Source organism: Cinclus cinclus, chromosome 22, assembly GCF_963662255.1.
Source record: "Cinclus cinclus chromosome 22, bCinCin1.1, whole genome shotgun sequence".
In the NCBI taxonomy this organism is placed as follows: Eukaryota; Metazoa; Chordata; class Aves; order Passeriformes; family Cinclidae; genus Cinclus; species Cinclus cinclus.
In genome coordinates, this window is record NC_085067.1 from 10,466,848 (window position 1) to 10,748,236 (window position 281,389).

At 49.0% G+C, this 281,389-nt stretch overlaps 8 protein-coding genes, 1 long non-coding RNA gene and 1 pseudogene across 13 annotated transcripts; 8 read left to right on the top strand and 2 right to left on the bottom strand.

Moving 5' to 3' along the window:
* The first annotated feature begins 13,460 nt into the window (after nt 1-13,460).
* Nucleotides 13,461-41,361, top strand: MTMR4 (myotubularin related protein 4). The gene is made up of 18 exons (XM_062506826.1): nt 13,461-13,520; nt 15,835-15,924; nt 18,526-18,642; nt 19,278-19,360; nt 19,551-19,717; nt 21,468-21,564; nt 26,986-27,099; nt 32,316-32,512; nt 32,737-32,865; nt 33,934-34,045; nt 34,472-34,667; nt 35,111-35,296; nt 36,085-36,255; nt 36,365-36,519; nt 36,872-38,078; nt 38,400-38,510; nt 38,758-38,846; nt 39,228-41,361. Exons 1-18 carry the CDS (start codon nt 13,470-13,472, stop codon nt 39,403-39,405), a joined length of 3,450 nt encoding a protein of 1,149 aa, XP_062362810.1. The 5' UTR covers nt 13,461-13,469; the 3' UTR covers nt 39,406-41,361.
* A 20,417-nt stretch (nt 41,362-61,778) lies between these two features.
* RNF43 (ring finger protein 43) lies at nt 61,779-117,222 on the top strand. The gene is made up of 9 exons (XM_062507219.1): nt 61,779-62,015; nt 101,095-101,217; nt 105,546-105,620; nt 106,974-107,105; nt 107,621-107,722; nt 108,411-108,566; nt 109,032-109,134; nt 109,561-111,087; nt 117,179-117,222. Exons 1-9 carry the CDS (start codon nt 61,779-61,781, stop codon nt 117,220-117,222), a joined length of 2,499 nt encoding a protein of 832 aa, XP_062363203.1.
* Nucleotides 117,223-120,601: 3,379 nt separating this feature from the next.
* On the top strand, nt 120,602-123,006 carry SUPT4H1 (SPT4 homolog, DSIF elongation factor subunit). Its single transcript, XM_062506904.1, has 5 exons — nt 120,602-120,739; nt 121,108-121,214; nt 121,324-121,379; nt 121,553-121,606; nt 122,624-123,006. Exons 1-5 carry the CDS (start codon nt 120,662-120,664, stop codon nt 122,689-122,691), a joined length of 363 nt encoding a protein of 120 aa, XP_062362888.1. The 5' UTR covers nt 120,602-120,661; the 3' UTR covers nt 122,692-123,006.
* Nucleotides 123,007-130,757: 7,751 nt separating this feature from the next.
* On the top strand, nt 130,758-134,897 carry LOC134052658 (uncharacterized). The gene is made up of 2 exons (XR_009933875.1): nt 130,758-131,841; nt 133,071-134,897. It is a non-coding gene; the product is annotated as an uncharacterized LOC134052658 (long non-coding RNA).
* Nucleotides 134,898-159,880: 24,983 nt separating this feature from the next.
* TSPOAP1 (TSPO associated protein 1) lies at nt 159,881-206,718 on the top strand. Of its 5 annotated transcripts, XM_062507242.1 has the most exons (26): nt 159,881-159,930; nt 162,989-163,096; nt 163,903-163,986; nt 164,659-164,748; nt 165,445-165,567; nt 165,955-166,059; nt 166,773-166,823; nt 173,075-173,258; nt 173,544-173,764; nt 176,423-176,532; nt 178,317-178,426; nt 179,825-180,640; nt 181,136-181,287; nt 182,754-183,320; nt 185,446-185,745; nt 186,023-186,202; nt 189,260-190,381; nt 190,992-191,118; nt 191,251-191,402; nt 191,824-191,986; nt 194,191-194,262; nt 194,623-194,655; nt 195,561-195,664; nt 197,406-197,477; nt 198,999-199,127; nt 205,419-206,718. In XM_062507242.1, exons 6-26 carry the CDS (start codon nt 165,958-165,960, stop codon nt 205,632-205,634), a joined length of 4,983 nt encoding a protein of 1,660 aa, XP_062363226.1. In that variant the 5' UTR covers nt 159,881-159,930; nt 162,989-163,096; nt 163,903-163,986; nt 164,659-164,748; nt 165,445-165,567; nt 165,955-165,957; the 3' UTR covers nt 205,635-206,718. The 5 variants fall into 5 exon arrangements, with proteins under 5 accessions (XP_062363226.1, XP_062363228.1, XP_062363224.1 ...); XM_062507244.1 differs by lacking the exons at nt 159,881-159,930; nt 162,989-163,096; nt 163,903-163,986; nt 164,659-164,748 and adding an exon at nt 202,141-202,196 and having other exon boundaries at nt 165,448-165,567; nt 205,419-205,556; XM_062507240.1 differs by lacking the exons at nt 159,881-159,930; nt 162,989-163,096; nt 163,903-163,986; nt 164,659-164,748; nt 194,191-194,262 and having other exon boundaries at nt 165,448-165,567.
* A 5,337-nt stretch (nt 206,719-212,055) lies between these two features.
* LOC134052521 (eosinophil peroxidase-like) lies at nt 212,056-230,514 on the top strand. Its single transcript, XM_062507009.1, has 13 exons — nt 212,056-212,128; nt 213,338-213,431; nt 214,562-214,737; nt 216,640-216,760; nt 218,320-218,449; nt 219,478-219,684; nt 220,937-221,252; nt 223,582-223,742; nt 225,101-225,347; nt 225,765-225,935; nt 227,958-228,195; nt 229,153-229,367; nt 230,486-230,514. Exons 1-13 carry the CDS (start codon nt 212,056-212,058, stop codon nt 230,512-230,514), a joined length of 2,178 nt encoding a protein of 725 aa, XP_062362993.1.
* Nucleotides 230,515-236,190: 5,676 nt separating this feature from the next.
* LOC134052623 (1-acyl-sn-glycerol-3-phosphate acyltransferase alpha-like) lies at nt 236,191-241,836 on the top strand (annotated as a pseudogene).
* A 2,393-nt stretch (nt 241,837-244,229) lies between these two features.
* Nucleotides 244,230-256,478, bottom strand: LOC134052454 (myeloperoxidase-like). Its single transcript, XM_062506907.1, has 10 exons — nt 256,327-256,478; nt 254,181-254,310; nt 253,102-253,302; nt 252,692-253,007; nt 251,150-251,310; nt 250,486-250,738; nt 249,060-249,230; nt 248,020-248,257; nt 247,334-247,551; nt 244,230-244,270 (listed from the first exon to the last, which is right to left on the bottom strand). The coding sequence occupies exons 1-10, from the start codon at nt 256,476-256,478 to the stop codon at nt 244,230-244,232; spliced, it is 1,881 nt and encodes a 626-aa protein (XP_062362891.1).
* Nucleotides 256,479-270,532: 14,054 nt separating this feature from the next.
* Nucleotides 270,533-272,195, top strand: LOC134052607 (C-C motif chemokine 5-like). Its single transcript, XM_062507147.1, is given in 3 exon segments — nt 270,533-271,052; nt 271,495-271,630; nt 272,108-272,195. Coding segments are annotated over 3 exon segments (291 nt in total). The 5' UTR covers nt 270,533-270,985.
* Nucleotides 272,196-275,627: 3,432 nt separating this feature from the next.
* Nucleotides 275,628-276,757, bottom strand: LOC134052726 (C-C motif chemokine 4 homolog). Its single transcript, XM_062507356.1, has 3 exons — nt 276,685-276,757; nt 276,072-276,183; nt 275,628-275,715 (listed from the first exon to the last, which is right to left on the bottom strand). Exons 1-3 carry the CDS (start codon nt 276,755-276,757, stop codon nt 275,628-275,630), a joined length of 273 nt encoding a protein of 90 aa, XP_062363340.1.
* Between the last annotated feature and the right edge of the window lie 4,632 nt (nt 276,758-281,389).

Consider the following 281,389-nt stretch of genomic DNA (forward strand, 5'->3'; position numbering starts at 1 on the left):
AGTTGTAGCCATGGTGCCAGCAGTGCCACCCATCTGTCCCCTCTGCCGTCACTGCTATTATGTATTTTTGCAGTAGAATTTCTTCCAGTCCCTGTTGAGCAGCTTATGTAGGGGTGCCTGTGAGATCCTCTAAGCTGTACTTCCAGCAGCCCTTCATCCATGGGTAATTCTGTATCTTGGAATTCAGCCCTTCCCCCTGGTTAGACCATAAATTATGATCCCTTCATGCTGCAGAGCAATCTGAATACTTTGCCAACTTGTCACCCTCATCTGGTATTGCTGTGACATTCCTGGGCTCTGGTAGCCTGATCTTCTCATTTTAATAGTAATTCAGCAGTAAAAGAGTTTTGTTGTTGAAGAGCAGCTGGTCATGGCCTTCATTAGAAACAACCCTCTGAGCTGTAATTTTGTTTAAAATAAGAAAGACTGGCCCATACAATTTGCTTTGCATGTTACTGTGGGGTCTGACAATTACATTTTTAGCCTCTAATTAGTCGGGAGGCTTGAGATGGCTGTTTCTGTTTCATTTGGGATCACAATAAGGTTAATAGGTTTCCTGTTTTTTTTTATCCTTCTAACATCTTCTGTTTATAATACTGGATTTGTTCTTCCTCTTTAAGTGCACCAGGACCAACTCCACAATTTTAGCCGAAATTAAAGCAAAAATCTCTGCCTGGGGCACATGCTGAGTGCAGAGAGCTTTGCTCCAACTGCAAACAATGGCTGGGGTTTTATGAGCAATTAAAATCGAGCCTCCTAACAGGGAGTGAGGAGCTGCCAGAGGCCACCCACCTCGCCTGGGGCATCCACGACACCCCTGCAGCCAGGAGGCCTTAGCCAGCTCTTGCTCTCTTTCCCAGCTTTCCAAAGCTCCATGTGTGCGTGCCTCGATGGGGCACCCTTCTCCCCACAGGATCCCTGCTCTGTGCTGTGATGGCAGAGAGCAGGTGCTGTTCCTCGTTATTTCATGTTCTGTATGCCCAGCTCACTATTGTTAATTCCACTGTGCTGGAGGCAGGACTTTCAGCTTTTTTCAGAGGTTTCTGTAAATTCACAGCACTGTGCTTTCTGTGAGACCTGGGGAGACAGAGGGAGGAGAAGAGATTTTCCTGGGCTTTGACAGCCCAGTTGTTTGTAGGGATTGCTGCAATTCCCAGTTCCTGTTGCATTCTGGCTTGGATTGCAGCTGAGAGGGGTCCTAGGTGTTGCAGTCAAGAGCTGCAGTTTGGAAAAGGAGCAGTCCTTTACTCGTGCATGTGACAGTCTGGCCAGGGCTGAGGCTGAGTATCCTGGAGGATGCAGGCAGAGCTTGGTCCTGGCCAGGTTCTTCCAGCAGCCTCTTCCACCATCTGCAGGGAATGGGGACAGAGGTTTCTAGACACTGCTCCGGTCCCTGCCCCTCTATTTCTTACCAGGAGGGGCAAAGATCGCTGGAGGCAGCTGTGTGGTTGCATAAGGAAGTGTGGTGTGAGTCAGGTGAGTAGGAGGCTACAGGAGAGCAAATGAAGAGTTTTATGAGTGTTCTCAACTCTGACATGACTGTGTTATCTGAGGGTTTGTCTCCCAGACAGAGAGTTCCAGAGGAGGTTACAAGCTATCAAAATGTTCAAGAGAAGTGAGTTATTTTCTCTACTTCCCCCAGCCTAGATGTGAAGTGGATCACCTCACCAGTCCCACCAGCAGCTTCAGTACTGTCCTGTGCCTCCTTCCACTGAGCAGTGGGGAGGGCAGGCAGCTGCTGGCCCCACACTCTGCCTGTGACTGCACAGCAGCAGAACAGCCTGAGGCTCTGGGCTTTGGGGTGACTTGGAGGTGAAAAAGCTCAGCACAAGCTATCAGTGTGCACTGGCACCCAGAAACCAGTGACAGGACACGGAGGAATGGGTTCAAACAGAGAGAGGAAATTTAGGTTAGATATATTGGGAAGGAATTCTCTGTGAGGGTGGGGAGGCCCTGGCACAGGCTGCCCAGAGTAGTTGTGGCTGCCCCTGGTTCCCTGGCATTGTTCAAGGACCAAGGCTTGGAGCAACCTGGTCTTGCCCATGGCAGGGGCTGGAACAAGATGAGCTTTAAGGTCGCTTCCGACCCAAAGCATTTTGTGATTCAGTGATTCCATGTGTGTGTGAAAGGCCATTGTTCTCTTTTATCTTCTTTCTATCCTTTTTGTCTTGGCTTTCTCTGTCCCTGGTTCCCCTCTTCATTTAATTCTGTAGCATCAGTCTCCACCTTGGCATAGCAGGTGGCCAACCCCTACCCATCCCCTGAGCCCAAGATTTTAAGGGGTGCTTCTGACCTGGATTTTGGGGTAATCCCGCCTCTTGCATAAGAAGCAGCTCCTTGAGCAGGTGCCGAGCTGATTTCCACAGGAGAAGTGGGTGGATCCAGCCTAGAGAGGTGCTGGACAGCATTTCTGGGAGCAGTAGACAGCTACCACCTCTTTCCTAAGGGCTGGAGACCCTGGTCTGGAAGCCACATGGGCAGAGCCAGCAGCCAGTGGGAAACAGCAGCCTTTGAAAGGAGGAGGGCCATGGCCAGCCCTGAAACAGGGAGATGCATTTGAGATGCCAGCACAGGAGCATGTGGAACTGCACGAGTGCTTGAGTGAGACTGCCTGGTGGCCTGGGCTGAGTGTCATTTGGGTAAAGCTGCAGGTCCCCAGAGGTGCAACCAGCACTTGGGTTTTTGTGGTATCTCCTGGCTTTTTTCTCACCCCATAAATTCTCAGGAGCAATCCTCAGGATCCTCAGCTTTACCCCTGCTCCCACAGGAGGAGGAAGGCCCTGGGGACGCAGGAGCAGCAGCATTCCAGCAGGCTGAGGTTCTGGGACCAGGAGTCCTGCTGCCAAGGATTGCCTTCCTCTTGGGAAACTGGCTATCCGGGGAGCTGGGGGATGGGAGCAGGGAGGAACCTCCTGGCTCATGATGAAGCCACAGAGTTTCAGTTTCTGGTCATTACTGACTTGTACAAGGAAGGAACTGAGAAACTGCACTGGCCATTAGCAGTGATTGGATACATTGGTACAAAACACACTGCAGGAGCAATACTCCTGCTGTCCAATGTTGTCAATAATTCAAATATCTTCAGATTTAGTGAAAAAAAAACATATTTAACATTTTTCTTCCCTTTCTTACCCACAAATTAATGTGCTTCTCACATCACTTGTAAGTCACAGGTTGGCAGTGATTCTCCTGGTGGCTCCTGCTGGAGGCTCTTTCCTCTGTGAAGTCTGATATGTCAGATCATTTGCTAAATAGTGGGGATCATTTGCTAAGTAGTGGGGAAAAGGCTTTTATTGTTCAAAAGAGCCAGACTGATCTGGGTTTGAAGGGCAATAGTGCAGTATTTGGCTTTTTCTGTTTTCATAGGAAATTTGATTCCCTGTGTGGGTTTTTTTTCAGTGTTTCCTGGAACTTGGTGATTTGCTTTTAAATGTAAGGTAATATGACAGAATGGTTTGGGTTGGAAGTGACCTTACAGATCATCTCCTTCTACCCCCTCCCATGTGCAGGGACACCTTCCACTGTCCCAGGTTGCTCCCAGCCCCAATGTCCAACCTGGCCTTGGAAACTGCCAGGGATCCAGGGGCAGCCACAGCTGCTCTGGGCACCCTGTGCCAGGGCCTGCCCACCCTCATAGACAAGAGTTTCTTCCCAATCTCCTATCTATCCCTACCCTCTGGCAGTGGGAAGCCATTCCTCTTTGTCCTTTCCCTCCATCCAAAGTCTTTTTCCAGCTCTCCTGGAGCCCCCTCAGGCATTGGAAGGGGCTCTGAGCTCTCCCTGGAGCCTTCTCCAGGTGAACATCCCCAGCTCTCCCAGCCTGGCTCCAGCACAGAGGGATTCCAGCCCTCAGAGCCCTCATGGCTCCATAAAGATGAGAATTAAATATAGAAATATATTGCACAACTCTGAAGTCCTTTCTGACCTCCCATTCCTTCCTTCTGTCCTTTCCTGTCAAGTACATGGTGGGATGTGAGAGATGACCTGAAAGCCCAAGGGCAACAATTCCAACTTGGACATAGCAGGAGCAGGGTGGGAGCAGCTGCCTCACTGTGGGAATCACTTCTCAGCAATGACTCCTCGGTGCTGGCATTCAGCTTGGCCTTCTGACGTGTGGGTGTCAAACCTGACTTAATTCTGGGCTGGGAAGGAAATCCCTGAGCAAAGGAAAGCCTTGGACAGGTATTCAAAGCTCTTCTGTAGCAAACACAATTCCTGAGTGGCGGAAGAAGGGGGATTCCCAGCTGTGGTGTGTTGTGTGAGATGTTTAGATAATCTCCAGTTGCACATTTGTTGGTATTTATATTTCACTTGAGGATGAGAAAGGTTAGAATTAATGGTGGCAAAATTTACAGAAGACCTTGAGCATTTCCAGAGTTCTGACGTGCTGGAGACTGGCAGAAATCAGGTTTGGTTGGCGAGATCTGAGCCATCCTCAAGCTGCACTGAAATACTGAAGATCCCTGTTTAAAATAAAATTTTATTTAAAAAACATTGGGATACACACATGCAGGTTTCTGTGCTGCTTCACAGAATCCCAGAATGGTTTGGGTGGGAAGGAACCTTAAAGCCCATCCCATCCCCTGCCATGGGCAGGGACACCTTCCACTATCCCAGGCTGCTCCACACCTTGTCCAGCCTGGCCTTGGGCACTGCCAGGGATGGGGCAGTGGGAGGCTGCTCAGGCTGGTGAGTGGTACCAGGGGCAGGAGTGCCTAGTGCTCAGCCCATCCCTGGTCCTAGTATTTAACTGTGGATAATTCCATCCCCTCTGTGTGGCTGGAAGAGCAAAGCAGAGGCAAAATGTGGGCAGATGAGAGAGATGTTGGTGATCAACTGATCTTGTATTGGAGACACCTGAAAACTTTGAGGAAGGGTCTCTTGCTCCATGGAGCTCCCAGGATCACCTGTGGGAGCACCTGGTCCTGTTGGAAATTATCTTCTTGGAGAAGGACCTTGTTTAAGTCTTGCTGCCTTGCTTTTCCTTTCCTATAGATGCCTCCCATGACCTCCCTCAAGCAGGGCAAAGCTGGCAGAAGGAACTGCTGGTTTTTCCTGGTACTTAGAGTGTTTGCATCCTGCCCCACCTCCTAAGCACGACCAGATTGGATTTAGCAGTCTTTTCCTCCCAGGACCACAGTGAAATTCTCCAAACACTCAAGTTCCCCATGAAAGATCTTCCCCAGGTCCTTGAACCACAATGCCCAAGTCTGCCTTCCTTCAGCTCCCTCCTGTGTTCCCCTGAAGAGTGGGTTTTGTACCTGTGGGGCACAGGCTGCTGTGTGCTTATGTGACAAGTCCTGGGTGCTGTGTTAGTGAGTGACCAAAATGATTTGGTGTCTCCCCCTGGTACTAAATCTGGTTTCCAGCAGCTCCTAGAAAGGGCACAAAACAGATTGGCAGGGATAGGTACACACTGGGCACTGGTCTCAGGGGTCTTGATTTTTTTTTTACTTCTATGTTTAGTATGGAGTACCATTCCTGTAAATTAAACTTCTTAACTAAATTTGTATAAGCTAAACTTCTGCTTTACATTGTCTCCTCTTTGGTGCAGGTGAGACTTGAGGAACAAGAAGAGACTGAGCTGTGACTGAACCAGGAGGGTTTGGACAGTGTCTGAGGATGGTGAGTCCATGTCTTATTTCCTCTCTACAGGATGGATGTTGAAGGGCTGGAGCATGTCCAGGGCAGCTGGGAAGGGGCTGGAGCCCCAGGAGCAGCTGAGGGAGCTGGGGAAGGGGCTCAGTCTGGAGAAAAGGAGGCTCAGGGGGGACCTTGTGGCTCTGCACAACTCCCTGACAGGAGGGGACAGCCAGGGGGGTCGGGCTCTGCTCCAGGGGACAGGAGGAGAGGGAACGGCCTCAGGCTGGGCCAGGGGAGGCTCAGGGTGGATAATGGGGAAATTTCTCACTGAAAGATTGCCCAGCCCTGGCACAGCTGCCCGGGGCAGTGTTAGTGTCCCTGTGCCTGGAGGGATTTAACAGCCCTGCAGATGTGGGACTTGGTGTAGTGGTGGCCTTGGCAGTGCTTTGGGGATGGTTGGACTCTATGATCTTAGAGAGCTTTTCCAATCCTAATGATTCCATGATTCTGGTCTGCCTCTATCCTCTGTGGGTGATCTTGTTCTTTTTGTGTCCAAATCTTTTACTGCTGCTAAATGTAGGAGAAGAAATACAAGAATGACCAGAAGAGTGAACAGTATTGTGTATTATATGTAATAATATAATAGAGAGGATTTTTCACTGTCATCAATATGCTATTAGTAGGATACATTTACCCCTAAACCTCTTATTGGGGAAAAAAGTAAATAAGACTGGAACCCCCTTCTGTTTCCCTGGGCTACTGACATAATCATCCAGTTTCTGTGGCTTACTGATTTATTTTTTCTTTAAAACTTACTGCTGGGGTTTCTCATTGTGTTCCTGTGTCACCTCTCAGTGAAGGATTTCACACCATGTTAATAACAGCTCTGGTCCCACCAAAGGAGCAGAAATTTTGCAAGAACTAGTCACAGAAAAATGTGGTAGCAAAGAATCTGAACCACAGCCAAAGCAGCCAGATTGCTGATAAATTCAGATAAAGGGCCTCTAATGCCTCCAGCAAGAAATAACCCAAAATACAAGGGATCTGCTGGGAGGAAAAAAAGATGGAGACTGGGAATGTTGAAAGATATGCTGAGAGTGTCCTGAGGGGGTAGTTTGAAGAGGGGTGATCTGCATGTGGGCTGTGGGTGGGCAGAGCCTGAATTGCTGCAGTGACATGGATCAGCACCAGCTTCATGTTGTTGTGGGGGAAGGGGTGCTGAGGAGAGCTACAGAGACAGACAAAGGGCTGGAAATTCAGATTAAGGACGTGAAAATTTAGGTTAAACATGTTAGAAAAAATAAAAGCCAAAAATCTGGGAGAGTGCTCGAGGAAATGGTGACGTCTCCTAAGGGATTGTCCCTGATGTGTTTTTTTAACAACTGGAACAGAAAAGGAAACACGCTCTCTGCATTAGTTGACCTCTCAGCTTGAGTAGTTACACACACAGCATTTTTGCTGCAGCCCGTCCTCATGTTCCTGGTGCTGCCTCAAGATCTCCTGCTGGAAGAGCTGATCCCTGTGCTGCAGGGTCAGGAACTTGGTCTGGGGTGGGGCGGTCAAAGTCCTCACGTGTGAAAACCTGATAAAGGACCTCACACTTCAGCTTGGAGCTGCCCTGGTGTCACATTGGAGGTGTAAAACCCAACAGCTTCTCTGAGGTGAGAGGGTTGCAGATGTATCCAGTTATGAATGAAAGAAAAAGGGAATAAACACATGGAAAATGCATCAGAAATCCCCCCACGAAACATGGAGAAGGCCAACACAGGAGGGGCCCCTGAGGGCAAGGCTGGTCAGATGGCCCAGTGAATGCTGCGTGACTCAGGTGTGTCCTCACCTGGCAGGACCTGCAGCTCAGGGACTTGGTAATCCAGAAACAATTTATTGATGTTTTATGAGCCCTTGGTAGGTTTTCCTTCCATGAATTCATCAGGTTTTTAAAAACCAGGTGAAGATTTGCAGTTGTGTCAGGGCTTTGCTGCTGAGCACCTCTTGCTTTGTTTTGGAAGCAGCTCCGTGTTGTTTGGGCTGGTTCTTGTATTGGGAATAACAATAAAGCATGGTGCTGCCTGTGAGCATCTCCTGCCCTTCAGGATTTTGTAGATCTCCACACATTTCCCTTAGACATGTGAAGAGCTCTAGTCTACTAAATTCTCTGTAGCAAACCCACCTTTAGTTCAACCCTCCCTGGACCTGTTCTGTTTTTTGTTTTTGTTTGTTTGTTTGTTTTTTGAATGGAGAGACTGGAATTTTTGATTTACTAAAACATGGAAGCTTTTCTTTCCCCAGAATTCTTTTCCTGTGTCTGGATAGACCTTACCCTGACCTGGTTCTGCCCACCCTTAGATGTAATCATTGTTTCATTTCTTCTACAGGAGGAGTTTCCTGCTCCTTATCAGTACCCAAAGATACCTTTACTGTTTAAAAAAAAAACTTCTGGAAAGGTTTTTTTTTTTTAATATATATATTTCTTTAAAATGCTCCTGATTTTTTTTAACTATTTTTTTTCATTTTGGAAGAAATAAACCAACCACCAAAAGCCCCTCCCATTTCACCCACTGTTTTGGGAAGAGACTACAGGCTTTTTGTCTCCTGTGGCGAGGAAGAGAAAGCAACTTATAACTGCAAGCTGTAGAAATAAGTGCTTACCTCCACCCTCTTACCTGAGCTCCTGTCAGCAGTTGAAGGCAGAGAGCTGATGCAAACTCCTGGCAGCCTCCTTGGAGTCCTTCTGTGACCCCTGTGGAGGGCCGTGGCTCCTGAGGTAAACACAGGGAGGGCTGGAGGTGGGCTGTGGGTTAAGGGGTGCCTTGGGGCTGGCTGGATCCCAGTTCCCTGTGGCTGAGGCCACAGCACCAGTGCCCTGTGGTTAGCAAGCTTTGCCTTTACTCAGCAGCACCCCAGATGTGCCGCACCAGATGCTCTCCCCTTTCTGCTGCTCTGGATTTGTGGTCTAGTGTTAACAGCTTGGATTGCAGACTCTTCCCCAAAACTAGCTGCTGATAGGAATGACCTTGAAGACAACACTAGTGCTGGTTTAATCCTTAACTCTGGCTAATGGAGCCCTAACGGGCACTTGGTACCTTAATACGTGACTTAAAACTAATCTGGCAGGTGGGTTGGTGCAGGTGCTGTGCTGGCAGCTCAGTGCTCAGCCCCCACAGCAGCATTCCCTCTCCAGACTGCTGGGATACTGGTACTGTAGGCATCTGGTTCTTACCCTGTGGAGGGGCCCATGACTTATCTGAGGTAGGCATTTGCAGCTACCCTTCATTGCCTCATGCTGGTCCATGGAGTTGACTTGTGCCCTTTCATCCCTCTCCTCAAAGGTTTATTGCTGCATATTCAGTTTCATGCTCAACTCTGGGCACCTTTCTGAACAAATACCAAATGCACTATTACAGACCTATAAGCTCTTCTATCATCCTGTCCAGATTAAAAGATGACACCGACCATCCCAGCCCTGATTTATGGGGTATAAAACAGTAGCTTCTCTTTGCATAGGTCTAAGGGTTTATTTCTACCTCAGGCTCAGCAGCTTTTCAGTTCAGCCACAAACCTCCCTAGGCTCTGAGGAAATGAACTATTTATGTAGGGGGACCTGAAACAAAGATGCCCTTTGTGCAAAAGAAGTAGGGGCGGCAGAACAAGAAGTGCCTTTGGCCACAGCTCATCAGTCTCAGCATCAGCTTATGGAGAGAGAGAGAGAAGTACATGTCTGAGTGCAGCTCATCTTACCCAATGTAGGCATCTGCTAGGCAGAAAGAGAATAAATTTTAACTTTTGGAATGAGATAAATTATGCAAGTCTCTCCCTTTCCAATTTCACCTGGAAAAAAAAAAAGATAACCAGTACCTAGCTTGATCTTCACTGAAAATAAATCTCAGACCTGGAAGGATCTATACAGGGTATCCTGATGGCCCCACTGCTGCTGGAGCCCCTGGCTGACAGAGCTTCCCTGGCTTCTGCTGACTTCTCATGTCCTGGAATTCCCTTCTCAGGGCAGTCACCTCCTCCTGCCAATTTTTCTTTCGGTTTTCTCCAGCTGGAGGCAGATCAGGGCAGTCTGTGCAATGGATGTGCTACCAGGGATAAGGCTGCGCATGCAGATTTCTGCCAGCCCTTGCCTTCCCTCCCCTTCATCTGGGGGGTGATGTCCCGTGCTGGGGTGAGGAAAAGGCCACCTTTAATCTATCGAAAGGATGGGTGTGGTGCCTTCTGCATAGGAGTGATTTTATTTGTGGTTCCAAAACGAAATAGAGGATAAAGCTATGCCAGAGTTGGGAAGGGTATACAAGGGTATACAGCTGTTGAAGGCTGAGTCAGGTGTGCTGGCAACTCCCTGCAGTAAATGGGACTGGTTTTTCTCTTAGAAGCATGGAATGGTTTGGATTAGAAGGGACCTGACCAGGTGGGAATTAGCTGCTCCCTGGCCCACACTGTCCCAAACTTGCAGAAAGCTGGATCAGCCACTAGCAAAATGATTCATTTCAGGATGCTGACTGGCTCCAGACCATGAGAGAGATTTCAGCATCCTGATGCCTGTCCCGTGCTCCCAATGAAGACTCCTTGGGCAAGTGGGACCAGATGTTCTCTGTGAACCCTTTGCTGCAGGCTGGGCTCCTGGTGCATGCAGGCATGTCTCCATAGGGAATATCATCTTTGGAGGCTGCAGGATGGCCCCTTGAGTGCCAGTCCTATTTTTGCCAAGCACTGTGTCATCTCCTAGCCTTCAAATCCCTTTTGGGACCGTCAGGAGAAGGCTGCAAGCTGTTTACCTGGAGTGTGGATCCAGGGATGTCTGAAGGGGTGGGAGGAGCAACACAGGAGCTGTGGGCAGTGCTAGTGGGAGGGAAAGGGGGCGAATCACTGCCAGCTGCCCTTAAGAACATGCTGCTCACGATATGTTCAGCTCCTCTTCTTCATAACTGAGAAACACTTGGAATGGTGGTTGGGAGATGATGAGGGAGATTTCTCACTCTTCCTACATGAACACACACACACACTGAGAACACTCAGAGGAACCCAGTTCTGTGAAATAGCTTTCTCTTCTTCCTTGCTGGTTTGTGATTATGGAGCAGAGCCCAACTGGGGAGGCATCCGAGGTGGTATTTAGGAAACCCCTGTGGCTAAGCCAGCTAAGGAGTCTGGAGCACTCTGCAGTCCTGTGCTGGGCTGCCCAGCACACTCCTGCCTTTGCCTGGGTCACTGGAGGGAAAGGAGGGCAGGTATTTTGGGAACTCTTGAAGGAAGTGAAAGCAGAGTCTGAATCAAGTTCTTCTTGAAAGTCTGTGAAGCCACGGAACTTCAGAGCAAGGTTTCTGCTTTGCACCAGGCTCAGCGCTTGGGCAGAGGTTTCTAAGTCATGTATGTGTCCTTTTCTGATACTAAAAGTGCAAAAATATTTCCGTGAAAGCAGAAGTTCTATTTGTGGATGTTCAGGTCAGCTTAGGTTGGAAATGCAGAGTACTGACTGGATGAGCAGCCCTTTAACTCTGCACAGCTGCAGCTTAGGGGGCTTACAAAGGTCCTACTGCAAACAATCCCTGTGCCAGGCCCTGAACTGAGCCTTGGCCCTAAAAATCTCGCTGTGGATTGTAGCAGACCTCTTACCTACCTTGTCTGTAGTTTTGTGTGTTGTAAACTCTGGTCTTGTGCTATGTGCACTTAACAGCAATGTGTGCTTACACTCTGCCCAAGAGACTCCCAGACTTCCCCAGATGTGCTGTATTGCTTTTCCCCGATACATGTCAGAAAAATAATAAATATTGGCTTTACAGTGTTTATGCCACATTTTCCAGTATAAAAGGTTCCTTCAGCTTTAGCTGCTCTGGTTTCTCAGCATTCCCTCCAGTGACCTAAGCAAAGGTCACCTGCAGGGAGCAGGGTACTTCTCTTGCCACTCACTTTTGGCCAAGACAAATCCGTAACCTTATGCATAACCCTCTGTCTTTATGTGTAACCCTCTGTTTGTGTCCATAACCCTCTGTTCTTGTGTTTTGGTTTGTGGGTACCAGCTGATTCAGGTGCCCCAAGGATGAGCAATGCCTGACATCCACTCACTGTGCTATATGTAAATGGTGGAGTGGGGCAGAGCAGGGGTGAAATGGGATTTCATGGCTTATCTCCAGATGTGGCTATGTGTCCTTTTAAGTATTTTATCCTAAGTAGTGAAGCTGGTGTAGCCGTGTGAGTCCATGGTATTGTTTTGTCAGCAAGGGAGCTCATGGAAATGAATTTTGCCCTGCAAATGACAGTGGGCAGCAGGTCTAGGTGTCACAAAGCTGTCCCTTCAGCTGAGGCAGCTCTGAATAATCTAACCCTGAACAATTTTGCAGAGAAACGCTGAAGTCTTTTATCTGACTCAAGAAAAACCCTTTGAGATCCCATTGGTATTGCTGGGGAGAGCTGTCTGTGGTGTCTTTGGGGCAAACAGATCTAAGAGGAGCTCAATGGCTACAGGCTATGCTGTGTTTAGATTTGTGTTTTGGGAGCAAAAAGCTGGTGTGATTTGAGCCAAATAGTGGGGCCTTTGAGGACTGATGAGGGGTCAGGTTTTAATTTTGCATTTTAACAAAGAGATTCTCCCTCTGGCTCAGTAGTGGAGCCGAGTGGCAGCTGGTGGTAGAAATGGAGATGGGTTTGCCCAGGAAGCTGCTCCTGTGGTTCCTGGGATAGGCTGTGACCTGGGAGCAGTTTGCAACTGGGCTTGATGAACAGCAGGTAGTAAAGGTGAGCTTGTAGAAGGCTGGGGTGTGGAGATGGGTGCTCAACCAAGCATTTCCTGCACCCATGGCCTTACCCTGTGTCTGTGAGCATTACCAGTGGGAGCTGGGGAAACTTCACATAGCAGCTAAGTGTCCAAGCAGTCAGTGAGAGGAGCCTTGTCCACTCCAGGGCCCAGACTCCACCACCCAGGTACCGGTGGGAGCCAGGGACATCCAACTATTCGCTGTGCACTTGAAGCTCCTGGAAAGGAGGACCTAAAGTCTTGGAAGTGTTCAGTGGTGAGATGCAGCAGGGCATCCCCTTTATCCTCATCTCCCTGTCGAGGCACAGAGGGCTGTGGGGGGCTAGCGGGCTCAGGGGTGCAGTGGCAGGTCCTGGCTGAGCTTCTGGGAGGAGGGTCTGGGCTGGGGGCTCGGTACTAGGGCAGAGGGTTCGGTGTTGGAGTGGAGGGCTGGGGACAGAGGGATCAGTGCTGCTGCAGAAGCCTCGGGGCAAAGGGCATGATGCTGGGGTGGAGGGGTCGGCACACGGTTGAAGTGCTCGGGGCAGAAGACTCGACGCCAGGGTGGAGGGCTCGGAGCAGAGGGCATGGAGCTGCGACGGAGGTCTTGGAGCAGAGGACTCAGTGCTGGTGTGGAGGCGTTGGTGTGGGGTCAATAGGCTCGTGGCAGAAGGCTCCGTGCGGGTGCGGAGAGATATTGGTGAAGGGCTCGGGGCAGAGGGCGCGGTGCCGGGGGAGGGAGCCGCCTTCCCGTTATTGTTCCCGGCGCCCCACCACCACCATCAGCTTGGTACAAGGCAGGTACACGGCGGAGCAGCGCCGTGGCCCGGGAATGCCGCTCCCGGTCGGGGAACGGGCTGTGCCCGCGGTCCCGCGATCCCGCCGCCCGCTCCATTTTCTGTCTTGCCCGTCACGGAGACGCTCAGATGGCAGAGCCGCGCTTGGCGGCCCTGGGAGAGAGGTGGAGTCTGCCCGTCTTCCGCCCGCCCTCCCTCTATTGTCAGCGGCAGCGGCACCTGCTCGGGCCGCCGGCGGCCGGGATGCTCCTGCCCTTCCCGGCGGAGCGGGGACGCTGCCGCAGTGCCGGGGCCGCAGTTCGCAGCCGGAGGGAGGAGATGCTGCTTGTGTCTGCCCAGCCCTGCTGCCGCCTCGGGAAATGAACATGAGTCTGCCAGGCCGCGTCTCCTGCTCCATGCTCAACTGCTTTGTAAGTGCTGCTTTTTATTCCCCTTCTCTCCTCCATGGAAACGGGGCCGTAAACCAGCTGCGCTCTCCAGCTCACATGCCGGTGCAGGCATCCTCCGGATTTGCCCGGGGAAAAGGAGGATCCCCCTCTCCTCGCTCCCACATGCCGCCAGAGGACACCGTGCTTGTCCCTGCTGGCCTGGCCGGACCCAAGGGCGCAGCAGTGCCCGGCGCCGCGGGCTGAGCCCCGCAGGCCCTGGTCACTGTGCTGGGCTCCGCACGCTCTGTGCCCTGCCTGGAGCTGGGGAATTACCTTGCGAGAGCAGGCGACCGCCGGGGAGCCCCGCACCCCCTCCCTGGCTGCGGCTGTGCAGGACCCCTCCTGTGCTGTGCTGTGCTGTGTTGTGCTCAGCTCAGAGGGGCTCCTGTGCTCGGCGCCATTTACACCTTCAGCGAGAGGGGGTTTCCTGCTCTGACCCTTCCTGCAGACCCACCCTCAACCCCCCCAGGGCACTCTTGGCCAGATGGGCTCCAAGGGCTTCAGGAGGCTTGTGGAGAGAGCAAGGTGCTGACCCCCGCCCTGCCGCTAACCAGGATGGGGCTGTGGCAGGAAAGGATGCTCAGCCTCTGCCTGCCGTGTGCTGCAGGTGAGGAGGAACTCAAGGACACCCAGGCAGATGAAGAGCTTCACACTGCCCTGTTCCAGTTCTTGCTGCTCTCTGGGATTTCTCTGTGAACTGCAAAGTGATGATGGGAGAGGATCTCTTCTTCCTGGCTGCCACACTGGCACATGAATACACACCTTCTCTTTGTGCTCTCCTGGGCTGGTGCTTCAGCCTTGGAGTGAGCCACTGGCAGGAGGGGTCCTGAGCCTCCTGTGGTCTCCAGTGAGCATCGACTGCTGCTGGAGCTGGTGTGGTGCCCTGTGACCCTCACAGCATGGTGATAGGGGCAGTGCCTTTGCCTCCAGCTGGGGCTGATGCTGAGTTTTATGAAGGCTCTAACAGCATGTTACATGCGTGCAGGTTCCTTGGATGTGGGGTGTGAGAGGTCTGGCTGCCCTTGTCTGAGGTCCAGGGAACACCTCAGGCCAGGCTGCTCCTGTAGATGCTGAGGCTTCAGCCCCTGTCAGCAGCACAAGAGGATTTAGCATATTTTTAAATATTCATGAGCCAGAAGGATTGGGATCTCCTTTCTTCAGGTTGAAATTGGAATTCTGGCTTGGGTGACATATCCAGAAAGATATGTCATTTAAAAATATTACTCAATGCTTACAGAACACAGTGTTTCCTGGTAAATGCTAGAGCCTAGAGCTAGAGTTAGAGAGCAAGCATTCTTCTGAAGAAAACACTGCCACACCAAATACTTGTGGAATTGCCACCATCCTGGACTCCAGTGAGTCCCAGTGCTCCCAGAGCAGTGAGCATCTGCAACTGAATGTCCAGGTGCCACTCCTTTGGGCAGCAATTCAGTGATGTGACAGGGCCTAGGTGAGGGCTGGTGAAAATTGGCAGCAAGAGTTCATGCCAGAGCTCAAGGAGCATTGGGACGATGCTCTGAGACACATGGTAGGATTTGGGGTGTCCTGTGCAGGGCCAGGAGTGGGACTTGATGATCCTTATCCATTTCAGCTCAGGATACTATGATTGTATGAGTGAATGGAGATTCTCATGTTCCAAACTGAGACATACACTCCACTTGTGAAGGATGGCATGTGAAGGTTCTCTGTGACCTCTCAGAGCATCCTGAGGCCTCTGTGGGTTTTCTGGGGTGTCCATCTGAGCAGGCTGAACATGCCCAGCTGTCCTGGGCTCGGCGCTGGCACCAGTGAGTAGTGTCTCTTGTGAATTATGTGCACTGGGGTACAGTTGTATCTTCTCCTCCAGAAGATTCAGGCTCTTCCCAGATTTCTTTGGTGTGAGAGTGAAAACAACAAAGCAGTCCTTAAGAGGAGGAAGAGTAGGCTGACACTAGACTGTAGATGGAAACCCTCTGTGTCATGGTATGTCTGCTCTGGTGCCATGGAGCAGGTAATGGGTACAGCTGACATAACAAGTTACTGTCACATCTGTCCCCCGTGGCCAAGGTGTGTCTGCTTGGCTTTCCAAACACCATTCAGCTGGAAGAGGCGGGACTTGGAGGCTTCAGCGTTTTGCTGTACTGTGGGCACTCTGCAACAGCCAGAGGCACTGCTGGGGTCTGGAGGCAGAACAGGCATTTCCATGCACAGGCCCCAAGCTCCTGGAGTGTCAAGAATATCCAGCAGCTTCAAGTTTTGGCTTTCACCGTGCGTGCTGGCCGAGGCTGTCTGACTGTGTGCTCTGTTTGCAATGCAGGGTGAGGAAGGCCCTCCCAGTTTGGAGTACATCCAGGCCAAGGACTTGTTCCCCCCGAAGGAGCTCATAAAGGAGGAGGAGTCACTGCAGGTAAGGAAGTGAAAACACCCGAACAGCAGTGGAATGTGGCAGGCTGGGCTCTGCAGAGCAGCTCTCTAGCCCAGTACATCCTGGAGGCCATGGACAGGCCGGTGCCGGGGGCACATTTGGAGCAGCAGGTCCCTGTTCATGGGGGCCAGGCTGCCTATTCCCAGGGCCCTGTCCCTGCCTGCCCAGTCCTGGCAGGATGTGTCCAGCATCACCAGCCGCTGGGAGTGTGGCTGGAGATGCTGCAGTGCACAGCCAGCCTGGGCGTTCCCTGTGGGAATGTGCTGCTGCCTGCCCAGTCCTGCAGTCTGCATCCAGGGAGATTCCTGGGACAGGAGCAACATGGGGGCCATGCTCTGTGCAGCCACAGCATGCAGCTGTACTGCCTGCTCTCCCCTCAAGCACCTTGCTCCTGGTGTTTTCCTGATGCATGCTGGCTGGAAGAAGGAACCTCCATATGGTGCGAGCCTCTTGCTGCAAAAAGCCCTGGGAAGAGCCCCAGGTGCTGTTGCTGATGTGCAGCAAGGGCAGTATTCCCTCCTGGGAATTGGTTTCCTTTAACATCATCCAGTGCTCATCATCCTTCTTCTGGGGCTGTCGCCAAACTCACCTTTTTCTTGCTGCTGCAGTGTTTGAGTCTGTTCTGAGACTGTCACTGCCTTGGTAAACAGTGCTGGGAAAAGCAAGGACTGAAGGCTATTGGCTTGAAGGAACAGCCACGGGCTGGGGAGTTGTGCAGGATCAGGGCTGCAGAGCTGTGGCTCTGGGGGGTGAAGCTGCTGAAGACTCTGAGCTGAGACTTCTGGAGCAAACTCTAGCAACCTTAGTTTGCTGTGTGGAGAAGTAAAGTTCAACCCTTCCAAGGGTAATTTGCCTTCAGTAAATTGTTAATTTATTGTGAAGTGGAATGTTCAAGGACAGCTTGGATGGGGCTTGGAACCTGGCCTTGTGGAAGGTGTCTCTGCCCATGGCAGGGCGTGGAACTGGATGAGCTTGGGTTGGGATGTCACTCCCATCCCAAACCATTCCAGGATCCTGTGACTCTAGAAGGATGCCATCAGTTGATAACAAGCTGTATTGGGGCACCTGCTGGTTTTATTGCAGGATTTCCCTCCACTGGTTCTTGCAGCCTTACTAGGTCCTTTCTGTTCTGTCTCCTTTCTGTTGCTGTGTGAAAGAGTCGTGTAAGCAGGAGAGACACATGCCAGATAAAAACAGCTCTGTCAAGTGTGCAGAAAGCAACTGCAGAAATAAAGAGATGGTATTCTCTTCGGCAAATTATTAGTATTTTTCAAGAGCATTTGGACAGATGCCAGGCTAAGGTGGTTATTTTTGTACAAAGAAAGGAGAAGTTGCTAGTACAGTTGTCACTTGAAGTCTGAAATCCAGGAAATTCAGGTTTTTTCAAAGTTGTTTCTATGGCTTGGGTATAATAAAGAAAAGGTAGTCTGACTTCTACTATTTCAGTGTTATAAATTGTGTCATTGGCTGCCCTCTCTGTCAGGCTTCAGGTCTGGCCAAGATGATAAATAGTCCTGACATTTTTTGCATAATTGGTTACTGACATCACCTGGTGTATGTGGCATTCAGGTAACAGGAGGAGCCTGATTAGCTAAGGACAAAGGGGCCTGCTGAATTTTAGGCTGTTCTGTCTTCTTTTTTTTAAATCTAAGAAAAGTCAAACTTGACTGTCTGCCAGGATCCCGTGTTTTAAAAATAACTATGGCAGTTATTTCCCCAGACTGATGGGGAAAAACAGACACTTGATTGTGGAGATGTTTTAAAAAATGGAATACAGGTAATTTTAATGAAGCCTTCCTGCAGTTTAATCAGGACAAGCTTCCTCAGTCATATAAATAACTATATACAGAGAATCCCTGAGAGCCTTGTTAGCAGAAACTGGGTACAACTTCAGTTCGTTTGCTCACCTGGATGGTGCTGCTGAGGGCCTCCCATGTTTAAATGGCACAGCAGGATCACATAGGTAACACTGCCCTGGGACAGAGGCTTCTGATCAGTCACAGAATCCCAGAATCACTGAGGTTGGAAAAGATCCCCAAGACCATCAAGTACAACCTGTGGCTGATCCCCACGTTGTCGCCCAGCCCAGAGCACTGAGTTCCACATCCAGTTGTTCCTTGGACCTCTCCAGGGATGGTGACATCACCACCTCCCTGGGCAGCCACTTCCAGTGCTTCCACGTGGTGCTGGGCTCTTTCAGGAGCTATGTAGAACACTCCCCTCATCTCTCTGAGCTGTCCTGCAGTCGTGTCCCTTTCCATGCCTCTTGTGCCAGGGCTGGTTTCCACTCTCCGAATAGCAGAGCCTCTCAGTCCCTCTGTCCCCAGACCACCCCTGACTCTGGCACACAAGTGATCCTTCAGGAGGTGCTCACAAGCTCCAGAGGTGTCTTTGGGGGGAGCTCCATGTGCAGGGCTGGGCAGTGGTGCCAGTGCTGTCCATGCTGCTGTCAGGGCATGGGGAGCCCCTTGCTAGGAATGGCTCCTTGGGAGATGCACTGCGGAGGCAAAGGGAAGAGTGGCTCTGGGAATTCCAGTGCACACAGTACCTGTGTGACCTGACCTTGTGCTGTCTCCCTTCCAGGTGCCATTCACTGTGTTGCAGGGTGAGGGGGTGGAGTACCTGGGACATGCCAATGACGCTGTGATCGCCATCTCCAACTACCGCCTGCATATCAAATTCAAGGACTCTGTGATCAATGTGAGTCTGGCTCTGCCTGCACCATCACCTCTCCCAGGGTTTCAGAGCAGGGAGGGGTGGGAATTCCCCATTCCTGGGTGCTGTGGCACCCGAAGATGCCTTTTGAAGGATGCCAGGCCTAGGCATGCAGTTGCTGTTTTGCTGCTGTATTTAAGTGTGAGGATGGGGCTTTCCTTTGGATAGTAATTAGGTCTTTCCTTTGCAGTTTTCTTTAAATTCAAGCAATAACTTTGGTTGTTTTAAGGCTGTTGGGGTCTCTTGCAGGCCAGTTTTAATTAGACTTCTCACCAACACAGAGTCAGGCAGTGGGCTTTCTCTCACTGCCTTGACCTGCTGTCTCTTACTGCAGCTGTTTGGCTCAATTACCTGTGCTTGACTGGATGTGACTGAGTCAGGAACTGGCCCCAGGTGGGAGATTACCAAGGGAGAGAACAGAAATCAGAATAATAATCATGTAAGAGCTCTATGCTGACTCATGGAGCTCCATAACTTTGGGAGTGGGACTGTAGTTCACAGAAGCAACTTGAGAGTGGTGGAGCTGTGCTGGAGCATGAGGAGCCTGCGGGCACAGCTGCTGGGGCTGCTCTGGCCTGTGGTGTGACTTGTCATGCCCTACATTTGTCCGTCCCTCGCAGGTGCCTTTGAGGATGATGGAAAGCGTGGAGTGTCGGGATATGTTCCAGCTTCACATCATCTGCAAGGACTCCAAAGTGATCAGGTATCTGGTTTATTGCTGTGTTGCAGCTGCTGCAGGCTGGGACCAGCTCTGGTGGCTCCCTCTGTGCTGCGGTTGGAATTGCTGTCCATGGTCAGGATTCTAAGGCTTAGGGCTGTGTTCTTTTCCTGGCTCAGTCCTGGCTGGGTGAATATCCCCGCTGAGGGTGATTCATTTGCCTTTGGGTTTGTAGGTGCCATTTCTCCACCTTCAAGCAGTGCCAGGAGTGGCTGAAGAGACTGACTCGAGCCATCGCCCGCCCTGCCAAACCTGAGGACCTCTTTGCGTTCGCTTACCACGCCTGGTGCTTGGGGGTGTGTGTAGATGAGGAGGATCAACACGCACATCTCTGTCGTCCAGGTGAGCTCCTGGCCAGGCCATTCCTGCTGCTCTGGCCAGCAGCACTGCACTGCAATTGAGGTCTTGTTCATAAACCCTGTCTGCTTTCAAATTCGCCTTGCTGGGTCATCCTGTGCCTGGTGTAGAGATCCAGCTGATGGTCAAATGCTGCTGGATAAGAAGCACAGTGAAAGGAATTAGTTACAAACAACAAAAAACCCAGCAACACAGAAGCAGCTTTTCCCTTTCTCCTTGTGAGAAAACATCCCATACTTAAGTTCTCTCATCACAGTGATAGACACCTCAGGCAGTCCTGTTCTGGAGAGGCAAACAGGATCAGTTTTGAGGCAGCCTAATTAATTTGAGCCCATCTGCGTCTCCTCTCCAACACCCAAAAATGCTGTGACATTGCCAGGATGAGGCCTGTGGAGAGCTCTGGCTCATCCTCATGAAAGCAGAAATCAAGTCTTTGAGTCCATGAAGAGAAAACCAGAGTTGTGCTGGTGCCCTCGTGTGGACTGGGAGTTTCCCTTCCCTGGGAACACAAAGTTGCTTGCAGTTGCTTTGTCTTTTCAATGATGAAGCTATTTAAAAACTGAATTAAAATGAGTGAGAAACCTAGCTTTAGACTGAAAAATAAGCTGATCCTAGAGAAGAGCAGCAGTAGCCTGAATGGAATGTCCAAAGACAGGCTAGATGGAGGGGTGGGGTTCTAAATAGTACAGCAATTCCAAGAGAAGCTGATAGGGGAAAGGTAAGCTCTGTGTCCTTACCATGCCCCAAACCCCAGCAATCAGAGATATTTGCTGTGTTTCCTTTAGAGAAAGTGTTTAGTATAAATAAACTCACCTGTGCAAGTTGATGCTGCAGGATATGGCTGAGGCAAAGAGCTTTGCAGTTTAACACTGGAGCGACAAAGGCATCCAGAATTTGTGAGGCAAGGCTAAAACATGAAAGAGGAAACCCTGAGTCAGCGTCTGAGAGCAGTCTGGAGGAAGGAACTGCCTGGGGTAGGTGCTCAGTGCTCCTTGCCATACAGTTCCTGACATCCACTTTGGAAGCTGTCTCTGCCAGATGGGCAGAAGTGGATTAAATTAACCCCCCCACACCTCCTTGATATGGAGAGGCTATTTCTGTGCCCAGAGATGAGATCTCACTTGACAAAACAAGCAGGGGAACCCCTGTGAGGGACAAGTCTTTCTGGCTTCTGAAGCACAATCCCTGCTGCCATCCAATTGCCCTGGAGTTTCTCCTTGCCAAAAAGAGGCTCCCAGGGCTGGAGCCACTCTGCTCTAGAGCCAGGCTGAGAGAGCTTGGGGTGTTCCCCTGGAGAAGGGAAGGCTCCAGGGAGACTTCAGAGCCCCTTCCAGGGCCTAAAGGAGCTTATAAAAAAGAGGGAGAGACTTTCTATACAGGTGGATAGTGACAGGACATGGGGGAACAGTGCTAAAGTGACAGAGCACAGGGTTAGATGGGATGTTAAGATGAATTCTTTAATCAGGGGATGGAGAAGCCCTGGAAAAGGATGCCCAGCGATGTTGTGAGTGCCCCTGGATCCCTGGAAGTGCCCAAGGCCAGGCTGGACGGGGCTCGGAGCACCCTGGGATAGTGGAAGGGGCATGGAGTGGAATGGGATGAGCTTCAGATCCCTTCTGACCCAAAGCTTTCAGTGGTTTTGTGACTCTCTCCAGCCTGTGGCAGTTGTGGAGTTCCATGGATACATTTGGATTCCATCAATGCTGTCAGTAACTGCCTGCGCTCTGTTCTTCAGGGGATCACGTGAGGTTCCGGTTCGAGATGGAGCTGGTGAGGATGGGCTTTGACCTGCAGAACGCCTGGCGCGTCTCTGACATCAACAACTACTACAAGTGAGTGTTTCATCACCAGGCTCTCTCCACTCTCCTCTTGCCTTACTTTTCCCTTGGTAATCCCCATGCAGAGCAGTGGGTGAGTCAGACTTCAGCTAATCCTCCTTCCTGGCCTTGACAGCCCCCAGGCAGATCAGAGTATGAGCCAGGTCCCTTTTCTTTCTGCCTTTCACATCATGGAATTGGAGACGGAAAACAGCCCAAACATCAGAGCTAGCAGGAACTGTAAATGTTGACTCGGGTAGTTTATAATGTGGTGGCTCTAATTCCTCATGGAGGACATCTGGGAGTCTGAAGGCCCATCCATTGTGGGTTTGTCTTTCTGGTCAGTCCTTCTCTCTGGAATGCTCAGTTTGACATAACAGCCATAGCTTTCATACTCAGGCAGCTGTTCAGCTCCGCGAGGAGCTAGGGTGAGCCAGTGGAGAGCTGTTGGGAGGCTCAGGAGACTGGCAAAGAGCGAAGCTCATTCAGTCTAAGTAGGAGAAGCTGAAGGGTGATCTGCCTCCAGCTGCTGGCAGGGCATTCACAAAGGGCGTGGAGTAGAACTCCTGGCAGTGGCACATGGCACAGGAGGTGGTGGCCCCAAAGTGCAGCTTGGGAGGTTCACAGTGTGGAAGGGCAAAGAGCATTCCCTAGGAACGTGGTGGTGTGCTGGGCACGTCCCCAGCAGGGGGGTTCTCCATCACTGTGGTGTCACATTTCAGGAGAGCCGGTGTTGGAGGTGGTCCCTGTGGGCATTGGGGTGGACCTCTCTACAAGGTTGTCCCACTCTCACAGTGGAAGAGGCCTTTTGTCACCAGTCAGTGCTTCCAGCCTTCTATTCCTGCAGGAGCACAGGACTCTTGGAGAAGAGCAGCTGCAGTGTTTGCAGCAGGTGGCATTAAGCCAATGGGATTTCAGACTTTGATGGATGTACTCATTTGTGCATTCCCTATAATTCTGTTCTTGAAACGACTTGTATCTCTCAGCTTTTCCTCTCTGCCCCAGCCAGTCCAGGCATCCTATGGATTGGACAGTTCCGGGTTACTGGTTTCCTGTGGAGACTATGAGAAGACTCAGACACACTGGACTGGGGAAATCCCAGTTTTGGAGCTTGCTGCCTGTTCTCTTTTCCTGAAGAATCCAGGCCACAGGCACTAAATTTGTAGGGTGATTTCCATTTTACCTCTGCCCTACTGACTACATCATTGCTTTGGGACTGTTCACATGACTTTGCTGGCATTTACACAGTTTCTCCAAGGGTGCCAAATAAAAGTTGTCCTCAACTGCTCAGTTTTGGAGTGCACAGTGTGTGGGTTCCTGCCTTAGGTAGAGTCTCTGTGTGTCAGGCCTTCTTCCCTGCTGGATCTTGAAAGGTGTGCTTCTCTCTATTTCGGGAAGTTCAACTTCCATTGACCATCTGTGCTTTGTTTCCTGGGCAGTAATCCACAGCCATTAGCCACTTTCTCTGAAGACAGGTGTTTGATTTCCAACCAAACCAGGGAAGAAAGGACTTAAAACAAACCTCAGCAAGCTGGGCGTGGGCCTGGCTTTGCTTCCCTCCACCTGCTGAGTTTCTCCCTGGGGATCCTCACAAGTCCCAGCTTCCTGCAGACATCCTGGGATCTCAGGGGTGGTGTAATTGCCTTGTGCAACTCCAACCAGTTCTCTCTTGCTGCTGGGGGAGTGTGGCTTTAAATGCTGCCTTGGCTTTTGATCATAACCACCTGCCTCTATTCACAGGGATCAGGTTACTTTTTAACTGTTTATAGTCCTTCTATCTTTTATTTCCCTGCATTGGCAAAACAGTGCTGTTAAAGACAGGATACTCTAAGGTAATGTCTTTGTTCCTTGTCTTTCAAGTCTGTTCTGAGATGTCCTTATCTGGGAATTATTATCTCCTTCCTGGCGACAGCCATCGTAAAATGAGAGAAATACAAGCTTATAATAACCACTCCTTCAGTCTTGATAAAAGTATACAGTGATAATAAAATTATTACACGGTCTCTCCCTGGCTCTCACTTCTTCAGGGATCTTATACCCAGGGAAATGGGATCACTCCAGTATTGCCCATTTGGTCCACACAGACTCTCTGGGGTAGTTGTTTCATATCAGCCTTAGTACTGGTGTGTTTGGTACATGTGTAGTTCCTTCAAAAAAAGGAAGAAGAAAACCCCAACTTTTCCTCCAATGTTGATGCTCGTTTTCAGGTTTTATTGCTGATTTAGCCAGATGGTGTTTCTTGCTGGTTTCTGAGACTGCTATTAATTAAAATTTTGTCGTTTTTACACTTCTCTAAAAATTTTAGTACTGTCTATACCGTTGGAAAGTGATAATTACTGTCCCTGCTTGGATTTGCCACTGGAACATGTGGACAGTAAGTCTATGAGGACTGTTAGTGGTACACGTGTTTGCCTTCTGTGAAGCAAGAGCTTGGACAAGGCTCTTAGGGATGGGGTGGGATGGGATTGTTGGGGTGTCCTGTGCAGGGCCAGGAGCTGGACTTGATCCTCGTGTATCCCTTCCAAATGAGGGTGTTCATAATTCTTCTCCCTCATTGTTACCTCTGTGGTAAGAAGGTTCTCCATCGATCCTTGTTCACAGGTGCTTATTCCTGTGTCTGTGTTGTTCCAGCCACCCTCTCCTGCCAGCAAACCTCATGATTCAAGGCTGTTTCACTTGGTGGTCTGGCTCAGCTTGGCCCCAAGGGCTTTCCAGGCCACCCCACTGCAGGTGGTTTCCTTCAGGACTCCTCTTGTGGTGAAAAATGATCGTTGAGGTACTGAACTATTTCTTATCTTCTCAAGAGCAGCTGTTTCCTAAGAGGAGCATCCTTCAGCACTATGGGGACACACCTGTTAAAAAGCACAGGCACACAAAAAAAATCTCAAAAAAAACCCTTCTGAAGATCAAAATCTGCCCTATTTGCTCATTCATTGATATTTCAGGTAGCTCTCACGCAAGGGCTGACTTCCCTCCCAACAGCCATGTTTACTCAAAACCCAAGGGCACTGAACTTGCCTTTTGTGTTGTTGTTATTGCTGTTGTGGAAGCCTTATGCCCTCAACATTATTGAATCTACTGAGTGATGAATGCTGTAACAAAGGGATTTTTCAGCTATTCTACTTTGGAGCAGCTTAGGTCCAAAGGAAGGGTCAGAAACTTCTGTATAATTTTGCTGGCAGCACCAAGAAACACCTGGGTATGTCTGAAAATGTCACTTTTGGTTCAGACACTTGTGTGTTCTATGTGGAAGCAACAGAAGTCTCCCATGGGAATTTCTGCTCTCAAAGCCTTTCTGCTTCTCTTCCAGCCTCTGTGGATGTCATTCCTGTCACTCCAGGGGCTGGTAGTGTTGCTTCAGTGCTGTCCCGTTTCTCTTTAGGCTTTGGATTTGATCCATGGACATTCTGGTAGATGCTGGTCACTCTGAGCATCACACTTTTATCCTGCCCACACTTTGTTCACAAGCTCAGCCTATTTTGGCCTTCCTACAAAGCTTGTACTCTGAAATTCAGGGTGCCACAGATATTCTTCCTTGTATCAGTTTATAAGATACTATTAAGCCTACAGAGTTACTTAACCTGGTTTTTCACTTCCTCTGGGGTTTTATTCTGGAATTCTAGCCTAGAAAGACATGTTTCTTTGTCTTGACCTTAGTGCCTGTTTCTATGCACCCTGCTTGAGTTTGGCTTCACTTCTTAAAGATGTGCTGTTTGCTACCTGAAAATTACTGATTTCTATCTTACTGTTTTCTTAAGGCTGCAGTTTTAGTGATTTAACTCTCAGAAGATAAATTCCTGAGCCTCTCTTGGACTGCCTCTCCCCAGTCTGTACTTTTAAGACATCACTCATGTTTCATCTGAGGTGCCAGGGAACTGTTTGCACTTCAGTGAAGCCTGTTCATGTATAGACTCAGCTATTCCAGAAGTTCCTCCAGACCTGAACAAGTGCTAACCCTCTCCCACATTCCTGGTCCTCAGTCACGCTTCACTGCTTCTCTAATTTCCTGACCACCTTTACTTATGGAATCTGAGGCATTTCAGAGATGTCCAAGCCCAGACATCCTGCCACAGCCAACCTGGTCTTCACCTTCTTAACTGACAGCTTTAATTTTGCTTCCTGAATTCCTCATCCTCACCCAGTTGTTTTTATCCCTTAGCCACCCTTGCTTTCTGCCTGGGGCTCTCGGAGGAGCTGTCTAGACACTGCAGTGCCATTTTCCAATGTGGCAGGCAGTTCTTAACTAGCACCATGAACTAATACTGAATTGTGCCTGTTGCCATGAGTTGGAATAGCCTGGGCTCAGGAACACCCTTTGGAGCTTACTGGCTGGATCCTTTCACACCCCTCACTTTGCTCCCCATCTGCCCTGAAACATTCCTTCTAAATGATGTGGGGTAGCTTTGAGCCAGAGCTGCTCTTTGATGTTCTCTGCCATATACCCACCTGTGCCTGCCTGGACTGCAGGGGCTCAGCTGGTCCAGCTCCCAGGCACTGCTGTGTCTGAGCCTGCCCTCAGCCTGTGCTGGGAGCAGCAGGAGCGGGGGAGGAGCTGGAGGAGCCAGAAAGCCCCCCCTGCACTCCTGGAATTTTGTGTGTGCTACAATCCCCAAGTGGTTTGGGCTGGAAGGGACCTTAAAGCCCATCCCATTCCACCCCCTCCATGTGCAGGGACACCTTCCACTATCCCAGGCTTCCCCCAGCTCCATCCAGCCTGGCCTTGGGCACTGTCAGGGATCCAGGGGCAGCCACAGGCTTCTCTGGGCACCCTATGCCAGGGCCTCCCTACCCTCCTAGGGAACAGTTTTTTCCCAATATCCCATCCATCCCTACCCTCTGGCAGTGCTCTGTTTTCTCAGAGTTCTCCTCTCACTGCTGGTGCCTGTTCAGATATCCATAAGAATTTGATTTCTGGCAACCCACCAAACAAGATATGCTTTAGATCCCACTCCTGTCACTTTATTTGCATACCCCCAGTCCCCACTGCTAAATTTCTGGGCAGATTTGTGTCTTCTTCACTGAACAATGTGTCAAGCAGTGGTATCTTGTTCTGCTGGGCAAAACGTGGTAGGCCGTTCTTTACCAGAAGCTCTGTGTACCTGCTACAAGAAAACAAAAACTCTATGTAAATTATTGACCATTTCCCTAAACCCTCCTGAATTCTTAAATCCAGTGGTTGTTCCAAAGGCATCCTGGAAAGTACTAGGATACCTAGTATGAACCCAGAGGTGAGGCCTGAGGGGGAAAGGAGGTTGTCTTCTCTCAGTTCATTCCTGATAGCACATTTTCGCTCACTTTTTGAGACTGCTCTGAGACAGATATGAGGAGAAAGAGCCAACGTCCTGCATGTTGAGTCTGGGGAAATGTGAGCTGCTCTGGTGCAGATTTTTGATTGCTAAGTCTTTCATCTTGCCTTTCATGCTGTCTCTTTTCCAGGCTTTGTTCCAGTTATCCCCAGAAGCTGCTGGTCCCTGTCTGGATCACTGACAAGGAGTTGGAGAATGTGGCTTCCTTCAGGTCATGGAAGAGGATCCCTGTGGTGGTGTACAGGTAACTGTAAACTCAAATTCCTTGCCCCAAACCCACAACAGTCCTTGTAGTCCTGCAGGAACTTTGGGACAGGGATGCAGGAGAGTTGTCTGTCCTTTTGCCTCCCACCTGCAAATGTGGTGCTCCCAGGGCTCCTTCTCCCAGCACTGTCTGCAGCAGAGTGTTTTCTAGAAGAGAGAAGCAGTGTTCTAGAACTGTCCTTTGCTGCTTTCGGTTAGATTTTAAAGGTGTGGGTGACTTTCCTCCTACGGGAGATGTTGCAAGATGAGGTCAAATTGAAGTTCTCTCAAAGTTTCAAAATCTTTCCACACATTGGTTCTTGGCTGGCTGCTACTTTGAAAAGAAATGTGAGCCAAAAGGAGCCTGCTGGGTGCCCTGTGCTCAGCCGGGTGCTCAGGCCTGGACAGACCTGGAAATGCCCAAATCTGCAGCTCCTCATGAGGGGCAACTCTGGTCTCTGCTCTTTGATGACTAGGGGAGGGACCCAAGGGAATGGCTGGAGCTGTGTCAGGGAGGTTTAGGTTGGATTTTAGGGAAAGGTTCTTCCCCCAGAGGGTGCTGGGCACTGCCCAGGCTCCCCAGGGAATGGACACGGCCCCGAGGCTGCCAGAGTTCCAGGATCGTTTGGATACCACTCCCAGGGATGCTCAGGGTGGGATTGCTGGAGCATCTGTGCAGGGCCAGGAGTTGGACTGGATGATCCTTCAGGGTCCCTTCAAGTTTAGGATAGTCTATAATTCTGTGAAATATTCCCTGACCAGCCTTCCAGGAATAATCTAGATGTGGATGCAGGAGGCCAGGCAGCCAATGGGGCTCTGCAGGGTAGGGCTGGTTTCTCATTAAATTGTCTCCCAGGAGACTGATGTATTTGAAACCAACAGGAGGCTGATGGAAAGGGGCACAACTGCACCCAGGCAGTTGTGCTGTTGCAAAATGTACATTATGGTTTGTAGCTTTAGACTCTGTGTTAGCAGTTACCAAATCCAGATATAAAAAAAACCTTAAAATCAGAGTTGTATTGGAAAATAGAAAAGTCAGGAAGCAAAGCCAGTGAATTCACAGGTACCTTAACTCTGCATCTTCACACTTCATGACTTGCTGTTGGATGTGGCAAAACACTGTGTGTTCCTTCTAGAACTCAATTCTGCAGCAGAGTGGGAATGAGCACAGCTTATCAGATGGAGCCTTTCCCTCCTTGTAGCCACCTCAACTAAGAAGTTAATTGTATTTGTGATTCCTTTTGCTAAAAATGGCCTAGTGCTGGAGCCTGTCCCACTGTGCCTCCCCACCCGAGGGCAAAGCTATGTCTTTTTTCTGCTCCACCAATTATTTTGTTCCTTGCTTTATATCTCTGTAATGGTACCCAGTAATTTACGAGCTGAGTGCAGCCCTTTGCAGCCTGGGATCAGATTAGAAGACGCTGACAAGTGATGTTACAAGATGGGGCAAGTGCTTGCCCATGTGTCTCTGATTTTCATGCACTTTTTTTAGTCTTTGCCTTCAAGATTGAAGTCTTTGGAGCAGGAGGGTCCTTGAGGGTCCTGGCTGCTTCTGCAGTGCCTTGTGCTGTGTGGAAATGAAAAGCCTGACACTCAGCTCCTCCTCCTCCTCACCCAGAGTTCAGGAGAGAATGGATGGTTGCCTGCATCCCAAGAGACTCTGATAGACTTCAGAGCTTTTGGATAAGGCTGATCTCACTGGGTCACAGTCAGAGTTGTAAAGTGTGGCACCAAAGGTACCCTATTATCAGATTTCTTTAAAAAAGTTTAATTTAGCTATTAAGCAAAGCAGAAATTCAGGTCTCCATCTCAGTCCTCCACAGAGATGCACAGGAGAGATGCCGGAGCCTCTAGGCGCAATCCACTTCTAAAACAAGGCAAAGGTTGCAATCAATTATTTAGCTGAGTAGTGAGGCAGACGGGCATGGCGTGGCAGTTCTGTCTCTGTCTGCTCAGCCACCTTGAGGAGACCTTGAGCCTGTGGCAGCAGGAATGCTCCTTGCAACGCTTGGCATCCCCTGCCAGGGGACAGCAGGTACTGCTGCAGCCCACAGCTGAGCCTCGTTCTCAGGCTCTCACATCCTGCCACAGTGAGACGGGAGTTTATCCCAACGATCTGAGGAATGGAAGCACTTACACACACACATATCTCAGCTCAGTAAACCCTCTTCAAGCTCTTTCTTGTGCTTTAAGCCAAGCTCCTTTATTTGTCCAGGAAGTAACAGAGATTTGGGACATCACAGAATCATGGAATGGTTTGGGTTGGAAGGGACCTTGAGAATAGTCTACTTCTAACCCCACTGCTACCTTCCACTAAACCAGGTGTTAATCAGGTCTAGATTGTTGTGGGTTAAATAGCATGTGCTGACAGTATCAGATGTGCTCTAGCCTTGTGCTCAGAATAAATCTCTGAGGAAAAACTCAACTGATTAACTACAGAGGCACTTCATATTGCAGTTTTAGATAATGAAAGGGTCTTGAGTCATTAAAAATAAACTGAGGATCCCTCAAGGATAATTTGTTCCATGTAAGTTAAAACACTCTGGCACTTTATGCCATTCCAGTTTCAAGAAAGGAACTTTATCCTTTGGGGAAAACCTCCCCAAAACTCCCAAGTAAGAAAAGGCCCTAAATGGTTCCTGTGTTCATGCTGGGGAGATGTGCAGGGAAGACAGAGCAGGCTCTGGTGCTCCCCTGCCCTGTGAAGCTTCTTGCAAGCTCAGCTGTGGTTTTGGTTCCTCTGCTGGCACCTGTTGTACTTTCTGCTTGCTGGTGGCTTCACGCTGGCTGGTGCTGCCACATTTCCTCGTTTACTGGCAGGTCACCATGTCCCTTGAATGTCCCCAGCTGTTGTTCAGTGCTCAGGGGTTTGTGTTACCAAGAGTTTTGTGAGTTCAACACGACCCTGGCAACATCCTCAGCTTTGCCCAGAGCAGCTGCAGTGCCTTGCACCCTGTCCTGCCCCCCAAGCTGCCTTCTGGGAGCAGTCCCTGGCACAGCACCTGCCTTTCCCAAAAACATGCTCAGGTGCTGTCTGGGAAAGTGCTGCTTGGCACAGGCCAGGAGCTGTGGGTGGCTCACAAGCAGGCTTGGATGATCACAGGCTGGTGCTTAAGTCCACACCTTGGCTCTGTTTCGTCTACTACTATAAACAAAGTCTTTGCTGCTCTCTGTTATGCATCCTTGAATGATCCTGAAGGCAGGAATAGATCTCCTTGGAGTGACTGCTCTGCAAGTCACCTTGCAAAACAGAGCAGCACTTAAAGTAAAGGGTCCCCACGGTGTTTTGACTTGGCCAAACATGAACATTACTTCTTTGGACGTCTACAGTTTAAAGTCTTCGTTGTTATTATCTGTGAGATGTCATTAAGGAAGCTGTGAAAACTGACAGAGGGCAGGGTTACGTGGGATATTTGGAAAAAATTGTTCCCTGTGAGGGTGGGCAGGCCCTGGCAAAGGGTTCCCAGAGAAGCTGTGGCTGCCCCTGGATCCCTGGAAGTGTCCAGAGTCAGTTTGGACACTGGGGCTTGGAGCATCCTAGGACAGTGGAAGGTGTCCCTGCCCATGGAGGGGGTGGAATGGGATGGGCTTTAAAAAACCATCACAAACCATTCTGTGATTCTTTGGTTTCCAGATAAATGCTGCAGGAGGGGTGGTGGGATGGTTGAGCATGGTTGGTGTGTGGATCTGGTTTAGGGCTGTTCAGTTCATTTTCCCATTTGCAAGAAGGACCTGGCAGCAGGAGCAGCACCTCAGAGAAACATAACAAACAGGAGAGGGATGAAGGTGCTCTTTCCTAGTGCATCTTTGGAGCATCTGATATCTTTGATTTCCTACACCCATTTTGGAGAGCGAGTGACTGCCTCGTGGTCACTTGGTGAACCTGCCACCAGGTGTTGGAACCAGTTAGTCCCACATTGCACTGTGACTGTGAGTCCACTCTTGGTTTTGTTTGTTGTCCAAGAGATATTAGTGTTTCTGAAACATGGCATGACCATTCCAGTGCTTGCTTGTGTCTGTGCCATCCATCTCTGGAGCTGGGTTTGATCATGGCAACATCAACTTTTTTGAACTTTTGTGTCATTTTAGGATGGTTAAGGTGTGAAGCCATAATATTTTATCTTACTCCTTTCCCAATAACTGTTAGCACATCCTGAACCTTTGTGCTTCTCTTGAGCACTGAGCTGAGGCTTTTGAGAGCTCCCCAGTGACTTCAAAGTGTTTGGGATTTCGCTTCTGATCTGCACCAAACTGCTCTGTGTCACAGCTGGGGTTATGCTTTCATCATCTGTAAATACTTTTCACTTATTAATGCTAAATTTCACACTCTCTGCATCATTCTCTGTCACCAGCAGCTTTGTCACTTCCCAGTCCCTTCCCTTTCTAGACCAATTGGGAATGATTTGATCAGTGTGTTCATGTGAGAAATGCACTGATTCCTACTTCAGGCTTCCTGCCAGGTGTCAGTAAGCCCAGCCAGGGTAGGGTTCACATTTAGGGATTGTTGATAAACACCAGCTCGGGCCTCCACCCAGAAACTCCCTGGTCTGATGCCAAGTGAGCTCATCTTCCCAACTTACAGGTGATAAGTGAAATGGCTTAAGAATGGGTCTGTAATTCAAGGGAGGGAAAAAAAGAAAGAGAAGAGAGAACAGAACAGCTTTAAAAACAAGTGGAAGGTGTCCCTGACCATGGCAGGGGAGTCGAACAAGATGGTCTTCAACATCCCTTCCAATCCAAACCTTTCCATGACTCTGTGAAATAACTATTACTTTCCCAAAATGCGACCATAATGATTTAAAGTTCTTTTCTCTGGTTTAATATATAAATACTGTCCTACCTATATATAGTAATGTCTGTTTTAAATATTATATATTTATAGGTTACAGGATATGTTAATGCATCTAAATAGAAGTCAGAGATTGGACTTGGGGCTTTGGAAGGTCTTTTCCAACCTAAATTACTCTATTTTATTGTAAATAAAATATGAGGCTGGTTTAGCCTCTCTGTCAGTGCTGCAGTGATGAAAAATGGTTATTTGAGATTCCCTGCCCTCTTTCAGTGCTTGATGAGAGAGTCAGTGCTGTAGATAGAGCAGTTGCTGCAGCAGACAGAGCAGCTGCAGCCAGGAGTAGCTCAGGTGTGGCTGTGCATATGGAATGTGTCCTGGGCCAGCCGCATGCTCCGGGGGCTCAGCGAGGCTCTGTGTCCCTGCAGACACGTGCGCAACGGGGCGGTGATCTCACGCTGCAGCCAGCCCGAGATCAGCTGGTGGGGCTGGCGGAACGCCGACGACGAATACCTGGTGACATCCATTGCCAAAGCCTGTGCCTTGAACCCCGGAGCGAGGGCGTCGGGCGCCGCGCCACACGCTGGGAGCAGCGACAGCAGCGAGCCCTGCGACGCCGACTTCGGTGAGATGGCTCCCAGCAGCCCTTCTGGACGGGGGACGCCACAGAGGGGCTCCAGGGCTGTCCCAGGGCAGGGCTTTGCCCCGCTGTCCAGGGGCAGAACCCGGGCCCCCTTGTGCCGTGACTGCGGCGTGTGGGTGGCTCTCTGGGCTCGCTCACGGTGGCACTGGGGTGGAGGGAGACAGGGAGGGAGGTGCCAGGAGCTGAGTCCCTGTGTGTCCCTGCAGACTCGTCCTTGACAGCGTGTTCAGGCGTGGAGAATGTGGGAACCCCCCAGAAGCTGCTGATCCTCGATGCCAGGTCCTACACAGCAGCTGTGGCCAACAGGGCCAAGGGAGGCGGCTGTGAATGCGAAGGTACCGAGGGCCAAGAACATCCGAGAGCGTCTTCCTCTTGGGCCTGGCAGTGGCTCCTAGGGCACAGTTGGGCATCAGGGCAGCATTTTGGTGCTTGGTCTTTGGGAGCATGTTCCCACTCAAAGATCTGGATGGGCTGGATCAACAGGCCAAGGCCAATTGGATGAGGTTCAATAAGGCCTAGTGCTGAGTCCTGCATTTGGACCCAGCATTTGTTGCATCTTGCAACAGCCCCACTAGAACACTTCAGGCTGGGCAGAGTGGCTGGAAAGCTGCCCAGTGGAAAAGGACCTGGGGGTGCTGATTGGCAGCAGCTGAACATGGGCTTAGGTGTGCCCAGGTGAGCAACAGGTCAATGACACCTGAGCTGTGCCAACAATAGTGTTGTCACAGGGCAGTGACCGTCCTCCTTATCTGGCCACTGCTGAGGCACCTCCAGTCCTGGGGACAGTTTTGTGCCCATTACAACAAGCAAGACCATGAGGAGGGAATGGAACTAAGGAACGGTCTGGAGAATCAGCAGTGGCTGGGGGAGATAGGGGAGCTCAGCCTGAAGAAAAGGAGGCTCAGGGGGGACGCTGTGGCTCTGCACAGCTCCCTGACAGGAGGGGACAGCTGGGTGATGGTCAGGCTCTGTTCGGAGGGAACAGGGCACAGGATGAGGTGGAAATGGCCTCAAGCTGTGCCAGGGGAGGTTTAGGTTGGGTATGGGGGAAAATTTCTTCATGAAAGGGTTGTCAGGCCCTGGTACAGCTGCCCGGGGCAGTGGTGGAGTCCCCCATCTCTGGAGGGGTTTTATAGCGCTGTAGATGTGGCACTTGGGGACATGGGTCAGTGGTGGCCTTGGCAGTGCTGGGAACTGGTTGGACTTGGTGAGCTTGGAGGTTTTTCCCAACCTTGGTGACACCATGAACACCAGGAGTGGTGTGTGAGGGGCAGCTGCACTGGAGCGTGGAGCCAGTTGCTGCAGTAGGAGCACAATTGGATTCGATGACCCTTGTGGGTCCCTCACAGCTCAGAATGTTCTGTAGCTGCTGTAGCTCTCTCTGTCCCTGTCTCTTGTATCAGAGTATTACCCTAACTGTGAAGTCGTGTTCATGGGCATGGCCAACATCCACTCCATCCGGAACAGCTTCCAGTATCTGCGTGCTGTCTGCAGTCAAGTGCCAGACCCCAGCAAGTGAGTGACTCTTCTCTAGCTGAATTTGATGCCATATCTGTCAGTGACCTGGGAGGGTTTCACTCCTTTTTCCTCTTTTTATGCCAGGTTTCTACCTGAGAAAATGGAGGGAGAGTAAAATGCTCGCTGTGCTTAAATGCTGCTAATTTTGATCCATTAATCCAGGAGGGACTGTGGCACTGTCTCAGTGTCACTTGGTTGTGTGTGTCCTCTGGCGGTTTCTAAAATGCGGCTGTATTTGAGAAAAATTAAAGTTTGGGTTGGATTCTTTGCCCTTCTTTCCAGGCTGCCTGGCTCCTCTGGGACATGTTTTAGAAAAGACTAATTTTCACTGAGGACTCCAAGAAAACTGATGTTAAAATGTATTTTTATTTTCTTTGGTGGAGAGCTAAGCAACTATTTTCTTGCCTTTTTTCCCCTTTGCAGCTGGCTTTCAGCCCTGGAGAGCACCAAGTGGCTGCAGCACCTGTCTGTCATGCTAAAGGCAGCAGTGCTGGTCTCCAGTGCTGTGGACAGAGAGGGGCGTCCGGTGCTGGTTCACTGCTCTGATGGCTGGGATAGGACTCCACAGATTGTGGCGCTGGCAAAAATTCTGCTGGACCCTTACTACAGGACCATGGAGGTAGGATTGTGCTCTGCTGCAGTTCATGCCTGTTCAAAGGCAGCTTTTGTCTTGGAATCCTGTGGAAAGGAGCAGGATTGCATTTGGGAATAAGCTTAGTGGTGTTTCTGAGCTGCTATGGTGGGTGTTGAGTTTTCCCTGTTCTCTTCCTGTCTTGGGTGAACTGTTCCTCACTTCTTTGCCCAGCCTGGGGAGTTGCTGTGGGAAATACCATCTTGTGTTCAAAGTTCAGCTGCTTCCTACTCTGAATTCTCTGAGCTGATTACAGCATAGACATACCAACTGTTAGTGTGTTGCGGGAGCCTCCAACCCTGGTGAGCTTTGCTCCAAAATCAGGCACTGCAGCAGCCTCCTTCTCAGCTTTTCCTGGTGGATGGGGCTTGCTTTGTCCTGCCACGTATCCTCAGCAAAGTCTCTGCAGTTGTTTTTTCTTTTACTCACAGGGCTTCCAGGTGCTCGTTGAATCAGACTGGCTGGATTTTGGTCACAAGTTTGGGGATCGCTGTGGACACCAGGAAAAGGTGGAAGATCAGAACGAGCAGTGCCCAGTTTTTCTCCAGTGGCTGGATGCTGTTCATCAGCTTCTGAAGCAATTTCCCTGCCTCTTCGAATTTAATGAAGCTTTTCTGGTAAGGAATACATATGCAGACATGTGAGCAGAGATAGAGGAAAGGCCATGATGTTTTACAGTACTGGAGTTGAAAGAAAAGAGGTTTGCACAACCTGGGAGATTGTGATGTGATCACAGAATCCCAGAATGGTTTGGGTTGCAAGGGAACTTAAAGCCCATCCTGTTCCATCCATCCCCTGCCATTGGCAGGGACACATTCCACTACCCCAGATTGCTCTGTCCAGCCTGGCCTTGGACATGTTCAGGGATGGGACAGCCACAGCTTCTCTGGGCAGCCTGGTCCTGGGCCTCACCACACTCACAGGGAACAATTTCCAACAGCTCATCTAAATTTGTTTTCTTTTAGTCTAAAGCTGTTCTCTCATGAAGGGGTGGTAGAGAGTTTATGTTCTCTGGGTTTGCATGAATCCCTTCTCCAGTCCCTTTCCAGCCCAGGGAATTCAGATGTCAGCAGCAGCACTGGTTTAATTTGAATATCTCAGAGCTATATGGGTCTGAAATATTTGGTAAAAAATAAAATAGGGTAAAAAAATTCATCTCTGTCTTACCAAAAAATGCTGGAGAGGGTTCTAGAGAGTCATTTGGTTCTAGAGAGATGGGTTTGGTATCGGTTGAGTGTTGCTTTCCCTTCTATTTAAGTGATCCCTGACCTGACTAGTGTGGAAGCAATGACAGCTTGGGTAGGCAGTGCATGAGTCCTCCCTGAGGAGGGGAAGACGTGTCCCCTCTAGGCAGGAGCTCCCTTTTCCCCATGGCTCTGAGCAAGGCTCTGCCTCCGTGCCACAGGTGAAGCTGGTGCAGCACACATATTCCTGCCTCTATGGGACCTTCCTGGGCAACAGCCCCTGCGAGCGCGAGATGCACAACATCTACAAGCGCACATGCTCCGTGTGGTCCCTGCTGCGGGCTGGCAACAAGAACTTCCACAACCTGCTCTATATGCCCGGATCTGAGCAGGTCAGTGGAGCTCCTGGTCCAGCTTTCCAGGCTTTTCCCCTGGTGGACAGCGGGGAGGGACTGGAGGGATTTCTGTGGCAGCTGGGCTCTGACGCGGGTGGTGTCGCAGGTGCTGCATCCCGTGTGCCACGTGCGCGCCCTGCACCTCTGGACAGCCATGTACCTCCCGGCCTCCTCGCCACATCCTCTGGGACAGGAGGACATGGACATCTACATGCCCCCTGGATCTCAGAGTCAGGACTTCAGTGGCAGGTGCTTGGACAGGTAAGAGCTTAGAGCTTCAGGCTCAGGGTGTTGCATACCCACAGGTCTTTCTGCCCTTTTTGTAGCTTCTTGTAGTTTCCCTGTTGTTGTTCTCAAGTTCCTTGTGGGAGCAAGAGCTCTGTTAGCAGTGCCCCAGCCGCTCAGAGGAGTTGAGGTCCCGGCCGCACTTCAAAGGCAGGAGGCCACAGCTGTGGTGTTGCGCATTTCAGCTCCTGCAGCTGCGCTGCCCCTCTCCACCCACCCCTGGAGCTGTAATGGGGAATATATTTCCCTGCCCTCATCTCAATTTTGACTGAAAACAGGGAAGTTTTGGGGGGTTTATTGTGAGATTTGCTTTGCTTTGTTATTCTAGATTACCAAAGACAAGATCTGTGGATGACCTGCTCTCAGCCTGTGACTCCAGTAGCCCTCTGACCCGCACATCCAGTGACCCCAACCTGAACAACCACTGTCAGGAGGTGCGAGTGGGCTTGGAAGCCCGGCATGCCAGCACTGAGGGGGCTGAAAGTGCTGCAGTGGCCACAGGAGAGGCACGGCCCAGGGAGGAGAAGGAGGAGAACCCTACCCTGCAAGGCAGCAGCTGTGCTGAGCACAAAGGGTTGAGCAGGCAGCTGGACAGCCAGGCTGCTGTGCCAGCCAGCAGTGTCCCTGTGGAGGTGGAAAAAGGAAGTGGAACACTCATGGAGGAACTGGATGGCATAGGTCCAGATTCAAATCCTTCCAGACAGGAAGACGGTGACAAGGTTTCCACCAGTTCTGGAAAGCATTTGGAAACCTGTCCCCAGGAACCTTTGAAGGCTGCTGGCATGGTGTCCAACAGAGGAGGCTGTCTCAAAAGAATCACCACCCACCAAGACATTCCTAGCCAGGAGTCCCTCGCACCAGGCACCCCTTCTCAGGACATCCCATGCCCTGCCCTGGGTATCCCATCCCCAGATGCAGACAAGGGCAGAGGTGATGCTGGCCAGAGCATGCCCTTCGAGGATCCTGGCCGGCCAGGGAAGCTCCTGCTGGAGCAATGGCGCAAGCCCATTTCCCAGAGCCAAAGCAGTGAGTTCTCCTTTCTGGGGTCCAACTGGGACAGTTTTCAAGGCATGGTGACATCACTCCCCAATGGGGAGCCCACACCCAAACACCTCCTGTCCTATGCCTGCTGCAGCAAAAGGCTGAGCAGCAAACCCCTGCGGGCCTCAGGCCTGTGCCTCAGTGGCCCATGGTCTGGCAGGGAAGGTGGGAAGCCCTCAGCTTGCACTGGCCATGTGAGCACACATTTTGGAAAGCCCAGCCGTTTGTGGCTGCCCTGCCACCTGAAACAAGCCTCTGGTCCCAAGCACCTGCTGCCAAAATGTCCTTCTCCTGTGCCTCCTCTCCACCTGGATGATGACGGGCTGCCCTTCCCCACGGACGTGATCCAGCACCGGCTGCGGCAGATCGAGGCCAGCTACAAGCAGGAGGTGGAGCAGCTGCGCCGGCAGGTGCGGGAGCTGCAGCTGCGCCTGGACATCCGCCACTTCTGCGCCCCTCCAGCCGAGCCCCCCATGGACTACGAGGATGACTTTGTGAGTACAGGCTGCTCACACCCCACACTTAAGTCCCTGTGCCCCTGCACACCTCCCTCTCCAACCCACTCCGTTCCTTTGGGAGGGAATGGGAAAGATTTTTCCTCTGTCAGTTGTGTCCCTGTCCTGGCCATGTCCTCATCCACCCAGAGGTATCTCTGCTGCTTTAAGGGCCAAACTCCTACACGCTCTTGGATGCTTTGCCCTGTGTCTGGGGACTTGGGAGCCAGCTGGGTGCCCCTCCCCAGCACAGAGTAAGGACGTGCCCTGGAGTGTGCGGCCCGCAGCAGAGGGGATTGGTGACCTGGTCTCGTTTTGCAGACGTGTCTGAAGGAATCAGATGGCAGTGACACGGAGGATTTCTGTTCTGACCACAGTGAAGACTGTTTGTCAGAAGCAAGCTGGGAACCTGTGGATAAGAAGGAGACAGAGGTGTGTGCCCCTTCATGGAGCTGTGATGTAGTAGGAGGGAATGTTTTTTGCAGCTGACCTGGGTGGGCACAGCAGCAGAGAGTGGTCTGGTAGTGAGGCAGTGAGCAGCCTCCCATGTCCTTGACATGTCCTCTGCTGCTGGCTCAGGTGGGGTTGGCTCACTATGAGGTGTGGCCCAAAGACCCTCAGCCTGCCCAGAGCTGTCACTGGGGGATTACAGATGGGAGCTGACTGGTGTCTGCCCTAGGTCACACGGTGGGTCCCAGACCACATGGCCTCACACTGCTTCAACTGCGACTGTGAGTTCTGGCTGGCCAAACGGAGGCACCACTGCAGGTAAAAACGTCAGCACTCTGGGTCCTTCCTTTCCTCAGTCTGGTGTCACAAAATGCCCCTTTGACAGGTCTGCTCCCTCCAGCTCTGGGAGAAGGTTTTCGGTCTTTCCAGTACATGCCAGGCCTCATAAGTTCCCTGCAGAGTTCCATTCTACATTGTTCTTGTTTTTATTTTTCCAAGGCCTTTGATCCCTCTCTGGGACAGCAATGAGTCCCTTTCAGCACTAGCAGTTTGCTTGCACGGCTGACCATAGTATAAGAAACACATTTACAGTTCTCAGTCAGGCTGGTGCTTTGCCCTGACCTGGACCCTTTGTGCTTGCTAAAGTTCTGCTGTGGTAGTCCCAGCTCTCTTCTCACTGGTTTTCTTGTTCCTTGACAGGAACTGTGGGAATGTGTTCTGTGCTACCTGCTGCCATCAGAAGCTGCCCATCCCTGATCAGCAGTTGTACGACCCTGTCCTTGTTTGTAACTCCTGTTATGACCATATCCAAGTGTCTCGTGCCAGGGAGATCATGAGTCAACATATGAAGAAACCCATTGCCACAGCTTCCAGCTGAATGCCAGACAAGGGACCTGTCTAAGCCCAGCCTTTTCTCTCGTGGGTTTGAAGGGTGACTGCCTCCAGGGTAACTGTGAAGGTCTTTGGTGCAACACTTGAACACCAAGCTGCACTGTCTGCAGCAGCCTCGCTGCCGGCCTGGAGCAGAGGAGCTCAGATCAGAGAGTTCGCTGTGTCCCCACCCTGGAGCCGGTGGGCCCGTGTGTTGTAGCCCTGATGGCCTAGGGCTGAGAGAGGATCACAACCTCTTCCTTTTGTGGGCTGGAAAGCAACGTTTTCACAGCTCTTGCCTGTGCAAAGTCCCCCCAGAGCAATAGAAAGGCATGTTTAGAACCACCTCCCCCTCTAATGGCAAGCTGCTGTGTGAGAAGGAAGAGGACAAACTCCCAGTGATCCTGCAGGTGGTGGAAAGGCCTCAGCCTGGAGCAGATCTGTAGGTTCTCTTTCCATGAGTGTGATTTGCGATCAGCTTGGTGAACAAGACTCATTAGCCATCAGTAATTGATTTTCTCTCGGGCTCCGAAGAGAAACTCATTCCAGCTGAAAAGGGCCAAGCAGATCATGCCCATTTTCAGGCTCTGCCAGGATCAGTGTCACACTGGACTTTGTCTCTGCCCCCAGCACCATGGGGAGATGGGAGATTGGCTTTTCACTTTTGCTCTGCCCATCTGCTTTGTCTGTGGTCGTGTCACAGCCTGGTGCTAACACAGGAATGGCACCTTGATCCTCTCCTGGCATGGAAACAGAACTCATGTTCCTGTGTTGCTCCTCCTCCCCTTTTCTGCCCTCAGCTCTCCACTTCCTACTGCTCTTTATCCTGAAAACTTGATACCTTGAGGGTATAGGCCATAATGTGTTGTTTTACCTCCTGGAATGTGCTGTCTGGTGTATGTGAGGGTTTCAGTCCAAATGCTGCTATATATTTCTGTGCACTTAATGTAACCCGAAGAAGGGAGAATGAAGCATTAATACCAAAACGGGGATGGGGAAGGACACTGGCTGACATAGACACTACGGTCTGTGCTTTTCACTTTAGGATGTATAGCCAAGCTTCAGTGATAACCATGACATGTGCCATCTGTTCAGCGGTGGAAACAATCTCTCTGACTTGCCCCAGTGCTACCTGAAATGCCTCTTGAATTTGACTTCTTTTTTGGTCTCCTGTACAGTAGTCAAAGTTCGGAGTTGCCAACTTGTAATAGCCTCTCTTCTCCTTTACACTAGAGAACAGGAATCCCAGCTTATCTTAAGGACAAGGAACTGGGTTTAGAAAGGAAGAAAGGCTTATAAAGTGGGCTTGTAATCTGTAGATCCCTCAGAGAGTATCCATCCTGCCTCCTCTGTAAGGCATCTGTGGATACTAGTCAGGAAGAAGAGTTTGAAAGTGGGGCATTTCTTTCCAGAAATGTAGGTTTTCTTTCCAAATATATTCTGCACTTCAGGAGCTGGGACTTGGTATGTAGCAGGGAGGATCTGTGATGATACTGGTTTGCTAAAAAGGCAAAGGACTTGACACTGTTGTGATCTCCTAGATATTTCGGTAATGGTTTGTTATCTCCATTGGAAGGGATGAAATAAGGACCCTTTCCTGCACTTTGACTTGTCATCCTCTGGTTTTGTAAAGTGAAGCTTTTTTGAGTGAAGCTCATCCCCTGAAGACCCTGTACTTAGACTCTGTTTCTTTTCCAAACTGGGAACAACCAACATGGCTCTGGGAAGAGAAGGCACCTTGCTTCAGATTCTCCCCTACCTTGTACCTTGCAGTCATTGCCAGACATGGAAGTGTGACCGTTGGCCTGGCAGAAGAAACTGGATTTGCTCCTGTTGTGCAAGTGTTGGAATGACTGCAAGTGATGAGGAAGCCAGAAACCAGGTACTGCTGGCCCTCCTGTTGAGGCCATTAGTCCAAACCGCTTTTAGCTCTTGTGAGTTTCAGTGTCACAATGTGCTGGCCAAAAACTCTCCAATCAGTTTGATGACATTGTGACAAACAAAATGTGCTGTACAATTCAATACAGTCAAAATAAAATCTCTATATTAGTGCTGCTGTGTTTGGCCCCTTCTTTCCTCTGTGGGGAGTTCTGCTTGCCCAGGGGGTTTCAGGGTGCTGTTACTCATCACCTTTTCCCTTGATTAAGGTGTGTAAGGGATTTAATATCTCTTCTCACAATCAGAATCACGGGGCACAGAACACCTCTGCCCTCTTCCAAACAAACCTACAGCATGTCCTTCTGCAGTTAACCAGGGCCTCCCAGTCTCTCCTGTAAGGACTCAAGAAGTTTTCTTTCTAAGGAAGCATTGTTAGGCAGGATTCCCTGCTATGAGGAAAGGCTGAGAGCTGGAATTGTTCAGCTGGAGAAGAAAAGACTCCAGGGAGATTTTAGAGCCCCTCCCAGTGTCTAAAGGAGCTGCAGGAGAGCTGGAGAGGGACTTTGGACAAGGGATGGAGGGACAGGACACAGGGAATGGCTTCCTACTGTCACAGGGTAGGGCTGGATGGGATATTGGGAAGGAATTGTTCCCTGGGAGGGTGGGCAGGCCCTGGCACAGGGTGCCCAGAGCAGCTGTGGCTGCCCCTGGATCCCTTCGCAGTTTCCAAGGCCAGGTTGGATGGGGCTTGAGGCACCCTGGGATAGTGGAAGGTATCCCTGCCCATGGCAGGGGGTGGCACTGGATGGGCTTTAAGGTCCTTCCAACCAAACCATTCTTTGATTCTATGATCCCCTCACTCCTCACTGACATTTTCCTATCACCTGTTCCAGGTAGGTGTGTGGGTGGTTCCTCTGTGCAGGATAGTGGATGGGAGAGTTGTGTTTTGTCAGCTGGATGGTGCTGCAGGTCAGTCTTAGTTTGTGATGGAGCCAGAGAGAATCTCCTGGAAAGTCTGTCCTCAATTCGAATATTCAGGGATATTTGAATTCAGCAGATCCCTGGTAAACTACTCCCTCAGTTCAGCTCAGGTGTTCCTGTCAGGTGATACTTAAAGGCCTCGTATCAGAAATGTGGGGAACAGGACCGTTTGTCACATTGAAACGTAAACCATTGTTCCTCACAGTCACGAGGTCAGCTCAGGAGGCTGCTTTTGCTGGAGATTGTAAAACTCCAGAACAACAACAACAAAAAAAAGCATTTAAATGAGATTCTTTCTAGAAACCAGATAAATCAGTGAAATTACAGCTCTGCCAACACTTGAATACAGATTAGCCATGTGAAATGGAATTGGTACTACCCAACTGACATGAGAATTATGAAGAATTTAGAAGGGTAGCCTCTCTATGGAATGTGCAGTCACTGCCCCAGTGAGGCGAGGGCTCAGCTTTGAGGAATTCCCTCAGGCAGCTGCTGACCCTCAGAGAGAATCCCTGACTGCTGACCCAAGGATGAGATTCCACTGACCCTCAGCAGGGCTCCAGCCCACTCCAATCTGATCTGTGACCAAATGGTCACATAAACTGGCTGGATGGGGGTCTGACCTGACACCACAGCCACCACAGGCATGACAGGTTGGTCACACAGGGACTGCCTGTGGCAGGACACTAGCTGGAGGGGCTGGTCCCAGCTGTGGTGGGTGCTCTGCCACAGCAACACTGTTCAATATTAGTCATGACCAGCACTTTTACAAGAAAAGACCATTTATAATTAACTTTCATCTTTAGTAGTTCCAATGCCATCTGGAGAGGCAGAGGAAGGCTGACTAGTGGGATGTGGGTGTGGCCTGTTGGCTTCTTATCCCCAGCAAGGAAAATACCACAGCAGAATTTCCCCATGCACAGTTAAGAGATAAATCATTTTTTTATAAATAATATTAAGTAACAAGCTGCTGGGACACCTGTGGCTAGTGTCAGGTCAGCCTGGCCACCCCAGTGAGGGGCAATGAACTCTCCTGGTTATTAGGCATGGAGGGAACTGTTATCACTACAGGAACATAAAGCCCTCGTTGCCAACACATTCAACCTGAGGTAATCGATACCTACCGAAATGGGTCTGAACCCAGCACAAACAGGGACATCAAAGCCTTCCCCATCCACGCACCAACTGCCAGGAATCCTTGGTGAATTAACAACCAGGGCCGTGTGTGATGTGCCATGCTATTTCAGCAGACACTGAACAAAACAAACACATTTCGGTGTAGTGAGAAGCCAGGTTAGGCTGGCGAGGGCTGGGGTTACTCAGGTGTGTTAATGGATAACGCTGAAACGGCCAGGGATGTGGAAGAAGAAGAGGAAGAAGAAGGTGACATGTGGCCTTGTGAATCCTTTGAGCAGGAGACAGTTCAACAGAAGAGACACAGGCAGGAAGGATTTCCGAGCTTTCTGAGGTGTGTGAATGTTTGTCTGGTCCATTTTCAGTGATAGTTCACATATTTCACTTCAAAATCTTGGGCTTCTGTGAAAGTGAATTTTTGATGCTTCCATTTGTTTTTGGGACCTTGGGTATCTCTGTGTGTCCTTAAATAAAACTGTAGATGAAAGATGCCACACGCAGGCATTATCATAATTTGAAAAAAATTATCATAAAAATAATCATTATCAAAAATTATCATAATTTGAAACAAAAAAAAAAGTTGCCCAAAGCAGTGCACAGCTTCAGTCTCACCAAGCTTAGGCTGCTCCTGCAGATTTAGAATCACAGAATAATTAAGGTTGGAAAAACCCTCTGAGATCACAGAGTCCATTCTCCAGCACTGCCAAGGACATCACTAACCCATGTCCCCAAGTGCCACATCCACAGAGCTGCTAAACCCCTCCAGGGATGGGGACTTCACCCCTGCCCTGGGTAGCTGTGCCAGGGCTGGACACTTTTAGTGAAGCAATTCCTCCTGGTGTCCACCCTGAGCTCCCCCTGGCCCAGCCTGAGGCCGTTCCCTCTCCTCCTGTCCCTGTTCCTGGAGCAGATCCCAAATCCCCCCCAGCTGTCCCCTCCTGTCAGGGAGTTGTGCAGAGCCACAGGGTCCCCCCTGAGCCTCCTTTTCTCCAGGCTGAGCCCCTTCCCCAGCTCCCTCAGCCGCTCCTCTTCGGAGCTCCCATTTCCCGCCTTTTTACCTCAGCCCCTCACTGAGGGCGCCCCCGCGGGCCGGCCGGACACGTCCCACAGGAGCGCTGTGAGGGGGATGCCGGGGCTGTGAGGGCTGGGGGAGCTGAGGGAGGGGGGGACCTGCCCTGGTCACCCGGGGTTGTTGTTGTTGTGAATGGGCTGTTCTCCGCGAAGGTGGATATGTTGGTTCCCGGGTCAGTCTGTCCGTACAGCTCCTTGGGCTGCTCTGACACGCCCTGCGTCCTGCAAGCACCATCCAGGTTTAGGACAGGTCGGGTATTCCAATCCTTATTTTTGGTTACTGTTTAAAAGCAGGAATTGCTATGTGATTCCTGAGGTCTTTTCTGTGGTATATATGGGACTTCACCTATAATGCCAAGAAAAAAAACCTAAGCATTTGAAAAGCCAGAAAATCTCACCTCAACACCAAGTTAGGAAGAATTGATGATTTAATATTAACATTGTTAAGATGAAGATGAGTCATTAGAGACTTCTTCAGTGCAGCCTGCTCTGACTGATGCACTGCAGGGCAGTGGTAGAACAAACATGGCCTTTTGATTTTTTTGGCCTTTTTCTATGGGATGCAGTTTTAGGGAGCTTTGGTTCTTGGAGTCTCAGGCTCTAGAAAGACAGAACAAGGCTAACATCAAGTTTCATGCGCAGCTGAGTTCTGGCAGTTCTCTTTCCTGATGATTTAGGCATGGGTTTGCTGTAAATGTGAGGTAATTTGAGAGATAAAAGATATTTTTGTTTGCAAAACGTCAGTGTGTTCCAAATGTCTTGCAACATGGAACTCTCTGGTAAACATCCAGGAACAACTCCTGTCAAGCAACTGTGCTTCCTAGCTTGGTGTCCTTTGGTGTCTTGTTGATATATTAAGACTAGACAACCATAATTTCTCTATCCAAAGGTAAAATATAAACAAGGGAATTCTGAGATGTCTGGTCATTCTCTGTTAATATATGGTAAAAATACTGCTTGAAATAAAAATACTTACTTTCTGCTCTTTCTGAGCAGGAAATCTGATCAGTCCTAAATGTTAATTCTTAATAGATTTTCAGGGCCAAGTTGTATTTATTTAGTGATTTTTAATGATTTAATGTGAACTTGCAGAATGATGACTGCAAGTTGTCCATCTTGAATTAGTTCAAATCATAGAATCATGGAGTGGTTTGGCATGGAAGGAACTTTAAAGCCCATCCAATTCTACCCTCTGCCATGGGCAGGGACACCTTCTACTAGACCAGGTTGCTCCAAGCCCTGTCCAACCTGGCCTGTAAGAGGACGGAAAGAGGTAAATGTGAGACTCTTTTTAAAAATTCCTTTAGAGTGAGAATTGGAAACTCCACAGTGAGAAAGCCTGGCTGCTGGACGAACCATTTTGGTGTAAACTATCCTGAAATTTGTACTTGTCATGGGATATCTCTGCAGAAAAGGCACAAATGATAGTGTGTTTGTAGGAATTCAGTGAGCACAGGAATCCTGGCTGTTGCTGTTGATGCCTGAACAAATTCATTACAGCCTCTAATAGCTGTAAACAAACTGTCACAGCTTATGAGCTAATTTAATGAAATAATCATCAAGAAAAGAAGCTAAGAGAAAAAGAGAATATCTAAAAAATTACAAAATGGCAAACTTTGGGATATTTTTGTCTAAACCGAACTAGTTGAGTTGACTGTGAAAAAAGAAGTTGACTTTGAATTTTTATTCTTGACAAAATGCATTGTCATAAAGTGCTTTCAGGGTCACCTGGAGGATTTGGACATTGCTCTTCCCCAAGTTGTTCAGGAGCTGTTCAGGAGCACTGGAGTTCTGGTGAAGTCTTGGCTTTGTGATTTCCATGGGTTTTTACCATATTGTCAGGTTTAACACACAGCATTTTCTGAATGACTGCTTTGGTTTAGTGGCTCCTGCACACTGGATTTCCAGTGCATTTCTGAGCACTGGTGTTTTGTTACTGAATTTGGAGGAGACTGAGCGCTGGACAGAGGTGTGCTGACACTGCTCTCCTGCCACTGTAGCAGCACCATGTGCTCAGGGTGGGGACACAGCCTGGTTCTGGGCCAGCTGTGCTGCAACAAAGGTGTTCCTGTTCCCCCAAAATTTTGTGGTGCCTCAGCTCCTCGTGCTGCCTTTCACTGCCTGGGAAAAATCCTCTCCCCAACATTTGTTTCATTTTCTTGTGTACCCCCTGCAGCACTGCAGACACAGCGCACTTTTATCACCAAGGCACTTTATTTCCATGCTTTTACATAACAACCTCATCCCAGAGGCAGGAAGACTGCCAAACTTTTCCAGATAAAGGAGTTTCCACCCTGGCTGCTTCAGCAATGGGCTCAGCCCACTGCCAATTCTGTTCTCCAGCCCTGCACATCCTCATTGCAGGACTCAGGTCCATCAGATATGAAAAGAATTTCTGCACTTGCTTGTCAAAAGAGAGTGAAAAGTGATACTTTTGCATATATTTCTGCAATGCTCTGCCATGTGTACATCTCAGTGAGAATTGGATAGAAACTGGAAAGTCTAAATGGAAGAGAAACCTTTAAAGACAAAAGATTCTCTGTTGGGTTGATTTTGTTTGATTCTCTGTTCTTCCTTCAGATTTTGAGCATTCTCTGATGATTTCCAGACCCTCCTTGCAAAGGTTAAAGGATGAAGAGAAAAAGGTTTGTCCACAACTAGTCACTGTTGGGCTAACTTTTTTTTTTTTTTCAGTTAAGCAAAATTAGGACAATAAAGGACTGATGATGTTGAAAAGTTCTTGGTCTCATGTTTTCCCAGATTATATTTTTAAAAGCAAAGATTAGTCAAAAATATTGTGTAGAATAGTTCGTTCTGTTCAGTTTTTTTCTTGCCTAACTTCTTTATGTTGTATTTTTTTTGCACTAAAGAGCAGAAAGCACAAAAGTCTTGACTATTTCCTTTCATCCAAAGTGGTTCTGCTGAGTTTTTCAGTCTCATTGAAATATTTTTATTCTTCAGAAGAGAAGCTGAAGCAAGTTATTAGAAAAAGAATTCTTCCCTGTGCGGGTGGGCAGGCCCTGGCACAGGGTGCCCAGAGCAGCTGTGGCTGCCCCTGGATCCCTGGCAGTGTTCAAGGCCAGGTTGGACATTGGGGCTCGGAGCAGCCTGGGACAGTGGAAGGTGTCCCTGCCCATGGCAGAGGGGCACTGGATGGGCTTCAAGGTCCCTTCCAACCCAAACCATTCTTTGCTTCTCTGATTTCGTGTATCTGTTAATCTATCTGCTCTCCTTCCTTGTCTACACTGTAATATACAAAATGCTGAAAGCGTGTTTCTTCCCTTCATTTTAAGGGCACAGCACCAAGATTAGATTATTTGCAAAGTGATACTTCAAATATGTATTTCCTAAGTAAGGGGACTAAAGAATATATTTTCAACCTTATTCTTGTCTCCTTTCTTGTCACTGTTGAAGTCCCAGTAAATTAATTCAAAGTAGATCTTTGTCAAAAGACTTCTTTTAATGTGTGTTCAAACTTCTTTTTTGACTTCAGAAACAAGATTTCTCTGCGTTTTTCACTGTGAGAGCAGTAAAAAAAAAAGCCCATCTGGGTATTTTAGACCATAAATACTTGAAGGATTTAGTTCTGTTTGCCTTCTACTATTGGCAAAACCTTTGCTAGAGGTAGGGCTGCATCAGAGAAATGCAGTGAAGCTTTATTAATCAGAGAATAATGAAAAATCAGTCGAGAAGGCTGTGTGAGAAATGGGTGTTATTGGTGCCACCTGATCTTGCAAGTCCAGTCATGCCTTCAAATGCATCCGTGGCCAAGAGTTCTTTTGCCTATGATCACCTTTATGGTGAGTGGTAACCTCAGAGCAGTCATGGTGCTCTGAGTCATACACCCCCGTTAAGATAAATAATTGTCTTTGCATGCAGGGCTTAAAATTCACATGGCCAAAAGGGGATTCTTAAAATAAAAAGCAGCTGAAAACATCTGTTTTAACACAGCGTGAAGAGCACCACATTTTCCCTTGAGAAAAGCAGAGTAGCTGCATTAGTAATGCACTTGCAAAACCCGTTGTAGGATTTATCTTGCCTAAGATTCATCTGAATGTGTAATAGTCAGTTGGATGTGCCTGGGCTCGCACAGAGATTTCACAGAGAGTCAGTGGAGAGAAACAGGCACCTCCCAGAGCTTGAGTCACTCCAACTTTCTTAGACGGATGCCTTCAGAAGACAATTAATTTCTTTCTGATGAGCGTATTAGTTCATCAAGCGTGCAGAGAGTTGACAGCTGCCAGACCTCTGGGGCTGTGGCAGGAAGGCATTAATCCCACCTGGCTGCTGAAGTGCAGACAATACTCGCTCCCATTTTCCCTTCTTGAAGAAACTTTCTTATTTCAGTGAAGAGATCATTTTCATTTTCATCAGTCCTTTAGTTGGTACAGGACCAGAGCTTGCAGATTTTGTATCCAGACCCATTCCAAGTGTTCACTGATTAGCCAGGAACACGCACAGCTGCATTCCCTAATTTCCTGCATAATTTTGAGTTCTGTTGACCCTAGATTAATAACTACCTCCCCTTAAGCATAACTTTTGGGCCTGACTTTATAATTTCCCAGTGAAAGGATGGTCTTAAGTTGTTTCCTGGGTATTCCCTGTGTAGCGCATGTTCCAGTGGGGTGGGAGATGCTGGAGAGTGTCAGTCTCTTTGGCCCAGCTGAGCTGGTGATAACCCCTTTTGATGCCTGTTCCTACCCAAATGTCTGGAAATGATCTGGGCATTCCATCAATTTCCAACAGATTTTGGGAGAAATTATGTAGCACATGTTCCTTGGAGCTTGAAACACATCTGATGCTGGTCATGTTGGATTTGTATTTATTTTATAGAACCATAAAAACGTGGAATGGGTTGATTTGGAAGGGACCTTAAAGCTCATCCCATTCTATCCCTTCCATGGGCAGCAACACCTTCCACTACCCCAGGGTGCTACCTGGTCTTGGACACCAACTCCACGGATAGGGCAGCCACAGCTTCTCTGGGCATCCTGTGCCATGGCCTCCTCACCCTCAGAGCCAAGAACTTCTTCCCAAAATGACATCTATCCCTGCTTGTGGCAGTGGGAAGCCATTACCCCCCCACCCCCCCTTCTGTGACTCCAGGCTCTTATAAATAGTCTCTCTCCATCTTTCTTGTTGGCTCCTTCAGACACTGGAAGGTCACGCTGAGGTTACCCCAAAGCCTTCTCTTCTCCAGCTGAATAATCCCAGCTCTCCCAGCCTTTCCTCCCAGCAGAGCTGCTCCATTCCCCTGATCATCCTGGTGCCTCCTCTAGACTTGCTTGCACAGGTTCATATCCTTGCTGTGCTGGGACCCCAGGGCTGGATTTCTGGTCTTTCCAATTTCCTGAGCTTGCAGGTAGCCCTGGGACCTGTAAGAAGCCCTCAGTACCAATGTGAGCCCCTCCTGAGTGCAGACCCCACCCCAGGAAAAGTGCCTGGGGGACTTGCTCAGCCCCATCACTAGACCATTGGACTGGTGAGAGCTCTCCCCAGAAGTGCTGAGCTTAGTTCAGTGCTTGGCAAGGGGCCGTTCCCACCATGTTTGGATGTAGTAGTCCTGAAATGGAAGAGTAAGAGATTTTCCCAGTATTTACAGCCTTTGTGCCAGAGAGTGGAACTGGATGCAGTCTCTGGTAAAGCTGCAGCCTTTGTGCCTTCAGCTAAAGTGATGATTGATTTGTTTTTTACTGCAACACTGAGAGCCATAAAATAACATTGTCTCAAGAGGAAGGTATCTGTAAGAATGTGGTCTTCATGTTATCACCCCCCAGCTAGATTTCACATGCTTATTGCTATCCAATTAATCCAATCTTTTCCAGTTTAGAGAAAGCAGGATTTAGTGAATGTCTGAATAATTCTCTAATGAACAGATCTCTGCTTTGAAGATAAGAACACTGGCCTTGGTCAGACCAAACTCTCATCCCAAAACTCACTGTCTCTTCTGACAGCAATGCCCAAAGAGCTGGAAGGAGCATAGCAAGCAGGGACTGATGCATTCCCAAAATACTTCCAACGGAGCAAATTTCCTCACTGATAGGGTGGTCAGACACTGGAAGGGGCTGCCCAGTGAGGTTTGGAGTCCCCATCCCTGGAGGTGCCCAAGGAAAGCCTGGACGTGTCACTCAGTGCTGTGGGCTGGGGATAGGGTGGGAATTGGGCACAGCTTGGACTCCATGGTCTGGGAGGGCTTTCCCACTACAAATGATTCTGTGATTCTGTGTGGGCTGAGGGAATGAATAAACCATAAGTTGTATTTAATAGCCCTTGGTGGATTTAATTTCCATGAATTTGTTTGTCCCATCTGATGTAGAGAGTGGCACATGCATGGCTGTGCCAAGGACTTCACCATGGGGCTCTTGTGCCCAGAGCCACCTTCCCCACCTTCCCCCATCTCTTTTGAGCCTCCTGCATTCAACCTCCATTTGGTTTTGATGCGATTGGGTCTCCATCCAAGTCCCTCACACTGCCCATAATTTTAAGCACTTCTGTCTTGGTTCCTTCAGTTGCATTTTCTCTGGAATGGAGAGCCCTGCCTCACTTTGCTGTTCTTCAGGACAGTGTTCTGTCCACCATCCATGTGCCTTCCCTGCTGCGTTCCTGCTGAGATGCAGAGTCCATCCAGAGCTTCCATGGGCCCAAATACATCTCCTTTCTGACTGAAACCAAACTTATTTTAAGGCTGATCTGTCTTGTTTGGAAGAAGGAAGGGGCCGTGTTTCTTTTGTAATTTATCAGTAAATATTATTTATTCCATAAAATGCCATTAATCCCTGTTTCCATAGTACTCAAAGGAGAACACTGTTCCCTGTCAGCTATTTCACAACAGCTGGTGAGAGAATGGGCTGTAACTGGTAATTTCTCCTGGGTATGACTGGATCAACCATATCTTAGACAAAAGAGCTTAGAAACTTCTCTCCAATTAATAGGGCAGGATGAGAGCATGTGAGTGAAGTCTCCTGGGTCTGTTTGTTGACTCTTGATTCCATCTTGAAGTCTTAGAGATGAATTGCCATCTTCCCCTTTAAAATCTCTGCCATCAGCAAACATTTCCTTCAGTGGTTTTGACTTTTTACTTGAAGCTTTTAATAGCATATGATCTGAATTTGATGTCTTACACTTATCTCCCACTCCACAAGCACTTTTCCCCTTCAGGTCTTTCAGTTTCTTTTCTTAGAAGATTGGGTTTTTCTATAGTATCTGTTTGTTTTCCCTTGGAATCATTCCAACAAGCTACATTAAATTTCTCCTTTGCAATTGCTCACTCACTTTGTCTTCACTGGAGCCCTTCAAAGGTTTCTTTTGTTGGTTTCTCAGGTTTGCAAATACACTTTGGAGTTTTCAGTGAGAGATTCACAGGTATAATATATAATATTAATATTTAGAGTTTATATAATATTAATATTTAGAATTTTATTTTCATATATAATATATATATTTAGGGCGGCTGGCCATATCCAGAATTGTGTTCTGTTCACAGGTCACAGAATATTCTCAAAGATGCCCAGATTTCATCATAAAGCTGCTCAGAATTAGCTTTTGGTTAATGTGAGTCGTTCCCACATCTGCTGCTTTGGAATGATGGCTACCAGCTCTTTCTGTGTTGTTCAGCTCCCAAATTTGTTGCTCCAAACAGCACAAAAATACAGCAACATCCTATTAAAAAGGGCAATAGGCAGAGATATTAAAAACCTTCTTGTTTTTTTTTCATAGCAATGATCTTGTGAAAAATCCCATGTAAGTTCCAGTCATTGCAAGTTAATTATCTGAGCTGTTTGCCATCTCAAGTTATACTTGTTGCATTTACTGATTATCAACATTGGACTAAATCTGATTTCATCAAAGATTTCTCTCTTGCTCAGAACAATTGCAGATTATAAAGACTGTCTGTCCTGCAAATAATGCCTTTGCTCTCTGCATCACCAAGTAATACCCGCAGAAAACTGCCTCATCTACAAAGTTGATTTTTATAATAAAATCAGTGTTCAATTTCACAGTGAAATTCACATTCCTATCTGAATCCACTTTCTGTGGCTTGCTGTGATGATAAAGTCAAACAGCCAAATCAAAAGGCTGATAGTAAAACACTAAAGACCATGTTTATGGAGTTTCTACATGGGTGTAGATCAATTTTCCAATATATACTTTTCATATTTATTAGAATATATATAAAATAAATACTATATATATACAATAAAGAGAATATGTAACATATAATAAATGTTTTTGTAGACAAATTGGTCTTCAAATCACTTGGGGAAGAATATATTTCTGGAATTTATTTTACTTTGTGATTCTTGAAATGTTTAATCAAAATAAGCACAAAGTGAGCACAAATTCTGGCAGTCTGGTGGCTGTGTTTGGATCCTCAAGCTCCACCATGGGGTTGTTCAGCCCCCAGCCCTTTCAGTGGCTGTGCTAGTTCTGCAGCTCCCCTGTCATGGCAGCCACTTCCAGGGGAGCCCAGGAAGCAGGGGAGAGCAGGGGAGACTGTAGGAGAGAATTGCAGGCTTCTGGACTTCTGGAATGAAGGCTATAAATTTGAAAATGGATCTGCTTGAGAAAGGGGAAGCATTGTGGGTTACAAATATCTATTTCAAAGAAGAACTGAACATGAAACGAGCAGTTCTGTAATTCAAGTGAGGTTCCAGGGCATCAGCATAGTGGGTGTCCTCATCAGCGCAGTGGTTTGTTCTTCAAAAGTTTTTTGCTTGACTTCACCAGAATTTATCTTAGTTAACGAGTCTATGTTTATCTTTGAAGAATGTCCTTACCTGGACAAAAAGAGATTCTTTATTATTATGAAAAGACTGGCTCCACGTTTTTTTCCAGACAGCTTTTTGCAGCCCTGAGTTTCACTTGATGAATGAGAAAAACTACAGTGACTTTTGGAATCGGCCCCACCTCCAAGGTGCCTTATTAAAGAGAACTACAGGGCCTACTCTAAATGTTTTATATCATTCCAGTGAAAAGTTCTCCTTACTTGGAGGGCCTGGCTTATCAGATATCAAAAGATCTGAAGTAAAAATGCAAGGGCTTCCTTTTCTACTACAGCATAATTCTTATCCTCTTTTTTTCCCTCTCACATAAGACAAGCAAAGCAAGTTATGCTTATGTGTGTTGAAAAAGGCTTGACCTACCCAAGCTTGATCATCCAGTTTCCTGCATTGCAAATATCAGCCTTTGTCTTTTATTCATGTTTTGTTGTTTTTAGTTTTTTTTTAATATAAGCTTATCCAAGTTTATCCAACCATATCCAACTTGGCCAGTCTATGGCTAGGATAACGTGTTGGTGTAAGGATGGGAATAGCCAGCAGCCAGTCAGGCCACTGATATTCCAATAGTTATTTTTCACCCAGTCCACTTTTGTCCTCTCACTTTCATCATGAGCTTCTTTTTCATCCAGGACTTAAGGATCAGAGTAATGGGAGTCACAATCATAAAACTTGTCTCTGAATATGTTTGGGATGTTTGGGATAGACAATGATTCTGAACCTTTTGGTTTAGTCATGGCAGTCCCTGAAAAGGGCTGGTTGTCAATGAAATTCCCATCTTCCCTTTCACCACTTTGGCTAAATTTGACCATTTTTCCTCTTGAGCTCAAGTGACCAGCAAACCATCAGTCTTTTGAGTCCTGACTTCTCCATCTTTTGTCCTTTTTCATTGTTTCACTGCTGCCCTTGTCGCATTCTTGTCTGTCCTAGCTAGTGAAACTGAAATTTTGAAACTGATTTTAATTGCAGTTTGGGCACTTTTTCCAGTTTGAAATGCATGTGAGTTCCTGCATTGCATCCCAGAAAATGACCTGTGTTACAGCAGGTACAAGCTAAGGTCTCTGAGAAGAGGCAGAAGAAGTTGCAGTTTGAATGGGTTTGGCTTTGGCAGGATGAACTTATCCATCCCTGGACAGTTGAATTGGGATCTTACCTAAAATCCTGGCTGCTTCAGACAATAATCAACCAATGGAGCAAAAGTGAAATGCCTTGTTCATGGTTTTAAAAATACAGCTGAAAAAAAAATAAATAAAGGAACTACGTTTAAATGCAGATCACAAAAATATAAAGGTGGCTTGCCTTATGGAAAGGCTTTGCTTAACGTCACCCCTAAACTTCTCCAATTACAGCTTTTCTCTTCCTCTCCCTTCCTTTCCCTTCCCTTTCAACCACAGGTGATGACTGTCTGCAGGCTGGTATATCTGTATGGGTCACAGCAGGACTTGACTCCTCTAATAGGTGATCCTGTGGCTTCCTGTTGTCATTAATTCATCTATGGAATTAGTTTTTTATTAACCATTACCTCTCCATGGGATTAGCTTTTTGTTAACCATCACCTCAGACAGAAAGTCTGAGGATAATCAGGCACTAAGGACTAATCCTTCATACCTACATCTCTTCCAAAATAAACCTGTATTTTAAGTATACCTGAGTTTCTCTTCATCATATTTATATGACTTGTCTTAACAAAAGAAACTTCATTTCCAGTGTTCTTTAACTCTGATTTATCTCCAGAAGAAGGACAGACTCTGATTGTTAAAATGGGATTCCTGGTTTCCCTTGGGCAGGACTTGATGGTTTTGAAACTTTTCCTTGTCTTCTTTCTGCTTTGAATGTTGTTTGATCTATATGAATTCTACTAAAGAAAAGGGCCATTGGAGGTGACTGTGCCCTGTCAACTTGTGATCACAGGAGAACAATTCAGCAGCATTCTGACCTACTCTGTAATGGCAAAGGCATCCTTGGGAGTCATTCCCCTGTAGATGTGGACAAACCCTTGAAGAGGAAGAAAATGTTATTGGCAAGTAACTGAGCACAGGTGAATTCATGGTGATAATGTGGAAGCTTTTACAAGTTTTATTCATCTTATATAGAAGAGTATTTTGAGATTTGCCACTGAATACAAAGATTTTAATTGAAAATTTAGATAAATGGTCAGATTGTTTCTGATAAACAGATACTAAGTTTCTGTTTTCTGTGGAAAATATAATTTAACAACATTTGATCGCTATAAAGCATCCTCACTGGTTTATATTTGGTGGTGCTTGACAAGTTGCAATTGCACTTTGTGTACCTGTGCCTGCTGTTCCTGTACACAAGGTTTGGAGAGCCCTGTGCAGTGGGGCAGTGCTGGGTATCCCTGACACGACACCAAACACAGGCTCCAAGAGAGGACTTGTTCCTGTGCTGGTGCTGGTGCTGGAGCTGGAGCTGGAGCTGGAGGGATCTCCCTCAGCCCCCCTACTCTGTGTGCAGTGCTGGCCAGCCGCAAACACTGCCAGCTCCTGAGCTGCAGCTCCAGAACTACATCACAGAATCATGGAAAAGTTTGGGCTGTAAGGGGCCCTAAAGCTTATCTCATCTCACCCCTGCCATGGGCAGGGACAATTTTCACTATCCCAGGCTGCTCCAAGCCCTGTCCAACCTGGCCTTGGACACTGCCAGGGATCCAGGGGGAGTCACAGCTTCTCTGGGCACCTGGTGCCAGGGCCTCCCCACCCTCACAGCCAAGGATTTGTTCCTAATATCCAATCCAACCCTGCCCTCTGGCAGTGGGAAGCCATTCCTCTTCATCTCTCCATCCCTTGGAGTATTCTCTCTCCATCTTTCCTGTGGGCTCCTTCAGATACCAAATCCTTCATGCCCAAATGGGTATTTTCTCTGTTGCTGAAGGTGTTTGGAGTTTGGGGCCCAAATTTCCTTGCTGGGAACTGAAGGATCAAGTGTGTGAGCCCCCTGTTTTGTGGGCAGATGGTTTGCTTTTGAGGCCCTGTGTCTTGGGTAACTGGTGAGAAGACTGATGGTGGTCCTGAACATGAGCAGGCTCAATGACAGGAGTTTATTTTGTGTTGAAGAGCAATTCAGGGACTATTAGCCCTTTTGTTTGACAGATTCTCTCTTTTTTTTCAGAAATAACCTTTTTCTAACTTTTCTCCTCTTCCCAAACTACCCTGGAGTATTCAGTTACTACATTTGCACAGGTCTTTAGGAATATTGTTATATAACACTGTCAAATGCATATATAATTCTATTCATATGATACACACACACACCTATATATATATAATTAACACTGAACAGACTCATAGAATTAGTAAGGTTGGGAGGAACTACGCTGGTTTCATCTGGTGGGACTTCTGAGTGGGACACATCCAGTGTCACCTCCCTGCTCAGGCAGGGCCATCCCAGAGCACAGGGCACAGGGTTGTGCCCATGTGGCTCTGGAATATCCCCGCTGAGGGACACTCCAGCCCCTCCCTGGGCAGCCTGTTCAGGGCTGGGCACTGCCCAGGGCAGAATTTGTGCCTCCTGTGCAGGGGCAGTTGCTGGGCTCAGTCCCTGCCCGTTCCTCTGGTGTCACTGCTGGGCCCTGGAGCAGAGCCTGGGCCCTGCTCTGACCCTCCCTGCACACAGGGGCAGGGGATATTCCAGAGCCACATGGACATAATTCTGTGCCCTGTGCTCTGGGATGGCCCTGCCTGAGCAGGGAAGTGGCAGCAATGACTGTCTATGGTCCCTTTCAGCCTGACCCATTCTGGTATTCTGGCTTATTTCTTCTGGCCAGTTTGATGGCTGAAGGCAAAGTTCAGACTGTGAGGACATGTACTCTAACTTTGTGTATTCTACTTTTCTGACTTTGTGTTTAGCTTAACTTTGTAAGAGCTTGAGTTTCAATCTGGTACCCTCAATGGATCCTGAGTTACAAATGTATTGTGTAACCCATCCAGGCAGGGTTCACCTCAGTTTAGATGCCCTTTTAGGGTAGAGAAAAACAGTTATTATTTTATACTGAAGTGATTACAGGGAAATATTGAGTGATCTTTGTCCTTCCTTCCTTCCTTCCTTCCTTCCTTCCTTCCTTCCTTCCTTCCTTCCTTCCTTCCTTCCTTCCTTCCTTCCTTCCTTCCTTCCTTCCTTCCTTCCTTCCTTCCTTCCTTCCTTCCTTCCTTCCTTCCTTCCTTCCTTCCTTCCTTCCTTCCTTCCTTCCTTCCTTCTTTCCCTTCCTTCCCTTCCTTCCCTTCCTTCCATTTTCTTTTTAAGGAGAACATTAGCGTGATCTGGGAATATTCAGGAACTCAGCATCTGAATCTCTAGAAGGGATAGATTCAGATGGTAAACCTAGTGGGAAGAATTTCCTCTCCCTTGCTAAAAAAAAAAAAAAGAGATGTTACTTTTTTTTTGGACATTGCCAAGAAAACTACTTTGAGATTATTAAAGAAAGGAGATATAAGAATAGTTTAGTTATTGGTGGCACTGTGAATCCTCAAATATTACAGTTAAAATAATACACTTGTACAGCCTCTCAGTGTTCTTATCAACACACTTCCGCAGAGATGCTTACACTAATTCCTCCTCTATGGAGAAGGTATTGATTAAATTAGTAATTTAAACCTGAAGTTCTGGGAGTTGTCAGAAACATGGATGTCACAATTTGGAGCTGTATTTGCTGAGGGTGACTGTGCTCTAAAAGAAATGCTGAGTAATGAGGTGTTATGGAAGTAACTGGGAAAAACCCCACCAAACTGATGAAGTTGATGTAGAAGACCAAATATTTCATCTTAGATCACAAAATAAATGTTGTACCAGCCTGCTGATATCTATGCTGGAGCATATGAGAAAAACCAGCAGCAGAACATCTGAGGCCAAACAATCCTCCAACCTAGTAATGAAAAGAGAAACCTTAATACCCACAGCTTAGTGAGACACAAGAGGACACCAAGAGTCCTCTGGATACATTTTAGAGCCAAAGTTGGTGCCTCCTTCAGCCTTGTAGGAAGCTCTTTGCCTCTCAGCTGTGCATCCAGGAGCTGGTGGTGGAGTTGGGAGAGCTGTAGCTAACTTCAAAGGGGAGTGTGTAGATTCCAGATAATGGTGGTAGTTAATAATTCAGCTCATACCGCCCATCAGTTTGAAGCATTTAAGGAAGGAGTGAAGTGTCTTTGTCAGTACAGAGAAAGAACAAGGGCTGCAGTTCTTTGCCTCAGATGTGAATGACTCTGTTGAGAGATTAAAGCTCTCCTGAGTGCCATTCCCAGGTTTGCTGTGGGGACTTAAAGGGTGTGTGTTCACTTTCTTGACCAGACATTGGAAACATCCCCACATTGATTTGAATAGGGTAATTTACAAAAAAAAAAAAAAAAAAAACGAAAAAAACCACAAAAAACCTTATTGTTTGTGCTCTCTGTCACACCTTGAGTTTTCTGTAGGATTTTGGCACCAGCTTTGGCAACACTGAGGCAGTCGAGCCCTTCATGGACTGGATAAGATGTGTGTGTCACAAGTGGGACATTCCTGCAGGTCCTGGCTGGCTTTAATTAATGGTGGGCAGCTGGTATCCATGGAAAGGAAGGCAAAGATCTTGGAGCATGGGAGCATTTTGCTGATAATTTGTTTTGTTGTTGCTTTATATTTAAAGTTTGAAGAACTGGAAGGATTCCTGTTCTTTCAACTGCAGGCCTCAAATTCCCAAGCTGGAGCTATATTTTTCAGTCCCCGATAGGAGCACACCCGCCTGCTAGGTTTAGGCCCCAGATTTACTCAGCATTCCCGCTTCTTCCTAGATCTCCATCTGCTGGCAGATGTGTCTTTCAAGTGAGGTGCTTTGGAAAGGAAGGAACAAGAGAGAGCATGTGAAAATATGCAGCAGCTGCCAGCTGCGCTCCCTATGTATATAGTCATATTTATATGTGTGCACAGCTATATTTATATATGTGTATATAGCTATAGTCACATATGTCCATAGTTATGGGATAGTTATATTTTTATATATAGTTATGTGTATAGTTATGTATAGTTATATGTGTAATAGTTAGATTTACATATATAGCTGTATGTATATAGTTGTAGGTACATTGCTTTTTCATAGGTGTATTGACATTAGATAAGTATATGGATATTTAAATAGAAAACTTGGTATTTTATACTGAATCTGCAATAAGTTTTTAACAGAAATGGGTGCTGGTTTGCATTTTCTGTTTTAAATTGCAGACGATCGAGTGTTGTAGTTGAAAACATGCTTCGTGTTTCAGTAGCTGTGGCTGTTATGACAACTCTCAGCACAGCGACAAGTTTACAAAAGAGAGGACGGACTCCCCGTTTGCATCATTTTTTTAATTTCCGTGAGTGACTCCAGGGGTGTCACAACGCCGCTCGGAGACCAGTTTCGCTTTCCTGGGGCCCCTCTTCCAGGAGCAGCGAGCGCGATCCCCGGCCCGCGGTGGGTCCCGGCCCGCAGTGCTCCCGGTGGGTTCCCCACGCCTCCCGCATCCCCGCTCCGGCCCGAGCCCGCGGCTCCGGCCCGCAGTAACCTCCACCTCCCCGCGGAGCCCGAGCGGCGGAATTCCACACCTCTGACATCAGCCCGACCTGGAACCTCCCCGAGCCCGAGCCGGAGCGCGGGGGCAATGGGCAGCGCCCCGCCGGGCAGCGCAGCCGGCCCGGAGCCGCGGCGGGCCGGGCCCGGGCGGGTATCCCCCGCCCCCGCGGGCCCGGGAGCTGCAGGAGGGCGGAGGGGCGGGAGGGGGAGCCCGCGGCCCGGCCGGGGGCGGTGGCTCGGCTGCTCCACCCGCCCGTGTCCGCAGGTACGAGCGCCCGGCCGGCCCGGGGCTCGGCCGACAGCCCGCCCGCCAGGACGTTCCGCCGCTGCCGCCACCGGAGCCACGCTCCGGCCCCCGCACCCCCGGCAGCGGCTCCGCCGCCGGGTCGCTGCCCATGTCCCAGCTCTGCTCGCCGATCGCGCTCGCTGCCGGCACGACCGGTGCCCGGCTCCGCTGCGGGGACGCCGCGCTTTGGAAGCCTTCCCGGAGCGCGCGGGTGTGCTGGCGCAGGTCGGGCGATTACATGCGGACACTTCACTTTCAGCCATGCCTGCCCCGGGAGCTCTCTGTCTGCTGTAATTTTCTGCCTTTGATCTCCCCGGATCCTCTTTCGTGCTGTGGAGCTCCGCTTGCACCTACCTGCCTGCTGCGTGTTGTGCGAGAGTTTTCCTCTTTTTTTTAATACCTTTTTTTTGTTGTTGTTATAAATTCCGATTTTTTTTTTTTAAGACCGAACCCAAACATCATCAGAGCCACATGGTTTTGTTAAGCTACTGGAAATAACTTTTGCCTGGGATTTACTGCAGCATTCCCTCCCGGCCTGGCCCCTGAGGACTCCAGCAGGCTCACTGCCTAACAGGTTTGCAAAGCTTTTTTTTCTTGTAAATCCCTTTTTCTCCAGAGCCGTGCGATCACTGTAGCTTCAGTTTAATCGAAAACACTTTCTGTCTTTAATTCTCCCAGTTATGAAGACTCTTCGATGAATTTCATGTGACCTTTGGGCAGACCGTGGAGCTTTCTGTTTTATTTTGTGGGGCCTTGAGTCGGGATCTTCTTAACGTGTGCTTGGAAGTGGTCATACCGGAACTCGGGCACGCACAGAAATAGTGTGAGAGAAACCAGATACGCCGTAACTTTCTGCCTGATACCTGTTGGGCTTCGTGTCTAAACTTTGGTGGTGTTTGGGAGGCCTTTTTTATTTTCTGGGAACTTCCAACCATGAAGAGGAGCTCCGTGTTTTATTAATTATCTTTTAGAACTCTACCCAGAGTCAGATTGTGAGCATGGATTTCTAAGGGAAAAGTGAAGCTGATCTCCAAACTTGAATGAAGCACTTCTGCATGAGGAAGATGGAAGGGATCAACTCCATTTGGAAGGGAATGGTACCAGAGCAAGCCTTATCACCATAAATTCAAGGAATACCACCTGCCTGATTTCTGGGAAGGATACCAATCGGTGCAGATAACATTAAGGTTGTGCTTATGCTGTGGGAAATGCTAGCAAGAAGGTGAGGTGTTTCTCCAGGGTATTTGGGATGGATGTTTTGAACCTCTGGATCTACCTAACTCTTGGCCAGGAGACAGGAGGCCTCCACATCCGCGGGGAGAGCTCCCCGTGCCTCATCTCCGTGGGACCGAGGAGCTCCTAATGCTCCCTGTGCACCCAAACTGACTTCTTGCTTGCAACCTATTTTGCTGATACTTCTGGATTTATCTGCCGGAGGAGAGACTCAAAACTTAGGATTTTTTTATTTTTAGTTTGTTTAAAATATGCCTCTGAGCTCCCGGCGGCCTCTGAGCACGTGGCACGGGGCGAGAGGAGCGGCGGTGGCGAGAGCCGGCGTCGCCGGCGAGCCGCGCTGGCGGTGACCGAGCCCCGCTCTGCGGCCCCTGGGTCTGTCCGGAGCCGGCTCGGAGCCCCGGGAGCGGTGCCGCCGGCCGGGCCCGCCGCGGTGAGGACGCGTTCCCGAGCGGTATGAGCGGCCGGAGCCCGCTGCTGGTAGCATGAGTGCTGGCCCCCAGGTGCAGCTGGCTGTCCTCTGGCCTTGGCTGCTCATGGCGACCCTGCAGGCAGGACTGGGCCACACTGGGCTAGCGCTGGCGGCGGCCGTGGAATCGGAGCGGGCGGCGGCGCAGAAAGCCATCATCAGGGTCATCCCGCTCAAGGTGGAGCCCATCATCCTGGAAGGGGAGTTCGCCAATGTCGCCGAGGTGACTCCGGCCGAAGGGAAACTGCTCCAGGTAAGAGCAGCGGTGCCTGGTCCCGCTCCGGCGGCCTTGCCACCCGCCCCAGCCTGTCCCCTTTCCCTCCTGGCTGCGTCGGCTCCCCGAGCGGTGCATTGGGTTCCGTGTCCTGGCATGGGTTTGTGGTTTTGTGCCGTGCCGTGCTCGGTGCGTTGTCCCGGCGGCTTTGATCACAGGGGCCGAGGGGACGGTATCGTGCAAAGGGCTGAGCTTTCCTTCGAGGCCGAGCTGTTGGCTGCGCTTTATTACTGCTGAATTGTGGATGTGGTCGGCTGATTCCATGGAGATTATTTCGTATCTTAATTGATGTTATAAAGCTGAGTGTGTCAAGTCACATGTTGGGATGTGAAACATCTGACAGAAAACAGGATTAGTTTTTTTTCTCTGAAATTCATGAGGCTTTCCACACCCAATGCCGAGGCTCTGTTTTAGCTCCAAAACCTATCCTGGCTGTGCCCACCAGAATCCTGGGCCTGCTTGTTGTTGCCTGTACCTGAAGGGTGAATGTTACCTACACAGGAATTCCAGTGGTGTCACCACCAGGTTATTTTTATAGATGAATTAATGCTGTTCTCTGACCTTTATTAAGGGGAGAGTATCTCCACACCTGGGCAGGTGCTGCACAGCCAGAGCTGAGCCATTCACTGAACAGACCCATCTCCTGCACACACTGACTTTGGACCTCAGTTTCCTGAGACCTGGTGTGCATTCTTTCCATTCTATGGCTCATTTGCCTAGAAATTGTGTGCTTTATTCCTAAGAACAATAAAAAAAGGACAAAATAGCCTACACTGATATTAAGTCTTAATTTTCTCTTGGATTTTTCCAGGACTTTCCAAATGGGCTATGTTGCAATCTTAATTAAATTTGTAGTCTGGAAATTTAAATGAAAGTAATAAATCTTGTGTAGTTTTTTGAGAAGAGAGGGACAGTTGAGCCAGCTTTAGAACATGGTTACTGGTCTGAAAGTGAACGTGGACAATCTGTGACATGAATAAAGCCTGCTTTTCCATGCCTTTTGAACTCCTCAGAATGAAATCTTTGCTATAAAAATATATTACCAGGCTAAAAACAATATCTGAGACTAATGCAATCAAGGTCCTCTTCTGTTGTGAGGCAATGTCCAGGAAAGTCAATATTTATTCCTTACAAAGGCTACATTGGTGTTGCAACCGAGCACAAAGTATAGGGTAGGACCTTTTAGAAATGGGAGGATGATAACCTCTCCTGAGGGATGTGTGGAGGTTTCTAACCAAATGCAGCGATACCAATTGGGAATTTTGTGCTATCACAGCAGCACCAGGTGTTTGGAATAAAAAGCTGTGAATAGTGTCCAATTTCATCCTCTAAAAGTCATCCTCCAAATAGAGAGGGCTGGGGAAACTAATCCAGCCTGTTAAGTTTGGGCACACAGACACTGACCTGCCCTGGGTGTGTTTCCAGGCCTTGACTCTGCTACTCTGTGTACTCAGGTGAGCTCCTGCTCTACATCCCACTGGATCCAGCGTGAGAAGTCCTGTTTTCAGCTGGCAGCGCTGGGACAGGGGGTCAGGCTGTGCCTTCTGCAGCAGGATGTTTGCCCAGTGCCAGGCACAGTGCTCTGGGAGGGCTTAGCCAAGTGTACCTGTGACCTCTCCTGCCAATCTCATGCTGTGGTTTCTAATTTTGCTGCTGAATATTGAAACCTGGCCTATAAAATGGCATTTAGAATTGTTTGGGTTCTGATCCTGCACTGGGTTCTTACCTCTGGAAAGCGAAAATGGGAAATGGGGATGCAACTCTTCAGGTACATAATAAGTAAGAAATTATAGAAAATAATACTTTTGGTTTTTTATAAGAAGATAAGAAGTTTGGTTTTAGATAGTGGGATATTAAACACACCAGAATCAGGCTTTATTGGGACATCTACTTTTGCACTTGGTTGTCAGCATCCCAGTCATGCAAAAACTTTAGGTCACATGCTTTGATGTCAATGGAACTCCTGCTTAATAAATAAACTTACAGATGTGCATGCATACTTGCACAACTGCTTCTTCAAATGTAGTTTAGGGACATAATGTGGTACATTTACAGAAATGGGGCTTTTACAGCATTTTTGCATAGGTCTTGGTTATGTCAGACCCTGTAGGGTGCAGTCAGCCTGTCCAGGAGAACACAAACTGTAGAACTTAGCTTGGAAGTGAGGCATGAATGATCCAGTCTTGTTTTGAAAGCAGTGCTCTCTTCCTTCAGAAGTAGAATAGGATTGCCCAAGAACCAGAGTAGGCCCTGTAGTCAAGTCAGGTTCTCTTTTTTGTGACTTCTAAATTATCTTCATAGTGCTCTGGTCAGTATATTTTTAGAAATGCATTCTTAATTTAATACAGAAAATCTTGCATGTAAGTGATAGAGCCTCACCAAAGGTACTTCTACATGAATGTTTTCCTGGTTTCGTTTCTCCTTGCCCTATTTTCCAGGATCATCTGCAGAAATGGACTTTGATTGTGGTGTGTTACATCTTAGACGCCAACTTTAGCACAATATCCTCTTTACTTACAATAAAAGAGCCCCAGCGTTGAATTCCCCTCACAGCCTTTGCCCCTGTGGGTGGTTTTGTGGGAAATCTATTTCCGTTGTTGCCCAGGGGGTGAGCAGGAAGATGCCAGGGAGCCGCCACCCCTGCCATTGTAACTCCAACAGTGTTCCTCTGGCACTCCAACGCTGCTGCTGCAGTGTGATGCAAAGGGAGAGGAATTTCTCAAGCAGGCAGAGCCACTTAAGCCTTTATAGGTCAAAAAACCAACACCTCAGATTTCTTGCAGAAATCATCTCCAGGCTTGTGCAGTGCTTCAGCTTGTTCAGGGAGCACCTGCTCTGAGCATTAACTCTTGCTGGATGCAGGAAGTACCTGGGGAACTCACTGGCAGTTTCCAAACTGGAAATTTAGGTTTGAAAGTTTAAATTGGCTAGGAATCCTTCCCTGTGAGAGTGGGGAGGCCCTGGCATAGGATGCCCAGAGAAGCTGTGGCTGCCCCTGGATCCCTGGAGCCAGGTTGGACACTGAGGCTTGGAGCGGCCTGGGATGATGGAAGGTGTCCCTGCCCATGGCAAGGGGTGAACTGGATGAGTTTTAAGATCCCTTCCAACCCAAACCTGTCTGGGATTTTGTGATATCTGTTGGGCGACTGCAGGAATCTGAACTGCCATTAAAAGTCCCTTGGGAGTCAAAAACTGGCCCTTTATTACAGATGTAGGAACCAAAGCTTTTAGACAAGTAGGTTGGAAGGACAATGGACAATCCACGAGCAGCTCAGGATTCAACATGGCCTCGGAATTGCAGTTCCTGTGGCTGTTTACAGATTAACTCCCTTTCACAGGATTACCGTAGAGATTTTTCAGCTTCTTTTTTTGATACATCTGCTACTCTGTTGGCTGACTTCTGAGGAATAAGTCTTGGTTTCCTTCTTACCCTTGACTCAGTCTCCACTTTGTACTGGAGAGAGGTGATTTTGGTTTGAAGGTACATAGGAAAATGAAGAATGTCTTGGAAAGGAAAGGAGAGAGTAACCAGAGTGAGTTGAAAGAAGATTTTTCTAATTTGAATTACAACATGTGAAAATGTAATTGTGTAAGAAAAGCTTTTTATTAGGAAAAAGTTTATTTTTATTTATTTTATGGAAGAAACCTTTTTATTTGAGATATAGTTCATCACTTACAGTCTTGTTTAGGACAGTTTAAAGATGATCAAGTCTCGATCAAAAGGATGCATTATTAAAACTGAGCATTAATATCTCTGTATTTAAGTACGTATAACCCCCATCTTCTACACGGGGAAAAGGATGATTTCTTTGGTCTGTGCAGACCGGCAGGGGTTGGTACCGTCTCTAGTTCTGGGCATTTGAGAATAAGTGTTAAAAGTTTGAGAAGAGTTGCTATTAATGGTATTTAAAAAGAGATGGATAACCTCACGTTACTACAGGGCAAAGTGATCAGCAGTCCAAATCCCTTCACGTGCTGGCACATAGAAAATTCCAGTGCATGTGTGGGACAATGGCACAGTCTCACTGAGCAGGCAGTGTGTAGAACTAGTTTTCCCAACATCCATTATTTCATTGCAAGTCTCACAATACTTTATTCCACTTCTATATACAAACTCAGCAGTTTCATAATGAGGGGATTGTAGGAGAAAGTCAACTTTTCACTTATCCACGGAGTGCATCGTTTTAACTTATCACTGCAGGAAAACACCTTGAAGAAAAAAAAAACAAACTTAAAAAACCCACAGAAAAAACTCCCTAAAGGCTCTAAACCCCCAAACCAAGGATTATCCTCCTTACTCCTCTCCCCCTCAAAGAATAAATTATGTTAAAAACATTCAAAATTATATATTTAAGATGTATTGAGTGCTAATTAGAGGAGGAGCCTGAATGACTTTTTTTTTTGGTGGCATGTACCATTCAGAAGGAGAAAATCGGTCACAGATCCAGTTAGAGGAGGAGCATGGTATTCAGAACAGCAGAGATAATTATCCCTTGGAATTGCTGCAGTGATGACCCTGGACAATGGAGTGTGTTACCAGTGTTGCAAAGCACATGCAGTTGGAATTGGAATCACCTCCTTAAGTGGTCCAAGAGGTTTACACTCCCAACCCATACCAAAGTAAATATCTTAGCAGTCTTCTATCCTCCCAGCTCCTGCATCAACAAAAGGATGTTGAGTGCATAATGTTGACAGAGATCAAAGAAGTGAGAAAGTCGAACCAGGTGATAATGGGGACTTAAATTATGTGTGAATGAACTGTTCCGATAGCACAATACAGGGACAGTTCAAAGGAGCAGTTTCTATCTCTTGGAACAGTTCATACTGAAGTACACAGACTTGGTTTAAGTAATATGCAAGAACTGCCTCAGAAGCAGCAATAATGGAGCCACTTGGCCTGACTGCAGCACATAAAAATGGGTGCTTAACTACCAAAAAGTGTAACTCGGACAGAAACCATTAAAGGGAAATTACACTGAAACACTGAGACAATGGCACATACAGAGGAAAAAAACACATGTTTTTACATGGTTCATAGATACTGCTCAGGCAAGGCTGAGACATTTGGAATTATTTAACCTGGAAAAAGGAAGTTCCAGGGTTACCTGATCATGGCCTTCTGTGAGGTAGCAGACAAGTAAGATGGAGAGAGACTATTTACCAGGGCCTAGAGTGACAGGACAAGGGGGAATGGATTCAATCCAAAAGACAGTAGGTTTAAATTATGTATTAGGAGAAAGTTCTTCCCTGTGAGGGTGCTGAGGCCCCAGCACAGGCTGTCCAGAGGCTGCCCCTGGATCCCTGGAAGTGTCCAAGGCTGTGTTGGACATGGCTTGGAGCAGCCTGGGATAATGGAAGGTGTCCCTGCCATGGCAGGTGGTGGAATGGGCTGAATGTCAAGGTCACTCCCAACCTAAACCATCCTGTGATTCTGTGATTCTGTGATTCTGTGAAAGTAGAAGCTGTCTTGGGGAACACACGAAGCAATGATTCAAAAAGGCTGTAGTCACCCAGCACAGGGGCATTGGTAGTGTTGAAGAAGCCCAAACAGATTTTTTAGAAATTAGACATAGAGTATGACTACAGTGTTGGCAGTGTCCAGTGCAACCCACGGTGTGGATTAGTTCAGTATTGGTGAGGATTTAAGCGCAGCTGGAAGGTGACCCATTAAAATCCAGATGCAGAGTAGGAACCTCCATTAGAGTTGGCTGCTAGAAAAGGTTAATCTCAGAGGCTGTTTCTGAACTCCCACCCCTCTCTTGAGCATATACAGAGGCTGAGCTGGAGCTTTCCATGGTGTGTCTTCGCCTTTCCTTACCCAGAAAACATGACTGGAAACTGTTCCCTGTTTAAGGAGTTTAAAGGACTTTAAACCTAAATGTCCCAGCTTCCCAGTGCACCATCTGGTGCTGCTTGTAGTTGGAGTTGAATTATTTATCACAGGGGACACAGATCTATCTTAAAGTGATGATTTTCAGTAGTAAAAAGGTGACAGATCTGGAGGCTCCCAACTGGAGCAGAGCAGAGGTCTATGGTCAGATGACTGAACCCACAGGGATGGAGTGAGTGATAGTCAATAGAGGATGTCTGGCCATGCACAGACCCTGGAATACATCCAGGGAACAAGTGGACATTTCCCAAAGATAAGCTGATAAAGGAGTGAGATTGCAGGAGGAGGGAAACAGGCCCCTGTGGTGCATGCAGGCTGCAGCCAGGCTGAATTTGTTGTAGAATAATTCTGAACCATTAGAGAATTGGGTTTTTTTTCTGTGCCTCCGTCAAGTGAAAGCTTTGGTGGGCATTTCCTATGGATTGAGGAAGGCTGTTTTGAACTGCATGTGAATTCATTATTTTTAAATGAAAACTTTCAGAATTGTCAAAGTAATGCAAACGACACCAACTCAGTATGATCAGAGAGGGCTCTGTTTTATCAGGCTGGATTTTGAACAAAAATTGACATGCATTTTTATTTAATATATCTCAGTGGTTTTCCATGCAGTGAAACATGCCAAAAAACATATCTAAAAGCCTATAATGTTCACAACCTTGCCTGAAAACTTTCTGTGGACTTTGCCCAAGAGTCATAGTATGAAAAAAACAAGTTTTATCCTAAACTGAGAAAAGTAACAACTAAGTACAATGGGAAACATGCAGTGTAGTTGATTTCAGGTCTTATCATTGTCAGTATTATGACAGTCTGTGTTGCAGGGACTGTCGAGGGTCAAATAAGTGAAATTTTGGGTTATGAACAAAGCAGAAATATAAAATTAATCACGCTACAAGGGAATATATCACACTTGAGTAATGCACATTCATATTTTATTACCCTTTTGGTCTTCCCTCCATTCAAGGTCTTCAGCTTGGCTGCAGCAGTACAGGTGCAAAGTAGACAGAAGTGGTGTGGATGGTCATGGTGGTCTCTTCTACCTTTGAGTTCTGTGATTTTTTAATTAGTTTTAACACCTATTTATTTTCCCCCTTATTTCGCTGGCTGCAAAGAACAGGAAGCTCTGCATAGCCTTTCATTTGCCCGCAACACTTTCAGGCTGCGTTAAGGAATTGTAATCACATCTCATGCTTTGGAGCTTTGGGCGTGCTTCCAACATGGCTCAGGCGGGAGTTGGCCAAGAGTTGTCTTGGGACCTTTACATCTTGATTTTAGGAACATCAAGGATTGGCCTTAGCTCACAACAAGGCACTCAAACATGTAGGTCAGCGTTCAAAGGTAGTAGAGAGAAGACTGTTTTGGATGTGCTTAGGTTGTATGGGTTTCTCCTGTGCTGCCGGATTTCTGTGGAAGACTCTCTCCCCCTGCAGCCACCCTGTTCAAATCATCTGAAATTTTGGGGGTGTGTCCTCTTCCTGTGCATGTTGAGATCTGAATCATGCGCTTAAATCAATGGATGTATTCTCACTTCCCTGAAGGGGCAGGTTAAGGGCATTAGTGGCCCTTTGATCTCTCTTTTGTTCTCCATCTCAGTAATTTGGTCTCCAGTGATCAAATGGGTTAATCTAATGCCTGTTACTGTGCTCAGCATCAGGGTAGTGGCAGATATGTGCTGAATTATCAAACACAACAGTTCTGACTGGGGAGTTGAATAAATTCCTCTGGCCATAAACACTGTGAAACAAATTAAAAGCTTTTGACTGAGCTTGGTTATGACATGTCACTTCTGAATGTAAGTAAAGCAGTTTGGGGATTAAATTTGCTTTGTTTTGGTAAAAGGTATGTGAATTCTAGTTCAAAATTACATGAAAGGATAGATTTCGGCTTCTACTTCCAAAGCTCCTCAGCAGCTGTGTTTCCATGGTATGTGTGTTGGGCAGCACTGTTGATATAGAACTGTAGGAGGGCTACGTCCATTGCAGAAGCCTGGGGAGAATGACCCTGGGATTGAGTTGATCCAGATGTGAAAAATGAGCAGCACTCCAGTTCTGTTAGAGATGCAAAACAGTTCTTATATAGGCCACCAAGCCGAAAAACAGCAGGGCAGGTACAGTGAAGACACTGTCTACAATGGGTAAGGGGTGATGACCCTGTGGCAGAGCAGAAGAGGCAAGTTCTAGGGAATGGGTGGAGAACACTGGTTCTTTCATTAGTTGAGTTTTGTACAAGATCCTGCATCAAAATGTTGCTTTCAGATTGTTTAAATATAGGGAATGTCTCTAAGGCTGTGAAAGTCAACTAAGAGAGTGAATAGTGATAATTGCTGAAGCTTCCTGTGTGTCAGTTTGAATCAGAAGTTAAATCTTGACTGGTTGGTCTCTTTACATGACCATCCACTGTAGAGAGGAAGCTCCAGTAACCCATCCCTGACTACTTTTTAGAGTAGTAAGAGAGACAGTGTTTGTGTTGCTGCTCCAGTCCTGAGTCCCATTCCTTGCAAAATGATCTGAATAACTTCTTACTAAGACAGTTCTATGCCAAAATAAGTGGAACCTCCCCAAGATCCTGAAGAGATAAGAGTTCCTTTCTGCTTGTGATGCTGTACTGCCCCTGTTCTTTGTTACCTAAGTGTCCTGTTGGATGGTGCTCCTGCAGCCATGCTGTGGGTGCACACTCTCCCTGAGTGCTGAAGGCTTCTCTCCAAACGTTTCCCTGGGGCCACCAAAATGCTAGTGTTCTTCCCATTACCCTGTTTCACCTGGTCTCATTCACATAACATGCCTCAGGCTATATAGTCCCACTCAGCTACTTTTTTCCCCTCATCTGCTCTCCCAAATATCTTTTTAAAATTCTGTATAATTTTCATCTTGCTTAGAGTAATGGTTACTCTTGTTGCTTTTCTATATGTTTTGTTCTTGTTCAGTAGCAGTTCACAGAAGGGTTTAGGCTGTTGCCTGTCAGCATTTGCTTCCAACACTTTGCTCTCATCAGGAAGATAATCTGGTCTTTCCATTACCTCCTTCAGAGGACCTCTGATCTCTCTTTTGTCACTCCAGGGGACCAAAAGCTGCTGTTGGTAAACTTGGCACAATTTCTCCATGAGAGAAGCACGTCAGATTTGAGTGATGGACGAACCCCACATGCCTGTACAACACACAGCCCTTATGTTAAAAAAGATAATCAAACAACTTGTGTTGGTTTTTGGTTGAGAAACCACCATTTCATAATTTCTGGTGGTTACTTCTGGTTGTGGCCAGAGTTGGTGGCAGCTCTTTTCTTCATGCTCCTTCTCTGGCTGCCTCTTTTGTGGTTGCTTTCTCCACAGAATAAACTGGGAAATGCCATGCTGGCCTTGGCCTTTTCCATTCCCTCATTCAAAATCCTGCTTCTGAAAAGTCACTCTGGACAGTGACAGTCATGTACTTTATTCCTGCTGAGATGTTAAGAGGCCAAAAATCATCTGCAGTTGTGTTTTAATTTAGAAAAGGGTGACATGAAATCAAATAAGGTCATTAAAAAAAATCTGAGAGGGCAACCAAGAGTTACGTCCTTTGCATCAAAGTGTTTGAGGATGCTACAGTAGGAATTAAGATATTATGTACTTCTCAAGAAATACTTGAAAATTAAAAAAGCATGTCAAGATACCTAAACATAAGAATAAGAAAGTATACAAAAGCATCCTGGAAATGCAAGAAATTTGGTAAAATTAGAAAAAAAAGAAACAGCCTAAAAATATATGAAGACAGTGAAAAGAGAAGAGAAAACTTGGATGTGGTAATGCTGTAGTCTCTTCAGTCACAAGCAGAAAGCTCACCTGACAATTGCTAGGATCTATAAAACAATTAAAGTCTAAAAGTTGTGCTCAGTGCAGTGAAACTCCCATCACAAAAATTAATGCAATTCTCCTTGTGCTTTCACCTGTCTCAGGCTGAAATGTAGGGAGACGAGATGGTGATGGAGATAGACACAATTACCGCTATCAGTTGCTGGGATCAGGTGGTATTCACCCAAGGACTGGGGAGGATGAAATAATTGAACTACTAATTTGTCTGTGAACTCTTGTTTAAAATCCCTGGAAGGTGGCTGGTGGGATTCCAGTTTTTCTCTAAGCTCCAATTCATCCACAAAAGCCCAGAGCACTGTGTTGTAAAATGGTAAGTTCATAGAAGTTATAACACAGAGTGTTATGAGTGGGTGTGAAGGACTCAACTGCAGCATCAGTTGTGCAGGTCTGGCTGAATATCCCAAATGCAAAGACTTCCTGGGAAACTTAAGACATGGATTAAGAAGGAGGCTCCTGGACAAATAATTACTGGAAGGTAAAGAAGCAGGTGGAAGGAGTGACTGTCGGACTTTGCCTTTGGAAGGAGCCCATGGCTACAGCTGTGTGTGCTGTAGCTGTGCTCTCCCAGGTGTTGGTTGATAAGCACACGGGAATGGGAATGATTGCTAATGTTCTATAGCTTTCCAATACACTATCTAATTAGAAATAATGAAGACAAGGCTCATATGTGAATCATTGCATGACCTTATGAGACCAAATAATTCAGGAGAACATGGAGAATCAGTGATTTCTTCACCTTCAAGTGATGGGCTCTGATTTACACATTGCCTCAACTGTGTCTTGTGATTTTAACAAACTGGTCCATGCAAGTATCAGCCTGATATGTGGTGGTTGTCATGAAGACAAAGGGATCATTAGCAATGAAAGTGAGAGAATAAACCAGAGAATCTCTCTGATCTCCTGTGAAAATCCCTTGTACATCCAGATGTTGAATCCTGTGTGAAGTTCTGTTCCCCACAGCTCTGAAAAAGCAGTAGCTGTATTGGAAGATGTTTGGAGAAAAACACAAGGATAAAAGGAAGCATAAAATGTGTTTTATCCAAAGAACAACAAAGTGGACTAACTCTCTTCTGGCTGGGAAAGAGGCATCCGAAGGGTGATACAGAGAAGATCCACGTCATGAATAATGAGTCTATATAATAGTCTATAATAGAGTCATGAATAGGGATTGACTGTCACTTTCTCTCCATGTGAAAATAATGGGGCATTGCATGAGGCTACAAAGAATCAGGTTCAAAGGGAAGTGCTGTTTACTAACTGTACAATTAACATGTCCAGTCCCTTGCTGCAGGAACTGTTGTGGATGCTGAAAGTTTACAGAGGTTCAAAATGGAACCTCTGGAAATAATGAATGGGAGAAGGCTCCATCAATGGCTATGAAATAACCAGTCCCAGCTCTGCCTCGGGGAGTCTATAAAATGTTGGAGGCTTGGAGAGTGCCTGGGGCAGAAACCCTACAAGCTTGTCTTGTTCTTGCTGCTCCTTCAGAAATCCACTGCTGGCAACTGTCAAGGCAAAGATGCTGGGCTAGATGGACCTTTCGTCCAAATCAACCCTTGCATTCTTCCCTCTTGGGGAAACCTTCCAGCCCAAGCCCTACCCCGCTCAGGACCAGCCCTTCCAGCCCCCTTCTGCTCTGTTTGGGCAAGTCTGGGTGGAAAAACTGCATAAGTACCTCCTTCACTCTCCATCACTGACATGGAGCTCTGCTCTTCGTTCACAAAGAAAGCACTGCAAGGTTCCTTAGGTTCAAATATTGAAAATCTCACAGCATGTCTTTCAGCTGGTGCTGTTAATCAGCATTTGAAGCCCTTGGCACTTTGGCCTTCATATAATGGAATCTTGGAATGGCCTGGGTCAGAAGGAACCTTAATCATCTTGTTCCAACCCCCTGCTATGGACAGAGACAGCTTCCACTAGACCAGGTTGCTCCAAGTCCTGTCCAGCTTTACTGAGCGTACCATTTCTATTCTTTGTCACCCTCATAATTCATTATTCCCTCAACTATGTTCAACTGATGGGATAGTAACTCTGTGTGTATATCTCAAGCAGCAGAACCTGGATCTTTGGTATGTTCCAGAGAGTTTGGGTACAGCACATGCTCTCAGCAGTTATCTTCTCTTTATAAGAGCTGTATCTCAATAACAGGCAGATGTTCCTGCATTTGAAATAAGAGTTTTTCTACTTATCACGGAATATGTATTTTTGAAGGTCTGTTGGCATATTCCCCTTTCCTTGTCTAGGGAATGAATCAATGTAACCTGCAAACATCAGCTATTTCATTGCCAAGAAAACCAGTTGATGTCAAATCATAGAATCATTTAAGTAGGAAAAGATCTTTAAAATCCTTGATTGCAACCATAAACATTTATCTTGAAACAAATGGGACTGAGACATCACACTACTGGGAAAAAAACCCCAGCCGTAATCCTATGGCTATCAGCTGAATTACCCTACACTGCTAATTTAATGAAGCCCCTAAACGTGCCATGAATGGCCATAACTACTTTGTGTTAGAAAAATATGTTTTATTTAGATATATCAGGTAAGTAAATCAGATAACTACTTCTGGGACATAAATTCTTACCCCAAGTGGGAGGTGTTAAGTCGAAAATAGCTTCAAACCCTCGCCAACCATACCGTTTTAGATTGGATTTTGGGTTTCTTCATTGAAACATTGGTCACTGGCGCAGCTGTTCAGAGCAGTGGTGGAGTCCCCATCTCTGGAGGGGTTTTACAGCACTGTAGATGTGGCACTTGGGGACATGGGGCAGTGGTGGCCTTGGCAGTGCTGGGGGAATGGTTCGCCTTGATGATCCCAGAGGGCTTTCCTAACCTAAACACTTCTATGTTTCTATGATTCACATTTTTATGTCTTCTTCAGCTAATGTCAAAGAAGGAATTTTGAGGTCCTGTAGTTTCTGTGTCAAGCAGTGGAGCCAGGGAATGCAGCGTGTCTGATGGAGTCCAGCACTGGGAATTCAAGCTGTTCCAGGGGCAGAAAGATGGTTTAGCTGACAGGCCACAAGTGGGAAATGTGGGATAACGTCCCAAAGGGCAGCTTGCAGAAACAAGGGGCTTTGCAAAATCCACTTCTTCAGGTGCCAACAAGTCCTGGCACCATTGCCTACAGGCCAGCCTGTTCCTTGGAATCCTGGTATCACATTCTTGATTTTGCAGCCTGAAGAAGGATTAATTGACATCTGTCTAATCCTTCTTCCCCAAAAGATGAGTGCAAGATAAGGAAAGATGGTGATTCTACAAGTTTCAGTCTGAGGCTGAGCCTGAGGGACAGGATAAGGGAAAGTTAAAGCCAGAGGGACTGGAGCATCTTGCCTATTCTCCCAGCCTGACTTGAACAGAAGACAAGACATTTGCTCCAGTCCCTCCTCTGAGCTCTCCCCTCCAGATTTTAGTGGTTGTTACTAGAAACAGCTTCTGTTCTCTTGACCTCTCATCCTTACTGTGTTTCAGTGGTCCTGGCTAGTTCACTGGGCTTGGTGAACTGTGATGTACAGACCACTCCAATGCAGACACCTGAGGGATTTTTGATTTTAACTCTGTGGTCCTAAAATTCTGTAGGAAGCTTTGATAAAAGAGTATTGACTTCTACCCCAGCATGAGATCTTAAACAGAATCTCACCATCCAGTCACCACAGGCCTATGTCAGCTTGTTTGTTATTCTAACCATGTTCCTAAATGTGACTTCCCTGGCAGCACAGAGTTCTGCAAGAGGGTGAGAAGGACCTACTGCTAAATTTTTGACATCCAGCATCTTTACTTCTCCTTCCTAGATAAGGTTTCCTACATGTTTTCCTGAGGTCATACCTACATTTTGCTGGAGCCAGAAAATAGTCCTTCTTTTCCCCCCAGTGACCCCCAGACCTTCAGGGACAGAGAGCTTTGTTTCCTCAGACACTGATGTCAAATAGAACATCTCCTTCTGTCTGCCCAGGACCAAACCCTGCAGGAGGCCTCAGTCCATTTATATCATGAGGTGGGAGATAAAGAGCTGCAGTGATACTGATAATTGCATAACATACTGTATCAGGAGATGTTGTGATACTGCCCAAGTGTTGTGCCTCCAGCCATCAGTAAATTCCATCAAAGGTCAAAGTTGTTCAATGGCCTCTCCATTGAGCAGAAGATGGCTCCATTTCTGATGTCTGCATTGCTGTGGAGTTCCATGAAACTCTGTACCATTGCTGATGCTTTCAGGAATGCTACTAAATTAGGCAGACTGTGGGTTACACACTACTCTGAAGTGCTTGTGATGCCCCATGCACTTATTATGGAGAAGCAATTACTGCATGGAGTTGTCTCCTGAATGTGTATGTGGATTGTCATTTAGAGGAGAAAAGGAGATAAAGAGATAAAGGGATAGTAACTGGGCTGTTTGAGGAGGTAGAAATCCACATGAACTACTCTCCCTGCTTCCACTGGAGTATTGTTCTTGGGGTGAATTGTCAGCCTGCAATGGGGAGTCTGTCCCTGCTTCCTGTTCTGAACACTTATACATGGAAATGTGCATCCCAAAGAGCACTGCTTAATACTGGGAACATTTTCCTTCTTCCACAGCAGGACTGGGACCCTTGTGCCATGACTTCTGAAGTGAGGGGGAAAATGATGGAATGAAACTGGTGTTATTTTTGGGTGGTCATAGTGCTTTAAGCAAATAAGATGAATGCAGGGATGAGGCTGATGTTTTTCCATGAAGACAAACTTCCTTGTGTTTGTTTAATTCTGTTGACCATGTTGAGAACTTTGAGAGATTTTTAATACTTTCTAAACTCCAGCTAAGCATCTGTGTGAACATGGGTTTAAGGAGGTAGGCTGGAGAACTGTGGGTGTTCTGGGAGTATTCCTTTGCTTCCCTGAAAAATCCTGTGAGACCCAGGTGAAAACTTCTGAATCTTTAGACCTTTGAGGATTTTATTTTTTGGATGTGTGCATGTTAGCACAGATTGGAAGGACAATTTTGTATTGAATTGTAGTTTGTCTGTGTCCTGGTGAAGGAGTTACATTGCCTGGAGAGGTCAATGATGATGTTTTGGGTGCCTCATGGCCATGCAAACCAGTCCATAGTTTGGGTGTTTGTTACGGATTTCCTTTAATCCAGTCTGGCAGTTCCTGTGATCTTTGATCTCCTCCATCTGAATTGTACCCAGAGGTTCACATCTGACCTTTTGACCATGATATCAGTCTGGCAGCCTATGTTAATTTGTTATTTCATCATGATATTGTCCTTTCATTGACCTTTGGTTGTTTTCAGAGTCAGTGCTTTCACAAGTACAAGTCCCTCATCCTCTGTATTTTGTGAACTCTTTGTTCCTGGATTATATTGGTGTCTGAGGCTGTGCCTGGTCATACTAAAATTCTCATTTTAGTTCATTTCTCATGTGGAAGAGACATCAGAGCTGGTGGCAAGCCTTGTTTTTGACATTGTTTATGATGGTGCAGGACTTGGTGTTTGCTATCTGCAGTGAGATTGCCGCAAAGAATTAATATAAATTCCTCCATTTGATTGACTTTTCCAGTTAAATAGATAGTTATTAAATAGCTAATATCAATTGATTAGTGTAGGGTGAAGAGAAAAGAACAATGTATGAGCATCTCAAGTGCATTTCTGGTTTATTCTTTGCCTGTGGAAACTACAGTGTGTACAGTCTTGCCCACAGAAATGTTTGAAGCCTGACTGTCACATGTAGCTGAATTATTCATTAAGCAAATCATTACCAAACTCCCTTTTCTCTCTCCAGTTGAGAAATGAATCATCTTTGGGTAAAAAATGAACTGAAACATCCTGCTTATCAAATGTTTGTGTAGAACTTTTTCTCTTACGCAAAGCCCAGTTCAGTGATCATCCAGTGAGTGCTGGTGGAGGGGGAGAACTCTGAGTTTCAAAGTAATTTCTTTTATATTTTTTAAGTTTGGATATTCAGTTGTGTTTTGCCAGAGTTCGAAGTAACTTCAGGAATTGAACTGTCTTTCAGATATATTTACAGGGAAAAATCTATCTGCCATTTCCACTCAGACTGCACCTGTAAGCTGATATATTCGGGTTTTCTTGGAGCTTCACTGATTTGTTTTGCTTTCTTTCCAGCCATGTTTTAACAAGATAAGCATCTCTCCATATTTTCCCTTCATTTCAGTAATTGCCTTCTCTGGTGACCCATTTCCTGTGCTCTTCTGTTCCGTTATCAAGACCTCTGTGCACAGCCCACAGTGCACAGAGCCCTCACTTAATCATATTATCATCTCAGGTAATTCATTAAAAGCTCCTCAGAGCAGCAAATGGAACTAAAAAAAGCACTTCTCTCAACTCCCTCGCCAAAGACACAGCCCTTGTAAACAGAGCTGCTGACCAGATGCCTGGAAATTTGACATCATCAGCCACTGAGGTGGAAATTAAGCTTCCTTCAGGTTTTCAAAGTTCTTTCACTGAAATAATTTAGCCCCCCTGAAAATTCAATCCACTTGTTATCAACTCAATATTTAGCACTGTTTGGATGTGTTGCAGAGCAATAAAGAAAAATACATGGGTTTGAGTATATGTAAGATTCAAACCATAAAGCAGTTTTTAACAAAAATACAAAAATTGAGGTTCTATATCAAAGAAATAAGGAAACAACTCCATCTCTGAAGCCAGATGTGGTGTGTTCTCTTAAAAGCTGCTGTACAAGTGTTCAGGTCTATTCTACATCCTGAGAGCTCACGTTCATGGTCTTGCTGGATAAAAATCTTGGATAACTGTGATGCAATCTCCTCAAGAAACAGGGGGATGGCTGCCTTGCAGGAACATGGGAATGCAATGTACTTTTACCTGTGGTTGACTGGAAGTTCAGGCTTAAATGAGAAATCAAGGTTGTAAATTCAGATAATGGAACAAAAGTCAAGTTGATAATGCTTTTTCTCCTTCTTATTGCCTGGCAATATTGTTTTGGTCTTATTGGGACAGTGTTGGGTCAGTGTTTATATCAGTGTGATCCTGCCTGGAGCCAAGCAGACACAGATTGTTGTGTTCATGCTCCCGAGGTGTCCAGGAGGCCTCCCAGGTATGCTGCAGAGGAAGGTGAGAGAGGCTGAGCAGAGCCAGTTCAAGGGTAGCAGGAGAGTGACTGTGCTGTCTCTCTCAGGTAGCCTTCCTCAGAGATACCATGATAAACCCAGCCTTGCTAAACTGCCTGATTGGTTTAGTTACTTGACATCAAAGCCTGGAGCCAGGTTTAAAGGAGTTGTGAAAGCCCAAGCCAAGAGTTTAATTCTGTATCAGCTCTGCTGCCTTTATTTTTCGGCAGAAATAAACCAACAGTAATCAACTGGGATATTTCAGCCAAGAGAAGGCTCTAGTGGGACCTATTTGTGGCCTTCCACCACGTGCAGGGAGCTGACAAGGAGTCTGTCCCTGGAAGTGTCCAAGGCCAGGCTGGACAGTGGGGCTTGGAGCAACGTGGGATTGTGGAAGGGAAAAGCCCCCCATGGCAGGGGGTTGGAACTGGATGATCTTTAATGTCCCTACAACCCAAACCATTCTGGGATTCTGGGGTTCCACAATATTAGGTAGTGTTGAACCTCTCCCAGCAGTGCTCTGCGGTCCCTGCTTCCATAAGTTGTTCTGTCGTCATCTCCTTAGGTCAGGATTTTTGTACAGACAAGAGACTTGCTTTGCTGGTTTTCATATAACAGTTTACTTACTTTTATTGGAGAACATGAAGCCAAAGGTGCCTTTACTTAGGAGTAAGGAAAATATTTACCCAGAAGTGAGTAATAAGATCTGAGATGGTGCTTCTTTCTTCAGGAAATCCAATGGCTGCTGTTAGGCTTGACATCTCCAAAAAGTTGTTTTCTGTGCAGAGGAGTTTTGCGTCTTTGCTGGTAAGTCACTGGATAGGACTGGGACTTCTTGGGTCAACTGCTTGAACACAGTGTGGGTGTCTGTCACAGCGCAGATGAACCATGCAAAGGCCTAGGGGTTCTCTGGTTGTCTCTAAAGGGAGATGGGGCAAAGCAGCTCAGCAGGTGTGGGCTGTGCATGGACACAGTGAACACACAGGTGTTTGGAGTCAGGAGAGAAAGGAAGTGGTTTAAGGTGACCCCTTCCTCTTTGCATTATGAAGAATAGTGAATAATTAATCTGTCTTTACATCATTTCCAATGTTCATAACTTTACAAGGCGCCATCCTCTTCTGGGTGGAGCATCCTGGGTTCCTCTTACCCACAGATTTCCCACCTTGTTGCCATCTGTCTGTTTTTGCTACCTGTGCCCTTTTTCACATTTTCCCATGTTGAGATAGAGTCCCTATTACCAAAAGGCGTGTTGGATTGTAGGTGTGCCATGGACAGCATTTCCCAGTCTTCTTTCCCATAAATTTCTAAATTCATCTGCTTTATTGGGTAGGGCAGGAATATAGACATATATATATATATATATGATAGGTACACTGCCCACCAACAGTATGATGCTTTCAGAAAGTGTTCCAGAATAATAGATTTATTCCAGTATCTCCCCTGAGTTTAATGAGCTGTATTAAAGTCTATATCCTTTAAAGCTCAAATGATTGTTCCCAGGCACATCCCTTTGTCCTCACTGATACTGAATTTCCCCTCTCCCAGCACAGAGCCGTTTCAGCAGCAGTTACACACAGGGCTGATCCCGACTCCTTGCTGAAGAGGACTTGCTCTTCTTTTTTGCTAATTACTGCTTTCCCTTCTCCTACTTTCTGTGCCATAACTCATCCTTCACTTGCTGTGACCCCAGGCCTTGTGAGACCCTTTTCCAAACTTGTCCAACTCATTTCAACTGCAGCAAATGCTCAATTTTCCTTGCTGGGTTCACTTTCTGATGTTTTCGTGAGCTGAATAAGCTCATGGAGGAGTCAAGGACAGGGTGAGCAGTGGGGAATGTGTGGCCAGGAGCATGGGAGGAGGTGGGAGCTGTTGGCATCATCTTGCTCAATAAACCATCTACTGAATAGCCTGAGATCCTTCATGCAAGTCTTCCCAATCAGTCTGAGATTGGATAATTTGGATTTCAAGATATGGATAGCTCCAAAAAATAGTGTTTCATCTGCAGATTTTGTCACCTCATTAATTCGTGTTTTCCCAAGTAATTTATGACCACGTTGAAATGCTCTGCATGGGAACTTCCTGACTTCCTTTGTGGTGCCCCATGATGCAAACAATTCATGTAGCTTTTTTTGCAAATATTTTTTGAGTGCGTCTTTCATTCCCTGAGTTATTTGTTGGCCACAGAGACTCACTAATAGACATCCTGCTTCTAATGTGTTGAAAAAGTCTTTATTGTTTGTATGGGAGCCCCTGGCATGTTTTTCTCTTTTGACCAGTCTCCTTAACTTGCCAGAATTACAGTCTTTGCTGTTCTCATCCTTTGGATTCAAGTTCCACTTTTAAAATGTTTCCTTTTCTTTCTGGTCCTCTCCTTCCTTTATTATACAGTCTTGGGTTTTGGGCTCAATGGTGTAAATTTACTCCAAGCCTTCAGCAGGAAATCTCTCAATATTTTCTGTATAACCCAAAACATTTTACCTTTTCATTTGGTTTCTAAAATGTTTTTCAAACTACTTTTCTTACTCTTAGACTTTTAATGGTTTCAGAATGTTGTACTTATTTCTACTTATTTATTTTTCTTTCCTACAAATAGGGGAATTTGAATATACAGTGGGCACTATTAGAGAAATAATCTGTCTTCAACCAACCCTCCTGCGCACTATCCAGGACTGCACCTACTTTGGAGGTTGCTCCAAACTTTTTCATGAAGAAGTTGATAAAGATACCAAAATCTGTCTTTTGATTGGACTTCAGTACAACATTTGCCTTCTCAGTATGGCCATGTTTGAAGTCAGCCATTAATTATGGCTGCCCAGGAAGGTTTGGAGTCCCCATCCCTGGAGGTGCCCAAGGAAGGCCTGGTCATAGCACTCAGTGCTCTGAGCTGGGGGCAAGGTGGGGACTGGGCACAGCTGTGACTCCATGGTCTTGAAGATCATTTCCAACTGCAGTGATTCTGGGGTGCTGTGGTTAATACTGTGCTTTTCTCTCACATGCCTTTCCTGGTCTCTGGCATCACCACAGAGAGATCATCAGTTGGTAGCTTTGGTATATTTTTTCCACACTGGTGTGGAATTTCATCCTATAGATCTTTGAAACTGTTTCATGCAGTTAAATATATTTCAGTGCAGCCCACTGTATTATTCCTGTATCTCTGTTACCACAACAACATCTGAATTAACTTCTTTACTTTGAATTTACCAGGTGCTTATGAAATTAATTTTGTAATTTGAAATTAGGCAATTTGGTTTACCCATCTTAACTTCAAGGTTGGGTTTTGTGTTTGCAGTACAGGTAAATATTTATATATATTTATACTTACAGATGTATATCTGTATATATGTACACATATAGATATATATACACACATAGGTACATATCTGTTTACACATATGTGATATACATTTATTCATCAAACCAGAAAGGTTTAGTTTGAGAGGGATCTTAAAGGTCACCCAGTTCCAACTTCTGCCACAGGCAGGGATCTCTTCCACTACCCAGGTTGCTCCAAGCCCCAATGTCCAACCTGGCCTGGAACACTTGCAGAGGGATTATTGATACCCAGAGCATTCTTGCATGTGGTATCAGTGCAATACTCAGTATTTTAGGTGCAGGAATTAAGAGACAAATTTTATCCCCAGATACCAGCTACAAATACATAAAACCTGACTTGCAAAATTGCTTTAGAGACCTGAGGGATCAGCAAGTTGTGAGGGTGCTGCTGGAGGGGGGCACTCCATGAGCCCCAGTGCTTTGGGAAGTGCAGTGGGTTGGGAAAGGCTCCCTGGTGTGCCTGGCCCAGAGCTGGAGTCAGGCACAGACTGAGGCAGCTATGGAACATTTGCAGTGCTTGATCTCTGCAAATGTTCATCAAAGTCTGAGCAGGCAACAAGTTTCCTCTTGTTGTGTCCTGGTTGGATCTCGCTCGCAGACCACGATCCTCATCTTCCCTCACCATCCTTCACTCCAGCAGCAGCTTTCCTGAGCCTCAGGCACCACAAGCTCTGACTCATTTACTTAATATTCCTCTAATGAAACTGCCCAGAGCTCTGGACCTGTTCTCCTCCAAAACAATCCTTCTCCTCCCTATTTTTCCACACCCTTCACTTTCTTCTCAGCTCCTGCCACAGACCTCATCAGACTTGAGCTGAGCTCCCCTGAGCAGACATGCCTTTCCATTCCCTGCCAGACCCCTCATGTCCTGCCAGCCCAGGGAGGGTGTGAGTGACAGTGGAGGGGCCAGGTGACTTTCGGAGCGAAGCCAGGAGGGCAAGAATCAGGCAGGAGTTTCTTCAGCTGTGGTGCAATGGGGAGAGAGGGATGGACATCCTGGTATCCTCTCTGCCCTGGGTTTGGAGCAGGACTCAGGGTAGCTGGAAGCTGCACTGATTCCAGGGCATCCTTCGCTGTGGCAGGAGAGCTGGGACAAGCACAGACGCTTCTTCCAGAAAGGATGGGAATGGCAGAAAAGGCTGAGAATGAGAAATCTGCCCCAGAGCTGTCTGTACTGGTTGGGTGGGCTGAAGGGCCCTGAGATGAGCAGAGCCCCAAGCCAGGGGGCCTGGGGCTGCCACCAGAATCAGACAGACAGCAGCTGTGGAAATTCTTGCCCAGCCTTGTTGAGGACCATGTTACCACCATAATTCAAACATGACAAGGTGGTAGCATTCCTGGAGTCCTGATCTCTTGATTTCAGGACCTGAAATCCCAGATAGCAGCTCCAGACTGATCAAGGGAAGCTGGCTGAGATGATTTTTCTCTTTTTGTAGAATCTGCATCTTACAGGATCTACCTGAGACAATTCCCAGGTATCTTCTGAAGTCTTTTCATATCTCCTCCATGCAGCTGATAGCCGAGGTACTATCTCCCAGAATCTTTTCATCTCTGATTTAGGCACTGGATATGGTGCATAGCAGTCCCAGACTCCTCCAAGGAAGTAATCTGAAATTATTTTTCTGCTTTCATGGAAACCTCATCTTCCAGGATGCACCAGGCATTGCCAGGAGTCTTTTCACATCTCCTCTTGCAAGCTGAGATCTCAGGTAGCAGCACCATAGTCCTCTAAGGGGCCAAGGGGTTCTTCCTCTTCTGAAGGAAAGTGTGTGTTCTGGAATCCACCTGAGCTGAGCCCCTTCTCAAGCATTTCCTGAAGTCTTGATCTCTGATTTCAGGGACTGAGATCCCAGGATGGCTTAGGATGGTACAGCTGAGTCCAGAGATGCTGGTGGGCCTGTGGTGTTACCTACACTAGGATAGAGAGACTGTAAGGAAGATTACAAATCGTTCAGTTTTGTTGGTGGTTTAGGGTTTTTTTGTTTTGGTTTGGGTTTTTTTTTTGTTTTTGTTTGTTTGTTTGTTTTGTTTTGTTTGCTTTGGTTTTTTATTTTTTATTTTACTGAGTCTAAAAGACTTTGCAGGACTTTGGTCCTCTTGGGAAGCAGATGGGTCTGATCCAGAGCACAATTGGCTGCCCAAGGAGTGACGTTTCTTCCTAGGGCTAGAAAACATGAAACCTGTGGACATGGCTTCTCTAGCTCAGTGTTGATAAGCAGATTGCTTGCTCCTAAGGAACATGTCCTGTCCGTACTCAGGATGTCTTTTAAAAAGTGTTGCTATGGCATCTGCAGAACGGCTGCATCCAGGGCAGAGGTATTGGTAAACAGTAAGTAATAGGTGGATGCATGTTCCTGCCCAGATCTGGGGTGATTGTGTGGAGGATTTCTTCCTCCTAAGCAGCTCTGAAGGATGCACAGGGTGGTTCTGAGCAGCGGGAGAGAAGGATTTGGGTTTGGGTGGATGATGGGGTTGCTGAAGGGCGTGTGGGGCAGGTGGGTAGGGAGAAGATGGGGAAAAGGTTTGGCTCTGGAGGAGGGGATTAGTGGGGTGAGGGACAAGTCTGTCCGGGGGTGCTAATGGGAGGAGCAGAGCCATTTCTGCGCATGAGCTGGAGCTGGTCCTGAGCAAGGCAAGGCAGGGTCTGTTGAGTACTGTTGGAGCTGCATGCACAGAACTCTCCTGGTCCCTCAGCCTGTACAGACAGGCCCGTGCTCCTCAAAGGAGGGATCGGATTCTTGCCCTCTGGGGGTTTCCAGCCAGCTCAAAGTTCAGAGGAGTCCTTTCTTTCTCCTGCTGTTCATGCCCTGCAAAGAATTTTCTATCAGCAAAATAAATTGATTTATAATCAACTTGATGTTCATCCCCAGTTCTGGGCTATGAAAGGAGTTTTGAAGGACCAGGGAAATAGAGCCTGGAGGTTGTGGAAGCAGAGGAGTGCAGACAGTGGCACAGCCCAGGTGGGACAGGGTGGAAGAATCTTGGGGACACTACAGAGCCAGTGAAACTCTTGGGTGCATCTCTGGGAGTGGGAACAGTTGGACAAAATGCAAAATAAAGGAATAATCCCTGGAAAGAAAGCATTGAGGGGTCCTCTGTGCATGCCATGGTAGGCTGAGAAAATTCTACTCCTGCAAGTTTCCTGGCTGGATTTAAATTCTGTTGGGTGCTCCATGGCACGAAGGTCCTTGAAATGTTGGTTGTAGCTCAGGCTGTACTTCAGCCAATATGAACCATGTCAAACTCAGAAAGATTTTCTTTGAACACTGTTATCATTCCAGGGAAAACCCAGTCCTGTCAAACCCTACTTGATGGCAGCTCTGTCATGAACCTTCTTTGGTCAGGCTGGGCAGAAGAACTGTTTTGAATTATCACCATGCCTCAGGCTTTTGGAAAGCAGCTGTTGTGTCCCTGCCTGGGTCTGCAATTGTGGAGTCAATATTTTTAGAGAAAGATGGAAACATGGGCTGCCTCAGGAGCTGGACTTGGTTACCTGACTGGTTTTCTTGGCTTCCGTGAATGTGTCCAGAAAACAGTGAGTTTGGAAAGAAATTTTTTTGTGCTTACGGAAGGCAATTTTTAAATGTCAAAGTTGAAAGTACTTTTTCTTAGTAAAAAAAAAAAAAAAATCACCACCAAACCATTGCAAGCTGGTTGGGCATGAAACTGCCTGAGCAGCTGAGCTGAATCCATGGCATCTTCTGGAAGACTTATTAAGGCTTTAAAAGGAGCCCCATGTTAGTGCTGTATCTCCCAAGCAGGAGCTCACATTGACCAGCACACCACAGCCTTTAAGCTGTTTGTGTCCAAATTGTTTGGTTACTCAATTCTAAACTGACCACATCCCCATATTCGGAGGAATTGCCACATCATAGTGCTCTGGAAGTGTCCTGTGGCACTTGATTTACAGCAACTAAATAGTAGTGGGGTCAGTGGCCAGCTGGCCACTGAGCAGGAAACTGGATGACAAGAAGAATTAATAATACTCCATGGAAGCTGGAGTGTCTGATGGCACTGGAAGCTGTGAGGATGGATCAACCTCCAGGATATTAACCATGGAGATGGCTCTCAGCATTTGCTGCCAGTGCTGATGGCCCCGGGGAGCAGATGGCACATGGATTCATCTGCCCCATTGACCACTGAGCCAATGAGTTTGGCTGAGGATGGGGGAATTGACACAGTTGTACAGAAGCAGCATCTCTGCAGGTTTCCAAAGCATGAGAAACAGCCATCCCTGAACAGAGCTCTGAGAGAAGCAGCAGTTTGGGAATTCTCCAGCTCCCAGTAGCAGAGGTGATTGGTGGGAGCTGGGAGATCCTTGGGTTGGTACGCGAGGAGTGGTGGTTGGGCTGTCAGGCTGCCCGTGCTGCCAGGGGAGCTGTGATGAGCAGCGTTGTCAGAGAGCGGACGTGAGGGATTGATCATGGAGCTGGGAGACAGCTCGGGCCAAGAAGAGCAGGAAGTAGGGGCTGTGCTACTCTCCATCTTGATTAGATTCAGCAAGGAAGGTCACGTCCAGCCCATTTCTTGGTATTAGAGGAGGATTTGAATGCTCCTGCAGGAAAAGTGCCACCCCCACTACCCCACAGCAGTTTGTTCAAGTTGACCTCAGTGGTTTCCTGCCAAAAATACCTGTGAACAATAATGACTTGTTAATGATTTATCCCTGTGTTCTCAAGTGCTGCACTGATTCTGAATACCACAGAAACCATTGGGGCAGGCTCTTGAGGTTTTGGCTACAATGGCTTTTTGTCCTTCCCCCTGACAGGGATGCCAGTTGCATGAGGGAACCAAGAGCTCAGTGTACTGGGCAGTGTAAATGCACATTGTTCAGTGTGACTTCAGGGAATATTGGTGGGAAAAGCAACTGCGTTGGATCAGGGGAGAAATCAACTAAGCTGTAATGAAGAATTGTCCCTTGCAGAGTTTGCAGAGCCCTGAGCAGACAGCAGCAGATTCCCTGTGATGCCAGCAAGGTACAGTTGTACAGAGAGTGTGCTCTCTGCAAAGAGCTGCAAATCCACATTACATGGACCTGGCGTGGCTCTGGATATGGGATCCAGCACAACAAGCTCTCTCCTTCCCTGGGAGATGGGCACCTGCCATTTTCCCAGGCCATCAAGGCAAGAGTATGGAGGTTTTGTGGCATAGAGGGGTGAGGTACCACACCAAAAAAGTCTTCCATGTGTTTCCAGCATGGCTGTGCAGTAAACCCACCTCAGACATCCTGTTTTGGGAGTGGGAGCACTACAAGATGAAAAGTAGCAGATAAAGAGGGAGAATCTGTGATTGCAGCAACCACCTCCACCCTGCAGAACCAGGAGAAAAGGCAGTGGACCCCAGGAACCAGCGTCTGCATGATTGAACCAAGGTGTTCATGGCTCATTTTACACAACAGTTTCAGTGCTGGATAGCCAAAGCTTCACCCAGTGCTTGACTCTCCCAGTGGTCTTTTTCTGGCTGGGGCCAGTATCATGTTAAGAAAAAAGCAGAAAAATGCATAATTGGCAGGTGCCAATGGACACTCCGTCTTTTGTGTCTCTTCCTCTGCAGGAACCAGGGATGAGAGCAGGAGACCTCCCTCCAGTAACCAGGAGGCCTTTCTCCTTTCTGAACTTCTTTTAGTTTCAACTACTGTGGCTCCAGATGTTCTCATTATCCCAGCATTGATCCTCCTCTGACGTCTCTTGCAGAGATCCAGGATGGTAAGGGCTGGATGCTCCAGTGGAGGCGATGTCACAACTCAACCTCCTTTCGCTGCCCCAAACAAATGGGCTGTGAGTGGCTCCCTTCCCATTCCTTGGAATAAAACAGCTGGTAGAGCTCAGTCATTTAAAAGGAATCTTTGATCAAATTATTGGGGCCCTTAAGTGAAGACAGTGGGTAGAGCATCCACTGGACCTCACTCTGTTGAGCAGGAAAGTTATTTCACTTCCTGCCCTGTTTGTCCTTCATCCTGCATGTTCACTGCTCTGTGCTGCTCTGGACACGGCAGCAGAGGTGCCTGAAAATGGAAATTTCTCTACATTTTTGCCCTCTTGAGTCCTGAGGCAAGACCTCTGTCATCCCTGTCCCTAAGAACCTCCACATGGAGACTTGCCCTTTGGTGATGAATGCTGGAGACTCTGGAGTCTCCCAGCGGGCTGTTACTAAGAGAAGAGTTTCATGCTTACCTGCTTCAAGGTCCTTCCAGTGTGCCAGCTCAGCTCTTTGAACGTCTCTTACACTGTGGAGCCACCTGGTCTACTGGAAGGTGTCCCTGCCCATGGCAAGGTGTGGAATGAGATGGTCTCCAAGGTCCCCTCCAATCCAAACCATTCTGGGATTCTGTGATCTTCAGTGCCTAGAATCTCCCAGGATGCAGCAAGGGTGGTAACAGAGCTCACTCTTGGAAGTCTCCTGTGAAATTATCTCCAGTCCAAGAAGGAGTATTTTATTGGCTTCTCTGAAATCCTTTGTTGAGATCAATTGCAGGGAATGTTGTAGAACAAGTATAAATGGGCTAAAAGGAAATAAGGTGTGTATGTGAAATCCTTCAGACTGTTCATCAGTTGGCTCTGGGTACAACTCCCAGATCAGTAACTCAAGTAATGCTGGGAAGGTAATCCCAAGTGGAACACCAAGTAGAAAACCACTCTTTGAGTGGTCTCTGCTGGCTTGTGATAGTTGGGTCACAGATTCCCAGAATCCCAGAATGGTCAGACTGGAAGGGGCTACCATGGGTCACCTGGTCCCATCTCCCTACTCAGCTGGGTCATCCCAGACCACAGGGCACAGGATTGTGTCCAGATGGCTCTGGAATATCTCCACCCCTTCCCTGGGCAACCTGTTCAGGGCTCAGGCACTGCTCAGGGAAGAAGTTCTGCCTCATATTCAGATGGCCTGGGCATCAGTTCCTGCCCAGATCACAGGGTTACATTAATTTGGGCCTATGCTGAAATTCTTGTTTCTGCTCAGCATCTGAAGACGTCAGTGAAATAAATTTTGAAGCAATTTCAGTTCTGATGCAGTTCTGATGCCGCCCAGGTGTTGTGTGACCTCAAGAAGAGCAGTGAGTGCAGGTTGGAAATGAGGCAGGAGTGCCACCCAGACACCCCATCTTTGGTGCCTCCTGCAGCAGCAGATGAGCTCAGCATCCGCAGGAGCTTGCAGCTGCATTCTCGGCATTCCTGCAGCTCCTTAGATGTCAGTGATGTCATCTATAGCAGCCAGGGAATTGCAGATCCCAGAGGGCTTGAACTCATGTCTTAGCAAGTAAGCGTAGGAGGAACCAATTTCTGTCGTGGACTGCACTGTACCAGCAAGTTTCATTGAATCAAATCACAGCAAATGTATTTGCATCTACATTTCTGTCTTCTGGGAATACAGCAATGTCCAACAAGAGAGACTTGTGTCCTCCACCAGCCACTTGCTCATCCGTACTACAGAAAACTACATCTGAGCAATAAAACAGTGGGAAGCCAGCACAGAGATTGAAAAGCCAATAATTTATTCTTTTAGCTGTTCAATCTTTTCCTTGTGCCCAGGACCTGCTGACATGAAACATATTTCAAGACAGAACTGGCAAGGAGTGGAGGCATCAGCCCTTCTGTGGAAATCATCCCTTGGAAACTCCATCTCTTGTCAGCCTGTGAAAGAGATGAGTTTGCATTTTTTTTGTGCTGGACAAAATAACTTGTTTTAGGAACAAAATTTTAATTAAAGTTTCACATTTTTATTACCTGTCATTTTGTACCAAGAGCTTTGGGGTGATGGCAGACCAGTACTGTGCAGGCTCTTGGTAGGCATGGGATGCATCAGTTCCTGCTGCTGGTGTGCCTGGGAGTTTGGAATTCTGGGATGAACTGAAGCAGCACCTTTTTAACAATGGTTTGGTGGTACCTTGAAGATGATGGCATGGTCTGCATATGAATGGCATTAAATAGCATTTCACAGTCTTAAGTTTGGTGGTGAGGGAGACTGATGGACCATAAGATGAGTTTCTGTTTGAAATTGAAGTATTTTTTTGTTTCTAGTTGTATTTAGGAAGTTGCCTCTGACAGGACCTTCCAGGGAAGAGCATGGTGAAGAGACGAACTTCTGCTCTTGCTGAGCCTTCCCAGGTAGCTGTGGGTGAAGGACCGTGGGTAGAACGGACCCTTCTCTGCAGCTGCAGAAATTCCTCCTTGGAAGCAGAATTTGCTCTGCAGCCTCAGTGCTGCTTGAATGTGGCTCTGTGTTACTCAGCTGTAATTAGAGCAGCTGGCCAGTTCTTTATTTCATTCCTTCATTTCAATGGGATTTCCAGACGTGGTGCAATTTGCCCCAGAGAGCTGGGGTTTATTTTCAAGCCCAACACTAGCCAGACCTTATAACTACACCTGCATTTCTCCATCTACAAATAATAATGGAAGTGATTTTATCTAATCTCTCACCACCTGGTTTGTTCTTGTCCTCACTCTTAGGTATGAGGGTATTGAAGATGCTTTTGGCAGGAGGAGCTTTAAGCTGTGTAACCACCATCATTAACATAACCACCCAGGCTGTGTGTAAAGAACCAGGTATGATGGGCAGTGACCTCACGCAGGGAGGGAAACCTGGACAGCCGGAGCTCGTGGGCTGTGTGGTGTCCTCTGCGAAGGCTGGGAAGGCAACACGGCAAAGCCCAAAGCCGTGACTGATGTCCTACAGGCAAGGGCCCACCCACGTGCAGCCCTGGGCACGGGGAGCTTCAGGGACCCCTTGGGCCTTCCTGTGTCTTACGTGACTTGGCACCTGGATCCCAGGACACCTCTCCAGAGTAGATCTGTGACTTTCTAGTTTAGGTTTCACAAGGGAGCGCACAAGGCCCCTCCTCTACGCCAGCATTTCAGTGCTCTGCTTTGGAAGGACTCCAGGCCAGCAGTGAAGGGCTCTTTGATAGTATCTGACGGGTGGGTAAGAATTTTGGGCAGCAGCCAAGGTACACATTGCCTGTAATCGTTAACTCGGTCTGTAAACAGTTCAAACAGCACTGAAGAGGCCGTCAGTTATTACATTAGAGAGAAGCCTTTCATGTGCCCGCGCAGGAGCTGGAGCAGCACAGCGCCAGCCCCTGCGGAGCAGCTCTGGCTGCAGGGCTGCAGCAGGCCTGGCTCTACAGCGGCTGCTTTGCTGAGTGCCTGACCTTCAAACCCTCTGCGCTGCAGCAATAACTAAATCATTACTTTCCTTTTGTTCTGCACCTGGCTCGCTGGTGGAGCCCAGCAAGATAGAGGGGGAAGGGATCAGGCAACGCTCCCCCTGGCGCCAGCCAGAAAGGTTCAGCAGGGCTGGCTCCTCCACCCCAAACCGATCTCCTGCCGGCAGCTTTTCCTTGGTGAGAACAGCTCCATGTGCAATCCTAACAAACGTTTCATTCGTGAACAAGTAAAGCTTCCCTGGACCGTTCCAGAAATGGCCGCAGCCCTGGTTCAGGGCCATGTCAGGGTCCTGACACTTGCAGGTAACAATGCTGCTGAGCTTCATCTTCAGAAGAGTTTTAGAGAATTTCCCAGTCTGCATCAACCTCTGGAGAGCCCTCTGGTCTCTTTCCAGAAGCAGTTCAGCCTTCCTGGAGATGTGTGATGCTTCAGAAGAAGTTGCTGCTTAATTTGCCCCAAAAGGAATTTTCGTGTCAGTCTTAATTCTTCTAGATTTGATTTCTCCTTTCTAGAAGATCAAGGATGCTCCTTCTGGCATCAGTTGTTAAGGTTTTAACTTTGAAATCCATTGTAAAAAGCTGGTGGTTGAGGAAAAGTACCCAGTGGCTGCAGGGAAGCTATCAGAGCTCAGGTGAGCCTCTGTATTCGGCCCATCACTGCAGAGCTGCTTTCCGAGTTAGAGCTTTCTCAAGTGTTACATGGAACAGTTGTGGGAGTCCTCATGTGTTTGTGCCACCCCTGAGCTGGTCCCAAGGGACCTCTGTGCTTGGAGAGGTGAGAGAGCTGCCAGCGCAGCTTGGGCTTTGCCAGTGTTTCAAGGGCTTCAGAGGGACAAGACTTGTGTGAGTTCTGTGGGACAGCTGTAACCTCCCAGCCACTGCCAGCACAGTACAGAGGGTTGTGTCAAAGAGGGTCTTCAAGGATGGAGATGGCTCCAGAGTGGGGACAGGCTGGGCCCTCCAAGATGTGTGAGGTGAGCAGGTCAGCATGGGTTGGATGCTCTCCTTGGGATTTGGGATCCAGACTGCCTGCAGAGTGCTTGAGGCAGAGGAGCATGAGCTGTTCTCCCGTGACTTTAGCCAGCTTGCCTTTACTTCATTTATTGCTGTGGGTCAGGGCTGACCAGACTCCCTTTGCATTTGATATTCCAACAATGGTGTGTGGAGCAGACAGAGACAGTTTAACCAGACATTGTTATGGAACTTTTCCAGAGGTTTCCTTGCCAGTCCATACAATCCTTACATGGTGGCTGGGCCAACAGAAGTGATATTTGCTTCCCTCATGTGGGACTTCTCTGTCTGCAGGAGAGCAAACTTCAGAAGAGCTGTCAGTGAAAGGTGTTTGAGAGTTTCTTCCAGCCCCATGGGAATCATTCAGGTTGGAAAAGCCCTCCAGGACCATCAAGTCCAGCCTGTGCCAAATCCCCACCTTGTCACCAGCCCAGGGAACTGAGTGCCTCATCCAGATCTTCCTTGGGTACCTCCAGGGATGGGGACTCCACCATCTCCCTGAGCAGCCTTTTCCAAGGACTGACCACCTTTTTCCATGAAGAAATTCCTCCTGATGTCCAGCCTGACCTTACCCTGGCACAATTTGAGACCATTTCCTCTTGTCCTGTCCCTTGTTCCCTGGGAGTAGAGCCTGACCCCCACATGGCCCTTCAGGGCCAAGTGCCAGGTCCTTTCAGGGAGTTGCAGAGAGCAACAGAAAAGACTCAGACTTCACCTAAACCATCTAATCTTGCACATGTGATAATCAAAGAAACATCCCTCTTGGGTTCAGCACTACTCTTTGTTGTTTACCAGCTTGGTAATGAAAAGGAGAGGGAAAGAGTCACTTCTTGATTAGGGACTGATTTGTTGTATCAAACCTTCAGGCCTGCTGACCCTTGACTCTGGCCAAAGGTAGTGAAACTCACGAGCATGAGTAAAGGGACAAGCACCGGGAGTATTGCACTGGCACCTTGTAGATCCTTTGTCTCCTCTCCCGCCTCTGGCCATTCCTTCAGGGGACTCGGATGGTTGTCTGAACTGTTCACACGTTGGGGCAGGACCTGAGTCTCTAAGAATAATGCATCTGTTATCAGTGAATGTGTTTGTCTGTGACTCACATGTGGGTAAGGTGTGTTTGCTGTTATAACAGCTCTTGAAACTTTATGCAGATAAATTTAAAAAGTTCCATATCCTGATGGCTGAGCTTCATGCCCAGTAGTCATGGAAGTGGCAATTTTTCCTTGGGCCTCTTGGAACACTCTGCTGTTCTTTTCCTTTTCCAACCAGCCATTTCCATCTTCTTCCTGGCTAAAATTCATTTCATTTCCCTGCCCTGTCCCTCCTCATCTTCCCATGTCCTAGCAGTGTACCACAGCACTTCCCAGCTCCGCTGTCACTGTGTTTCAGCCTCCTGGCAGCATCTCCTGTGCCTGTGGTGGTGTCCTGTCATTCCTGCTGCTGTCTCTGTGAGTAGAGTGGAATGGTCTTGGGGTAAGAGTGGCTTTTGCTAAGCTGGTGAAGTGGAGAGTTCAGGTAAACTGGGAAGAGCCTTTCTAACAGCAGTGAAGACATTCACGAAGTCACAGATGCACTGAGGTTGGAAAATAACCTCCAAGAGCATCAGATCCAACCTGTGACCAATTCCCACCTTGTCACCCAGCCCAGAGCACTGAGTGCCATTGCTTGGACACCTCCAGGGATGGGAACTCCACCGCTTCCCTGGGCAGCCCCTTCCAATACCTGACATGAAGAAGTTCTTACTGATGTCCAACCTGACCCTCCCTGAGCACAACCTGTAGCTGTTTCCTCTTGTCCTGTCACTTGTCTGGGAGAAGAGTCTGATCCCCCCCTGGCTCCAACCCCTTATCAGGTTGAGCTTTGGGGCAGGCTGCAGCCTTTGGGGCAGGAGGATCTGGTGGCTGGGTTGTCCCAGCAGGGCAGTGTTGTTGTAAGGAGCATTCTGCAGTGACTAAGAAATGTACATGTCCTGTTCCATCCCAGCTCTACATGGTCTCTGGAGGTGTCCCTGGTTCCAGCAGTTTGGACAGTGCCCATGCTCTGACACCTCTGGGAGATGCACTGTGCAGGTGCACATCCGCCTTTTAGAGCTGAGACATCTGCCCTGCTCCTTCCCACAGGAATCCTTTCTCAGGTGCCCCATTTCCATTTCGTCATAGACCCAGCAGAGGATCTTGCCCAGTAATTCTTACAGCCATGCTAGTGTTGGCCGCAAAGATTGAGAGTGTAGTAAGAGACCACTTCCACTTGTCTTTTGAAGCCTGCAAAGGAATATAAACCTTACTTAACTCAGAGGCTCACTGACAGAATTCCAGCAGGGAAGAGGTGTCTTGAGCCAGACATATCCACAAATCCAGGAATATCCATATCCTGCCTCAGGAGCTCATGGTGGGTAACAGTGACATGACACAGCTGGGTGAAGCCAGCAGGGCAGTAGGCAGTAGGTATGTCCCATGGATGCATGGATGTGGCATGACCGTGTCCAAGATGCTCCATGTCACCAAAGGCGCCACTGTGATGCTGTAGGCCCCTGGCTCATCTGCTCACTGCTGCTGTGGCTGTAATTCCTCTGTGAAAGAGCCTTTCCACAAGGCATTTCATCCACTCAAAGCTGTGGCACCAGTGGCATGTGGAGAATGGTCCTGGCATGAGCTGTGGCAGGGGAGGCCTTGCTGTCCTGGACAAAATCCTTGCACCCGTCTCCTGGCCTTGCATGCATGAGCATTCCCTCAAGGTCTTTTGTGGGATCCCACCTGCTGGAATACTGGTGCAAGGAGGGGAAGGAGAAGTGCTGCTAGGACACAGCTGGAAGACACAGTACTGTCCCACAGGTAAGGCATCAGCTGGCTCTGATGGTGTTCTGGGAGCAGATGTTTTCTTGGCTCTCTGGCACCACTGACCAAGAGTCCCAGCTGTATTCTGGAGTTTGGTTTCTAGATAAAATATTCATGGCAAAAGTCTTCCAGTGGGGAGGTGAGTGTGAAGCTGCCTGGTGAGTGCAGAACCCCATGTGTGCAGTTCTCATGCAGCCCCAAAATGTGCAGAGCACAGGCAAATCCCAATGGATGCTCCTCTGCAAACCTCTGACTGCAGCAGGCTGTGCCCACAGCCAGGCTGGCCCCACCTTTGCATTTAACAGCTCTTCCTGGTGTTTTGACCCATGAATTCTTCATATTTTTAAAGAGTTTTTGTAGCTTTAACATATCCCAGTTGTATTAAGCTGAAGTATTCTTGTTGACTTAATCACTTGTACAGAAATCTCTGTTTCAGATGGAATGAGAAGGACTTTGTAATAGTCAAAATGTTGACACACTGCAGCTTTATATAGTGGATTTTTCATTTTTCATTTGTTTTTTACAGTAATGTCTGTTTGCTTTTTGACTGCTTTGGGTGATTCAACAACAGTTTCCATAAAACTCCCTGTAGAGACTCCAAGCTCTCTCCTGTTCATTAATGGCTCTCCTGGAATTCATCCCTGTGTAAAATACCTGGGTATATTTTTTCATATTTGCATTTTTTAATATTTTGTATCACTCCATCATTCAGTATCATGGTATCCTTCTAGGCAGTTTTAATATTTACCAACTTGGATTTTTATGTGTTACTGAAGAACTCGGTCGATTCACCATCCCTCTCATTTTCCATGTGGTTTGTGAATATTTGGACAAGCAGTTTGCCTTGGGACTGTCCTGGTGAGATCATTGTAATGGCTGTCCTGCTTTCTTCTCGTTTTGGTTCTGAAGATCATAGATTCAAAGAACAGTTTGGATTGGAAAGGACCTTAAAGCCCATCTCATCCCACCCCCTGCCATGGGCAGGGACATCTCAGGCTGCTCCAAGCCCTGTCCAACCTGGCCTTGGACACTGCCAGGGATCCAGGGGCAGCCACAGCTGCTCTGGGCACCCTGTGCCAGGACTTCCCCACCCTCACAGGGAACATTTCCTTCACAGTATCCCATCTAACTGTCCTAGTTTGAAAGACAGGTGTTTGCTAAGAAAGGCAGAAGCCTCCCTTTGAACTGAAAAATGTGATCCTTCCTTCCTACAGATTATTATGATTTTTAAATTAAGGGAGCTCTCAGGCAAAGATACGGGGATAGGAATAACAGTTCTTTACTAGTATATCTAACAAGACAAACAAGAACAACAACAGCTATGAAATTACCCACAAACAGAACAGTAACTCAGTCCCAGTGTTTTTTGGCTGCAGGCACCTTTTCCCTGAGCTGCAGTTCCCGGTGCTGGGGGCGGGCGGGTCCCGCAGAGCCGCAGGAGGGCTGGGGGTGATGGCAGCGCTGTCCCAGGGGGAGAGAGAGATGGAGAGAGAGCTCTCCGCTCACGGTGTGGGTCCTGGTGCTCAGCAGAGTGCTGGATGGTGGCAGGTTACAGTGAGAAGGCAGCAGGGCAGGGTCTGACAGCAGTGAGGTGGCTCCCGGCGCTGGGATGGCAGGGATGGGACAGAGGCAGGGATCGTCCTTCTCGTCTGAACTCAGGGGGAAAATGGGCCGAGCCAGAGCCTTCCGTTTCCTCTTCTGGCAGTTTGAATCTCGTGGGGTTGCCCTCTTCCCTCCCCCTTGTCACCAGGGCCCAGTCAACAGGTACCTTAGCAAGACAATGAGGAAAATTCCACAGAGGGAAAAGAGAAAGAACCAACCCCCAACACTAGCCCTGCCCTCTGGCAGTGGGAAGCCATTCCCCCTTGTTCTGTTGTTCCAGGCCATTCTCCCTGGGCAGTACTGCACAATATTCCATTGTCTTCCATAATCTTGACCTTCCAGAGGAACAGAAGAAGAGACACCAGAGTCTAGCATTCATGGAACTGCCTTTAGTCCTACACTCACTGACTGCTTTTGAGGAGCCCTGTGGCTCTGTGAACCATCCCTTTCCTTTTCCAAAGCTCTGTTAGTTCCTCCCTTTTCTTCATTAGCCTGTTGTTTTTTTTTTTTAACCTGGCTTTTCTTTTGGCAGGGAAGTCAGGATTAACAGTCTGCCATTCCCGGCATTGCTCTCGACATCTTCAAGTGCATTTTGGTATTTGCTGCCTGCAGTTTTTCTGGGATTGTGGTCAATGTAGTGAAGAGTTCAGACTGGGATTTTTCTCAAGCCCTTTAGTGAACACTCTCCTGTCCTGTTCCCTTCCTGTCTTTTCTATGCCAATCCTATGGGTTGGTGATAACATTTTTCCTGCCACTTCAGATCAGATCAAATTTTGATTGCTCCCCCACGAAGAAAGCATGGGAAATGCTCTGAGTTCCCTTACAGAGAAAACTGAGGAATTTCTCTGAGTCCCTTTTCAGCCCTTGTCCCTCAGGACTCTGTGGTGAACAGAAAGGAGAACAGAAATGTTTACAGGCTCCTTGGGGAGAAAGGAAAAAGAAGTACAAATACTCTCTTTTCCATGGGCATGGTTGATTCAGTGAGAATTAATAGGCTCACGCTGGAGCAAAACCTACTCCAGTGAGGCACTGGAATACACTTTCTGGTGTGGAGGAGAAGGGCGTCCTGGAGTGGGTGAGGAGTTCCCCTTTTTGGAGGTCTTGAAAACAGGTTGAGCAAGTGTCTCTGAGGAATGTTTTAGGTCTGTCTGAGCCTGCCTCCAGGCAGCAAAGTGGGCTAGATGACCTCGCAGGGTCACCTTTTTTTTCCTCCGGTTTTCTACTTGAAGCTCCCAATTGGGAATTGGGCACCTCTCCATGCCTGATAGCCCAGGACCTTTCCCCATGTTTCTGCTGCTCAGTGCAACCTGTGAGTGATGCTGGGAGGGGCAGACTGATGTGAAAGTGGTGGGACTGGTGAGAATAAAGAGGGAAAGATGGCAAGGAGGAGTTAAAAAAGTGAAATTCAGTATTTTAGGAGTGGCACTGTCGACAGAAAAGGTAGAAAATAAAGACAAGCCATAAGGTAAGGAAACAAGAAACAAAAAGGTGATAGCAAGAAGACAGGGATGAGGAGGAGCTCTGTGTCTTCTCTGAAGGTGTGACAGGAGGGATGTGGTGACAGAGACAGATGGAATGACAAAGCCAGGAGTTGTACGCTGACAGTGACTTACCCAGGGCCAGGGTGTGGACAGAGCTGCAGGGCTGAATCACCCAAGAGTGGGTCCAAACCCTGCCAGCTGATCCCAGCTCATCCTGGGAGCACAGAGCCAGGCAGGGATTGTCCTGGGAGAAGGATCTGTCAGAGCAGCAATGTGACTTCCACCAGGGAATCCCAGCTGAAACAGCATGTGGGGTCCAGCATAATAACCTCTGAGGTCCCTGTGCTGACTGGGAGTCCCTGGGAGCAAGGAGTGTTGGAGCAGGAGTGTCATGGGATTTAGGCAGCATGTATGAAACCTCTCTGATTCTGGGTATGAACATACCCCCCTCTCTCCAGCAATGAGATTTTGTTGTCTCCTAGATCAGATGAGCAGCCGTGGCCCATAGCTGTGGCAGTCAGTGCTGCAGTGGTGCCCAGCCCAGGAGAGAGAGGGATGCCCTGCCTGGGAGCTCATCTGCAGCCACAGACCCATGAGGGAGCAAGGGATCCTGACTCTGCAGCCACGCATGGGGCACAAATCCTCTGCATTGGCAAGTCTTATAATATTTGTTTTTCCACATCATCCTTGGATTATTTTTCGGGTCTGCTCTTGTCCTGTGAGCACAATGTGCAGCCAAGATCCCTCACTCATAATGCCAGGAACAGGGCAGTGGAATGCCAAGAAATTATATGGAAGGATGTAGAAAATAAGAGTCACATCTTGCTGCTGTGCTGCTGCTGGAGTAGTTGTCTGTACAGCAACAAACAGTAGAAGAAACTGAGGGGAGGAGAGGGAAGAGGTCTCTGGAGCAGAGAGTGTGTGGCTGTGGTGAATGGTGCCTGTGTCCCTGCCCCAGGAATGCCCCTGTGATGCCCCTGGGCATTGCAGGGTGCTGAGAAGGCTTCCCGTGTCTGTGAGGGACTCAGCACAGAATAACGAGGGGCCACTACTCTTCCTCAGCTCCATGGACAGCTGCCCACGTGGGAAGGGTCTCAGGTGCAGGGACCAGCATTCCTCAGCAGGTCTTCTCCAGATTTATCATCTGGGTCTTGCTCCAGAGCAGCTGCCAGCATTTTCCATATGCTCCACATGCACATTTGGAGGTGCAGCAGCTTGGCCCATTGCTCATATTCCTGGTGTTCATCATTAATCATGGAATCGTGGAATGACTTGGGTTGGAATGGATCTTAAAGCTTAAAGTTCCTTAAGTTCCTTAAGTTCCTTAAATCTTAAAGTTCCACACCCTGCCATGGGCAGGAACACCTTCCATTAGCCCAGATTGCTCCAAGCCTGGTCCAGCCTCACCTTGGACACTTCCTGGGATCCAGGGGCAGCCACAGCTTCTCTGGGCACCCTTTGCCAGGCCCCGTCACCCTAATGCTGGGATCAGGCCCAGCAGTCCTGGTCACAGAGAGGCTGCTCCGAGCTCAGCACACGGGACTGCCCCATGGGCATCACAGCCGGGATGTGACATAGCTCCAAGGCCCTTCCCTGTTCCCCCAGGCTCCAGGAGCAGCCCAGAGAAGGCTCGAGTGGGGTCCCTCTGAGCTGTTGGAGCTGTGTGAGACACACACTGCATTTCCTTATGGTGTTTTTCTGTGGCTGTGACAAGCACATATTAACCCAAAGCCATGATCACATATTAACCTAAGTTCCCAGGCAGGCAAGCGGAGCATGAAGCAATGGCATTCTGGATGAATCCAGCGGGGTCATGGGCACTTAGATGCCATGTTGGTGTTGGTCAAGGCAGCGCCTGTCAGTGCTCCAAGGGAGCTTCCCTGACTGCTCCAAGCCATAACAGATCCAATTGCTTCCCTGAAAATCTGGATTTCTAGAGTTTGTGGTGCTTAGCTTGGTACAATTGCACTCTGTCTGATGTCCTGAAGTCTGGTGTCTAAATTGTAGCATCCCAGAATGGTTTGGGTTGGAAGGGGCCTAAAAATCATCCTGTTGTCCCCACTGCTATGGGCAGGGACACCTTCCAGTAGACCACTGTTTTGACAAAAGGATACGAATTTTATTTTAAAATATTTCAAATTTCACTGAAATCCTTTGCTTTTACTTTGGTTTTAAGCAGCTCCAGATGTGATTAGGAGTTGGATACAAACTCATAGCCACAGACATATACACTAGAGATTAGAGCTAGTTGGTCTCCATGCTGTCATCATAGGATTTGATGATTTTAACTTACTTCTGTGGTTTTATTAGACCTGTTCTTCTTTTGGTGCCCAAGACTTGGTGCTACCAAAAGCAGCTCTGTGGCTTTGTGGTGCCTCCCACCTCTGCAGTGCTGGGTTGTATCACTGCACAGGCAGCAAAAAGCCCCCCTGTCACTGCCTGCAGCATTCCTGGCACTTTTCTAATGGGTGTAACCCTGGGATTGAGGGGAATGTCTGCCAGCCCCCTTCCTGGGAAGTCCAGTGCCAGGGCCATCAGTGGGGCACAGCTGGAAGCCGTAGAACTGTGTATCTCCACAGAGTCCAGCCAGGCTTTTGGGGGACTGTGGTGCTTGAAGTGGCTGGGGTGACACCCAGCTGGGGCAGTGACTGTTCTTTTGTGTTATTCAAAGCCTCACTGGCTCGGGCAGGGCCATGGGGTGTAGCAGTGTTATGGTGACACCCAGCAACAGGGGATCGTACACTCTGGCAGGTCTGGAGGGGTATGCAGGGTGGGCTTGAGCCCCCTTTGCAGTGCTGAGTCCCAGGATCTGAATTTCCCCTTGCTTTTGTCCCACAGTCCCACCCACTATCCCTGTGCAACACCAGTGAGGATGAACACACAGAATCGGGATTCATCACCATTGTCAAGCTGGAACAACCGGATAGGGATCCCAACCCCTGCCTGTCCCTGGCCAACAAGGTAAGTGCAAAAATGCTTGAAATAGCATCAGTCTGGGAAGTGAAACCTGTGGTGCAGCAAAGGAAAGGGGAGGAGGAGGCAGCAAGGTAGGAAAGAGCTGTTGGGAAGTGGAAAAAAGGATGAGGACAGATCAGGGTCCTTGGCAGAAGGACCCTTTGGCAGAAGGGGTCCTTTGGGAGAGATGCTGTGTGAGCCATGCCTAACACCCATCCCTTGATCTTTTGGACTGTCTGACTTCCTAAAAGGTGTGGAGTTCCCCATAGCCTGGCAGCTCTGGGATGCTCAGACCTTACCTAACATCCCACACTCTTGGTTGCCTCCTGTTTTACAGCCTCATGTTACTCCCTGGTCTGTGAGGAGGTTTGTGTTTCTCTGTGTTCTCTGGCCTGTGGGAAAACATGGACACAGAAAATATCTTCTGTGGCTCTGTTTCCAAAAATAGTGCTGTAATACTTCACTGGATGAGGCATGAGAAGAGTCAGTGCTAAGCAGTGAGATGAATGAAGACCAGCTGTACCAGTGGTGGATCATGACTTGTTAACAGTTCAGGCCCTGGGAGATCTCAGAGGTCTTTGGATCAGGCACCTCAATGAAACAGAAGTTCCTGTGCCAAAAGCACGGGTCACCGGTCCAATTCTCTGGTAATAAGGAAGTCATGTAGGAACAAGGGTCATTTTAAGCCTTAAAATCTTTGTGACTCTGATTTAAGTTGAATGGAAAAGAATGACAATGGCTTTTTCTTTTGATTGTCTCTCCACCAAATGTTGGGCTATTTTCGTGCTTGTACAAGTGTTGTACAAGCATGAAAACCCCCTTGTTCAGCTCTTCTTGGCTTTACCTGGATTGCCTTCAGGTGATTCCACCCTGTTGCTTTCTTCCTGCTGGTGGTAACGTGGAAAACAGCAGGGTCCTTTTCCATGTTCCCTGCAGCTCAGCTGAAGAAGGCAGGCAAAACCTGGACCCAGTTTTTGGTCCCACACAGCAGTGTTTTTTCATGGAGGCTGTGGCATCAAAAGCAAGGAAAGGGATGTGATGCCATGGTGGATATGCCATCCCACGGCTGGTTCCTCCTCTCTGCATGGGCAGCCAGGCAGCAGTACCTATCCCTTCCTGGATTGCCTAGCCCAAGTTTGGGATGCTGCTGCTCTGGAGCTGGTTCCAGCTGTTGGCATCAAGCCAGCATGATGGAATTGTCAACCTGCTGTCAGTTCCTTCACACCTGGAAAATGGCCTGGGCCCACCTGGACAGCTTGTGACAGACACAAGGAAAAGGGCTGGGTAGGTGCCTCCAGCTCTCCCATGTCCATCCAGACATGGCCATCACATGACAGTGATGCCAGGATGCCCCAGGATGTTTGGTCAGTGCAGCTGCTGTGGAGGATCATGAACAGGAGGACAAAGCAGCTTCAAAGGTCCATCTTCTGTTTCAGAACCTTAAAAGGTTTCAAAACTTGGGCCATATTGGATGGGACTTAGAGCAATCTGGTCTAGTGGAAGGTGTCCCTGACCATAACAGGGGGTGGAATGAGATGAACTTCAAGGTCCCTTCCAGCCCAAACCATTCTGGGATTCTGGGAGTCTTAACTGTTTCGCTGGTTTTGTCCTTCATCTTTGAGACTCTGATCACAGCACTGGAAGTACCAGTGTGTTACCAAGTCCAAGGATCAGCTGAGGAAGGTTGGCACGGTGGGGACAAGACATGGTGCATTGCTGCACTCTGTCTTGATCCCTCCTCCAGACCCCTAAACACCCCAAAGCAAACAATCCCTCAGTTCACCTGGTAGACCATCATTCATCACTATTCTATTACCAGAGCCAGGACCAACACTGGATTTTGACATCCAGCTGTACATGACAGCAGTTGCCATCCTGCAGGTGTTCTTGCTCTAAAATCTCACCAAGGGAGGCTCATAGTTCTTCTCTCACAAACAGGAGTAGTTTAGCCATGAAATCGAGCAGATGCTCCTTAAGCTGGCCACATCCCTGGGCCATCTTTATATACAGATCCTCCACCCCCTGCAATTCCTGCCTGTCTGCTTCTCCATCCTCCTGAAACCTCTGCCAAGCTCCCTCCCTCTAACATCGTACAGATCAGAGAATCACAAAACGGTTGGGACTGGAAGGGACCTTAAAAAATCATCTCATTCTAAGCAGCTGCCATGGGCAGTTTAGAAGTCTCTTCCTCAAAATCCCAGGACCACACTCCTCCTTTGGAGCAGGGCTGTAGCTGTGAGATGTGGCTGGTGCTGGCTGGAGTAGGAACCTGGTTTTCCTGGCAAGTGTGTCTTGGGGCAGAGCTTTGCATGTGGAATTGCAGGGCTGTATCAATAATGATAAAAATAGCCATGTGCAGAGTGTTATCACAACCTCTGCTTCAGCTGTAACCCAGCCAAGCCCTGCACACAGGTGGCCCTGGCCAGCTCAGCATGAGAACTCCACCAGCCACCTGAGGCACTTCCCTGCTTCCTAAATTCTACCACTGCTTCAGCATCCAAAGCTAAAACCAGCAGAGAAAGCATTAGAGGAGAGGAAGGCATGGGAAGGACCTCTGGAGTAAATTCAAGGTGATTTATTTTTCTTTCTGATCATAATTTGTAAATTTTTCGGGGGGTGCTTTTTTATTTCTGGTTGAACCAGTGATTGCAGGTCTGGTTGACAGACTGCTGAGATCTCAAAAATCATCCTGTATATACCTATTTGCACCAGAAGTGTTTCAGTCCTCAAAAAGGGATTTTGGCTGTGCCATGTGGCTGAAGAGATACAGCACAAAGAAGGCAAACACTGAGAAAATTATTGTATCAAGCAGGTAGTGAAAGGCTTGAACAGAATTACAGAATATCTTGAGTTGGAAGGGAACCCCAAGGATCATAAATCCAGCCCCTGGCCCTGCAGACTCCCCAGCAGTCCCACCCTGGGCATCCCTGGCAGTGCTGTCCAAACACTCCTGGAGCTCTGGCAGCCTCCGCGCCATGCCCATTCCCTGGGGAGCCTGGGCAGTGCCCAGCACCCTCTGGAGGAAGAATCTTTCCTTGATCTCCAGCCTGACCCTCCCTGGCACAGCTCCAGCCTTTCCCTGGGCCCTGTCCCTCATCACCAGAAGTTGTGTCCTTTGCAACCGGAATTAGAAGGCCGTTGGGAAGAGTAATTTGTCCAGTCTCAGTTGTTCATTGTCCCATAGTCAGTGTCTTTAGCAGGATAAAATCTTTGTAGAGCCATTTGTTGTTCATCAAAACCTGACTATCAGGTGGAATTCACTCCCTGAAAAGTCCTCTTCCCCTGAAAGTGCTGGCAAAGACTGAGGTTCCTTTGATCCCAGGCAGGACCCCAGTCTCTAATCCCTGTCCTGGGCCTTGATCCCGCTTTTTCAGTTTCCCTACGAGTGTCAAATCCCATCAGCAGCTCAGAGCCTCCATCTCTGCCTGTTCCTGACCATCTGCAGCTCCACTCCTATCGCTGTACCCAGACCAGGCCCCCACCCCTCCTCACCGAGGTGACCCAGGAGCAGGGCTGGAACGAATGCCGCTGAGCCGTGCCAGGAATGCTGCATCCCTTGGCCCGGGCTTTGGCAGTGCTGCTCCTGTTTGCTTGGGTGCCTGGGACACGCGGATCAAAGGGCTCCGCCTGAACAACCACAGCCCAGCCCAGCCTTCTGCTCATGTTCCATCTCCCCGGGCTGCTTCTGCCTGCCTGGAGGGCTCTAGGGGCTGCCTGAGAGGAGGTGGGTGACCCATGAGGTCCTGGCTGGTTACCTCACCAGGGTGACATGTGTGCTTAGCTAGATGGGTCTCTGAGCTGTCTCTCCATGCTGGCAAAGCCATCGAGCTGCTAATCCTAGGGCAGACCTGCAGCCCTGGCTCCTCCTGAGCTTCTCCCGGATGAGCAAGGGGGAACCAGGAAGAGTAGCGTGAGTGGGAGTCAGTCCCCCTGACAGCCCTGGTGCTGCCAGGTGACAGGGGACCTGTGGGAGTTTCTGCTCTTGGTGGAGGTCAGCAGGGCTAACAGAGATACACGTCCCTCCCCAGCAAATCCAGCTCTGAAACAAAGGAGCACCTGGGGAATGGTTAGGTTTGTGTGTTGCTGTGACTGCAATGCCATCAATTCGTTCACCTCCACAACTTCGGGAGGAAACCACCCGTGAGCCCACAGGGCTCTTGGCAAGCGCAGGCACTGCAGCCAAACATAAGCTCAGGAACCAAGGTGGGAATGGTTTCCTCAGTCCAAGCAGGTGCTTCTTTCTCCTGGCAAGAGCCCAGGAGGCAGAAACAGATCCAATGGCAGGTGTGGTTACGATACAAAATGTCCACTGAAGCTTCTGTTGTTTTGGACAGGCAAAGCTGGCAGGGGAGCGTGGAGCTCGTGCGATCCTCTTCGACATCACCGATGATGAAAGTGCTGCTGATCAGGTACAGACCCCAGTGGTACCCTCAGCTAAAACAGAGTGTTCCTGTCCCATCCCAAACTGTGCTCAGGGCAGGATCCCTCAGCCACCAGTGGGAGGTCCCAGGATAATGCTGGTAATGTTGGGTGTTGGCTCTTACCCCACACAGACACTCTGCATGGCATATCCATGCTCTTAAAAGACATTGTCTGGTCAATCAAACTTTTTTGCAAGGAGCTGTATGCTTCCTCTTGGAAAGTCATAAATTTCTCCATCCCATCTAGTCCAGACAGCCCAGTGTACCTCAGGAAGGGTGGTTTCTCAAGTTTTCAAGCCAAAGTCACAGCCCCCTGCTTTTCTGTTGGTGCAGGTTTAACCTTGGTTTAGACACCTCCAAAGGTCCCTTTCCCCAGCACTGTTGTCATCTCTGGAAGGGAATCAATTCCCCATCCAGATAATCCAGGGATATGAAAAACATCCAGCTGTAGGTATGGAACAGACAGGAGAGCTGGTGCCTCCAAACTCTGGGCTGACTCTTTATTGGATCCATCCCTCATGGCTCTTTCATGCACTTAAAACTCAATTTCTGGTGCCAGAGAAACACAGCAGCAAATGCAGGTCCATGATACTGAGGTTGCTCAGATCCCAGTCTCTGACCCCTACCCTGAGCCTTGGCTCCCACTTCCACAGCTTTCCCATTTGGTACACCAAAGCCAAGAGTATCAAATCCTATCAACAACTCAGAGCCTTCAGCCTTGCCTCCATGGTCTTCCTGACCATCTGCACCTCCATTCACATCTCAATCCCTGTCTACTGACCTTTGGATTCCTCCAGGGTATGGGAAGGGGTTACTGAATCTGGTGGCCACCCTGATCCAGGTCAGTCTGGAGGAGAGCAGGCTCAGACACTTGCTGAGCCAGCCTGTGCCAGCCTGCCTGGACCACAGTGGAAACCTGCAGGTGTCACCAGGAGCAGCAGAATGTCCTTAGGGAAGAGGGGAACTGAATGGGTCCAGTGCAGAGGAAGCATTTCTGTAGTGATGGCAGCACTAGGCAGTGCTGTTGGCACTTCCACAGGGAAGAAGAGAGACCAAGAGCTTTTGCACAGGGGCTTGAAAGCAGCTCAAGAGACACCAAGCAATGACTGGTTGTGCATGAGGAGTCACCAGCAGGGAAAATAAAGAAGTCCATGTTAGAAAATTGATAAAATAGAAGCTTCCATCTGATTCATCATAGAGGGATAGTGTAAATCTGGGAGAGAAGTCAGTCTCTGAAGTGTTGCAAGAAGTGCCATGAGGAACAGACGTGCCTGGGGGGCCAGGATTGTCCTTGTTTCAGGCTGTTCTGGATCAGCCTTCACTGTGTTTGTTTCTTTGCAGCTGAGGAAGCCCAGAGGCCTGAGCCAGCCCGTAGTCCTGATCAGGGGCCATGACGCTGAGCTCCTCATGGGTGTTGTGAACAAGAACAGAGAGGCCCATGTGAAAATAGAGGTCAAGGAGCCACCAGCTTGGGTAAGAGACCCATGATTCCCAGTGCCTCCTCTATCCTCCCTTCCAGCCTGCTGGGCTTTCCCAGGGATGCTGAGCTTTCCTGCTCAGGGATGGAGATCGCCATTGCAGGAGTTACAGGAATTGTCTGTAGCATTCAGACCTGCTGCAAGTAAAGGCTCAAAAGCACTTTCAGGTTACTTAGTTTCTTTTGGTTTAACATCATGAGTGAGGCAAGGGGATTCTCAGTCTCTTCAAGTAAGACCAAGCCTTGATTATCTTATCTTCTACTGCCTTAGACCAAGGTCTCAAGGGAGCTGAGATGCTGCAAGACAGAGATATTCCATTCTAGTATGGATGTGCAGAAAAGACTGAACTGTTTTTTCTTTTACCTGTAAAGAGCAAAGAGGAAGAGCTTGGCCAAGGATGATATTTCGCAAGGCTGATGGTCCAGAAGAGATGGAGATTCCCCTGGCCTCTAACTCCTACCAAGAGTAATTTCCACACAAGAGTAATTTCTGTCCTGTTTTATCCAACAGCCAGACTACGACGTGTGGATTCTTCTCACAGTGGTCAGCACTGTGGTCGTCATCATTTTAATTTTTGTTGTCCGCACAAAGTGCCAGCTGAACAGGACTCAGGTAGGGATCTCATGGAGTAGACATGTCTGAGCAAACAGGAATACAGGAGAAGCAGGAACAGCCACCTTTTGGGAGGGGAAGTGGGCAGATAGCAACAGAACAGTGAGAACAGTTTTAAACTAAGAAGAGAGACTCAGATTAGATGTGGGAAAAAATTCTTCCCTGTGAGGATGTTGAGGCCCTTGCACAGGTTGCCTAGAGAAGCTTTGGTTGCCCCTGGATCCCTGGAAGTGGCCAAGGCCAGGTTGGACAGGGCTTGGAGCAACCTGGGGTAGTGGAAGATGTCCTTGCCCATGGCAGGGGAGTGGAATAAGATGAGCTTTAAGGCCCCTTCTAATCCAAACCATTCCAAGATTCTATGATTGTATGATTTAGTATTCTTAACAGAAATTAACAAATGAAATAATCATCTTCCCAGAGTCAGATGTATTTCCATATTTGACACTATCCCATTTGTCCCATAGAGAGACAGTCCTTTGGGGATCAAAAATTCAGCACTGCTGAGTGATTTGAATGTCTAGGGCCAGATGTCTCCTGCTGGTGACAAAGCCTACTCTGGCTGAGTCAGCTTAGACAGAAAGTCATCTCCGCAGATGAGTATCGTCCCCAAATTTCTGATAATCCCATTCTGAATATGGGAGAGCAGAGTATGGCTGAACCTCTCCTCAAGCCCCATCTGTCTCCACAGGACTCGGTGCAGCAGCAGACCCTGCAGGCCATCGGGCAATTGGCCACGCGCCGCTACCAGCCCCGGGCACGGCCAGCCCCACGCTGGGACTCTGCCAGCAGCTGCAGCTCCACCCCGGTCTGTGCCATCTGCCTCGAGGAGTTCAGCGAGGGGCAGGTAGGGTTTGGGCAGGGCTGCGGCACTCGTGGCTCTGGCTTCTCAGGTGGAGGGGTCAGCAGTGGGAGCTGGAGGCCTGTGAGATGCTTCCTTCTGAACTCCTGAGTGCTGGAAAGGGACTGCATCCATGGAGGTGTGCCTGCCCCTGGGTCATAAAGCCTCTGCTGAAGTCATGTCTCCAAACAGGTCTCCAGCTGTGGCTGTGGGGTAAAATGCCCATGTTGAAATAGGGTAAAATTTGGTTTGCTGCTCCAGAGCAGCCAGCCTGAAATCTCCCTATTCCCAAGGGCTTGCACCTCTCTGGATGTTCACAGAGCAGAACCGGAGGTGCTCCACAGCCTCCTCCTTGCACAGCTGGGCTGCAGATCCCTCACTGTTAAACATCTGTCCTTCAAGTTTCACTTCCATCATCTAGGTCTTGGAACATGGTTCTCGCTCATCCTCCTCCTCTCCACTTCTTTCTAGGAACTGCGGATCATCTCGTGCTCCCACGAGTTCCATCGGGAGTGTGTTGACCCTTGGCTGCAGCAACACCACACGTGTCCACTTTGCATGTTCAATATTCTTGGTAGGGCTCAGACACAGCATGGGGACAGGGTTGGGTGCAGGATTGTGCCCAGGAGCTCCAGTTACTCTTGGGAGATGGATCAGCAGGTCCTTGTGTCTCTGTGCACAGGGGACTGTATGCATGGAGAGGAGTCCCTTGATTGTGAGCCCACCAGGGTACAGCAAGGTGCTGGGCTTGGGCTGGGACCTGCCCCAAGAGGAGGGATTCCAGTCCTGGGACCTGTGGAGAAGGGAAGGTGGGATCTGGGCAACAGCAGGGAGAGTGCTGAGAGTGCAGAACCACCAGGGTGGTTTGGTGGCGGCAGTGAGGAGTTGCAGAGTACAGGTGGGATGTGGGGCCATAGTGGGAGGGGAGCAGAGCATCACTGCCAGAGTTTGCTGCAGCTGGGCTGGGAGCTGTGCTGAATACTCCCTTCTTTCTCCACAGCCAGAGACTCGGGGGACCAGGCCATGGCTGCCAGCTCCAGGCTGGTCCCTCAGGACATGGAGCCTGGGCGACGACTCCACCTTTTCCGCCAGCATCCAGGACATGCCCTTTACCACCTCCCACATGCATATCCTCAGAGGAACCTCAGGAGCTTTGCCCCAGGGCCAGCCCACGGCAACCCCTTCTTCCACTCTCCAGAGCTCTCCCAGCTGGATTTTGGCACCATCCACTACATGCCCTACAGACCAGCCACCTCCCTGCTGGCCTGTGGCCACATGGCCCCGCTGGCCCCGGGCTTGCTGGAGGAGCAGCACCCCAACCCCTCTGCATGTGGACAGGTGCTGGCACCCCACAGGACGTGTCCCCTTCAGCCTCAACCCCCCTGTCTGGCGCCCAAGGCAGCCTTGGCACAGAAGCAGCATCGTGTGCCCGCCCTGCGCCGGGGGCTTGGCCACGGGCACCAGCACAACAGCAGTGGCTCTGGGGAGAGCTATCTCACAGAGCACAGCGGGTACCTGGCTGATGGGCCAGGCAGCGACTCCAGCTCGGGGCCCTGCAACGGCTCCTCCAGTGACTCCATGTTGAACTGCACGGACATCAGCCTGCAGGGCATCCACGGCAGCTGCTCCACCTTCCGCAGCTCCCTCAGCAGCGACTATGATCCCTTCGTGTACTGCAGTTCTGAGGGCCCCACTGCAGACCGTGGCCAGGAGCAGCTGCAGCTGCCCAGGGAGAGGCGGCCCCAGTCCTTGGACTTGATGGTGCCAGGGGGGGCTGCTCTGGCCAAGCCCCACGTGCTCAGCCACGTCCACTACCACCACCACCAGCACCACCACTACAGGCGGGATGCAGAGTGTCCCCCGGGGCGGGCCAGCCAGGGGCTGGGGCCACGCAAATCCCGGTACTCCGGGGCCAAGGTTGCCTTCCACAGTGCTCGGACACAAAAGAGGACTGAGAAAAGCCATCACTCTCAGCAGCCTCTGGAAAGCAGTGGAGTGCTGCAGGAGGCAGCTCCAGCAGGACAGCCAGCCTGTCCCCAGGAAGGCTGGGAGCTCCCTCACTCCCCTTCCACTTCTCCAGACATGTTGGACTTCAGTGTTGATGCCAACAGACTATTGGGAGCAGCTGGCACACACTCTGTCCCACTGCCCCCCAGACATAGCTCACAGAGCAGGCATCACCGAAGGAAAAGGAAGTGTGCCCTGGAGCCTGACCCTGCTCTCCTGGCCAAGGACTCAGCCAAGGCCGGAGCCTGCGACACTCACCTTCCTCCTGGCCATCCTGCTGGCTACCACTGCTCTCCTGAAGCCCAGCCACTGATCCCAAGCGCTCCCCTGCCCAGCGGCTCCCAGCTGCTCTGGAAGTGTTTAGTGTCACAGTCCAGCTCCGAGCTGAGGAAGCAGGAGGAGGGCTTGTCAGGACGGGAGAGAAACGGCTCAGTTCCTGCAGATTTCTCAGGGACGGGCGCCCCCAGAAACAGTCTGAGTGTCCTCCACCTTCACTGCCCATCTCAGCAGGGTGGTCAGGGTAAGTCTGGCCTTCACCTCTCCTGGAAGTGAGCAGGTGAATTTGGCTGAGGGGGGGGGGAGGGCTGGGGGTTGTTTGCAGAAGGAACACCAGCTGCCAGGACACCTGGTACCTTCCTGATAGGTTTTCCTACTGGAGCACTGACTGCAGGAGCATTCCGGAGCTCACCTGTGAGGGTGATGGCCTGAATGATGAGCAAGTGTGTTAAAGAGTGCATCAAACCCTGAAATACTGCAGCTGAGAAATAAGGTGGCTAATTTTAATTGAATATCTCTAGCAGCTGGAATATCTCCCAAAGGAAGGGGTGGGAGCATGTTTTTCAGTGTGCTTGCCCCACTCTGGGTATCTTACTGGCAGAGTCGTCATCATTAAAGCTTTTTGGCCCACAGTTGTTTTAGCCAAACCCAGCTAACTGGAATCAGTGAGAAAGGAAGTGTGTGTGGCCCGGGGTAGCAGAACAGACTAATTGAGTTTCTGGATTTGCACATCCCTCATTTCTCACCTGCCTCTGTTGTGTGGGAGTTGCTTTTTAGTGTCTTTTGGAAATCAGAGGTAATTAAAGTTTGGCCCTTTGCCTAACTGCTGCACATCTCTCACAAAGAGCGGGAGAACGCCTCTGAGATGAGTGTCTTTGAAAGAATCTGAGTTTAGCTCCCAGGTCTTGGTCTCTCAGGTCCTCTGAAGGCAGCAACCTGCAGGTCAACAGGGGCAGGTGCTGACTGGGAGCAGAGCTGGCTCCCTTCCTCGCCTTGACACTGACTCATTGCAGGTCCTCAGGCAAATCCTTTTGATTTAGGTACCAAACACAGATCTGGCTGTCTTAATTTGTGTTAAAACACTGGCCTTAAACTCGTGAGTCACTGTGCCCATTGTGCCGCAGAGATAATAACTTCCTCCCAGTGCTTGTCTATCCAGCCCAACCCCACACCCGGTGCCACGGAGGCAGTGGGGCCGGGGAGGCTGGATGGGCATGGTCCTGGCTCCCTGCAGCCTTCTGGTCTTCCAGATTCACAGGAACAGATACTTTTCCCAGGTGCAGAAGTGCCTGACACTGCAGATAGGTGATAGGGAGGTTCTTCAAGGCCTGGAGGGATGCTGGTGTTAGGAGAGATAAGGAGGCATCAGGGTAGAGATGTCTCTGGTTACAGGGAACTCTGAGTGCCAATGTCCTCCCAGGGTACCCCACATGTAAAGAGCCCTCCTGGCTCAGGGCAGGCTGCTCAGGGCTTGCTTTGAGCTCCCAAATGAACCTGGGAGGGCTCCAAGAGCAGGAGTCTGTGCATCTAACACAGGGTGCTAGGTATCGCAAGGTCTGTGCTGGGATGCTTCTGTCTCTTTGGAAATGGTCCCAGTGGCCCCAGTCTGTGCCCACCTCCTGATGACCCTCTGACCCCCACCCAGAGCCAATGTCAGCTGCTTTGCCAAGCACACCAAGCCTTCATTCCCTGTTCCCTCGCCATTCCAGCAAGTAGAAGGACCAGTGTATCTGAAGGTGCTGTGAATCTGTTTACTGCAATAGCTTCTGTAGATGCTTTCAGGGCCAGCCAGAGTCAGAATTCCCTTGCAAGATTGAGAAACTATATAGATTCAGGATTTAACTTTATTAAGAGCAGATGACAGAGCACAGAGCTTGTGCAGGGCTTATGCAGAAAAGCCACCAAGCTGAAAATATTGGTTGATGTAACACAAGCTCTGAGTTATAATCACATTGGTTCTTTATCTTGTGAAAGGTATAAATCAATAGAGATTGAGCAAAGAAAAAGAGCAAAGAACAATCTCAACAGACAGTCCCATGCAAATAGGGCACAAAACACAGACAAGGAGACTAAGGAAAAATTCATTTGTGCCTCCAGATAAATGACATAAGGCTAAAAATACAAGTGGATGAATCAGAAAGCCCAGCTTTAAATTAAAGTTTTGGCATAAACTTTTCAGAAATCTAGTTAAGCAAACGGTGGGACCCTGTAATTCATAGGTGAAATTACAGAGAGGAGAAGCATGTGCCTCTTCTGGTGGCATGGGGAGAGACACCGCACTAAGGAGAGTGTGAAGTCCAGTGACGAGTGACACAAAGATCCCCAATTGCCCCCAAGTAGATGGAGGATGGCAATACAGCTATAACACTGCATCAGCACAGGCTGCAAAGAGGAGCCTACGTAGACAGGAGAATCTTACGAGAATACTGCTAAAATAAGCAGTTAAAAGATGCTTTTGGGTACAGGGATCATTTACAGTCCTAGAAAAGGGCTGGTCAAGCAGCAAGGCAGGGAGGATACTCGGAAACTGGTCTTCCAAAGCCAAGGTGTGGCTGGAGAAGGAAATCAGAACAGAGCTGGATGCCAAGTGAAGTGCAGAGCCATGGAGAGACAGGCTAGGGAATATTTCTGTGAACAGCTTGGGTAAAACAGACTTTTAATGCAAACATTTTCAGCTCCATCAGAAGGAAGAAAACTGCCTGGGGTTGTTCAGATCTAGGGAGTAACAGGGGTCTGAGGGATGTTCAGGGACTGCAAGTGCAGAGCAGAAAGGGCATACTGCCTTTATTGCATTAGTGATCACCAGGGGAGTTCTTGGGGAGGTTCTCACCTGGCACAGCTCCATTCAGGGCAGGGGGGCAGGGTCCCTCAAGAACCAAATCACCAGTTTGAGCACTTCTGAAATACAGTGGAGAGTAACAAATTGCCAGGGGTACAGATTACCCACTGGGCATCCTGCAGGGCTCAAGCACACGGCTGATAAATCCTGAATATGGACTGTAATCTCTTACCCATGCCCAGAGCCAGGAGGAAGAGCTGAGGGCAATACCAGCTGGAAATAGCTGAAGCCACAGAACAATGAGCCTGAATTTCCAGCCAAGCAAATTGCTAAAAATTCAAATACAGGGTCTGACTTGCAGGCACATGGCTGAATGTGAAAACCAGGGGAGGAGGCAACCCAGTTTTTGTAGGGAGAGATAACACCTGGCAGATCTTTTAGGGGAAGGAAGCTCTGAAAGGATAAAAGGGAAGGTGCTCCCACAGATAAATAACTCACTGAAAAAGGAGACAAGAGTGCAGATCAGACTTAATGTAGAGGAATTACTTAGAGAAGGAGAAAAGTGGAGTTCTCCAACTTCCAGCAAGTTCATAAATATCCTAGACAAGGAGAGGAGGTAGCAAAGTGTGTAACATATAAAATCCATCCGGATGTTAGCATTAAAACTGGATACAGTGTTACAGGAGGATCTCTTGCTGCTGAGCTGTGGAGTGAGAGTGGTGGATGAAATCCCCTGTACCTGGCACAAAATGCCACACTCAAGCAGAGCCACTTTTCAGTAAAAATCACAACATTATTGTTACCATTATTATTGTTATTATTATAATCATCATTTATCATTAGCTGGCTGGGAACTATGTGGGACAAGCAGAAAGTGCCTTTATGCAGCTGTGTAAGCATGTGGTGATCTCACAGCTCCTGATCACCAAAAAGGGTGGAAAAATAAAGGGAAATCAGGCTTGGAAGAAGGGCAGAAAGGTATCTGGTACAATCCCAGTGATTGGTTTTTCTGAGAAAATAGAAAGAATAGTGAGACTTTCATGTGGGGAAAGAAAATGATTAGCAGAGGATATGAAAGAGAGGATATGAAATTAGGGAAGCAGAAGAGAAGGCAGATAAGAGAGTACTTAGAGCAAAGTAATTGATGGCATCAAACGGGAACCAGAAGCTTTAAAACACCCAAAAGGCAACACATGGTGTGTAGTGAAACTGGTGCTGGTTGCCCAGGGGATGTAGATGCCAGAAGTAAAATGGTTTTGAGAGCCCAGATCAAGAGGCAGCAAATGTAGAGATGCATATCCACCCTCTGGCTCAGGAAGTTCCTAAACCAGGGCTTCCAGAAGCTGCTGGTGCTCCTGTGGGATGCAGCACCTCCAGGTGTGTGCTTACCTCGCCCAGTTGCCAGATGAGGCTGAATCTTGGTTCACAGCCCTTGGAGAAATTCCACTTGTGCAGGCAGTGCCATGCACTGGCATTGCAGGGAATAACGCTGTGGATGATCCCAAAGAGCCTTGCACAGTTATGGAGTTTATGCCTCTTTCTTGAGCATCTCCACGAGCCATTCTTGGCAGACTTTGCATAAAGGTGCATCCCTGACTCTTCTGTTGCCTGGGAGAGACCACACCTGGGAATTGTGTCCCTGGAGAATCAGTCCTGGAGCAATGCTGATGGATCCTTTTAAGGGAACACAGACAACTGACAGTGAATTCCAGCTGGAGGGCTTCCTGAGCCACCCTGGCGCACCCAGAAAGCATCTCAGAACAGCCACATTACTCCAGCACAGGCTGATGAAATCTCTTGATTTCTCTCCCTGGGAAATCTCATCTCCTGCAGTGTTCTCAACATCCTCCCCCTCTCGTCCCTCCTGCTCATCCTGAGTCCCTTTCATGTTACATCTTTGATCTTTACTAGGGAGGGGGAAAGGGATTAGAGGGCAGGAAAAGACCACTCTTAAAACCTAATACCCAAAGACCAAGAGTTCTGTGGTGTCATCAAGGCGTGCTCCAGGTCATTGCCCTGCCATGGCCAGTCCAGCAGCCGAGGTTATCCCACCTCTCCCAGTTCATGATCTTTTCTTAGCACAAGCAGGGGACACTTATGCAGGCACAGCTTTCAGAAAATATTCTAATAATGCTATTTGAGACTGAAGGCATGTGAACACAGAGGCCTTGAAGCTGGACAGTCTCTTCTTGGGTTGCACATAAACTGGTGACAAGGGAAGCAGTTAGAAATGGCTTATTCCACATACTTGTGACTCAAGTCACAGATGCAAGATATGCTTAAACTCCATCTTCAGATACTATGGCCGTGCTTGCACACATGTACATGTATAACACCACGTGCATTAATTTTCCCACATCGATTAGCTATGCTTTTCCACGCAGAATCTCACTTGTTTGTTTTCTTCCCACATATTTCATTTTCAAGACTCTGCTCCTACAGCTGGTGATATATAACCAACAAGAATTTGTTGTGACTATTCTGAAAAGTTGTTTTAAATTGCCCTTGATGAATCTCTAAGGTGGCATTTCTTCTCTCTGATTTTAGAAACATTCAGAAAAAGGGAAATAGGAAAAATAATGCCTGTATGCCTTTGCTAGGCTATGCTGACCTTGTGTAAAAGTTCTGAACAAGCATGAGAGACTTCTGGGCAGGCACCATGGTGTGTGTGACAGCAGGCAGTGACTTACAGAGAAAGGGGCTGTCTGGAGCAGTGACTCGGGTGCACCTTTTTAGGCAGCCATTTTGTTGGATGGTTCCAAGTAAACTGCTCAGCACCTGCCTGTCAATAATTCTCCTGGCAAAAGGGGCTGGGGAAGAGCCTGGGCCTGAGCTGGGCTCAGAAGCAATTTGTGCAGCCTCTTGAACACTGTGGAACATGTGTCGTTCCTGTCTCGCGTCACTCTTGCATCACTCAACTCAAACTCCAGACTCTTATTGCCTGGAGTTTCTGTTGCCCCCTGGCTCTGTGAGATATGAATTGGTATTATTTTCTGTTCCTAATAAGTTTTGAATTGGCTGCACAGATTTTCACAAAGAGCAAACATCTAAAAGCCTCAAAAGCCAACACCTAGTAGTGATGTGAATCCTGGGGTGCCCTTAGCCTGCCTCTTCTGAAATATATAAAGAGTAGCTTGATGTCTTATCTTAAGATTTTATTCACCTTAGAGGAATAAACTGGCTGGGAGGTGGCCAGAAAATTCCCTCTCAAAAACTGGGAGAAACTTCCTAGAATCATGGAATGTCCTGAATTGGAAGGGACCCACAGGGTTCATCCAATCCAGTCCCTGGCCCTGCCCAGGACACCCCAACAATCCCACCCTGTGCCTGTGAGTGTTGTCCAAATGCTTCTGGAGCTCTGGCAGCCTCAGGGCTGGGACCATTCCTTGGGGAGCCTGTTTCAGTGGCTTAGTGGCTTTTTCCACTTTCACTTAGTGGTTTGTCCTGTAGCATCTGTTCTCTGGATTGCATGGTCAAGACCCCAGCCTCTGCAAAGCCTGGGAATGCTCAGCCAGGTGTAGCTGACACTTTTATTTCTCCTTTTCTTTGAATGCAGGATCTGAAGAGGAGGTCCAGGATGTTCATGAACACTCAGTTTAATAAAACACTAGCCTGTTTGCTCACTGGAAGCTGGAATGGACACAGATGTTGATGGAGCTGCTCACATCTGGCTCTGCCCAGCCCTGCCCTTCTGAGACACAGACTGCCAAGAGCAGCGGGCCACTTGTGGTCTCCTGACACGACCCCATGCCCTGATGGTCACACCAGCAGAGCCCTGCTCCTCTGAAGGCACAGGCAGCCCCTCGTCGTGCCGTGGCATCGCTCCGAGCCGGGCAGGGTTCCCAGGGAGAGCTCACCGAGTGAGTGCAAGCTGCTATTTTGGCATGTTCATGCCACAGAAGGTTTTGCTAAACACTGCAAAAATAAACAAGCCTTCCAGACCAAAAGCTGCAGAAATTACTTTCTGTAGCCTGGTAGCTCCTGACTTCATTTCCTCATTTAGGTCAAAAGCCAGATTTCTTCAATTAACTTTTCCATGCTTATTTCAGACACAGGACCAAGCTATTCTCCATCTCACCGCTCACAGGGCTGCCCTGCAAGGTGCTGCTTCTGACTTCAGTGGAAACCAAGAGCTCTCACCACTTTTGATCCACCTCAGTGTCCTTCAGCTGACGCCATCTCTGCCACTGGCTATGTTTGCTAGCAGCAGGAGAGGGGAACACACAGGGACATCAGCATTTCTGGGAAGGAACTGGGTCAGACTCTTTCCATTGCAAAGAATCCACCTTCTCATCTGGCAGCGTGAACAAGTCTCTCACTCACCCTCTAACTTCACTTACCCTCAAACAGCTGTCATGGCCAGCCCTGTTAAGACCATATTTCAAACATATCCCAGATGTCTCCATCACAGGAGTCAAGGAAAATCCTGGAGTTCACATGGCTCCTGCTTCTCTCCTTCCTGTCATTGCCCCAAGATACAACAAGAATTCCCAGCAAAAACCTCCTTAATAAATGCAGAGCAGAGCCCTATCCATTACCCAGTCTTAACTTCATATTCTGAGACCCCTGAAATCCTTCAAAAGGATTTTTCTGTCTTTTCCAACATTTTGATGGTTCAGGGAGAAAACTTGAGAGATCATCAGGCTCTGGTTTATTACGTTCCCCTTTCCCCCCATTTATGAATATTTTGAGTTTTTCTGAATGTCGCTAGTTCTTACTTCCTACCTCTCATAATTTTCAGACATTCAAGCAAAATACAACCTGCCAAATTCAGAACATAGAGAACCCATGCAGCTTTCAAACAGCAGAGAATTCCTGTCAAGTTCATTGCCCTAAATGATCGGTCAGGCCAAAGAATCAGCCAGATTCCCATGTGAAGTGAACATTTCTATGGCACCAAGTGCTTCCAAGCACAAGGAAGATTGGTGAAGATACAACATCAGAGCTGAAGATAACTGCTGACAATTTTAAATTTGATGTAGGGACAGACTTTCCCATCTCTTCAGTAAGGCTTCCTGGATCTTCTTTGAAGCAGCTTGAGAGTGCTCTGGTGATGCAGTCCCAGTTCAGGATAGTCCTCTGCCTTCTTTTGCTGGTGGGAAAGCTTTTTACGGGGTTTGTTGCCCTTAATCCTTGAAAAAGGCATCTTTGTCACAGTGGCTAATCAGTCCCTGACAGTCAAGTGACCAACCAATAGCACTGTTCTAAACCCAAGATTATTCCCTTGTAGTGCTCGTTCCTTGTCTCCTGTGACCAGGCTCCTGTGGGACCTTTCAGTCTAGGGAAGAGCTGAGTTTCTTTTATCAAAGGACCCAGCAGAATTACATTTAGACCTTTCCAGGCTCTTGCTTGTAAGAAGACACAAGCTCAGAGGTTTTCTCCCGTGCAGGGAAGTCAGTCTTAAACTAGAGGAAAAATCCAGGAGCGGATCTGAATTCACCCCATTTGGCTTCTTGTGCTCCTAGTCTGTGGCTTGTCTGAACCAGCTCCCTGTTTCCTTTACCATTCTGGAGGGCTCAGAGACTTAACAGAGGTGAGGGTCATGAAGTCAGGGTGCTCCCACTGCTTTTTTTTTAGGAGTCAGGAAGGCAGAGAGCCTCCACAGATGCATTTCAGTGCTCAAATGAACAAGTGCAGCTCTAAAGTCCTCTCTTTCCCTCCTTATCCCTAACAAAAGAGGAGATTCCTGAATGTGTGAGTGCTATAAGCTTCTTTGGGAAAGTGGTCAGCACTTGTGCACCGTCTCCACTCCCCACTGCAGTATTACCAGGCTGCCAGGGCAGCGCCTGCTTCCAAGTGTCTCCTTCTCCTGACCTTACCCTGCTGCTGCTCCTGTTCACATAGAAAATGCTGGAGTGCAGATCTGTCCCGGTGGGGGCTCAGGGGAAGGAGAGGAAGGAACTCTCTGGGAACTTGGGTTTGAAAGATTCCTATAGTAGATGGATGACTATCCTTGGCTGCTTGGAAGGGAATAAGCAGTATCTGAGGAAATAGGGAATGGTTCCTCACAGTTCTTTACCTCTGGCTTCTGAGTGATGCTTTTGAGTGCTCAGTGCCTGTGGGCTCTACCATGGAGTTTCTCCAGCATCCCTGTAGTGACACAGAGCTCATTTTCCTTCTTTGCAGCCAAAATCACAGTTCAAAACTGAAGGAAGCCAGAGCATCCCAAGCTCCCTCTATCCAAACTGAAGACCCACCCCTTTCCCAGGAGCTCTCACCTCCTGAACTGGGCATATGGTCGGGCTGGCTGGATATCTCCCCTCCTGCACAAAACCTTCAGATCCTTTAGAAATGTGAATGTCAGTTCATTTTGTTGTTGCTTTTTTGTGTCGTTTGTTTGTTTTGTTTTGTTTTTTGTTTTGTTTTGCTGAGTCTGTCCTGGCTCTTGGGGCTTGGGAATAAATTATGAACCAGGATAAAAAGAAGAAAAAAAGACCACACACAGAAAAAAAATAATACGTTTTATATATATGCAAAATTGTGTATTTATGTCCGATAAACACAAAGATGTGTGAATATGCTGATGTGCTCAGAAATATATTTATTTACTAATATATTTATCCACGTATCCGTCTGCTGCCCGCGTTTGTTCTTTGTGCGTGGGGCTGTGCTGGCGGAGGAGCCCGCGGGGAGGAGCACCCGGCCTGGCCCAGCCGTGCCAGAGCTCGAGGCCAGCACAGGCCCATTCCTGTCCCCCGTTCTCCTCCCCATTCCCTGCTTCCACTCCTGTTCCTCGTTCCTGCTCCCGTCCCCATTCCCGGTCCCGTTCCTCATTCCCGTTCCCCGTTTCCGCTCCCGTTCCCTGTTCCCACTCCCGATTCCCCATTCCCGTTCCTGTTCCTGCTCCCGTCCCCATTCCCATTCCCTGTTCCCACTCCCGTTCCACGTTCTCGTTCCCCATTTCCTGTTTCTCCTCCGTTCCCACTCCCATTTCCCGTTTCCGTTCCCGTTTCCCTCCTGCTCCCCGTTCCCGTTCCTGTTCCCGGGGCGGGGCGGGGCCGGGGCTGCGGCGCAGCCGCAGAATGGGGCCGGAGCAGCGATGGCCGCGATCTCGCTGGAGACCGTCCCTAAGGACCTGCGGCACCTGCGCGCCTGCCTGCTCTGCTCCCTTGTCAAGGTAGGACCGGCAAGGGGACAGGGGCCGGCATAGGGATTGCTCCTCGCCGGCTCCGGGCCTTCCTCCGCCACACTTAAGCCTTGCAGCCCCTCCCGGGCCCTTCTCGCCGGCCCCGGCGTTGCCTGGCCCGGCCTCCCCGCTCCGGCCCCGGCCCTTCCCTGCGCCGGCTCTATTCCCTTTCGCCCAGCCCGAGCCTTTCAGCCCTTCCCGGCCCTTTTCCCATCCGTTTTGGCCCTCGTTGTCCCGGCCCTTCCCGGCCCAGGTCCCCCTCCCCGGCCTGGACCTTCCCGGTCTTCCCTTCCTTTTCCCGGCCCCGCGGCCGCCCAGCTCCCGGCTGGTCCCGGTCCTTGACACCCGTGTCCCCTTAGACCATCGACCAGTTCGAGTATGATGGCTGTGACAACTGTGAGACATATCTGCAGATGAAGGGCAACCGCGAGATGGTCTATGACTGCACCAGCTCCTCCTTCGATGGGTGAGTGGGGCTGGGCCCGACCATGGACCCCAGGAGCCTGGGAACACCAAAGTGACACTGTGGGTCACCCAGCCAGGAGACCTCCCCTCAACTGCCTTCCCTCCCGCAGGATCATCACCATGATGAGCCCTGAGGACAGCTGGGTCTCCAAGTGGCAGCGGATCAGTGAGTAATTTGGAAGCTGGAGATCCCTTCTCTGCAAACCCATCTCAGGGGCAGTGAGGGTTGCTGGTTGGGCTGTGGACAGGGTTCTGCCCCAGTGAGAGGACATCTGTACAGGTTGAGGATTCCCACCTGCCTGCTCCACGTGGGGTAACTCGGGGTTTTCTTTCCCACAGGTACCTTCAAGCCAGGTGTCTACGCAGTGTCCGTGACTGGCCGCCTGCCCCAAGGTATACCTGTGTGATGGAGTCAGGGTTTTGGCACAGGGAACATTCTATGTGGTGATGAGATCAGCCTGGTGTGACAGAATCAGCCCAGTGTGATGGGATCAGCAAAGGTGACTGCAAAGACATGCTGGACTGGAGAGGGAGTTTTAGGGTTCAGCACTGAGCCTGCCAGAGGTCTATGTTGTAAACTGCTGACTAAAACCTGGCTGTCAAAGGGATAAACAGGGATTAATGATCGATTCTGGAAATAAGCACATCTCAAACCATTCGTCTGCCAGAAAACATGGAGTTTTGTTCATAGAAAAGGGTTTTACAGGATGGGGTGCTGTTGTGGCAGTCCCAGTGAGCACACCCCTCCTTCTGCACTAGGGGCTTATGCCATGGTAGATTTGTGTGTTTACAAATTGAGTGGAGGGCACAGAGGATTTGCTTGATCTCTGGAATGCAGAAAGGGCATCATCCATCTGGCTGAGTTCCTGCCCAGTATGTAACCCCAGAGTAGACTCCTAAGCCAGGAGTGATGAATCCCATCCCCCTGGGATGGAAGCTATGCCTGTGTCTGGAATTCCAGGTTCCTTAATTCTGACTGAGCTTTGCATTGGGAAGGAGCTGGAAACATCATGAGGCTTGAAGCTGAGGCCTTCTGACACAGCCCAGGCACATCTGAAATACTCAGGGGTAGGGTTTAAATAGGATATCAGGGAAAGGTTCTTCCCCCGAGGGTGCTAGACACTGCACAGGCTCCCCAGGGAATGGTCACAGCCCCAAGGCTGGCAGAGCTCCAGGACTGTTTACACAATGCTCCCAGGGTTGCACAGGGTTGGATTGTTGGGGTGTCTGTGTAGGGCCAGAGGACCTGGATTCCCATGATCCTTGCATATCCCTCCCTTTCAACTCATGATATTCCATGATTCTATGAAACAGAGATGATTGTCCAGTTCTACATGACAAAACCACCAGATGTTCCCACGGCTTCTGATTGCAGGAGAACACTGAAATGTGTTTGTCTCCTTGCTGCAGGGATCGTCCGAGAACTGAAGAGCCGTGGCGTGGCCTACAAGTCTCGGGACACAGCCATAAAAACCTGAAGGGCCCTTGTGCTGCCTGGAAATCCCAGTGCTGTTTGGAAGAGGCAGTGGGCACTGCTCCAAAACCTCTGAGCTTTATCCTGTAGGGAAGTGGGGCTGGACTCCGAGTGTGCTGGCTCAGCTCCCCTTGCTCAGTACCTCCAGACTCTGCCACACCACAGACATTTATCTGAGCCTTGACAGGGAGGGAGGGTATGAGTAGAGCTGGGAAAGGGTGTTTAACATGATGCCCAAGCTCTTTTACAATTGGTGTGGGAAAGGGGGGAATTGGGAAATAGCTGTGCAAATAGTTCAATAAAACTCACTGCCTGGTCAGGGCTGGGTGCAGTTGTCATTGGTTTCATCACTGCAGGGTGGTGAGGTGGCGGGGGGGCTCACACTTGCCCCCTGTACTGGTTTGAAAAGCAAAACCAGTGAGACTTCAAGTCAGTAATACAATTTTTAATAGGGAAGAGGAAAAAAAAAGAAAAAAAAACAAAATACATGCAATAATAAAAATAAAACCACTGACAGAGTCAGAATACAGCCTGATACCCTGTCATTCAGGGTGCTGGTGCAGTTTTCCTCCAAAGGGTCCAGCGATGATGTGGATAAAAAAAAAACTGGTTCTTCCTCTGGAATCCAGTGGAAAAAGGCTGCCTTTGGCGTTCTAAACCTCAGTTTTTATCTAGGTAGGAAAGGCTTGGCTCGTCCTCCTGGCTGGAGCATCTCCCAATGGGATGATGTAATCTTATCATACAGTAGGACTCAATGGCCCATTAACAGAAGATACTTCCCACAGAGATAAGGATGATCACCCTTATCAGTTATGGCCCATCAACAGAAGACATTTCCCACAGAGATAAGGATGATCACCCTTCTCAAATGGTAATAGAATATGTATGTTGTATTGTAAACCAGGACACCCCCCTACCTGTCAGAGCCTGTGATTGTCACTGCTTGTGCCATGGGCCATATTCCTGCCTCAAGAGGGGGATCCTGCCCTGGCTGTGCTGGTGCAGGATCCTTTGCTGTGGGAAATCTGCAGCTGGATGGAGCAGATATGGTGATGGCCAGTGCTTCCTGTGGAGGTGGTTACATGGAGGTCATGGAGCCTCGGGCCTGCAGGTCCTGTGCAAGGGATGCAGTAGTAGGATGGAGCTTCCAGGACCAGCCACTGGCTGTTGCTGGGCTCCAGGGCAGGCAGACCAGGACGAGCCCATTGCTGGTGTGGTTGGGAGGCAGCACCAGGCCTTGCACAAGAAGGGGTGGGAACACCCACTCATGGCATGCCCAGCCCAGGGAGCCTCACGCTGGCAGTGCCACGGGGTGGCAGCATGGTCTTGTGCTGGGGCTGGAGAACTGCTGGAGTCCGACTGAGCGCAAGCTCCATTTTCTGCTGTTTCAGAGCAGTTTTCAATCCGACTGCCTTCTCCTGGCTGCAGGGAATGGTGGAGCTGCTCCAAGGCTGGAGCCACATCAGGACCCTTGTCCCCTGGCCCATGATGCAGAGGAGGTGACAAGAGGGCTCTGCACAGGACGCTGAGCAGGATGGGCTTGTTTGACTGGGGTTGCCGTGGGGTTGAGGCTCCATGGTTCTCCTCTCCCTTCCTGGGAAGTTGCAGTCGCTGCTCAGGGCTGGGAACTTTGCTTAGGAAATTGTCCCCAGGGAGCAGTGCGCACTGTCAACTGTCTCTGTCGGGGAAACTGAGGGGCTTTGAAACCCTGCAGAGACCTCACCCCTTCTAGAAGCTCGAGTGCTCCAGGATATGTAGAGTTAAGTCTGGCAGGAGCTGCAGTGCAGATGCAAATGATCACCCCAGTGAGGAAAATTAAAGTGGTGGTCCTTGAAAGCTGCACCTGCTGTGCCTACAGCGCTACCAAGAATGCAGTGCCTCTCACCAGACTGGCCCCTGAGCCCAATCCCCATGCTGGGCCTGCATCCCACACCTCAGTAACCCTCTGCTCCCACAAGGCTCCCAAAAGCAGCCCTTCAGTGAGACTCCAGCCCTGGCGCTGTCTGGGGTTTGTACCAGCAAAAAAAAAAAAAACCAACAAAAAAACCACAAACAATGCGGAGCTTTATTCGCTGTAAAAAAAGTAGGGCAGGGAGCTCTCACGTTGAAGAACTGGAGGAAAAATGTGCGGCAGCAGCCAGAGTGGGAATAGGGAGAGAAAAACGTCAACGGCCTGGGAGCTGAGATATGAGTCAGTTCGGCTCCACCCCCTGCACCAAATGACGCTCAAATATTTCAGCCAGGCCCGAAAATGCTGCAGGTTTGGCATCCGGAGCAGGCTGGCAGATCTAGGCAGCGGGGCCAGGGCAGACTCGCCAACAGGTCAGGAAACACGAGCCAGTGGATTTTCGTGCAGCTTTTGAGAACCGATACCCCGGCTCTCCCTGCGGACCAGAAAAGCAACTTTCCAAACCGCAAAGCACTCGGTGCCTGTGCAGAGGCAGCTGCTGGGAAATGCCTGTCCCCACCTGCCTGGGGACGAGACCTGCCACAGCCGGCTCAGAGCAGCCCTCGGGCTCTCATCTGGGCCACCCGGGCTTCAGGGGAAGGGGGACGTGCATGAGAGCACATTGAACCCAGCCCAGCGGGCCGAGGCAGGGTGACACCCCCCCCTCCCATTTTGCTCCTGGAGCTGCTCTGTGCCTGGTACATTGAGGTGCTGCCGGGGCTGACAGTGGAATGAATCATGGAATGTTTTGGATTGGAAGTAACTTTTAAAGACCATGTCGTCCTGTACCTTGCCATTGGCAGGGACACCTTCTGCTGTCCCATGTTGCTCCAAGCCCTGTCCAACCTGGCCTTGGGCACTGCCAGGGATCCAGGGGCAGCCACCACTTCTCTGGGCACCCTGTGCCAGGGCCTGTCCACACTCACAGCCAGGAATTCCTGCCCAATATCCCATCTAATACAGGCCATTGTAAATAGTCTCTTTCCATCCTTCCTGTAATTTCCCTTCAGCTACTGGAATGCCACAATTAAGTCACCATGAAGCTTCTTTTTCCATGTTGAACAATCCAAATTCTTCCAGCCTTTCCTGATAGGAGAGATGCTCCTACTCTCTGAGAATCATTCCTGCTTCATCCTAAATCCACTATCACCTGCTTTACTGGCTCCCAGTGTGGACTTGGACTTTCGCAGGTTTGCTTTTTGGCCGCCCTGTGTGCCTGGGGAAATTGGTTACCTCAGGGATGTGGAAACCTTTGGAGACAGGTGGCAGGGGTGGGGGGAAAGACCCAAACAAGCCCCAGCTTAAGACTGTTTTCCTTGGAAACTGGCTGAGGAGACCTTGACAGGTGGAGATGATGGGGAAGATGAGCTGAGTTGTCCTGGTACCTGGAATGAAATGCTGCTGTAGTGAGGATGGCAAAGCCTGGGGCATGCCAGGAATGGGTGCCCCATCCTGCCTGTCACCTCTGTATTGGGGCATATAGGCAGAAGCCACTGAGGCCTCTGTGTCTGATGTGGTGGGGAGAAGAGGGGCCCAGGGCCAGATCTGAGCAGCAGCAGGAGGATGGCAGTTTTGGGGGGTGGGAGAAGAAGGGAGGCAAGCTTCCAGTGCTCTCAAAGCACGGCAGGAGCAGGGCCCAGCTGTCAAGTGCCCATCCCAAGGGATCCCTGGTGCACTGGGATGAAGGCAGGTGGGCAAGGATCTGGGATGTGCTCCCTGCTCAGGGGGCCTCCAAGGAAACAGGGAGCTCTGATGAATGAAGGGTCCTCTGGGTGCTTTCCCCTCAGGAATTGCAGTGGAAGGAGGAGGCTCTGCTTTGTGAAGGGGAGGCACTGGTGGGCTCCTGACAGAGGCCTGCAAAGGGCACGTGGAAGTAGAACATCCACCCCTTTGTAAGCTCAGGGCTGACTGCAAAGAGCCCTAGACTGCTTCATGGTGGGTACCTCCAAACCCATCTGCCCACAGAGTTGGAGTTCTGGAGTCTGGTGGGGGTGTCCCAACCCTACTCTAGTCTGAGAGTTTTCACCTCCCTGGTCTACTCCATCATGGGAAGGGAGATGCCAAGGGTTGGGAGGGACAGACTGGAGTCTCAGCTCGGCAGTGGAGATGGCTGTGGGTGCTGAGGACACATTTCCTGGGGGAACATGGCAAACTGAGACCACAGCTGAAATCCAAGAAAGCATTTGAGAATCTGATGGTATCTCCTCCACCCCAGCTCTCCCAGACCTCCTTTTGCATCCCAGGTAGCACTTGTCCTTCCCTCCTCCTGGCCAGCTGCATGTCACCCAGGCTGATGCTGGTGTTGAGCTGGAAGGGGCTTTTCCTCTCCAAGGGAATGGTCCTTCTGCATAGGCAGTTGCAGGAGAACCACTGAGTGCCCAAACAGAGCCCTGGGACTTGCTTTGAGAAAGGACATTGCACCTCTGGTCCCCAAACATCCCAGATGTGTGATACAGGGCAACACACTCCGGTGTGTCCAGGATCTGTCCCCTTGGCCAGGTGAGGGCTTTGGAACTGCACAGCTGGCCTGGAAAGGTGCCACCAATGCCAGCTTTGGGGAAATGCTTCCTGGCCCTGAGTGTCTGTCCCCCTTCTTCCATGTCTCTGGCCCTCAGAGATGCTCAGCTATTCCTGCCCCTTGTCCTGGAGGGTCAAGGTCAAGGGACAGCAAGATCTGTCACCCACAGAGCTTAGCCCTGCACCTCCTCAGCTCATCCTGCCATGGTGTTTCTCATCCCTCCTTCCCGGTATCCCTGCCGAGCATCTTCCATCCCGAGAAGAAGGGGAAACAGGAATCGCACATTCTGCAGCACGGGGTGCCGTGGGAGGCCCTCCAGACCCCCGGCCCGTGGGGTCCCTTCCCCCACCTGCATGGCCGGTAGCAGCAGGTGCCTCGGAAAGTGACGGAGCAGCCCCGGGCCCGGCCCAACCGCCCTGCGCCTGCCACTGGCGCAGCCGGGCCGCGATTTTGGCCATATTTGGGCAAACCCAGCTCCGTGTCCCCCGCCCGCCCGCGTCACTTCGCCTTTTTGAGGTTTCCCTCGGCGCTCTCATTTGCCTCCCGCCCGCCGCCTCCCCGGCCCGGCAGTTTCTGGTTGAGTCACTTTTAACGGCCCCGGGGCACCGGCGGGGCACGGGCAGGGCTGCGGGGCTCCGAGCGCTCGTGGAGCTCCCCCGAACATCCCGCTCGGGACCCCAAGCCCCTGTGCCCGGTGGGGAAATGGGGCTCGGCCCACGCCGATACCGCAGCCCCTCTTTTGGGTGCAGAGGTGGCCTCTCAGCCGTGCCACAGTTGCTGCAGTTCTTCCTTGAAGGTTTGCCATGATGGTGGCAGACAATGCTCTTCCTATCCAAAAAGTTCTCGGGGCAGTGGTTTGCACTCTTGATTTTTTGCTGCTGCAGATCCCTAGCACCTGCTCTCCTGAGCATCCCAGCTCAGAGCCCTCTGTCCCAGGAGTCTTTTAGGAGGTCACCCTTTGCACTGTCAGAGAGAGCTGTGCCCATCCCTGTGCCTCTGTGCTGTGTTCTCAGAGAGATGTGGTGCACTGGGAATGCTGTCATTAGGCTTCAGTGTTAGTAGTGGCCTGACTGAGACACTGTGGCTCCTTTGGAGCCTGGCCAGGAGATGCTACAGCTTGGCTGTGGAACCAGTGGCTCACTCGGCCACTTCACTGCTGGCCCCAGGGCAGTGGAGGTGGTTCAGGAAGGGTTTGGGTAAGACCATCCTGTTCCTCCTTCTCTTCCTCCTGTTCCTCCTCTTCCTCCACAAGATGTCAGTTGATGGAAGCCATGGGGTGCTGGATGGATGGGAATCCTGTGAGCGTGGCAGGGCAGCTGCCTGTCCCCAGCACGGAGCGGGGTTCCCAGCCCAGGCCGAGGGCCCAGCAGGAGCTCATCTCCCAGCCCTGGGGCTGAGCGCAGCACTTCCCCTGCCGGCAGAACAAACCGCAGGCGAGCAGGGGAAGTTGGTGCAAAGCCGATAAGAAATATCAGCGCTTTCACAGTGCCTGGGCTGCAGAGCCCGACAAGGGCCCTTCCCCCTGCCGTGCCTGGGGCCGGCGGCGCTGCTACCCCGAGCTCGGGCTCCAGCTCCCCTGCACTCCCCGATACTGGGAGAGTTACTGGAAAAGGAACAGCCCTGCGGGCCGAGGGGACCTCAGGGCTGCAGGGTGGCAATGAGGCACCTGCAGTGCTCCTTTCAAAGGAAATTTTGGGGTGCGTGGCAGTGCTTGACCTGCATCAAGGTGCCCTGAGACCAGGGCAGGGTAGAGTGGGGGAGCAGTGCCCTGGGGGGTCATGGTTTGTCTCAGGGAGCTGCACCTAGGGGTACTTCAGCAAGCCCCTGGGAGACACCAAGCAGGGGGGTAGAGTGTGCAGAGGGGCCTTGGGAAAGCTGGGGACCGGATATTCTCATGAGGTTCTCAGGGGAGGAAATGCAGCTGTTTCAGCCTCCCCCGACCCCAAAAATCTCCTGGAGATCCGTCAGACAGACAGAGTGGACTAAATGGTCCAGAGACAAGGGCGGGAGCAGGAATTCCTGCAGCCTTATTTGCCAGCCAGTAAAATTAACCAATGGCTGGGGAATGTGGTAAGTTCATCATCAGAGAAGATAACTTTCAGAGACCTTGTCAGAGCCCAAGGAGCCAGATCTGCTGATTTCTTCCTTTCTGAGACCCATGCAGGCAGAAGGAAACCAGCTCAGGACCCAAAATGTCACATCCCCTATCCGTGCTGGGCTGGGGAAAGAGGAAGCGTCACCTCCCCCCACTTCTCTGCTGGGAAAGTGCCCGTGGCCTCCCTGCATGGCCCCTCAGCAACACAGGCAGGTGCTGGGCAGGGCTCTGCTGGGGACTCCATTTTGGAAGGCACAGCTTCCTCCCCACTGCCATCCTGCACATCCCCAGCTCTGGCCATGTGCTTCGCTCTTCCCTGACATCTTGTCCTTGGGTGCCATCTCCCCCAGCTGCCTCTGTTGGGAAATATCTTCATCCTGCTTTGCCCCATGGTCAGCCTCCAGCTCAGGTTTCCTCACTGGACCTGACTTCTCACCCTGTCCCCTCCTCCCAGCCTGCAGTATTTACTAGGGACCAGTTTGTCATCAGCCAGAAGCATGGCCTTGACCCTGGGTCACAGGGGTAAAGTCCCTCAGTAGCACCTCTGGGGCCAAATCTCTCTCTAGTTTCCCCCCAAAAGGCTCCTTTCTCTGTACCCTGTGCAGCTTTCACCCCTTGTGATGGCACCCACCACTTCTGGGGACTGTGCCATGGCACTGAGGTGGCTGATGGCCCTGGGGGATGTCTCCAGGAAGGTCTCTGGGTTGGCAACAATCTGCTCTCAGGCACAGGGTGGAATTGTTGTGGTGTCCTGTGCAGGGTCAGCAGACGGATTTGATGATCTTTGTGGATCCCTTCCAAAAGAGGATATTCTGTGGTTAACAACAAAAATTATATTTACGTGTTTCAGGTCCCCAGGAGGGTCAGTCTGGGAAGCACCCAAAGTCACCTGCCATCAGGAGGCCATCCCATGAATCTAGCCTGCACGTGGTAGCCTCTGCCATGGACGAGTGGCTGCCTACCATGGGTGAGGCAGCATGATGCTCCTGGCCTTAGAGCTGGGGCCTCGGCAACATCACCGACAGCACTTACATTCCTTGCTGAATTTTTCTCCAGCACAGGGAACACAGTGTCCCCATCCCCATGACCATAAGGGATGGAGATGGGCACAGGGCCAGGGAAGGGTGGGAGACAGGGCAGCCCTTGGTGGCCTAATGCACAGGGTTCTGTTTGTTTTTTTCCACTGAAACTTCCACCGGTTCAGCTGAAAAGGCTGTGGAAAGGGCTTCCCAACCAATTCCCTCTCTCCTAAAGCCTCCTTTACCTGCTGCCATCAGCACACATGCAGCTCAAGTCAAATCACTTCTGCCTGTGCTGTTGCTTGGCAGAAGCTTATTTTTGGCTTTGCTCTCCCCCTGCCTCCTGCAAACCTCACCAGTACCCTTTTTTTATACATTTCCATCCAGATTATCAATGTTGAGAGTGAATCACATTGGCCTAAAAAGAAGCCTATTTCAGAGGCACGTGAAAAACAGTGCAGGGACAGACGTGGCCCCATTTATGGTCACTTTTGGGGATTTAGTTTGTAGGTTTTGATCTAGTTTAGTGGTGGGCTTTCCCTGGCACTGGGATGGGGTGCTGCTGACCATGCAAAATCCTCCTGCTCCATGTCCCAGCACCATCTCAGTGCTGTCACCAGGGCCATTGTGATGTGCCAACCTCCAAATCCATCTTTCGATTTTCTTCTTGGGGCCTCACATCCCTGTTGGTCACTACAGCTGCCCAGGGCCAGGCGAAGTTTGGTGTTGCAGACCCCTGATGGGGTGAGAGGCTTCAGGAAGCCTCTTGCGCCACATGTGCTTCCTAAAGCACAGGTTTAGGGCCTGTGACTCACTGGCACCTGTGTCCCCCCTGCTTCCCCCCAATGACCAGGCAGCTCCTGAGTCCGGCAGCCCCTGCCACAGGCTGCTGGACCATCCGTGGGCAGGAACTGCCCCCATGCCATTCCCACCACTAGGATGGAGCGAGGGCGCACGGTGCAGCCGAGCAGCCATGGGAGGTGGATTCAGTTACTGTCACCCGGTGCAAACACTTTTTTTTTTCTTCTCTCTTTTCTTCTCTTTCTTTTTTTTTTTTTTTTTTTTTTTTTTTTGCACAAGCATGTTTGTTGCTGTCAGCAGCAAAGCCCAAGAGAGCGTAACCGGCTGCGGTCGGGCTGCAGGGCGGCACTGGGTGGGACCAGCACCGTTATCTGCTCCGCTGCGACAGCTCTTCCTGTGGTGGAGCCACGTGGGCAGGATGGGGTTAAAAGCAGCCCTGTGCCCCGTAGGAGCCCATTGCTCCCCAGCCAGCACCCCATGCACGACACCAGCAGCAGCACCCAGCACGGGCCACCAGCACCTGGCTTGGGCCACCAGCACCTGGCACTCACCTCCATGGCTGGTGTGGACCACCGGCACCTGCATGGGTCACCCACAACCCAGCATGGGCCACCCACACCCAGCGAAGGCCACCCACGCCCTGACCCGGTAACAGGGACCCAGCGAGGCGCCCGTGCGGTGCTGGAGGACCAGCATGGGGTGGCCAGGGGCGCTGGCATCTGTGGCTCTGATGCCACCGTGAGGGGGCAGTGGGTGCCAGGGGCCAATGACAGGTAAGGGGGTCCTCCCCACAGGGGGGCACAGTGGGGTGGCAGGGGAGGAGGTGCCGTGCTGGCAGGCGGGTGGCAGTGGGAAGTGCCCAAAGCAGAAGTGACAGCCAGGGGGTTTTTGGTGGCAGCCAGGACGGGATCGGGTGGATGTGGAGGCTGGTGTGTGGCAGGTGAGGCTCATGGGGCTGGGTGGTGTCAATCGTGGGGATTTGCAGGTAACCCCGAAGGGCTGTGGGGGCATCTGAAGGATCTCCATGTGTCTGGCAGATGGGGTGAGGGGGGCCCAAGGGGAGTGAGTGCCAGGACGGGGAGCTCAGGGCAGCAGGTGGGCAAAGGGGACTTCAGTAAAGGAAGGGAGAACAAGCAGGGTCCCCATGAGGACTTTTCAAGAGGGACCCATTGCCATAGGATCTTCACCATAGGGACAAGGCAGTGCAGGGGATTCCCGTCACATGGATGGTGTTTAAAGTGGGCTTGCCACCACAGGGACAAAGCAAAGGAGCCCTCTGTGGCCAGGTTGCCATTTAGGTGGGGTCCTCTCATCAGGACATGGCATGGTGGGCTCTCTGTGATGCAAATGGGATTTGAGGGACAAAGATGGAGTTCGAAGTGGGACTCATCCTTGGGGTCCAGGTGTGGGGGTTCTCTGAAACCAGGGTGGGATCTGAAGGGCAGCAATGGAGTTCAAGGTGGAATCTCCCCTGTGGGGACAAGGCAAGGGGGTCCTGTGGGAATGGGATGGGGTATGAGGTGGAGACGTCCCTATAGAGTCAAAGCAAACATACCCTCTGTGTATAGGATGAAGTTTGAGAGGGGGTGATGGGGTTTGGGGTGGGGTCCCCACCAACAGAGACCAAGCATTTGGGTTCTCTGTTACTCAGATGGGGTCTGAGGTGGATTCCCTCACTGATGGACAAGTAAAAGCTTATTCCTGTGACCAGGATGGGGTCTGATGTGAGGTCCTTCCTTTGGGAATGAATCAAAACTGTCCCCTATGACCAGAACGAGGTATTAAGTGGCCTCTGTGCCTGGGGGGAAAAAGTAAGGATGTCCCCTCTGCTCAGGACAGGGCTCGAGGTGTGGCTATGGGGTATGAAGTAGGGTCTCACCTATGGGGAAAAGGTGAGGCTGCCCCCTGTGCTCAGGATGGGGATTCTGGGGAGACAAGGGAGGGCAAGATGGGATCTTTCCCCTGGGATAAGGATGTCCCCCATGCTTGGCATGGCTCCTAGGAGGTGACTCTGCCAGAGGCTCTCTGTCCTGGGGCCAGATCACACCTGCCATTCCTGTCCTTGGCCATATCAAGGCCAGAGGTGCCCCATGGCAGGGCCCTGTGCGGGGGCATGGCACTGGCCCTGTGTGGGGGAAGGAACTCCGCGCCGGAGGAGAGCGGCCGCCGACAGCGACTCAGAGACAGTGCAGTCACCCATAAAGTAGAAAGCACTACTAAACAGCACTGCAGGGTGTAGTGTTTCCTACTTTATGGATGAGTGTACTGTGGGCTACGGAGAAGAGAGCACGGAGCAGCACCAGACCCACGAGCCCACCGAGAGCCGCCGCAGGCCAAGAGCGGCCCCTGGCCCTGCCTGGCTCAGGGCACCCACCCAGAGCTCCTCCACACTCCTGCGGATGCTCTGCTTGTCTCCACGTGTCCCCCTGGCACCTGGGATGGCCACGTGGGCAGAGGGGCTGCCAGCCCAGTGTCCCATGTGTGCCACTGAAGGGACCCACCCCATTGGAGTAACCCTCCCACCGGGAGGCCAGGTAGACAGCAGAGACTCCAAAGCACATTTTATTCCCCCATCTTCATTTTCCACGTGGCAAAGCCCTGGGAAGAGCTGGGCAGTGGCGGCCACATGCAGCACGGGACACAAAGTGGGGTTCCTGGTGATTGCTGGGTTCAGCGGGGTGAGTGACTGCTAAATAAAACTCTTGGTATAGACTTGTGGATTTTTTTATGCCATTCCTGGGAAATGCAGAACTGGGGAAGAGCTCTTTGCCGTGCCCAGAGCCACGTGCAGTGGGGTCATTCCAGATTTGGAGCCTTGGGGAGCCTTGAGAACACCACAGCTGGGGATGGTGGCCAGCAAATCTCAGCCCATTGACACAGAACTGTCCCCTTTGGCCCTTCGAGGGTCACCAGCAAAGTTGCTGTGTCTCATGGCAGCCCTGGCCATGGTGACAAAGCCACGTGAAGCCAAAAATTCCTCCTACAATCCCAGTCTCCCTCTATCCACACACCCCTGAGCTGTGTTTCCTGGGGTTCTAAAACCAACCCAGCTTCCACAGAGGAGGTTTGGTCCTTGTTCCCAAATGTCAGCTCTCAAAACCCCTTCAGGCGTCTTCCCTTTGACTCCTACCTGTGGGAGAGAGGATCTAAAAATAGTAGAAAAATACTAAAAATACTTTTTTCTTTTTAATTATTTTTTTAACCCAAATGTCAGTGGAAAATTTTTATGTTTTGTAAAACTTCTTATGCTGGTCTCGGGATCATTTGCAGCGGGGAGGGATTTGGTACTGAATTTTTTGTGTTTTCCTTTTACTGAGCTGTCCAGAAAGGACTGGGTGTTTTACTTATTGCTGTCCCAGCTTTCCCATGTTCCTTGGATTTGTGGCTGTTCAAAGGGGATGTGGAAGGAAAAAAAAAAAAAATCAAAACTGTCGTCATGGTCACAAGGAGACAAGTTTTTAAACAGTAAAAATGAAAAAGGGCTAAAAAAAACCCAAGCAACCACTGTGGACTGTCCTAAGCAGCTTTCAGTTTGTGAGCACCGGGACGGAAAAGCAAATTCACATTTTTAATATGCAAAAGCTTTGAAAATTTACATCCTAATAAGGTGCATTCAAGTATTAGGAAGGATAAATGAATGCCCAGTTTTCATGACCAAGGTCTAATGTGGTTACAGCTACTACTCAGTGGTCACTGCTGAGAGAGACGGTTAGAAACATGGTTCTTGCTGAGAGCAGCAAAACAGAAACTGCTATTTCTTCCTGGTGGTTTTTTGTTGTTGTTGTTGTTTTGGTGTTTTTTTTCTTAATAAAGTCCTCATTTTTTCCTAGCCCCCCTCCATGCTGGTATTTTAGCAGAAACAGGAAACATGTCCTGTCCCTGTTGGGGTGAGCTCCCAGTCTCCACAGGACCTCGCTGTGTTCATCCAGTCCCTGGTGGGTGCCACACATGCTGGGTGGCTCTGCCAACCCAAAAATGCCCCAAGCAGGGCAGGGTTTGGGGCTGAGACCCCTCTGGGGTTGGTGGGGGATGCAGGTGTCCATCCCAGCACTCTCAGGATGGCTCTGGAAGGGCTGTAGGGACTGACAGAGCCCAGCCAGACTCTTGCCAGGCTCTCCTGCACAGCCCCAGTGCCTGAACTGGTGTTGCCACACCACACAGCACCACACTGTCTGGGGCTCACCGTGACCCCTGCAGGGCCAGCTCAGCACATTCCTCTTCTAGGTTATTTTTAACAGGCCTTCCATCCCAGTGCTGCTCCAGAGTGTGGAGCCATTCCCTGCCAGTGTTCATGTGCTGCTGGGAATGGCAGGATCAGGGGGAATGTGGCCATGTGCCTCTCTTCCTTGGAGCTGCTCCAGGACACATCAAGGCTCAGGAGGTGGGAATGGGAGCTGGAGGGCTCTGCTGGCAGAGCAGGTGCCCTTTTGTGTCACTGCATGTCCCTGCAGCTGCCAGCGTGGCTCATGCACAGAGACATGAGGGATCATGTGCTGGAGCCATTCCCAGGGAGCTGCTGGAAGGAGGGTGGGAATGGGTTGGCACCCACCAATCACCTCAGCCTGGAGGTGCCCCTGGCTGCTGACACACTTCACTGTCCCCACACCCTGGGGACTCCCTCAGGGCTGCCTTGGCCCCTCGTGCTCATTCTTGTGCTTCTTTCCCAGCCAAAACTACAGCAGAGCTCCCACTGCTCACTCCAGTCCCTGCTGGAATCCCCCAAACCAGGGGAGGACCTCAGGAGGACTCACCAGGCACTAACTGGACTTAATTTTCTGCAGGACCTCCAGGTGCTGGGCCAGGAGCATCAGTGAGGCTCAGCCCTGATTCTTCAGGCCTTGGCTGGGATTTTGTGTTAGGTAAAGCTCTGTTGGGTCTGATCTCCTCAGTGGTCCCTGGATCATCAGTGTACGAATCTTGTCTCCAGCCACATGTGCTGGCTGGAACCCAGACCAACCAGTTTGTCTCTGGCCCTGCACCTGGCTGGTCCCACCTTTGCTGAAGCCTTATCTGTAGCCCCTGCCCTGTCTCCTCCTGATCCTGGCTAGGGTCTCTGTCCTGGTTCATCTGATCTTGTCTGGGGCTGCCCAGGGATCCCATCACCACTGCCCTGCTCAGAAGCTCTGAGATGGACCCTGGAGTTTGAGGACACTGTGTGTTCTGGATCACACTTGGGTTCCCATTTGCTGCCCTCCATGGAGCAGCCTTATCCTTGCTGCTCCCCTTATGGAGAGCACAGGGAACACCATGCCCTGGATCCCAGTCCCTGCACAACCAGGCACAGGCCTGGCTCCCTGGAGACCTTTGGAAAGCAGTGGGAGCTGCTGGAGGGCTCTCCTGGGATCCTCTCTCATCTCCTCTCTCTCTCTCTCATCTCAGCACATTTGAGCTGTTGATCTTGAGCACTCCAATATCACTGCTTCTCTTCATTTTCTCTATATCATCACCTCCTTTCCATGAGCCTGTGGTTTCCCCTGTCCTGGGGGAGTTTCAGGGATCTTTCTAGGTCTCCTCTGCAGGGAGCGCAGCCCCACAGCAGATCCCTGAGTGATTTGGAGGACCAGGGGGACATCTCTGTAGCCCTCATGAGAACTTAGTGACTCACAGCCCAGGGAGTTCTTGACCAACCCATCGAGTCTTCAGTAGCCCAGATGAATTTTTCCTCTCTCTTTTAAAGGAGACTTAATAAGACTTTAAGGACTTATCCAGCTGTAGGCTAGCCAAGATGTGAAAGATGATCTCCAGTTTCCCAGGCTCAGGGCTCTAGGAGATATCCTCTCCCCAGGAATGGTGTGGGGGGTTTGGGCACCCTGTCCTTCACCTCACCTAACTGGGATTTTCACTGAAGGCTGTGAAAGTCCAGACTTGAACCTGGGGGATCCTTGGCCACTCTTTCTCCAGGGCAGCAGGTCCCAGCAGTGCCCTGGAGCCAGGTGGGATTGGTGCAGATGAGTGGGACAAGGGGAAGGATGCTCGGGGGACAGTGTGACACCACGTCCCAGATGAGCCAAGCAGAGCCCATGAGCAGCACACGGCAGTGGAAGCACAAAGCAAGCCGGGGTTCTGAGAGGGCCCCCAGCCACAGGAGATCTTATCAGGACGCATTGCTCCTCCCACTGCTGCTGCCTTCTCCTAATGAAACCTGCTTGTTCTGTCTCAGTGGGGAGCTGAGCAGTGCCTGGGTGTTCTTCCACACTGGTTCAGCACCTGTGGAGCCTGCCTGGTACCTTGCCAGGGGGAACAGCCATGGGCAGGAACTGAGTGGATCTGAGCAGTGGGAGATGGCGAGATCTACCCTGACCTGTTCCTGCAGCAGAAGGAGCCATGTAAGCTGGTGGTTTGAAGGTACATGGCTACCAGAACACACAGGAAGGTGGGATCAGTTTTCTGGAATCTTCCCTTTGGTCTGTTGGCTGCATTTTCTGCTCATTACAAGTCTGGGGCTTCCTCCCACCACACACAAACACCCCTTAGCTAAGAGATCTGGGATTCAGGTGGGATGGCAGAGCCCTGCACGCTGTGAGAGGTGACTTATAGCCACATTCAGATGTGAGAGAGACTCTGCCAGATGCAGTGATAACTCCCCGTACACATGATCCATCTAAGTGGGTCTTGCCATGGCAGTCAGCAGAGGATTTACTGTCTTGATGGTGACTTGTCTGTGCTGCCTGGGCTCAGGCAGATGTGACACACAGCTGATGGCATTGGGTTCAAGAGGTGACCCATCTGCACATTTGGATGGGCTAGAGAAGCTGCTCAAAGGAGGTGCCAACAAAGTGGTGTCTGACAGGGGCACTGAAGGCCCCCCATGGTATCTGCCCTGGAGAAGGTGGCCCCAGGCAGGTTCTACTGGCGGCTCCATGGCCACAAAGGGACCAGCATGTGTGAGATGCCAAATGCCACCCCCACGCTGCAGCAGGGAGGCACCAGCAGTGGGACTGAGAGCTTTGCCACACACAGGGGCGTGAGGAGGCAGGACCTGTCCCAGTTGCTCAGGGGTTTGGGGATCATCAGTCCTTCTTGGGTTTGAGATTGGCAAACCTTGCTCTGCAGTGGGTCAAGCAGTGAGAGGGGCTGGGGAGCCGGGCCAGGCAGATGTCCCCCGGGGTGGCCCAGTGGCTTTCCCCTGGGCATCACTAACACTGTGCAGCCTGATGTATGATGTGATCTTCATCAAAGACAAAGCACGGCAGGGAAGAGGCAGGGAGAGACAGAGCACACGCCTGCCTGCTCCTGAGCTCTCTGCTCAGAGAAGGCAGCGCCCACTTGGCTGTAGCGTTATGCTGTGAGCTCCTGTCACCAAGGATCATATCAACCACCCTCTCCCACCTTGCCCGTACCTCTTGTCCTGGCCTGCTGCAGGTAGGGACCAGCCCTTTTCAGAAGAGAATTGTTTCCAGCACGGTGTGACCGGAAGATACTGAGGTTTAGCTCACATTAAAGGAAGGTGTGCAGGCATGCCTGAGAAAGAACCAGGCAGAGCTGAACATTCCCAGGGCAAAATCGGGCATGCCCGGGACACAGATGGGCAACTTTTGCAGTGAATCAGGCATCCTGGGGCAGAGCTGCGCATTCTCGAGGCAGAGATGGGCATCCATGGGGCATAAGCAGGCATCCTGGCGTAGGGCTGAGCATCCTCGGGACAGAGCTGAGCATTCTGGGGCACAGCTGGGTATCCTGGGACCAGAGTCGGGTATCCAGGGCCAGAGCTGAGCAGCCCTGGAACAGAGCCGAGCAGGGCTCGGGCCGGTGCTGTCCCCAAACCCCCATCCCGGCAGCCTGCGGGTCTCCGAGTCTCCCCGTCCCCGGTGCTGGGGAGGATGCGGTGCAGGAGGATGCGGGCTCAGCCCCACCCCCCGCCGCCGCCTCATCAATAGGCACCAGATCCCGCTCCCGCACCGTTGCCGTGGAAACCGACGGAGTCGCCACCATTGGCGGCCCGGGGTGCGGCGCGGCCCCCCCGGGGTGCCCGGCCCGGCTCCGTATTGATGACTCGGCAGCGGCTGCGCCGGGGGCTGCCCGGGGCCGCGACGAGGAGCTGGTAGCTCCCCCGGCCCCTCCGCTACGTCATGGGGCCGGGGGCGGCGGGGGGCTGAGGGCGGCGGGAGCAGCCTCCGCACGGCGAGCCGCGGATCCGGGCGGGGACGGAGCCAGTCCCGGTGCGGGGATGTTACCGCCGCGGCCGCCCCCGGCCTCGGCCCCGCCGCGGAGGAGCGCGGCCCGGGCTGCTCCCGCCGCCGCTCTGATGCCTTCGGCTTTTCCTTGCCGTCTCCCGACGCCCCGGGCAGTCGTGGCCGGTGCGGAGTGAGCCCAGCCCTGCCCCAGCAATGCAGGAGCCCAGCGCGGCCCCGGGGCAGAGCGGCGCCCCCGCCGCCTCCGCCCGCCCGGACCTGGACACGCGTGAAGGCGCGGGGGGTGACATGGCCAGATGCCAGCTGTCCCCGGGGTCGGAGCGGGACGGAGCACCCCAGCCCCAGGAAGTGTCCTCGGGAACCCCCCGCGTCCCCCCGCCGGACCCCCAGCGGGTTCACTCCGCACCGGAGCTCGTCAGGCCGCTGCGAGAGATGGACCGGACAGACAGACCCCCCCAGGTAAGGCGGGGGTCGGGCTGTGTTTGCTCATTCTGGAGGAGAGGCGGGAGGATGTCACCTCGGTGCGAAACGGCCAAAGGAATTGGGAGCGCTGGGCTGCGGTTGAGCCACCCACGAAACCATCCCGGTGGGGCTGGCACCTGCCACAGCCGCTGCCGCACACCCGCGAGAGAGAAGGGAGCCTTTGCTGCCCTTCAGCAGGGATTTCCAGCTGCCTCTGCCCTGGAGCTGGTGCGGGGTCTTGCCGGAGCCCTGACGGGGCCAGCGCTGGGCAGAGCCCACCTGGAGCAGGCACAGCCCTGCACAGCCAAGGCTGAGCATCCATGCAGCATCTCCCCGTTCCGGCAGCATCAATGGCTCTGCAGGTAATGGCAGAGACCTGATTCACTGCCACCCTCTTCCAGAGCATCCTCTCGCCTCTCTAGGGGATCCGTGGAGGGCTTGGGCCACCTGCACTGCAGGAGGAACCGGCCCCTGTAGGCAGCACTCGGGCACCTCGGGGCAGCGCAATGCCCGGCCCCTGCATCATCTCCCTAAAAACAGCCCAAAAGGCTTCTTCAGGGTCTCACCGCCCTAGATCACAGAAGTTCATCAGCTCACCCTGTTTAGGACAGATTGCGACCCTTCCTCTTGGGAAACATCAGCCGTCTTCCTGGCATCTCCTGGGATCTGGGGAAGCTCTGTGGTGCTTTTAAAACAGGGGAGAAAACGGCTCTTGATCTTTTCATGTTGATCACAGGGGTGAAGAGCTGACCAGCGCCGGCGGGGATTTAGCATGGGTATTTTAAGCAAGGCTGTGCCGTGCTGCTGAGCCCAGCTGGAGAGCAGCCTGGAGCAGCCTGCGGGAGAAACGGCACCCCTGGAAACCCACCGAGGGAGAACATGATTTCACTCCAGCACAGTTTGTTAAGGATCTGTTCTGAAGGGCTGTTTATGGTGATGCTTAGGGAAAGACCATGTTGAAGCTTGGTCTGACTCTGACCCCAGGCCTGGCTGTGCCAGAAGCACTGCAGTCAAAACATGGGACAGCAGAATGGGATGGATTACTGTTCCCACCCCCTTTTTGTATTGCAGGAGCCCAGTCGGTTGTGCGAGACTTACTGTCTTCAGGGAACCCTAGAATGGTTTGGGTTGGAAGGGACCTTACAGACCATCGCATTCTAGCCCCTGCCATGGGCAGGGATACCTTCCACTAGACCAGCTTGCCGCAAGCCCTGCCTAGCATGTCCTGGAACACTTTCCTTTGGAAGAGATAGCTGGCCAGGGAGAGAATAGGTGCTGTGTCCTGGTGGGAGCCTGGGTGGGAAGGCTGGGATTGGAAGGAGGGCAGGTGGCTGGTTCAGAGGGGTGTTTATGGGTGCTCCAGCATCTGAACTGCACCTGTGGGGTGGGAGCTGTGCACCAATTCTTGCTGATCCCTGCAGTGGGACCCCCCCCCACTGGTCTCTGTGGAGATGACTGCTGAGCACCTGCCATCCAGTTTGCCTTGGTCCTTGGGCTGCACCGAGCGTTTTCTTGCAATCTTGGAGGCTCCTGGCTGGGTGGGAGCCTTCCCATAGTATTCTGGCAGCACCATGGTAGTGGTGCTGGTGGTGATGTGATGTGCTCTCGTGCTAGAGTGGTGGTGCCATGGGACCGATGTTACTCTGCTGCATCATGGCAGTGTCACTGTAGCACTGTGATGTCATTGGGGTGGTGCTGGTGGTACCATGGCAGTACCATCCTTAACATTGATGTTGATCTCCAGAAAGGTTACCTTGTGTTTTCCCAGGGAAAAAAAATCCAGCAGTTTCTCCTGGAGCCAAGTGTCTTTAGGGATGTGAAAAGCTTCCAGTTCCACCCTAGGAGGGAGCTCACTGCTGCTGTCAGCAGCAGAGCAAGTGCTGGTGCTGCTGGGCTGTGGGGCAACGCCCTCCTGGGTGTCAAGGGGAACACCTCAACCTGGGGACAAGGTGCTGTGTTAGGGCTGGGGCCAAGATAGGGTTGCTCAGCTCTCCTCCAAAGCTTGGGTTGCTCCTGGCCAGGCTGGGAACTCACCCTGTGCATTGTGCTGCCAGAGCCGGGCTTCCTTTAGGACATTTGTTCTCGGGATGTCAGAGCTGCATAATGTGGACAGCTGCCTCCAGGGAGTCCTCTCTTGGTGTGGGGAAGATCCTCCTGAGGGCTTATCACTGACAGTGTTGATTAAAGATGTTGATTTTATGATGATGCTCCTGCTGTGTGTCCCAGCCTCTGCCACCACTGCTCAGCCATTCCCTCAGGGACAGGCTTGGAGAGGCATTAAGACTGTCTGTAGGTCAAGTTAATTTTGGTGTTCTTGCCTGGGTCTCTCCTGAGTGCAGAGTGTGGAGAGCTGTTGCCCTTCTTCCATCTGGGAGTTGGCAGAGGAACTCGAGTTAGGGAGGTGGGACAAGGGGGACACACATGGAACCTCCCTTCCAGCCCCTGCCCCCAGAAGGCTCCAGAGATGGAAAAGGCTGATCATGTCCTGACCAGGCAAGACTTGAATATTTCCAGGGACTGGGATCCCATGAGAGGAATATTCTCCATAGCCTGGTGGGAATTTTCCTTGTTGAGATTTGTGCCCACATCTCTCCATCCATTTGTCATGTGTCCTTACATCCTGCAAGGCACTGCAGGCTTCCCCAGCTTCTTGGCAGAGCAGTGTGTCCCACCATGGCCCCACTGGATAATGCTCTCTGGTGGTTGTCACAAGTGTATCCTTCCTCCTGGGTCTTTGGAATTGCTCTGGTCCTGCTTCCCAAAATTTCTGTGTGGACATGAGATACAAGAAACTACTTTCCTGCTGAGAATCTCCAGGCACTGCAGGGGTAGGATCCCAATCCAAATAATGAATATCAGAGAAGCAGAAAAACTTTGTCTGTGTAGGACAAATGAGGTTAAAGTGGCATAGATACATGTAATTTCCAATGTCTGGAAATTGGAAAGTTCCCAGAATGCTGTCAGATGGATTTTAGAGCACTTCTCACAAGAGTTCAGTTGCCTGCATCTCCCAAGGGATGCTGCTCCAGCGGGATCTGCTTTGGCCCTGGAAAACTCAGGGTGGTTTGGGAGTGAGTTGTTGAGTGGAACGCTCCCTCCTAGTGCCCTACATTGACAAGGGAAGAGGATCAAGGTCGTTCATTTTCTGCATATTGCCTGCATCCTTCCCTTCCAGGATTACTCATCTCCCCAAGCTCCCCAGATCACTCATGGAAGGGATGAGCTCAGCAGCAGACTATTCCTTGTTCCCATCCCAGAACCACACAGGCAAGGGGCACAGTTAGGGTGCTCTGAGCTGGTAATCATGACTTCTTCTCAATCACAAGGGGTTGCTTTGGATCTGAATTTCTTAAAACCCAAGCCTTAACTTCCCTTGAGGTCATGTGGAGCTGAGAATATTCAATAAATCCGTAAACCCAAATGAAAATGCTTAAATCAACGAGCCCTCCACTGACTAGGAATTTAAATAGCCACAAAAGAAAAAAAAAGAAAAAAAACCACACACACACAAAAAAACCCCAAAAAACCAGAAAAAAACCACAAACAACCCCCCCCCACCAAAAAAAAAAAAAAACAAACAAAAAAACAACACACCACAAAAAAACTCCTGTTGGTCCCGATGGGGCTTAATAAAACAAAGCAGAGACACAGGGAGAGTTACAAAATGCTGGTAAATATCCTCCACATCAAGTGCTCAGGCCAAGCTGCATTTAAAGATAAGCGCAGTGCCTTTTGCAGGAATTTCTGGTCTTTCAAAAGCTTCAAATTTTCCATTGGCAAAGTTGGAAAGCTGTTCATTTAGCATCTGAGGGTGTGTAGAACTGCACCCTTTACTGCAAAGGGTAGGTCAGCAGAATGAAAGATGGCAGTAGGAGAGGGAGACCTTGGGCAATGGAGCCAGTCCTTGCCATTTCCTGCGGTCCCAATTAGAAGATTGTATTCCATCATGCTCAAAATCTGAGTAAAATAATTTTCCTTGGCTTGGCAGTGCTCAGCCTCATGCAAATGCCTTAGTGCTCTTTGCTGTAGTACTGTGGATGCATGGCCACCTCAGACAGCTGTCTGCCAGGAAGAGCCAGTGCCTCTCTATTTGTAGGAGTGAATAGAAAACAAGGCAAAGTGAGACTAGGAAGGGGAAGGCAATGCTCATTTTGGCTCCTTTCCTGATTAAGATCACACGTTCTGTGCAAAGACATGTCCAAATGGTTTGGCCAGGTCATTTGTGTGGGATGTGGAGGGTGAGGAACACCAAAGCAGTGCCTCCTCACTGTGTCCTTGGCTTCTCTGGGCTGGTGGGATTTGGGATAGGGCTGTCACACTGTGTTGTGTCGGCCATTGCCAGACCATGACCAAGATGAGCAAGAACATTGATCCCAACCTAGAATCACAAAATCCCAAAGTGGTTTAGGTTGAAGGGACCTTAAAGCCCACCCCAGTCCCACCCCTTGCCATGTGTAGGGACACCTTCCACTACCCCAGACTGTTCAAAGCCCTGTCCAACCTGGCCTTGGACACTTCCAGGGATCCAGGGGCAGCCACAGCTGCTCTGGGCACCCTGTGCCAGGGCCTCCCCACCCTCACAGGGAAAAATTCCTTCCTATCTAATCATGCCATAGCCTGGGCAACTAGAGCAGGCTTTTAGCCAATATGACCCAAAAGAAAAGGTGTTCTTGGCCCCTGGGAAGCTGCCAGTGATTTGGAAAACAGGAAGAAGTGGGTGAGAAACTGCAGTCCAGATTGCTGGGCAAAAACTGACTTGTGCATACGAAATCTGCCCCTCAGCTTCCTGATGCATTCTGCTAGGTGGAAGAGCAAATATACCTCTTCAGTGTTTGACATGGTGAGGAATCGAGTATTTCCACTTAATCAAAGCACACCTGTGATCATGGATGCTTCTGCTGAGGTTCTGTGGTAAGAAGGAGAGTTGGTATTGACTTTGCAAGCCATGATGCTCTTAGAGGACTGTGGCTCTTCTTCATGCACAGGGGATTTACTGAGCTACAGCTCAGTGACTTCTCAGGGTGAAGGCAGAAGTCTCATGCTTTTCTTGGGAGTGTTTTTTTTGGATTAGAGTTTCTGTTACAGGGAAGATGAGATATCAGAGAACAATCATCCCTACTCCAGCCATCAAATATTCTGGAAATAATGAAATTTTATCATTCTTCACCACGGGTTTTGGGGTTTTTTGCATGTTCACAAAATAGACTTATCTAACACATGGCATCCAGAAAGAGTCCAGATGCTCCACAAAGACCTCAGGGTGCTCTGGGCCTGAGCCTGCATTGCAGGGAGCTGCAGACTGACCTCTGCTTAGAGCTAAACAATGAAAAGCTTCAAAAATGTCTTATAGTAAGCCAGTACACATTTTAGCTCAAATGATTTGCAATGTACATGAGTACACAGCAGCAGAGGTTGTGAAGTCTTTCTGTGTTTGCACTGAAGTTTTTCACACATTGCTTCCCACATCTTTTACATTTTGCATTTTTTTATATAGTGGAAATACTGTTGCATGAGCTACTTCTCTGCAGATTCAATTATTTGTTCAGCAGCAACCAGAAAATTCTGCAGTGGGGGGAAAAGACAGCTTAGCTGTCGTGGATTCAGAATGTGGCAGCCTGACCAGGTTTTATGGTGTACAGCCTGTCTTCCACATGTTCCCCAGGTGGGGAGTGAAACAACGTCCCTTGAGTGCAGTGGGGATGAGCACAGTTCTGCTTTACCAGGAGTGGAGCTTGGCCAAATCTTCTTGGAAACTGGTAAGAGACAAGGGAGATACTTGTACACCAGTGTTCAAAGGGTAGTGGGAAGAACAGGCTTTGTACCTTTTTTTTCACCTTAAAAAATGCAGATATCTTTCTCACAAGGTGTGTAGGGGGCAAAGACCTTGCAGGGGACACAGCGGTGGCCAGGAGTCACACAGTGGCCGAAGAGTAGGAGAGTGATGTTCCTGTACTTGCAGAGTGTTGCACAACCTGGTGCTGCTGCAGGTTATCTGATGGATCAGCTGCAGCTTGTGGCCCCACACAACCTGGGATTGCAAAACACTTTGTGCTTAACACGGAGGGAGCTGGGTCACAGCTGGGGAAAGCCTGTCCAGGACCACACAGACCTTGTCATGCCTCTGCTCCACGCGGGTCGTGGCCATCTGGAGGCAGGGACACATCTCCATAGCACACTGGAGAGCAGGACAACGAGCAAACTGGCCAAACAAAAGAACTGATGATACCATCAGTGTTCAGCCAGAGGAAAACCTGCACCCTGAGCAGCACCTGTCCCTTGACAGAGTCCCTTATGGCTTCTTCAAACCCTCCACTCCTCAAAATTCCCTGCCCTATTTTCTGTCTGATGGTGAAGGATGAAGAATCATATGTGCAGCACCTCAGGAGCATTTCAGAACTACCTTCCTAGCAGCTGTGAGGTGTTTCAGTGTCATTTTCTCTCATCTCCTTGCAAATCCTTCTGTCTTTTGGATTTGCTGGACCCAGCTTCAGCCTTGGATTTTGGAGGGCTGATCCACTGCCTTGGCAGTTTATTTTCCACTCCCAGTCCTCCCTGTCTCATTTTTGCAGGAACATTAATTTCTCCTTGGTTGGGAGGCTGGAGAAGCTGAGCTCATCAAAGGACAGTGAGCCAGGGCCATCAGGGCTACTGAGGTGATTATTCTCCTCCTGGAATAGCGGGGTTTGTGTTCCTGGGATTCATAATGGTGATTCCACTGAAGCGCCATTTAAAGATAGAGAGGACCTGGTTTTTTGAGACTCAAATTTTAGCTGCATCTCATTTTGAACACCCAGTCAGGAGCATATGAAGAGCTGGCAGTGGTCAGAGTGTGTGCAGGAGAGGATGCCTGGGGAAATGCAGAGAAACAGCAAATGTATAATGACTGTGCCACGAATATTCCCTCAATATCTTCCAATTCATGGCTCCAGCACTCCTCATGCTGGAGGAAGGATTTTTGAAGTTAATAGTCTTGGATGGATTTTTTCTTCCGTGAATTTGTTACATGGGGTGATAAAAATCAGATAAATGAGGAAATAAGGGCAAGTAGTGGGCTGGAAGAGGGATGGGCAGCAGGAGAAAATGCTGACTGATGGAAAGGGGAGTTGGCAGCACATAGGGCTGTGAGGAAGTGCCCTAAAGGCAGGGGCACAACAGAGACGTTTGTGTCTGAAACCAGGAACGGTGCAAAATACAGGAAGGAAGCAGGACAAGCACACTGGGACACACTGAGTGTCAGAGGAGTGGCAGGATAACCAAGCTTCATCCCAGGCATGTCTCTTCTCCCATACCTTTGGCAGCACTGTCCCTGTTCCCTGGGTGGGGATGTGCTGGCTGCTCGCTGGGCCAGCAGCGGCAGCACTGGGGCTTGCTCTGCTCACTGACCCAACAGGAGGTGAAGCTATTTTTGTCTTGCTTTTGGCATGCAGTGAGGACACTGCAGAAGAACAGCCTATGGAAAATAACTTAGTCCTGTGAGGTGGCTGATTCCCTTGAAACTGTCTGGAAGAGGAGAAAATGGATTGGCAATGACAGGCTTCATTTCCAAGTGAAGAGGATTGAGAAGTTAAGGGAACTAATTACTAAAGTCAGGTGGAACGAACAGCTAAAGGGCTTTGACATAGTGGAGGCTTGGGGAGAGTTATTTCAAATGAAGGAGAAGTGGTGGATTTAATATATCCAAGATAGTAGGAGAGCTGGGATAGCTTCACCTGGAAAATCACTCTGCAAGGTGTCTGCAGAGAGGGGTTGTGTTCAGAGATGGCTCCTGCAAAGCAAACCCAGGAACTGGACCCTGGATCAGCTGCATATTGAGAAGTCAGGGCATCTTGAAATTGTCAGTGGTTTATACACGTCCAAATTGTGTGTGGTTTCTACACCCTCAAATTAGGTTTGTTTTCAAATCAGCTGTGTGCCTGCCTGTTTCCAAGGGCCACCTGAGACCTCCTGCTCATGGGGTCACCTGGTAAATTCCTCCTCCCTGTCTGGCTTTCAGTAAGGATTTCAAAGCAAGGCTGGATTTAGACTTTGGCTGTTCCCCGGGGCCGGCTGGGGGAGCCCTGGGCCAGTGGGTTCAAGGCTGTGCCGCGGTGCTGCCACAGCCCCAGCCGCAATGCAGAGCACGGCTGCATGCAGTGCTTGGCTGATTTACTGTCCCCCAATGGCCTCCTGCAAGTTTTCTACAGGACTTTAAGGACTGTGCTGGATGCTGGGTGTTCCAGAGGGATTTTGCCTGCATGACCCATTTAGCAGCCTGGCTGGGCACCTCTCCCTGCAAAAGCCACTGCAGCTCTCCAGTGCATTTGAAGCTTTCAAGTGAAAAAGCAGCAGTTTTCTGGCAGCTGCCATGCTGAAGCTTTTCTTTCTTTGGTGTTCTCAATGCATCTTGGAGAAACTTTGGGCTCTACCTGCCAAAAAACATGACAGATGAATCGGAGGCTTCAAAGCCATGTTCATGCTGCTCTCCTCCCTCAGCATCCCTGCTGTTGTGCTCCTGCCTTCCTCTCATTTTAGAAACTTGACCTGTGGAAAAGACCATGTCGCTTGTGTTAATTTTTAGGTTAATGTTTCAGTGGCCAAGGATGCTCCCGATTTGGGGAATGTGGCTGCCTGGAGACCCTCTCTGCTCCCCCATGGTGTCAGCTCTGCCTTGGCTCACGGAAAACCTCCCTGACCAGTGAATGCATTTGTATTCCAACTCCGGCTGACACTTCTGTATGTCTTCATCTGGATGAGTCACTTTGGGGGGAGCCTCTGCATCTCTCCTCCCTAATGATTTCCTCCAGCTCCCCACAAAAAACACTGTGGAAGCCCTGAGTGCAGCCAGCAGTAAGGTTGCACCGTGCAGTGCAGGATCCTTAAGAAGCTGCAGAGTGGTTGATAAATTAAAAGCCATTTCATTATAGGAAATGAATGTTTAATGAGCGTGGGATGACGTCTAGACAGCCCTTTGGTTCCAGGCTTTCCTTGGTCTTGGAGGAGGGCTCAGCTAACACAGCCAGCGCTGGCTCAGAGCCAACGGGAAGGTTTGGCAAAGCTTTCATGGCAGTGAGGACCCTGTGCAGAACAGACATCCTGGCACAGCAGGGATCTCCTGCCTCCACGTCTTCTCACTGCTGCTGTCCCTTGTGCCTCTTTGGGCAAACCCCCAAGGAGCTGCAGCCACAGAGGGGCCTGCTGGCACAAGGGAGGCTTGGCCCCATGCCTGGCCCCAGCCTGGAGCACACAGCCACACTCTCCTGCTCCATGGCACCTTGCCTGAGGAGGCTGCGATATCCACAGAATGGGAAGGGACGTACCAGGCTTTGCCATATCATGGGCTCTGAAGTCGTTACACAAAACCTGGGATGAGCTGCGGACAGCCTGTCATGGTGGAAGTGAGGGGTTATGAGCCTTTGCATCCTGCCCTGATGAAATGGTTTATGGCTACATAAATGGAGTTTCAAATGCAGAAATTTGAATGTAGGTCCCCAAAATATCCCCATGCCATGCTGGAGGTGCTGATTGTCCTCTACCGAAATCTGATGCTGCTGATATCAGAAGTCCTGGCTGGCTGTTGGGGGAGGCAGGAGCACATCAGCTACTCTTCAGAAGCTCTCCTGCTCCCATCTCAGCGCAGAGGCTGCTGGCTCATGATGCTCACCCTGTCTCAGGGCAACGACAGACAAGAATTTTGAGGCCTCTTGGCAGTGACAAGGAGATGGAAATAATGCACTTTGACTTCATTGCAGGGCTTCCTGCTTGGCTCTGGGGGTGGCAGCAGAAAAACAGCCTGAGGTGCTGCCATGCACAACCCAGGAGATGCTGGTAGGACCCCTCTGTCCATGAACCTGCCTTGCTTTGTCCCCTGTCACCTGCAGTGTCCGCTGTGTGGATTCCCAGGCCAAGGAAGTGCTTTGCTGTTCCTGGAGCTGGTGACAGGGGAAATCTGGGTGTCTGTGAGTGTCTCTGGGACACCTCCCTGTCCCTGTAAAGCTGCAGGAGGTGGTACTGGGCACTGAGCTGTGCACATGGCTCCCAGGGGAGCTTCTTGGCATCCCTGTGATGCTGAATTCAGAGATTTCCTTTGTTTCTGGGCCTACCCTGACCATCCCTGGGAGTGGCCTTAAGTTGTTGGAGAGCAGGAGAGGGCATCCAGGTGCTGCAGTGTGACGTCCCCAGGAACTCCAGTGGCCTGGAGTGCCTAGGCGGGAAAAAAATAGAGGAAGATGCATTCTTGTTTTCCTACATGGGGGTATCAGTACAGTATCCTTCTATGGGACATATTTCACTCAGCTTTCATGAGCCCTGGGATTTCTGTGGGGAGGGTGGGCATCTACAAACCACTCTGCCAAAAGCCTGTCAGCTCATGGCATGTCATATCCTGGTGTCTCAAGGGGCTGATGGGGCTGGGGACACCCTGTGAGGCTGATGGGAAGGGCTGGATGTCATATTCTCATTATTTTTTGTTTGTTTAGTTGTTTTTTGTTTGTTTGTTTTGTTTTTTTCTTGTTTGGTATTGTTGTTGTTGTTGTTGTTTTCAACATCCTTCAGCTGTGTTTTCCCTCCCTGCTTTGTGAAGGCAATTCTATACAGGTGTGAGAAGTTGGGAGAGCCATGGGCATGGCACCACGCTCGGGAATTCAGTGGGAGAGGACTTGGTGGCACTGGTCTCTTGTCCTATCTTTACAATGGACATGATGGAGAAACCAGAATTGTTCAAAAGTGTAATGAGACCTCCTAGAGCTGAACTCCTGTCTGAGCTCTTGCTACCCAGAAAGCTTGGGCAGCATTCCTTTGGGAGTGAAGGATATTTCCCCCGTAGCTTTGGCTGGAAACATGCAGGGCAGAGCTGTACACACCAGGAAGGTCGTGGCCGTTCAGCAGAGACTTGTTGGGTTCTGGGAGCAGGTCCTGCAAGACCTGCCTGGCTGCTGGGAAAACATGTGGCTGGATCTTCCTGAGGCACTGCCATATGGCAGCTGTGAAGCAACAGCTCAGCTCTGAGCTTTGCTAGCACCCAGAAATCCTTGCTGGGAGCTGCTCCAGTAGTGAGCCTGTGGTGAGCTGCTCTTGGCAGGAAGCAGCAACCGCAAAACTCTATATACAGCTCCCAGCAGAGCTGCTGCTGCTTTTGAGGTGCCAAAATGAAGGTGGTGTTTGCAAAGAATCTTGCATGTCACCTTCCAGAGTCAAGGCTGACACAGAGAGGAAGATCTGGGGTCTGGCTTCTGAGCACTCCCCCGAGTCAAACACAAGTGCTGGTGGGGGAAAGAGGGCAAGGAAATCTGGTTGACTCCAAAGCCATGTGGTGCTGGAAGCCACTGAGTCTGTGGGGAGCAGCACACAGGTCTGGGGTGTCAGAGGTTGTATTCTGCCTGCCTGGGTCTTGCTGGCTCTGCCCGTGCTTCACCTGAACCAGTTTGGATGGTGCCACGGCTCGGGGCAACTGAAAAGTCTGGGCTTTTTCACTAGGTGGAAGTTGAAAGAATGGAGATGGCAGCTGTCATCCTTAAGATGACCTCAAAGGCCAGTTGTCCCCCACTGGACATGCAGCCCCTCGCCTCCTCCTGAAATCAGCCCCCACATCCTACTCTTTGCCACCAGCACCCTGATCCTGCCAAGCACTGGCACATGGATGCTGGGCTCACAACAGGGCTGGGGCTGGTGTGAGGCTATGGCCCCTCTGCTACTTCCCCTGGTGAATCCCTGTGATCCTGCAGGATGTGCCCCAGGCAGGTGAAGCCCTGCCTTGCCTCTCCGTGCTGTTTTGCAGAGTGGGGCTGACTACAGCTTCCTTGTGAGCCAGAACACAAAGCTCCTGAGTGCACTGGAGGACCTGCGGCACCGCTGCTCCAACCTGGCTGAGGAGAACAGCTTGCTGGTGAGCAGGAGATGCTATCATGGGATGCTCCGTGGGGAGGGAGTCGTGGACACAGAGAGCTGCTGTCTGCAGCCAACTCTTAAGAGATCACAGAATCACAGAACATGCTGAGTGGGAAGGCATCCACAAGGATAATCAAGTCCAAGTCCTGGCCCTGCACCGAACCCAAGAGTCACGCCAAGTGCAGGACTATTGTCCAAATGCTTCTTGAACTCATGGGATAATCTGAGCAGCGCCAGAGGACAGAGAAGGACTGGGTGCTTTGGGTCTCCTGGGTGCCTTCATGCTGCAGCTATCAGCTGGAGCTGGACCCTTCCCTGCAGTGCAGAGCAGGGCTGGGCTGGGGAGGGGAAGTCGCTCTTGTTTCCTCTTTAACTGGAAAAGTAGGAACACTGATTCACTCAGCCTTGGCTCTGGGTCACAGTGCAGTACTGCCTCCTGCTCCCATGACAGCCCAGCACCAAGATCCTCCCCAGCTACACCCCAAAGCCAAGCCAGGCTGCCACAGCCTGGGCCCTCTGCCTTTTGCCTCCTCCCTCATCCTTGACTCCCCAGGAGGGCAGCCAGGACTCTGAGGAAAGAGGGGATATTCCCCTCCTGCATCCTCCCTGGAGAGCATCATCCCTTGCCCGGCCCTGCAGTGTGGGGGTGAAGCCCAGCCATGCTGGGCAAATTTGATTGCTCGGCATTTCAGATTTATATCACCCCATTCAAAACGCATATTTTAGATAATTTTCTTACACTAAAAGCACAAATCAGCATGACCTGCACCCTGAGGGGTTACGCCTTATCAGTCATCTGGATTTTAGTGAAGCACAAGCCTGTGTGTTAAATTTGACTCTCAAAAATCAGGCTCAGCCTTCCAGCCCAGGTGGCCAAAGTGCACTATCACAGGGGGAGGAAGGGAAATAATTGTGAGGATTAGTCGACCTGACATGTCTGCTGATGTGAAAAGACAGCACAACACATCTGGGTTCGACCTTGGGAGAAGGAGCCATTGGCAAGTGGCAGCTTATTAGAACAGACAGATAACAAATAAAAGGGAATTAAGAGTGAACAGAATCAATAGGGAAAAAAAAGGAAATTTGCTTTGCAAATATCATAAAGTCCTTTGTCATCTTCTCCTGCTCATGCTTTGGTGTCAGGACAGAAAGGACACAGATAAGCTTGCTGTGGTGGTGCAGTACAAATCTTCAGGGATGTGTTGAGTCCTGTAATCTTGGGGAAATAAACTGGGAAGACTCTGGAAGAGAAAGTCCAAAGGGTGGGTGGCCAGGATACCCTGATACTGGAGACATGTTGAATCCTAGCGGAGCCTGCACCGGGGAGGTTGTAGAGGGAGATGGACCATGTGGGATGGCCTGGGGTGGGGTGAGGGGAATGTCATGGTGACTGAGAGGTCACATTAACAAAAATACCAGGAAAACACAGGTTTCTGGGTCTGCAGAGGCAACAGAGATTGGTGTTCAATGGTTGGGATAGTTCTAGGAGAACAGGCCAAGCCCTGGCTGGGAAAAGGCCTGTGTGCCCTATGTAGGTCTACCTATGTAGGTAGAGGCAGGGATGTTGGCTCCTGAGCAAAGGCTTCACCTCTGACTTCTCTTTCTGCTCTCCAGCGCAGGAGCTGCTTCCCCCAGACAGAGGAGAAGGTGAAGCACCTGAAGAGGAAGAATGCGGAGCTGGCGGTTATTGCCAAGCGCCTGGAGGAGAGAGCCCAGAAGCTCCAGGAGGCAAACCTCAAAGTGGTTTGTGCTGGGACCTGCTGCAGCTGGGGAGCTGGGCTGGGAGAGCACCTCACCACCAGAACCTTTGGTTTTCTGCTTCCATCGAGCTAGAAAGGCCTTTCCTTTCCCTTTTTCTTAAACCTGCAGCAAACACGCTTTGCACGTCATAGCAGAGCAGGAATAACCAACCCCAACCATCACCCAGCTTCTCTACTCCTCTTGGGGGCTGGTTTGAGGAATTTCTTCCTGCTTGGTTTCTTACTGTAAGGTCATAGTTTAAAGTAATTAACTCAGCTTTCTTTGGGCAAGTCATGAAAATATACATTTGACTTCATGAAAAAGAAACAGGAAGGATTTGAATAAGAAAAGGAGTGTGGTGAAGCAAAACAGGAAGGGGTGAGAGGCAGCTCTGTCCCATCCACACCTCACTGGAAATGCTGCACAAAGCCACAGGGCTTCTGCCTTTTCCAAGCCAACAGCAGCTTGTTGTGAACCCTGGAGTGTGTGACATGGTGCAGCAGCAGTGGAAGGTGGCTGTAGGGTGTGGGATCTTGGGCACACCTTCCTGAAGGAAAGCAGGGATTGTGATGGGTAATTCAATCCATTTAGGGTAGAAAGGAGGAAGTGAAAGCTGTGCTGGAGAGAAGGTAGGGGGATTTCCTGGCACTGCTGCCCTCTCTGTCCCCAGGCACTGTGTCACCCATCTGTCACGGGGTTTTGGTACTTGCAGGGCAACAGATGGACTTGTCAGATACTATGTTAAGAGAAACCATTTGAGATACTATGCAGATCCTCCAGCACCTCTACAAATACCGTTTTATTTGCTTCCCCAGTGAAACTTTGGGGTGGGGACAGTTTAGGGCCTGTGCAAGTCCTGGAGAACTCACTTGCTGGGTTCCTGTGCTGGCCCAGTCCTGACAGCAGCAAGTGCTGGGATGGCTGAGCCTTGTGGAGGGTGGGCTTAAGGTAGGACCAGAGAAAGCAACCTGAGGAGCCAGGGTTAATTTGGAACCAGGTCCCTCCAGTGCTTGCTACACAGGTCCTGTGGATCCAGAGCCATGCAGCTTCTGCACATTCATGAGATGCTTGGGAAGACCTGGGGAATAAAACTTCACACAGAGGATTCCATGTGTCTGATCTGGCAGCAGAGGATCCCCTTCCCAGACTGTCAGGCTTTGTGCAGATGAAAATAGCTGGGCAGAGAGAGGCGGGGTTGGATAAACCCAGGGACTGGATGTATCCTCACTGCCCATAGGGCTGGGGTGAACAGAGGGTTTAAGCTGCCCCTTCATCCAGTGGTGCTGGTACCCAGTGGGACAGCCAACTCCAGGGATGGGGATATCCCAGGGACACTGTCCCAGGCAGCCTCAGCTCCTGCCTAGGCAGAGCCTGTACTCAGCCAGCTGCCTGTTCCTGCCTGCCCCGCTCCCCCTAAGCACACTGCCATCCCCACCTTATGCTTTCCTCCCTCGAAGGGAGCATGTGAACCCAAACTGTTTTTCCTCCAGTCCTGTTTTTCTCCCAGTCCTCCCTGGCTGTGCTGGCCCTGGCTCTCCTTAGCCTCTGCCTTTCCCTCTATCTTCCTTCCATCCATGCTGAGGCTCTTTCCTGCTAGAAACGCACGGAACCTCTGTTTCTCTTCCTGGCCACCTCTATCCTTGATCCCATGCTATATTTGATCCCATGCTCATCTTTCCTGCCACTCTCCCCTCCTCTCTGCTACCTTCTTTTGTCTTTTTTACCTTATCTTGTTTTTCTCTCCTTCTCCTCCCCACTTCTGCCCCGCCTGCAGCCCCCATGTTGGCTGTACCTATTGAGTACCTTATCCTTCCCTCTTTGAACCTGTTCTTTAAGCCACTTTTCCATCCAGCCTTTCCTCTTCTACTTTTCCACAGGTCTGTCCTGCTCCTCTGTCTGTCTCTCCTCTGGGGCCAGGCTGCATTTTTTGACAGTGCTCCCTGTGCTGGGTGATGGAGTGGTGGTTGTTGAACACCAAGGGGTGATGGGGTGTGGTTATCACACATGAACACACCTCACTGCTCTCTGGTGCAGGTAACTGCTCCAGTGCATCTGAAGGGCTCCAGCCTGGAACTGTGCAAAAAAGCATTTGCCCACCAGCGTGCCAAGGACCTGACAGAGCAAGCCAGTGCTCTCCTGGCAAAAGACAAGCAGATTGAAGCTCTTCAGCAGGAATGCCGGGAACTGCAGGCTAAACTCTTGGCAGGGAAGGTGAGACACTTTGTGGGACATCAGTCTGGGGCTGGGGACAAGCACAACAGTGGTGATGGAAAACAGACTCTGGAAAGTGGTGTGAGGGGAATTAGTCTCAAGTGGAGGCTGAAAACAGGGGAGGGAATTTGATGTGTGTGCTGAATGTGGACACTTGGGGGAGTGTGTGATGGAGACTGTCCAGTTCTCTCCAGAAGAGTGTGCTGGGGGGCACCCTGCTTGTCCCTCCAATTCATGGATCTGAGCTGCCATTTCCAGCAGTGACTAAAACTCCTTCCTTGGAAACCCCTGAGAGGCCACAGACACAGGGTGACTTTTCAAAGGGCTGAGTTGCAAGCAAGATGTAGAAGCAGGGCCTCCTGTTAAAGTGCTTCTTTGAGAAGCCAACCACTACATTCTCAAAAACCAGTCTAGATCCCCAGCCTCCTGGGGAGATGCAGCTTTCTGAGGAGTCACAGCCACCATGAAACTGGGGATAACTCAGTGCTTCCTGACATGTTTATGACGAAGGCTACAAATCACCAGGCAGGGCTGGGTGTTCATGAAACCATCCCCAGTGCTGGTGTCTGCTCCTGAGCTGGTGATCTGCATTGCCCTCAGTACCAGCACAGGCCATGACAATATAAATGGTGGGATAAAGTGGTAATTCAGCTCATCCTGAGACCTAGGACTGGTCAGATGTGTCGCTCCTGCAGAGCTCTTCTCTGAAAGAAGCCTCTGGAGACAGCTGGGGCTGGGTGAGATGGTTCCCACTCAAGGTGACTAAAGCAACATGTTCTGGGCATCTCAGTTGCAACCTTGATTCCCAAACTGGATGCTTGCAGTTTAGGTCAGTTCAAATCTCCAGAGGATCTCAGTAACACTTGGGCCCATGCTGATTTCCCCGTTTTGCTAATGCAAATGTGGTCAAATGCCACCCTACCTCCCTCCTCCCAGCCGAGCTGAACACTTGCACTTCTACCTGTCCTACTTATGTGGTATTTAGGTGACAAATACTTCCTCACTGAAAACAGCTTTATTTTTGTCCCTGACCTCCACACATGTTCAGTTTAACTACAGGTTTGAAGGTAGATTCTCAGTATTTCCCCAATGTAGATCTAGTCAGGATTAGAACAAAGGGCAGTATTTGGTGTTTGTACAGAGCTGCCCCGTTGATCTTTCGTGGCATTAAACCACAGGACAAACTTATCCAGGTGTTTCTGTGCTCTACAGTGTCAGCAAAAAGTTTCCTTCCCATTTCTTTGATTTCTCACCTCAGACCCCCACAGAAAAGGGAACAGACCCTTTCGAAAGCTGAAACTCTGATTTTCCTAGCAGTGTGCTGGGTAACCTGAACTTGCTAGAGACAGGAGTGACAGATTGCAAAGGAATGTGACAGAAGTAGGTGAGCAAGATTCATTCCTGGCCAAGAAAAAGCACACATGAATGCAATCCCCAGGGCTGACAAATTCAGTCACTGCCTTCCTTGGCTGACCTGGGTGACCACCCTGTCCCAGAAGGTGACTCTGCCTGTGGCACCAGCAACTGGGACATTGATGCCTGAGCAGGGGAATCCACAGAAAAGAGAGCAATATAGATCATTCTGTCTGATCTTGTTTTTCCCATTTCTCTTCCAAGCAAACTGCTCATTAAATTTTAATTTCCAGCTACTTGAAATTCCAAATTCCCCTAATCTATCTGCAGCATGCAAAATGCATTATGCCAATGAAGGGTGTTTTATGCAGAGCTATGATATTCATGCTCAGAGTTTGTAACCAAATCAATTTTAATCTTGGGTATTTAAATCAGTAGAAATTTTTCAGTAGCTATGAAATGGATCCACTCAGTTCCCTGGCAGTAGCAGGACTTACACCCTGCAGCCTGGGCTGCAAATGCATTGGCCTGGTTTTGCAAAGCCAGGGCTCTTAGGATGGAATAAAATAATTTCCTGAGATCATACTCCAGTGATCTGCTTCCAACCAAACCATGGCTCCAGCTAAATCCAGGCTGCAATTTCTTGCAGCATCGATTCTTGGAAGTGGAGGACTGGGGGAACAGCTGCAGGGGATGGGGACAATAGAAACCGAGGGGAGGACTGAGCTTTTTTTCTTCTCTCTTGTTCCCCCAAGCTCCAAAGGCTGTCTGTTGGGAATAGCTGCCTTTTTGTGGTGGGGGAAGGGAGATCTTATACATGGCCGCGGCCAATTTTGTATAAAGAACTACTACCCTGATAGCCTGAACACGGGTCTGGCACAGAGAGGACCCAGCTGCTCACTTCTTGAATCTATAATCAGTTCTCATTAATGCTGCCTCAGTTTCCCCCTTGCAATGTGAGAGTAACCATGGTTCTCTCCACAATTTGTATTTTTAAAGCACACCCTATTTTCAGGGCAAATAAGAAGCAAACAGGGAAGCAGATTAAATTTGTCCTGGATACCAACTATGTCTTGAATTCTCTGGCTTAGGAGCTTTCCAGGGGAATGAAAAATGTCTCCTCCAGCAGCAGATTTTCAAAGACAGGTTTTCATAACCTGATTTGTATGTATAGACATGCAGGTATATGTTTCTTCAGCTTCCTGAAATCTGGAAACCTTTTCCCTGGAGAGTCAGACTGTGCTGGTTTCCTTCAAAAGCTGCTGTGTTTGGGTCATGAGTGGATAGGAGTGACTCCTTGTGCTATAGATAGGTGGGTGTCCATCACACATACTGTCTTGAGAGGAGAGAAATCAAGCATGTTAGGAAACCAAATATTATCCTGAGGAAGAACTGACCAAATCCCAGATGTTCTTAATTCCTGCAACCTCTCAAAGCCCAGTGCTTGTCCGCACCCACACCAAGGAGTAAAGAAAGCAGGGAGAGCTCTGGTTTGGCTAGGCTGTAAAATGACATTATCCTGCCACGCTCTCTGCTGGCATGTGCTGAGATGGCCCATGCTTGGAAAAGCCCTGGGAGAGCTGCATGAGCATTACAGGCTGCGTTTCATCTTCACAAGGAATAATGTATTTGCATCAAGGATGTAAAGTGAGTTTTGAGGCTTTGGAGACCCAGGAATCAGACATGTGTGTGTGCTATGCTACCTGGATTTTCCCAGCCTCTCCTCTTTTGGAGTTGCAAGTTAAACATGACATGTTTCACCTTTTGGTGCTTGTCAGTGCCATGATGCCACGGTTGGTTTCCCACAGGATGACCCTTGCTGCCTGAACATCATCGAATTCGACCGCCTGCTGCGGGAATCCCAGCAAGAGGTGCTGCGGCTCCAGAGGCAGATCGCGCTCAAGAATTTCAAAGAGTGTCTGCATTCCTCCAAAATGAGCTCAGGCAGTGCCATGCCCAGTGCTGCCACACGTCTGGGACCCACAAATTCCTGCCTCAAAGGTGCACCTCGACTGAAGGAGGCCTTGAGAGACCCAGCACTGGGAGGGAGAGCTCGCAGGGAGGTGAGACAAGTGGGTCAGCAATCAGAAAGTTTGGTTATTTAATTTCTCAGTTAACTGTTCTTAGGGAACTTCACTTGGAGACGGTAAAGGTTGTGTTTCATATCTGCTGCAAGTAGGCACAGTGCTGGTTTCCAAAGGGACGGATTCCAGCACCACGTCTCAGGGTGAGGAGGGATGTGGATGCTGCTGGCAGCCCACACCAGCACAGGGACACTGAGGTGTGCCAGAAGCCCAGTCGTGCTCATTTTCCTTAGCACAGGGCTCCTTTTGTTTCTTCTTCCACCTAGGAAACCAGGTAACGTTTCTTCTTTATAGAAATCATGGAATGGTTTGGATTGGAGGGGTATTAAAAGTGCATCTCATCCCACCCCCTGGCATGGGCAGGGACACCTTCCACTATCCCAGACTGCTCCAAGCCCCGATGTCCAACCTGGCCGTAGACACTTCCAGGGATACAGGGGCAGCCACAGATTCTCTGAGCACTCTGTTGCCAGCGTCTCCCCACCCTCCCAGCCGGGAATTCTTTCCCAGTATCCCATCTGTCCCTGCCCTCTGGCAGGGGGAAGCCGTTCCCTGTGTCCTGTCCCTTCATCCCCCCCATCCAGTCCCCTTTCCAGCTGTCCTGGAGCCCCTTTAAGCTCTGGAACAGGCTCTGAGGTCTCCCTGGAGCCTTCTCCTCTCCAGGTGAGCACCCCCAGCTCTGCCAGCGTGGCTTTAGAGCAGAAGGGCTCGAGCCCTCGGACCAGCTCCGGGGCCTCCTCTGGGCTCGGCGCAGCATCAGGGCCCCCAAGCTGGAGACAGCTCCAGGGGGTCTCACCAGAGCAAAGGGGCCGCGCCCGGTGCCGCGGAATCCCGCCGGCCCCTCCAGCCGCAGTGGTTCAGCCCGGGCGGGGGCAGATCCGGAGCTGCCTCAGAGCGCCGCCCCCTCCGCGGCCGCGCAGCCGCCCGGTAAGGCTGGGCCGGGCCCTGGTGGGGTGCGTTGCGTCGGGGCTGGGCCGGGGGTGCTGTGAGGCCTCGGACGGGGCCGCGCCGCCGCCAGGTAAGGCCGGGCTATGCCGGGCGGCCCCGAGGCCTCACCGTGGAACGGCTTCGCCGAGCGCCGCCGGCCGGGCCGCGGCCTCCGCGGTGCCGGGCTGCGGGTGCCTCTGTACCCCGCAGCCCCCGGGCTGGGGGATCGGGGGTCTCCTGTCCGCGCGTTTCAGAGGATTTGGCTCCTGGGGGCTCTGCCGGTTTTCTCCCGTGTTTTCAGTGTGATAGAAATCCATATCCTCCGGTGGGAGATCGGGCTGCGCATCTTACCCCCACCTTCCTGCCAGCTGCTCTCATTTATTGCCCGCTGGCTCTTACGGCAGATGCATTGAATATTCATTCTTTCTCCATCTACTCCCAAGTCACTCCTGGATTTATATACCCCTCTCCTTCAGCCTTTTTTTTTCCTGTGTTTTTTTTTTTTAAATTTTTTGTTTGTTTTGGGTCCCTTTTTTGGTTTTTTTTTTTTTTTTTTTTGGTTTCTTTCCAGCCTCTTCCGTTATTCAGTGTTCATCATCTTTGTCTGTCTCCTTTGTGTGTTTTCTCTTTTAGTTTTGTGTTGGGGAAGCAGTGTGCAGTAGCATCAATTTACATGGTAGCATAATGAAGTTTTCTCTCCCTTTCCCAAAAGATCTCTTTACCGTTTTGTCTAAGCACTCTTTATTAAACCATCGTTAGGCTCTGTAATCACTCAGTGTCACGTGGCCCTCATCACTGTTTGTCTCTGCTACATCAGTACTTGCAGAGCACAGTTCGTGCTCCCTCTTTTCCAACCCTCTCCTTTCTACTGAATATTTACCCAAGAGAAAATGCTCCCCTCACCCCGTGGTGGCTCAGTGGCTGAAGACACCTGTTGAAGGACTGCGACTGAATGTCTTCTGAGTGCTGAAGCAGGTTTCTACTGGGTCTCCATTGCCCACGTACTTGCTGACATCTTAAAAAAAACCTCTTTATAGAGCTGTGAATGTGTTTCACTCTGCTGCAATAGTGTTTTTTTTTGGTTTTTTAAAGTATTTGCCCTTTATGTAATTTCTGTCACTTTGCCCGGAACTGGTGTCAAATGTACTGGTCTTTCGATAGATGTCCAGTGGAATGTGCTTAAAACTCTGGAATACTCTTAAAGCATGGCATTTGCCATCTTCTAGGTATTTTGTGTTAAGGCAGTGTTGGAGAAGTGACTTGCTGCATGTATTAATTCAGTTCCTGCTGAAGTGAGGGATTCAGTTCATGCCAAAGGAGTTTTTGAACCCTGGGGTGAATATTACAAAATCTTGGTGGTTTGTTACTGTTTATTTTCTTGGCTTCCACAGTTCTTATACATAGTTCAGTTTTAGAGAGGTTCTCAGGCTTATTCTTAATAGTTTGAGATTTCAGCCCCCATTTCCCCCCCACAAATTCTGCTGTGATGAAGAGGGATGTGCAGACATTTTTTTCCCTCTGCCTTGCCCCTATCTTCCTTGAATGACCCTTCCATACCTTGATTTCCACCTCATCCTGCAAGTTCTGTCAGGCAAGATGGTTTTTCTCATGCATGTGCTTTGTTTCTCTGACTCAGAAGAGTCTGTCCTCACTCGGAAGATTTTGTGGCAGACAGATAAGTCAGCAAGGCTAAATCTGACGGTGCAGGTAAAGGGAGGAGGCTGTTGCTGGTCCCTTGGCTGAACCCTGTATCATGAAGCATCCCGGGCTGGAGCCCCAGGAGCAGCTGAGGGAGCTGGGAAAGGGGTTCAGCCTGGAGAAAGGGAGGCTCAGGGGGGGCCTTGTGGCTCTTCACAACTCCCTGACAGGGGGGAGGTCGGGCTCTGCTCCAGGGAACAGGGACAGAAGGAGAGGGAATGGCCTCAGGCTGGGCCAGGGGAGGTTTAGATTGGATATGGGAGGAATTTCTTCCTGCAAAGGGTGGTCAGGCCTTGGCAGGGGCTGCTCAGGAAGGTTAGGAGTCCTCATCCCTGGAGGTGTCAAAGGAAAGCGTGGACATGGCACTCAGTGCTCTGGGCTGGGGACAAGGTGGAGATCAGGCACAGCTTGGACTGGATGGGCTTAGAGGTCTTTTTCAAATTCAGTGATTCTGGGATTCTTTGAAATACCGGTATGAAACTTAGTATGAGCAAGTTGATTGAAAAACAAAAGTCTCAGAAACATTTACACAGGGGTATTCCACAGTTAAATATGGGTTTCACAGCAGATCTGAAAGCTTCCAAGCACTGGGACCCTTGAGGTACCATGGGTTGGGTGGAGGATCTCAAGATTTCCACATACTGATCAGTGCTCAGACTGTTGGTTGGATTCTGCAGTGAACCTTTTTCCATGGATGATAGGGAACAAAGTTCACATGGGAGGTGATTTCAGAATTTTATTTGTTTTTTCTTCTGTGTGTCTCTGTCCTTGTCCTGCTGTCAGGGCTTATTCTGGGCAGACAATGTCAAGTATCAGCCGAGAGCAAAAATTCAGAGGATTAAACTGTGTTTGTCTGTGACCCAAATGAAAAGGCATTTTGTTAGAAACTTGTTACAAATGTGCATAGAAAGTGTCTCCTTTCATGTGGTTTGGTGGTGGCACATAAGCCATGGCACTGCTGTCATTTCAGCCTTTCCCAGCTACCTGCAGAGGTGGGATGCTGCATTTTTTGGTAGTGTTTGTCTGTTCTTCCCTGCCCTTAGAGTCTTACATCTTCATTTATTTCTGCCCTTTGTGGGTTGCATTCTCCCTTCTCATCTCTGTGTTGCCTTGGAGAAGGCCATGAAAGGTGTTGCTGCTGCCTCTCATTGAGTCATTAGGTGAAGCACAAATGGGAGCTTGGATCTGAGAGCTTCCAGGAGCTCACTGTTCCTCAGAGGTGCTTCAGTCAAGCTGGGCTGGTTGGCAGTGGGCTCCAGGAGATTCCCACCACAGGGATGCCTGGCGAGTTATCCAGCTTTCTCCATGTCAAGTGGTGCAGCTCAGAGATCAGAAGTGCCCTGTGGAGCACTGCTCTCCTGGGTGGTACTGCCAAGAAAGTCCCTTTTCTCTTAGCATGCTCTGTTGTCTCAGGATGTCCATGGGCTCTCTGGCATCTCTTCTGCTTTCAGGTGGATCCAGGTGTACAACCACTGGGACCTGCCTCTGAAGGACATGAAAATTTTCCTCCTAAAAATGCAGTAAGAAACCAGGAGAGCAGCAAACAGATACAGCAGCTGGTAAACTGTGACCCTGGTTTGGGGGAAAAGAGTGTGCTAATTCCTTGTTTGTGTTGGGGGCTTCACATGTGCAATCCAGGTAGAGATTTTGGGGACTGAAGTGTTTATAGGTGCAGTTGCTCTACAGAGGTGGGAGGCTTGGGGAATCAGTAGAAAAACACAGGCCACCTGCATGCAGAGTGTTGCTGGCAGCAGCTCCAGGTGCTGGGCTGTTAGGGGAATATGTCACACTCAAGTGAGAGTGAAACATGCCAGTAGGTTCTGTGATGTGTTTGGTTTAGACTTATTTGAACTGGGGACAGATGTGGATGAGGAATGTATCCCTTGTGAATTATTCCAGCAATTAAGAAAGTGCACAGGGAGGTTTAAGGCTGTCAATCTGAGGGCCAATGAGTAGTGAGATCAAGAGGATGTCTGTGCTCTGTTAGGTGTCACTGGAATTAGAATAGGAGCTAAAATAGCACAGCTGGTGTTTAAAGATGAAAATTCTATACAGCTTTGTTGTTTTATCCCCAGTACCTTGTCCTCTCTGCTGTATAAATAGGAACAGTCAATGCATATGGAAGCAGAACTGTTTCCAGACTGAAGGCTTGGGGAAGAGAGGAAGAGTTGTTTTATTTTTTGATTTTCCTGACTTTCATAAAAATCTCCCTTGGTTTCAACAGTGTTTAACTTTGTCACAAAGAGATTTTAATAAGAAAATAAAAAATAACTAATGCAGCACTGGGTCTCAGAGGCTGGGCTTGAATTTCATATGCATTGTAAGAGTGTGGGCTTGCTGATCTACATCTGCTTGTTTTCTGCAGGAAGTTGAGCTCAAGAAAAAGCGCAAAAAATGTGAAAACCTTGAACATGAAGTGAGGAAAAAGCATAAACGATGCAAAGAACTAGTAAGTGTTCTTGTTGCCTCCTGTTATAAGCATAATTAGAGGAGCTGAATTCTGTGCCTCTCTTGGATTCTCTTCAGTTCATCTTAATGAGGAATCACCAGTGTTTCTGTTTATGTGAACAGTATCACAAATTTGGGGTTCCATCCCTTAAGGCTGGGATTGTGTATTTAGTCTTTGAGCTACATGTGGGCTGAATAGAGCCTCGAAAATTGCTGGATGAAATGTCATGGTATTTGATAATTTGGGGAGATACTTAACCATTTTCGCAGGCACTCCAGACAGGTATTGAAATGGTAATAACACCATCCCACTACCATTTTCTTCTGCTTCTTGTCATCTGAAATCCTGTTTAATTTAATTCTAGGGAGGTTTTGCAGCTCATAGTAGAACATTTGGGTTTCTCCCTTCTGTTTCTGTTTTGCTTTGCTCAAGAGATCACAGACTGGTTTGGGTTAGAAGAGACCTTAAAGGTCATCCAGGTCCAACCCCATTTTCCACCCCAGGACTGGGCTCTGTTGGAGGAATTCTGATCACTGTTGCTTCCTTGCCCTTGAGCAGCATCCCATCAGTGTCCTGCACCGTCAGGAAACAGGACCAGTGGAGCTGCTCTGCAGGATAATCTGGGGGAGTTAGACAGAGGGCTTTGGTGTAATTCCTGCTCTTTCTGGACAGGAGATCCAGCTGCAGGAGGTGCAGAATGAAAATGCACGACTGGCTGAAGAGAACTTGCAGCTGAATGAGAAGGCTGGGTGGGCAGGCCAGGTAAAAGCAGTGTCTGTCAGGTTGGCATCATTGGCTTCTGCAAAGCTCTTCTGAGAAGAACATGCTGTTCTCAAGTTTGCAGTAATGGTTGTGTACTGATCTTCTTCTGTTCCAGCTGATTCTCTGGACAGAGAATAATGCACAAGAGTTAGAAAGTCATTTGTCAGTCCCATGTGTCAATTTGCCACCATGCATAAGGCTTCCTACATATTTAATAACTGCTGTAATTGGAAATGTTTGTCTTTGCTTGCATTGCTGGTAATTGTCAAGCTATAGTGCCCCTTGGAACCAAAAATTCCTTGTGGTAAGTGGAGGAGGCAAAGATAATTTCAGTAGGCTACTGAATTTTCTGTCCTGTTCTCTGCGTTTAATCCTACCATGTAGGATTAAAAATGCTTACAGACCTTGTTTTTTTTTTTCTCTCTTCATTATGTAGTGTGTTCCTATTCCAGTCTCTTTCTTCTTGCAAAAGGGGAGGGGACATGAATCTAGGGAGAGAAGCAGCGTGCAAATAAAGTGTTACACATTGAGGCCTGATAGAAGTGCTCATGTATTTTAAGTGAAAATCTGAAGGAGAAGAGGCTCCTGATTTTGGTATCATTGCCAGCAGAAAGCACAGAAATAAACTGGTCTCTGTTATTTTTTACAAGAAACACCTATGGTTGCTTGTGCTCACTGAAAATCCTTTCTATTCAGGTTGAATCTGAGAATGCTGACCTGAAACTGCAGGTTGTTTTAGTGACTAAGGAGCGGGATTCAGTAATTCAGACAAATCGAGGACTCCAAACCAAGCTGGAGAATCTAGAGCAGGTGCTGAAGGTCAGTAGGATCTGCATAGCTGGAAGGACTGTGCAAACACCTACCTTTGAATGGCACTGGTTGTCTGTTTGACTTTTTTGACCATTCTTTTGTCTCTGGGCTTCCACTGGGAATTCTGCTTCTGCAGGATCCTGGAACATGGCTTTCCAGAGTGCATAGAGGTGCTTTGGAAAGGCTGCTTCAGACATCTGGGTGGGAGATTAGGTGGCCATCACTGATGTGAGGGTTTTCTGTGACAGTGTTGCTCTGCCTTGTGTTGGGAATTTCTTACTTCGTGCAATGATGACATGAAATACACACCCTGGTTTAGCTTTGTGGCTGTTGGTTAGAACACAGGACAGGGTTTCAGTAGCATCACCCCTCAGCTGTGTGTGCCTTGTCCTGCAGCACATGAGAAATGTGGCTGAGCGGAGGCAGCAGCTGGAAGTGGAGCACAAGGAAGCACTGCTAGTCCTGCAGGAGAAGCAGGAGGAAGTCTGGCGGTTGCAGCAGGTATGTGGGGTGTGACAGCGGTGTTTTCCTCTCCTGCACCTTGTTTCCTTTGGAGGTGTGCATGGACGAGGTAGATGTGGGTTTGAATTATTCAGTGTCTGAGTCGAGGTAAATTCTGGTACCAGAGCGAAGTGAAGGCTTTGCTTGTGAATGTCAGTTCTGACCTCTCACTGCTGTATGTCTAGAGCCCAGAGATGTTTCCAGACTGTTCAGTGGTTTAAATCATAAAATCATGGAATCATGAAGGTTGGAAAAACCCTTCAAGATCGAGTTCATCCATTCCCCCAGCACTGCAAGGCCACCACTGACCCATGTCCCCAGAAGCCACATCTGCACAGCTGTTAAACTGCCCCAGAGATGGTGACTTCACCACTGCACTGGGTAGTCTTCCAGGGAATGTGAAGAAATTTTCTCAGTATTCAACCTGACTCTGCCCTGGCACAACTTGATGCCATTTCCCCTTGTCCTGTCCCTTCTCCCTGGGCACAGAGCCTGACCCCCCTGGCTGTCCCCTCCTGTCAGGGAGTTGTGAAGAGCCACAAGGTCCCCCCTGAGCCTCCTTCTCTCCAGGCTGAGCCTCTTTCCCAGCTCCCTCAGCTCCTCCTCATCAGACCCATGCTCCAGTCTACAATGAACTACCAAGGTAGGATGACAGTAGAATTGAACTCGGGTTGGCTGCTTTCTGATTTACATCCTTCCTTATTTTTCCTTAGGCGCAGGCAGAGGCAAGAAGGGAACATGAGGGAGCAGTACAGCTTCTAGAGGTAAGACAGAAAGAAACAAGAAGGATTACTCCAAATTTGGTACCTTTTGTTTATAATACCAGTTTGGATGCCTTGGGTTTTGTTGGTCTTGTGCAAAATGTTTTAGTGCCTTGATTGAATGCAACATGTTGCTGCAGTGAAAGTAATATTTGGGTCAAAGTTTGGGGAATTACATCGTGGCCTGCTCAGTCCTTAGAATGGTTATTTGATTCAGATCGTGCCTAAAAACTCTTTTGGGGTGCATTTAGTAATCAAACTCAGATCTGCCTGTTCCGTTTTTCAGAATCATGTGAAAGGAGAATACTTGTGTCTGTGGGATTTAAAATTTATCTTGTGTATGTGTGCTCTATTTTATCAGGGAAAAATAAGAAAAATTTATTAGGTAAAAATAAGAAAACCTGAGCATAAAAAGTGGTGAAGCTTGAGGTATTTCCCTTGTTCCATTTGCTCTGACATGCACACAGGGAATGTGCTTTGGCTTGTGGCTCACTGTGTATCAGTGAAGGCTGGCAGATGTGCTGAGCACTGCTTTGGGGTTGATTGGCATCAGCTCAGTGTCCGTCAGGGTGACTTTGGAGAAAATATTGAATTCCTGGAGCTGCAAAGCCCTGCAAAGCTGCCAAACACAGAGCTGTATATGTCCAACCCTGGAACTTGATGTGACGATTGAGTGACTGCCAGAGAGTTGGGTGTGGTAGCAGGGGGAGGATCTTCTGCTCTCTCAGAGGTTTTCTGAGCACTGAAACATCTGAGACAAGCAGAAGGTCTTACTGTACCCCCAGAGTGAGATCTCTTGGGGCCATGCTCCTGTCTCCAGTGATGACAGTCAGGGCTGTCAGAGTGAGCTCCCTATGCCCACTGCTGTGCAGCTCTGTGGCTCTTGGGAGCCCAGGACTGTTGATGTAGATGGGAAGTGTTCTTGATGGAGGAGATTGCTCCGAGAGTGCACATAGCATCAGATTTGGATGGGACCTGGCCGGTGTCTGAGCTGTAGAGCCCAAGAGTGCTGGGGTCCTGCTGAACAGGATTGAAATGTTGCAGGCTGGGTGAGTATTGGGGGATATAACACTATATCTTGTCCCCCACATCCCTTTAGGGACTTCTGTGTTTGGCTGCAGAGATGGGATCAGCTGATACAGGTGCTGCTCCATATCAGCTGGTGTTTAGCTGGGTTTTGAGCAGCCTTTTTGGGGACAAGGGTTGCTGTGTTTCTGTTTTAAGACCATTGGAGCAGCCTGTTCTAGTGAGAAGTGCCCCTGTCCATGGAACAAGATGAGCTTTAAGGTCCCTTCTAGTCCAAACCATTCTGGGATTTGATGGTTCTGTGGTGTTTGCCTAACATTTTCTAAGCTACCTCAATGAAGGGTTGGAGAAGCTACTTAGGTTGTAACCAGATATCTCCCTGTGCAAAGGAAGAAAGTCCTCTTGTTCTGTGTTTGAGGGTAATGTTCTTCTGCAAGGACCTTACCAGTTAAATATTCATGCTTTCATGTTACTGATACAGAGGTCACAGAATCATCAAATAGTTTGGGTTGGAAGGGACCTTAAAGTTCATTCAGTTCCACCTCCTGCTGTAGGCAGGGACACCTTCCACTAGATTGGGTTTGTTAGAGCCCGATTCAATCTCACCCTGTATTTTATAAAATAGAACAAAGAAAGATGAATTGTCATTAAAAGCCAGTTCAATGCACAGCAGTAGTAATTTAAATAACTATAGTCATACTCATTCCAGAACATCAGTGTATGGCATAATTAGGGGGTTTGCGATGCCTGTGCTATGTATTGTCTTTTTTACATGTGCTTGAATTGCTTTTTGATGTAATATTAATGAAGAATGAGTTTAGTCCATTTTCCTGTTTGAAGAGTTCTGTCCCATGATTGTCGTAAGTGGAGTCTCTCTCCTTGGGGATGTTCAGTGCTCTTGGCAGCCAATCCTGCTCTCAGCTGAGGGCTTGGATCAGGTGATCCCAGTGCTCTAGGTGATCTCCTTCAGCCTCAGGTGTTCTGTAGTTCTGAGATAAGGCAGTGACAGGGGTGAGGAGAGTAAGATTTCAACTGCCTTTGGCACTGCATAGATACAAAAGGAGACAGCCTCCTTCCAGGAATCCAGTTTTGTTGGGAAATGAGCTCAGCTTTGCGTGTTTTCCCTGACCTAGGAGCAGGATGCAGGACTGATGAGGCTGTCAGCTGCTTAAGATCCCATCACAGCCAGGTTCTGAGCTGTGCTTTGATTCCCAGAACTCCATGATCTCAGACCTGGGGAAGGGTCTGGGCACAGAATGTCCATTCATTTAATTTTTGAATGGGTGCAGTGTGCTGGGTAAAGGGGGCTTGAAATTTAGCAGCCACTCTAAGCATATTGTCCTTTATCTCAAAGCACACTATGATTGGAGTGTGCCTGGAGGCCCACAGAAAGTGCCTGGTTATCTTATTCATGCATTTGGTGTGTAGGATTTAGCTTTTGTTTGGCAAGCAGATGCTTCTGGGAATGAGGTGGGAATCTCAGTATGGAACAAGGCAGGCACTGTAATTTGGCGAGAAAAAAATTTCATTCAGACTGGGGGTTGGGTTATCTTTGGCAGAGTGTTGTAGTGTAACTGCTGATGTGGTTTGATATCTCTTTCTGCTTTTCTTCTTGCTTCCAGAGTACTTTGGATTGCATGCAGGTACTGCTCCAATGCTGTCAAACAGGACATTTTTCCCTCTGTTCTGACTTTGACAGTTGCTTGATATTCTTGTTTTAACTATACGCTGGAAAAGATTGCAAGAGTGTTGCTGCCAGGAAATAAATGTAATTAAATGAGCTCCCACTATGAGTTTGATGGAGCAACTGCTTTCCCTTTAAATGCCTTGCTTGCTTGACCAGTTAGAATTCGGAGCTTACTTTTTTTGGCACTTCCAGATTTTTAGAATTGTCCAGCTGTGCTCCTTCTCCACATTTAAGTGTCTTTTCTGTCCACGAGTTAAGTGTTTCCTTCAAAACCCAAAGGCAGTGGTGACGCCATTGCAAATGGGTGTTATGGAGAAGAAGATGGGTCCTGCTGGCTTTATAATTGAGTGGAAGATGGGAAGCAGAGATTGTGGATAATAGTTTTTCCAGAAGAGGTGGTAGCTAATGAAGTTCCAGCCTGGGAGCTGTGCTAGCCGGCCTGTTCACAGGTGGTTTGGAAAGAAGGCTGGTATAGAAGTGCTGGGGTTTGTAGCTGATAGAAAACTTCTTTAAAACCTTCCAATCTGGCAGAGATCTCAGGAGGAATGGGGAGATGCTACAAAAACCCCTGGTCTTTCTGACCTGCATCAGCTAGCTCCGGGTCAGAGATGGGGGAGGTTTTCAGCATGGACAAAGATAAAAGATTAGAGGAGGCTCTCCTTCCCGGGATAATCCAAATTTATTGTCCTGAAGGGTTCCAGGGAGAGAGAGAGAGAGTGTATGGGGACATTTTCAAACCTGGGTAAGGGGCAGAGGAGCCCTGGCTCACAGCCAATCAGGTCTGGCCGGCCGGGGAGGGGGGGGGGGGGGGTTAAGGGAAGGGAAGGAAGATTCACACTACAAACTGAGAGGGGAAACAGAACAAATTATTTCCAGTGCAATATAAAACCCTGAATGTGCAATACAAGAGGGAGATAAAATGCAGGTGACACTGACTGTGCAAAGGCACGTGGAGGAGAGAGAGCAGGGACTAAACATGCCTGATGGTGGGCTCAGAATTCTCTGCTGGCACAGGAGGTGCCAGGTTGGAGGTAGGGGATTTAAAAAAAAACCTCAGCTACAAGTTGGTCAATAAAGCAGTAAAGTGGTGGGGACTCTCAGGAAAGGACTTTATTTGGTATTTGGGTATGCTCACATCCTGTAGAAGCTGCACCCACATTGATATGAAGTTACGGATGTTCTTTTAATTCCTTTGGCACCAGCCCTGCTTTTATCAAGAGCTTGGACTGCACACCCATAGAATTCCCTTCTAGCAAAATGGGGCTTCTCTGATCTCAAAACTACACAGCAGAAGATATGGAGAAAGAGAACAAGGGACATCTGAAAGGAAAGCATGAGGTGGAGAAGTGGAACGGACCAGCCAGGAATGAGAGTGTCTTAGAGGATGGGGCTGAGCTGGTGGTGGTTGGGTGTGGAGAATCAGTTCCTGAGGTGGTGGTTAAACTGACCCCATGAAGCTCTGCTGCTGCTCCTGCAGCCTCTTCTGGAAGTCCAGTCGCTGTTGTGGGAGACTTCTCTTTCTCCCCATTTTGGGTTGGGCACAGAGACAGAAGTCTTCCCTGTGTATGGAGCTTGATTCCTGCTGGTTCCCTGAACCTTTTGACCGCATTCTTGGGCCTCTTGTTCCTTATCCTCCTGCCTCCCAATACTGCCCTGGAAACCCACTGCTTCCCAGCTGTCTGTGGTCCCCTGCAAGTAGCTGCTAAAGGTATACCTTGTGTATGATGCAGCAATAGTACTTCAGGCATGCTTGTATGTTGTTTTGAATAACAGACTGAAAAGACACCTGACTAATTAGGTTAGTATTAAGCTGAATTATCTGGGCTATTGGCTTGGCCGCCAGTGTAAATGGATTTAAAGTGTAGTTTAAAAATTTACAGGACGAGGTTCTGTACTGATGCTATTAAACACAGTATCCAGATGTATCTGCTAGCTCATGTCTCCAGAGAAAACAGGAAATCCCCTTCTGGTCCTGCAGTCATTCTGTACGTGTCTTTTGTAGGCTCTGACCCAAGGTGGGATCAAGGCTTGATTGATTTGGCTTGAGGAAGTACTCCTTTGTTCCAGTGCAACTGTTCTTACTGTTGAGGGTTTCTTTATTAAGATGTAATGTTTGTAGGGGAGAAGTCTTTATGTGAAAAATCCAAACTGTAAGTAAATTCAAACACTCATAATGGCAGAGGAGTCCTGTGCACTGTGACTTAGTAAACGAGGAGTTGACTCTGAGCAAGTAGATAACACAGACACTTCTGGAGGTTAGTACTGGCATCTGAATTCAGTTCAGAGGCAGTTCTTGCCAAACTTGAGAGACTTCACCAGGCTTTCCTTAGAGCATGAGAGCATCTTTGGACTTGTGGAGAGAACAAGTAATAAACTGAAACGCCTAAAACAGATATGTTACAGTCAAATAAAAATGCATGACCCCCCCCTAAATCCTTAGGGAGTGGCTGCAAAGTTCTTGTGTTACTCTGAGACCACAGAGAGAGCTTTCTCCAGGTCAGAAATGTTATCTTTAGAGCTGCTTAAAAACTCAGACTTTATCTCACATGTTATTTCGAGGCATTGTTTATTTTTGAGTTGGATGGAGAAAAAACACTTTAAATACATTTTGTAGAATGGAAAATTTTGAAGAGTGGAGTGCAGTCATCTGTTTTGGTGCATCTTACCTACAAAAAACAGTGAGAGGAAGGAAAAGAGCAGGTGCAATCTCCTGGGAATTGATCTGCCTACAACCTGGGGGAATGTGGGGATGTGTAAAGACAGCCAGGAATCAGCAGTGTTTTGTCAGGGGAAGTTCTAGAGATGGTAAAAAGAGAATATGGGTAAATACAAATGGTTCGCTAGTAGGAATGTGTCCTTCCCTCTCCATAGTGTTTCCCAAGGCTCTCTGGCACCTCATCTTGCTGAGGTGTAGGTTTCTTGTCCTCAGCATGCATTTGCCTGGAGTAAATCATCCCTGTAGGACCAGGGAGGAAAGTTTGTGGGCTTCCCACATTAAAGGAGAGTTCTGCAACATGGACCTGTGTGCTCTCTGCCCTTCCTAGTGCCTGGAGGAGCCAAGGTCCAGAGGGAATGTTGGCAGTCCTGCCTGGAATGGTGGGAAGGTCAGGTTAAGGTGTTGGGAGCTTGCTGGAGCCTCTGGAGTGATTGACAAAACTGGGAGAGCAATTCCTTTCTGAGACATGATTTTAATGCTCCAAAAATCATGCAAAGCCTTTTGGATCTTTTAAAGGCTTATTTATCTCTGACTTATTTGGTCTTGTGCAGGGCTGAGAGAGGATATTGAAGTTCAAACGCAGAATTTTAGGGATAAGTCTTAATAGAGTGTGCAGTTAGCTTCCTCAGAGTTTATGAGCCTTAGCTTTTCTTAGATAAGTAAAGGTGTGAGGATGCCAGTTTCCAATGACTGTTCCTAGGCAGAGCATTTAAAAGCATCTTTTAGCTCCTTGGAGTCTGGGAAAAGATGTAGCAAAGGCAAATCCTGTTTGGAACCTCAGTGTTTCTACAGGCGTTTGTTCCTCACATTATTCTCTCCTGGCAGGCCCGGGTGAAGGATCTGGAAGACCAGTGTCGCAGTCAAACAGAGCAGTTCAGCCTCCTGTCACAGGAACTCCAACAATTCCGGCTTCAGACAGGAAAAATCAACCTTCTCACCTCCACTCTGGTGACCTCGGAGCTGCCCCTTGCTCTGTGCAGCTCTGCCCCACAGCCCCACTGGGAGAAGGGTAATTGCTGGACGTGCCTGAGAGGGCTTTCACAAATGGGTTGATATTTATGTAAATTAAAAGGGCTTAAGGAGATAATGCAAATGTTTTCTGAAAGTTTAACATCTCTGTCCCTACTGTAAATAGAGTTCATTTTTGTTCATTTTGTAAAGAGAAGTTGGCATTTCTGCAGCCAGGGAGAGCTTGGGTGTCCAGGCAGGACAAGAGACTTGGGCCACTCCCTGGGATGCTCATTGCTGTATCCTGCCTATGGCTGTTACTAATGGACAGCTGATTTTATTGCAGAGTCAGCTGTTCCTGGGTTGCTCCATCATCAGAGCACAAAGAAGGCTCACAATGAAGAGAATGACAAGCTGGAGCTGTCACAGCGGGGGCCAGATACCACCGTGGGCTCCCCAGCTGCTCTCGCCGGTGCTCAGAAACAATCCAAGAAAGGGGAGTCTCAGTCCAGCTCTTCAAAATCTGAATCCATGCAGAACAGCCCAAAATCCTGCCCGACTCCAGAGGTCAGTATGGAGGTCCCCTCTTCTGCCTGTGCATTCCAGCCAGAAGGGAGTAAATGCATTGCTGAGAGCACCAGTAAAGTTGCATTCATTTCCCAGTAAGATCATGTGCATTCACCAGTAAGGCTGCATTCATTCCTTTCTGGCTGCCTGAAGAAAATGGGACAAACAAGAGAAAAACTGTAGGAAAATACTGGCATTGCCTTGGATGCCGTGTCTGTAATGCTCATTTGCATGTATTGCTGTGCTCCATGAAGGAAACAACTGGTTAAAAGTGCCTGGGAGCTTGGAGAAGGAGTGGGATGGGACGTGTGAGATAGCTCTTGCTAAGCTTCCTTGTGGCATCTCAACTGCCACTAAAACACATAAAGGCTACGAACTGGAATTTTTAGCATGGGGAGAAGCAGTCCAGACTATTTTTTGCATTCCTTGTGAATGAGGAACTCAAACTTCTTCTCTGGTGTTTTTAGTTACTAAGATATTACTTGGTGAAAGAAACCATGAGAAGATGCCAAGCTTGTTCTAAGAAGGATGGAACTAACAGGCTTTGCATGTTTGTGTCACCAAGATCTCAGTGGTTGTTGGTTCTTCTCCCAAGGAGTCCTTCTGTGGTGTTGTGGGATTCACTTAAGCAGGGGTGGATGCTCTCTCCTATGCATCACTTGAGGGGACAGTTTAGAGCAGAGTAGTGCTTTGAGCAGGGCTGGGTGTGGTGGCCTGAGGGGTACCTTTTGGTCTTCTGGGGTTTCCTGAGCACTAACGCCACTGAAGTGCTGAGGTGCCCAGGTCAGGATACCCACAACATCAGTGCCAGGCAGAGCCTCCCACTGTGTAAGAGCTCAGGGAAGTACCATGTTCAGAGCCAAAGTGTAGGTCACAACTGGAAAGGAACAGGTATGGAACTCTTAGCAATTCTGTAGCAGAAAAAATGCCTACATTTTAGTTCAAGAGAAAGCCTGGAAGCTACCATGCCTCCCTGGAGAGATAGATGCCTGCAGAGATCAGTGTGGACCCTTGGAAAAGAGCCAGTGCCTGGAGTGTTTGGCTTTCACAGCACGTAATTGTGGGAACATCCCCAGCTAAGCCCCTTCATTTGGGTGTTACAAGTGTTTGTTCTCCAAGGACACAGGGCAGGATTGCATTACAAGGAGTACAGTACCTTGAAAAGATGCTCTGAACTCTTCCTGAGATTGATTCTGGCTCTTCGTATATTATAAAAAATACTTTGTTCTGGTGCCTGCAGTGGGTCTTCATCAAAATACATTTGCCTTGAGGTGTGCTTTAAAAAGGCAGCTTGAATTGCTTTGTTGGCACAAGTTCAGACAAATCCCAGGGAGCGCATTGCCTCGAGAAGAAGGGTTTCATTACACAGCCCATTGCCACTGGATGTAAAATGCCAAAATTTCACCAGGATCAAAACAGCTGAGAGAAGTTTCTTAAAGGTCCTTTGTCAGTAGGCACCAAAGGCCTTGAGGAGGGTGCAGCCTTCAGCCTATGAAGTGCAGAAGGAGCTGCTGGCTGGAAAGGGAGAGGTTGTAACAGGAATGGGGTCTTCCTGCCCTGGGTCTTATTTCATTCAGTATATGGTGTTAGCAGAGCCAGCTAAAACCAAAAGTTCCAATCAAAGCTCTGTCTAACGTACACAGACATCCTACAGAAAATGTACAGGTGTTGGAGAGGACTGAAGCAGTTAAAAGACCCCAACATCCAAAAGAGTTCCTTTGTTCAGATTGACTCTTGTATTGCACACAGGCACAGCTACCATGCAGAGGTAGCAAGAAATCAGAATACTGAATTATGGATATGTGGAGTGGAAGTGGTCTCCAGAACCTCTAATCCAATCTTCTGTTCCAATAGGACTGTCACCAGCTCTAAATCAGTGTGGCCATAGCTTTGCTGAGCTCAGGTTACAGCTTCTTCACAGTGGAGATTCCCTAGTGTTGGAAAATCCCAGCTCTACCGAGGTGGGGCAACTGAGAGCAGTTTTAAAAGGTTTTATTCCATTTTCAGTCTCATTGAAGGGTGAAACATAAGAGATGTAAAACTCAATGCCATTCAGTCAGAAGCCAAGTTATTTCCTGGTTACAATACCTTATAAATGTTTTTCAGCCTGTTAGCTTTTGCCACACAATGGTGCAACACCAATCCCCTATTATTTTATCCCATATGGTCTTGCCACAATGCATCTTTCACTGTTCTAATTCTCCAAAATATCTGGTCTTTTTGGAAGGCCATGGTTTGAAAATTGTTTCTAGTTCAGTCTCTCTCTCAACAATGTCTTCTCTATTCTATGACCTTTCTAAGTCAGCGCACCTTATCTCAGAGATTGCATACAGATGTACAAGACTGTGTGAGCTTTCAGTCAGGCTTTGAGAATCCTTTACAAATCCATTTCTCACATCCCAGCTCTTAGGAACTGTTCCCAAGGCTGAATCACCCACCTGGGCAAGGAGTTTTTGCTGATGTCTGACTGGAAGCCCTGAAGCTTCAGCTTGGGGCTCTTGCCTCTTATTATTACCTCTTCACTAAAAAATCATTCTTAGAGATGGTCCTTAGTCCATGTGCCAGACTGACTCCAGCCATGAGTTTAGAGGATGTGTTCACTATGTACAAATACTCTGAGTGTTCCTTTACTTAGGTCCTTATTTTTAACATTTTTAGGTGGACACTGCAAGTGAAATGGAAGAACTGGATGTTGACAGCATCTCCCTTATGCCAGAGCCAGGCAGCCAAGGCACTGCAAAACTCCAGGTGTTCTTAGCTCGATACAGGTACTGAGTGGTCATTGCTTGGCTCTGTGAAGTTTACACAGGTTATCCGCAGTTCTCTACTTCACAATCTTCTCTTGGATTCACCACTATTAGGAGTGCATAATAGTAGGTTAGACCTCTGTCCCTGTATTTCTCCATGGGATTTTCACACTGGGAGAGCTGGGGGTGTCTAGCCTGGGGAAGACAAGGCTCTGGGAAGACCTCTGGGCTCCAGGAGAGCTGAAGAAGGACTTGGGACAAAGGCCTGGAGTGACAGGATGAGGGAATGGCTTCCCACTGCCAGAGGCCAGGGCTAGATGGGATATTGGGAAGAAATCCTTCCCTGTGAGGGTGGGGAGGCCCTGGCACAGGGTGCCCAGGGAAGTTGTGGTTGCCCCTGGATCCCTGGCAGTGTCCAAGGCCAGGCTGGATGGAGCTTGGAGCAACCTGGGGTGGTAGAAGGTGTCCCTGCCCATGGCGGGGAGTGGAATGAGCTTTACGGTCCCTTCCAACTCAGACCATTCCATGACTGAATGATTTGAGACCTGGTACTTTCTGTGCAATCCAGGCTTAGCTCAATAAAAGCACATTGAGCTCAGTGGCTGTTCAGTGAACAGCACTGTGTGAAACTTTGAATATTGTTCTCTGTTGAAAATTATTTCTACCTGACATATTCATTGAATTGTCTGTTTTTTTCAGAATAGTGCAAGAAGTTTTCTCCTAGAAATCTTATTCTAACAATTAAGATAATTTCAGCTTAGAATTCCTGAAATTTTTGGCCAAAATGCTTCTGGCTTCTGGTAATTTTTAAAGGACAAGAAAAAAAAAGCCAAATTTTTTTGATAACTGTTACTGTTCACTGAGTCATCATGGTCAAGCCCAAGTTGCTATGGTTCAGTGTATTACCTATCCTTCAGCCTTTTCATTGGGAATTGAGAGGAAAAGAACAGGAATGATTCTGTGCTTGTGAGGAGCACATCAGATGTGGTTTGTATCTTCATGTCAGTCTTGGGTTCATAAGGTCTCAGTCAGATCACAGAGAGGTAAACATTGCTTTGGCATGATGAAATCCCTTTTAAGGGAGAAAGAGCAGGAATTGGCAGTAGGTATTTGTAAAGATAAAGGTTTTTCATGAGGCATTTTCCTGTGAAATGAGATCCTCTGATTAGTTTGAGGATTCCTGGGTAGGCAGGTTAGAACTGCCTGGAGTCCAAGCCATATTGCCAATGTATTTCTAATTTTCTTGCTGGTGAAGTTTTAGGAATGCTGCTTAAAATGTGGGGTTAGAGCAGGAGGAGACACCACAACCTCTCTGTGCAGTCTCTTTCAGTGCTTGCTCAACCTCAAAGAAGTTTTGCCTCAGGTTCAGGTGGAATTTCCGTTTGTTTGTGCCCACCGCCCCTTTTCAGTTGCTGGGCATCAGTGGAAAGCATCCAGCCCCCTCCTCTTGGCACCCACTCTTAATACACCTGTGCATTGATAAAGTCCTCTATTCTGTTGACTCCAGGCTGAATATGCCCAGTTCCCTCCTCCTGTCCTCAGAGAGATGCTCCAGTCCCTTCAACATCCTTATATCCCTCTTCCTTTGGATGTCACAAGACATCTATTCTGCTCTTCAGAAATTACCGGTTATTAAATATTTTTAAATGTAAACTACAGTCTTGACCTTTGTCTGTGGAATTTGCTGCTTGTCAAAGTGGATGTATTCCCAGTGGATTGATTGAAGGCTTATCAGCATCATAGCTGTGATGTGTTGCTAGGAAAGTTCCTATGCAAATTAAGTCTTCCAATTGTAAATATTTCAGCTACAATCCTTTTGATGGACCTAATGAAAATCCAGAGGCAGAGCTTCCGCTGACTGCTGGAGAATATATTTACATCTATGGAGACATGGATGAAGATGGCTTCTTTGAAGGTGTGTTTTAGTAAAATGAAATGCGGTTGAACTGCTGTGGAGAGTTGACCTCTCTCCAGAAAATAAGAGAGAAATTTAGTGGATCTTAAAACCTCAAGGGAAAGGATTTCTGCCCAAAGTCAGTTTGTTAGAAGGATGACTGGATCCTGTTGGAAGTGGCTTTATTTATGTTACAAATAAGTTAAGTCTAAGCTATGAAATCCTTATCTAATGATTTCAGTGGAAATTTTGCCACTATGTTCAGCATGTTCCAGGTTTCATCCCCAATGGCTTCAACCTCCATATGATTCCTCCCTCACCATGGAGAGGAATATGCTCAGCCCCTTCTGCAGATGGGCTCTTTCCCTCTTTCCAGTGGTTGTAGTGAACGGGGAACTGCAGCTGGTGATGGGCTCCATTGCCTCGTGCTCTTTTGGCAGAGGAGGGACACAGTAATCAACCCAGACTACAGTTGTGACCCTCACTGGTGTTGCACAGTGTTTCTGTTTTGATGTCTTTGCAAACATGGGGTTGACTAAGAGGTGGATGGGATTGAAACCAAGATTTGTGGGCTGTAAATTTGTGCTGAGGTTTCTTTGTGGAGCCATTTGCTTAAGGGGTAATGGTTCCTGATATCCTGAGGTGCTTTGCAAGAGCTGAGACAAATGCATGTGTGTTGCACTGCTTGCTCTGTGACTGTTCTGCCTCATTTTTCTTTCTTTCTATTCCCAAGCTTATAATTTATTTGTTTGTTTATTGTTTAAAAAGGTTATTCTTTATTAACCTTTTCTGCTTTCCCTGCTTTCAGTTGATTTGCTGTAGGTAGAGTTTAGAAGGGGGAAGGCAGTGCCGTCCATATGTCCTGCTCATCTGTGGTTTAATGGGTCTGCACAGACCAAGTGCTGTGTATCTGTTTTCCCCACAAGTCTTTTTGGGACACCTTTAGTACAGGAGTTAACTTAAGAAAGGAGGGAGCAAAAAGGAAGGCCAGAGCTGGAAAGATGGACTCTCTTGAGGGGGTACTGCAAACCCCAAATCTGTATGGCTGGGAGAAGATGAAAAATCATCCATCTGCATAGTTTGGGAAGGCTAAAAATGTTAGTGAAATAGCTGTGATGAGAAAGAATGGGATAATGAAGAAGGAGAAGGCCTTTAGCTAATTACACCACCCAGCTTTTTACTTAGTTGGCTCTGAAATGTGTGGAGCAGTGAGTTTCCTCACTGTGTCCATTGGGACCTAACAAGGGAAGCCCTAGGAAATCAGGAAACATTGCCAGTTATAACCTCCCTGAGGTTTTTTCCACTCCTGACTGCAGAGCAGTTGTACTCTGGCATAGATGTTGTCCCATAGTCCTCACAGCTGAGCTGGAAGGCTCAATGGCACAAGCAGTGGTAACAGGTGTCCTGTTTTTTGTTTAGGGGAGCTGATGGATGGCCGGCGAGGGCTGGTCCCCTCCAATTTTGTTGAGCGAGTTTCAGATGATGACCTCATGACGTTTCTGCCTCCGGAGCTGAATGATCTCACCCATAGCTCATACCAGGAGAAAAGTTTGGTCAGTGCAAGCACCAGCAGTGGAGATAAGAGTGAGCTCTCCATTGAAGAGGGTAGCATCAGTCCTTTGGCCAGCAGAGCAGAAGGAGATCAGGAGGAACCTGTTAGTCACACAGCAGTGCCTTACCCAAGAAGACTGACTCTTATCAAGCAGCTTGCCAGAAGCATAGTTGTAGGCTGGGAGCCACCTCTTTTGCCAGCTGGCTGCCCAGACATACAAAGCTACAACATCTATGTGGATGAAGAGCTACGTCAGAACGTGAAAAGTGGCCTTCAGACCAAAGCAGTGATAGAAAAGCTGGATTTACACAGCAGGGCTTACCGTGTGTCCGTGCAGACGGTGACGGAGCACGGCAGCTCTGATAAACTGCGCTGCACTTTCTTTGTGGGGCAGGATTTTGGCATAGCACCCACAATGCTGAAAGTCAGAAGCATCACGGCCACATCAGCAGAGGTCATGTGGCTTCCCTGCAACAGCAACTACAGCCATGGGGTGTATCTCAATGGGCAGGAGTGTGATGTGACCAAGCCAGGCGTGTACTGGTACACCTTCCACAACCTGCAGCCCAGCACCCAGTATGTGGCCAAGCTGGAGGCCCGGCCTATGAAAACTCCTTGGGAAGAGGTGCCCAAGGGGCAGGAGCAGGACTCAGCCGTGATACACTTCACTACCCCTCTAGCAGGTACTGCAGGCCTCTGCACATGGAGAGGCTGTGCTGGCCTTTTGCTGGGAAGGCATGGGGCAAAGGGAAGCAAAGTTGATTAGGTCCCCAAAGCTTGAGATGCTGCACTCTTTTGTCTTAATGTTTTTCTTCCTTTATTTTAAAATTTGATCATCCCTTTTGCTTTCATTTGCTCAGGAAGACATCCTCTGTGCTGGTTGGAGCAGCTGGTTGGGCAGGGATGAGATGGATGGCCATGACTTTGCTCCAAGGGTTGCTGCATCTTGGCCTCAGCTACTTTTGCGAAGTTCTGTTTTCTGTGCATTAAACTTTCACAGAACAAGAGCATCTTATTTTCTCTGTTTCTGTCTATCATTTTCCAGGACTGGCCTGGCTGTTGTAGTTCAGTTCTGCAGGGACAAGTCTGTCTGGGAGTTTGTGCTTTGATTCTAACCAGGACTGAGCTTTGTGCTGTAGCCAGATAAGCAAGAGGAAATTGTGTTTGGTCTCTCATAGGCACACCTGATGCTCCTTTGGATGTCCAGGTAGAAGCTGGTCCCTCTCCAGGTATCCTGGTTATCAGCTGGTTACCTGTTACCATTGATGCTGAGGGATCTTCCAATGGGGTCCGGGTCACTGGATATGCTGTGTATGCAGATGGACAGAAGGTACTGGCTGTGCAGGGATGCTGGGTCTGCTGCAGGGGTAGCATGAAGTGTCAGACCTTAGGACATCTTCTGGACCCAGTTTTCCATGTCTTGAGGAGGCAGTGACAGTCCTGGGCCTGGAAAGGAGTGACATCAGAGAAGGGACATTGCTTGGGCTGTGTTGTCCACACCACAAAAGACATCTGTCCAGGTTTTGGAGGTGCTCCTGGAGCAGGACCCTCCAGCAGCAAAACAGCCTCCTCTGCTCAGCCCAGGCACTGGCCTTCTCCTTTGGCAAATAATGAGACCCTAGGGTGTGGACAGAGCAGAAGGACAAGTACACAGCCACCACATGGGGCTTTCTCTCAATGTGAGGAGTGAGGTGTAGTGATCCAACATAAACTTGTCATCCGCACGGCATGGGCAGAAGGGATGAGGTGGGATCTGCCCATCTGCCATGCTTAGGTGAGACCCCACCTGCAGAACTGCCTCCAGCTCTGGGTCCCCCAACATCAGAGGGATGTGGAGCTGCTGGGCTGAGTCCAGAAGAGGCCATGGAGATGCTTCAAGGGCTGTAGCCCCTCTGCTGTGGAGCCAGGCTGGTAGAGCTGGGGGTGCTCACCTGGAGAAGAGAAGCCTCCAGGGAGAGCTCAGAGCCCCCTTCTAGGACATAAATGGGCTCCAGGAGAGCTGGCGAGGGACTGGGGACAAGGCATGGAGGGACAGGACAGGGAATGTCTTCCCACTGCCAAAGGGCAGGGCTGGATGGGATGTTGGGAAGGAATTGTTCCCTGTGTGGGTGGGGAGGCCCTGCTACAGATTGTCCGGAGGGGCTTTGGCTGTCCCAGCCCTGACAGTGTCCCAGGCCTGGTTGGACAGGACTTGAAGCAACCAGGGGTTCTCCAAGTGGAAGGTGTCCCTGCCCGTAACAGGGCTGGAACGAGATGATTTTTAAGGCCCCTTCCAACCCAAACCATTCCATGGTTTTAACAGACAAACACTCCAGGGTTCAGTACTGTTAGTGATACAGAACATCCAAGGATATTCTGCATTAAAAGTGTACTATGGTCTTGTGCACACATGATGTTGTTTGAAAGCGCACAGTGCAAAACAGAATGATGCTGTGTTGGATAATTGCTCTTTTGTCATGGAAATGCTTTTTCCTCTTCACAAGTGAAAAAAGTTGAGTCTGGGAAGGTACTCAAAAGAGTGGCCTAAAAAAGGGAAAAGCTTTTTAAAGCTGAGAAAACAAGGAGGGTTAAAATGTGGAGTCGGAGTGAATATATTCATATTTTGTAGACTATTCAGTTTCTCAGATTTCTCTTTAACTGTTCTTTCTTCCCAGATACTGTGCAGAAGGGTGGGAATTTTTCACCACTGCTCTCCAGAGCTTTGGGTTCTGTCTTAACTTCTGGTTGGGAATTGTTCTACTCAGAAGGGCTGAGCTGTGCACAATAAATAATTATTTCCTGTTATTTTGCCTGCAGGTGATAGAAGTTACTTCTCCAACAGCTGGGAGTGTCCTGGTGGACTTGTCCCAGCTTCAGATGTTCAAGGTGTGCCGTGAGGTTTCTGTTAGGACGATGTCTCAGTATGGGGAGTCCGTGGATTCAGTTCCAGCCCAGATTTCCTCAGTCCTGCTGCGATCCTCCCACTGCACTTCCCCTGTGTGCACCACTGTCCCCTTCAGACTGCTCCGGGGGGGCCCTAGGGCCTCGATGCCTTCTCGCAGCCCACAGCACACACCTGCGCTCCTGCTCCGACAGAAGATTCCTGCTGAGAGCTCAGATGACAAATTGGCTGGTCTCTCCTTCAGTCCTGTCGGCTCAGCAAGGCCCCTGACAGAGAAAGCCTCTTTCCTGCCACACCTCCTCTCCCCTAGTGCTTCCTTGGCTTCAGCCACTTCCCCACAGGGGTCAGACACTGTGGGAGATAAGAAATGCCTGAGTGTTCCTCCCCAGCAGGCTGGCACAGTGCTCCCAGGGCAGGGCATGGAGCCCGGCCCTTCCCAGGAGCTGGGTTTACAACAGCTGGCTCAAGGGACAGAGGTGCAGGTAAGTGCTTACATCTACTGCCCAGTGCCAGGTGTGCAGGGAAGGACAGTGGCTCCTTTCTGGGGAGTGGTACAATATGCCTCTGAGCACCTTTCTGTGACTCAGTGTTGTCTTTGGGTCCAGCGGTGGCAAACTGTCAGGGAGTTTTGGCTGCTGTTGTGTACTTGGAGGATGCAGCTCACCTCTTGATTCTGTTTGCTGGCAGATGAGGAACAGAGTGAGGAAAGGAAGAATTTGCAGAATTGAAAGGTTAAAAGGATGTTCCCGTGTTAGTCTGTCATTGCTGTGCTCTCTGTCTTGTGCTCTCTGTCTTCTCCAGTCTGATGGTGGGTTTGTACAAGACAGTGGTAGAGCACCTTAGTGGATGGCAGAGCAAGACAGACATGGCTGCAGAACTGGCAAACTGTTCTGACAGTTGGCTATTTGGAGTTCCCAGTGGGTGAGTGAAATTCCCAGTGGAATTCCCAGTAGGTTGGTTGAGTGCTTTTGGAGTTCTAGGACAGAGGTGAGGATGTCTGAGAGCTGTATAATGATTATGAATGATTGCTCTGTGACCATGGAGAAGTGGGCACTTCTGGTGTGGGATGTATTTAATCAGGGAAAAGGATCTATTTCCCATTCTGATTTTTGACATCAGAACTCATGGGAGTGCTTCAAACTGTTAAATTCAGCTCAGCTTTATTAATCATGGCAGTGTGATGCTGTGAAGGCTCAGAGTTAGGCTGAGACTTCTTAGAATTGCTGAAGCAACAGCAGCATGGTGGGCTCAAGCCCAAAGGCCAGCTCAGTACCCAAAGCAACTGAGATGTTGAGTCCAAAATTTCAGTGATAACTCCTGGTCATTTGCAACTCAAAGTACTTTGGGTCAACTGCTGGATTCATTTACCCGCATCTCATAGAATCATGGAATGGCTGGGGTTTGAAGGCACATTAAAAATCATCTGGTGCATGACAGGGACACCTTCCACTAGGCGAGGCTGCTCCAAGCCCCATCCAACTTGGCCTTGAATACTTCCTGGAATGAGGACTGTCCTTGTGGATTTTTCCCCAGCTTCAAATGTTTGTGGTGTGCCAGGAGGCTTCTATGAGAATGATGTCTCAGCCGGTGGATTCAGTTCCAGCCCAGATTTCCTTGCTTTTCTGTGAGCCTCTTACTGGACTTCACCTGTTTCCGGCATTGTTGCCTCCAGACATTCAGATGTCTGGTGTAGATGGCTACACTGTGGTAGTTGCTTTGCCTCCCTTGTTGAGAGGAGTGAAATGGATGCTCCCAGGATGCAAATCATCCTTCTCACTTGAGGTGTGTCTCTTCACTTGGCTGTCAGCAAAGGGAAACAGGGCAGGAAATCTGAGCTGTGAGATTAGACATGAGATCATGGCTGGCTGGCTTTTGTCTGAGCCCAGGGGACATTGAGAAGCTTGACACTGCAATGTCTCTATGTCCCTGGGCTCTGATCCTTCAGTGTGTTCAAAGTGTGCCTGGTACATAAGGACAAGGTTGTCCTCCATTGCAAAATGCAGGGAGTCTCCCTTGGTTAGAGAAAGAGGTTGTTGATGAAGGCCCACCTGCCTTACCCTTCTGGTTTCTGAAGCTCCATTCCTCCATCTCCCAGAGGTTTTCTTGGACTGGTTGGAAAACAGATGAAGACTTTCTTTAATTCTCACTAGGTGACCTAATCAGGAGCTTGTTGTACTCTCTGTGTATATTATTATTCTTTAATTCCCCTTTTCTTCACACCCCAGGAAGCCCTGGAGTAGTGTCCTCATCTCCAGGTCAACCCAACATGCCATTCTGTGCCGTTCCTCTAGAAGACGACATTGGGAAATGATCATGCTGTATAGCTTGGGCTCTTCTTGCTGCCCTGAAACTTGTTACTATCAATACCCTTGTGGGCCTTTGCTGAGCTGCAGACACTGTGCATCTCCTGGGACCCGAGGATGGGGAGGGGTTTGTTCCAGGGCTGGCCAACATTCCCATCTGCAAGTTGGCCTGCCAAAATACTGATATGCCTACGAACAGAGAACACATCAGAGGGTCAAAGAGTTTGTGGTGATAAGACTCCATTTTTGTGTGTAAGTAGTCTGAGAAGCCTCCCCTTGATTTCACTGTTGGTTTGTTTCCCAGATGGAGCAACCAAGAACCAAAGAACTGGAGCTGGGAAGCCAGAATGACAGCGGGGTGAAGCTCCAAACAGAAACTTGCCACGTGTGCTCTGTGAAGGAGGCACCCAGAGGTGCCAGTGCTGACACTGAGAGAGAGGCAGAGAAGCACCTGAACCCAGAGACTCCGTCCTCCCCCGGGCAGGCTGGGGGCACACAGGACACTTTCCCAGATGGAAACGCAAGTGGGAACAGCTGCCAGGACTTCCTGAGGTTGTCTCCTGGCAAGGAGGTGATGAAAGAAACGTCCAGAGTGAAAAGAGAGGTTTGTTTAACCTTGCTTGAATGTGTGTGCCCATGGAGGGATGTGAACCGTACTTGATCTCCTGAGTTTTCCAGCCTTAGGCAGTGCTGTTCTGCAGGCTGTGAAGTGAGGCTGTCGGCTGTGTGTGTCCATGCATGCCAGTCACTCCCTCGGGTGCTGCCCACTTCAATTCCTACCACACCTGAGATGTGTATGTGCTCAGAGAAAGGAAAAATGCTCCTTTGTTGCTGAAATAGAGCCTGGGAGAACTGAGAAAATGTGTTTTGCTTTTCAACAGCAGGAAGAAAAGCTGTCAGAAATGAGCCACCGACAGTTGACCCTTTTCACTGAGCACAACCGCAGTTCTGACCTTTCAGATATTTTGGAAGAGGAGGAAGAAGATGAGCTGTCTTCAGAAGCTCTGGAGGAGAAAAAATGGGACCAGAGAGGGCTGTATTCCCAGGAGAATGGGGAAAAGGTAACTTGTCCCAAGTGCTGCTTGTAGGGAGTGCTAGTGCAGCCATCCCATGCCATCAACTCACAGGAGGAGGTCCTGCTGCTCTGCTTTTACTCCCTGTGTTGGCTCAAGGTAGTCAGAACACAAGTTGTTTGGGAGAGGGAAGGGTGTTTGTTTAAATGAATCAAGCCAGGGTTTAATTAGTTGGAAAAACACGCAGTGTGGTGTGATGTTTAAAATCCAGGGTTAAAATCAATGGTATTGATTGAGTTCTCAAATCAGATAGTAAACAGGGAACAGTCAACCCTCTCAGGGACAGGATGGGATTGTTGGGGTGTCCTGTGCAGGGCCAGGCATTGGCCTCAATCCTTGTGGGTCCCTTTCACCTCAGGATATTCCCTGATTCCATGATAATTTGGCTTAGGCCTTGATGCTTTCTGTAGCCAGGGATGGCATGTAGGAGCAGAGTTGTGGCTTTGCCATTCAAATGCTGCAAGGGATGAAATCCTGCCTGAGCTGAGTTGTGAGTGACCAGCTTAATTCATGCTCAGAGAGTTAAATCTGGTCTGAATGCATCTGTGGGAATGTGATTCCAGCTGCATGACCTGGAACTGGTGTGTAACCATACAGAGTACAGCAGTTAGGATGAATGTTCATGAGAGAAAACGCTGAGGGTGAGAGACTGGAGAATTGAAAACCTTTGCAGGAAATCTGATATGTCTGGATGGCAAGAAAGCACCTCTCTTCAATTTTTCATGTGGCCTAAGAACATCTGTAGTTGATGGTGCCCTGTGTGGCTGCTGATCTGCAGGGCTGGGACTGGTGAGCACTGAATGGTATCAGACAATGTAGTGGCTCTGGAGTAAATTTCCTCTTCTCCTTCTGAAGGGTCTTCAGCTTCCCAGGTGAGGAATTGGACCTGCAGTGCAGCAGATCAGGAGCCCCAGGAGAGCCTGGTGGCTGGAGAGGCTGTAGCTGCCTCTGGAGGTTTTGGAAGGGCTTCCAGTTGTTGGGATTGGACTGGGAAAAAATAGAAGAAAAACAAGTTTCCTGGAAAGAGAAAGATGGAAATAAGAACAATCAAGAATACTATTCTTTGTTTTTGTTGTTGGGTTTTTCTTTTTTCCCCTCTGTGTTCTATTTGCCTTAATGTTTTTATTTGGTTGGGCTTTTTTCTGAAAAGAAACACCAAAATGCTGCTCATGTCCTGTTGAGCTGAACAAACTGGTGCTTCTTGTCTGGATAAAATGATTGTTTTCTTTGCTGGCAGTGACAGAGTGAGGGTGACAACATGCTGAATTGGGAGAGGACATGAAGGGCAGGAAGCTTTAGAGCACAGAGTTCCCATTACTGCCTTATGGATTGAAGGGGATGTGACTGGAATAAGGCTGTTTTCTAGGATTCTGCATATTTAACTAAATTTTCTGTTACCTCAAGACTCCTCAGCCAATTCTTTCATGATCCAGAGGATGAGAACATGGAAAGATGCTGCTTTTAAAATGTTTACCCTCAAATAAGTTGTCTAATTGCTGAAACTGTTTATTACATTAAAACTCAAAAGCAGAGGCCACAACTTTGCAAACAGCTAAATGAAGTCTTACTGAACTTAATTTTTGGTTGTATTTATGAATTCTCCATATTCCTAATTGGTGCTAACAAGGCAAGAGCCTTGAGCATGTGTTCTGTGAGTTAGAGAAAATTGAGAGGTTTTTGGCCTAGAGGAGTTTGAGTGGGAGATTTTTTAACTGCCTGTAACTATTTGTGTGATGGTTAAAAGGATGAGAGCCAAAGTTGTCTTGTTTCTGGGAGATGATATATTAAAAGAGGCAGAAATCATGAGCTGCTGTTTGTGATGTTCATGTTGGAGATGAGTTCAAACCTTGTTCCCAGGAGGGCAGTGCAGCCCTGGGACTGGTCCCCAGAGGGTTCAGGATCTCCATTCTTTGGTGTTTTCAAACCTCATCTAAGGAAAGACATGGATTTAGTTTTGGCAACAGTCCTGCAATTAGGAGACTGAACTGGAGATCTGGAGGCGCATTCAGACAGTTCTAAATACAATTCAAGACTAAGTTTTGCTTGGAAAAAGCTATAGAGCTTAGAACTATCAGTAGATGGCTTGCAACTGCCCTTGTTTCTCCCCCACAGTGATTCAGTTTTTAATTATCTCTGAACAGACCTGCTCATGACTGTAGTTTAAAACACGAATAGCTACACATTCTTTGTAAGCTATTTGTAAGTGCCTTTAGAGCACATGATAGAATTTGTCAGGGAGGTTGAACAAGAGACCACCTTCCTACCAAAATGACACAATGAACCTGGGATTTTGCCTTTTATGTTGGTGCTAATGTAATAAGAAATAAACCCATAAATTCTACGGTTGGTACACAATAAATTTTAAAATTCAGCAGTGTTGTCCCCAGAATTTTCTGTAACCTGGTAGGCTCTCACCCATCTGCAAGTATGACACATGTGTCTGTGTGGCCCTTTGAGTTAAAGGGTTTTCCTTTGTTTTTGTGGGAGCTCCTGGATTTGCAGGCAGGAATTTGCAGTAGGGCTGTACTTTGCTAGGAGATGGGAAGGGGCCAGGCAGCAACATTTCCAAGGGCTATTCCCTGTGCTCCAGGGAGAGTACAGAGCTAAGGGGGACCCATGGCTCTGTGGGTGAGCACGGGCTGTGGCTCAGCCCTGTGGACAGAAGACCCCATTCAGCTCTGCTGTGGAGGGATTGGTGCTTCTCCTGCCCCATCCCACCCCGAGGGTGCCAAGCCATGGGGGATCATTCCTGTGGCAGGATGAGAGGTGCTGCAGGTAGCTGTGTGTGTACAGGAGAGGCTGGGAGGGAGCTATTCCATGCATTTACCTTCCTCGCTTCCCACCACGTTGCTGGTTCATGTGATTGCTTTTGCCAGAAGATCCATTGCTCCCTCTACTCCCTCCCCTTGCTTTGCTGCAGCCACGGCTTCATCCTGCTCTGCTGGGAGGGAATCAGGGTCACTTTGTCTCTTGTTTTAATGTTTATTTCCTCTCTTCTTTCCTTTGCTTGTCCTGGCTGTGGCTTTTCTCGGGGTCTGGGTACAGATGGATCTTTGTGATACTGACAGCGATGAGGAGATTCTGGAGAGGATCCTGGAGCTCCCGCTTCAGAAGAACCACAGCAAGAAGTTGTTCAGCATCCCTGAAGTGACTGAGGATGAGGATGACGATGAGGATGAGAAGGGTGTTACAGAAGAAAAGATAGACCCTCATGACTCCTTGGAAACTCAAACCTACCATTCAGGAAGAACAGAGAAACCACCCAACAGCAAGGAGTCATTTCTAAAGGAAGATGAGAATAACACCTCCATGGATGTGTCTGCTCAGATGCCGCAAGGAGAGCATGGCGCTAAGGAGAGCAGAGTGGATGCTGACCATGCAAATCCTGCTTTTGGCCAGCTGGCTTGCAGTCAAAAGAAGGTACACTGGAACTGGTGCTATCAGGAGAACGATCCAAATTCTGGGAGTGGGACAAGTCCCTCTTGGAGCAAGAAGAAGGGAAATAATTATCAAGAGAAGATCCGGAGTCGGCCTGAGTTAAGTAGGAAAAGGCAGAGTGATCTAACAGAGCACTGCAGTCGTCTGCTGAGCAACTGCAGCCAGATGGGGAGTGGGTTATACAGAGCTCCCAGTCTCAGGGAGGAGCTGAATATTGTCAGCAGTGCCGGTGGGAAGGAGGGGTTGGATTTGTACAGCCGGGCCAGACAAGGCACCTTAAGGAAAAAAGCCCCAAGAGCAGTGGAAACAGGGAGGGCAGAACCTGCTGTGATGGCAACGCACTGCCCCAGGAGCCTGGAAATAGACATCGAATATGACTCTGAAGATGATCAGGATTCAACCTGTGCATCCTCCCCAGAGAGCAGGCTGTGGCCAGAGAGGTCCCAGAGCTTCCAGGGGGACTGGAGTGATTGCTCCAGTCAGTCTGAGGTTGCCCACCTGGGTGGCAGAAGGCACCTGACCAGGCTGGAGATGATGGAAGAGCAGGGCACAGAGTGGGCTGGGTCTCCGAGCCGGCACCTACGATTTTTCTGCCAGGAGAAGGAAGCCCCAAGGTGTGAAAGCAGTTCTGAGGAACAGGGCTGGAAGCTGGACTGTAAGTCACCTGGCTGGAGAAGGAGGTTCGAACATTCTTCGAAGGGGATACGTAGCATCTCCTTGCACAAAAGGGTTGGGTGACTTTTCCTATTCTGGCTTTGAAGCAGCTTGCAGTGGTGCTGGCTTCCCTCTGCTTCCCTGGCCTTGCCTGTATCTTGCTTTGTTCAGTGTTGTCCAGAGAAAGGACCCTCCTCTAGGATTGTCTGGAAGAATATCTAAGAGATTCTGTAGTTCTCTGCTGCTCCATGGCTTTTCTTGTAGTAGCTGCTTCTGCTTTTCCTGCTGCCTGACCAAGTGTCACCGATGCAGTATTCCTTTTCACACTGGGTCTTCCTCCCCATGGCAGGAGGCTGTGGGACCCAAATGAAAATCCGTGGTGCAATAAGCTGATTGGTGGAAGCTTTGTGTAAATGCTGACTGCAATGCCATTATTGGCTCCCCTTGAAATGCCCTTTCCTGCATCTTCACCCTCACCAAAGCAATTGTCACTGGTATCTGGCAGGGTGCCTGCCTGTCCTCAGTTCTGTTTTTCAACTCCCTTGGTCTTTCCAGCTCTAGAGTCTCTGAAGAGGAATGTTGCATTTGGATGCACTGCTCTTTGTGGAGTGCATTTGGGTTGAGCACTGTTCAGGGAGTTGGAGGGCAGAGGCTGCTACTAATTCTCTGGTGGTTCCACTTGCAGGCATCGAGTTACAAAGATTCCAGGTGCCCGGAGCCACCTTGTACAGCTGCCTGGCAAGCTCCTAGCAGGAGACTGAGCAAGAGCATAAGAAGAAGCCAAATGCAGAAACCTTTGCTCTCTAGTCCAGGTGAGCAGGAACAGGGAGAGAGAGGTGGGCAGCGGGAGAGATGGAAGCTCCTGCAGATGGCTGGGGAGAGGCTGGCAGGCAGTGCCCGGGCAGGGCTGACATTCTCTCTGCTATTGTTCCCTCTGTGCACAGGCCTTCCAAGGAGCACTGCTCCCGAGAGCTCTGCCAAAGATGATGGCATTCGAATCTTTGTGGCTCTCTTTGACTATGATCCTGTCTCCATGTCCCCTAACCCTGATGCAGCAGAAGAGGAGCTCCCATTTAAGGAGGGGCAGATCCTGAAAGTAAGAACGTAGTGAACATCTACTCTATGGATCTGTCTGGTCTTCCAGGGGCAGCATAAATCTTGGGAGGTCTGCAGCTTCCTCACAAGGGAAGTAGAAGGGCAGATGCTGTATCTTCTTTCTTCTGACCTTATGGAATGGCTGGAGCTGTATCAGGGATGGTTAGTTGGGATATCAGGGAAAGGTTCTTCCCCCAGAGGGTGCTGGGCACTGCCCAGACTCTCCAGGGAATGAGCACTGCACTGAGGCTGACAGAGCTCCAGGAGCGTTTGGACAGGGAGGGATTGTTGGGATGTCTGTGCAGGGCCAGGGGGGCTGGACTGGATGATCCTTGTGGGTCTCTTCCAACTCAGGATATTCCATTATTCTTTCTCTGTGCAGCTCAGTCCCTGCAGCATAAACAGTCTATTTCCTTTTGCAGGTTTGTGGAGACAAGGATGCTGATGGTTTTTACAGGGGGGAATGTGCTGGAAGGGAGGGATATATTCCATGCAACATGGTGTCAGAAGTCCCTGTGGAGAGCAGTGAGCTCAAGCAGCAGCTCCTAAAGCAGGGGTTCCTACCTGCAGACGTGGAGAGCTCAGGTACTGTGTGTGTATGTGTGTGTGCCCTGCTCCTGTAGCTCTTTGCTGGAATGTTGGAAGCTCAGCCCTGCCGTCATGTGTGGCCAGTGCAGCCACCAAACCCGTCTGGAGGGCTGTCCCTGGATCTGCAGCCTGGTTTAGTGGCTGCTCCACAGCAGGGGGAACTGGCAGGATGTGGGGGTTCCAAGCTCTCAGTTCATCCCTCATTCCACTGCAGCATTTGCAGCTGCTGCAGCTGCTCCTTGGCTTGAGGTGTGTGAATTCAGCACAAAGTTAAGCTGAGCCTTGCTATGGACAGGGAAACAGCAGCGTTTGAAAAGCAGCTGAAGTATGCAAACTTGAGCCTTCACTCTGTTTCTCCTTTGTTTTGAAAGCCTGTGACTGAACTCTTGGGATGACCCTGCTCTTGGGTGAGAGAATTTTGTGTCTTGGGAATGGAGATGGGGAAGGGGGAGGAAAGGTGTGTGAGGCAGACAGGAGTGTACAAGGAGACCTGGTTGGTTCCTCCTTCCTTAATCCCTGAATTATGTTGTCAGTGCTTTGTGCACTGCAGAGGCTTTCCTGTTCCTTCCTACTCATGTACTCAGAGAGGAGAGGGAGCAGCCCTGGGATGTGCAGCCAGGACAACTCAGGCTGAGTCAGGCTCAGTGCTTGTAAGCTGCCCCTGCTGTGAATACTGGTGTCCCAGTGCCTGTCTCTCATAGCTCCCACCTCTCACCCTGCACTCCTCTGTGCACCCTCTGCTGCCAGTGCAAGTTGTTGGATCTGCTCCACTTGTTAAAACACCAGGATATTCCTGGTTTGGCTGGTCTGTTTTCCTGCCAGGTCAGCAGTGATAAACAGCACAAGTGTTGGTAATGGCACAGGTAAGTCCTGACATGAACTGAGCTGGAAAAAAAACCCAAATCAGCCTAAAAATAAGAAGACTCAAGAAAAAAAGGAGCAATCCAGTTTGTTCCTGTTTCTGTGGAGGGAGACCCAGTATCCAGCTCTAACAGACCTGTAAGGTCCCTTCCCACCCATACCATTCTATAATTCTGAGGGGCTGGCAATGCCCAGCTCCTAAATTTTGGTCCCTGGAAAGTTGATCCTGAGGAGCACAGGGATTGAAGGAGCTTGGTACTTTCACTGTGTTATTTCTTTGAGAGTTCTTTGGCCTCTCCCATGTCTGAAGAGAGGAGATTTGAGTAAGGTGTTTTTCCCATCCATGTTCTTTCTCCTGTGTGTATGCCAGAGATGGCTGTATGCCTCTGGTGGCCTGTGTCCCTTGGTGGATACACAAGGCTCTCTCTCTGCCCTACCCCACTGCATAGTCTTGGAAGAGTAAAGGATTTTAATAGCTCTAGACTTCATTAAACATGATGGGTTTGAAAGTTTTGAGGAAGATGGTGGCAGTCAATAAGATGTGTGCGCAGGGAGGGACTGTAGGTTTGGCACTGATGGGGATGCACCTCAAATCCTTGGGGCAGTTCTGGGCCCCTCTTGGCAAGGACACTGAGGGGCTGGAGTGTGCCCAGGGAAGAAAATAGAGCTGGGGAAGGTCTGGAGCCCCAGGAGCAGCTGAGGGAGCTAGGAAAGGGACTCAGGCTGGGGAAAAGGAGGCTCAGGGGTACCCTGTGGCTCTGCACAACTCCCTGACAGGAGGGGACAGCCAGTGCAAGTTGGACCTGATGGTCTTAAAGGTCTTTTTCCAATCATAGTTATTCTCTGATTCCTTGGCAGTTGGGCTGGCTGTACCTCTGCTGTTTTCCTGCTGCCATAAACCCATATCACAGCCTTGTAGCTAAGAAAATGCTTTGAAGGGGTTGGTCTGGGAACTCCACAGGTTCGTTTGGGATTTCATCCAGTCCTGACTGCTCAGTGCAGAAGCTTTAACTAGAGACCTGGGATTTTTCAGGAGTTAATGGTACAGGGTTTTATTTTATGGTGCTATTTCTGAAAGCTAAGGAGCAGCAAAGTCTTGTCTGCTGTGAAGTGGCTAAAAGGCATAAGTACAGTGGTTTTCTCTTATGTATTTGGGATGTGGATCATGCATCATCTGAGTCCACATATGAGGCCCAGAGGGTTTTTCCCAGTTGTCGGCCTCCCAGGGGAGGCATGTCATCTCCTCTGTCCCCTATTCACTATTCAAGATGCTTCTCACTTTCCATTCACTGTCTGTTTCTCTTGTCTATTTATTTGCTTTTTTGGTGTTTTTTATTAAGGAAATGGCACATTTTCTCCACCTCCACGCCGCCAAACTGTCCCTCCTCCAAAACCCAGACGCTCCAAAAAAGGTCTGTGTCACCCACTGCTTCCTCTTTGGCTTTTGCTGTAGGATTACAGACTGCATTGAATTTTTACTACTTGCTTTCAGGACCCTCAGATGTTTGTACGACTGCTAGGAAGTGGAATGAGAGCCCATCCCTGTGGTGGTGTTAAGTTTTTAACAACAGTGATGTCTTTTATAGTTTGGAACTTGACTTCTGCTTCTTGTTACGTTCCTGAGTCCTGGTTACTGATGTAGATTTTGAGTTGCACGAACGGTTTGCTTCTGTTGTTTGCTGTCTTGGTGTTCTTTTTACTGTTTCAGTTGTGTCGTGTGGTCACTGTTGGAGATGGGCTCTTAATGATAAGGCATTTTCTTCTCCCAGCAGGGCTGGACAAACAGGAGTACAGGTCTCAGCCAGGTGAGAAGTGTTTTTACTAGGGAGTAGGTCATGCATGATCAAATTACAGATCTGTTCTGTGGTCAAGGGCCAGTGTGACATCCTGTGTCACAAAGCATTGTAACAAAACGTTTTAGTTCTTTTTGTTTAGTGGTGGGTGCAGAATGCTTTGGTTGAGCAGGGGGTGCTTACAGGGGGAGCACAACTGTTATTGTGCTGTGGGAGGAGCAGGGCAATCTCTCACTTAACACACACTGTAGTCCCTGCGATCCAAAGGACACTGAGAGGGTGCTCCCTCTGCTGAGATGCATCCTCTGTTGATATTCAGAGAGGCCAAGTCTGAAAACCCTTTGCCAGCCCATCCTGGGCTGACCCAAAGCAGAGTTAAATCCATTAATGTGTGTTGTCTGTAGCAACAGACTTGGCTTTTGTAGGATCAGGGTAGGTCTGTAGGTAATGAGTCTGGGCAGGCAGGAGATTGTGGATGGCAGAGCCTGCACTTCCCTGTGTCCTGGTCCCTGGCCCTTGGAGGATAAATTATATAGCTTAGTAGCAGAACACTGTGTAGTGGGAAAAGAAATGTCTTTCAAGACACTGAAAAGAGACAGCTATCCTCTGTGTGTGTATGTATATATATATGTGTGTGTGTTTGTGTGTGTGTGTGTAAGTAGGAAATGTAAAATAGAACATTCCTGTGCTATAGACAGAGCACCGGGATGAGGGGATGTCCCCACTTCTGTGCTTAGGAGATGATGATGATGATGATCGGAAAACTGCTTTACCAAATGCCACTAAGGTCTCTCTCCACTCAGTATCCCCCAGTATTCTTTTTGCTCAGACCACTACAAGAATGGTGAAGGAGTTGCTGTGATTTGGGATTTTATCCTAGTATTTCCATCTAAGAATATTTTCTTTTTCTCCTGCAGGACAGAAACATAAAGACATTGAAGCAGAGCTGCTGACTCCTCGCAGGATGGTGGCTGCCTTCGACTACAACCCTAAGGAGAGCTCTCCGAATACAGATGTGGAGGTAACCACCAGCTGCTTCCCTCTTTCCAGAGGTTTTTTCTTCCTATCTCCTTTTTTCCTTCTCTCCCAAGACACTCAGCACTTTGGTCGAACCAGAGGCCCAGTGAAACTGTGTGAGTATTCATTGCATCCTTTAGTCATCAGACAGGACTGAGCAGATCTGGGGTGGGAGGAAGCAGCTCCTACTGGTAGCAACTGATCCAAGAAAAACCTGGGAAAAGGAAAAACCTGCTTAAGGGTTTGAAAGCACTTTTGACACTTAATTTGAGCATGACTTTTGTGTTAAGTATCTGTGTAGGTCTTCGTTCAAGCAAAAAGATTTAGCTCCATTTTAATGGACTAGGTTGTGAAGTTCTTGTTTTCAAGCAATTCCTATATATAGAATCACAGGATCATGGAATGGGTTGGGTTGAAGAGATCTTAAAGCCCATCTCAACCCACCCCCTGCCATGAGCAGGGACACCTTCCACTAGACCAGGTTGCTCCAAGCCCCTTCCAACCTGGCCTTGGACAGTTCCAGGAATAGGAAGAGATAAAATCTGAACAGTAAAGGATACGATCCAAACGATAATTTTGTGGATAAGTCTGTTCCAGGTAGAAAGATGGCAATGCAGAATCCTTTCTGCAAAAAGAGATGAGCACATTTTCTGTTCTCTGTTCCTCCAAGCTGTGTTAGCTGTGTTAGCACTGTGCAAATATAAACACAGGGTTTGGATTCACATCCTTTCCCTTCATCCACAAAGGAGTGTCTGGCCAACAGAGGGCACAGTTCAGGGAATGGTTGCCTCCCAAACTGTCTCTTCTGCCCAGAGAAATGCAGCTGAGGATAGAGTGTTTTAGGGATGATGGAATATCTTGGGAGAGACACAATGTGAGCATATATCCAGCCACTGAACACTTCTGAACCTTTGTCACTGAGGAGATGGCTGTACTTTTTGCAGTGATTTGGTTTTATAGAACTTTTTTTGGACAAGAGCTCAAATTAGAGAAGCAAGCTGGTAGAGTTCTGTGGGAGATGCCCCACAGGAGCGACCTGCAGCCTCATGAGATTAAATTGAGGACTAGGGATATAATATGGTAAATATATTGGAAGTAGATCCCTTCCAGCTGACGTTTGTGAAGTGCCAGAGTGTCCTGAGCAGGACTCGACCTGTTTGGAGCTTCCACTGGGCAGCTTTTTCCATTAAAAGAGACTGGTGATGCTTTTGTCTGTACCCTTGTGCCCCATGGAGCATGTGCTGGGCTATCTAACAGGACAGAGGGTGTGACACCAAAGGGTCACTGTGTGCTGTGCTCCTGTTCTGTGTCTAGGTTAAACTTCCCTGTTTGTATGCATTCCTGCTAGTGACTAATCCCCGAGTGCTGCATACAGAACAGGTTCATCCAAGGGAACAGGATTTGTAATCATATTTCAAGAAATTGAAGGTATTTCTGGTGCTTGCTGAGCTTGTCCTCAGTGCACCTTTCCAGAGCAGGTGGTAGATACTATTTTGAAACCCTACTAAAATTGGTTTAAAAATGGGCTTTGCTCTTTTCTAAATTTATGTAATGCTTTCCTAGCAGTGAATTCCAGAGTTTACCCCCTTCAGTTTCCCTCCTGCATCTTGGTCCAGTGAGACTAAACACAGTGGGCTCCCTCCCTTGGAGTGAGACTAGGCAAGAAGCCGGGGTTAGCCTGTGTTCCTGGTGAGAAATTCCAGGCAGTGCTTCTCCTCTAACCTCTGTTCTCTGGCTCTTTGCAGGCTGAACTGACCTTCAGTGCTGGGGATGTTATCACTGTCTTTGGGTCCATGGATGATGATGGATTCTACTATGTAAGTGCAGGGCTTGGGAATGACCTGTGATTACACTGGAAATTGTTGGAGATCATGGAGTGGCAGGGAAGCAGAAACCAGGGAACAAAGTATCCTGCTTTTGGGGAAAAAAAATAAACCTCTCTCTACTTAGTGCAGGGCAGCCTGTTTCTGATGCTCATTCCTTCTGCTGTAAATCCAGTATTACAGAATCTTGGAATGGTTTGTGGAAGAGACCTTGAAGCTCATCCTGTTCCACCCCCTGTCATGGGCAGGGACACCTTCCTCTATCCCAGGCTGTTCCAAATGCTGTCCAGCCTGGCCTTGGACACCTCCAGGGATCCAGGGGCAGCCACAGCTTCTCTGGGCACCCTGTGCCAGGGCCTGCCCACTCTCACAGGGAACAATTCCTTCCCAATATCCTGTCTAGCCCTGCCCTCTGGCAGTGAGAAGGACCATTCTCCCTTGTCCTGTCTCTATGTCCCTTGTGCCAAGTCCCTCTCCAGCTCTCTTGGAGCTCCTTCAGGCACTGGAAGGGGCTCTGAGGTATCCCCTGGAACCTTTTCTCCTCCAGGTGAACACCACAATGTATCCCAGCCTGGCTCCAGAGCAGAAGGTCTCCAGCCCTGGGAGCAGCTCTGTGGCCTTTAAATGTTCCAATGGTTCTGAGTTTATTTGTTGGCATCAGTTGCCTGCAGGTTTCCCAAAGCCTTGCCTGAATTTTTCCTTGCACACACCGGCTGAACTAGCACCTGCTGAGAGCTAACATTTCACCAGGTACTCGGATCCTTGGGCCAGAGGCGAGAATGGTGATCCAAGTAAGCAGACACATTCCTGGAGCTGTGCCTGCCCTCCAGCTGTGTGCCAGATTTGAGCCTTGGCCCTGGGATCATCCACATCTTCCTGCAATGGGAAACAGTGTGCCTTCCTTCACACATCAGACTTGAGGCTGAGTTCCAGGTTAAGTCTGAGGGCATCACTGGGACTGTTTTGTTTTTATAAACAATAACAAAGGATAGGATTTTATAACAATATATTGTTACTGTATTTATATTGACAAACAGCATTGCTGGGGTGGGTTTTGTCTCAGCCAGTCGCCTTCTGTTGAATTGAATACATACTTGTAGGAATAGTAGTGCAGCTCTGAGCCTCTGTGATCATGGATGCAATGCCTACAGGACGTTTTACCAGTACTGCCTCATTCTTTAAATACATCAGTAAATACCAGGGCAAATCAAAGGCCTCTAGGGCACCTGTGGCACAGTCATATTCCAGTATGGTAGTGGAGATTTTGAGTTTGTAGGAATTACCTTTGTCACAACTTGTTGTCTCTTCTTCCTTTACTCTCTTACATGTTTCTGTGCATTGAATTGTTCCACAATTAAGCAAGAGTATGAGTTACAGAATTTTCTGAGGATCTTCCCTATGTGGGTCTGTTCTGGACTTGTCCACGGCCCAACCTTCTCTGCAGGGCACTGCACCTCGAGTTGTTACTTATTTCTCCAAGAAAGCTGATGTGAGAATTGAATGTTGATCTTGCAGGGAGAGCTGAACCAACAGAGAGGGCTTGTCCCATCCAACTTCCTGGAGGGTGTCCCTTTGGATGGAGATGTGGCTGAGGAATTCCACTCAAAAGATGAAGAAGCATCTCTACTGAGTGCTGAGAGCCAGGTGAGATGTGTCGCTGCATGGCACTGCCATCCAGGCTCAGATGTGTCTGGAGCCTGGGCATTGCATGGCATTCAGCACCCATAGGGTCACTGAACTTACTGCATGCAGCCCATTCATCCCAGGGGAGTGCCAGGAGCACTGTATTTCCAAAGACTTACTTGTAGTGCAGAAAGAGGCACAAAACACCTGCTGGGGCTTCAGTGTGGTCAGGTGGGCAAGGAGTGTTCAAATCCCACCAGCAAATTGTTCAGATACACTGAAAGGTCAGTGGGGAAATGGTACTGGAAGGCAAGTTCAATCAGCTCCCCAGGCACATGAAATTCCTTAAATATGTTTATATCCATGTCAAGGAGTTCTGGAATTAGCAGTGCCCAAACACCAATGTTCTTCCATCCACCCCAAGTTAGATATATCTTAATCCAGGCTGAGGTGCTTCTGGATAAACTCAAAACACACCGAGGAGTTTACCAAACAGATCTGGGGAATGGATCCTATGGTTTCAAAAGCATCTCCCAGAGTCACGGGATTCAAAGGTTAAATTAACCTCTTGCACTGTGTTGCTGGGACTCTTGGAATAAAGGCTTAAGTGGGAGATTGGGTTCATGTCAGGGGCTGAGGCTAAAAGTGTAGCAGCTCCTTTGTCATTCCTGGACCTGTGCTGCCTCACTGTGGAGTGGGAGGCAGGAAGGACCTGGCTTGGTCCCAGCTCACAGGGGCTCAACCTTCAGTCCTTCTTGGGAAGTTGTTGGCACAATCATGTGATGGCAGACCCACATGAGTCAGAGCAGGTTGGCTTTGAGCCATCCTTAGAGAAGTAGGTTGCCCTGAATCCTGCTCTGTTGAACTCCCTGCTAGTGCCATCCCAGCTTTGCTCCTCTCTGCAGCATTTCTTGGCCTTTTTTCATGCTCAGCTCTTCCTGTTCTGTATCCATCTGTATCTTCAAATGCTGCCTGGTCTGCCTTCACCTCAGCCCCATCCCTTGCTTCCAGGCATTCCAGGCTTTGTGGGTACAGGATTTTCACTCCAGCCTTGATGCCTTCTCAGGCACAGCTCAGATAATGGGCAGTGTTTTGGATCATCTGCTGACCTCACCAGCTCTCTGGGGCCCTTGTGGTTCCCTATTAAGGATACTGGTCCTTGCTGGGGAATCACAGGTTAATCAGCTGTTACTGTCAGGGTTTAAGAGCCCTGGGGATTAACAAGGATGCAAGTGGGGTTCTTTCTTCAGTTTCCCTCTCAAAATTATTTACTCTTACCAAATTACTCATCTGTTGAAACAGAGGGTGCCAAAGGAGACCTCAACTAGTAAAATAAAGGTGGAATTCTTAGTGTAATTTAGGGCATATCTTCCCCTTCCCTCTGGTATCAGCCAGCAGCCACAGGGCCTGTTTCCAGGGATTGTTATTCCAGTCCCAGCCCAGATCCTCCCAGGGACCAGGGGCAATTCAGGTAACCTTGCCTGCCACTTGCAGGTGTGAAGGGTTTGCAAAGCCAAACCCACTTTCCTCTCTGCTCCTGAGTTCAGTGGGTTACTGATTCCCTGGACAGCACTTTGGCCCGCATATCCCTGCATGCTGAAGGTTGGAAGTTCTTTCCCTATGTTTCATGACATTTTTTTAAACAGAAATGCCTTTCAGGTGTGTTAAAAACAAGCCATATAAAGCAGACACGTTTCTGGCTTGCATGCCCTTCAAACCTTTCCATTTGTCTCTAGTCCTCTGTGCCTGAGATCCAAGGGAGCCTCCCCTTACACTAGCTCTGACTTCTGGGTGTGCAGAGCAGGAGCCTGTTTGGTTTGGTACTTTTGGTACGCTCCTGATCCTGGAGAGGATCTCTGTTGCTCTGTCTCTGTAATTAGGGGACTGGAAAATTCAGATAATGATGATTAAGCCAATTTTATTTCAGTGGGAATTGGCTTGAAAACTCCCTAGGCATGACTGTGCTTTGGCTGCTTCTGTGTTGTGCCAGCCTGGCTCCTGTCCTGCTGCCTCCCTGCTTCTCCTGGACACCTGTTCCAGGGGATTCTGGCTCAGCACCCCCAGCACTCCTCCCACTTGTGCTTTGCAATCCTGTTAAAAGTGATATGTTTACCTTACTCAGAGCCAGACTGCTATTATTGACTAACTGCATTGAAGTGTGTTTCATGATTCCTGAGGAGACAGAACCTGACCTCATGGTGGTTTTGACTGTCACAGCAATCCCAGCATCCCAGTCTGTGGGCAGAAAACCTCATGGTGAAGGCAGAAGAAGTACCTCCTGTAAAACAGACTTGTTCTGTGTCTGAGCTGCAATGAACTCTCCCAGTGATACAGCCATGCCTGAAGCTTTCCAAATTCCTGTAGCACTTTCACCCCACAGAGTTAAGGAAAGCTTGCTTGTTCAATTTGCTGTTAGCAGAGCAGGCTCCCTGCAAATTTCCAGTCCCAGCTTGAGCCCTGGCACCTCAGGGGGGGAAGTGTGTGCACCATGGCAGAGCTTTGGGCTGTTACAGCTTGTTCCAGTTGCAACAGAAGTTTCTCCATGAGTGATTTTTAAATCACTTGTAACTTCTTGGATGTGATGTTCTTACCTTACCTGTTCCGCACACTTCCCTTCTCCCTGGTGCCCTACCAAAGGCTTGAGAATAAGGACAATTTATTTTCAAATTGAACTGGGGAAGGTGGATAATTTTTAATTATTTCTGAGTAAATCTTAAAATGCTGGCAACGAAAAGGTGAAGCAATTGAACTTACAAACTGACAACATATGGGGATTAGAATAAACAAACAAAAACCGCACAAAGAGAAGGATCCAGGAGGTTCTCGTCACAGCCAGGGCCCCAAACACTCATGCTTACCAGCTCAGAGCAGCTGCATTAATGCTGTTCCTATTGATGGAATATTTTTCTATCAGTAACATGCAGTTTCTGTCAAAGACTGATTATAAAGCACCTTCAGAAAGTGTTTGATTCTAATTGATTTCATGTATTTATTTCTGCCTGTGTTATGCACCCGGGACGGTTCTTTTCTTCAGAGAATGAGGAAGAGAAGAGTGCAGTGATAGATATGAATGATACATAGAGCAACCATGTAAGTGTGTGAGACCTTCAACCTCCCACCCAGCCCAGCGCCTCAAGGCTCCTGCGCCTGGAGTTGGCTTCTTTTCTTCTTTGTAGTTTGCCAGGTTTACCATGGTTTGGGGCCATGGTGGCAAATCCGCCTTCAGATCTGATGTCAGTCCTTTCACTGCCACCGGGGTTCTGTGGTAAAGGCAAACCATTCAGCACATGAAGTGTGCAGTTGGTTGGAACAATTATCTGGTGATTTTGGGGACCAGGATGGGACTGTGCTGGATATTCAGGTTTGGGAAGGACCTTCTTTGTAATTCAGCTTGGCCCTTCTGTTCACATCAACAGCCAAGGCATCATTTGGCCTTTGCAAGACCCTCCGCAGGCTGAGCAAACTCCTTGTTCAGCCTGGGTTTTTTTCCTTCTGGATTTTACTCCTTCCTGAGAATAGTCCTGAAAAACCCCTGCCCACCATCCATATAAGAAAATAGTAACATTTAGTCCCTAAAACCGACCTTGTGTGGATAATTGTTCTGGGGCTGGGTGGGTGAGACCCCTGGTTTTGGGGGCCAGCAGGAGCAGTCCTTGTTTTCTTTAGTTTCAAATGTTTGTTTTCCAGAAATTACATTAATCAGTAACATCTGAGAGAGCACTGAAACCACCCCTGAAAACTGACATCACTCTTGTGTTTATCACTCTTAATAACTTGTGGGAAGATTTTGACAGAGCAGTTTTTTCCTTTGTTTTCCTTAGAGAAGAACCCCCAAATTTAGTACGATTTTTCTCTTACCACATGAATCTGTAAGCTGGTTCTGTTGCTTTCCTGCCACATGGAGACCTCTGAGGAGAAATTGTGGGGCCACTTTCAGGTCTGTCCTGAAACTGTTCCACCTTTATTTACCCAAAAAGTGTTTTTTAATGGTGCATGGACAGAGCCTCCACTGCTCTGGCTGCACAGGGGCCTTTACATACCTCCCACATCACTCCCTGAGTGTTGGTGAGCCCCTTCTGGTGCTGGCCCAGTGCTTTTGGGCATTTTACCCAAGGATTCCTTGTTGCACAAATCATAAATAGTTTCTGGAACAGAACTTGGGGATTCTTTCTTTTGCTCCCAGCTAAGAGAGAGGGCTCTAAGTTAGCACTTGCCTGGCTTTTTCTCTTTGCCTCCATAAATCTTGCATTTCTGGCTGCAAATGCTTCATCTGGATTTATTCGGGTTTACTCCCAGACTCCTCAGACCTGACTAACACTGGGCTTATCAGCACCAAGTGCTGTTCTTTGAACAAGGGAGCTGCCAGGATAGACAGGTTGCAGCTGCTGCTGCAGCATTGGTTGGAGAGGACTGTGCAGGCAGAGTGCAGCTTTCCCAAGGGCCAGCCTGGGCCATCCGTCAGCACGTGTGACATCCTGCAGCATGTTCTGGGCTGCAGCTGGCCTGAGGGCACAGGGCTGCACATCTGGAGTGTTCCAGGAGTGCCTTGGAAAGCAACGTTTTCAGGTGAGCAGAGAGTGTGAGCTCGGGAAAAGTCAGTGGTGGGATTGGTTACTGTCGTAGAGAGGCAGAGAGGAGTTCCAGCTCCTCTCTGTAGTTCAGGTAAGGGTGAGGCCAATCACACTGGCACAGCTCAGTGATTGCTGTGAGGCAAAAGTTGACTTTCAGCTTTGTGGAGTTGGGAGGGGTCACAAATTCACTCCAAGATGGAACTCCCTGTGCTCCTGCCCGCTCAGGACTGGCTCCATGAGTACTGTAGATGCTGAGTCTGACCCAGAACAGAGGTTTGTGCTCATCCTGGACCAGAAGGGCTTCACTCCTGCAGCAGACCAGATTAGCACAGGAGCCTTTATTTCAAGTCCTCACAGGGCATGAGCATGGCTGTGCTGGAGTGAGAGAAGCAATGCTATGGGCTCTGCTGCTGCCTTATTCAGCTGCTTGCCCTGGACACAGAGCGAGACCAGGACCAGGCACATCCAGTCTTGCCCAGGGGCAGCTGGGATCCTCACACAGTTCCTGCTGGAATCTGATCTTCATGAGTGCCTCCACCTCAGGCAGAGGGTCCTGCTGCCACTGTCACCATCTCACGTTCTCTCTGGGGGCCATGGCTGCTGCAGACCTGTGAGGGACTCAGTGGGGCCCAGGTAGAGGGATGATGAGGGTGTGATGTTCCAGTGTCCAGAGGACTCTTTCCTGGCACAGCTCCAGCCACTCTCACCTTCTGTTTTGAGTAATGCCAAGACAGGATCTACAGCTGGAGCTTGGAAGCTGCTGGTTTGTGAAAGCTGTGTGGAAGAGAAGGCAGTTAGACTAAGGCTCTCCTAGCCTCAGAAACTCAGAGCCTCTTCCCTGAGGAACTTCCCAGCCTGTTGGGATAGCTTGATAGCTGCCAGATTGGTAATTTTCACTGGCTGGATGCCTAAGACTGGTGAGGAGATTGTGGAAGGAAGGTTGCTACTAGGAACTGACCTCTCAATGCTTTGAAGGGGAAGCTGAGCCCAGGACTAGGGCACATTCTCATTTCCAAAAGCCTTTTCCAAATGGAACAGCATTATTTGAGACTGGTGGGTCCCAATTCTGACTGTCTCCAACACTCAGGTGCTCAGGAACATTCCTGTGTGCTACTTGATCCAAGACTTCTCTGTGTCCTGCTCCATGGGTTCTACTGCAGAGCACCAGACTTGGGTTTCTGCCTGTCCTGCCTCTGGATCTGCTGCATGCTGAGCAGCCTTGCAGGACCCCCAGTTCCACTTCCTACCATGGCCACTGTTGAGAAGCCTCAGGGCTTAGGTAGTCTCCTTGATCTTCTGGAGGTCTTGCAGAACACTTGTTCTTACAAAATTTGGTTTTGTTAATGTCCTGGCTTCTGTCCCAGAACATGCTGGGATCCCAGCAGGCTCCATGGCTGAGGCATCCATGGATCCATCAGCACCTTTCTCCATCCATGTTCTCAGGAGATGCTCCACTTAACTGTGGAACAGCATCTTTCACCATGTCCTTAGTGGGTCTTTTGTGCTGTTCTTAGCTGCTGTCCAGTTCTTAGCCCAAAGATCAGGAGGTTCAGGATTTCTTAGCTAAGGAAGGGTCTGGGTTGTAGGTACAAAATTTAAATGCATTGGAAGCTTCCTAAGTGAAACCGCACCTGCATAGAGGGGAGAAGGCCAGATTCTCTGGCTGAGGTTTATGTTGGTGTGATCTCCTTCAGCAGCTCTAACTGGTACTTTTGTCTTTTGTTTTCTCTCTCCCACCCAGCTAAATCCAGATGGATCTGTTGATCAGAGCGACTCCTCTCCATCTCCTCCTCTGCCAGCACCTTCCTGCCTTGTCCCAGGCATGCAGTGTCCAGAGCAGGCATCACTGGCCCTCCACACCTGCAGTGATGCACCTGGGCAGAGCAAAAAGAAGAGAGGCTTCTTTTTCAAAGGGAAAAACATCTTCAGAAAACTTGGGTCCAATAAGAAAAACTAACAAAGCGTGTTCTATCCAGGCTGCCCCACAGCCCCAGAGACTGAGTTCAGGAGAAGCCCTCTGCTCTAAGTGGATTAGTTTCATAGAGAGGAAGTATGTGTTGAATAGAGAAAACTCTGGAGGGTGTGGGAGCTGAGAGACCTTGGGGAAAAAGTGGCTCTGGGGTGTGAGGGCTGAGCTCTGGGATCCAGCATGTCCTGTTCCATGCAGCCCTCAGTGCATCAGTTCCCTGTAAATATTTTAATTTAAGGATTATATTCTGGCTGTAAGTTAGCTAACTGGCTTTTCCCAGCAAAGCCCTGGCCCCTTAGGAGAGATCCCTTGTACTCCACACCATGGTATTTTTCTGCTCCAAAGGAGGTTATGTCAACTCCTTTACTTCCTGCAAAGAAAACTTGCACTTTACTGTTCCTGTGACTCCCCTTTGCTGTCTCTGGGCTGATGAGTGAGTTCTTATTTGTACTGTAACCCTGTAAATATGCGCAGCTGTGCCTCGGAGCATCCCACACTGCCTCAGTCAGCTTCCAGCACGAGGATCCCCAGGGAGGAAGGAGCGATGCCCTAGCAGGGATCAGTTCTTCAGTGTGGGGGTGGGCTGCTGTCAGTTGCTCTTGCCTGGTTCACCTTGACCACAGCACTGGCTGGGGACTCCGCCTTATTATTTATTTATAAATTGATTGATTGATTAATTTATTTATTTATCTACCTATATATTTATTTATTTGTCCATCTGCCTCTCTCCATGGTTCTGTTCAGCTGTGTCCGTGAGCTGCTCCCAAACCAGAGTGTTTGACAGCAGGGCTGGGGCTGGACAGCTTGCACTGTTTTTGTAGGAGATGAAGTGTTCCTGCAGTTGAGACACAGCCCTGTCCAAGCATGGAGGGTTTTGTATGCTGTGGTTTCTGTCCCTCCCCATGTTTCTTTCTCTGCATGTTCCAGTGGGTCCTTGTTCTGAGCAGGGCAGTTCCATGAGCTCCTTGAGTGGTGCCAGCACAGCGGCCATGAGTGGTGGTGGTATGGTATGTTTTTATTTAATATCAAATTTTATTACAATAAAGTCTATTTTCACAAAAATATGTTTTCCTTAAAAAAGCCAAAGATTCAATGATGCTTCTTCCGGGGGTTGTAGGGAAATTATACCAACCACCTGCACCTTGAGGATGTCCCCTTCTCAGAGGGACACATGTGGCTGTGGATGCCCCAGGTGCCAGGTGAGGGCAGGGGCTGAGGTGGCAGTCATGGGGATGCAGGACACCAGGGAGGGCATGTGGGCATGAGGCTGCCCAGAGTGCCTGTGTTGCACCTCTGTGCTCCCAGCACCACTGGTGTGCAAGTGTTGGGTCAGGGGTGTGCACCTGGAGCCTCTGGGGATCCAGCCAAGGTGCCAGAGGTCACTCTGGGATTTTGAAGGGATTCTTGCAGGAGTCTGCTGACAGGAAGGACTTGTTTGGAAAGCTGCTGCTCCCTAGAGAGAAATATTCCATGACGATGTTGATAACACCGTAAGGCATCACGTCCTGTGGTGGGTGGGAGTCAGGGTGAGGATAGACTAAAGGGTTTAAAATTATGAAGTGCTGCAGCTCTACTGGAGTCTGCATGGCTTCTGGAGCAGCCTCAGTGATGAAACTCATCAGCAACCCAGAGCTTTATCTTCAGCTTGTCCTCCCATGGAGGAAGTCGTTGCTGTTCTAACTGAATTTACCAACTAGAGTTTCTTAAGTGAGTTGTTGAAGGTCTTTTGAAAGAAACTGTCGTTGCTTTTATCAGTTCCTCAGGGGATTAACTGAAGAACAAAACCTTTAGGAAGAAAAGCAGCCACTGGAACATTCTGGGGTGTGCCCAGAGCCAGAGGCTCCTTGAAGCCAGTGCCTGCCTGCCTCCCTCCTGGTGCTTCCATCCTCCCTGCCCACCTGAGTCCCTGGGACCACAAAGTTTGTGTTGTGTCTCCATCTTCTGTAAATTTTGCTGTGATAGACCCAGACCCATCATTCAGCAAAATCTCCCTAGTTCAGCTGGTTCCCCAACACCAGACAGGCTTTACAGCAAAGCTCAGAGAAGTCTCCATGAGAAAGATTTAATGTTAGCAGCTTCAAGCTGTAATAGCTAAACTTGAAAGGCTACAAGAAACAAGCAAACAAAAAAGGGGGTAAAATAAAGATATAACCCAGATATTCTGCTATGCATCTTCTGCTTCCAATCGCTGTGCCACAGTCCAGGTGTGGATGGCATCTCTCTGCTTGGGGGAGCTGCTGGTGGCATCAATATATTCCTGTTTCCATTCTCCAGGTGAGCAGCATGTGATCTCTGAATACAAGTGCTTGGTTATTGTGTTGGTGCTCACCAGAAGGCACAGCCAGGCCTGTGGCCTTTCCCATTCACCCTGATTTGGGAGCAGGGTCACAGTCTTCAGGGAAAGTAAACATTCAAGGGACAAAGCATCTCATGACCCCCCACTTCCATTGTTTCTGAAGCAGAGAACAAATATTTTTTTGAGAGCAGTGTGGCATGGTGTTTCTCAGGGGTTGATGTAGGAGTTGGTGTGTTTAACATCTTTTCCAGTGATAAAGGGGCTCACGGGCACCCTGGGCAGTGAGCGTCCTGATGACACCAAGCTGTGTGGGGTCACACACTGGAGGGAATAGTGGGGCATCCATGAACGACTGGAGAGATGGAGCTGTGCAAAACTCATGACACTTAACATGGCCAAGTAAAAGGTCCTACATGGAGCTGGGGCAATCCCAAGCTCAAGTACAATGTGGGAAGAGGATGGATGGATGGATGGATGGATGGATGGATGGATGGATGGATGGATGGATGGATGGATGGATGGAAAGCTGCCTTGAGGAGAAGGACTTGGAGGTGCTGATGGATGAGAAGCTCAACACAGAATCATAGAATGGCAGGGGCTGGGAGGGGCATTAAGGTCATCTGGCTCCAAACCCCTGCCATGGATGTACCCCAGCCATGTGTGTCAGAAACCCTCTGTGCCCTGGGCTGATACCCCACTGTGGGCAGAAGGGGAGGGGGGAATTCTGCCCCTCTGCCCTGCTCAGGTAAGACCTCACCTGCAGAGCTGCTTCCAGCCCTGGGGCCAACAGCAGAAGGATATGGAGCTTCTGGAGTAAGTCCAGAGAAGGCCCCAGAGCTGTTCCAGGGCTAGAGCATCTCTGCTCTGGAGCTAGGCTAGGAGAGCTGAGGATGTTCACCTGGAGAGAAGAAGGCTTCGGGGAAGCCTCAGAGACTGTTACAGAGCCCAGAGGGGCTCCGGGAGATCTGGAGAAGGACTGGGGACAGGGGTGTGGAGTGACAGGACAAGGGGGAGGGACAGATGGGATATTGGGAAGGAGTTGTTCCCTGTGAAGAAGAAATGACTTCTCTGGCACAGGATGCCCACAGAAGATGTGGCTGCACCAGCCCTGGAAATGCCCGAGGCCAGACTGGACAGGCCTTGGAGCAGCCTGGGATAGTGCAAGGTGTCCCTACCAAAAGCATGGAGTGGAATGGGATGGTCTGTAAGGTCTGTGCCAAGCCAAACCATTCTGTGATTCTCTGAATTAAGTTCCTCATTGTGAAACACGTTTATCAGCACTGACATGCACTAACTGTCCATAGCCTTTGAAAAATCCTCATCCTTCTCTATCTGGTGCTGACACAGCAGGGGAGGGACTCAGTCCATGGCTTTGCAAACCCACCAGCTCTGCCCCTTTGCACAAGAGCTGTGCTGTGGTCTCTGTTGTGCAAACTGCTGGTTCTGGAGCTACAGCTGGATCTGGTCTGGTGCTGGAGCTAGAGCTGGGGTTGGTGCTGAATCTGGGACCTCAAGCAGACACTCTGCTTCTGTCTCACACACTGAAAGGGGTTGGGGGGCTGGAGGCACATTCTGAGTCTCTTGGGTCAGGGTCACATTGAAGGCCAGGGGAGGTTGCTCAGGGTCTCATTCAGGAGAGCATTATCCCCAGGGATGCAGGCCCCACCTCTGCTCTGGGCTCTGCCCCAGCACTTCACTATCATGGGTGTTTTCTTACATCTGCTGGGAATTTTCTTGGCAGTACCACGTGCCATTGCCTCTTGTCCCCATCCCTGGGCACTCTGAGCAGCTACGCCTGCTCTGCCACCCTTCCATGAGACAGTCAAAGTCAAGAATAAGGCTTCCAGAGCCTTCTTCCCTCCAAACTGACAAAATCCAGCTTTTTTCTTGGGCTCCAGGTGGTTTCCCTCCAGGTTGTCAAAACCAGTCTGCAAACAGGACCAGCCTCACCTGTGCATCACTGCAAGATTTGTAATTTGCTTTGCTGATTTTCTTTAAAACATTAAAGGACCAGGACCAGCATCAGTTCATGACTCCACTTGCAAGGAGGCAGCTTTGGGGATGGGGATGGTGAATCCCAACTTTGGGGATGGACACACCTTCAGAATCACTGCTACAGGCACTGCACCACCCGTACCATTCCACATCTACTGTGGGTCCTGGGGTGGAGGGTGTCCATGCAGGGCAGAGTCCAGGTGAATACCTTCATCCAAGCAGCCCTGGGGAGCCCTGGCAGGAGGTCTGTGCTGCTTATCCAAGGATGTTTTGATCCATGAGGACAAACACAATTGCAATGTGCAGTGAGGAGGAGCTGAGCAGTTGCTCCTCAGCTTCCCTGTACACCTCCATGCTCAAATACATCCCTCACTGATCCGGCAGTATCCATTTGCCCTGTCAGCATGCTAGCATGTTTCATCAGATGCTTTTGCTCTGGGAAAAGGGCTTTGGCCTGCAGCAGAGGAGATGTTTGCCAGCTGAGCTCCTGGTGCAACAGCACTTTGGACAGGGGCCAGACCACCTGGGCTGCCCCGTGCTCCAGACCAGTAGCTGAAGTGTTCAAGCCATCATCCCAGTGCCTCCTTCTGCACAGAAAGAGCAGCTCTCCTGGACCCCCAGGGGTATGGGGCAGAGCATGTCAGGAGGTGGGATGGGGAGTGCTGGGCACTGCAGGTGTCTCCGGGAGTAGACGTGAAGGCGTCGTTTCGACCTTCAAAAGTGGTAGAGGATGAAGAGTACCATGGGAGAAGGAACCTTGTCCCTGGAAGACACCCCCGGAAGGGCTCAAGACTCTCAAACCAGCACAAAGAAGTCACGAATCCATCTTCAAAATCCCGGAAAAGCTCCGGTGAAGCATCAGGCTGTGTATCTATTTGCGAGCACTGGGGGTGGGCGGTGAGTGCTGTACTGGCCTGGCCGCCCCCAATGGGGAGTTCCCGGGGCAGCCCCTGCTGATAACGCCGGGCAGATAAAAGCAAAGCGGGCTCGGAGGAGCCGCGGGCGGGAAGGAGGTGGTGGATGATCGCAGGTGAGAATGTGGCCTAGGTACAGCCGCTTTTCTTTTGTGGAGAGTTTGTTTCTCTGCCGAGGGTGGGTCTGGGGATTTGGGGCTGAGCTCTGCGGTTCCCGCTGCTTCCACCCTCGCCTGGAACCGGGCGCGGCTGGAGCGCCGGGAAGCGCTCAGAGTGCGGTGCTGCTGTCGCCGGGGGCTCCTCCGCAGGGACGGGGCTTAGCCGGGCATTTCAGTGCGCCTTTGAGGCAGCTTCACAGTGGGTGCCCAGCCCACAGCTCTAGGCTCCTTCTGGGAGCTGATTGCTTGGAGCAGCCTTGGGAGGTGAGGGGGTCAGCTTTGGGAAAAACATCCCAAACATCTAATAAACGGCTATTAAATACTTCCCATTGCTTCCACAGCCCATATTAAAGGAACAGCTAGGTAATAACTGAATAAATTACCATTAAAACACAAATATAAATGCTGTATTTTATAATTACAGGATTATGGGGATAGAGTGATACCCAGCTCATGGTTGGCTTCACTCTGGCTCTATTGAGGAACACAAACAGTTCACTCATACTGATTTTTGTAGCAACATTCTAAATATTGAAGTATTATTTACTCCAAACTTTTGGTGTAACTTCTAATCTGAATATCCTCAATCCCAGGCTAATCAGGAACCGAGATAATAGAGTCCTTATATGTTTTCATGTGACATCTTGTGTGACATGACTACTTGCAAGGAGGGCTCTTGGAATTTAAAGGCAGAGAAATAGAGGTGTAGAGGACTGCTGTGCTGTCCTGACTCTTCCTTCTTCCTCACCAGCTCTCCCTTGCATGCTCTGTGTGCTGCCCAGGCAGCAGATTCTGGTCCCTTTGTGCTGCCCCCGAAGTCCCAAGTGGCACCAGTTCCCACTAGTGCCGGCAGTCCCTGGGACAGGAGGCTGCTCTTTTGCCACATGGCACTGATGGAACCTCCCAGGGAGTGCATTCCCTCCTGGAAACGTTTCACTGGGAAGGGATGCTCCATGAGCTCCCTTGACAACATCCTCCACCTTGCATGGACCTTCCTGATGCGTCCACGTGTTCCTGGTCTTCTTCACTTACATTTCTTTGCAGGCATGAAGGCAGAAAGCTTCCTGGAGTCGCTGATGATCCTCAGCCTGTTCCAGGCATCTGTATCCTCTTCCTATGGTATTGTTCCTCCCTCAGGCTTTGCAGATCAGGGGATTTTCTGAGTGGGAAAGATAAAGCTGTATCTGGAAAAGCCTGTCATTCAGCAGCGCAGCACAGCCCTGAAAATGTGCCAGAAGGAGCACAGTTTGTACCTCTTGTGGCACCACTTGGCTCTTTTAGGTTTTTGCTAGTTCACATCCTGCCTGATTCCTTAAAATTAGGTAAAAGGAGATCAGTTTGTAGCACTGGTCCATGCCCATGGAACCAGGGTCTCCCTCCCTGTGCCAGCACCTGAGAGAGCTATCAGGGCCTGTGGAGTGTGGGGATGGGGCAGCTACTCCCCCTCTTCCAGCCCTGAATCACTGCTCCAAAACATACAGAGACCTCCATTTGGTAATTTACAATGTCAAATCCTCATGAAAAGCACATGCCTGGCTTTTCATTTATCTCAAATGGTGGTCCAGGCAATAATTTTTCTTATCAGGATTGTCCAAGAGCTCAGCTCTGGGCTGATCTAGAAAGATATTTAAAAGAAACTGGGGAGATTTGGGAGCTATTGATCCCTTTGTGCTATTTTCTTAAGTTTTCCTCTTTCCTGGAAACTGTAGGATAGTGCTGTCACTCAGAGAAGCCCTTGGGGCCTGTCCCCTCCCTTTCTGTGACCCACAGCCGGCAAATTATGGAGATGGAATTCATTTTGGGAGCTCCCCACAGGACAGGAAGGGGACCAGTGAAAATGGCAGGATGTTGCAGGAGGGACTGGGGAAAGCCGTGGGGAAATCGAGCTGCTTATAGAATAAGAGAATCCCAGAATGGTTGGGGTTGGAAGGGAGCTTAGAGTTCACCCCATTCCACCCCTGCTATGGGCAGGGACACCTTCCACTGTCCCAGGCTGCTCCAAGCCCTGTCCAGCCTGGCCTTGGGCACTGCCAGGGATGGGACAGCCACAGCTGCTCTGGGCACCCTGCTCAAATGCTGTGAAAGGGCAGGATGGATGGTGCCTGCACCTCTCACTGTTTGCAGTTGTTTGAAGCCTCTACTGATGGAGGAATTCTCTTCATGGCCAGGAAAGACTCTCAAACTCCCCTGAGAAATACATTTATATGCAGATCTGTGGAGAGTGAGCAGCACTTGCCTCCAGCACTGCTGTGTCCAATCCCCGGATGCTGGAGGCGCAGAGGTGCCCCCTGCAGCACCCTCACCTCTGCTCTCCCTGTCCCTGCTCAGATGTGCCGCTGGAGCTGTCGGACACGTCTCTGCTGGGCAGCGTGGCCGAGGCCCGGCAGCTGGTGGATGCTGCCTACAAGCGCACACGGGACCGGTGAGAGCCGGGCTGGGTGTGGCGGGTCCCTGTCCCCTGCTCCTGTCCCCTGTCCCCTGCTCCTGTCCCCTGTCCCCTTCTCCTGTCCCCTGCTCCTGTCCCCTGTCCCCTTCTCCTGTCCCCTATCCCCTGTCTGCTCCTGTCCCCTGCCCCTGTCTCCTGTCCTCTCCTGCACTGTAGCTTCACCTGCCTCTCCTCTTCCCCCCAGCACAGGGACCACGGGGTGGGGAACTGCGGGAGCACCACGGGCTGTCATTCAGCTTTTGTCTGCTCACCTTGATTGGACACCACTCTGTTGGGTCACCAAGAGCCGTGACCTCTTCTGTGCTGTTCGTCCCAGCTCAGTTTTCAGAGAATCACAGAATCACAGAGTGGTTTGGGTTGGAAGGGAGCTTAAAGCTCATCTCGTTCCAACCCCTGCCATGGGCAGGGACACCTTCAGGTATCTCAGGGTGCTCTAAGCCTGTCCAGCCTGGCCTTGGACATTTCCAGGGCTGGGTCAGCCACAGCTTCTTTGAGCAACCTGTGCCAGGGCCTCCCACCTTCACAGCTGCACCTGATGCTGTTGCTGGGCTCTGTTGCTCTGAGCAGGAGCCCTGAGTTGAGACCAGCACATGCTCCTGCTTATTTACAGTGGTTGCCTCCCATGGATGCAACAAACAGCTGGACGTTGCAGTGAGGACATTCTGTGGGACTCCCAACTGTGCTTTGGGAGTGTCCAGCTTCCTACCAGGCCATACCTGTCCTCTGCCAGCAGCCACACTCTGAATCCCCTCCCTGGCCTGGGGACTCTCCAGCTGAGAGGAGGCACCAGCAGCTTTAGGACAGGGTGACCTGTAGACATTTGAGGCCTCCAGACAGTGACAGATATTGGTGATCTGGGTAAGAGCTGAGTGAGCTTTGGTGCCTCATGGATATGATTTGCCTTCTGGCAGGTGGAGCTGGGCAGTTTCAGAAACTCCCTCCTTGCATGTCTCCCTGTTGTTCTGTGGAGGGGGCTGGGAGCAGCCCTGGCCTCTCCCAGTGACTTTCTCCAGCAGTTCAGACTTGGGATGTGCCATGCCTGATGTTCAGGTGTGCATCTGCAGCTTCCCTGCCCCATTCAGATTTTGGTTTCTTGTCCCTTGCAGCATAAAGAAGAACCTGCAGAACAATGCCTTGACCCCAGCAGAGCTCCTGAGATACTTCAAGCAGCCAGTGGAGGGGACACGATTGGCTGTCCGGGCAGCGGATTATCTGCACACCACCCTGAGCCTGCTCAAAGAGAGGCTGCAATGTGCTGTGAGGGGGAACTTCAATGTCACAGGTAGGATCCCCCTTTGCTGGGAGGAAGGCAGTGGAGGAAGACACAGGGCTTGGTCACTGGAGCTTTGGAGGAGGGACGGAAAGGGGGTTGTGATGGGCTGTGACAACTCTCTCCCGTGTGGCTGCAGTGATGCTGAGTTGTTTTTCTGGGCTCTTTTTCCATCTTAAATATTATTTGGGGAGTTTTTAGTTAGTGAAAGTGTTTTGTGCAGTTCCCTGGCTCCTCCTGCCATATTGAGGTTCATGTTTCAAAGGGTCAAAGCTTGGAAGGCTTTGGTAGATATTTTGCTGCCTGAGTAGGAAATGACCAGACCTAGAGATGACTCCCAGCAGCTTGGCCCCAAGGAATGCAATTCTTCAGCCAGACCTCAGACAGAACTGAAGTTATGTCACCAAACACAGAATGGGGAGATGTGAGAGGATATTTCAGTGTGTGTCTGGAGGAGCAACATCCTCTGTGAGATGGAGTCAGGCCAGGCCAGGCTGCCGAGAGAAGGAGGTAAATCAGGGCCAGTGAGAGGAACAGCTCAGGGACACTCAGGGAGGACTCCTGCCATATAAATATGAACTCATGGAGATCATGGAATGGTTTGGGTGGGAAGGGACCTCAAAGCCCATCCAGTGCCACCCCTGCCATGGGCAGGGACACCTTCCACTGTCCCAGGGTGCTCCAAGCCTCTTCTAGCCTGGCCTCAAACACTTTCCCAACATTACTGGAAAGCACTGGCAGAATAAGCAACATCATAGGGTGCTCTGGCTTTGCTCCAGGACAGGATGAGATGGAAGGTGATGACAGAACTGGCCGTGCACAGCACCAGCCTCTCCATCCAGGATGCTCCAGCACCACTACAGAGCCTTGCAAGGGCCACCTGGCTGCTGCCTCTCACCCACCTGCCCATTGACTTTTTAAACCATGCTGTAACCCAGACTGTTGGTGGCAGCAGTGACCAGGAAACCTCCGAGGGACAGGACATGAAGTGAGCAGCAAGAGCCAAGAAGGAGCATTTTCCCTATGGAGACAGGCTGGGAGAGCTGGGAGTCAGCCTGGAGAAGAGAAGGCTCTGGGGAGACATTAAAGCCCCTTCCAGTGCCTAAAAGTGCTTATAAAGAAGAGGGAGAGACTTTTTACATAGGTGGATAGTGACAGGAAAAGAGGAAATGGTTTTAAACTAATAGAGGAGAGATTTGGATTTTATTTTAGGAAGAAATTGCTCACTGGGAGTGTGCTGAGGCATTGGCACAGGTTGTTCAGAGAAGCTGTGGCTGCCCTATCCCTAGAAGTGTCAAAGGCCAGGTTGGAGCAACCTGGGTAAGTGTCCCTGCCCTTGGCGCAAAATGGTCTTTAAGGTCTCTCCAACACAAATCATTCCATGATTCTTTGATTCTGTAAGACTTTTCTTGTTGAGCTCTGCCACTTAGCTCCCCTGCAAAGGGAAACGTGCACAGCAAAGCACAACGCCCTGGTGAGCACACACAGGATGGTTCTTTTCCAGGCAGCTCTGAGCAGGGGTGACACACACTGGGATCTGCTTCCAGGGGGAAAAACTTGTAACAGTCCCCAGGATGACTGTGACTGCATTTTACAGTGGAGATAAAAAGGGAGAGGAGAGGAAGTGACAATATTAGAAAACCCTTCTGCTGCTGCATGAGCCTAATATGTGATTGTAAGGAAGATCTGACCACAGCTTTGCTGGATTTGATGCTTTCCAAGCCAGCAAAAAGCATCTGCTGCTCAAAGAGAATCCTTGACAGGTCTTCAAGCAGGAAGATTTAAATGAGAGCATATTGTGGTTGTGCAGATGTTTCTAGGTACAGGTACAAGGGTACAGTAAAACCTTTTCCTGAGCAAACCCAGCAAAGCCAGTGTGTTCCGGCATGTTTTTTCTCCCTTGTTCCCTGCCAGACTTGCTGACTCCAGCTCAGGTGGAGGTGATTTTCAAGGCCACTGGATGTGACAAGCAGGATAAGAAAATAAATTGTACATCTTCTGGCTACAGAACCATCACTGGCGAGTGCAACAACAGGTGAGGGGCTGTGTCAGGAGGGGGATGGGTGGATGCATGGGTGGATGCATGGGACAGGAGGAGAGGAAATGACCTCAAGTGGCACTAGGGGAGGTTCAGGTTGGACATCAAGAGGAATTTCTTCCTGGAAAGGGTGGTCAGGGACTGGAACTGCCCAGGGGCCTGGTGAAGTCCCCTTTCCTGAAGGTGTCCAAGGAAAGACTGGATGTGATGCTCAGTGATCTGGGCTGGTGCTTAACCTAAATTATTCTATGGATGGATGCACCCCCCAAAAGTAGACCCACTTCCCCAAGGATGATCCACATAGACACCTTGTTTTAGGGTTTCACACTCAGCAGTATTTCCTAGTATATGTGGAGCTGTTTGGAAGTTTTTTGGTGTTGTGCTCTTTGCTGAAACAAGAGGAGCTCCATGTTGGGGACAGACTCTTTGTCTGGCCCTGCCCCTTGGCAGGGTCTCCAAGGGTTTCCTGACCTAAATCCATGATCTGATCATGATCTAGCCATCCCCTTGCCCCACACTGTGTGTGGGAGGAAATCTGGGCATATGGGCTGGAAGAGCACCTCGGGCACCTCCCATGGCTGGAATGGGGAATGTGGGAGACATGGGAAGATGCTGAGCATGGGGTGTTTTATAGGGACAGTTCAGAAGCATTCCCTGTAAAAACAGAGCTGGTAAGCTCCTGGGAGCAGCTGAGGCAGAGCAAGGAACTCAGCCAGCTCTTCCTGCCACAGGATGCTTTACCCTTCAGGGGGTTGTATAAGAACTAAGGAGAGACCCTCCTGCCTCCTTCCACTTCAGGGGGAAGGCAGGGGGATGTGGGCTCTGGGATAAGGACAGGTCCATTACCGTCAATCCAGACCTGAGGCCCTGGGGAAGGTGGACTCGGCTATGCTCTGTCTCTCCCCTGCCCAGGGCAGTGCTACACGCCCTGTGGGTGAGAGGCCACCACGGAACACTTTTTCGATATGCACTCCAAAGAAAGTATGTTAATACTCTAATGAATGTTTTAATGGTCTAATCAAACTACAGTCAGAGAGTCACAGAATGCTTTGTGTTGGAAGCGATCTTGAAAAGGTTTAAAGTTCATCTAGTCCAACCCCCTGCCATGGGCTGGGACATCTTCAGTAATGACCTTCAAAAAACCACCCAGCACAGTAACCTCACAGTCCAAGTTCTCCAATTTCTGTTTGAGACCATAGGTAATTCCATTCCAAGGTTCTTCCCCTTTTCCTGGGTGTTCAGCTTCCAACTTTGCTTTCCAGCCACAATCTGAGGTTGAGGGCCTTTCTTCAGTCTGGATGACATCAGGGGCATCTGAGTTCTTGCCTGGGAGAAGCTGAGGCTTGGGGCAGATTATTAAAGTTCTTTTCCAACCTAAACAATTCTATGATTATTGTTGTTATTGTTATTAATCCTAAGGTTTACTGATAGCACCAAACCTATAGAGCTGCAGCAGTTCCCCAACCACGGCATGCTCCCATTCCAAGGTCCATGTATCTCCATATCCACAAGCTCTTGGCTCCAACTGTTTGCCGTTTTTCCACTGCCTCTAACAGGAGGAACCCAACCCTAGGAGCCTCCAACAGAGCCCTGGCCAGGTGGCTACCAGCAGAATATGAGGATGGTGTGTCTGTGCCCCGTGGGTGGACGGAAGGAAAGCGTTTCTCTGGGTTCCCACTTCCGCTGGTAAAGTTTGTAACTGTCTCAGAACAAAGTGTCAGGACTAGGAACTGTCAGTTCTAGGACAGGCCACAGGGATCAAAGGGCTCATCCACCAGCTGGAATTGTGGATCAGGTTGGAGGAACTGCATTCATCATCACCACCCTGCAGCTGGGTGATGGTCTGAAAATATCCAGGAGGATCCATTAGGAATGCTTTTTAAGTCCTGTACCTTCAGGAAAAGCAGAGGAAAATTAATCTGATTGCTGCAGAATCACAGGAGGAATACAAAATTACACAATATATTCTTTTAAACTGAGTGCATTTTAGCCAAATTATTTTACTTGCCTTTTTTTTTATTTGGTTTGCAGCAGTTGTTGTTACCTGAAAAGTAATTATGCCAGAGGATAAAGTTAGCCAGGGAATCCCCAGAACAAAAGATGTATGACCAGAAATAGTATGTGGGGGTCCCTGGGTAGGTGAAGTGCAGGGGTTGTGGCTATCATGGCACCTGAATGTGTGCAGGGATACTGTGAGGTGGCCTCTGGTCACTTGAGCTTGGTGCAACAACAGCTCTGATGAGGATCTGGGGTAGTGTTCATGGATCTGTTGTACTTCCTAACCCTCCTCCACAACACAGTGTCCACTTTTTCTGTAGTAATACATGAAGGTGGAGGAACTGTGGTGGCTGGGAAAGGGATGAGAATGGAGGAGGACTTCGAGATAACTTCCAGAAATTCCCTGGGGCTATTTTTAATGCACTTCTATTCAAAAAAAGGTCTTTTAAAATTTGTCTCCCTTTCCCAGGCTTGCTTAGCTGTTTTCTTAAGTCCATCAAGGGGCAGTCTTGGCCTGGAGGCCTAGAACCCTGCCTAGAGCCAGAGCAGCACAGTGAAGGGCACTTGGTGATGGTGACACCTTCATGCACAGATATGGGTTTTTTTGTCTACAAAGCGCAGGAAGTGACCTGGGAATTTTTGCAGGTGACCCCGCAACTGGGTGCACCCATTCACACGTCATTTCCCACCAATGTGTTCTGCTTCCATCCCTGCAGGTCCGACAAGTGTCCAATGAGATTGTACGCTTCCCCCCGGAGTGGCTGCAGATGGACCAGCAGAGATCCCTCATGTTCATGCAGTGGGGCCAGTTTATTGACCACGACTTGGATTTTAGCCCAGAAACCCCAGCCAGAGTCCCCTTTGGTGGAGAGATAGACTGTGACACCAGCTGTGCCAAGGAGCCTCCTTGCTTTCCGATCCAGGTACAGGCAGTTTCTTTCTTCCAGGGGAGGAAGGGAGAGGGTATCTACCTTCTGACCAGGAAATGTTGGTGGCTGTCCTGGCCCTTGGCCGTGGAGGAACATCCTCCCAAAACAGACCAAGGAGGTCAGAGCACTCTGTGACCACACTCTGTGTGGTGGGAGTGTTTTGTTCCAGTGCTGGGTACAGGCATAGGCACAGCCTTTGCCAGGTTTCCAGGCATTTGCCCATCTCCCTCAGCAATGTGGTTTTTCTTTGGAGCTGTACTACAAAGGTAGCAGAGGTGATGCCTGGAAAACAGGAAATGTCACAGACAGGCATTGGGGTATGTCAACACCCCAGAAAATCTACAAGACTTAAGTGATCTTTGCACAGAACAAGGGAGTGCTGAGATCTCCCGAAGTGCCTACGGTATTAGCAAGAGTCACATCATGGTCCCTGCTCCAGTGGATCACAGAATCACTGGAGTTGGAAAAGACCTCCAAGCCCATCCAGTCCAAGCTGTGCCTGATTCCCATCTTGTCCCCAGCCCAGAGCACTGAGTGCCACGTCCAGGCTTTCCTTGGACTCCTCTAGGGATGGGCACTCCAAAGCTCCCTAGGCAGCCCCTGCCAAGGCCTGACCACCCTTTGCAGGAAGAAATTCCTCCCATATCAGCTCTAAACCTCCCCTGGCCCAGCCTGAGACCGTTCCCTCTCCTTCTGTCCCTGTTCCCCGGGAGCAGAGCCTGACCCCCCCCCCCCGGCTGTCCCCTCCTGTCAGGGAGTTGTGCAGAGCCACAGGGTCCCCCCTGAGCCTCCTTTTCTCCAAATCATGTCCATGTCCCTCCTGCAGCCCTGCTCTCCTGCCTCTGAAGTTCTGCTGCCCATGTCCTCCTAGTTCCTCTCAAGGAAAACTATGATGGGATGGAACATCACTGAATATTTCCCTGACAGGCATTTGAGAATGCTGAAAGGGTCACAGGTTCTGGATGACAGCTGTCTGTGGTGTAGATATGGAGATAAGAAAACTGAGCCTGAAAGATGCAATGCAATATGTTTATTTTCAGGGGAAAATCTTTGAGAATCCATAGGACTTTAGGGAAATCTAGGTGTCTCCAGGCTGTTTGGGACTTGGGCTCCTAAAGCAGCATCTCAGCTGTCAATCTGACCCTTCATCTCAAGATTTATGCTGCATACTTATGCCCTGCGAGAGGGCTCCAGCCTAGCTCTATCTCCTGAGCTACTGAGCAATTTTCCTTTTCTCCATCTGCAGATCCCACCCAACGACCCCCGAATCACCAACAGGAGGGATTGCCTCCCTTTCTTCCGCTCAGCTGCCAGCTGCACGCGGGGCAGGGCGGTGCGGGAGCAGATCAACGCGCTCACCTCATTCCTGGACGGCAGCGCCGTCTATGGCAGCGAGGTGGCCGTGGCCGAGCGGCTGCGGGACCGCAGCAGCCGGAGGGGCCTCCTGGCTGTGAACCGCAACTTCACAGACAGGGGCAGGGCGTACATGCCCTTCGGTCCCATGAGGAAGGAGCCCTGTCTCAAGGCCAGCGGGACAGCTCGAATCCCTTGTTTTCTTGCAGGTGAGTTGGGTGCTTGCACCCCCAAACCTGGAATCTGGAGCAGGCAATTCCACCAGCTCCAGTTCACTTCTTCAGATGTTTGTTTTTCTTATTTAAGTAGAAAATGGAATGTAGCAAATCATGAGAGACTGACACAGGCTGTGTTAGATAGGAGGAAAGTCTTCCCCATCTCCAAGTCTTCTTTGTGTGGATAAACCTGGAGTGAAGGTGTCCCATCCATGCTTAGCAGCTCTATTGTAGGGCCCAGAGTGACCTAGGAGCCAGCGCCATGATGGAGCCAAGCAGGCACAACAATGGCAGCCTGGCCTGGAGGCAATGGCTGGGACCATACTTGTCCTTCCACAGCTGTCTCCGGCCCAGCCGGATGGGAGCAGGTGTGCAACTGTTGTGCTGGGTCACAGTAAGAAACCTTTGGATGTCCCTGCTGCACTGTGAGAGGAGCTTGGATCCCAGATGGAATGAGAATGAGGCCAATACCAGACCAAGGTGGCCTTTTAAGGTGTGTTCCCACCACTGTGAAGGCTGAGTGAGCACTGAGAACACTCCAGCCAGGCCAGTGTATCACCCTCCTGCTACAATTATCCTTTGTCATGCTTTTGGTATCCCCTTAACCCCTTCTTCAACCCAAAAATAACTCATTTGGTCCTGGGCATGGGCTCCCAAAGCCAGACAGGCTCCCAAAGCCAAGACAAGCTTTCCCTCCAGCAAAAACCCTGTGCAGACACCACCCTCTCCTCCACTCCTGCCCTTTGCCATGTCCTGTCCCCAGCTCACAGAGACAGAACTGACCTTAGGGATCCTTAGCATTATTCCCTTCTCTTGGTGCTGCTACTGAGGACCAGGGTGTTTCCACAAGCCTGTGGGACCTCAGGGAGGGATGGTTCTGATATACCTCATGAATTAGTGTCTCACTTCCTGGCCTATTTCTTTTGGAGAGCAGGACTTCCCAGCTGGCTCTTGCTGGCTCTGGACATACCAGGCTGCTTGTAGCGCTGCTGGAGAAAGCTTCAGGGTACGACATATCTCATCACCTGTGGAGCTGCTTTCTGTTCCCTTTGCCCCTTTTACATCTGGCCAAAGTTCCTCTGAACACCCCCATGGTCCTTGGAATCCATCAGCTCCCTCCTTTAAAGCTCATGGTGTTTCAATGCTCCCTCCCGGCTCCAACAGCATCCACCTGTCCCACATGTTGTTCCAAATGCTCACCTGCTCCCCCAGCTCCATGCAGGTCTCTCCTTGGTGAGGACCACACAGGACCTGTAGCCAAAGGCAGGTGCCCAGTGAGCAGCAGATCAGGCAGGAGTATCATATCCGTCCCAGGAGAGGCTTCTGGCCCCCTCAGACTCTCAGCAAGGAGCAGTTCCTGTCCCATGGCTGGAACAGACCCATCAATTCTTTTATAGCCACCAGTTCAGGCTGCTTCGGAAGTGCCTTTGAAAATTCAGTGTCTTATTTGAGACTCTTCCAGTCCCTGAGAACTGGGGGAGTTTTACATGTGCAGTTGCCTTCCAGGGTTCAGCATTTCATCCCAGAGCTCTGTTGGAAGCCCTGTCTGGATGCATTCTGCTCATGGAAACCTCACAGTGCTGCTTTTGTTCCTCCTTCCGCAGTCGCTCACAGGCAGCCTTTGAGAGTGGATGAAAAGGGCTCTGTGCCAAGTGCAGGAGCAAATCCCTCTATTTACTGTGGGACAAGGGGACTAAATACGACATATTTACTTTTCTCGGAGTGCTTGTCTATACTCTCATCACCTGCTTGCTCTTGTGTTTCCTGCCCCAGATGTTTGAAGAAGGATTTGATATTTCATTGTGATGCTCTTGGAAGTTTCCAAAAAGCAGTTTCCAAAGTTGACTCATTTTGCTTTTCCTTTTACTCTCCAGAGTGCCTGTTTGTGACTGTCACCTTGCTTTGGCCACAGTTTCAACTGGTTTGAAGGAGACCATCTGACTTTCAGAGCTTCCTTGGCCATCTCAACTTCCCTCTGTCCATTTGCATTTCTCTCTTGAGCTGTGAGACCAAATGTCTCTGATATGGGAGCCTGGAGAACACCTACTTATATTTAACTTTTTAAGTTTATGCTTCCAGCCCTTCACTGAAACTTTCCCCACTTCTTAGTGATTCTCAGCACAGCCAGGACAGCACCTGGCTTTTGTTGCCTCAGCAGAAATTCAGCTCGTGCCTGCTGCTTGTCCAATCTTGGTTTCCTTCTCCTCCTCTGTGTTTCTTACCCATTTTCTTCACAACACAAATATTGAGACATCTAAAAACTTCTCTGTGTGTGCTTCCCAGTGTGACATTTCCACTCCAGTGTTGTGCATGCCCCTCCCAGGTGACACCCGTGCAAGTGAGATGCTGGAGCTGGCCTGCATGCACACACTCTTCGTGCGGGAGCACAACCGCCTGGCTGGAAAGCTGAGGAGCCTCAATCCACACTGGGATGATGAGAGGCTCTACCAGGAGGCACGAAAGATCCTGGGAGCCATGATCCAGGTACCAGCCATCATCCCACCTGTCCTGGCTCTGCCTGCAGTCTCACAGGATTCATGTGTTAGGCTGTGCTGGTGTGGGGTGGCCAAAGGCTGCAAGATTTTGGGGTGAAAGGACCAAATTCTTTCCACCAGTCCCTTTCAACCAAAGCAAAATCACAGAGATACCTGAAATAACAAGCACAGAGCGGTCCCCCTGAATCTTTGATGTCCCTCTACAGTTAAATTTACGAAGTGCTTGATGAGGTTTTTGATGGCACATTTTTGTTTTGAACAGACAGAAAAGTCAAAGGAAAAGCTTTTCTAACTGTTGTTTTGTACCTGATAAAAATGGTACTGGAAAGTTGGATTAAAATTGCTTGGTTTGTGAATCCTCTCCTTTCAATGATTCCCTGCCCATGGGAGGTGGTTGGAAGGAGATGATCTTAAGTGCCCCTTCCAACCCAAACCATTCTGGGATTCTATGAAGAACCCCCATGTGCTGGTGAGTGCAGCCAGTCATGGTGTCTCCTTGGAACTGGGCTCCCCCAGACTTGACCCTGAATGGGATCCTGGGGTCACACAAACACCTTTATGCTGGGGAGGGACCTCCCAAAGTCTCTTTTCCTGCTTACAGTTTGGAGCAGGAATGACCTTAAAACCAGATGAGGTTTTGCAGCTGGCAGAAAAGACTGGATCATATGAGAGAAAGGGATATGGGGTTTCCAAAGGCACTGCACCTCCTTTGAAGCCCGTCTTCTCAGATGGTTTAACCAAAAATAAAAAGTAGGAATATCAAAATGTTTATGTTTTTATGCTGTCAGTTTAAATATTATTGTATTGTTGAAAAAACATAGCAAGGCAAACACTCAAAGGATTGTCCTAAAAAGTATCATCTCCATCATTGTGTTTGCATCAGTGGTTTCATCTTCATTCAATATTCAGACAATTAATCAATTTTCTCCTACTGACACAGAATTTGATTTAAAAAAAATAAATTATTGTTCTGCCTCCTCAATATCCGAGAGAGACATGAGAGCAGGACTGGAAATCTCTGCTGTGGGAGGACTCAGGGAGTTGCCCGTGGGTGGTGCTACTCCTGTTATCTTTGCCACCTGAGGCACTCAGGGTGAAGCTCTGCCTGCCTGATGGGAAGATGACAAGGAGCCAATATTTGGGAGGATTTGGCAGGCTTTTATCTTCACAGAATCACAGAACCTAATAGATTGGAAAAGACTTCTGAGATAATCGAGTCCAACCTATTATAATGTTGCTCTGACCTGCCAGATTATTGTGGCAGAGAGAACATGAGAAACAACTTTGCTTCCACAGAAACTGATGGCCAAGACATTAACAGTTCACCCTTTCCTTGTTTCCCCTAAGATCATAACCTACAGGGACTACCTGCCTCTCCTGTTGGGATGCAGGTTCCACAGGTTCATTCCTCCCTACCGGGGCTACAATGAGTCTGTGGATCCCCGGATATCCAATGTCTTTACCTTGGCTTTTCGCTTCGCTCATGCCTCAATCCCTCCAACTGTTGGCCGCTTAGATGAATATTACAGACCCATAACTCCTGAAATTCAACTCCGAACCTCCTTCTTTGCTGTCTGGAGGATCATTCGAGAAGGTAAATCCCTTTCTGCAGCATGGCGATGTGGGTTTATTTAATTAATCCTTTCCTGCCCTCTCTGGATGAGCTCCTGCTTCAGCCAAATTTAAAAGCATTTTGTATTCAATGTATTAAATGACCTTTACTACCAGGCAGAGCTGTCCCAACAGAGCTGTCCCCAGTAGACAAGTGCAGCCCATCATGTTCTGAACTGATCTGAATACTTTATTGCTGTTGCCTCCAAGAACGTTATTCAAATTATTTTCTTAATTCTTTAACTGGAGGGAAATTGATTCTCATGTAGTAGCAGCTCATAATTAAACATAAGCTGCGCTCACCTCTCTGAAGCCTCTTAGCCATACATTGACCTCACTGCACTGCTCACTTGTCCCTGCTTCATTAGTTGATCCCAATTTCCCTGTGCCACCTCTGCAGGTGGGATTGATCCCTATCTCCGGAGCCTCATGGCCAACCCTGCCAAGCTGATGACGCAGCAGCAGATGGTGGTGAGCGAGCTCCGGGACCGGCTCTTTGAGCAGGTTGAAAGGATTGGGTTTGATTTAGCTGCACTCAACATGCAGCGCAGCCGAGATCATGGCCTTCCAGGTAAGTCAGCTGTGGGAGAAGAACTTACAAAGAAAAACAAGTGGAAAGCAGGCATTTTTGTGATTAAATACTGAGAAGCTTCTCCAACCCACGCTTGGCTGAAATTACTCAGGCGTTGGATTCAGTGATCCTTATGTGTCTCTCCCAGTGCAGGATATTCATTAGAGAGTATAGACTTATAGAATCATGCTCTTTCCCGAACCTTTTCCTTGTCTCTGAACAATCACAAGTAAGTGGGTGGAGGCTGAGCACTGTAGGCAAAGCCTGACTGAAGCTGCATGAGAGATGTGGAGGCAGAAGAACATGGGGCATTGCACAGACCAGAGTTTAGTGTTCAGTGACTGACTCATTTCTATAGTCCAAATGAAAAAAACCTGGTAAAATAGTACAGCAACAAGTTTGCAGGAGTGGAATTAGGGCCGTAAGTCCCCTGTGACTTCTCTGCAACCATCTGTAGTGGTCCAGCCCAACCATGCATGACTAGAAGAGCAGATTCCAATACGTAAAGAGAATATCATAATTTTTCTATTAAATCTGTGCCCCATAGAAAAAAACAACCAAGCATGTCAGAACCCTGGGCTCTGCAAGGTGCAAAACCAGTGTAATGGCATTGCAAGGTGGTCTTGAGAAATAGATTGTTGATGGCATTTCATGGCTGGCTCCTGGGTGGGTCCTTGCCCAACAGTGTCATTAGGCTGAGGCAAGAGCCTGGAGCTGCTGTGTCAGCAACATCCTGAGAGATGCAACAGGGCTCATGTTTGAAACTGGGATGAAAACTGAGCTGGATCCATGGGTTGTAAGCCCAGACAGAGGCTTTGGAGTACATCCAGGTGCATCATCAGCTCAAAGGATTGCTCTGCCTTGGCCGCAACAGAAGGTTGTGATTTTCCCATGCTTTATTGAGGAACACGATCATGCAGAACCTGATCAGAACCACAAATCCTGGGTTTCCAGACTGGACATGGTGGGACTGACATATATTTCTAGTGAATTTGGGTTTAGCTTTAGGTCTCAAACTATGAGTGCTGTACTCCTTTAATTAGACATCCATGAATGGGGTGATGGCATAGCCAGGTCAAAAGCCCTCCCTAATTAATTTTCTGATTAAGCAAATCCTCAGTGTCCTGGAATTGTTTGATATCATCCAGTCACCATATGCTGTGTCTTTTTCTCCCAATGCTCCCTGGTTTTTAGACATATGACAGTAGGTTTGGATTGGATATCAGGAAAAATTCTTCCCTCTGAGGGTAGGGATGCCCTGGCACAGGGTGCCCAGAGAAGCTGTGGCTGTCTCTGGATGCCTGGAAGCATCCAAGGCCAGGTTGTTCGGGCTTGGAGCAGCATGGGATAGAGGAAAGTGTCCCTGCCCATGCCAGGGGGTGGAATGAGATGAGCTTTATTATCCCTTCCAATCCAAATTGTTCCACAATTCCATGACATCTTGCTCACAGCAGAGGTGCTTGCTGTAGCATCATCTCATCTCAATCTCCACCAAGATGCAGAATTATGTACCAGTTGTGGCCTGGTGGATTTTTGGCTGTTTGCAATCCAGAAAAATTAGTCCAGCTGCAAAGTCTGGTGGTTGAAGTAACTTGGGCTGTGTGGAGTGGGTGGGCTGTCCCCTTGGCTGGACAGAGACCAGCTGTGGAGAAGCACTTGGTCATTCTCCTGTTGTACAGAGAGAGGAGCCACCAACATCTTGTTCTTGCTCCTTCACTTTCAGTGAAGGCAACATCAGTTGCGTCCCTGCTGACTGGAGCAGAACATTGCTGGAAGGTGATGGAACAACTCCCACGTGCAAAGACATGGCTCTCCCAAAACAGCATTGAAAGGCCAGGCAGGGGAAACTGGCTGTGGAGGAGTGGGAAAGGCAGCAGCATTAACAGAAATATAGAAAAATGTTTTAAACATTTTGGTACCCTACCAGTGTCCCAGCTTTGGGAAGGAGAGGGAAAAAAAAATCTTTCCAGGAGGGGGTGGCACATTACTGCTCTATCTGTTCTGACATCCAACTACTTGCAGGTTACAACTCCTGGAGAAAATTCTGTGGGCTCTCACAGCCCTCTGGAGTGAAGTCACTTGGTCGAGTGTTGAGGAATCAGAACCTGGCAAGGAAGTTCCTTCAGCTCTATGGGACACCTAAGAACATTGACATCTGGATTGGGGCCCTGGCAGAGCCCTTTGTGAAAGGAGGCCGAGTTGGGCCTCTCATGGCTTGTCTCATTGGCACCCAGTTCAGGAACATTCGTGATGGGGACAGGTAAGAGGGGAGCTGGGTATCCCAGCCCCAAAGTACAGGGACACTGGAGTTTATGCAGATTTCTTCACGCAGATCTGAAAATTACTTCAGTTGTTTGTTGCCTTTTTTCAGTACTCCTTCAAAAGTTTCATTCTCTTTGTAGTGATGCTCTTATTCCCTGATGTTTGAGATCCTGGGCTGAGATACCTTCCCAGCAAAGTGGTATCTCACTATTTTTTCTTCCCTCTCCAAGTTCTGAACTGGACCCCTCTGCTCTGACATGTGCCAGGGTTTGGGCTTTGCTTATGATGGATGTGGTGGGTTGGGGTTTTCTTGTCAGCCAAAATCACTTCAGCAGTGCTGAGGTTTCAACACACCAGAATTCCTCCACCTCCTTGTGGTTGCTCAGGGGCTTCAGGTGCAGCAATGAGTTATGTTCCCAATTTTAAGCTGGATTTTTGAAGCAAGATCCCTGTACCTGCCAAAAATATTGCCTGAAAATGGGACTAAGACCCATGTTTCTGGGAAACAGTTCTGCTGAAAAGACTTTGGATGAATTCAAACCCCAGGATGAGGAGCTGAGAGTCAAACAGTCTGTTGCACATCTAGAAATCCTGTTCTTATGGCAGGAAATGAACGATTTTCTCGAAAATTGAGTAATTAAAGGCCTTGTTCCAACATGGCAATCATTTGGCTGCAACCACAGCCTGTGCACAATCTGTGCAGCCTTTCCAATTTGAAAGAGGGTACCTCGTCCAAGGACAATTAATTCAATTGCAGCTTTGTTACGTCTCCATGGCCAAAAGAAAAGCAAGATAATTATCCAACTGGTGACTTAGGGCTCTTGATTTAAATAACAGAAATTCAAATTTGTTCTTGGCAGAATAAATTAGTGTTAACGGGAATTAATATTGTGGGAGTTATCAATGTGAAGGAGGCAGAAAGCAAAAATCTGTTGTCGTCTTCTTTCTCCTGCAGCTTTTGGTGGCAGAACTCTGGGGTTTTCACTCCTCACCAGCGCTGTTCACTGGCCAAAATCTCCTTGTCACGAATAATATGTGACAATACCCACATCACTAAAGTATCAAGGAATATCTTCCGGGCTAACAGATATCCCCGTGGCTTTGTGAGCTGCAGTCAGATCCCAAAGCTGGACCTCAGACCCTGGAAGTCACACAGCACCGAGGAGCAAGGTATGATCTGCAAACAGCAGCAGGTCCTGCCTGCAGACCTCTGAGAAAGCCAGACCTTAGGGTTTAAAACAGAGCTGCCTAGCATGGGGCTGGACCTCTGTGCCAGGTGTACTTAGAGTGGCTCCTGCAAAACGCAGATTTTCTGGTAGATCAAGCCAAGTGCCCTATTCTGGGATTTTTTTCTGATGAGGAAAGGCTGAGGGAGCTGGGGCTGTTGAGCCTCGAGAGGAGCCCCAGCTGAGAGGGACCCTCAGCCCTGGGTGTCCCTGTGTGCAGGGAGGGTCAGAGCAGGGCCCAGGCTCTGCTCCAGGGCCCAGCAGTGACACCAGAGGAACGGGCAGGGACTGAGCCCAGCAACTGCCCCTGCACAGGAGGCACAAATTCTGCCCTGGGCAGTGCCCAGCCCTGAACAGGCTGCCCAGGGAGGGGCTGCAGTGTCCCTCAGCGGGGATATTCCAGAGCCACATGGGCACAACCCTGTGCCCTGTGCTCTGGGATGGCCCTGCCTGAGCAGGGAGGTGGCACCAGGGACCCTCTGTGGTCTCTTTCCAAACTGACCCTGCCTGGGATTCTGGAATTTTTTTCTGAATAGACTTTCCATTTAGCTCTTCACTGTTGATGCCAGAATTTCCTGCAGGGGACACAATGTCCAGATTGGGAAGGCTGCTCTGTCAGTTTGTCTGTCTGTTGAGATGCTGTTTGTCAGCACATCCTTGTAAGGCCAAAAGCAACTCAGCATTTGAAAATTAATTCCCAGTCTATGGAAGGGTTTCTGGTTTTGATCTCTCCTTGTATAGTTGTTGCCTATTTTTACACTATTTCTCTCACCTGCCCTTAGGATTTGTAAAATTCTTGGGGTCTAATTCCTTCCAAAACACTCCCTGAAATCCCTGGAAGTAGATGTAGGGAAGAGTGGCTCTCCCTGGAGAAGGTCAGGCTGTTCCAGCGCCTTTTCCAAACAAAACATCCTTCCTTTCCTCTGACAGGTCCTGCCACACTCATAACACCAGTTTTTGATCCCTCCTTTCCAGTCTAACCTATGGAAACAAATCACACAAAGTATCAGGGAGCTATGGGAGGTTCTTTTCTGTTAACACAATGCTTTTTATCTCCTCTAGAAAAAGATTCTGGTGACTTAAAATGCTGAACGTTGAGGAATTCCCAGATGTCCAGACCTAGGAAGCTGCTGAGGTGGATTATTAATTTTTACTGTGTTTATGCTTTTACTGCCTCCAGTGTTTAGCCACAGTTCTGTCATTTGCTCAGCTTGATTTGCATGAAGCCTTTACAGTGGGATGGAGCCCAGGAATAAAAGAACTTCAAGAAGAGATATCCCAGATCTATGAAATCACTCAGTATCACAAAGCCACGTGAAATGAGTTGTCCAGAGCCTGATCATAATCACACCAGCTGCTGGCTTAGGCCACACAATGCTTCACCAAGACTTATGGTCAAACACAGGTTTTGGACTTTCCTTTTAAAATTTTCTACCCCCACAGAATGATGCATGGCATAGCAATGACAGTTGATTTTTGTTATCAGATTTTTTTTCTTTGAAAGAAATAAACCCTTTGATTTCCAGAGAAAATGTACTAATGGTAGGATACCTTTGTTAGAAGAAGAATTACTTGTCCTGCACCCCAAACACACTATCCTAAAATGCCCTTGGTCAGGTTTTGCTCCAATACAGAAGGAAGAAATCTGCCACATGGATGAGAGTTTTCTCACTATTATTTCTCCTAGTCCAGAATGCCCAAAACATCCTCTGATGTGACAGAAACCTGTGACAAGTTATTCCTGAAGCCTGGCATGAGCCAGAGTGACTCAGCACTGGCCTGTAGAGTTGGTGGGATGTGGCCTGGCAAAGATAAGAAAAATCTGAATATACAAGAAAGTATTGAAACTATTCCGGTTTCAATCCAGCTTTTTCCCTTTCCCTGAAAGGGATCAAACCCACTTTCTTCTCCCTCTGTACCCTGCTATATTCCTATCATTGCTGAATAAATTGCAATTTTGGGCTGCAGCCAAGATGATCTTTGCATTTCCCAAAAGGTGCAGCAACCACATGGGAGCGGAGGATGCTAGTAGGTTTTCTGTGGGATATTGGGAAAAGGCAGTTCCAGAAGCTGTGTGTTATTAATGAAATAAGGTATTTCTTGCTGAAGCCTCTGACCCCAACTCCTGTGTAATGCAGAACTTTGAAAATCAGTAGTTATGGGTGGGAGGTATTGACTGGGATGTCCCAATCTCTCCAGCTCTGGTTTGCCACTCCTTGTTGTCTAACGGTGACATAGCCCCTGTCTGCTCAGCCCCTCGGCGACAGAATATCATTCATTACCTCTTGTTTTCAGCAGTTCCCCTTGGAGGAGGATGTGACTGGCTCAAAATCACCCACAACCCCTCTGTGTTCACTAAGCACAGACAGCTGATTTTTTCTTTTTAGCTAAGCTGAAATTTGGGCAATTTGATTTACTTTATCAGCTTAATCAAACATGTACAATATGGTACAGAAACATGGGGACTGTCCATAGGATGCCTGGCATGTGCCTGCCTTGGCCAGTGGAGCTCCTGAGGTAGGGGGATGCCTCCTGCAGGAGCTAGGATGGGATGGTTTGCCCTGATCAGCCTCTGCTGCTGGTTTCAGAAGAGCAGCTCTCCCTCCCAGCTCTGTTGAGGCCTCTCATTCACTTTCTTTCCCACCAGTAGCCTCTTCCAGCTGTTTTAGCTCAGACCTGGATGTCCGTCCCAAGTTCATCCTGTCAGGTCCTTCTCCCAGTGCCAACTACATTTTTCCTCAGTGGGTGCCCACCAAGGTGGTTAGCAGGCTGCAGCACATGGGGTCAAAGACTGTCAAAGGCTGTCTGAGAAAGCTGGATCTGTTCAGTCTGGAGAATGGGAGTGGAGTGATTTCAGTATCTCTAAGGAGCAGCTGTGAAGGTGGGCACTTCCCAGAGGCTCACAGAGAAAGGACAAGAGGGAAGAGATGCAGGTCACAGCAAAGGAAGCAACCTTTAGACAAAGACAAACATTATTCCCTGTGATAGTGGTGTGATGCAGACACAGGGATGAGAGAAATCTTGGGATCTCCAGTCTTGGGTATTCTCCCATACTGCCTAAGCCTTGAGCAAACTCTCTGGATTTTCAGTTAACCCTGCTCTGAGTAGCTGGTTGTCCTGAAAACCTCCTGGTGTCCTATCCCACTTCAATTTTCCTATGATTTACAGTGATAAACTGTTTTTTCAACTTCCTAGCCAGAGTTCATCTGGCTGGGCTCTAAGCTATCCGAAGTATGCAAGTCCTGCAGCCCAGGCTCTTCCATGCTGTTCCCCAGTGGGGAAGAGCAGGATGTATTGGACAGCACAAACCCTGCCCAGAGAAGCTGTGGCTGCCTCATCTCTGGAAGTGTCCAACACCAGATTGGGGCTTGGAGCAACCCAGGATAGTGGAAAGTGTCCCTGACCATGGCAGGAGTGGAATTGGATGATATTTAAGTCCATTTCAGCCCAAACCATTTCATGATTCCATGATTCTATGACCTCAGGCTTTCTCACTTTGTGCAAATGTTGATGTTCACCAAGTAAGCTGGCTGAAAGGTGTCCAGGAAATCAGAAATCAGTAATTTAGAGGGGAGAAAAACAGTGATCTGAGCAGCCAGACCCTGCCCTACACATCCAGGCACTGCAGGCACCAAGCTGAGCAGCTGGACATTCCGCATGCACAGTGGGGAAAGTGCCACAAGTCTAGACAAAAAGAGAAAGCAAGAGCAGCGACTCCCAATGTTTTCCTGGCCAGAGGCGGGCACATGTTCAGATGGCATCTGCATAAGCAAGGAGTAAATCAGGAAAATGCAGGTGTAAGCTGGGACAGCTCCAACTGCGTTTCATCTCCTAAGACAACTCTGTAAAAAGGTAATTTGCAATAGCCAGAATGACTGGGCTGACAAACAAATGTTTCATGATTCATCATCTGCACATCAGGCCTTGCTCTAGCAGCTGCCTCTTCAAAGGAGCAATGACTCTCAATTCCAGCCAGGTCTGAGAGCTGCAGATTCTCAAAAGGGAATAGCCTGAGTACCCATAAAGTCACGATGACCATCACCTACAATCTAAAGAACAAAGTCAAATCCTTGAGAACAGTAAAACGGGCAAGACTCAGTGATATTTCATGAAGAAACTGAGCAAAGATATAATAATATAGAGCACAGGCATTGCCTGTGCTCCCTGCTCCTCTGGTTTAGCCAGGGACCCTTCTTCTCCTGATTTTCATTGGAAAACTAGAGAAAGGTGACTGCAGCCTCAACTCTAAGCTCTCCCAAGGCTCCCCTGCAACCACAGGAGAAGCAGCCAAAGCAAAGAGCTTCTCCACAGCCTCTGAACGGTCCCTGCACTAGCACATGGACACTGAGCCTGTACAAGAGCCCCATGTGTGCACACTGGGACCCTCTGAACTGGTGCTTGCAGAGACCAGGTCCGTGTGGGAGCCAGTGCTTAGAGAAAAACCTTGGCTTCTTTCTGCTTCTCCAAGGTTTGATCCAGCAAACAGTTCCCTTTCTATGCCTGCCATCCTTTCTTGTATCTCATCTGTACAAAATTATGGCCTTTTGCAACTGGAGGAAGGTTGATTTGGTGCACAACTGGTTCATCCTTACCTACCAGAGAGAGGTTCCTAAAATGTAATGCCAGTGGAAGGAGGAGAATGGCTGCCCTGCAAGGATGGACGTGGTTTCCAAACCAGGGTGCTGTTGTCAGGCTCCTACTGTAGAAGAAACCTTTGACACAACTCTGCCCATAGAAGCCCACCCAGAATGTCAGGGACAAGGAAATCTGCAAGTTCACAGCAGTTCACAAAACATTGAAAAGGTTTAAGTCACTGTCAGCAATTTTCAAAGACTTCACAGAAATACTGAGGTTGGAGAAGACCTCCAGGACCATTGAGTCTAACCTGTGACTGATATCCCTACCTTGCCATGAACCCAGAGCACTGAGTTCCATGTCCAGTCCTTCCTTGGACACCTCCAGGGATGTCCACCATTACGCTGGGCAGACCCTTCCAGTGTCTGACTACCCTTTCCATGGGGAAATTCCTCCTGATGTCCAACCTGAACCTCTCCAAGTGCAACTTGAGGCCGTTTCCTCTCCTCCTGTCCCTGTTCCCTGGGAGCAGAGTCCAAATTCCCCCAGCTGCACCCTCTTGTCAGGGAGTTGTGCAGAGTAAGAGGGTCTTTGATTCCAACAGCTGGTAAGTGTCTCTGATGAGTATGGAGAAAGCCAAGGACATTCCCCGTTCACCGTGGACAGACAGGCAGCTCAGATCTAACACAACAATCAGGCTTCAAAGCCACAGACACAAAAATCCTGTAATTTTCTCCTGTTGGAAGGATCCCCAGCACCTGGATCCATCCTGCTCCCATTTCAGAAGATATTGGCTCTTTCCTAAGCTGTAAGGTGTTTGCAGAAGCTGCAGCTTTAATAAAGATCCCAGTCTCCAGACCAAGGGTGTCTCCACTTTGCCCAGTTGATTCCCTTCTGCCCCTGGGTCTTAGCACCCTTTCCAGAACCTGGCTCAATTTAAGTGAATCTGAGATAGGAAGACTAGGGACTTGCTCACACCATGAGCTTTTGTCACAAAGTTTTAATGATTTCCCAGATCAGCTCAGCCACACATTGGCCAGAAGAGAGTGGGGAGGCAGGGAAAGTGATCTGGCCAAGAAAATTGTCTTGTTCACCATATAAAGGCTCAGAAGAGGGTGGACTGTTGTCAGCACAGCAACGTGTGACAGAGGAGTGGTTGAAGCTGAAGATCACAAGTGATTCCCAAATGCAAAGCAGTGATTCCAGCACAAAATATGAGGACTGGATTTTGAAATGGTAGTGATTCCTGCTGAAAACTGCTGGCATAATTATCTACTTTGACACAGATTTGAACAAGCAGAGGGGCAGACACCAATCTCTACTCTCTGGTAACTGGGGACAGGACCCAAGGGAACAGCTGGAGATGTGCTGGGGGATTTAGTTGGGTTTTAGGGAAAGGTTCTTCCCCCAGAGGGTGCTGGCACTGCCCAGGCTCCCCAGGGAGTGGGTACAGCCCCGAGGCTGCCAGGGATGCCCAGGGTGGGACTGTTGGGGAATCTGTGCAGGGCCATGGGCTGGACTTTCCAACTCGGGATATTCCATGTTTCTATGATAAGTTATCAAAGGGCAGTGTTGGGTCTGGCCAAGGACAGTATCAGTCACCAGCCTCCAAAGTGTGAACAGGTCAAAAGGGAATTCATAGTTTACTCCTGACTTAGAGGCATTAACATTGATACTAAAACCTTCAGAGGGATTCCAGTGTAAATATATTAGAGAAAGGTCATCAAGACTTAGGGAACTGTTTATGCTGCTCTGGCTGCAGCTCCATGATGAATGCACATAACCCTCAGATCTACAAGGCACAGATTCACTTTGGAGACCAATTTTTGAGCAAAGGCATGGCTGGAAGTGCTTGTAATGACAAGAGATGAGGTTTTACAAGAAAAGGTGTTCTGGCTCATGAAGATTTCTGTAGTATCAAGACAGGCCTGACAGAAAATTCCTCAGGGTGCCTATTCCCAGAGGCCCCTGAAGGGGCTCTCCAAGCACTGCCAGCCCCACAACCCCTGCACACAGACAGGGTGTGTGCGTTTGTTGCTGTGTTTGTCCTGTTGCCATCCAGCTCTACTGGAGCTCTCGAAGTGCTGTTGCTAAACTGGCTTCCCACAGTGAGTGCAGCTCCCAGCAGAGAGGACAGCCTGGCTGAAGCCTCACTCCCAATCCTCCAACTTTGAACCACCCACAGACAGCTGATGGAGTGAGTCTTACCTTTGCTCTGCATCACCAGCTGCTCGTGACTCATTCACTGCTCTGCTCAACACACTCCAGGCTGGAAGGATGGAGCTTTTCCTCCTTCACTACCCCTTTACCTGCCTGCTCATTGCCTTTCTAGTCCTCTACCAGGTGAAACCTGCATTCAGATTCTTCTGCAAGATGACCTTCTATAAGTTGTGGCTCTTCACCATAAGCATTGGGGTTGCCATCCTCAGTATTCCTCGTGGACGTAACGTGGACAACATGATGTAAGTTGTTTGTGACTCCTTTCTGCCCTTTCTGTGACTCCTTTTCTTGTGACTCCTTCTACCCTGAGCGTTGATAGAGTCCACTCTATCCATTGTTTTGATTTGGAGGGTCCTGGGGCTGTGCTGTGGTGGGGAGGGATTGGTTGTATGTTGATGTGGGGAGATGACAGACTTTGTAATTCAGAGAAGGGGTGTGGGCTTGGGGTTGATAAAAAGAATAACAAATTATTGAAAGAAAGGATATAAAAGGTGACACAGATTTGCAAAAGCAGGTAATGCCAACAACCTGGATGTTATGCACATTGCTATTTTTACTAGAGCTCTTTCATCTGGTCTTTGGAGCTGTGTTTACCTCCTCCCCGTAGCTGAGCACTCTATTACTAAGTTGTGATGAGAAAGCCACTCCAGGGGCTCTTCCCATTCTCTACAAAGCACACCAAAGCACACCTGAGACATCACCACGAAGCAGTGCTGGCCCCTGCATGGGTACTTGTGTCCCCATCAGCTCAGTGACAGCCTGGTGTCCCAGGTCTGGCAGTTCCCCAGCCCATCCCATTGCTGCCTATCCTGTCTCTCCAGATTCTATTCAGACTCTCCTGACTTTGGACTCTGTTATATGGCACCACAGTGCTTGAACCCTCCTGAAGTGCTGCAGAAGTAGGATTTGCTATTCCATTTTATGCTTCAGTGAGAATTCATATCTCCTAACTGAGCAACAGCCTTTTGCTTTAAGAAATTTTGTTCACCTCTTGACTTTGGTGCCTGACCTTTTTTTTTTTTTTTTTTTTAATTTTTAGATGCTATTTTACCATTATCTCTTCAAATAGGGCTGCCAGCATTGCAGCCTAATGTAACCTAGAGGCAAATCCCTCTTTCCACAGCCAGCAGGGTTAGGCACAGGTTTACTGGTTTACTGCAGCCTGTATTCCCAACCCAGCAAGGTGGGGAGGAAAGCAGAGTACAGAGTTGTGCTGTGAATCTAGATATTATCTAATATTTTGTTAATCCGTGGAACTTCTGGAGCTGTAGTTGCTGAGTCATTGGCCATGTATGGTTTGAGGGAGAACTGTGAGGTGTATTTGTCTTCTGTAATTAAATAATTAGCTACAGAGGGACACTAATTGTTCTTCTCCAAGTCATGGTCAAAGCTGTGTCTGTGGGGAACCGGCAGAAGCAGTGTGTGAAGTGGGCTGGTTTGGATGCAGACTTTGGTCTCAAATTTCAGCATCTCTTTGGCTAATTTCCACTCCTCTTTTCCAGGTTTTTGCGCATATTGACCCGGCCACTCAAATACATCTTTGGCATTCAGATCATGGTGAAGGGCAAGGAGAACCTCAGGACTACTAAACCTTTTGTCCTGGTGCTGAATCACCAGACCTCCCTTGATATCATGGGTATGTGGTGATCCTGCCTCCTGCTCTTGGCCCCAGGTGTCTGTAGGAATGGGTTGTATGGAATCCCAGGTGTCACAGGCAGAGGAGCAGGAGTGGCTGCTACAAAGCCCTTCACCAGCCAGTCTCAAGGCAGGGCTGATCTCCAGGATATCAGAGGCATTTTTAAGCTACATCAATTTCACCCTCTCCAAGGGAATGGGCACAAGGCTCTCAGCTGACCACAGCCCTCTCATAGCTGCTCTCCTTCAGTGCCAGTCCTGAGTGGATGGTCTGGAGATCCCCAAAATTCCCCAGGGCTTCTATGAAGCTTCAGGCATAGCATCTCCTAGACCAGAGGGCTGTCACCCAGAATCTAGAGGGACCCTAAGTGCAGATGACTATTTGTTCTGTCCTTGCTGTCCCCTTGCAGTGATGATGGAGGTATTGCCAAGGCGCTGTGTGCCCATTGCAAAGAAAGAGATCCTGTACATGGGCACATTTGGCCTGGCCTGCTGGCTCGCAGGGGTCATCTTCATTGACCGCAAGAGAAGAGAAGAATCCATTGGCACCCTGACAGAAGTGGCACACTCCCTGCACAAGGACAACGTGAGTGCGGAGGAGTCCAATAAGGAGCCACAGAAAAACAGGAATCTGGATGTGGGTGGGAGATCTTTGTCTCTGGGCTGGGCACTGAGCAGAACAGAGTGAGCATCAGTGTGTTCTGTGCCCATGAATGGACATCAAGGGTACAGAGATGAGCTCCAGGGCACCATCCCTCTGCAGTGGCTAAGAATTGTACCTGGAGGCCCTTCCGCCCTAATGTCTTCTTCCTCCTGCAGTTGCGTGTCTTGATTTTCCCTGAAGGAACTCGCAACCATGGTGGCTCCATGTTGCCCTTCAAACGTGGGGCCTTCCAGCTGGCTGTGAAAGCCCAGGTGAGACCCATCTTCCTTCTGCCCCTGGAGTGTGATTTTCCTACTGTGGTCCACCAGTGAACTAGGCTCCTGGTCCCTGGCTTCCCTATGGATTGAGCACATATCAGGAGCCCTCCGGGGTTTGCAGGTGGCACAGGAGGGGGCTGTTTCTGTAACAAGTGGAAAACCTTTGTTACAGCTTGGGATAAAAGTGGGGGGACCTTGACAAGAGTCCTGGACCTGCATAGGGAAACTTCTGCTGAGTTGACCTCTGTAGATAGTAATTTGACAATACACAGCTGTTGGCCTATATACAGAGATGAAAAGACAAAACGCAATAGCAAGGATGTGGTGTGATACAGTTAAATGATCTAAATATTCAAATAATCCTCTGTCTGCTGTGACACTGATGGTGATAATTATCAACAAGCTGCAGGATTCACCTGAAAACATGAGTTGACTTTTGGAGGAAGGATAAGGAGATGTGTATATTCACTGTAGACTGCCTCCCTTCCAGGTCCCCATTATTCCTGTAGTGTTGTCTTCCTACAACAGTTTCTACAGCCAGAAGGAGAAGAAATTTACATCAGGTGAGGATGACCTGGGGCAAAGAATGGTCTGGATGGTGGTGCAAGCCCAGTCCTTGGAGCCGTGACTGGGGTGGGCAGAGGACCACATGTAATATGGAGATGGCACCCAGAAAACTTCAGTTTCTGTCTTCTTGGGAAGAAATGGGACATTTCAGGCATCACTTTTTTCTCTCCCCTTGGATTTCTCACTGCTTTTCTAATACCTGTCCAAGAGAACTTGAAGAAGCAGTAGAATCCTGGGGCAGGTCCTGCCCCTGCCCCTCCCCCTCCCCCCCACATGCTGCCCTTGGATTTGCAGGTGCATGGAGAGCTAGGAAGCATTTATTTCTACAAAATATTTTAATATTTTTTAACAAAAATTTCTACTGCCCACTGATACAATTTTAGGGTAAAAAAAACCCACAAGTCTTGGGCTGCAGAAGGCAAATGCAGAAAAAAATGGTACAAATTCCAATAGAGAAAAGTGACCCATCCCGTTCCTTTGCTCCCTTAGCTGCCCCCTACCTTAAAATGGACTTCTGCCACTTCCCACTCTTTCCTAGGCCAGCCCTGGTGTTCCCTGAGGAGAGGATCTGCATCTGAAATTCTCATTCCTCCCATTGTTGTGCCTGGGTGTAGTCATTCCCTTGCAGGCAGACACCTGGAAAGAGGGAGTGGTGCAAATTATAAATACGGAATTGCCTGTTTGCAATCATCTTTCACCTGCTGGGTTTATCCTCTCCCTGTTCACCCACAAAAGTCTTTTGGATTTGGAAGTGTTCCCCCACCTGAGAGTCAATAGGACTGTGAGCAGGGATTTTTGCCAGCGTGTCTCTTTCTCTTCACATACATGCTCTGGGAAATCAGAGAATAACCTCCTGGGGAGGGATATTGAAGCAGCTGATCATTTTGCTTTAAGCAAGGCCAGGTCTAAAGACATATGAGTTAGCTTTGTGACCAGTCCAGAAAAGGTTGTATTAACTCTAAGGATGGAGATTCTGAGAATTCCCTGAGCTTTTTAGGAAAGACTTTTTGCAGTTACAGGTACATTTGCCTATGTACAACTTCAGTCACCCTGGGAATTAATAGTTAGCTAATTCCATGATCAGCTGATCACCAAGCTCTTTTCCAAATGGCTGTTAAACAGGCAGGACCTGAACTGCTGAACGAAGAACTCTAGTCAGCTTTTCTTTTCCCACTTTCCCCAGCTGGAAGTTTGCCAGAGCTGATTCTGAAGATGGTGGTCAAGATTCCTGTGCACTGAGCAGGTCCTTGGGTCAGGACAGCTCCCTGTGTCCACAGTGGCTCTGGGTGTGCTGAGGAGCCTCTCAAAAGCCCTGCTCTGTACCTGGTGTTGGACACTGTCATTCATGGATCATGTCTGTTGCTTGCTGCAAGTCTGCTCCCAAGAGACCTGAATTTTCAGCATAGCCTTGTCATCACTCTGCTCTTTCAGTTGGAGTGAGTGAAGCGAGGTACCAGCCTGGCTTTGGGTGTAAGATGTACAGGCAGGTAACACAGAATCATGGAATCACAGAAGGATTTGGGTTGGAAGGGACTTGAAGCTCATTCCATTCCACCCCTTTCCATGGGCGAGGACACCTTCCACTAGACCAGACTGCTCCAAGCCCCATCCAACATTACAAACCCTTTTCTTTTGTGAAGTTCTTCTCTATGCTTGTTTTACCTCCTTCCCACACCTTTGCTGCCAGCACTGCTGGATGTCATTCCAGGTACACGTGTAAAATCATGCAAGAACATTACAACACATCACAAACTCTCCCCAGAACCCCAGATTCCTGTCTGTGCAGGCACTGTCTTGTCTTCACTAGGCCAAAACAGGGGACTCTTGGTGCCAGAACAAAAGAGCAGGATGGCAGCTCCCCAGTATGTTCTTCTGGTTTACACCAGTCCATCGCTTAGGTACTTCCCCCAAGAAATCTGACATACCAGGGAATCCTTACCACAATATATCTCATCCCAAAGTGTGTTTCTGAAAGGAGGGACCAGGCTAAATTTGCTATACATAGACAGAGCACAACCAGTTTGGATGTATTGTATTAAACATCTCTGCCCATGATCTAGACAGATACTGAGATCTTTCCACTGTGAAAACTCATTCTATATGAAACGTTGCATTGTGTTGGAGGAAAGATTCACCTGTTTCCATATTTATGATTCTTGTGCTGTCTGTGGATGGGAAAAGCCTAGGTTGGATTTTTGCTGTGTGCATTTGGGATGTGGCTGGGCTCTCACACCACTGGTGTGGGAATGAGGACATTTCCTTGGTTGGCACCAACCCTCCTGCTGTACAACCTCCAGCTCTTCTATACCACTCATGTAATTTTTTCCCCCCCGTCTCACCTTCTTCCAGGAAAGATGATCATCCAGATACTGCCAGAAGTGGAGACACTGGGCCTGGGCCCAGATGATGTTCCCAAGCTGACGGAGCAGGTCCGTGACTCCATGCTCTCCGCCTACCAGGGGATATCAGGAATGATGAATGGAGCTTCCCATTAGTGATCCCATCATCCAGCTCCAGCTCTGTGTGCCACAGCTGAGGGGAGCCCATGGCAGCCACAGGAAGGTTTGGCAGCAGATTCAACTGTGATTGCAACACTGACATACCAGAGACCGGCAAAACAACCACCAGGGAGAGAACCTTCCAAGGGGAATGTTGCTGTGTTCTTCCCAGACAACTGTGCCACCCAGGGGGACAGACACACAATGGACAGCTGGACATTTCTGTGTAATCATAGTGCTGAGAATGTCCCACCAGCTGGATGCCAGGCAGAGCTTGGCCCTTCCTGTGATCATCACTGCCTGCTTATAACCACCTTTCCCTGCTCAAATCCAACAAGGCGAAGGCATTGATCCCAAGCCTGTGACCATGCTGCCTTGGGGTTTGAGGAGTGCCACATTCCCCTGGAATACACTCAGGAGAAGGCACTGTTTTCATCCTCTTCCATGGGGAGGATTTGGGAGGTACCCCTGCCATGACAGAAACCAAGGCAGCTTTGGGAGAGGGGAATTAAAGACCTTACATGTGTCTACAGGGCTTGGTGGTTTCTTTGGCATATTTAGCCTTGTTTTTAAGCTGTGGAAGATTTTGCTTTTGGGGTTGGGCACATCTTCACAATGTGAGAGGGACATGTCCAGGGACTCAGAAACCATAGGCAAACAGAAGGAGTATGCTGTCTAGTATCCTTGTCATGCCCAGATGGAATCATCATCCCTGGAAGTGTTCAAAAGATGTGTAGATCTGGTGCTTAGGGACATGGTTTAGTGCTTGACCGGGCTGCGTGGGGTTAATGGGCTCAATGATATTGGAGTGCTTTTCCAGGCTTCCTCATTCTACAATTCTGTGATGACCTCATGATTTTTAACACAACCTATATATCTTTCAGCTCAAAGACACTCTGGGAGCTGCAGCTCCTGATTTCTGAGTCCAGCCTTCTGCCTTCTCTGTCAGAGGATGCCCACCAGCCACAATGTGACTTACTTTTTTGTGCTGGTATGTTTTGTGCTGGCATGCTATGAACCAGAGCCAAAGAATGTTTTGGACACAGGTCTGACTTACACAGACTCACACACATTCACAGAGTCATTTGGATTGGAAAAGCCCTCTAGGATCATTGAGTCCAACTTGTGGCTGATCCTCACCTTCTCAACCAGCCCAGAGTACTGAGTGCCCTGTGCAGGCCTTCCTTGGACACCTCCAGGGATGTGGATGCCAAACGTCCCTGGGCCCCTTCCAGGGCCTGGCCACCCTTTCCTGGGGAAATTCCTCCTGATAGCACCCTGAACCTCTCCTGGCTGAGGCTGTTCCCTCTCCTCCTGTTCCTGTTCCCTGGAGCAGATCCCAAATCCCAACCCCCCCCCCCCCCCCCGGCTGTCCCCTCCTGTCAGGGAGTTGTGCAGAGCCACAAGGTCCCCCCTGAGCCTCCTTTTCTCCAGGCTGAGCCCCTTCCCCAGCTCCCTCAGCTGCTCCTGGGGCTCCAGCCCCTTCCCAGCTCTGTTCCCTTCCCTGGACATGCTCCAGCACTTCAATGTCTTTCTTGCAGACAGAGGCCCAAAACTGAACACAGGATTTGAGGTGTGGCCTCAGCAGTGCCAGCACAGGGGGACAGTCACTGCCCTGGTCCTGCTAGTCACACTGTGTCTGGCACAGCCCAGGTGCCACTGGCCTCTTGCCCACCTGGGCACACTTGGACTCTTGTTCAGCCAACCAGCTCCCCCAGGCCCTTTTCTGATGGAAAGATTTTCAACCCCTCTGCCCCGAGCCTGTCATTGATGCCAACTGTAGGTGTGTGCACAAGGATGTATTCTATTACTGCCCAGAACACCCAAACCACACAGCTTCACTGTAGGATTTAAATAAAACTTGTTTCAAGGCTTGCCGTGCTTCAGTGCCTTCAAAGGCTGAAATCTCACTGCTGATTAGAAGCAGCCTAAACAGCTTCTTCTCTTGTGCAAAACCAGGAGATTGTGAAAGTTTTGGTGAAGGGTACATGAATGTGCTAACTTCTGAGCAGGTACAAAGGATAAGGAATTTGATTTTGCAATGCAAACATGCCAGCCTGCATGTTTGACATCCATTCAGGATGGGAAGTAAAAAACTTGTCATAATTACACTTTCAGACAGTCAGAAAGCCTCCGATCAATTTTTTTAGGGCAACATAAAATGAAATATCATTGCCCTTCAATCTGAAGACTTACATTACTGGAAGTTTTCAGAAAGAAATTATATATATATATATATATATATATATATATAAACATAATATAGGAAATAAAACATTATATAGTCTTGAGATCCCCTCTTGGAAACCATGTGCTGATGTTCAGTCAACAGCAGCCAGCAGAGCCTGATGTCCAGGCAGGAGTTTCCCAGGAGCAGCTCAGTGCCACCATCAGGGATTTCCAATGCTGGTCTGATGAGTAGGATTAGAAACTGTCAATAAAGCAGAAAAAGCTGCTGAGAGGCAGAAAGTCTTTCCTGGACACACCTTTTTTGTCCACCTTTTTGTCATCCCTGTATTCTTGCACGTCTGAGACAAGGTGGTGATTCCAGCCTTAGAATGAGTGGTTTGGGGACAATTTCTTGCCATTTCAAAAGGTCAAACTTCTAGCAGCTGCTTTTAGCCCTGGAATTTCACTCTGTCTGGGTCTGTCCCTCAAGCCTGGTGAGTGTGCTGGTTTAACACTAAAGACAACCCAAGAAAGTAATTTTTTTCTGAAAGAAAAAGCTAGGCTTGCTCTATGTCCAACAAAAACCAATCCGTGTTTGGTTTTGAAAACTAACAACTGTTTAAACCACTAAAAGAAATGGGCAAACCTCTGTGAGATGCATATTTTAAACCAAACAAATGCTGAGAAAGATCTCTTTCCCCTCTGGCCACAGTACAGGTAACACTGGCCTGGGTCCCTTCACATGGCCTGCAGGCCTTGTCTAAACTTGGGGCCGGGCAGGGCAGGGACAGGCAGGGCAGGGACGGGACAGGATGGGCGGGCACAGGGATGGGCAGGGATGGAATGGGATGGGGTGGGACAGGGATGGGACAGGGATGGGCAGGGCATAGACGGCCAGGGCAGGGGCAGGGGCAGGCAGGGTAGGGCAGAGATGGGAAGGGATGGGCAGGGCAGGGCAGGGCTCTCTGATGCAGGGTTCGGGAAGCCAGCAGACCTTGTCTTTGCTCGGGACACCCCAGTAGAAAAGGAGAGGGGAGGTCTAGCACAGCTGCTGAAATGTTAGTTTTCTCCCACTCCTGGCGTGGCCGGGGAACACACGCCTCAACCAAACATCTAAGAGACATTATAACCCTGCCCTGCCACCGGTCTGCGGGGCCTCCTCCCCTGGAAGAGTGGGCCCAGGTGGCTGGGCCCTCCCTGCCGCTCCACCTGCGCAGCCTGGGGGAGAGACAGCTGGGCCCGTTCCGGCAAGGACCCCTCAGCCTTGCCTGCAAAACAGTGGGGAGGAAAAGCCATCAGCCCATGTCTGAAATTAAATATAACAAACACCAGAAAACAGCCATGCAGCAAAATAAAAACACCACCGCTTGCTGGCTAGGCCCTTACAATCCTAGCTCAGCCCCAGCACGGCCTTGAAAGTCTCTATCGTAAATAACTCCAGGCTACCACCTAAAAAAAAAAATCACATAACCATCCACTGCCCGAACAAAATATTAGCTCTTTCACTACCCAAAATAAGACTTTAATTCTCTTTCCTAAATAAGAGGAAAAAAATTGCACAAAACCAACATAAAAACACCAAAGTCAAACAAAAAAAAAAAAAGTCAGGTCCCAAATGAGGAAAGAAAGAAGTTGTAGACTAAAATTTCTCTTTTTTTATGCTATAGAGAAAAGACTCCTGTTTCCCTATAACACAGAAAAATATATTATGGGGTAAATAAATGTTTTAACTGTAAATATAAGCAAAAAGATTAGTACTAAAGTAAACAAATGTTAAAATGTCTGTAATCCCATACATTTGAATAGAGAGAAAATAAAACCTTCTGCTGCCCCCCATGGAATAAGAAAAAACACTTCTGCTTTCAAAAATGAAAAAGCTTTTCTTTAAACTATTACAATCCTTAAAGTGTGCCCCATACATTAATATAATCCTCAATAATGGTTGTGGGAAAATTATTAGTTGATAAAAAGATTTTTACATAGTGATCAGATTTCCATTCTCCCAGGTGGCTGATCACTGTAACATCAAGGCCACAAGAAAACTGTGTGTTGTGTAAAAATCTCCATAAACTAAAGAAAAAAAAATGTCTCCTCTCCCAAGTAAATTGACGAAAGACTTTTTATATTTTTTAATGGTAAACTGAATAATTAATTTTCTGTATGTTGTCAATGTGAAAAAAAAAAGTTGTGGGGAAAGGAGAAGTATTCTAAAAGTTTTATTCTAAGTTTTATTCTTTTTTCTTATAATTTCTAATAAGGCTTTTCTTTGTACCCTTTAAAATTTAAGCCTATTTTGCCTTTTGTCTCACAACAAAAAAAAGTAAATAATTCTAGTTAGTACACTGACAATTTAGCCAATGCTAAACTCACAACAGTGGGCAAGGAGCCACAGAAAGCAGCTCAGCACATTTTAGTGACCATAAGAATATGATTTAAAAATAAATGAAAAAAAAAATGTTGTTTAGAGAGAAGATGAGCTGGACTCAAGTCCTAAAGAATGGGACGGAGCCACCATAATTTCGCCTTTAAGTGCAAATACTTGTCTTAAGCAACACTGTTTCCTCAAATAGTTACTCAAACTCAATACAGGAACTGCATGGAGATGCTTTGTGGTCTGTGCCTTGCAGAAGGACCATATAGGTGATCCCCAGGTATTGTGATCATCTATAAATGGGTTGTCAGGAGGAAAAAGAATCCAATCCTGGACATTCTTCAAGTCTCTGTTCTCCCACATCATTTCAGCTGGGGGACCCCTAGTCCAAAGTGTTTCAGTAGGACACTGAGTGTCCACATCTCTCAGACAAAGACACTGTTTTACTGTGGCACATCATAACCTTTGATTATGTGCGTTCAACTACTGGTGTATGAGGCTATACAAAATTATACCTTAAACTGATATAAAGCTTTAGGGGAGATGAAGGGAGAGCAGGAACTTGGAGCAGCAAAGACCTTGAAGCAGATTGTCTAATTCTAGTTGATTTTCTCATCAACACCTTTCCTGTCAGAAAAGACTGTGGTACTACTGGAATAAGGCCTTTAGAGGACGCATCCCTAAGGTCCAGAACAGGCTGGATTTTGAGGGATTTCTCATCTGCTTGAAAGGAAGAGGCAGGGAATAAGGGATGATGAAAGTGATGGATTGCCTGCAAACCCAGTTAACAGCACCTCTGCCTTCAGTGCTGTCTGAGTGTAGCTAAATGGACAGCCACCATCTTTTGGGGGGTAGAGTCACTGTGGAAACCTTAATTCTTTCATTTCTTTAGGCATGGAAGAGACCTCATAGCACATTTATAATTTTTGACAGATCTCAGACCACTTGTGGTACCTTTTGTGGCACTCTCAGGCTCATCTTTCCAGGATGAGAGGTCAAGAGCATCAATCTCTTGGCAATCAGTGAAGTCCTCAGGATAAGTGTTGATCTTGAACACATCTCTGGGTATCTTTTTGATATGAGTATTGTCACAGATCACCCTCGACAATGAGATTTTTCTCAATGCTTGCAACTGTTGTGGAGAGAAAACTCCCGAGTTTTCCCACCAGAATCTGCAATGAAATTTTCAGAAGTAGTTTATAGTCTCTGGTTACCTGCTGAGATGGGAACCTGACCAAGGTGGGTCTGAATGGTGCTTAGATCCACCTTCTCCAGGAACACCCCTTTAGAAAGTAGTGTCTCTGGTGTGGCCAGATCTGGATTCTGCCAGTGCAGAGAGCCTGCCTCTTCCACACAGCATCAGCAGGCTTCTGGGATGCAGGGATTTATGCCCTGAGAGCAAAAGTCACCTCAGTCAGAGACCACAGCAGATCCCTCATGATCTGGAGATGGTGGTCCTCATCCCTGCGAATCTAGAGAAATAGGCTGCAAAAATCAGTCCTTTGGCAGCTGAGCTAAAATCAAGGGGCGAGCCTTGCTGGGAGCACTCACTGGAGTGCTGTAGATGGGTTGGATTAGTGTGTCACAGGAAATGTCAGCATTTCCCCCCTAAAAAACGCTACAGGGAATGTATCTCTCACCTGTCCCCATCACGCAGGTTCCTGAACTGGGTGCCAATAATGCAGGACAGGAGGGGCCCAACTCTGCCTTGGGGAACCACGGGCTCTGCAACAGCCCCAATCCAGAGGTCAATATTATATGGTGTTCCATATACATTCATGAACTTCTTGGCCAGTTTGGGATTGCCCAGCACCTCAGCTAATTCTTCCATAGTTTGGGGTTGGGAGAGCCCACAGAAACCCCTCCAGGCATTGTACCCTGCAAAAGCAGGAGAAGCAGACGGTAAGGACCCACCACTACAGCTCCACAGCACCTTTCCTGGCCTCTGAGCACTGCCTGCTTCTTCCCATGGCATTAAAGGATCTGGAAGGCACTATTGTCCAGGCAGTCCCATCAAATGTCACATTTTCAAAGGTCCTTCTCATATGTACACTAACAGTTTGGATTGTCTTTGTGACTACACCTCACCCTGTTGATTATATCTTTGTACTGCTGAGGGTGAATGCATCAATTCTTGCAGATTTGGGAGGCAAAATTTCTAGGATGAAATTCTTAAAAAAGAGTTGTATTTGGTTGTATTTAATCCAAGAGCTCCCACTATTCTCTAACACCTGAGGCAGTCCCGCCTGTGGGCACAAGCCACTTCTGCTCAGAACTCTGGCTTGTCTGGAACACAAGATTTATGGGCTAGGAACAAAGCCCAGAGGACCTGTCCAAGCCCATGTGAAAGCTGAATTTGGTCACCTGTGTGTGTACCTTCTGTACCAAACATGCTCTCACTTTGCAATGCACCACTGTCTTTCACCTGTTTTCTTCCATTATCCCAAATACCATCTTTGATTTCTAAGACTTTTGTCCTGGTAATAAATTTCTCACAAAAAGATTTTTACAATACAGAAACCTTTTATTCCCTGAACTTGACTGTCTGTCCATCCTTCACCCTCAAATCGAGGTACTGGTTCTTCCCATTAGTATAGAAAACGCTTAGTTCATTCATGGAATAAGCAGCAGAAGGGAAAAAGGTCTTATTCACAGGAGGTGTGGACTTGTGTCTCCTTACCTGGAAGGCCATGGTCTCTTCCCCGTTGCATGTTGATGGCTCCTAGATCCAGACCCATCACCTCTGTCTGTTCAAAGAGGTGGTTCTGGAGCTCCTCAACCAGCAGTTGGTTCTGTTTCATGAGTTTTGCATGATCCACAACCATGCCCCGGATCAGGGGGTCGATGCCTCCTGCAGCCATTGCAAATCAAAGAAAGATTGTTTGTTCCAAGGTGCAGCTTTGATGGTCCCTTTCATGCAACTGAATCAGTCTGCTATGGGCTGAGTGGGGTTTTCATCTCCGTATTTTCATTTCACCATGTGTATGTAGAATCATAGAATCACAGAATCATAGAATCACAGAGTGGGTTGGGTTGGAAAGGACCTTAAAGCTCATACCATTCCACCCCTGCCATGGGCAGGGACACCTTCCACTACCCCAGATTGCTCCAAGCCCTGTCCAACCTGGCCCTGGACACTTCCAGGGATGGGGCAGCCACAGCTTCTCTGGGCAACCTGTGCCAGGGCCTGCCCACGCTCACCATGGTACCTGTATGAATCTATACGTATCTGCAGGTGCCAGTAAATAAAGCCTCACATAGTAACAAAATTCCTTATCCCTACCATCCCTCAGCTTTTCCTTCACACCCCTGAATCTACTTGCTGTCCACCAGTCCCTTTCCAAATCTGCTCCTCAGCCTGCTAAGCCCCATTATGACCTAGTGCTTGAGGGTCTGTCCAAGGTTTTGGGTTTTACAACTGATTTTGTTTGTAATTCACTATTAATTGACAGACATTTATTAAAGCATTAAATGTCATGATAGAATTAATTAATGTCTGACTGTCCACATATTTTTCATAGCATTTAAGGAAACAGTATGAGCAAAACACATGAAAATTGGCTGCATATCTGTAATTATATTTCTCATCATTAGTTAATCCATTTTGGAAGAGACATATGTCTTCCTCGGAAAGACTCATCTGGAGATCTCAGCTGTGTAATAGCAGGACCCCAGTTAGAGCCAGGAAGAGAGATGGGCAGAAGGAATGATACTGCTTTAGCTCAGTTAAACTGGATGCATCACCCTCTGTCCATGTCTCGTAATTATAGGGGGATATAAGAGCTTGGATTGGCATAGACTTTGGTGGATTAATATTTGGCACAGAGAGTCTCCTGCCTCCTGGAGCAGCAGGAGCTGCTGCACCATCTGAGTGGATATGGAACATCCCACTGTCAGGTCTTGCTGAGCTGGGAGGTGTCCAAGCAATGACTGGACATGGTGTTCAGTGCTCTGGGCTGGGTGACAAGCTGTGGGTCACAGGTTCGACTTGATGGTCTTGGAAATCTTTTTCAACCTAAAATGATTCTGGGATTCTGTTATCCATGTGCCTGAACAGCTGATCTCCACCTCAGGACCAGACCAGGACCACTGCTTCATGTTCTTACCTTCCATTACGATTCTCCATGGAGCACAAAAGGTCAAATGCAGAGGGACATGGGAGGAGGAACTCAAAGGCTGAAAGCTCTCATTCAAACGGGACACAAAAGGCTGCACCGACGTGTGGCCAAATCGGAAAGCCAGGGAGAAAACATTTGAGGCCCTTGGATCCACCTTCTCATTATAACCACTGTACAAAGGGATCCACTTGCTGGTCTCCTCAGCCAGCAGGAGTGGGAGGTAATCTCTGTATGTTATGATCTGAAAAAGCACAAGAGCACAGCAAGCTACCAGCAGCTGCAGCAGAAATGGCATCAGAAGTCAAGTACAGAGAATGAATGTGGACTCTGCAGCAGAATTCATTAAGATCTTCTGAAAAAAGAGCTGTAGCAATGGAATAAGTTTGGCATAATGGTTTTAAATTATTTTCTAAATGTGAAATTATTTTATTTAATAATTAGTTTATATATTAATATAATAAATGAATGATAAATTAGTAACATGATGTATAAAGAAGCTCTGGATATTCATGCTGTGTCAGATGGACCATCCTCATTCACAGTTTCCGACTGTCATAAATTCCCCTTATTCAGCAAAATCTTTTCCTCCTTCTGCCTGGAGGAAAAACCATTCTAAGTGTGTGTATTATAAACAGTGAACAGTAATCAGTACCTGGTTTATAGCAATCACAATTTTTCGACTCTCCTGGTAAAGCTTTTCCCCATCCCAGTGGGGATTTAATTTCCTCAGCTCCATAGCCAGGCGATTGTGCTCTCGGACAAAGAGAGTGTGTATTGCAGAGAGTCCCAGGTTTTCTGTCACCCGTTTGTCACCTAAAATGAAAATATTTTAGGAATTTTGTACATTGCTTTCAACTTCAGAAGCAAGTTTTTGTGTTAGTGGTGATGCTCCTGTGGGAATGCTGTGAGTGCCCCATCCCTGGAAGTGTCCAAGGCCAGGTTGGATGGGGCTTGGAGCAACCTGGTCCAGTTGAAGCTGTCTCTGCCCATGGCAGGGGGTGGAACAAGATGGACTTTAAGTTCCCTTCCAACCCTAAACCGTCTGTGGTTCTATGAGAACTGGGGGGGACTTAGTGAAAACCCTCTTTGACATGATGGAAGAAGCACTGAGCATCTCCTCACTCAGTAAGAAGCCCTTTGCTTGGGTAGACAATGAGGAAATGACAAAACTCTGTATTCTTATGATTTATTTTGCATAATTAACATTTATAATGTGTGTTTTTTCTTTTTTTTTTAATCCTATGCCTGTGATGGATCACTTAAAATTTGAGTAAGTTCTGTGTTTGTCCTCAGGTTGTTTAAATTTCAGACAAACCTCTAGACTTTTCTTCCGATGTAGGGTGAATTAGATAATTAATCAATTAACTAGATTACTTAAGAGTGTTTAACCATTAGTCTTGATTGGGTTGAAAACTGAATCATAGAATTACAGAATGGAAGGGACTTTAAAGTTCATCCCATTTCAACTTTCTACTACCCCAGGCTGCTCCAAGCCCCATTCAGCCTGGCCCTGGACACTTCCAGGGATCCAGGGGCAGCCACAGCTGCTCTGGGCAACCTGTGCCAGGGCCTCACCACCTTCACAGGGAACAATTTCTTCTGTATATCTAATTTAATCTACTCTCTTTCAGTGTGAAGCCACTCCCCCTTGTTCTCCCAATACTACTGATGCAGTCCCTCTCTAGCTTCCCTGTAGTCCCTTCAGATCCTGGGAGGTGCTGTGAGGTCTCCACAAAACCCCCTGTTCTCCAGGCTAAGCAGCCTCAACTTTCTCAGCCTGTCAGTGCTGACAAGCTTGCAATTGGCATTCAAGTAATGAATGGTGAATTCTAGGTGGAAGAAAAAGAGCTCCTGAGAAGCTTAAAGCACTGGCGGCTATTTTATTGAAAATTTCTCCTGCTTTTGAAAATACTTTTTAAAGGAAGAACAATTTGCTGTAATTATTCTGAGAAATTAAAATAATTTTTATGTTTATTAATCAGTTACTGCTTGATTGTTTTGTTTTATTTTCTAACCTGTGGGAGGATTCCCTGTCTTTAACCTTACGTAGTCATGTCTTGAAGTGCTCAATTCAAATATCGCAGAATCACAGAATATTCTCCGTTGAAAAGGACCCACAAGGATCCTATAAGGAGATATTTACCTGTTTTTGACTTTATGACCCACTAAAAACAACCCCCCAGCTGCATTTTACCTGCTTTAAAACAGGGGATGTTGGCGCTCTTGTTGGTGAGAACACAAACACTGTGCGTTGTGTTCTCAAAGGGCAGCAATTCCAGCCCCGCATCCATGAAATCCTGGTTCACGGCCATCAAGCCCTGCTGGCTGGTGAGATTCCTCAGGTTCCTTGCCAACGAGTCTTCACTGCCGTACACCGTGCTGGCATCGATGAAGGATGTTACAGCATTGAGCTGCTCCCGGCTGAAGGTCCCTGGGCTGCACGCAGAGGCTGACTGCACAAATGGCATGCAGGTGTCAGAGCTCAGCATCCGTGGGTCATCAGAGGGGAACTAAAGCAAATGAGCCAAGAGATGCTTCAGAAAGTCCCCATGGTTTTATTTTTGCTGTTGCAAGAGAGTGTGGCATGGGTGAGAGTCAGTATACCTTAATGGGGAAACAGGGGGGCTTGAAGGCACAGCTGGTGTGGCATTGGAGTTCCAGGCTGGCTCCTTTCCCACTGGCAGGGGCCAAGTCAATGTCGTGGTTGACCCACTGGCCCCAGTGCATGAAGACCAGTGAGAGCTGCCAGTCTGCAGTGACGTTCTCATTGGCCGTGTGAGCAATTTCATTGGATACTTTTCGAACCTGCAGAAAACCAAAATGAAAATATGACTGTCTCTGCCATGGTGGATTTGCCTCTCACTTAAGCTCCCACTGTGAAATCTTGGAATCACAGAATCATGAAGGTGAGAAAATACTTCTGAGATCATCAGCCTTCGACTGAGTATCCTCATTCCCTCTAAACCATATTGAGAAGTGCCACATCTACCTGTTTTCGGAAAACCTCCAGGGACTGACTCCTCCACTGCCCTGGAGATCCTGCTCCAATGCTTAACTATTAACTATGTCAGTGAAGACATTTTTCCTAATATCCAGAACCTCCTCTAGTACAATTTGAAGCTATTACCTCTTGTCCTGTCACTTGTTCCCTTGGAGAAGAGGGCAACATCCACCTACTCCTCACAGGTAGCTGTAGATCATGCACAAGATGGTCTTAGATAAATTACTAAGAGTTAATTATTGTGTTACACAGCTCCATGTCATCCCTCAGCTCCATCCAGTCAGGTGTAAAATTGTGGACTACACAGTCTTTCAGCCTAACCCAGCTTCATGGAAAGCCCGTTCCAGGTGAAAGTTGTTTGTGAACACCAGAAAGTCAGAACATGGCTGAGGAACTCACAAACTTTCTGGTTTGTACAAACCTCCCAGTGTCCTTAAGCACTGACTGCAGCAATCCTTGGGACGCACACTTCAGAAACTGCTTAAGGAAGCATCCACAACCTTTTTGCTCATGTCTGTCACCAAAAAAAGTATTAACCAGAGCCATAACTCAGTTGTAGAAAAGCAGCCTGAGATCAAAGATTAATCAATTTACATTCTAGATGTTGCCACTCCTTCCTTCTTGATGGGTGCATTAAGGGCAGTGTCCATACTCATGGCTGGATTAGGATAACAGCTCTCACCAGTGGGAGTGGGAATCCATTGTAGTGCTTTCCTTCACTTGCTCCTCTGGGAACAGACACTCCATCTTCGTACACAGCTGGCAGCCAGCGTGCAAAGGCGCGGTTAGAGGACCCCAGCTGGGAGTGATTTCTGCAGCATCACCAGAAAAACAACTTCTGTTATTTTTTCAAACATCATCAACCTTGTACAGACCAACATTTCACACCCCTTTATTCCATGTCTGAGCACTCTGGTAACAGGGATGAGACTGGGAAAACACCAAGAAGCAAATTATACCAAGGTTATTACTGTGGAGAGAAAACAACTTTTTCTAAAAAGATGACTTTTGTCACTCAATTAATTTTATCTGTGATTTAAACCTACATTAATTTTATCTGGCATTTAAATCTCTGTACCACCTTTGTCTTCAGTGCCCTCTCAAAATCAGACACACAGCAGGGCTATCAGCATGGTGAGGGTGGCCATGTCTTGTCCAGCTGGAAGCTTCCAAGAAGATTCTCCATCTCTGTGGGGATCTGTGCCAAGGCTGCCCCTTGGTGAAGTTTTTCCACAGACCCTCTCAGCCTGCAGCTGTGGTCATTGTGGTGTTGCCTTACACTGCTCCAAAAAGTTTGAATTGCTGAAGTCAGCATGTTGTGTCCAGAAGAACAATAATCCTGATTGAGCCAATGATCTGTGTCCCTTTGGGCACAAAACTCAGGCAATGTCTGTCTATATGATGTGGCACTTAGGGTTCTGGTCTGGTTGACAAGGTGGGGATGAGTCAAAGGTTGGACTTGATGGTCTTGGAGGTCTTTTCCAACTTAAATGAATCTGTGTTTCTGCACTGGAAAAGGAGAGGAGCACCCAGTGTTTACAGCAGCCTTCTGTGAAATAAGAGTATATCCTAAGAAAATGACTGTTGCCAGTGCTGAAGCAATTCCATCAAATATTAAGGACTCAGAACCACCAGGGTCTTGATCTGATTGCTATTACTGTCCTTGCAGGCAAACTGTTCTTATGGTGTGTTCCTCAAGCTGAGCGAGATCCTTGGGGAAATGTTAAAACCACAGGGATCCCTCAACTATCCAACAGCCCAACAAGGCCAAGGACAACCCGGCCCTGAGCTTCAAATCAGCATGGACACAAAATCCCACAATGGGTCAGGCTGGAAGAGACCACACTGGGGTCACCTGGTCCTATGTCCCTGCTCGGGCAGGGTCATCTCAGACTACATGGCACAAGACTGTGTCCAGGTAGTTCTGGAATATACCCAGTGTGAGAGACTCCACACCCTTCCTGGGCAGACAGACAATGCTGTCCTTGTGGGGCTGGAGGCCCTGGAGTCCACGGGAACAGACTGGACAACCCCAGAGAGTATGAGCTCCCTTCACACTGATGCAGATCTGTGCTATGTCATCACATCTGGCACATCTGTTTCATGCCAGATCCACATTGGATGCAAATCCCACTCAGATTTGGGGGCTGGCACTGACACAGCAAGACAAGGGGCCTTGGCTGCTATTGTCAGGAATTTGGTCATTTTCTGGTTAAAAAAATGAAAAACAAACAAACAAACAAACAAACAAACAAACAAACAAACAAAAACTACAAAAGGAAATAAATGTTTGATCCCAACTTTGAATCTGGAGGGAAACTATATGCAAAAAAAGCTGAAGAATTAATTTTCTCAGATAAAGGATATACAATACACAAAGCTGGAAGAGCCTAGAATTGAAGTCTTATTTAATTCCCATCCTTACTCATCACAGAACTATATCAACAGCTGAATATTATAATCTGAATCAGCTGGGGAAATTATTATTTTCCCTATGGAAGAGTGGAGGGATGATTTCCTGTTGCCCCCAGCAAAATGAGAGGCTGAGTCATAGCCTCAAAATTTCCTCAACTTCTTACCTGCCCCCACCCCAAGAAGTCCTTTTCTTCATCCAAAGCAGCACATAAAGGGCAATGGGTGCAAATCTGAGATTTTCAAGAAATTACATCTTTTTCCTGGCAGGCAAAGGTAGAAATGAATCCTCTGTTTCAGGCTCATTAAACTGAGCATTTCACTCTTCTTGCCCTTTCAAAAGGCACTGTCACAAATCACCTACCCTGGGTCACAACACAGACTTGAGACTCTCCTTGTGCACACACAAATTGTACCTGTTGTTGCACTCCCCAGTAATGGTCCGGTAAAAGTCCCTCTCTGGGCATTTAATGGAGCGAGTCTGGTAGTCACAGCCAGTGCCCTTGGAAATCATCTCCTTCTGTCTCCTGCTTAGCAGGTCTGCAAAAGAAACCCTGTAAGGTAACATCTGATCTTACTCTTCTTTTTTTGTTGTTTCAGCTTCTCAGTGTTCTAGGTCAACATTTGAGCCAGCTGAATTGGAGCTGTGGATACAAAACATCAGGATTGTAATTGTTAATTTGGTGCCTAAACCCTTCTGTGAATCAGCCATCCCCTCCGGACTAGAGAAACTGGGTGGGCATGAAGCAATTTTTCAGGGGAACGTGGAGAGCATCATCACCAGGAAGGTTTTACCCCAGCTGGGAACAAAACAGTGAGTTTACAGAGTGATGAAACCCAGGTGTAAGGAGCAGAAGTGGAAGATGGAGGAGTTTCAGTGGTTACAGCCTCCAGTGGGTTTTGTCCCAGCTTTGTCACAGGTATTGTTAGGCTGTTTTTACAAGGATAGGAGAGATGAACTCTCAAAGATGATGAATAAAACACCCAGGGATCAGGTCTGTCTCTGAGAAAACTTCAAATCTATTCCCCTGTTGGGGAAGGGTTTTATCCCTGGTTATTTGGGTCATGGCAGAGCTGCTCTCTGCCCTGCTGTGGCACATTTCCTGCTCTTAGCTCTTGGTAAGACATTTTGGTCTAAATTACATTACCTGTGACATTGAAACTCTGTTCCCCAGAGAGATGCAGCTTCATTTTGAGGAGTTTCAAAGTAGTTTCCAAGTAATCAGCAGCACGGACTGCAGATCTGGTTCTTCCCATGGGGTCCTTTAGGTGCTTCAGAAAATCCATCGGGTTGACAGTCTTGTACTCCAGTTTTCTTTTTAAGCTGAACATAGAAGAGTCCCATGAAGCACCTTCTCTGAAATCAGAGCTCCTCTGTCACGCTGGACTGGGTGTAATTAACTGTGACAACACTGCAGAATTGCACACAGTCCCTGCCCAGTAGGACCAGCTGTCTGCACATCAGCACATCCACTCAAATGGTTTTGGCAAACAAAGCACTGTAATCCCCTACTTCAAGTTTGCAGTAACAATCCCTTGTCACAATAAACTTTGTTCTATCATGTGGAAATCCAGATCAGTGAACTGTGACTGGATAAAATTTTACTTGTATTATGTTGCAAGGTGTATTCTGTGAACAGAGGGACAACCTCACTCCTCTTTCTGGTTCCATTTCTTTCTGGTCTCAAGACTCTGTCTTGCTACTTCTGTAAGATGAGTGGAGAGAGACTCCTTCCCTAATCATCCCACCGCCTGGAACCAGCCTTTTGGGAAAAATCACAGGGGATAGTTGGGATTTGACTTCCACTGATACATATCTGGGACGGGGTGTCCATCTGCACAACTCCAGTCCTTCCAGAGAGTGGCAGAACTCCTGGTGACAGGAGTTGTCCGGCATGTCTGAACCATTATGGACCAATGAGAGGTGCTCATGGCAGTGTAGGTGAGGAATCAATACTTGGAGATCATGGCTGGTGGTCCTGGGACCAGAATCCAACCAAACTGGGCAAAAGGATCCCCACAACTATGACAAGGAGAGTCTGGCACTAAAGCTTCTCCATAATAAACATGCATTGGAAAACAGAGAAAACACACATGTATTTAATTTTATTTTCTTAAAATATTGTGGCTGTCATGCAGGAAGAACTCACCTTTTTCGAGCCTGTAAATATGTGGTGTCTACCAACTGCCTGGCCTCAGTAATCATGCTCAGGAGAGATGAATCTGACAGCACCTCTGAAACCTCTGCTCAAAAAATTAAAAGAAGAAAAAACAGAAATTGAGGTTATTCAATTATAATATACACCAGAAGCTTTGCTCTTGACTAAACCATATCCCCAGCTGCCACATACACAGGTTTTTTAAACATTTTCAGGGATGGTGACGCCACCACTGCCCTGGGAAGCCTGTTTCAATGCTTCCCCATCCTTTCCATGAAGAAATTTCTCCCAGTATCCAATCTAAACTGCTGGCATAATTTGATACCCTTTCCTCTCCCCCTGTCCCTGTTCCCTGGAGCAGATCCCAAATCCCCCCCAGCTGTCCCCTCCTGTCAGGGAGTTGTGCAGAGCCACAAGGTCCCCCCTGAGCCTCCTTTTCTCCAGGCTGAGCCCCTTCCCCAGCTCCCTCAGCTGCTCCTGGGGCTCCAAACGTTTCCCCAGGGAAAGTGCAGAGAAAAAGCCAAAGATGCAATCTCTGCCCAGGTTCCCTGTCATAAAAGGATGATTTTCACAGATGGGCTGTTGGTTAAATAGGAAGTTTCCTTAGGCAAATCTCTCAGGTATCAACTTCAACGTTAGTAGATCAATCTACAGGATATTTCAATTCTTTATTGGAATATAGATTCTTTATTTATTCTTTATGTCTAACCGGGAGCTCAGGCTGAGTTTTGATTCACACCCTTTCCAGTACAGCAGCAGCCAAAGGACAAACAGGAACCTACCATTCCCTGAGGAGCCCATTGCTCCAACTATGCAGAGAGTGATTATGGACCCCAGGAGAGCCAGTCTTGGGTATGTGCCTAGAGAGAAATTCAACATAAATCCTCAATGGGCAGAGCTTCAGTGAGGGGTTAGAACAGATTGACATGTTTGGTTTCAATATTTCTTTCAGGAACCAGGAATAAAATCGAGCTGCCCTCTGTCCAGATCTGCCAGTGGGACTGAGGCTGGGGCTGTGGTTGTAGGTGTTGGCAGGACACAGGGACACCAGTGAGGGGTGGGACCCTCAGTAAAATAGGCTGAGTAGCTGCCAAGGAATAGACACTCAGGTACAGTCCAGCCTCAGTGGTGGAGAATATTGGGAAGGTGAGTTGGAAGAGGGCAGTGTCTTGGGGTCCTGTCTTTGGCAATGCCCACAAACAGCTGGCAGAAAGGAGCCTGACCCTACACATCCCTCTCTGCTCTCTCCAACTTGATGCTGAACAAAATAGCTATCATTAGTCTTTCAAGCACCCCTGCCAGTTCTTCTGCTGCTCCCTGAAATTTGTCTCTACTCCTGTTGCACACTAACAGCAGAAATGTGTATGATCTGTTCCACCAGTTTCTCCCACTGTGCACCTTCCCCAAATGGAGGGTTTTAGCCCAAATGTTGCAACTAGATTTATTTTAAGTTATTTAGTCAAGTTTTTAATTATTTAGAACAGGACAGAGACAAAATCTGGAAGAACTAACAGACTTCTCACAGTGGGAGAGGTTGTCTTACAAATACAATCCATAAAAATTCTTAGACCATCTTCATGGGGATTGAAAGCTGCTTATTCCTTGCAACCAAACATTGCAGGATATTTCTGCATGAGGAGTAGATCAGACTGTCTTTGCTCACTTCTCACAAAAAATTAAATACACATCAGGGGAGAAGGAGAAATGGAGCACCACCAAATCCCAACACCACTCTGCCTTCCCATCTCCTTGAGTTCACCCATGGAATGCACCAATATCCACACCAGAAATAGATGCGGCTATAGAATGAAAATGCACTGATCTTACCTGCCATCTCTGCAGTACTGGAAGGGCTAGGAGAGAAGTCAGCTCTTTATACACCTGCAACAGGGCAGAAATTAGCCAGGTCTAAGATGGGTGTGGCCAAAAAACTGGGACCAGATTGAGCCAAGAGGAAATATCTGATGGTTTGCTTTCCTGGAATGATCTAGAAAGTGCACACTTCTCCATTCCTTTTGACTTCCTTCTTGAAAAATCAGTTTAAAAAGAAATGAAGACACACCTTTCTTTCCTCCAAGTGAAAGAGATCAGCTTAATTTTATGATGGTGGAATTTGACTCCTTTTTCCTTGTTGATTGACATTTCTGAAGGTTTGGGAAACCAGAAATGGACCATTTTGCCAATGCATTTGTGGAGCATCCCAAGGTGCACATACAGCATGTGTGAATGGTGGGCCTGCCATTATTTGTGTCCAGGCAAAACAAAGTTGTGTTCCATCAGGGATTTGTAGATTCCTATAAAATATTTGCTGATTACTGGGCGTGACACAGACTGGACAAGGAAAGAGGCAGTAGCACAGAGGGTCAAGTTGTCTCTAGCAATATCCCATGAAAAGAAATGTGGACAATCCCAAAGTAATAGCTGTGCCAATACTTACAAAGGAACAAAGTCTTGTGCAAATGATGTAATTCATTTCAATGTGAATTATGATAGATGGTTAGAAGGAAATTCTTTCCTGTGAGGGTGGGCAGGCCCTGGCACAGGGTGCCCAGAGCAGCTGTGGCTGCCCCTGGATCCCTGGCAGTGCCCAAGGCCAGGTTGGACAGGGCTTGGGGCAGCCTGGGACAGTGGAAGGTGTCACTGCCCATGGCAGGCTTTGGAATGGGATGAGCTTTAAGGTCCCTTCCAACACAAACCATTCCATGATTCCATAATATGCAGGAGGGAAAAGGACTGTACTTCAGTGGACCAACAGGAAGGTAGTAGAAATAATTTAATCTTTCGAACAATGGTGACACTGATAACAAAAGACAATGCTGAATTTTCTTGCCATCAATCAACCTATTAAACCTCCCAGGATTAGGGAGCCAATCCTTCCTACTGTTCAAATATTTTCACAGTTCTTATTAAATCAAAATAAATAAAAGAAAAGCAAAGGAAAGTGCTACCAAAAAGATGCCATTTTAAATATGGGGGGGGGGGGGGGGAGGTGGGGGGGAATGAGAAACAGAAAAAGAAACATGAGTGAAGGCCAGGTTTTCAGAAACTGAAAATGTAAAGTCAGTATTTCTCTCCTAAAGAGAAGTTTGAAGCCAAAGCAGAAGGTGGCCCCCAGCACCCGAGTGACTCTGAACACCCTGCCAGGTGCTCCATCTTATCTATCCAGTTTTCCTTGCAAAACATGCATAGGCAGAAGTCCAGGTACCTGCTGGGTGGCTTTGCTACTTTTTTTGTGTTTGTGACAAGTATCTTTGTCAATAGTAACTCTTAAACTTCCCTGTCTGACTGTCCAGGAGCCACCCTGGCAGTCCCAGTGGCACCACCTGAGCCGGGACCAAGGCCCCTTCCCAGCAAAGGGGAACAGGGACCTGTGCACAGCCCAGCAAGGGACATTCAGAGACATGGCAGAGGCCAATGACTCCAGATTTTCCTGTGCTTGGGCTGTGGGGGTATAAAATCCCAGGGCTTCCTTTGTTTGGATCCCTGCTCAGAGGCACCAACTCAAGTTCTTATTCTTTTGTTACACCAAGATTAAATTATTTTGAGCTTCCAGACATCTGTGACTCTGTTGTGGGAAACCCGGGGTCAAGCTGGTGAGGAAACCTGGTTTGACTGGAGGAGTATGAGGGGTGTGGGGAGTCTAGTGGGGTCTCTGGTGCCACTGCTGAGAAGGGAATTCACTCCCAGCTCAGGTGGTGCTAGTGGGACTGCCAGGCTGGAGACAAGGAATTGCCAGGTCAGACAAGGAATTTTCCTTTACATCCCACTGGCAGGCTGGTGACCCCCACTGCCTTTGGACAGGGACACTGTCCACCCTCGAGGACACAGGTCCTTGTGGGCAGGTGGCCCCATGATGCTCCCATGGCTCCAGTCCCCTGGTAGGTAAAGGTTTCCTTCACATTATGTGTCATGTCCATTACTGAAGTCTAAGCGCAGTTCCCAAGGCTTTCACATATCAGGTGAGCAGTCCATTGTCACCTCCAGTTGGAATTTGTGCAATCTCTGGTCTCCAGAAAACCCAGGGCATCCTGCTCACCAAGGCCAATGTACATTCAGCAGTGTACAAGATATCCAGGCAACCAGGGCAGTAATCATCCATTAGTTATCTGACCAGCCAGCAGATCTCTGTCTTGAGAAGATGCAGATTTCTGTCAGGCTCTTGGTATTGCTAAACTTTACTTCTTGGTCCTGTTCAGGCTGCAGATCTTCACCCCTAAATCCCAGTATAAACCCAGAGCTGTGTAAACCACTGGTGGTGTTTGCTAAAATGTAGATGTAGGAACAAGGTAAAACTCCAACAACATGAACAAAAGAAAGAGCTTATTATTGCATTCCTATTGCCCATTGTAATGGTGAAAGGCAACATCCTCCCCTTCCTCATTTGACACCTCTGACATTCCTGCAAGCTCCTTCAGCTTTGTTTTCATAGAAATCATAGAATCACAGAATCCCAGACTGGTTTGGTTTGGAAGCACCTTAAAGGTCATCTCATTCCACCCCATCCCATGGGCAGGTACACTTTCCACTAGACCAGATTTCTCCCAGCGCCATTTAACCTGGTCTTGGATGGCAGAGACACATTTAAACCCCAGGTGAGAATCATGATGTCAATAATGATTAAGGACTTACTGTGGGTACAACTTCAAATATACAAAATTTCTCTTCACCTGCCAATGGTGCATTTTTCCTATATTTCAAACTGTGGATTTATTTACAAACTGAGAGCCAATAGCTTGTACAAGCCAATTTCCTTGTCCAGGGCACAAGTTTACAGAACTGAATCCAGCGTATCTTCTACTCCAATAGATGAAGGGCAGAGCTTATAAATGGATGGAGTGAGCAAGATGAAATAGATAAAAGTGAGAAGTAATAGATTACAGCACAGAAATTGTAGGGCAAGTAGAGGAGGAAAACTTCCCAGCAGCACAGGGGTGACATTTAATAAAACCAGACTGTCCAGCTTTAAAAATAGAAATGTTGCAACACTAAAAGAGAATTTTTACCCTTTATGGATAAGTGACAGCACCAGCAAGGGATGTTCAGAAGGCAGCATCACAGCATCACTGAGGTGTTCGGGGGTGTCTCTCTCAAGCTGTGTGATGCCCAGGAGTGACATTATCACCTCTTTTGGAAGCTCTCCTTTAATGACTCAACACCCAAGGCTATGAAGCCTCCTTGGTGCATCTCCCCAACTACCATGGAGTTACTTAGGGTTACATAGCCATAGGAGGTGCTCCAGGTGAGCCCAAGAGGCTGGAGAGACACTAATGAGGACAGGCTTTTTGGTGGATCTTTCCAGACCTCCCTCAAGCAGCAGGCACAGTGGCCAGGGCTGAAAAGCCATGGAGAGGCATCTGTAACTTTCTGGCACAGTGGTAGGACCCACCACACACACCAGGACACACCTGCACATCCATCCACAGAAAATGCTCATCTTGCAAGGCTTAAATGGGACTCCAGTCCTGAGCAGCAGTGAGAACACTTCTATAAGAACAACAATCCTTCCCCAGGGGCTGCATCTTTATTTGCCTTCCCATGGACCAAACTCCCTTAATAAAATCTTCAGCTCCCCCTCATGAACCAAACCTCTTCCTGCCCCATCCTTTAGTAAATCTTTCTTCCATGCCTTCCATTCTCTTCCAAAACCCATGTGAACCCATGCTTAGGTGGGAAAGTGGGAGATGGCTACTCTGGAGATGGGGCTGGCAGGACTAGAAGACAGAATCCAGAAGGATGGTTTCTCCATTTTCCATGTATCTTCCTGCTCTGGAACCAGTTCCCATCTTATCTGGAAATATGGGACACAGCAGAAGCAGTTGTCAAGCCCCTAGAAAGCCACTAGGAGAACACATGGCTTCAAATACTCCAGAGATTTATTTAAGCAAAGAGAGTGGAAGAAGCTTTAGATCCGACTGCAATTTTCGTTGTGCCCCACAGCTGGGACAGGGCAGTCATTCACTGCCATGGACAATTTTTCCTGGACTGCAGCTTAAATTCTTAAGAGGCTGAATATGTGAATAGAAGCAAAAAAAGATCACAGATTTTGTGGCTTGATTAAATGCTTAAACCTGTGAAGGAATGCCTGTATGCACAGAGCTTGCAGGGGTTCCCTGGTGTTCCAAGGCTCTTCTGGATCATCCTATGCCCTCACATTGTAACCAGAGACATGCTGGTTTATGGTGAGAGCAGCGTCTTTAACATTGCATCAAGTGATGGGACAGTAAATCACAGAATCACAAAATCATTTAAGTTGGAAAAGACCTTTAAGACAATTGAATCCAACCATTCCCCTAGCACTGCCCAGGCCACCACTAACCCATGTCCCCAAGTGTCACACGTCCATGTTTTTTTAGCAATTCCAGGGATGGTTGCCCTGGGCAACTTGTTCTAGTGCCTGACCACCCTTTAGGAAGGAAGATTCCTGAAGGAATCTTTTCCTAATATTCAACCTAAACCTCCCCTGGCACAACTCGAGACCATTCCCTCCCCTCAGGCATCGTGAGAGCTGTGTGCTGGGTCCAGCAAACTCGGTGCTCGGGCAGGGCTTTCACTGTTTTCTGCAATGTGGAAGACCAAAGGGTGAAAATGAGAGTCTGAATGTTTCCTTGATTTAGAAGCTCTGCCTCATGACACACCTTGTGGTTTTCTCTATTGCATAATACTGCAAAGTGCCACTTGTTACAAGAGAAGAGCTGTCGGCTCTCTGTTGAACTCAGACTTTTCTGTAAACACATCTTGTTCTTTTAACCAGTCAAGATTGTTTTGTCTGTAAATATGACAAGAAATGTAGATGAAAATAACTGTTCACTGCCAATGACGCAAGGTTAGATAAGAAAAAAAGTCAACAAGATGAAAGATTCAGAGGAATATTGGGGTAATTCCAACCAGTGTAATGAAAGCGTGAGTCCAGCCACACTGCAAAAACAGTTAGGGGATATGGTGTCCTCCAATCTCCTCTAGATGCTTCTGTTGGAGCTCTCCAGACCACAACTTCCAAGCTCCTTAACCCCCTCAGACCTCTTTTTTTCAGGTCTAGTCCCCTTCAACCTCTTCTTTTAGGGTGCGGCTGCTCTCTGGGCCCCTCTGCTCCCACTCTGGTTCTCTCCAGGTCCTTCCACTGTGGTCTGGACTCTCCCATCCCTTTTGATATAATGGTGGACCACTCCAGACCCCATTTTGGGGTCTGGTAATGTGCAGCTCCCTGCTGATAAATCCCCATGGGAGGGTCAGGGAGTGCCGGTGACATAGGGAAGCTCTTGCACAGCTCTTGGACACAACTCCAAGGAACCCAGGGATGGCTTTGGATGTCTCAGGATGACTCCCCAAAGCCAGCTCCCACCCAAACCAAGGATAGTGCTTCTACAGCTGCACTCCAAATTGGATTTATGCTCCAAAGGAGAGGCCAAGTCACTACCAGACCTTGCTCGGCAAAGTTTTCCTCTCAACAGCCACCTTTTCATTCTTTCTCCAAATCCCCTGTTCCAAAAGCCCAAATGCAGGCAGCAACCAAGTGAGAACCACACAAGCCTGGAATATCTTCTTCCAGCTGCAGAACAGAACCTGCCAGGTCCATGGCTCAGGCTGCCTCCAAGAGCCATGTCTGGATGTGCTGTCACAGAGGCAAAAATAGGGATATTGTGGGAAGAGGGGATGGTGAAAGCTGGGATATTTCCAGGCTAGAAAAGGAGACTGGGGACAACTGTCTTGGGACAAGTTTCCTGTTGGATACAAGGAGATAAGACAGGACCCAGACTTCCCACTATGTCCATTCCCTATGTCATCACCAGTGATGTTATGGCTGGTGCCCAGCTTCTGTTCCCAGCACTGCTGAGATGCTTTGTGCAGGGCAGGTGGCAGCAAGAACAGCAGTCCCCAAGCTGGATGGGAAGCAGGGATGGAAGAATCCATGTCCAGGATGGGACCAGGTCCTGCTGTGCCCCTGGGCGGGGTTACAGCCAGGGATTCCTGCAAACACAAACTGGACAGACTGTCATGATGGCCAAGTGGTGAAGGGATTCAACTTGAAATCCAATGTGGTTTCCCTACATGGGCTCAAGTCCTGCTCACAGCTGGAGTTTTACTGTCAGTCCCTATCCCCCCTGGCCCCAGGAGGGACAGATAAACACAGGGCAGTCACACTCTTCTGAGGGACCCTGTGTTCCCATCCTGGACCTGGCCCTGCTCTCCAGGGACTCTTTACCTTTAGGTAATGGTCAGGAGGGTGTATAGGGGAGCAGCCCTGGACCTCTTCTTATCACAGGAAGAAATCCCGCAATAGCATGTTCCCCCCATACAGGCATATCACCCTGTTTCCTATAGCTGTGGGACACAGCTCCCTTGTGGATTTGTCACTTTGCTTTCTGCCTCCTGTCACCCTGCTCCTTACAGAGGTGTCACACTGATACCTAGAACTGTCACCCTGCTTTTTATAAATGTGCCCCCCTGCCTTCTGCAACCCTTCACCCAGCTCCCTGAAGCTGTGTCACCCTTCCCCAAAAGCCAATCACTCTGAAGTGATAGACTGAACTTTGTTTAAACAAACTGGGAGAGCTCTGTGATTTATTGTGTCCCTGATAGCCAGACAATAATGCCTCAAATGTTTTAAAGAAATAAGGGCAAAGGCTGATAAGAAGCAGATCCTGCAGAGGTGGGGTAATGTTTTTTATCATGCCAATTCCCTCCCTTCCAACGACTGCTAACTGGCACAACAAAGCATTTGCATTTGGGAGAAACGGAGCCAAACCATGGTCATGGCATTAGAAGGGGACATAAACCATCATAGCACCCAGTGTTGCATCAGACAGCATAAACCCTTCCCTGAAGGAGGTATCAGGGCATTGGCACATGAGCCCCCTACATCCCTGTCACACACTGCTCCCTACACCCCACCACAGGAGGCATTACCCCACTGGCAGCTGCAGGCTGATGGCAGTGGGAGGACAGGAGGCTGCTGCCCCCCCTCAAAATTCATCCCACCCTGACCCAGCCCAATCCAGCCCCACACACTGGGAGCTTCTGAACCCTGAACTGAACCCCAAGAGCTGCTCCAGGACAGCACAGCCACCCAGGACAAGACTGTGACCTGTAGTGGTTGTAGGAATCCCTTCACTGGCTGGAAATCGAACCCAGGCCACAATAATGAGAGTGCCAAATCCCAACCCCTCAATCACCAAGAATGAGTAGTAACCACCAGGGAGGAATGGTGATCAGCAGTATAGAGTGGCTACCATTAGAATGACCTGCTGCTGGCATCAACCAAGCCCTGAAGGGACAGGGACACTTGCTTCCCACAGCTCGAGCAGAGGACCAGAGGGGATGGATGCCACAGCCTTCCTGGGAGAATTGGTAGGGATGCTTGTGGCATTGGGAAGCCCCTCTGTGCAAGAGGACCCCACCTGTGTGTAGGCCAGGGAAGCAGGACATGGTAGTGCCATGACTCTGACCACCACTGAAGGCAGGTTTGGGGAAGGCAGTGATAGCACATGGTTCAGGAAAAGGTGTAGCATCCTCTGGGGGTTCCCTAGGGAGGTTTTTCTGCTGCTGCTGGAACATGGTCCCTTTGGAGCTGATTTACACTGCCAGGCTCGTGTGACACACACCACACTGGACACAGTGGCATGGACACAACAATACTGATCACCAGTGCACAGCCAGAGCTTCCCCAGAGTCACCTGGGGACAAGAACAAAAGTTCAAGTACAGGCTGACTGTCAGCAGAGCCTTTCCTGGGCAAGGGAAACTGATCTGAGCCCTGGTGCTGGTCAGGGAGTGTGTCTGGAGTCGCCATTCCTCCTAGTTTTACTGTAACCTGGTCATCTTGTTTGTCTATCAGAAAATGGCTGGGGTCAGCTTTTGGAACCTAATCTGGAGCTGTGTAGGTGATTCTTCTATACAGAGAGTCTTTAGGGGGAGTAGAGAATTCTGTTTTCCTTGGTTTGCCCTGATGAACAGGGAGATGGAGAGGGTTTGGAAATGGTCCCCCCACTCCCTAGGGATTTTCTACCATCATGGGCAGCAAGAAAGGGCATTGCAGAGCCCTGGACCCCTGGCCAGGGCAAAAAGCACAAGGGAGAGCCAAGGGCTCAAGGGGACAGTGTGTCACCTGTGCCTACAGCTCCCATCACAGCAGGGCTCAGATCCAAAGCGAAGGAACACTGACACAAAGGATGGAGCTCCTGGGCTGTGTGCAGGGAAGACACCCCAAGAGGGGATCACGGGGGTGTCTCGAGGGCCCCCCAGCAGATGGATGAGCCATGGCTGAGATGGGGGTGAGTGAAGGGCTCCAGGAGAGCGCTTCCCGTGGAGGACAGCAGAGGGCCCAGTGCTCCTTGGATGCTCGCCAGTGGTTGGGAGGGGAAGTAAAAGGACAGAGAGAAAACCTCTCCGGTTTTCAGGGATCGATGCTCACAGATTGCTGAAACCTCTCTGTGCTTTGCCTTGTCTATTGAAGCTTCCAAAAACTGGTCAGTGCAGCTCCTGTCTCCATCTGAGGCCAAATCCCACCATGGTCGTCGTCGTCCCCCCCCCCCCAGAAAGAGAAGGAAGGTAATTCTGGGGAATGTGGAGTAGGCCTGGAGAAAGGATGGAGCCACAGCAAATGACCTGGCATCCTTCCAAATCACTGGCATCTCTGCTGTGAGGGCCATGGCTGCAGAATGCACCTTCAGAAAACCCTGCAAAGCCCCTGAGTGAGGGGCAAGGCTGGGCTGTGTGATGATCCTACAGGATAGTGCCAGCCCTTGGGCACATCTGGAGCAGGGAAGGGGGAGGATTCCTCACTGAGGAGAAGTCAGAGCACTGTCAGAGCAATAATCAGATGTCATGGTTTCAGTTGCTTTTACCAGCCATGACAGAGCATGAGCTCTGGCTGCCTTGAGGTTGGGGGAACATCAGAATCTTTCTGTGGTTTCTTAGATCTTGATCTGGCCCTGTCACATATTATGTCACAGGCAGTAACAGTTCCTTCATCTGCCAGCAGACCTGGGAACACCTAACAGGTTCATGTGAGTGTCCCAAGGCAGGACAGTCTCCACCTCTGATGGAAGGTGAGTGGCTGCCACTCACCACAGGCAACCGGGAGGTGACACAGAATGGGAACTGCTTTTTGGAGCCCTTTGTAGGGCCATGTGGCAAAGGCAGGTGGGGAACAAAAAAGTAGACTTTCTACAGGCGCAGCTCCTTGGAAAGAGAAATTCCCACCCCAGGATCAGCCTTGGGGCAGTGGGGATGAGGCTCAGCACAAAATGCAGTTGTTGTTGTTGTTGTTGTGCTGAGAAGATGAGGGTGAGACCCACTGCCTTAATTTGCCCCCTACATGGATCTGGGGCATAAGTAATGCACACATGAATTATCCAGACCAACAGACTAATCACAATTCTGGAATGCAATATGGCAGTAGCAATAAATAATCCATCTCCCCATCTCTGACAGGGAGCTGACAAATTCCAGCTGAGGTTTTGTCCCTTGCAAAGCCTGAATACCTGCAGCACATTGCTGTGCTTCCCCAAAATGCCACCACCATGTGTCTGCGACAACACCATGATGTCAGGCACTTGGTTCAGCTCCAGCTCCTGCTCATGGAGAGTCCTCAGGGTCCTCAGGACACCACCTGGATGCCTCTTGGGAGGATGATTTGGAAAAGCCAAGGGCTCCTGCCCACTCCAGCAGGGTCCCTGGCACAGCCCTGGAGACCCTCCTGCAGCCCTGGCTCCCACCCATGGGTACCTCATGGTGGAGGGGACACTGGGAGGTTTTGAGTGCCCCCACAGACCCAGGAGGCCAGTGAGGGAGAAGGAGAGTGGCAGCAGAGCAGCCCTCTCTACAGCCCTGTCGCAGAGCTGGGACTGAGGGTTAATGAGGAAATCTGGCAAACACAAGCTCGTGGTGCCTCGTGAGCATAGCTGGGCTGGAAGACACCCAGAGGAACCACAGACTGTGAGCTGTCAAAATGGGGGCCTGTCACAAAGAAGAGAGAGGTGGAAAAAGGGGAAATGCTCCCTGGCACATCCTGGGGAACCCATCACTACAAGGGCAGTGCCAGGGGCCTCTGTGCAGACCATACCATGACCCCTGTGACTGTATGTGGGCACCAGGGACTGGGATCTCTTGGTCCCTCTCAGTTCCCTGGGCTGGGGAAGCTCCTGCTCTGCCCTCTGTATCCCACCTTGTACCAAACCCCCTGGCACTTGGAGAAGATGCTCTTTGTAGAGTCAGCCCATCCAGGCTGATTCCCTGTCAAGCTCTGCCCTTACTGTGGGTGTTGGGAGGGTACAACCCCACACTGGAAGCACAGCACTGAGAATTTTGTGCTTAATGGTGCCAAGGCGGGCAGCATGGATCTCCAGCCAGTCTCCAGACTGAGTGCTCCTACAGCCTTTGCTGCCCTCACTGACCCCCTGGACATTTCCCAGACCCACCACTGGTGAAGGGATCCCTTGGCTGGACCTGCACCTTCCATTTGAGGGTCTGAACACCCCTGACCTCCAGACCTGGTTCCTTGAAGACAAGACTGAGCTGGATCTTCCCGGTGCTTTGGTAGAGATGCTGAGGTGACTTTGATAAGCAGAGGTGTTTTGGATGATGTAAATGTGAACCTGCTGCTCAAAGGTGTTTTCATATCCTGTTTTGGTTGGTGGGGACTGATTTGCTCACACTTAGCTCCCTCCACACAAAGGCTATTCTGCTACTTTTTCAATCAACTGTTTCCTTTTTTTTTTTTTTTCCCCCCCAGTTTTTCTGAGGCAAAGGTGCAATGACATTAGTTCTATTATGTTTTGGAAATTCTACGTTTACCTTCAAATCTGACTGACTGGCCACTGTTCCTATAAAAAGCAAGGACTGAGCCAGCACCTCATAAAAGGCACAGGAGGAAACTGCTCTGGTCCTGCCTCTGCTCTTGCAGCTGATCTCTGTCTAGAATGAACATCTCCACACTCTGCCTCTTCATCATCCTGGTTGCTGCCCTCTTTTTTCAGGTCCTTCCTGGTCCACATGAATACAGCATCCCCCTGCTCTCCTGGGATGGACTTTTGCTCTGACTGCCTGTAATTTGGTGCAGAACTGGCAAAAGTCATCTGCAAATGTTGGAAACCTGTTTTAATAACTTCTCCAAATTTATTTGGGCTGGTCTTCCTTTCTAACATCCTTTTATCTATAGGGGTGAATTTTACTGGTATCAAAGTTGTCAGGTTTCCTGTCCCCTGATTTTCTTGCTGGCCTTTAGGAGTGGACCCAGGGTAATGACAGGGATTTTTACCCTGGAATGTGAGAGTAAAACAATTAACAAACAATCCTAGCAATGCTGTTTATCAAGCTTCTGTGTTCACAGCAATTTCTTGCTCATTTTCAGGGAAAACAGCGGGAGATAAGGAGGTGGTTGTCTGTGCTTTCAGCTGGGAATGTACAGTTTATTGAGTGATCGTCTCAGGATGGATTTCCTGATCTCTTCCTGTGGGGTCTGACACAACTTTGTGCTGTTTCAGCTACACCTCATGAAAGCTGCCTCAGAGTCATGTATGAGAGTATTTCTATACCAGCAGCAAGTGCTCCCAGCCAGCAGCTGTGTAAGTACCAGCTTTGGGCCCTGAGGGGAGGCTTTGCTGGCATTTGGGGTCCTGGCTTCACATCCAACAAGGCCAGGAGCAGGATGTTGTACAGAGGGAGGGAGCAGCCCTGGGGGAGGGAGCAGCCGCCCAGGTTCCAGATGCAGTGTGTGAGCCCTCACCCTCCTCAGCTGAGAAATAAGTGGTCTCCTTGGACTATCCTGGTGCTGGGAATAAGGTGTGGGAAGAAGGTCAAGAGCCAGCAGGACCTTCCAGAGCTTGATGAGCCAAATCCACACATTTCACACTGCATCCAGGTTCACTTCTGCATTGGACAAGGAGATGAGTATCTGAGCATGGCAGATTCTTCCAAGGGACCCTGATGTGCCCTGGGTTTTAGCAACTCCTGGATGCTTGAGGGCTTGTAGGAGATGACCCAAGTCCCTCATGTCCCGTTTCCCCTCCAGGACTGTAACACCTGGACTCATGACTTGCCAGGTTTGTGACCAGGAAGAAGCAGGAGGTTTGTGCTAACCCTGATGCCAGATGGGTAAAGGAATACATGAACAGCCTGGAGCTGCAGTAAGCACTGGAAGCTGAGAAGTCCTGCCAGACCACCCATCAGAGCTTGGCACAGACCTAGAAAACGCTACTGCCAAGCACCAAGACCTGCCGAGCCACCCTGGGACCCCTGAAGTTTGTTTTGTCTTGCAAAGGTGTCATTTAACACAATAATTCAGCTAACACTTAGGGCAGACGTGATGGTGAAGACCTCCTGGCCTTGCAAACCCATCTTGGGGTACCCTGCTGTGTGATGTGGCTAAACTGAGCCCCACCTTGTGCCTCCACTGCTAGAATGGGAGGGAGATTTAATCCAAGAGCTATCTGTGGGTGCCAGAGAATAAAGTTGTTTTCTCTCTGTGTCATCTCTGGTTGCTCCTCTACTGTTTGGAAAATGTGGACCCCATTACAACTGTTTTCAGAGATGTAGGGGAAAAACCCCAACCTCTCAGCTGGAAGTGCCCCAGCCTCCTTAAGTCTAAAAGTCTTCCCTTCTGCTGGGCCTCCCTGACACCAGCACCACAGCAGCAGCAGCCCAAGCACCTCCCAGCCCCTGTGCTGATGTGGAGCCAGAACTTCTTCCCTGCCCTTTCCCCCATCATATCATAGCCAAGGCTGGGAGCTGGTGGGGCTTTGCTACTGAAGGTTTGGCAAAAGAATGCCTGGAAATCTCAGAGTGGGTTTCAGGGGTATCCCTATGAGATGGAAGTGGGATGGCCAGGACCACATCCCTGGCACAGGCTCCTCTGTAATGCAGCCTGAGCCAGGCTTAGCTCTTGGGATGCTCTGTTAGTGTTTATTGCAAGACAAGCACCAATTCACTGTTGTGTTTAGCACTGATCCATCCAGTCCCCACTTTCCACAGGGTAGCACCAGTGACAGCATGTATAAATGGGTGGGTTTAAGAGAAAGGATTCTTGGATGAAGTAGCCAGTGCAAGTTGAAAAGACAGAAAAGAGAGAAATTGAGGAAACTGAGGTGTGAGGCCAAGTTCAAACCATCAGTTCTCCAGGAGTGACAGTGAGAGGCCATGACAGGATGTTCACTATGGGGTTAAGAGCAGGGACCAGCAGGGAGACAATGTGGACGCTGGGACGACTGAGGGTCTCCATGGCTCCTCTCTCCTTCCAGGACTTCTTCAAGTGAAGCTGGGAGAGATGGAACAGCTACAAGTTTCATGCTCTTAAAAAGGCCAGAGACAGCCAGGCTATCCAGTGTTTTGCCCATGGAACCATGAAGGTCTTCTGATCTGATGCCTTCTGCCACTGCAGGCAGTGAAGGAAACATTCCCTAAGTCCAGCAACTGGAAACTGAAACCAGAAAAACTCAAAAGGGAAATTCCCACAAGTGCCTGGGCACACAGCCAGGAACTGTCCGGGTGGGAGGCAGCTGCTGCGCTGGAAGACCCAGCCTCTCCAGACTGACTCTGTGACTCCAGCCTTCTGCATCCTGGGCATGGGATAAACCCCAGCACTCCCCTCAACTTCCCTTTCTCCAAAACATCCACCCCCTCTCAGCTCAGAGTCTCAGAGCAGGGACAGTTTGGGTCTCCTGCAGTTCCTCTGCAGCACCAAACTTGGGGTTGGGATGTCCTCGGGGGTAGAGGAGACATCCAGCACCCCATTCCCAGGATCTTCACCTGCTCCTGTCCATCCACCGACCACTCTGCTCTAGGGTTTCACAGCACAGTGAGGTAGCCCCACTCAGGATACACCCCCTGCAGATTTTCATCTCTCTATGTATTGCCCCAACACCATCTCCTGGGACACAGAATGGTGCTGGGATGGACTGCTCTTTGCTGGGATGCTACTCTTTGGGTGTTCATGACCCTCTTAACTGCAGCCAGCTTTCCTGCCCAGAAAACACAAGACTAGAGAGAATTGTCACAAGACAATACAGAGGTGTTTTCCCAACCTCAAAGTTGCCAAATCTGACATATAGCTGCAGGAGATAAGAATAAACAGAACTAACAGAAAGCTCTTTTTTTTTTTTTTTTTTTTTTTTTTTTTTTTTGCTTTAGGAAAAATGTGATGCGGGCAAAGCTAGGCCAGCTCTGGACTATGCTGTAGGGACACTTGAAGGGTGTCTGTAAGAAAGATGGGGACAAAACTTTTAGCAGGGCCTGTTGCTGTAAGACAAAGGGGAATGGTATTACATTGAATGAGGTTAATTTAGAATAGATGTTGGGAAGAAATTCTTCCCTGTGAGGGTGGGGAGACCCTGGCACAGGTTGCCCAGAGAAGCTGTGGCTGCCCCTGGATCCCTAGAAGTGTCCAAGGCCAGGTTGGACACTGGGGCTTGGAGCACACAGGTCCAGTAGAAAATATCCCTGCTTGTGGCAGGGGTGGAATGAGATGAGTTTTAAGGTCCTTTGCAACCCAAATCCTTTTGGGATTTCTTCCCAGAGTGCAGATATCAAGGAGCCTGGAGCATGATCTCCATGGACAAGCTGTGCCCAGCACTGTGCTTTTACCCTTGGAACCTGCTCCTTCCCATTCATGCTCCCATGGAAAGTGGCATCCTGAGAACAGCTGCAACAGGTTTTCTGCTGGTTGTTTTACCCCTACAGCAACAGCCTTTCCCCTCGTTTTACAGGTGGGAAAGTGAGGAACAACCCCCACTGGGGTGGTCAGAATGAAATATGGGGTCCCTGTTCCTCTCCAGGGACCACTGCTTGTATCAGCACAACATTGCATATCCAGGAATCAGTTTGAGGTGGGGTGTGTGGGGCTGGAAGCAGCAAGTGTGCAGGATGTGCCTGGGGAGTGTGGAGAGCAGATTCATGAATGTAAAAGTCCCACATATGGGTACAAACACTTCAATTCTGTAGAGGATGTGGGGAGTGGGGGTGTGTGCTGCGGGGGAATGAGGTTTTGGAGGATGTTCTTAAGTCTGCAGTATGGAAACTTTATGGGTTTGTCTCAAACCATTTTCCATTTTCATGTGTCTTTTAGAGGCTCAGATGGCTCAGTGAGACATTCTGTGTGTGATGGTGAACACCACACAGAGACACATAAAATGTTTTCTCCAAATTCTTTATTCTCCAGAATCATGAGTTGATGTGTACAAACCAGGGTCCCCTATCATCCAACATTGGGTCACCCTCCTAGAAATATCATCCATGTCATCCCCCTATAAATAATATCATTATCCACAGGAAAAAAAAAAGGGGACTGACTGCCTCATATGATGATTTCTTACATAACTTCAAACAATGTAACAGTCAAGGTGTGGTCCCATGGGCCTGGCGTTGGGGCAGAGGGATGAGGCTGAAGCCTGGTCCGTGCAAGCCAAGGATGAGAAGCAGCCCTGAACACAAGGTGCCCTTCCAGCAGCCCCTTGGGACAGCTGCAGATGCTCCTATGGCTCCTGTTGTCCCAGAGTCCTGCTCCATGGCTGGAGCTCAGGATGATGTGACTTGTCTATGACAGCAGCTACTTTTGCCACACTGCTTGGCTCAGTTCTGCTCCAAGATTTGCAGGTAGCTTCGGACCCAGGTGTATTTGGGATTGGCACAGACCTGGCGGCCTTCCTTTGTGACAAACCTGTGGAACAGGGATGGAACATGTTAAACCTCTGGTCACACCTGCTTTCCAGGATCCAGCCTGGATCCTGGCTCCGAGCACTGCAAGAGGTTTTTCCTTTGCTGATGCTGAAAACAGTAGCTGGCTGTGATGCTCCCCACTCTCATCCCTTCTCCCACACTGCCTCTTCCACTCCTGCAGGAGCATCCCTGGGAATCCCCACACAAGCATCCCCAGAATCCCTCTGTGAGCCCTTTCTTCTTGGTATTCCCCTCTCCCTGCTCTGTTCCTACAGCCCCCCTTGCTGTGAAGATCTGGTCACTCACCCACCCCCCCCACAGTGGCTGTCCTGCCCTGTCCCATGCTCTGGCACTCACACAATGGCTGACTGGGGACAACTGCTGCTGGTGATGTAATGACGCTGGATGTGCTTCCATGGGATTTTGTGCTGCCTGTATGTGAAACAGCATATTGGGATGTCGAGTCCAGCTAGAAGAGGCAAAGGAAAACAATGTGAGCACTGGGAGCTGTTTTGGAAAGGAAGGTAGTGAAGAATTAGAAGACAATTAAGGCTGAAATGGATATTGGGGATCATCTGGTCAAATGCTATGAGCAGTATCAAGGTACTGTCAGAGATTGTCACCCTGCTGTTGCTCAGAGCTTCACTTCCCCAACTCCTCAATTCCCAGGACAGAGGCAGAAATCTCTCAATGCTAACCAGGAATAAGCACTCTGAGCTCAGGATGGAAGGATGGATGGATGAATGGATGGATGGATGGATGAATGGATGGATGGATGGATGGATGGATGGACAGATGGATGGATGGTTTTCTAATTCCAGGCTTTCTACATGCAGCTGATCCCTGGGCAGATTGGAGAGTGGCACAAATGCTAATATATTCCCAGTTGTCTGCCATGGGAGCTCAATAGAGAAATATCACAGAAGGCTCAGCTCTGTTCTCACTTCACAAATGAAAAAGCAGGACTCACCTGGGCCAGAGAAAGTTTGGGAGAAGGAGGCTGAAATGAGGAGAAGAGCCAATCCAGCTGCAGAGACCTTCATCTTTCCATTGAGTGAGGGCTGTCAGAGCAGGAGCAGAAGCTCTGGAAGATGCAGCTCAGTGTGCAGCAGTTGGATTCAGCTCCCTTTTAAAAGGGAGTCCTGGAGGCAGCTGGGAGGAGTCAAAATGGAAATTCCAAGATAATGGCAGGAAATTCCAAAGGATGACATGAAAGTGAAAAAGCTGAAGGGAATTAGTGGGAATCGAAAAAAGTGAGGCAGAAAGGAATATGGTCCACTATGCCAAGTGACTCAGCACTCATTTTTGCTTTATTCAAATCAAAAGGAAACTAAAATGTGCCAAGTGGCCTGGCCACTAAAAGGAGAATGGTCCCTCTGGACTCGGGGGCAGGGGGGGTGATGGGGGGGGGGGGGGTCCCTGTGAGTCTGTGGAGGAAAAGACACTGTTTACATAAGATTATGCAGCCCTGGAAAAACCCCAACAGGCAGCACAAAAGTGGTCTTGTGCCGCTGTGTGCCGGGGGTTTGCCAGAGACTGCTGAGCTGCTGCCCTGGGGCTCAGGGGTGGCTGTACTGAGGGCTCTGTGCCACTCAAAACACTCAGCCTGCCCTCCCCACACCCACAGGACTGGTGAGGAGCTGAGGCTGGAATTCATCCAGCCCAGTTCCTGGGGAGGCTGCCCAGGACCATGTCCCAGTGGGCTGTGAGACTCCACAGCCTCTCTGGACAGCCTGTTTCAAAGTGTAATAAAGTTTTATGTGGTGTTTAAATAGAATTTCTTGTTGCCTCTTGTCCTGTTAGTGGCCACCACTGAGGAGAGTTGGGCTGCATCTACTTTGCTCCACACACATTGGTGAGAATCCTCTGAGCCTTCTCCAGCCTGAACTATACCAGCATCTCCTCCCTGGAGAAATGCTCCTGTCTCTTCATCATCTCTATGATGATCCCTTTGCTGGACTCTCTCCAGTACGTCTATACATCTCTAACCCTGGGGAGCCCAGAACTAGACTCAGCACTTGAGGAACAGCCTCATCAATGCTGAGTAGAGGGGAAGGGTCCCTTCCTTCAACCTGCTGTCAGTGTTCCTCCTCATGCAGCCCAGGAGCCTGTTGGAATTTTAGTGGTAAGGGCACATTGCTGCTCATGTCTAGTCTGGTATCCACCAAGAGCCCCAGTCCTTTTGTGTCAAACTGCTTTACAGCTGGTCAGCACTGCCATATACTGCTGCCTGGGGATGTTGCTTCCCAGGGTCAGGACTTTGCACTTTTTTTGAGCTTCATGAGGTTCTCCAGCCTGACAAGGTCTCCATAGATTTCACACAGGCCAAAAGTGATCGGACAAGAGGGAACAGCTTTAAACAAAACAAAACAAAACAGAAAAGGAAAAAAATATATTAAGATTAAATATTAGCAGGAAATTCTTCTCTGTGTGGGTAATGAGGCCTTGGAACAGATTACCTAGAGAAGCTGGAGCTGCCCCAGCCCTGGAAGTGTCCAAGGCCAGGCTGAACAGGTGTTGGAGCAGCTTGGGACAGCAGAAGGTGTCCCTGCCCATGGCAGGGGGGGCAGACCCGGATGGGTTTTAAGGTCTTTTTGATTCCAATACATTCCATGATTCTGTAATGGGAACATGTCCCTCTAGTGTGACAAGTCATCCTCCCAACTTTGTGTCACCAGCAAGCTTGCTAAGGGTGACCTTTGTCCCATCAGCCAGGACATAAACATATTAAGGACTATCCAGTATTGATCCCTGGGTTTCCCTGCTACTGACTGGACTTTGTGCCATGTATCACAACCCTCCAAACACAGTGTTCAGCCCATTCTCAGCCTCTCTCACTGCTGTTGCACTAATCCACCTTTCATCAGTTCGCCCTTACCAGTCACAGGCATTCCAAAGGGCAGGATCTCACCTGGGAGTAGGGAGCTCACTCACAGAAGGGGTTTGCCATGCATGAGACATTTTGCTAGCCTCAGCCACTCCCTCCAAGAGATGCCTTGGGTAGAAGATGAATGTTCTGGCTAAAGAGGTGAGGCAAAAGTTGGGGACAACCTGCCTGACATGGGAGAGATCTTCAAGTCTCAGCAGGTCAGCAACTCGGAGCAGCTTCTTGGGGAGCAGGGAGAGGGATGATGCTTTCTGATGTCCTTTCACATTCTGGGCATGCAGTCAAAAACTTCTCCACTGCAGAGAGGATGCTCAGGCCTCTGGTTGTGTTCCTGAACTCTAAACCCCCTGCTTGGCTGCCCTGGACTGTCCTTCTCCAGCTGACTTGTCCCTGACAGGGACTGAAAAAAGAAGTTTGGAGGCTCCTTAGACTGGTCTGCTCCTTCCCATGCTTATTCCATGGGGAGGATTTGTTTTGCATTTCTCCTTTCTCCCATGGTCTTGTCCTGCATTACATCCCTGGTGCTGCTAGCTGTGGCTCATCCTCATCTGGACAGAGACCTCACCAGAGTGGCCAAGGGTGTGCTTTTTAAGGGAACAAAGTGTCTCTAAGTCCTGACATGGATATCAGGGACAGTGGTGGATTTTGCCAGAAGCAAGTTCTGGCAGGATCAGCTCTTCATTCCCTTGGTAAGTCTGATCAGCTCAGTGCAGAACAAGAAGTGGCTCCAGCTTGTGGCTGAATTGCTGCTGAAAAAAAAAACCGAAGTGTGGCTTTTTGCCACAGAAATAATTCATTCAGAAACCAACAGTGGGAGTTTTATGTTCCTCTGTTCTTGCAACTCACATGTGAGCATGACAAATGCCAGCACCGCACAGAGCAGTGACAGCAGCTTTGGCTGCAGAAAGGCACCCTGTGGCTGGCAGCAGCAGGTGACAGCTTTGCTCATGGGAACTTCACACCTTCTGCTCACCAGCTGCTGCCTGCAAGGCACAAACCACGAGGCTGATATGTGCATGGGACACAGGGGGATGTGGGAAGGTGTGGTGGCTGTGACAGGACCTGCAGCTCTGTCTTTCACCTGGAAGCTCTGAAATGGTCAGTGTGAGGAAAGAAAGCATAACTGAATGTGAGGAGCTGAAGGAGGAGGAGAAGCAGGAGGAGGAGAAGGAGGAAGAGGAGGAGGAGGAAGAGGAGGAGGTGCTGCAAAGAGCTGCTGCAGCTGCAGCCCCTTGGTTGTGTCACCAGTGGATGCCCATAGAGCTACTTTGTCAGCTGGACAGTTGTTTTCCCCCAGAATGCCAGGAAAGGGGGGGCAGCTCCTCCCCCACTTTGAGTCACCAGCTGCTGCCAGCCCTGGAGCTCTGCCATGAGATCCTGAACAAGTTGCCCTTGCCAACCTCTGGGCCCAGTTTCTGGTTTCGGTTTTCTGCTTCTGTCCAGTGGTTTTTGCTTCTCTGGCAAATTCCAGATCCCTCTGCTATTGCAGTTCCTGCAGTTTAAGTGTTTACAAGCTGACCTCTCTCAAGCTTCCTTTATTATTTGTGGAAACAAGCCATTCTTTACCACTTTCGCCTTAGCTGACTGGGGCATGAGGTTTTTTTGGTGCAGACAGGGTAAAAATAAAAGCTAAAATTATTCAAAGGAGAAAAGTGTAGAAAAGAATGTTATGGGGTTGCTGAGTCTTGACCCCTGGGATATAAACAGTGACAAGGATTAGCCCACAAGCTTTCAAGCTCCCCTGAAATCCTGCCCTCACCTAGAGACATAGGTCATAAAGCCAAGAACCCAGGGCAGGGCTACTCTGGGGGTACTTTGCCCATGGGTGATGGTGAGGGCTGTCCCCAGGCTGGTGAGGGACTTTGTCAGCCTCCCCCTGGGGCACAGATCACCCATGGGGGACGCACTATCTCAGCCCTGGCACTGAAGGGCCTTGGAGCACAGGGAAGAATATTTTTCCATCCCTGTTACTTCCTGCAGCCTTTTCTCCTCTTTCTGTAGGTCCACAAGTGGATACAAGCTCTGGAGAGTGGGATGATCCATTTGGGAGATGCTGGTGGCTTCACCTGGGGCAGAGGTGAGATGCTCTGGAGGTCAGAGCACTGTCCCTCAGGTGATCCCTGACCGATCCCAGGTCCCTCTACACACACTCACAAACTGACCCCACCAAGTCCCAACGTGTGGAACACTGGGGCTATGGAGGGATGGGGATGTTGTGGCTGTGGTGGTGGTGGTGAGGGGATAGAGGAGAGGCTGTGGGGGCTGGGCTGTGGAAGGATGCAGGGGCCCACAGGGGGAGGCTACAGAGCCATGAAGGGATGCAGGAGAGACTGTGGAGCTGTGCCAAAGCTCCCCTTGCCCTCCCCTCCCTCCCAGGGGATGCAGGTGCCAGGCACAGCCCGTGCTAGCTGGGGCAGCTAGACAATAGCCCTTTTGAATGGCACAAACCCATCTGGGGTGGCAAAACCCTCCACATTAGGGGGGACAGGACCTGCACTTCAGAGAAACGCTGCTGAGCACCCCAACCTCCAAACAGCCCATTACATGGGAAGTGGTTTTACAGCTTTGAGTAAATCGTGAGACCAGTAAACACCAGCTGTTTACTGGCAGCTGCAGAGCTCACACCTCACTGTGGGACTGGGGTTCACACCTCCCATGGGGCTCCGACCTCCCCACAGAGACACAGCCCAGCCAGGACCCTGCAGAGAGGGGCCAGCACTGGGCAAGGTAGTCCAGGGACCATCAATCCCCAGGCTTGGAGGGGTTTAACAGATATGTAGATGTGTCA

What these genes read in the sequence shown, in the direction of transcription:
- MTMR4 (XM_062506826.1), top strand. Translation starts at nt 13,470, where the DNA reads ATGAACATGAGTCTGCCAGGCCGCGTCTCCTGCTCCATGCTCAACTGC. An exon ending in TCAAGGACTCTGTGATCAAT is followed by an intron (nt 18,643 to 19,277) that starts GTGAGTCTGGCT and finishes CGTCCCTCGCAG; the next exon opens with GTGCCTTTGAGGATGATGGA. An exon ending in ATCCCTGTGGTGGTGTACAG is followed by an intron (nt 27,100 to 32,315) that starts GTAACTGTAAAC and finishes GTGTCCCTGCAG; the next exon opens with ACACGTGCGCAACGGGGCGG.
- RNF43 (XM_062507219.1), top strand. Translation starts at nt 61,779, where the DNA reads ATGAGTGCTGGCCCCCAGGTGCAGCTGGCTGTCCTCTGGCCTTGGCTG. An exon ending in GCCTGTCCCTGGCCAACAAG is followed by an intron (nt 101,218 to 105,545) that starts GTAAGTGCAAAA and finishes TGTTTTGGACAG; the next exon opens with GCAAAGCTGGCAGGGGAGCG. An exon ending in TCAAGGAGCCACCAGCTTGG is followed by an intron (nt 107,106 to 107,620) that starts GTAAGAGACCCA and finishes TTTATCCAACAG; the next exon opens with CCAGACTACGACGTGTGGAT.
- SUPT4H1 (XM_062506904.1), top strand. Translation starts at nt 120,662, where the DNA reads ATGGCCGCGATCTCGCTGGAGACCGTCCCTAAGGACCTGCGGCACCTG. An exon ending in TGCTCTGCTCCCTTGTCAAG is followed by an intron (nt 120,740 to 121,107) that starts GTAGGACCGGCA and finishes GTGTCCCCTTAG; the next exon opens with ACCATCGACCAGTTCGAGTA. An exon ending in CTCCAAGTGGCAGCGGATCA is followed by an intron (nt 121,380 to 121,552) that starts GTGAGTAATTTG and finishes TCTTTCCCACAG; the next exon opens with GTACCTTCAAGCCAGGTGTC.
- TSPOAP1 (XM_062507242.1), top strand. Translation starts at nt 165,958, where the DNA reads ATGAGAAATGTGGCTGAGCGGAGGCAGCAGCTGGAAGTGGAGCACAAG. An exon ending in GAGCAGTACAGCTTCTAGAG is followed by an intron (nt 166,824 to 173,074) that starts GTAAGACAGAAA and finishes CTCTCCTGGCAG; the next exon opens with GCCCGGGTGAAGGATCTGGA. An exon ending in CCCAGGAGAATGGGGAAAAG is followed by an intron (nt 186,203 to 189,259) that starts GTAACTTGTCCC and finishes GTCTGGGTACAG; the next exon opens with ATGGATCTTTGTGATACTGA.
- LOC134052521 (XM_062507009.1), top strand. Translation starts at nt 212,056, where the DNA reads ATGAAGGCAGAAAGCTTCCTGGAGTCGCTGATGATCCTCAGCCTGTTC. An exon ending in ACTGGCGAGTGCAACAACAG is followed by an intron (nt 216,761 to 218,319) that starts GTGAGGGGCTGT and finishes TGCCTCTAACAG; the next exon opens with GAGGAACCCAACCCTAGGAG. An exon ending in CTGGGTTCCCACTTCCGCTG is followed by an intron (nt 218,450 to 219,477) that starts GTAAAGTTTGTA and finishes CCATCCCTGCAG; the next exon opens with GTCCGACAAGTGTCCAATGA.
- LOC134052454 (XM_062506907.1), bottom strand. Translation starts at nt 256,478, where the DNA reads ATGTTACCTTACAGGGTTTCTTTTGCAGACCTGCTAAGCAGGAGACAG. An exon ending in ACTGGGGAGTGCAACAACAG is followed by an intron (nt 254,311 to 256,326) that starts GTACAATTTGTG and finishes GTGATGCTGCAG; the next exon opens with AAATCACTCCCAGCTGGGGT. An exon ending in GCCTGAGAGTGCCACAAAAG is followed by an intron (nt 244,271 to 247,333) that starts GTACCACAAGTG and finishes CTTTATTGACAG; the next exon opens with TTTCTAATCCTACTCATCAG.
- LOC134052726 (XM_062507356.1), bottom strand. Translation starts at nt 276,757, where the DNA reads ATGAAGGTCTCTGCAGCTGGATTGGCTCTTCTCCTCATTTCAGCCTCC. An exon ending in CCAAACTTTCTCTGGCCCAG is followed by an intron (nt 276,184 to 276,684) that starts GTGAGTCCTGCT and finishes TGCCTCTTCTAG; the next exon opens with CTGGACTCGACATCCCAATA. An exon ending in TGTCCCCAGTCAGCCATTGT is followed by an intron (nt 275,716 to 276,071) that starts GTGAGTGCCAGA and finishes CCTGTTCCACAG; the next exon opens with GTTTGTCACAAAGGAAGGCC.